The 253,452-nt window shown below is 51.6% G+C and overlaps 7 protein-coding genes and 1 long non-coding RNA gene across 33 annotated transcripts; 5 read left to right on the top strand and 3 right to left on the bottom strand.

Moving 5' to 3' along the window:
- Positions 1-8,072: 8,072 nt before the first annotated feature.
- On the bottom strand, positions 8,073-26,694 carry CCDC102A (coiled-coil domain containing 102A). 2 transcript variants are annotated; one of them, XM_031458371.2, is made up of 10 exons: positions 26,579-26,694; positions 23,975-24,100; positions 21,228-21,951; positions 18,864-19,090; positions 16,468-16,576; positions 14,362-14,478; positions 13,797-14,006; positions 12,193-12,363; positions 11,093-11,196; positions 8,073-8,970 (listed from the first exon to the last, which is right to left on the bottom strand). In XM_031458371.2, the coding sequence occupies exons 3-10, from the start codon at positions 21,816-21,818 to the stop codon at positions 8,841-8,843; spliced, it is 1,659 nt and encodes a 552-aa protein (XP_031314231.1). In that variant the 5' UTR covers positions 21,819-21,951; positions 23,975-24,100; positions 26,579-26,694; the 3' UTR covers positions 8,073-8,840. The 2 variants fall into 2 exon arrangements, with proteins under 2 accessions (XP_031314231.1, XP_064345202.1); XM_064489132.1 differs by lacking the exon at positions 23,975-24,100 and having other exon boundaries at positions 26,579-26,671.
- Positions 26,695-31,820: 5,126 nt separating this feature from the next.
- Positions 31,821-49,187, top strand: ADGRG5 (adhesion G protein-coupled receptor G5). Of its 7 annotated transcripts, XM_031458370.2 has the most exons (13): positions 31,827-32,028; positions 32,964-33,127; positions 37,613-37,714; positions 37,921-37,999; positions 38,627-38,783; positions 39,396-39,560; positions 40,131-40,247; positions 41,636-41,788; positions 42,515-42,636; positions 42,896-43,164; positions 43,815-43,932; positions 46,790-47,067; positions 47,448-47,689. In XM_031458370.2, exons 3-13 carry the CDS (start codon positions 37,651-37,653, stop codon positions 47,546-47,548), a joined length of 1,623 nt encoding a protein of 540 aa, XP_031314230.1. In that variant the 5' UTR covers positions 31,827-32,028; positions 32,964-33,127; positions 37,613-37,650; the 3' UTR covers positions 47,549-47,689. The 7 variants fall into 7 exon arrangements, with proteins under 7 accessions (XP_064345198.1, XP_064345200.1, XP_031314228.2 ...); XM_064489128.1 differs by lacking the exons at positions 46,790-47,067; positions 47,448-47,689 and adding an exon at positions 44,161-44,970 and having other exon boundaries at positions 31,821-32,028; positions 32,964-33,022; XM_031458368.2 differs by lacking the exons at positions 46,790-47,067; positions 47,448-47,689 and adding an exon at positions 44,161-44,970 and having other exon boundaries at positions 31,822-32,028.
- Positions 49,188-61,166: 11,979 nt separating this feature from the next.
- LOC135322036 (uncharacterized) lies at positions 61,167-82,170 on the bottom strand. The gene is made up of 3 exons (XR_010382292.1): positions 82,021-82,170; positions 61,884-61,945; positions 61,167-61,652 (listed from the first exon to the last, which is right to left on the bottom strand). It is a non-coding gene; the product is annotated as an uncharacterized LOC135322036 (long non-coding RNA).
- Positions 79,685-118,690, top strand: ADGRG1 (adhesion G protein-coupled receptor G1). Of its 10 annotated transcripts, none has more exons than XM_010985725.3 (15): positions 79,685-79,778; positions 97,290-97,367; positions 105,022-105,116; positions 105,680-106,102; positions 107,645-107,777; positions 108,416-108,563; positions 109,201-109,332; positions 109,677-109,793; positions 110,010-110,055; positions 110,315-110,418; positions 111,208-111,326; positions 113,148-113,416; positions 114,468-114,576; positions 115,446-115,714; positions 117,155-118,690. In XM_010985725.3, exons 3-15 carry the CDS (start codon positions 105,056-105,058, stop codon positions 117,283-117,285), a joined length of 2,061 nt encoding a protein of 686 aa, XP_010984027.2. In that variant the 5' UTR covers positions 79,685-79,778; positions 97,290-97,367; positions 105,022-105,055; the 3' UTR covers positions 117,286-118,690. The 10 variants fall into 10 exon arrangements, with proteins under 10 accessions (XP_010984027.2, XP_064345197.1, XP_010984026.2 ...); XM_010985724.3 differs by lacking the exon at positions 79,685-79,778 and adding an exon at positions 86,154-86,256; XM_031458365.2 differs by lacking the exon at positions 79,685-79,778 and adding an exon at positions 86,492-86,649.
- A 3,204-nt stretch (positions 118,691-121,894) lies between these two features.
- Positions 121,895-146,763, top strand: ADGRG3 (adhesion G protein-coupled receptor G3). Its single transcript, XM_010985722.3, has 12 exons — positions 121,895-122,091; positions 126,276-126,438; positions 135,807-135,945; positions 137,479-137,625; positions 138,421-138,555; positions 138,915-138,954; positions 139,155-139,255; positions 139,407-139,519; positions 141,908-142,188; positions 142,383-142,476; positions 143,573-143,856; positions 145,687-146,763. Exons 1-12 carry the CDS (start codon positions 121,983-121,985, stop codon positions 145,797-145,799), a joined length of 1,719 nt encoding a protein of 572 aa, XP_010984024.3. The 5' UTR covers positions 121,895-121,982; the 3' UTR covers positions 145,800-146,763.
- A 6,475-nt stretch (positions 146,764-153,238) lies between these two features.
- DRC7 (dynein regulatory complex subunit 7) lies at positions 153,239-170,123 on the top strand. The gene is made up of 17 exons (XM_031458364.2): positions 153,239-153,465; positions 153,856-154,030; positions 155,181-155,306; positions 156,040-156,234; positions 157,563-157,721; positions 158,537-158,755; positions 161,078-161,206; positions 163,316-163,388; positions 164,230-164,358; positions 164,543-164,671; positions 165,628-165,848; positions 166,669-166,884; positions 167,463-167,573; positions 167,660-167,770; positions 168,719-168,913; positions 169,585-169,724; positions 169,807-170,123. Exons 1-17 carry the CDS (start codon positions 153,269-153,271, stop codon positions 169,898-169,900), a joined length of 2,619 nt encoding a protein of 872 aa, XP_031314224.2. The 5' UTR covers positions 153,239-153,268; the 3' UTR covers positions 169,901-170,123.
- Positions 170,124-171,019: 896 nt separating this feature from the next.
- KATNB1 (katanin regulatory subunit B1) lies at positions 171,020-197,114 on the top strand. Of its 4 annotated transcripts, none has more exons than XM_064489121.1 (20): positions 171,020-171,042; positions 172,600-172,891; positions 177,285-177,415; positions 180,256-180,373; positions 190,909-191,009; positions 191,376-191,417; positions 192,017-192,100; positions 192,270-192,385; positions 192,738-192,809; positions 192,975-193,125; positions 193,284-193,474; positions 193,579-193,709; positions 194,081-194,131; positions 195,011-195,078; positions 195,221-195,340; positions 195,431-195,580; positions 195,770-195,846; positions 195,941-196,015; positions 196,254-196,370; positions 196,717-197,114. In XM_064489121.1, exons 2-20 carry the CDS (start codon positions 172,852-172,854, stop codon positions 196,847-196,849), a joined length of 1,968 nt encoding a protein of 655 aa, XP_064345191.1. In that variant the 5' UTR covers positions 171,020-171,042; positions 172,600-172,851; the 3' UTR covers positions 196,850-197,114. The 4 variants fall into 4 exon arrangements, with proteins under 4 accessions (XP_064345191.1, XP_031314223.1, XP_031314222.1 ...); XM_031458363.2 differs by lacking the exon at positions 171,020-171,042 and adding an exon at positions 171,373-171,502 and having other exon boundaries at positions 195,272-195,340; XM_031458362.2 differs by lacking the exon at positions 171,020-171,042 and adding an exon at positions 171,373-171,502.
- A 238-nt stretch (positions 197,115-197,352) lies between these two features.
- Positions 197,353-232,127, bottom strand: KIFC3 (kinesin family member C3). 7 transcript variants are annotated; one of them, XM_064489115.1, is made up of 22 exons: positions 232,055-232,112; positions 228,055-228,262; positions 225,333-225,475; positions 221,626-221,764; positions 218,498-218,700; positions 208,893-208,958; positions 208,192-208,335; positions 207,819-208,058; positions 207,147-207,320; positions 206,561-206,708; positions 206,348-206,478; positions 205,104-205,215; positions 203,651-203,832; positions 203,213-203,317; positions 201,228-201,358; positions 200,520-200,643; positions 200,149-200,278; positions 199,831-200,060; positions 199,330-199,464; positions 198,771-198,879; positions 198,172-198,200; positions 197,353-197,957 (listed from the first exon to the last, which is right to left on the bottom strand). In XM_064489115.1, exons 2-21 carry the CDS (start codon positions 228,218-228,220, stop codon positions 198,196-198,198), a joined length of 2,817 nt encoding a protein of 938 aa, XP_064345185.1. In that variant the 5' UTR covers positions 228,221-228,262; positions 232,055-232,112; the 3' UTR covers positions 197,353-197,957; positions 198,172-198,195. The 7 variants fall into 7 exon arrangements, with proteins under 7 accessions (XP_064345185.1, XP_031314221.2, XP_064345184.1 ...); XM_031458361.2 differs by lacking the exon at positions 198,172-198,200; XM_064489114.1 differs by lacking the exon at positions 198,172-198,200 and having other exon boundaries at positions 221,626-221,761.
- Positions 232,128-253,452: the final 21,325 nt, after the last annotated feature.

The raw sequence follows: 253,452 nt of genomic DNA, 5'->3' as shown, positions 1-253,452 counted from the left end.
GGATTTTAAACATGGAAGGGGAGAGGATTCAATTTGCATTTTGGAAAAATCCTGGCTGCCCTAAGAGAATACATGGTGGGGTCTCAGTGGAATTGTAGACAGCAAAATAGGAAGTGAAGGCAAGTCTCCCAGGAGAGATGGTCTGGCTTGGGTAGTAAGAGGGGTGGTGGCAAGGGACAGATCTAAGAGACCCTCAGAAAATCAAGTGTCCCTGACTCCTTGCTGATTGGCCGCCGGGAGCCAGGGGAGTCAGGGATAAGAAAGAAGAAAAGCAATGACCTCACACTAACACCATGGAGTCAATTCTTCTATACATATGGCAAGAAAACCAAGCCCACACTGTATGTTATATTCCAACCTGATTTTTCACTCTCTCTTCTTTAACAAGCTTGATTTTGCTGATGGCCTGGCATCCCCCTGGAGAAATGCACTGTCATTTATTTCACCAGCTCCTGACCGCTGGCCGTTTAGCTGTCTCTATTTCTGCTTTTGTAAACAATGCCACAAAGAGCCGTGTGTGGCTAAATATTTGCACCCACACCACTCTATTACACGTGCTTATAGCCTTCCTTAGGAGAGATTTCTGTAAGTGACCTGTCTTTGTTTTTGCTGCATTTTGCCAATTGGCTCTGCGGGGATTTCTACCCTTTCTCTGTCTGAGGATGAGCATTGATGGAGGAAACATTTCCAACGCCTAAAAGGTCAAAGCAGTTGCCCCTTTAATATCCGTTGCCTCGGGGAGAAAAATGTTGACTGAAGGCTATTATGAATTCCACAGATCGTTTAAATGAATTTGTATCTCATCAGTTCTGTGGCCCCCGTGCTTCCACTTGACAGAGAAGTACCAGTCTGGGGGACACATGGATTTGAGAACCCCTTTGACTTCCTCCTCTGAGGAGCATCTGAGACACAGAGATGTCTGCAGAAGTCATTCCCCGCTCAGAGCCCCTGGAGCGAGGAGATGGAAACCGCAGGGCCTCTGAGCTGGGGGATCTGGGTGCAGCGGGGAGTGGAAGACGTGGGATAAGGCCAGTCCTCTCGGGGGACTGGTGATGGTTAAAGGCAAGGGCACTCTGCTCTGGGGACCTACCCTTTGGCCATTTCCTGAAGCAGTCTGGGAGCAACACCGGCTATGTAATTTATGGGGCCCAGTGCGAAATGGAAATGTGGGACTCCCTTTAAAATTGTTAGTCATTTCAAGACAGCAACAACAGAGCATTAAACCGAGCCCAGGAGCATAGTGGAGGGCCCTGTGTGCCGACACAAGCCAGATGCCCAGGAAGCTGGCTTTACTTGGCCAGTCTCTCCCTTCCACCAAAGAGGTGACAGGAGCATGGAGCAGCAGAGAGGAAGTGAGGAAGGCTAACTGTGGGCAAGGCAGTTAAGAAAGGGCCAGGGGCCAGCCCAGCCCAGCCTTGGCTTGTTGCCCTATGGCCGGGGACCCCTGAGGTCTCGTAGAGGCTGCTTGTCAGCCTGATGGAGTGGATGGGTGGGGTCGAGGGAAAAGCAGACGGGGCCAGAGGCCTGGCGGGCAGGTGTGCACAGGACATCTCTGCAGCCACAAGCCTTACAGCAGAGTGTGAAGGCTGATTCAGAGCCATCCCGGGGCAGAGGAAGGAGGTGACCAAGGTCACCCTCGGGGGAGAGGGGGTGGAGACTTGAGGGCCAGGAGAAGAAGGCTGAAATTAACAACAGTGTGAGCCCTTCCCCGCTCTGTGCGTAGCCCTGAGACTGCGACTCCCATCAAGACTTGTGCCAGTGACACCCAGCTAGAGGTCCCAACTTCTGCTCACCTGCTCTTCCTTGTCCACCTCTGTCCCCACCCTGGGCAAGGGACAGATAGGGCAACAGGAGTCTAAAGTGGTGGGAATCAGAAACTAGTGGCACAGAGCAGGGAACCCAGGGGTCCCGGCTCCCCGAGCAGGACTTTCCCTCACAGCCTTGTCCCCACCCTTGGGGGGGCCCTCACTCCCTGCCCTCTTCTCCCTTCATGTAGTCTGTCCTTCAGGGCTAGGGGCAGAAGCAGGTGTGAGTGTGTGTCTGGGACAGGCAAGGGCTTCCCCTCTTCTCCAAATCCAGAGCCATGTCAGCGCTATGGCCACATCAACTCTCCCGGTTGACCCTCAGATGTCTGTCCCTGGCGCTTTGGTTACTGTTTTTGAATCAGCTGTGTGGTAGCCCTTCCACTCTATCCGGGTTTGATCGTCCATAAAAAAATTAATGGTCCCTGCAAATAAAGCAACACAACAACAGAGGAAGGCTTTTTAGACAATCAATTAAAAGCCTAGGAGAGGGATTATCTCATTGAAATATCAATTTTTAATAGCACCACATCTTTGAGTTTCCTCTCAAAAAACTTTGCATGGTCCATTTGCCTGCCCTGGTTTATAACTTCATCTCTTGCTGCCTTTGACCTAACTCAGCCTCTGGAACTGGCCTGAGCAGGGGCCTGAGAGGGAGCATGGAAGGTCATTCATTCATTTGTTCACTTACTCACTCATTCATTCATTCATCAAAGGCTTAGTGAGCTCCCGCCACGCGGCAGACATAGGTGCTGGGGGTAACCAAACGACTAGAAAGAACCGAATCCCAGCCCTTAGGGAACTCACCAGCCAGCAAGTCAGCACCAGCCAGGTGAACAAATCAGTAATTACAGAAGGAGAAGCCATCTGCAAAAATCATTGTCAAGGGACTGAGAAGGAGGTTAATGGGCACAGGAGAGGGAATGCTGGTATAGCTAGAGGAGCCAGGGAAGGGTGTGAAGGCAGGAGGAACAGCATGCCCTGAGGCCCTGAGGCAGGAATGGACCTAGGGTTTGGGAGGAGTAGAAAGGAGGCCAGTGGGCAGGAATGGTGAGTGATGGGTGGAGATGAAGCTGTGCAAAGAGAAGCCATCCAGATCTGCGAGGGCCCTGGAGGCGGGTCTGCCTTGTATTTAAAGTCCTCCAGGAGCTGCTGGTGCAGTGGTTACCAGCATCCTTGATAGAGAGCAGTGACCATGTTCAAATGCCGTTTCTTAGTTGCTGTGTGACCTCAGGAAGCTGCTAAGGGTTTCAACCCCATTTTTCTCACCTGTAAGGTGGAATGATACCTGTGATTGCCTCCCTGCACTGTCATGAGCATCAAAAGGAGTAACAGAGGCAGATTGTCTGGCCTGGCATCTGTGTTCTCCCTCTGACTCTACCCCTTCTATCTTAGCATGGTGACTTCCTCAGTTTACCCCTTGGGGATTGGGTGATCAGATAAATTTTAACTGAAAAGAGATTCCCACCAAATTCCCAAGGGATTTTGTTACACACCTAACACCTGTTTATCTGCCAATGGGGTAAATTGGTGTGGAGGGGGTGGTGGTTGAGGAACAGACAAAGGTGCCTTTGTTCCTTCAGTGTTACCCCATAAACCCCTTGCCACCCCGGAATTAAGATACCTGGGCAATTGGGTGGGTGATCAGGTGGAGATTCCTGAGATTGGATGGAGTGCAGGGACAGCTGAGTGTGGACGGGTGGGGCAGTGCACACAGGCAAAAGCAGATCCTGGACAGAGATCCCCACTCCACTGTGGACAAGTGCATGCTTCCTGCCTGGACAACTGGTCTCCCACACAGACACAACAGGCATCCTTGGACAAAGATGGACAAACAACAATACCTCTGGGTGTCAGAGCCAATGCTGAGGACTTGACAAATGTCCTTTCTCATTCCTGTAGCATCCTGTGTGGCCTATGTGGAAACTGACACTCAGGTAGGTGGTGCTTAGTTAGGGGTGCAGGCAAATCCAGATCTTGTTGACTGCTCTCTCTTGAACTATTGTAGTGGAGGTCAAAGGAGTGAAGGATTATGACCCTATTATAAAACCTGTGGATTCCCAGGACACAGTTGCTGGGTGCTCTAGCATAAGCCACTTTGCTCTCTAGGCCTCAGTTTACTCATCTAGGTAATGAGGTTCCCAGCTCCAACCTGCCTAAGTTAGAGCATCATGTCAGGTGCTAGATGAGAGAGACTTGAGTGATCTCAAGGGAAGAGGGGTTGGTGACAGTGGTTCGCACCATCATTCCCTTACTCTTCCTTCCCTCTTCCCCTTCCCTGAACATTCACAGAGCATCTTCTTTGAACTGGGCTCAGACCTGGGCTGAGGGCTGTAGCTGAGAACATTTGGTCTTCGGAGTTGTCTGGATTTGAATCCTGGCCCTGTCATTTACTGGCTGGTTCCTTCCCTTTCAGGGCCTCTCTTTCCTCATCTTGCCATTGTCCACCTTGGGCATTGTTGTGAAGATTAAAGTGAAATGATGCCACGGAGGAGCGCATGCTCTCCCTCCTTTCCTGGGGGATCCAGATCTCCACAGGCAGGACCCCTACCCTCAGAGCTTAATATGCTTTCAGTTGGTAGTAGTATTTTTTGGCGTGTGAGAGCAGATGAGGCACATCCCAGTCACTGTGGAGCTGTTGCCTCGTCTGACCACTGGTGCTCCAGGCGTGGGGCAGGTGAGGAGAGGAAGCCAGTTGGGGAGGGAAAGGGGGTCTGTCTGGACTTTATCCTAGAGCATTCGGTTCCCGGGTGCAGAAACCAAGGCCATTGGGGAATGTGTTAAGGGCAGTCTGAAGCCCCCCATGGGTCAGGATGTGGAGTGAGGATGTGGGCTGTATTTGTCCAGCAGTGGGGAGCCAGCTAGTCCATGAGCTGGGAAGGGGGAGGCAAGAATGCTCCTCTCTGATGTGGGGGAAGCCTGGGAAATGGGAGAGCCCAAGCAAGGCTTCAGGTTTACACATTTTCAGGCCCCCTCCCAGAGTAAAGTCTGAACACCATGGAGACCATCCCAGCGCAGCTGGGTCTGTGGGGCTGGAGGAGAACTGGGAGGCTTTCCAGGGAACCTCTGATCCATTAGGAGGCACCCGCCTGGGGCCTGGGAGGCAGCTGGCATCTTGCAATCCTGCAATTAGTAGAGGAGCTGGGTGGTGGTGGGGAGGGAGCGGGCTGAGAACTGCAGCTGGTTCCTGGGTGCTGCCTCTTTCTCTACCCCACCCCACTGCCCCAGAGGGGTGCCCAGGGTGGCTGGTGGGCCCCTAGGCAGACAGGGCACTGGGCTCTTGGGAGGGACTGCAGAGCATAAGGGAAGCCAAAAAATACTACTACCAGTGAAAGCATATTATTGGACATGGGTTTGGAGAACTCAGTTGCTATTTTCCCATTTTATAGATAAGGAAATGAAAGCCCAGAGAGGCGCAGGAGTTTGCCAGAAGACACACAGCTATTCCGAAAGTGGTTGGATCTAGAAGCCAAGCTTGTCTGGAGAGCTGGGGTTCAGGGACTCACTCCTGGGCATAGATTTAAAGGCAGGGATCCCTAGGGGCTGCCTGGTAGGGGCAAAACGAACTGGGCTGAGAACAAGGGGAAGCCAAGCCTTCAGAGGGCAGACTCCAGGGCCCCTGGTCTCATGCTGCAGGGGGAGGAGGGGCTGGGTAGGGTGGTGCCTGGCCTAGCAGGTTCTCCAGCTTGTCCAGGCACTCCAGTCCTGGGAGAAGAGGCCCTGGCACTGTTGCCCCTGAGCTGCTGATACTTTCAGTACCTGGTCATTTGTCTCTGGAGACTTCTTAGCTGACCAGAAGAAAGATATCTAAGACTGGTCCTGCGGGTATTGCAGTGAAGCTGGAGTCTGGCTTTAGCCTTCTACCATCCCAACCATCCATCATTCTCTCCCTTCTTTAAAGATGCTCACTAGGCCCAGGGCACTGCGCTGGCTGCTACAAGGATTCGCTGCCCTCCAGGAGCATCTGGAGGGGTGGGAGAAGCAGATAAGCACACAACACACTAACACTCTAAGAATGAACCAAGTAGGCCGAGCTTTAAAGGGCTGATGGGATTTTGATGGGGGAGGGTCAACCCTGGGCGGCAGGAAGGGAGTTCAAGCTGCAAGGTCTGTGGAGTGGGGTGGGGCTGCAGAGGGGGGCAGGGGCTGTGCCAAATTGGGCCTTGCCCTGGAGGGCTAGGGGACAGGCATCGTAATCAGGAGGGTGGGCTCTGGCCTCAGACTGCCTGACCTGGAATGCCAGGGTCACCACTAACCAGCTATGTGGCCTTGGGACAGTTACTTTGCTCCCTCTGAGCCTCTGCATCCTGGGTGAGATGAGGATGGGCGTGCCTGCCTCACAGGGCTTTGAAGCACACAGTGTGGCTTAGTACATGTTCAGTGTTCTTGGCAGTCACTCTTGAGGTAATAAGGAGCCTGTAGGAGTTCTGAACCCGTGAGGAACATGTGCACTTGGCCAGCAACTCCCCTTTTCAGTCACTCAATTTTCTCACCTGCTTAAAGACTGGATTAGGCCAGAGGAAAGACACTCACACGCCCCCAGGAGCCAAGCAGTAATAGAGATGAGGTAAGGCTGCAGGGAGTGGTGGGGACTGTGGCTCACGGGGTGCCTGTGCCCCATCTCAGGGAGCTCCTGCCTCTCAGCCCAGCAGCTGCAGCCACACAGGAGTGTGAGCACAGCAGGGTCTGAGTGCTGATTTCTCAAGAGGAGGAAATCCACATTTTTATGAGAAAACTTCCCATTATTAACTTTAGCAATGCATTAAATATAGTTTTTAAAGCATCATGTGAGCCAAAGCTGACGCTTCTATTCGCAGATGTTGCTACCACGACCAGCGGGACGAAGGGCTGTGAGCAGGGAGGCAGCATGATTTCTAGGCCCAGAGAATCTTGCAGTTCGGAGTCTGCAGCTGGGCTTCCCCTCCCAAGACGTTGATTTTCCCTTGTACCACGGAGGTGGGAGGCCAGACCCTCTCCTCACTGCCATTCCCAGGAGCGGCCCCACCCGCCGCGAGGGGCTGTAATGGGGCCCCACTCAGCACTATCTTGCTGGAGGTGCCAGGGAGTCTAGGGGATCCTGCCGTGCCGGACGGTCTGCTCCGTGTCTGGAATGGCAGGTCCGCCTGGGGGCCTGCTCTCAGGGCTGCTGTCAGTGAGCGCCTGGCTCCTGGCTCCCAGGGGTCAAAGGGCAGCACTTTCAGCCTCTTCTGGGGCCTGCTTCCTGTTTGGGAGAGAAAACAGAAAGACCCCTTGCAGGAAATGGTCCTCTTTCCACAGCACCTTTCTGCTGGCCCTGGCATGTGGGGACAAGCCCACCAGGGGAGATCCACGTGGCTGGGTCTCACCCACTCCATCCTCCCGCCTCAGAGCCCAAGCCAGGACCTGGAGCCTCTCTGCCACAACAAACCCCATGTCTTCAGCATGGTTAGTTTATGCTCCGCAACAGGGGGCATGTTCAGTGCATGTATTTATGACCCCCCGTGCTGGGTTCCTGGGCCTGCCTCTCCCCTCCTCTCAGCCTTCAGGGCTGGTGGCACCTCATGGGTCCCAGTACCACCACCCCAGGGGTCCCTCAGGCTGGGCCACGACAAGAGAGAAAGTCATTGAGTACAGCTTCCCACCCCTGGTAGGGAGCCCCTTTATCCACAGAGTTTAACTCCTCTTCGGCGCCAGGCCCCTGCTCCAAGCCCAGCTTCTCCATGCTCACCTCTGAACACAGGGAACTCACCATCCCCCACCCGCTGGAACCGCTCCGACACTGCCTCCTCCTGCAGAAGGCAGGCCCCGCTGCTGAGAATTCATGGAAAGCTCCCATCAAGGGCAGGTGTCTTGAATGCCACCTGAACTTGCAAAGATGCAAAAATGTATGCTACCGTGTTTTTAATAACATTTCTCACCAGATTTAATATAAATCGGCTGGTTATAGAAGGTTTCAAAATTAAGCATCAAAAATAAAATTACCTGTAATTTCACTACCTAGACCAAGGCTAGGGGAATAATAAAAGAATTCATTATTTGTTGTGTTCAAACCTACCTCTGGGTAAACTCCTACCAGTCAGTGGCCTGAACATCATCCCTTATGGCAGAACCCAGCTGGCAAATCCCTCCTCTCCAGGGCATACCTTCAAATATTTCAATAACAACTAACCTTTACTGAGCTCCAGATGAACTCATCTAATTCTCATGATGGCTCTATGAGACGTCTAATTTATAGGTGAAGAAACTGAAATTCAGAGAGGGCAAGTAATTTCCCCAGGGTTGCACAGCCAATAAGGAGCAAAGCAGAGATTTGAGTTTATTTGGTGCCAGGATTGAAGTCTCCTTCAGATTAGACATGGGCCATACCATCTCCTTCCCCTCATAGGAGCTGGATTCCAGACCATTCAGTGGTTGGTGTTCATTCACTCATTCTTTCTCACAGTCATTCATTAAGTCACTCAGGGACTTAATAACAACATTCTTGAGCTCAGGGTCAGTGCCAGGTGCAGGCTAATCCTGTCTGTCCCCATGCCACCTGCCCACATTTGCCACATTCTCAGGACTCTGCCCTGAGAACCCAAACTCCATTTATTACAAAAGACTGGGTTTATCACATTGTGCTGTGAACAGCCACAGTCCCCACCTTACCCTCAAGGCTCAGAGAGACAGCCTGGGTGGAAGCCCCAACAGCCTTCCTTTGATGCCCCTTCCCCCTTGATGATGGTTCTGGGTGGAACAGGGCTCCTAGACTGAGTCTTGGAGAGGTCCTATGTTTATAAAACCAAATGGGTCCAAGGACCCCAGGCACATATATATATAAAATATATATATATATAAAATATATATATATATATAAAACATGGGCATGGCTTCCTTTCCACGGCGGGTAGGAAGGTAGGACCACCCATGCCCACTGTGGGAGAGAAGGAAGTCGTCCGTGGCACAGACAGGGGTCTGCTCTCAGAATGAGTACAGGCAGCTGCATCAGTCTGAGTGGCTGGTTGGCCTGGCCACCCAGAGGCCTGGGCTGTGGGCCAGTCCTGCCCAGCCCTGGGAGCTCTAGGCCACCTGGATCTGCAGGTCCTCATCCTCGTCCAGGTCACTGGCTCCGTCTCCCGCCTCCTCAGCACCAAAGCGAGCACTGCGGATCTTTCCAAAGAGGGGGGCATTCTGCTGCTGCCTGCGGAGCCTGTGGGGTGGGGTGGCAGGCGGGTCAGGGACGAGTCTAATCAACTGGTGCTGACAGCAGCTACGTCTTCCCTAGCACTTCCTGCTGCCAGACACCAGACTGGGCCTTTTACAAACATTACCTCATCTCACTTCATCCTCCTGGGAGCCCCTGGAATGAGGGAGGTGCTACCGTCAGCCCTCATTTTACAGACAAGGAAACTGAGGCACAAAGCAGTCAAGGAATTTGCCCAAAGTCCCACAGACAGCAGAGCATGGGGCTCGGCTCTGAGAGGTGAAGCATCTGGCTCAAGGTCACACTACTGGGATACAAACCCAAGCCAGGCTCCAAAGACGATAGGGAGAGAGTTGGGGGGTGGGGGTCCTGAGTGGCCTACATCCCCAATGTCAGAACGTGCTCCACCCTAGTTCTTCCCCACGTTAAAATTCCCGAAGCCAAAATTTACGAGGCAAACTTCGCCTCTAAGAAGAGCTGGTAGAGGAAGCGCCCATCCCCCCTCTCCCCTGGCTCCCCACCCTCCAGCAGAGTAGCCGCCCAGGATGCATCTTACTGGAAGGCATGAATTATTAACATGGCAGGGAGGGGCACAGGCGGGGGCCTCCATTACTGCACTGTGATTTAGTGAGCTGTCCCGGAACATTAAAGCACAAAAAGTTGGGAAATAAAACAAGGCAGCGGTCCCGGGCAGCCCCACCCTCCCTGATGGAAGCACTTGAGAGGCCAGGCAGAGCCAGCCTGCCCATTTTGGGAGTTTATGGCTCCCAAAGAATGTGGCCAAGACTGCGGGAAAGCCCCAAGGCTAGGAGGCCTTTTGAGGGGTGTGTGCTGGGGAGTCGGAGTGGGCAGAGCTGGCCAGACCCTAGGCCTGACTTGGACTCATGCCTGCACCCCTGCACAACCCTTTACAGGCAACATCTCAAGCAGATGGGGAAACAGCCTCAGTTGGCCAGGTCACCCAGATGTTAGGTCTGGCTCCGTAGCCTGCACTCTTAGCCATGGAAACTCAGCACACGTTGTACGTGCACTGTAAATATAAGGGCTCAGGTGACAGACGGCCAGGGGCCAGGCGATGTGGCCTGACCACTCACTAGCTATGTGGCCGTGGAAGGACTTACCTCTTGTGCCTTAGTTTCCTTGTCTGCCAGCCCTCCAGGAAAAAAAAAACGTTCCCTTCCCTTCTCTCACAGGAGCGTGGTTCTTGGAGCACAATATCTGACCCAAATACAAAAGCCCTGCTACTATTTGGCATTTATTATGTGCCAGGTATTTTTATAAGCACAGATCAGCTCATTTGAGTCCCACAACCAAGAGGTAAGAATTGTTATCAGTCCCATTTTACAGGTGAGGAAACTGACACCGAGAGGTTAAGTAAGTGGCCCCAAATGACACAGCTACTCAGTGTAGAGCCAGAATTGCCACCACCCAGGCAGTCTGGCTGCAGAGCCTGGGCTCTGTCTATTCTGTGAAATAAGGGAATATAAGTAAGTGCCTCTGCTGGGCTGGCGCAAGAGGAGTTAGTCGTGGAGATGGCGTCTCTCAGATGGGGGCTTGTGAAACGGGGAGGGGCTTGAACTGAATGTTCTCTGACATCTCATAGCTCTAAGGGGAGTCAGGGAGTGTTGGGAGGGAGGCAGGGGAGGAATGCAGAGTGGGTCCCCCAGACCCTCTGGTCCTCTCTCACTGAGGCTGATGGGGCCTGCCTGCAGTTGAGGTGGGGGGCAGGGCTCCTCCATGGTTCCTTGCCCTCCAATCCCTCAGATCCTAGCTGGTCTGGGGTTGCCCCAGCCTGGGGACCCTGGGGCTGCTTGTTCTTTTTATCAAGACTCCCCAGACCAACTGGCCCTACCTGCTGCCCCACCTTGGCCCTGACCTCTTCCTATCCTCTGGCTGCAGGAGACAATTCCAGGGCTCCCAGCTGGTCTTACTTCCTGCACTCCCTTCCCAGGTTTCCTGGAGGGGGCAGGATTCTGGCCCCAGGGTGCCCAGATCTCTTCCTTCTCTGTCTTCCCCACTAGCCCAAGAGTTCCGGGCTCCAACCCTGACCCGGAGGCTTCCCTCAGCTGGAAGTGTCTCTGCCCTGGCTGGGCATCCTCTCCCCACGGGGCTGCAGGCTGGGGCCCACCTGGACTGCACATGCTCCAGCTGCACTTGGAGGTTCTCACTCTGCTCCGTCTGCTCGTCCAGCGATCGCTGCAGCTTACGCGCCTGGTTGTGAGCCTCGTCCAACTGGGGGGTGAGCGGGGCAAAGAGCATGGGGGTCACCTTGGGTTGGGCCAGCCCAGCCTGCCACCTGCTTAGGACCAGCCACTCCTGCCATTCCTCTGTGAGAATGTCCTTCCTGGAGAGAAATTCCTCTCTCTCCTTTGAGGCCCAGACCGAGGCCCACCTCCTCCAGGGAAACATCCCTTTTGCTCCTTTTCTTCCCTGTTGCCCCTCCCTTCCAAACCTACCCAGCCTCCATTGCGCCAAGCCACTGATCCATCTATCAACCCACCCACTCATCTATCCCAATGAATCTGTCCATCTGACCATTCATCCTTGGAAATATCCATCTGCCCAGTGATATGCCCAACGATGCACTCATCATTCATTAATCTATTTAGCCACCCATTCATCCTACCCATGTGTCCTTCCACCCTCCCATGCCTAATTTTCCATCTATCCAACCTTCTGTCCTTCTTTCCCTCTGTCCATTCATTCTTCCATCCACTGACCCAGTCAGTTGTCTGTCCATTTTTCCACTGTCCACTCAGTCATCCATCATCCATCCATCCATTCACCCATTTTCCTAGCCATTCATCCATCCATACATCCACCCACCTATCCACTTATCCACCCAATCACGCATCAGACATCTGTTGTTATATTTCATCCATCTATTCTCTCTCCCTCTCCCTTCCATCTGTCCACCTATTCCTTCACCTATCTGTTTATCCAACCGTGGAGTTATCCTTCTGTCCTTCTACTTAACCACCTCCACATTCATCCACTCATCTATTCAACCACTCATCCACTTTATCTGTCTATTTTTCTTCCCATCCTCCTACTCACACACCATCTGTCACCCACCCACCCGCTCTACCCTGGGTGCCTCCTGAGAGTCAGGCTCATGCCAGGCATCAGGGACCTAGCACTGAGTGACCCAGGAGGGCCCTGCAGCCCATTCCCACCTACCCCAGCTGAGGTCTGCGGGCTGCCCTTTGGGCCCCAGAGGGTGCTCACCTCATCCTCAGCCTGGGCGAGCTCCTTCTTGAGCTCCTCCACTCGCAGCCGCAGCTTCTTCACCTCTGCCTCATGCTGCTCCACCCGCCGGTTGGCGTGTGCCAGCTCTGCCACCTTCTCCTGGAACTGTTTCTTCAGTTTGCCGTGCACGTGCTTCAGGTCGGCCAGCTCCTGCCAGGGAGCAGAGATGGGGGTAGGGCTCCATGGGGGAGGGCACCATGTCAGGGAGCCCCAGGTCAGGCAGTTCTAGGGGTGCTGGTGTCCCTTCTTCCCAGAATCTCTCCACCTGCTGTCTGCAATACTAGCACTGCAGTTGGCTGAGCAGCTAGAGGCTAGAGGGGTCATCTAGTGAGGTGAGAAGGCTTGGGGGCAATGAGGGGAGAAGTGGGTGGAATCAGGGGCTCCATCCTGGACATGTAACTTTGAGGTGCCGACTGGAGATGACATGGAGGTGTCCAGCAGCCTACGAGAGCTGAGTCAGGTTTTCTGGGGAGGGATGAAGTCAGGATTCTTTGGTGTGCATTTAAAACCCTGGGTCTGGGGATGAGTGAAGCTGGTGAGTGGATATTGGAAGAAAAGATATTAGAAGCCAGAGTGTCTGGGAAGAGGATGAGCCACCAAGAAAGGAGCTGCCCACCTCTGAGCTCTGTGATTTCTCTGAGCCTCAGTTTTCACATCCATAAAATGGGGGTAACGGTCTCTTGAATCCAGCCTCTTTGTTCCATCTCCACCAACCTCAGCCCAGTCCTGGCCTCCATCATCTCCTGCTGCCCCAGGAAATGGTGACAGACTCCCCACTGCCCTGCCCCTCTATCTGCCTTACACACAGCAGTCAGTGAGCACTCAGAACCGCAACTTGTTCACACTTGCCTCTTACTCTTCACAGGTGGTCCCCAAGCTTCTGCCTCGCCTAACATGTCCCCTTTGCCCACTCCCCTCCAGCCACACTGGCTTCCCTTATTCCTCCAAAGCTCCATGTATCTGTCACCATGGGATGTGTATCCAAGTTATTTTTAAATCTTCTCCCCAATCAGTTCGCCACCAGTCAATTTCTGCTTTTTCTTGAGATCTCAGCTCAAACGTCACTGCCTCAGGGAAGCCTCCCCAGGACACTGGACCTAAGCCAGGCCCCCTGGTATTCCCTATCCCACTTCCTGTCGCCAGCCATGGAGCTGTGTGATCAGCGTGAGTGTGTGACAGAGAGAGTGATGTCTGCGTTCCCCTGGGCCATCAGGTCCATGAGGGGAGGCCATGTCCATCCTGTCTGTTCACTGCTCTGTCCCCAGCACCCAGAACAAGGCCTACAAATAGCTGGTGCTCAATAAACATTTGTTGGGTAAATAGAAGAGATGTTGAGAGGGTCAAGTGATATAATGGACAAAAGGCACTGACCCAGAACCTGGCCTATAGTGGTGCCCAATAAATGCAGCAGCTGTGATTATCCCTGAGCCTGGCCCACAGCGGGTACCCAGGGGAGCAGCTTGCAGGACGATCACCACATCTGCCCTCAGCTGCTATTCCAGGGTCCCGGGCCCCCTGCGAGTTGGAGCTGGACACACAAGAGGTGCTCTGCCCAGCTCTGGCTGCGCCACCCACTGCCTCACCTTGTTCTTCTCGAAGAGCGCACTCTGGCTGGCCCGCAGGTCGCAGTCCAGTGCGCTGGCTGTCTGCCGCCGCCGCCGGGCCAGCGCCTCCTCCAGGTCCCCGACCTGCGCCCGCAGCTTCTTGTTCTCCCGCTCCAGGCCCAGCTTCTCAGTCTCCAGCCGCTCACGGCGACCCCACTCGGCAGCATTCTCTGCCTGCAGCCGTTCCATCTGCAACAGGGCACGACAGGGGAGGATCCCAAGGGAAGGGGCATGGAAGGGCCTGAGCTCGATGCTCCCCCACCCCGCCTCCTCCTTTAGCCGGTTTTGGCTCCAGGAAGCAGGTCCAGCTGCAGTGGCTATAATTAGCCAGGGCTTATTTCACGGTGTGCAGGATGTGAGGGCGCTTCTGGTCTGTGTGGAAGAGAGGCCCATCCCCTGAAGACTAGAGCACCCTCGGGGTGTCGCTGGTTCCTCCTCAGGGCAAAGGCCCAGTTCCCACCCGCTTGTGAGTGACTGACTGATGGAGACAGGGCCCCTGGCCCCTCCAGCCCCAGGCCCTCCCAGGCCTTGCTGGTGGCCTCACCTCACCCCTCAGCTCTGCCATCTTCCGGTCCATGCTGGAGCGCGCACCCAGCTCATCCTCCAGGTCCTCAGACATGCGGCCCAGCTCATCCTGGTGGGCCTCTTTCAGGATGCTGAGCTGCATGAGATAGCACAGCCTGGTTATGGGAGGACCACCAGCCCTGGGGGATGGGCACTGGTTCAAGAGGGCTCTGCAAGAGGTCAAATAGGCCCCCAGAACAGACCCCAAATCTGACAGCTTCTGCCTCTTCCAGCATCTCTCACCTCCTACCTCATTATTTAGTTTCCCAGTGTCTACTCTTAGACTACCCACGACCCCTCCACCGTCCGTCAACCATTTTCTGTAACAGTAGCCCAGGGTGAGCTTTTGAAAAAGATAAATCCAATCATATTCCCATCCCCAGGTTCCTTCAAATAAAGACAGACCCCTCCCTATGGTCCCACGAAGCCCTACAAGACTGGACTCCTGCCCATCTCCCCTAGACCTCATCTCCCATCCCCTTCCCTTGAGTTCTCTGTGCTCCGGGCACCGCAGCCTCCTCTCCAGTCCTCAAATACACAAGATCCTGTCCACGGCAGGCTTTGCCTGTGTGGGTCCCTCTGCCTGGTACCGTCCTTCCAAGGTATCTTGAAGAACTGACTTCTTTCTCAGGTCTTGCCCTAAATGCCCCTCCTTAGGGGAGGCCTCTTTTGTCCTCTCTGCCTAGAGGGGGTACTTCTCCATCCCATCCCCCACTAGAACGACTGCGTGTCTGCCTGCCCACCTTTGTATCCCTATATGGCCTGGGCACAGGGCAGCCCTCAGTGAACACTGGCCGAATGTACCCAGTGGATGCAGGTGTGCCTGTGGATGTGGGGCTGGTCACATTAGAATTGCCTGGTGTGCTTTTAAAATACTGCAGATTCCTTAGTACAGCAGAAAAAACTGGCAAACTCTTTGCAGTGACATGGATGAGCCTTAAACACTTAATCTTGAAGGAAAGAAGCCAGATATACAAGAGAGTCTTTATAATTAAGTATCTGTAAAACCGCACAGTTGTGTTTTACTCACTTTTCTTCAAAGGATTACACAATTGGAAAAGATTAAAAAGACGGACTCTTGGACCCAACCCTCAAAGATGCTGACTTACAAGGGTGAGGGTGGTGTCTGGGAAGCTCTATTTTAGGAGACTCCTTAAGAGAGTCTACTTAAAGACCAGTCTTCCAGGGCAGTTTCAGGCTCTGAGGTCTGTGATCCTCCTGCCTTCTGGAAAAGCAGGGATCCAGCTCTGATTTCCTTGGGTGGCTGTGCCCCCTGGTGGCCATCAGGGCCTGCACAAGTAGTAAGGGAGGCCCAGCCTGACCCCAGCCAGCTCCAGACTCCGAGTGGAATCTCCTCTCCTGCCAGCTGGAGCCTCAGTTTCCTCATCCGTAAGATAGGGGCATCAGGACCCAGCCTCTTTGACTGCTGTGAGGCTTCAGCAAGATCTCGCACCCACTATGCACCCACTGAACATTACATCCAGACTTTCCCCCTCTGTCTTGGTCTACAAGGCCTGTGGGATTTAGCTCCCCTTGTAATTTCATCTCTCACTAACCTCCAGCTTCACTGGCCTCTATTTCTTGAATACACCATGCTTGTTTGGCCTCAGGACCTTTGCACTTGCTGTGCCTTTGGCCAGGAATTCTGCTCCCATCTCTTCTTGAGTGCCTTCTTTCTTTTTTTTTGGCTCCTCTAAATTCAGTTTTATTTTATTTTTAAATTTAATTTTATTTATTTATTTATTTTTTGAGTGCCTTCGTCTTACCACTTTGGGTCTTGCCTCAAATGTCACCCTTCTAGAGAGGCCTTTTATGACTCACCACCTCATCTCTTTGATTGTGTTTTGACTCTTTCACAGCTTCTGAATTTATATACCTGGTTACTGTTGGTCTCCCCACCCCCCTGACAAGGTGAGTTCCTGAAAGCAGGTACACCATCTGCCCCAGCACTCAGAACAGTGCAAGGCACAAGGCTGGTGCTTGACAGTGAATGAATAAATTCTCTTCTTTCTTATATTCCTATTGCTGAAATTCAACAGTGCAGTACTGCTTCCTCCAGGAAGCCCCCTTGGTCTCCAAGACTCACTTGCTTGAGCATCTCCTGCTTGGTCTTGTTCAGCTCCTCATACTTGATCTTCCACTGGCTGAGTTCCCCCTCCAGCTTCTCGATGTTCCTGCTCAGTGCCATTTTATCCCTGGGGAGGGGAGGGAGGAGGAAGGGGCAGACATGGGGGTGAGCCACTGGGGCCTCTGCTGAGTCTTCCTGTGCAGTCTTTACCTGTCAAGCTCACATCTAAAGTCCTTGCCTCAGTATTCAAGGCCCTGGCACCCCACACTGCGGCAGGCACCCGGTCTTGCATTTCTCCCTGCACAACTGCAGGTGCCCAGCTCCCAGTGTGGGGAGGCGAGCAGTCCTCCAGGGCGCTGGGCATCCCCAGCAAATGCTTTCCTCTTTCTGGCTCTAGGCTCACCTGCCAAATGAGACCCTCATTCTTTCCTATCTGTTTTATATACTGTGGTCCTCTGTAAGGCTTGGTTTGGAAACAGTTCTGCAGTTGGAAAAGCCTGAAAACCTTTCCAGTGACTTGCAGAACTTGGGCTCCCCTCTTATCATCATCACTGGGTGGGAGTCCCATGTTCTCTCATGACCCCCACCCTGCACTCTGCCCTGCATGGGCATGAGTCGCTGTGGGTAACAAGCATGGTGCCTGGCCCTGGCACACGGTGCTCCACACTGCACTGGTCTCCCATTCTGAAAGGTTAATATTTTACACCTCTAACATGGGATCTCAAAAGAGATGAGCTAGCCTTTAGGAGGCATGTCAAAAATCCGTGGCGGTATTTCTGGTTATCACAATGTCTGAGGGTCAGTTAGTGGGCGGGGACCAGGGATATGATGCCCTACAATGCCTAGGACATCCTGTCCATCAGGAATTATCCTGTATTCCATATAAGGAGTACATGTCCCACTCCACAGCCTTGGGGGTGAGAATGGCCTAAGCCTAGAACCTCACTCCAATTTACATATAAAGAGAAAGTACCTTTTGTACAGAGCTTTCCAGGAACGGAATCTCTGTACACACTGAGGGAAGATTGAGCTTTGCTTTGTACAGAACTTTACCAAAGGCTGTCCATCTCTCAGGCAATCTCGTCACCACAGTGACATCATTCGTGTATTTGAGTTGCCAACACCACACAACTGTACCTACTGCTTTTCTAGCTGCCCTAGTGGTGACTTAAACTGGTAAATAAACATAAGGCTCCAGCACAGGGCCTGACTTGGAGAACGTGCTATGGAGGTATTTGCTGGTATGGTTAGCATCACCACTCTTTCATATCAAGGCACAACATACCCAACTGCTTCATTATTTCTGCTAGTGGAGCATTTCCATGTAACAATACACTTACTATAAACTCCTTTCCTTTCTACTTTATATTCCAGTTAGTACAATAGGTTGAGTTTTGTTTGCTTTGCTTAAACAGAAATTTACTGTCTCACAGTTCTGGAGGCTCGAAGTCCAAGATCAGGGTGTGGGTGGGGTTGGTTTCATCTGAGGGCTGTGAGACAGAATCTGTTCCATGCCTCTCCCCTTGCTTCTGGTGGCTTGCCGGCAATTTCTGGTGTTCCCTGGTTTATAGAAGCATCAACCCGATCTCTGCCTTTATTTTCACCAGGGCATTATGTTTATTTTGGAAAGAATTATGCATGTAGTTAAGTTATACTATCTATGCATTTAATTTCTGGACAGAAAAGGGGGTGTATAAAATATTCATCATAATCAGGCTTGTGACCTGATCAAGGTCACTGGTGACCTCCACGTTCTAAATCCACTGATCAGTGCTCAGTCTTCTTCCTACTTAACCAGCTAATCACTCCCTCCTCCATGAAATGGTTTCCGCTGGTTTCTCTGTCCCCTCACTGGCTCCCTTCTTTTGTCTCCATCACTGCTTCCCTCTTTCTCTAAACTTGGTCGGCTCCAGAGCTCTAACCTCTGACCTCCTCCTTATTCACTCTCACCCATGCACACAGCTTTCAGTATCATCTATTTGCTGATGACTCTTGAATTTCCACCTCCAGCCCAGACCCGACTCATGATCTCCAGACTCATTCACGTCCCCAGCTGCATCCCTGCCAACTCAAGCTCATTACGTCCAAAGCCAAATTCCCAGCTGCACTACCTCAGCCTCCCTATACCTCCTCTCCAACTTTTATTCTTGCCCTCGGCTCTCTCTCCCCATGAAGGCAGGGATTTCTGGTCTTATTGCTGGCTGTATCCTCACTGCCGAGCGCAGTGTCTGATCCAGATGCCCAACGTGTATTATTTGAATTAATTAAAAAAAAAAACAACTTGCATTGGGTCCCTGGGGAGAGCACCACTGCTCTAAAGTTCTAAGACTCAAACAGCACCATTCCCCTTCAGAGAGCATCACCGTCTGTGACCCATCCCCCACCCTGGCCCCTGCCTGCCTCCTGGGACTCACTCTCGCTCCTTGAGCAGCACCTTCTGGGACTCATCTAGCCGCAGCCGCAGGGCGGTCAACTTGGAGGCATCCTCCTCGATGGTGGCAGTGTCTTCCCAGGGCAGCCGACTGCGTTCCTGGCGGCCCGAGCTGCTCCGTGGGGCCCCAGCCCCAACACTGCGTGCCTCCCAGCAGCCCTCAGGCTCCTCCGGTCTGCTCTTCAGCAGGCTCTCCACCAGCTCCAGCTCCTGTGGGGATCAAGGCGGAGGCTGGACCAGTGGTCACTGAGCCCTCATCCTCTTGGCCTTCATCATGGCCTCTCCCAGGCCCAGGGTCTGGGATCAGCTTGGTGGGTAACCTTGGGCAAGTCACACAGTCCTTCTGGGTCCCAGTTTCCTCTTCTGCTGCCTGCCTCTCCATCTATGGAGAGGGAAGGACACACCCTCCTCTGGGCCTCCTCCTTCACCTTCTGGAACTGCACACAGAGTCAGCCACTAAGGTTCCCGAAATCCTAGAAGATTCCCCAGAATAGGTGGTAAGCTCCCTGTCCCTGGAAGTATGCAAACATCTGGTGTGACACTGGTGTGAATGAATGTAGAAGCAGGGATTCCTACAATGGATGAGGACTAGATTCCCTCAAAAGGAATTCTGGCTTGAGGATCCCATTTTTCAGGTGTAAACACACGATACATGATAAGTGACATGGTAAAAAGTATACAGTAAGGCGGTCTCTGCTAGCGGAACCAGCTCCCAGACAGGAAGCAATGAGGGATTATTAACCCAATGCTGAACCCCCTTCCTCTTTGCCAGGCTCCCCTTCCTCTTTGTCCTTGCCTGCTGGCAAGGCCTGCCTTTGATCACAGACCCAAAACACCCACGGCCTCTATTCCAGCCTGGCTTTTCCCAGTCTTTTCAGATGAGTCTGGGCCAGGTCCTTCCCCTTCCAGCCCTCGGCTTCCCTATCCAGACTGGGACACTGTCCCTCAGGCCTCCCTGAGGAGTGAGATTCTACTCCTCCTGTATCTCAGTCTGCCTGGGTGGGGTCCTCTGATGCCACCTGATCTAAAGTCCCAATTCACAAATGAGGAAACAGAGAGAATAAGGGATTTGTCGTGGGTCACAGAACACAGACGTGGCAGGGCTGGATAGCAAGCTCAGGCTGCAACCCCAGGGCTCCCGCCACTCTACCTGCCACCCCCTGGACTGTGACTCACAACCAGAACAAGGAGAGGACAGGAATAGTGCTATGAGGCTGGCTGGTATACAGGGGCTCTCACCCTCTGCCCCAAAGAAGAGCAAGGAATGCCACCTCCAAACAGCAGACAGGTCTGGGGAAGAGGAGTTTCAGCCACCAAGAGGCAGTAGTGCCCACTCTAGCCCATAGGGTCCAGGGGGCTGGGCAGGAGAGGGGAGGGGGCAGCCAAGGATCTTAGCTAGAGGAACTGGCCTGACTCAGGGTGGAGTTGGGAGCAACCGGAGCCTGAACTCTGCCCCTAGATGGCCTTCTGGTGACAGGCCTGCTGGTTCAGGACAGGCTGCTCTCCGCACCCACTAGTAATGTTCATGACATGGTATTATCACCAAAGGCTCTGGAGCTCACCTGGGGTCAACTATCCAGCACTCCGGTCACCAGCTGGGAGCCATAGGTACTTAACCTCTCACGGCCTCAGTGTTCTCATTTACAAAGCAAATACCTCTTCCGGTTGCTCTGAGAATTAACTAGATAACGCAAACGCAGAGCTTAGCGCTCTGTTTTGGTGCCCATCCAAGGATGGATGGCATTTCCCAAACTTACCAGGCACTCTCAGCCTCTTGGCTTTTGCACAGAAGTACCATCACCCGGAACGCATTCCTGCGCCATCCTGCTAGTCTCAGCTTAAATGGGACTGCTTCCAGAAAAGTTTCTGTGAAGCTGCCTCCTCAAAGCCGGGATCAGGGATCGCCTCTGTGCCCTACTGCCCTGACAACACCCATATCTCTAAACTTTGACTGACACCTGTTATAAAAATTCACCCCTTGCCCTAAATTCAAATTGAACGAATGAATGGATTCAGCTCTGCTACTAATGGGTGCCTTCCAGGTAAGTTCTTAGAACCTGTTCCTGCTCAAAGGTGATTTTTTGGTACTGTTTATTACTTAGGTGTGAGAGTGGAGGAACCACCAGCACCAGGGACCCTGTGCCCGGGGGTCTCCGGAAGAGAGGTGACCTGGGGCTCTGCAGGTGCAGAGTCCTACACCCAGAAAGAGTGAAAGCTCCCTGTGGACCGGGCCCTCACTGCCCTTACCTTTCTGAGCCAGGCAGCCACGGCTTCGGCCCCTGCCCCGGGACAATCAGCCCCTCCCACTTCTATACCCCGCCCAGCAGCTCCGCCCCACGCCGCATACCTGGCTGCTCTGAGGTCTCTCAGATCCGACGTCCCGCACCGGCTCCTGCTCCCTCTCTGGCTCGGTCTCAGGACCGTCCGGCGTCCTGTCGGCAGTCCCCCGGGCGCCCCGTAGTCGCGCCAGCTCGCGGCCGCGTGCCTCGCACTCGCCCTGCGCCTCCTGGCGCTCGCGCCGCGCGCCCGCCAGCTCCTTGGTGAGCGCGTCAAGGCGCTGGCGCAGCTGGCGCACCTCCTCGCGCGCGCGGTTGCGCTCGGCGCGCACCTTGCTCCACTTCTCGCGCCAGTTGGCCGTGCAGTCCGACCACCAGCGCATGGTCTTCTCCATCTGCGCTGCTCGCGCGCGCGCCTCTTCCAACTCCCGCAGTCGGAGCTCCTCGCGGCTCTCCCAGTCCCCGTCAGCCAGTAGAGAGGGCCCCGGCGGCAGCGGCAGTGCTGGCGGGGGCCCGGGCGAGGGCGTGCCGCTGGGCGGCGTGGGCGGCAGCGAGTCCGCCGGCCCCATGCGCTCGGGCGACGGGCTGCCCAGGATGGTCAGGAGGCTGCCCTTGGACAGCTGCGGGGACTCGGCCAGCCGGGGGCTCGGCCCGTGGCTCATGGTACAGCCGCGGGGGCGGGCCCTGGGCTCGAACTCTGGTACTCAGGGGCGGCGCGTGGGATGTGTGGCGGACGTGATACCACGGTGCATGATGGCCACTGCTACCCGCTGCTCTCCCAGCCACAAGGCGAACCTGTGGGAGAACACAACCATTATTAGGCTGTGGCCTAATAGTTCCTCAGAGCCGTTCAATGATCCTACTGTATTTCTCCAGTCCATTTTGTTTATCGTCTCTGCCTTCACCAGCCACCAGCTCTAGGCCCAGCTCTGTCATCAACCTCATGTAAACCACTGCCCCTTACTGGGCCTCAGCTTCTCCACCTATAGAATGGGGATGAGGGGTGGGGGAGATAAGTGCTTCTAGATCAAGGGGTCCTTCAGATTCACCTGGACACTTGCTTAAAATGCAGTTCCTGGGCCCTAACCCCAAAGAGTCATGTAGGTGTGGGGCTGGAAATTCACATTTAAATCGTCCAAGTTTGGGACATTTGAGTATTTGGTGATGCCCTGTCACCAATCATAGTTCCATACACACAAACATGTGTGTCTCAACCCCAATAACACCTGCATAGACAGAGTTATGCTCCCAGACACAGCCATACAGACCTAGGTTCCAGCTCCCTGAACATCCCTGACTCCCCAAGGGATCCCTGGCAGGCTGAGTGCCCTCTGTGACTCAGTCTCTCCACATAAGACGGTAGGCCAAGATTCCATGTACATGCACAGACACATGCACATCCAGACACACATCTGCAGACACACACGCAACCCCATACACGTAAACACAAAGAGACACGGGCAGAACCCTGCACACTCAGAGATGGCCCCATATGCACACACAACTACATGCACACAAAGAGACTTGTAGACACAGTCACAGACACACCTGAAGACATACACATGGCAACACAGATGAATATACAGATGTGCAAAGACACAAATTCATCCCTAAGGCAAGTAGATGCACACACTCATACATACACACGAACACACATACAGACACACTCCTCCTCTCCCATTTTCCTGGCCCAGCTCTACACAGAGAAGCTCTTGGAAAAGAAAAACAATGTGAGAGCCTGTGGGGGAGGGGAAGGAGGCAGGAAATCCCAGTGCCAGCCCAGCAGCCCCACCAGAGCTGTGCTGGGAGTGGGGGTGGTGAGAAAGGGGTCCTTGGGGCCGGGCTCCTGTCTGCTGGGCCCTTCCTGAAGCCCCTGAACCGAGATGATGACAGGGAGGGGGCCACTGCCACAGCCTCTTTGCTTCTGGGAACTGCCAGGCCTGGCATGGGGCTCAGCAGGGAGGGGGTGGCCCACTCCTTCCAGGAATCCTAAGCCTGTCGCACAGGGGAAGGGCGGGCGCCACCCAGGCCCCTAATGGCTTCCAGGCGCCCACGCTAAAGGCAGGGGTGGGCTCCAGACTCAGCTCCTGTTCCCCTCCCAGTAGCCTGGCTGGGCCCATCCTGGGGGCTGGCAGAGGGGGAGTGGGGACAGAAGGGCTCTGAGGAGCCCTCCTGCCTTTCTTCCTACAGGCCCAGGGTCCCCTGAAGTGTAAGTATGCACATGTGTGGGAAGGGATGGAGGTCCCAAGGTTGGTTTTCTGGAGAAGCCCACCCCCCAGCACATCAGGAACCCTGCACACACACTCAAGAGCAGCTAGACTGCCGAGTAACGCCTCCTCTAACCCCCATCCCACTCACATAACAGCCTTGGGGACACACTCACACAGTCCTGGTAATGTACACACTCACCGAGGATCAGATGCAATACAGAGGTTCCACTTGCAGCTGAGGACAGGCTCCAGCTGCTCTGCCCTGCCTGCCCTTCCCCACCAGGCTCAGGGCCTTTTTCTTCCTCTGGGGGTGTGCATATGTGTGTGGGGTGGCCTCCTGATTCCCGCAGGGTGTCACCAACCCCCAAGGAGCAGGTGGAGGAGGGACCAGCCACCACAGGCCCACAGAGCCTTTCCCACCGAACCCTTCCTTCTCCTGCCTCCCACCAGCCAGACAGGTCTATTCCTGCTCGAACCCTCAGGGTCTCTGCTTAGGCTATTCCCCCACTTGGAATGCCCACCTCAAACTCTGAAACCCCCACCCATCCTTCAAGCTCAGTTCCACCACCTCCAGGAAATGCGTTGATCTCCCCAGCCCCACTCCTTACCTGCAGAGCACAGCCCTGCAAACTTCCACAGCCAAATCTGGCCAGCTGCCCTCTCTCTTCTTGCAGGACAGGCTTCCTCCAACTCAGACAGGACACTTGTACCACCCAGAGCCTCTAGGACTGGCCCTGCATACAGGATTTGCTTTAAGTTGGCTAGTGGGCTGGAGAGCAGAAGGCTGAACTATGACTGTATCCCCTTAGCTAGGCAGCAGGGCTGAATGGAACTCAGCTCCTGAACCACAGCCCCACAGCCATCCTCACTGCTCCAGGAAGCAGCTGGCCACTCACAGGATAGAAACAAGAATGTTTTGATTTGATACTTGCTTCAGGCTAGGTCCTCATCAGCCCTGTCTACAGAAAGTGACCAGTGGTTCCTGCTGCTTGTGGACCTGTTTGGAATGTCTCTTTCTGCTTTCTTTCTCCAGCAGCAAACTCCTATACATCCTTCAAGATCCATCTTTGGTTACCCCTCCTCTGGGAAGCCTTCCCTGACTTCGTACTCAGAGTACGTTAGTGCTCCCAAAGCACTAGCACCTCCCTGTTCTTCAGCAATGGCCACTGTGAAGTCCACAAGGGCATCTCAGTCTCACTGGCTGTCAGCAAGGGCTCATTATATAGCAGATGCTGCAAAAATGCTTTCAAGGCTGATGGTTGGAAGATGGACAGTTAGGGGTTCCCTATAGCCACAGAAAGTTGAGCCATCCTAAGGATCAGGAGTCACTTTGTGGCCAAGCTCTGAGCTAGGTGGGTGTTTGAATCTGTCTGTGGCCAAGGTCAGAGTGAGAGGTCATCTCATGGCCAAGTCAGGGGTCAGGCCTCTTACCTGAGGAAGCCTAACTGGCTCACAGGGGGACAACTATGAGTTTTGTCCTTAGCATGTTTAGATGACTCTCAATATGTAGTGAAAGGAATAAGCAATGTTGAGGCCTGGATGAGGACCAGCTAAGGGGATTTGGCGGGGGGCGGGGTGGGCGGTGCTTGATGGCTACTCTTCCTTCCAGCTCAGAAACCCCCTATGTCCTCCCAGAACCTTTCAGGTGGGGCTCTGGGGCTGGCCTATGGCCACAGGCCTGGCTGTGGGTAGGGAGCAGAGCCCGGCAGGAAACCACAGAGGACAGCCTGATTGGTTAAGTACAGGGTCCAAGACTGGTCAGCCCACAAACTGTGGCTGCCTCTCCCCCTGACCTGCTGCCCAGGCTTCAGCCAGTGGACCTCCAGGAGAGGACTGAGAGGGAGGGAGGCAAGCTGGGCCTGCAGGTTGAACCTGAATCCTGGGATAGGCACCCGTGGCCTGTTCCCAGGTACCCCAGTCTCAGACCGTGGAGCCACAGATATCCTAGATCACTGATTAGAACTCCTTTCTTTACAAATGGGCCAGCTGAGGTCTAGCTGCTTGTCCACATCCACACAGAGGGCTAGCAGCAAAGTAGAGGGGTGGGGAGAGGGCGCTAGAGTGCTGGGATTGGATGTCTCCCCTCCTGGGTTGTGATCACCTGAGGGGCAAGATGCCCCTGGGAGAAAGTACACGATGGGGTCCTCAGGCATCAGGCCAAGTGGACAAGCATAGCTGGTATGGGAGAGGGTGTGTGGGGCTTTCATGAGGGTGGACCTGAGCCCCTGGCCTCTCAGCAACTCCTTGAACTATTCACTTTTGTTCAGAAGACCTCCCACTAGTCCCAGCTCTGCCTTTGATACTCTGTGTGATATCTTCAAGTCCATGCCCTCTCCAGGCCTGTTTCCTTACTGGTACGAAGGGGAGAGATACTAATAGATTTTTAGATTCCTAAAAGCTCTGTCCAACAAGTGGGCAGAACTAGTGCCAACAGGAACTAATCCAACTTCCACAACAGCCCTACATAAACCCACACTTAAGACAGAAAAACTGAAGCCCCGGGTGGGGAAAGGGCTTGCCGGACATCACTTGTTCACACCATGAGAACGGTGGGGCAACCAACCCCCACTCCCTTCTACTTGCACTGAGCCGTCACTCCACCTGTCCCACTCCTTTCAGAAATTCGCTTTCTGTCCTCCCAAGACCAGGAGTCGCCTTAACCTCCCTTCCTCGCCCCTTCCACAGCCGCCCCGCTCCCCCTAGCGGCTGGCAGAGAGCACAGGGGCTCTGGGTCCTGGGCGACGGGGTCCCGCCCACCCCGCCGCGCAGCCCCCCATTGGCAGCCGCAGCGGGACAGGGGCAGTAGCGCCGTGCTCCGATTGGCCCACGCCGCCCGTCCATCCCGCACTCGCCATGGTGACCACGTTGGGTCCCCCGGGAGAGTTCCAAATTCCGCCCCCGCCCGCCACGGCCCCCCTCTCGTCCCAGCCAGGCCCACTGCATTCCGAGGGCGGTCCTGACCTTCCCCCAACTCCCGCAGCCCCTTCACTCCCGAGGCCTGGGGCCCCAGGAGGTGGGGGAACCCGAGGAGGAGGCTAGGAAGTTCTGCTGGGAGTTTGAGGGTTGCTGCGGACGCGGGAGCCCCCGCTGCTCCCCTCTCCTCCAGCACGCCCCTCAGCTTAACCCCTTCCCTCCCGCGGAAGGTTCGCGGCCTAGAGGGAAATCCCGGGACGCGGTGGCTTTCGGCCCCCTGCGCTGCTGTCCCCTCTCACCTCGGCGGGGGACCCGCGGGCTCCGGACGTCCGACCCGCCGCGGCTGGGCGGAGCGGGCACGGGGCTTACAGCGGCCGCCGCCGGGAGGGCCGAGGGAGGGCCGCGGAGTCTCCTCCTCCCTCCCGGGGGGAGGGGAGGGAGAGGGAGAGGAGACGGCGGGGCGGGGGTGGTAGGGCCCTGGCGGGGTTGCGGCCTACCTCTGACCCTGGCCAGGGGTGAGGAACCCCCGCCTGATTTGGGGGCGAGGGTCGCGGGCCGAACCGGTGGGACCAGCACAGAGCGGGCCGGACCCCGACAGAGGCCCCACCCCCAACTGGGGGCCGAGGGTTGGGGGACGGAAGGCAGGGTCTGGGGGCCTCCGCAGGGTTCAGCTTTCCCGCCTCAGGTTTCTTGAGCGCCAACAATGTGCTCAGCGCCCAGAGGCAGAATTGGATACTGTCTTTCCGGGCTAAGCACGTGGAGCGTGTTTACCAAGTGTTGACTTTTGTTACCTGCATTTTTCCCAGGGCCAGCTCTACTACCAAATGGAGGTGGAGCGGCAAGTCGCTGCCCCTCATTAGGCCTCAGTTTCCCCTTTGTACGACACAAGGGCTGACCAAAGTAGCCCCACGGGTATTGAGAAGCGTGGTGGGGCACTTGGCCCGCTGGGCGGAGGTATTCCCGGATGTGCTAGGGTGCTTCCTGACCCCGAGGGGCTGCGGCTGGCGCGTTGGTCGTGGGCAATTATATTCATGTGCCCTTCCAAATGACCTGCCATTTTGGGGCTTCCTCTCTTGGGAGTGGGTGTCTGCGGTTTTGGAGCGAGGGGGAGGCGGGTGCCAGGAGGCCCTCTTCTTACTACATCCTGTCACCTGGAAGGCCGCTAAGATGAAACCATCTAAAAAGAGGACCAAGAATTAACAGAGATAGTGGAGGGAACCTTGAGTATTGGGACTAAAATGATCTAAAAATGATCAAGATAAGTTAGTTTGAACCCGTGGTTAACAGTTGAGACCTGTCTCTTTGTTCCCCTTCATAAGATGTTGAGGGGTTTTGGTTTTTTGGTTTTTTGGTTTTTTACAAATTGAAGGTTTGCGGCAACCCTGTCTAGAGCGAGTTTCTTAGCACCAACAGCATTTGGTTACTTCCTGTCTCTGGGTCACATTTTGATAATCCTCAAAATATTTCAAACCTTCCACCAGCAAAAAGATTACAACTCGCTGAAGGCTCAGATGATGGTTAGCATTTTTGTTCAATAAAGATTTTTAAAATGAAGATAAGTACATTTTTTAGACATAATACTATTGAGCACTTACTAGACTGCCATATAGTTTAAACATAACTTTTACATGCACTGAAAAGCCAACAAATTCATGTGTCTCACTTTATTGCGGTATTTGATTTACTGCGGTGGCTTGGAACCAAACCGGAAATATCTCTGAGATATGCCTGTGTTTAGGTTATGATTGCAGCCATGTACACATTAGAATGAACAAAGAATTGGCTCTTTGCAGCAAGAGGATCATTTTGGCAAAAATATTTGAGGGTTTCACACTCAAGGCTCACTCTGAATCCTTTGATAGTCAAATAATTCATTCTGAAATTTCCTGGTCATTTCTCTTACAGAAGTTCTCTTCCTCTGTGGTCAGTGTCTGCTCCATTTTCATAGCATCACTTCTGTCAACTTCATGAAATCCCACACTTTTTTGCGAGATTTGCAGTTTCGCTTATCACCACTTGCATTGTATTTGCATAGGTAATGTTGATAGCCACTGACAATCAGCTAGAGACAGATTTTGGTGGGAATATGTGGTGTCTGAGAGGGAACTAATCTATAAATGTTGCAGTGGCTGGCCTTTGCTTCCTGTGTACTTTGGACCTGTGAGATGCAGATATTGAGTATTCAGAGGACTGGAATATCCCCATTTTAAATCTGGGGAAATGCTCAGGGAGGCTGTTGGCTCAGACTTACCCAAAGTTTCACAGGCAGTAAGGACAGCCATGGACCAAGAGCTGAGAGTTCTTTCCCAGACTTCTGGAGGTGGCGATATGGATAGAGAAAGTGGAGGAGGCTGAGTTGATGGTGAACCTAAGCTCCCATCATGTCATCACAGTTGGGCCCTCCCTCTGAAGAGAAGCAGCGAAAATACTGTCTTAGAGGTGGCCCTTGTAAGGGGTGGGGTAGGAAAGCTGCCTGCTCATGGAACCAAGACGTGTGCTGACCATAAGCTTGCCAGTTCACATGAATTAACTCAGTTTTATAGCCATCTTTTGAGCTGGGTGGTGCCACCACCTTCTCACAGTGAGAAAAATAACGATCAGAAGACAAGTGAGAGGCTCAGGTCACACAGCTGAGAGGTCTGAGAGCCCTGACTTTCAATCTTATTATTCTCACTTCTGTTCTTAAAATCACACCTCCAGCCAGCTTTCTAGATGCCCTGCTAATCTGGTATGAGCTGCTCAGTGGCCTCCGAGCGGTTTCTTTACCCAGCTTAGCACAGTAGAGTTTCTGACTGAGGCTGTGTTCCTATATCCCGCACTTCAGTTGTTCTCTGTCCTGTCTCTCTGCCACCACTCTTTGCCATCAACACATAGCACTTGTGCCATTATTTACTTAGCATTTTTCTTTAAATTAGTTCACTTTTTTAGGACATATATGTATTTCAGGCTAAATAGGAAATCTGTTATCAGTTGCCATGAATAGAAGAAAATCATAAAAATAAATGTCATCCAAGTAAACATCATCAATCTAGCTAGAAACTTTCTCTTTGTTAAAAAGGGATACAATTTGCATACCCATGTTCATAGCAGCATTATTCATAATATCCAAAAGGTAGAAGCAACCCAAGTGTCTGTTGGTAGATGAATGGATAAACAAAATGTGGTCTATACTTTCAAAGCAATATTATTCAGCCTTAAAAAGGAAGGGAATTCTAATATACTCTACAACATGGATTTAACCATAAATCGTGTTGAATGAAATAAGCCAGTCACAAGCCCTGGTGGTTACCAGGGGCTGCAGGGAGTAGGGAATGGGGAGTTACTGTTTAATGGATACAGAGTTTCAGTTTGGGGAGATGGAAAAGTTCTGGAGATGGATGGTGGTAATGGCTGCACAGCAATGTGAATGTACTTAAGTCACTGAATTTTACACTTAAGAATGGCTAAAACAGTAGATTTCATGTATATTTTGCCACAATAAAAATCATTAAGAATCAGATATCTTAAAAAAAAATCAGATATCTTGTTTTCTATGTCTAATAAAAAGTTGAAGAATGAAAATCAAAAGGATAGAAGGCAGTGGTAGAAATGGAGTAGACACAATTTAGCTTTAAACGGATGCTTCTTCTTGATGCCACCAGGATTGAGAAAGATTGAAAAGGAAATGAATTTTTCCTGGTGTGACTCAGTTTATCTGATGCCCTGTTGGGGATGCCACTTACTGCCCTTGGGCTGATCGCCAGGGGAAACATGCCCCACGTGGAGAGGCTCTTCACTAGGACTGGGGTGTGGTTCTCCCAGGGTGGCTTGCCTCCTCCCTGCCTGGGCGACTGAGCAAGGGCCTGGCATGCCTCCTAAAGTGGAAGCATGTGGAATGTTTTATCGGGGAATTGGAGGCAGAGAAGCCTTCCCAGAGGAGACAGGACTTGAGCTGGGCCCTGAGGGATGGAGAAGAGCTGGAGCATCACCCAGGTATGTACATGTAACAGCAGGAAGAGAGCAGGGAGATGGGTATGGTTATGGCAGGCACTTCTCGAACTGGGTGGAAGTAGAAATTGGATGGGACTAGACCATGAAGGCAGTGGGGAGCCACTGCTGGCTTTTGAGCTGGGGAGTGTCTTGGCAGTGAGTTCCAGGATCTGCAGTGCAGGGCTATGTAACAGTACCCCCAAGTGAGGTGGGGCACAGTGAGCCTATTACAGCTCCAGGATGGAAAACAGAGGGGTTTGGGGTGAGTAGGGCCTCCTCCTGGGTCCTGGAAGCAGCTACTGGTGTTGCAACCCTAGAGGTGGTCAGGAGACCTCAGAAAGGAAGGGCCTGGAGATCAAGGGCTGGGTCATGGTTGCAGAAAACCGAAGTTCAGAGGAGGGCAACAGTTTGCCCAAGTCACCCGGGAATGTGGCCAAGGAGTCAGGACACAGGTGCTAAGGTGTCCCTGCAGCTGGGATGGGGAGCCTGCATGTGTGGACTTGTGCTTTCCTGAAATCTCTCTGCCCTGCAAGGAGCAGCTCCCCTCCTTCCTTCCACAGAGGCCACCTGAGCTACTTGTGGGCTGGGCTTGGGTGGATGCTGCAAGGGCCCCAGTGTCGGGGCAGAGAGGAGGGAGACCATGTTGGGACCTCCCTGGTTTCTCCCTGTTGCTGCACCCCCATCTCACTCTTGGGGGTAGGCAAGCACATTCCTGAGTCAGAATTTTCCCAGGGATTCTGGCTGGGCCCCAGGCAAGAGATAGTGCCCTGTCTCCCCACCCACACACAGACACTTCCCCCTGTCCCTGAGGGTTCTGCAGAGGAAGTGACTGGTGTAGGACAGGCTTGTCCAGACCTTGGGCTCAAGGAGAAGCTGGCCAGCCTTCTCATAGTTTTGGTCATGTTTTCTGAGTTCTGCTGCCAGTGAGGCCTTTCTCCAGAGGGCTCTGTGCTGGGTAACTCTGGGCCAAGCCCTTTATCCTCCCTGGAACTCTGGACCCCCCTCCCCCCACCATCTGTGAAATGAGGGCTTTATGGAGCATTTCTGGTGACTGCAACATCACCTTTTATGAGCCCCACCACCACCTCACAAGGTGGTACTGTCATTATCTCCATTTTACAGAGGGGAAACTGAGGTTCAGAGAATTTCAGTCACTTGCCCAAATTACCCAGCCAGGAAGTGCTGGGCCTGGTATTTCAACCCAGGCAGCTTGACCCAGCCCTGGCCTGAGATCTTCGCCATTAACCATCTCATTGATCATCAGGTCAGGCAGGGATCATTCTCCCTTTCCTACATACAGGTGGGGAAATTGAGTCTAAGAGGTGACATCTCTTGCCCAAGGGCGCAGAGCTGAGGTGGGTCTTGAACCCTGCTGGGTGCTGTGTTGGCCTGCCCTCCTCCCTCTCCCCTGCTCTCCCTCTCCCACTGACGCCCAGCACCTCTGCAAATGTGTAGCTGCCCCAGGAAATGCTGCAGACCCTGGAGGTTTGAGGTCAAGGGATGAGCTGGGCATGCCCAGCACCTCAAAAGAAGCAAAAAGGCTTCTGCCAGTGAGAGGAGAAGTGAAGTCAGAGTGTGGGGTGCGGGGCATAGGGTGAAGAGAGCAAACAGGCGCTGGCAGCCCAGAGATTCTCGACTTCCCCTTCTTCCTGCAGAAGGCGGCGGGAAGGCAGCCAGACAGCAGCACGGCACAGATCAGCCGCTCTGGGCCTCTCCCTGCCCCACTCCCCAGAGGTTCTGTCCTTATCCCCGGAACTAGTGACATCCCTGGAGCAGCAAGGTAGGTTTTTTCCCTTCACCAGTTCCTGGGCCCCTGGTGGCAGCTCCAAACCTTGAGAATGGAGAGACTGATGTTTTTGAAAAAAGGCAATTTAAATTAAGGGGTGGCTAGGCATAGGGTTCAAATCTTCACTCCTCTCTATGTGGCCTAGGGCAAGTTACTGGACTTTGCTTTTCTGGACCTCATTTCCTCATCTGTGAAATGGGGCTAGTCCAGTAACCTCCACCTCAGGTGATAGGGGTGAGGGCCTGGCCCAGAGTTTGTGCCTGGCAAATCGGAGTAGCTGCAGTTCCTCTGAGTGACCTGGACTGGAGCCTGGGGACAGTGTGTCTCAGGGCAGTGGCTCTAGATCTGGCTGGGTCGCAGACTCTCTGTTGGGTATTGATGGGGGCCCCCTTTTCCCTGCCTGTGATAGTAGCTCCTGTCAGGACTTCCCTACAGAGACTACAGCTTCTCTTTTCATCCAGGCCAGGGTGAGGCCAGAGGTGGGGACTCTAGCCTGTGGTTGGCAGGAGCAGCTGTTGAGGGGCAGGTGGGGCTCTGTCCAGGAGTGCATGGGCTTAGCAGGCCTTGGTGCTGTTGGGGAGAGGGTGGGCTGCCAGAATTCATAGCTGGCCCAGGAGAGGAAGGCAGGTGTTCCTAGGTCTCCTAGTCAATGTATTTCTGGCTGGGAACCTGGGGTGAGAACCTCAGATTCCTAGGAATGTGGATCATGGAAATGCTTGTTTGAATCTTTCTCCCTGGGAAATAGATCTCATTTTACAGATGAGAAAAACTGAAGCGCAGGAAGGTCAAGTTCCTTGCCTAATGTCACAGCTTGTGCACTGAATATTGGAACTAGTTATCAAATTTACATCTTCTAAAGGCTCTGTTCTGTGCTCCATATGTCTGCTCACCCTCTATTGGCCTAAATAGGGTTTTGTTCATCCATACAGCTACTCAGCCACCCAGCCATCTTTAGGAGGCTGCAGTGCACCACGGGAGAGCGCTTGAGGTGAGTTTGCGTCTCAGCCTGACCACTGGCCTCCTGAAGAACCCCAGACAACCTTGTGCGGTACTCAGTTTCCCCACGGTCAGCTGGAACCATCTTGGGAGTCAGGTAAGGGATTCCTCTGTTTCCCAGAGGGCCCCAAATAACGGATTGCAGAAAGAATGAGATAGTCGAGAGTGCGGAGTAATGGGGAGTGGTGGTCTCTTTGAAAAAATGGAGAGGAGGATGTGGGGGGTTGTAGGCAGAAGTGAAGATTGTGGTTTGCTCTGAGAAAGTGGCTGGAAACCACAGCTTCTATTTGGGGTGCTTGGGGGAGGTGTCACTTCTGCTTTGCCCTTAATTTCTCCAGCTGGGTGGTGAGGTTAAGCCCCTCTCCCCTCTGAGTCTGCCTGGGAGCAGCATGGCCAAGGGCCTGGGGACCCAGCCTTCCCGTCCAGATCCAGGCAGTCAAATCCACACCACTGTCTGGGCCTCAGTTTCTCCATTCGTACCGTGAAGGGGGTGGACATTTTCTGCACTGTCAGCTTCTCAATTTTCTCACCTGAAACATTCCAAACAGTTTCATCGAGTGGCTTCCTTTGTCTTCCCAAATCTTTTCCCTTGGTCTGAGGTTCTAAGAGGGTAAGCGAATTGACCAATGTAACACAGCCAGATAAATAACTTAATAGCCAAAGAAATAAGAACTCAGCATTCCACAACTCCGAAGTCTTCATTCTCTTTTTGTTTGTTTTGGGGGTGGGGGTGGGGGTTTGCTTTAGTTTTGGTCATTCTCTTTAAAAATAAACACTCATATTAATAAGTAGTGTTAACGCAAATGGATGACCACCAGGAGAAAAAAACTGAATCCATATTTCACACTCCAGGATCAATGCAAATGGACTGTAGATTCCAACGTGAAAAAACGAAACCTTTAAAGTTCTACAAGAAACTTAGGAGAATTTCTGTGTAATGTTGGAATGGGGAGAGTCTTTCTAGCTACAACTCAAAATCCAGAAGCCCATAGAGAAAACACTGGTAATTTTCATCACATAAGAATTTTTTTATTTAAAAAAGACCTACATGGCAAAAAACACCAGCTGTAATGTCAAAAGGCAAATGACCAACTAGGAAAGATATTTGCAACTCATATGACAGACAAAGAGCTAATTTTCCTATTATGTAAAGGGTTTCTACAAGTTGGTAAGGAAAAGTCTAACCCAATATAAAAATGGGCAGATGATGAACCTGCACATGTGGGGAACTGATGCAAATACCAGCACAGCTGTACAGTTTGTAAGAGCAAAAGACTGGAACCAGCACAAATGGCTATTAACAGGGGACTGGTTAAAGAAATTGTGGTTTCTCCCTACATCAGACTGTGCAGTTGTAAAAGAAAAAGTGGAGGCTCTCCAAGATGCATTTTCAGGTGAAAAAAGCTAAGGTCAAAACAGTATATAGAGTGTGCTGCTTTTTTTTTTTTATAACATGGAGGAAATCATATTTGCTTGTATTTGTGTGAAGGAACCGGGAAAGACACACAAAACGCTAACAGCAGTGGTTCCCTGGGAGTGACTAACTGGGAACCCAGTGGTTGTGCGACGCAAGAGGCAGGAATACTTCGCATTTTATACCTTTTTTTATGTATTTACTGTTTGTACTTGAAAGATTTCAATTTATTATTTTTAATTTTTATTTATTTTTTAAACATGTTTTTATTGAGTTATAGTCATTTTACAATGTTGTGTCAAATTCCAGTGTAGAGCACAATTTTTCAATTATACACGAACATACATATATTCATTGTCACATTTTTTTTCTCGCTGTAAGCTACCACAAGATGTTGTATATATTTCCCTGTGCTGTACAGTATAATCTTGTTTATCTATTCTACATTTTGAAATCCCAGGAAAGATTTCAATTTCTAAACCATCTGAAGAGTAAATAAAAATTGAGAAATGTATGTTTATAACATATGGGGTAACTTCATAAACATAGACAAACAACACAAATTGGCCCAGAATCTCACCCTCCCCTTCCCCCAGAAATGACCTTGATGTGCATCTTCCAGATTTTGCATACATAAAAAAAAAATTTTTACAAGGATCGGGTTACATTACTTTGCAACATTCTTTTTGTTTTTTGTAAGCAATATGTCACTATTATTTTTTTCTATAATGATTAATAGTCATTTGGAGTATTACAAAAATCCTAAGCATTAAAAATTTGCTTTTCTGTTGTGAAGGTAATACATATTTTGTTGTAGAAGATTCAAACAATACAGGAAACATAAAAAAAGAAAATTACCCCTCCCATAACATTATGAACATTTTGGTGACCATTCTCCTATGTATCCTCATAGGCTTAAATATGCATATAAAGATAATTTTCCATAAATATGATTATATTATACATATTATTTTCAATGTGCTCTTTCCACTCTATATGCTGTGTTCCTCTTCTATGTGGCTATCTTCATCATAATTTTTCTTAGTGAAATGGTGATCCATTGTACTGTAATTTTTTAACTTTTGATTTTGAAAAAAATGATAAATTCTCAGGAGGCTGCAAAAAAAAAAATACACAAAAAAGGTTTTGTCTACCTTTCACCCAGTTTTCTCCAATGGTAGCATCTTGCATATCTAAAGCACAATATCAAAACCAGGAAATTGGTACAACTCACTGCCTTTATTCAGATTTCATCATTTTTTTTTTGCCTTCTTACTAATAAATGTTTGTTTGTTTATTGTGTGTATATGTATATATTTGAAGTACAGTCAGTTTACAATGTGTCAATTTCTGGGGTGCAGCACAATGCTTCAGTCATACACGAACATACATATATTCATTTTCATATTCTTTTTTACTGTAAGTTACTACAAGATATTGAATATTGTTCCCTGTGCTATATACAGTATGAATATGTTGTTTATCAGATTTCACCAGTTTTTATGCACTTATTTATGTGTGTGTATGTTTAGTTCAATGCAATTTTACAAGCGTAGATTCTTGTAATCACCACCATAATCAAGATACAAAACTGTCCCATCACCACAAGGCTCCCTAGTGCTGCCTCTTTACAGACACACCACACCGCCCTCCTCACCACTGGCAACCACTAATCTGTTCTCCATCTCTATAATTTTGTTGTTTCAAGAACATCATATAAATGAAATCATATAGTATGCAACATTTTGATGCAAAAGACATTGGCACTTTCTTTCTCCCCCTCAGCATGATTCCCTTGAGACCCATTCAAGTTGTATGTAACAATATATTTTTTTACTTGCCGAGTTGTATTTCACGTTATGGGTGTACCTGAGTTTATTTAACCATTCACCCACTGAAGGCACAGTGGGATTGTTTCCAGTTTCGGGCTGTTTCTTGGAATGGTCAGTTCTTCAGAAAAGGATTTTCTCCTGCCTTGGAGTATCATTACCTGGCTGCTGCAGTCTTCTGGAAGCTGGTTGGAGGAGGAAGTGGAGAGGGGATGTGGCTTAATTTTCCTGCACTAGAAAGGCACCCCACCCTTTGCCTCAGATTCTCTATGGTGCACTGTCTCCAGGGAAGGGATGAACTTTGTGTTGAGGTGGGGTTGGGGATGGAAGGGTAGTGCGGAAGGCTCCTGGATGCCCTGGGGGGCAGAGGAGATCCAGGAACCCAGCTGGTCATTTAAAGACTCACAGCCAACAACCCCTTGTTTTTAGCCTCGCCCTTCATCTCACCTTCAGAAGTTCCCGATGCCTCCAGTTCTCAGGTGCTTCTGTGGTTGTCAGGTTTGACCTAGCGGGCTTCTTCCTGCCTCCCAATGCCCCCAACCCCAACCCCACACCTCTGCCCACTGCAGGCACTTGGGCTCAATGTTTTATGATCTGCTAATTTTTTTTTTTTTTAACGAGGTGGCCACCTGCTTTGTAGCCTCCAAAGTTTTTCTGGCATCTCTCATCTGCTGTTGTCTTCTTTCTCTTTTGTGACTTTGTGTGTTTTATTCATTCACTCTCATTTTAGTGGCATTTTGGGAGGCAGACATAACATTTGCTATATTTAAGCAGAAGTTTATTAGTTCATTTTAAAATCAAGGAAAATGGAGGGAGGGTATAGCTCAAGTGGTAAAGCTCAATCCCCGGTACCACCATTAAAAAATAAATAAATAAACCTAATTACTGCCCTCCCCCCACAAAAATAATAATAAAATAAAACCACAGAAAATGAGAACAGAGTGGGACAGATTCTTGCCTGAAGTCACGTGGTGGATGAATGACAGGGCTGGACAGGATTAATGACAAGCGTCTCCCAGTTTTCCTCTGGGTGAGGTCAGAGCCCTGGGGAGGCCCCTAGAGAGACCACTTTTGGGGAGGGGGAAGTGTCTCAGGCAGAGCTGCAAATGGCGGGCATTACCAAATGGTCAAGGATTCTGGAGTCACAGAGACCTGGCTTCAGGCAGCCTCAAGCAAACCAAGACCCCTTGTTCTCTGAGCCTCAGTTTCCTCATCTGTGAAATGCAGGAGTATTGAGGATCAAATACAATACTGCACATCCTGATCTTGGGATATGCCAGACACCCAGAGTTAGAGGCCGCTCTTTTACCACGATGCCGACGGGATGCACCTTTTCCAGGGCGGGAGCTGGTTCTTGGAGGAGACAGAGCACAGGACATGGATCACCATGGGGTCCTTTTCCTCTGCCTGTGCCTCGTGACTTCTCAGAGCAGGACAGTGGGTAAGAGGGCTGTGCTGAGCTGTGAGGGCAATCCTAGCCCAGGCCTCTGGCTGTGATGTGAAGGGGGAGGCCTGAAAGCAAGGGAGATTGGAAGGGGGCACTTAGGTCTCCTGGGGGAGCAGCAGGCTGGGGCGGAATGCCCGGAGGCCATGGGCTGGGGGCAGCTGCGGACAGAGGCTGAGGCGGTGGTCTGACTCTTCCCACAGAGGCGTCTGAAGAAACCCTGCTCTGGATGAAGAGAATGGAGACGGCGACCAGGAGCCGGAGCTTGACTTCTTTTGCTGAGTGAGTTGGGTGTCCCTCCTCATCCTCCCAGAGTCAGCTGTGCCTCCACCCTCAGCTTGCACCTTGAATCAATGATCCGGGGTTGATCCAGTGTAGACTATAAATTCATCTATTCAGCATGCATTTATTGAGTACCTAGTGTGTGCCCAGCACTAGGCTCTGGAGATGCATGATAGACACACTTCTATCCTCATCAAGTTTAGTGTCTGGTTGGGGCCCTTAACCATGGATGCCATGAAACCAGGTACAGAATCATGGGTCTCCATGCATTTTTCTAAGAAGTGTCTCTGAGACTCAGGTTGGGCTCTCTAAAGTCTATGACCCAAAGGCCAAGCAGTTCTGGGTGAGAGGCCAATGCTGATGGCTAACCAGGGAAGCACGGGGACTTTAGGGCACTTTAGTCAGCCAGAAGCAGCCAGGGAAGGCTTCCCGGAGGAGGCGCTGACAAACTGGGACCCAAATGAGAGTTAATTGGGAGAAGGGGATGGGTGGGGTGGGGAGGTAAGAGTGTCAGGAATACTGTGTGTGCAAATGTCTGGAGATTAGGGTATGGGATAGGGGAGGCTGTGGAGAGCCCCTCTCACCTCCATCCTCACTCGGGGCTCTGGTCATTTCTCTTGCCTTCAGGCTCATCCATGGCCTGGAGTGTAGGCTGCTCAACGCCAGCTTCGGGGGCCACAACCTCACTTTGCAGACGAACACCATCCAGACACTGGCCTTCAAGCTGGGCTGCGACTTCACTGGCCTCTCACTGAGCAGTGCTGCTCTGGGGCGGGTCCCCCAGGTCAGAGGTGGCTGGGGATGGGGGGTGGCCAGTGCCTCCACCCCAGAAATCCTCCACGGGTTTAAGGTCTGGACCTTCCCCAGGGTCCATCACCCTCCTCCCCACCAATCCAGGCTCTGCTCTAATAGCTGTGAATTGCCTCCTCTGTAAAATGGAGCTGATACTCTTCATGTGAATGATGGAAAAACGATGCTTATAGCCCCTCAGAAGCAGCATCTTCTTTCTGCTTTTGCAGGTTCCTGAGGGGAGGCTGCTGTGGGAGAGGCCAGGGAATCTGGGCTCCTTTGAGGATCCTGCTGTGATTCCCGCTGAATGCCTGGGTGCTGGGGCCTAAGGTGCTCCATCCTCAAGCTCCAATTGGGTGGGGTAAATAACCCAAACTCAAGACTGGAGCAGCCTGGGGGGACGGCCTGGAGGGAAGGCCTGGGACCTCGGGAAGTTTGGGTAGAGGTGCAGCCTGGCAGGAGAGGGTTCTGTGGGTAGAGGCTCCAAGGTAGGAGATGCTCAAGGCCAGGCTGGGAAGGCTTCACTAGGAGTGGGAAGCAGTGAAGGTGTTGCGGTGAGTGTGGGGTCTTCAGACACCAGGCCCAGCCTGTCTTTGGCTGTCTGCAGGCCCCAGCCCAGCACGCCATGCAGTTCCCAGCGGAGCTGACCAGAGATGCCTGCAGGACCCACCAGAGGGAGCTGCGTCTCATCTGCATCTACTTCTCCACTACCCACTTTTTCCAGGATGGACCAAGCAGGGTGGGAGCTGGCCCCTTCCTGAGGGCATCACAGGTATCCATGCCACCTCCTGGCCTCTGGGCAGGGACCAGCCTACTGTGCAACCTCAGCCAGTCAGTGCCCCTCTCTGGGGCTCAGTTTTAGCAGAGTGATAGGGAGGCGCAATTCCAATGGGCAAATGAGACCTAAGAAATCTACTGTGTCTGTGCCTGTCTCCAGATGGGAGGCAGACAAGTAGGTCACAGATCCCTGCCCTTGGAGAAATAGCTCAACCATTAGACCAGGAGCTAAGAGACTTAATTTTAGCTCAGGTTTGGTTATAACCGTAGAGATACAACTTCTGGAGGAGGTGCCTTTTAACTTTGGTTTTGAAAGTGAATTAGGGTAGGGTGAGGTGGAGGGTATGAGGCTGGAATTCATTTAACAAATGGGAGGTGGGGGTGGTGGTGAGAAGTCAGCTTTCCAGGTGGAGGGGGCAGCATGTGTAAAGACTGGGAAGTGGCCCAGCTGTACACATGAAAACCATGCCGCTTTTCTCATCCAGGGAGGAGGGGGGTGGGTCTTGGACCTCATCCAAGGTCTCCTCATGTCCCCCAAGTCAGCCCTTTTTCTCTGCCTTTCCAGAAAGACATCAACTCATCTCTGCTCAATAACTATGTCCTGGGGGCCCAGCTGGGCCATGGACATGTGCACAACCTCAGTGAGCCAGTGAACATCAGCTTCTGGCACAACCAAAGCCTGGTAATGTTGGGGACACCCCCATTTCCACCCCACCCCTGCCCCCTTGTGACTGTCCTGTTGAACATTGGTTTGAGGAGGCCCAAACCTGTGGAACCATCTGGGAAACTGCTTTAAATTCATCACACTTTGGGAATTCCTGCCAAAGAAATAAGAGAGAGAAGCTTTTAATCACTGCATTAGTCAGGATTCTTTGAATTGCAAGTGGTAGAAAACCAACTCAAGCCAGCTTAAGCAGTAAAGGGACTTTATTGGCTCATGTACTTGAAACATCCAGGGCTGTTCTAGCTTCAGGCATGGCTGGATCCAGGGGCTGATATGATGCCATATAGCTCAGTCTCTATCTCTTAACAATGGTCTCCTGCCTTGGCTCTCCACTCTGTGGCAAGATAACAGCTGAAGTGCTGGACTCCTTCCCCTCTTCTCAGTAGGCTCTTTCTGACTAGTGCAAACCAAGATCTACAATGGATCCTGAAGGTCCAGCTGGGTCATGTGTCCATCCAGAACCATCAATGTGCCCAGGGGCATGGGACAGGTGGATTGGCCAGACCTGGGTCACATGGCCCAGAGACTAGGCTGGATTTATTTGACCTGATATTGGGGGATGGGTGGGTCCTCCAGGAAACTGCAGATGTTGATACTGAAAGAAGAAGGGCTGCTGGGTAGGCACAAGCCCTGATCGTATTTGTGAAAAGCCTAGAGCCTCTGCAGTCTGGCCCTATCTTCTGTCTGCCTCATCAGGACCATCTGCACTCCCAATTTTCCCATCATGTTTTCTTTCATTCTGGAATTTATCCCTGTGGTTCCCTTCACCTGGTACATCCTTGCTCCTCTTCTGTTGAAATCTGATGCATCTTCTAAGGCCTCAGTGCCCCAGTTGTCCCTTCCCGTCTCAGGACTTCTCTGTCACTTCCTCTGTGGTATTTCATGGCACCTCTCCACCCACATGATTTGGCATCAGGGTTGTCTGTGGATGACTCTCTCTCTCCCCCACTGGGAAGGGACTGGACCATCACTGTTCCCTAAAGGGAGGCAAGGGAAGGGGACAGTTGATTATAGAGCACCTACTGTATAGGCCAGAGCTGGGTGCTCAAGATTCCTCATTGCCTTTGATTGTTCCACATCCTTGTGACTTGGGTATAAATGATCCCATTTTGCAAATGAATAAACAGGCTCAGGAAACTTCTATGACTTCCCAGGTCACTCTCAGAGTCCATGGTGGAGGTGGGGCTGGAATCTGGGTCTGTCTGATGTCAAAGCCCAGCCAGTGCCTGGTAAAATGTTGACCAGGGTACAGATGAGTCACCTTTGGCCCCCACAATTTCCAGACCCTGATCCACAGCCCTCCCCTGCACCCCTCGGATACACCCAACTCCAGCATCTCCCCTTAGGAAGGCTACATGGTGACTTGTGTCTTCTGGAAGGAGGGAGCCAGCAAACAGCACTGGGGGGTCTGGAGCCCTGAGGGCTGTCGCACAGAGCAGCCCTCACCTTCCCAGGTGCTCTGCCGCTGCACCCACCTCACCTACTTTGCTGTTCTCATGGTATGTACGCATCCAGCCTGGGTGAGGGTGGTCAGAACTGCAGAGAGCCCCATGTCCAGGACAGAGGAGAAAGGCAAAAGCTGATTCAACAGACAGAAAATCCAACTCAGATGGGCTTAAGAAAAAAAAAAAAAAGAAATTTATGGGTTCATGTTCCTGAAAAGGCTGGAGTTAAGTCCTCAGGCACGGCTTGATCCAGGGGCTCAGTAGCACCAGGATAGGATCTATCTCATTCTATCTCTGTCTGTCAATTGTGCTTGCTTTGTGCTAGCTTAGATCTCCCCATGGGATAATAATATGGCTGCTAGTAGTCCCAGGCTCATGTCCTGCAAGCTGTCAGGCCAGTAGACCGAGAGCTGTCTTCCCAATTCTGCCAGCCAAAGTCTTGGGACTGAGTCTCACAGGCCTAGGGTGCATCACATGCCCATCCCTTAATCAGTCACTGGGGGCAGGAGGAGGGATAGGCCTGATAGTCCAGGCCTGGTACACCTGACTGCACGTAGTGGGAGAAGTGGAGGGTCCACCCATGTGCCTAGAGCATGAGGGAGTGGAGGGGAGATGGGACTTGGGAGGTGGAAAGGCCACTATGTCTGCTATGGCTGTTTTCAAGCCAGGACTACAGCTAGGATTGTAGGGTGGGGTCTTAGAGGTAAGGTCTTGGTAGATCTCTCCAATTCAGCCTGGGGAGGGTATTTCCATGCTTCTGGCCCTCCTTCCCTCCCACAGCAACTCTCTCCGGCCCCAGTCCCTGCAGAGTTGTTGGCGCCTCTCACGTACATCTCCCTGGTGGGCTGCAGCATCTCCATCGTGGCCTCACTGCTCACTGTCCTGCTGCACTTCTATGCCAGGTATTCCCCTGCTCTCCTGCTGGGCCTGCCCACCCACTGATGCTCAGCCCTCCTCCTTCTTTCCTGCTCAGTCCCCCAGAGTCTGGTGGGCTTCTCCAGAGGGCAGATCCTGGGAGACAGGAGATCAGCCTCCCTGTGTGGCTGCTCTTGGGTCCCTGCCCCTCTCGACCTGTGTCCTGGTCTTTGTGTGTCTATGAGCCCAGGGAGTGGAACTGCCTGGTGATGTCCAGGTCACAGAGGGCCATGCTCCCACCCACAGGAGGCAGAGTGACTCCATAACACGCATCCACATGAACCTGCACGCCTCTGTGCTGTTCCTCAATGTCGCCTTCCTGCTGAGCCCAGTGCTGGCCATGCCCCCCGTGCCCGGGTCAGCATGCACGGCCCTGGCTGCCATCCTGCACTACTCACTGCTCAGCTGCCTCACCTGGATGGCCATTGAAGGCTTCAACCTCTACCTCCTACTTGGGCGTGTCTACAACGTCTACATCCGCCGATACGTGCTCAAGCTCTGTGCCGTGGGCTGGGGTAAGCAGAGTCTCCCTCCGCTCTTGCTTCCTGAGGCTTCCAGCCAGACCATATGTCTGCCCCTTCCATCCTTCCTTTTCTCTTCCTCCTCATCACGGTGACTGCTGCCAAGACCACCCGTTACCCCTGCCAACACCCACCACCGCTTCCTACACTGCTATTCTCATTACCACTTCCACCTTCAATACTTCTATCATCACCACCTCCAGTACCACCATCACCTCCACCATCACCTCCACTTCCATCACCACTGCCATCCTCATCCTTACCTTCACCACTGTCTCTGGTACCACCATCGTTGCCATCTCTATTGCCATCCTAGCCCCTCACTTTATTAGCTGCTTCCTCACCAGTTCCCAAACCCTCTCTCCCATTACCTCCGAGCCACCACCTCACATTGTGACCATCACTACAGCTGCTACCATCCCACCTTAGGGCCCTCACTCATATCACTTTGGAGACAGCCTTCTCTAAGACCACCAGGCTGATTGCACTGAGGCTGGATCACGTGACAGCGGCTGGAAACAGTCTCTTTCCCTCCGGCCACTTCACTTGCCCAGTGGAATTCTGTTTTAGGAGCCCCAGGAACTCACAGCCAGCTCACCTCTGGGGACTTCTGACAGATTCTGAGCCTCTGTCCCACTCCTCAGGGGTCCCAGCTTCCCTGGTGCTGCTCCTTGTTGCTGTCAAGAGCTCAGTTTACGGACCCTACGTGATCCCTCTCTCCAACAGCCAGGGAAACAGCACGGGCTTCCAGAACATGTCCATGTGAGTGTGCTTAGGGCTGCGGCAGCTCCCTGGCTCTGACAGCAGGGCCACTGGGCCCTGGGGCTCCAGACGGTGGCCTGCAGGCAGGGCACTGGCTGTGGGGCAGGGAGGGGGCCACTTCTTAGACAGGGGGCAGTTTCCAGGGGGCTTGGCCACAGCCTTGTGCTGGAACCCCAAGGCCTCTCGCGGGCCAGGCTCATGTTCTATTCTGCCACTGGCTAACTCTAGGACTCCAGTGCCCACACACGGCCTCCTAGGCCAGGCCTCCTGGCAACGCACAGCTGCAGGCCAGCACCACCCCCCATCCCTGGCCCTGGACTCTCAGGCCCTCAGTGGAGCTCAGCCTGCCCCTGGCTCTTCCCCACCGACCACCTTGCTTCGCCTGCTCAGGCTCCGGCACTGGTTCCCCCAATCTGTGCTGGCATGGCACTGCCAGCCCTCAGACACTCCTAATCAGCGAAGAGAGTGTTGTAGAGGCTGGGACACCCCAGGGACTGGGCTCAGAGTGTGTGGGGGTAGGGGGCCTGGGGGAGTCTGGGGACAGACTCTGCTGCTGCTTCCTGTGCTCTGGGACATTTACCTTTTCTTGTTACGAAAAGTTTCTAACAGCCAACAGAGCAAGCCTAGCTTAACAAACCCCTGTAGACCCATCACCAGCAGCTGGCCTTCTGGCCTTTTTTCCTTTCCTGGCTGACGTGAGCTCAGGATTGCTGAGGGCTGATGCTGTTGGCAGGCCTGTGGGTCAGCTTGTTTAATCCTCACAGCAAGGAGTAGGTCCTATTGTCAGCCCTTGTGGACAGTTAGGGAAACTGAGGCTCAGGCAGCTGAAGAACCCTGCCCAAGGGGACCCAGCCCGTTAAGGGTCACAGGCAGGCTGGCTCCAGAGTCCTGCCCCCAACTACCGCCCCTCCCAGCTTCTGGGAAGTGGGGGCTTGGCTCGGAGTGGAGCTGAGGTGGGGTTAATTCCTCTCACTGTGAGGGTTGGGTGGTTTCTTAGAGGAAGTGTGACTTAGGATTCATTAAACAGGGTGTTTTATTATCTAGTATGTGACATGGACAAAAGAACTGAAGTGACACACCAGCCCAGGAAGCACATGAATGTAGGGATGTTAGAGAGCTCCCGCCCTGAGAACCAGCTTCTCTTTAGTCTTCCTCACCGCTCCTTCCCCCTTCTTACCCCGGATCTTGTGACTTTTATACTTCTGCGTTTAAAAAACCCTTACTGCGTATGTATGTATTCTTTAACAATTAAAAAATTTTTTTAACTTTTTTTAATTGAAGTGTAATTGACATGTAACATTATATTAGTTTCAAGTGTACAATATACTGATTAGATATTTGTATATATTGCAAAATGATCACCACAGTACGTCTAGTTAACATCTGTCATCATAGTTACAGAATTTTTTTTTCTTGTGATAAGAACTTTTAAGATCTACTTTCTTAGCAATTTTCAAATATGCAATACAGTGTAATTAACTGTAGTCAGCATACTGTCCATTACATCCTCAGGACTTATTTATTTTTAACTGGAAGTTTGTACCTTTTGACCTGCTTCACCCATTTTGCTCCCACCTCCTGCCTCTGGCAACCACCAGTTGGTTCTCTGTATCTGTGAGTTTTTTGTTTATTTTAGATTCCACATGTAAGTGAGATAATACGATATTTGTCTTTCTTTGTCTGACTTGTTTCACTTAGCATGATGTCCTTAAGGCCCAGCCATGTTGTTGCAAATAGCAAGATTTCCTTCTTTTTGTGTCTGAATAATATTCCATCGTGTATATATACACCACATCTTCTTTAACAGCAATTCTAAAAAACCTTGAAAATAACTCTAGTACCCGCTGACAGGACACCAGATTAGTAAGTGTGATAGAGCCACCCTTGCTAGACAGTGGAAAGGAATGATCCACCACCACCCTCATCTACTTGGCTAATTCTCCAAGATAATGTTCAGGGACCCTGGTGTCTGCAGTGGCAGGAGCCCACAGTGAGAGCCTGAGCAGGTGATCGTGACAATCAGGGATGCAAGCTCTGGGCTTAGATCACAGGGCTTCAAGTCTTACCTTTGCCTCTTACTAGTGTCAGTTCCTAAACCAGAGCCTCAGTTTCTTCATCTGTAGGATGGGGATGATTACGCACCTGCCTCATAGGGTCATCATGAGGACTGAATAGCTGATTTACAGAAATCACGTGACCTGACTGGGTAAAAGGCAGCACCTGTCTTACAGTTGTCTGGGGGAAGCAAAGGGAGTGAAGACTTCAGGGAGGGCAGGACCAGGGATGCAGCCTCTGTCAGGCATCTCTCTGGCTCTTTCCTCTGCCCTTGGTGGAACTTTCCTGCTGCTCCCTCTGCTCCTCAGTCCACACATGGAGAGCGCCCCTCTACCAAGGCTCGTTGCAGCAGCTCATTCAAGGCTCAGGGAAGGGCAGGTGGCCCAGTATAAGTGGAGAGGGCATCCTAGGGCCATTGCACAAAGATGATGATGAGATGGTGATAACGATGTGGTGGGTAGAAGAAGTTTCCAGACCAATGATCCAATCGATAGCATACCAGTTGATGGTTGGGCTGGCCGTAGAAGCAGGAGGAGAGGAAGAGTTTTCAGGTGGGTAAAGGCACAGAGGAGTGAGAGAGACTGGTGTGGCTGGAAAGGAGGTGTGCCAGGGCTTTGGGCAGGAGGCCAAGGTAGCAGGTGGGTCCTGTTGTGGTGGACTTCACCACATGATGAAACAATATGTCTGGGCTGGGAAATAGGACCAGGTTCAAGAGGCAGTCCAGAGGCCCAGAAGACTGCGGCTTTCCCTCTACCAGCCTTGGGAGCCACACCAACCCTGGCGCTTCACTCATTCCCTGCAGATGCTGGGTACGGAACCCTGGGGTGCACAGTGTCCTGGTCATGGGCTATGGTGGCCTCACGTCCCTTTTCAACCTGGTGGTGCTGGCCTGGGCGCTGCGGGTCCTGCACAAACTGCGGGCAAAGGAGAAGGCGCCAGGCCCTCGGGCCTGCCGGGACACCGTCACCGTGCTGGGCCTCACCGTGCTCCTGGGCACCACCTGGGCCTTGGCCTTCTTCTCCTTTGGCGTCTTCCTGCTGCCCCAGCTCTTCCTCTTCACCATCTTCAACTCGCTCTACGGTAGGGCCTATGGGTGTCGTGGAGGAAACCCCAGGGGCGTGTACAGCTGGTGTATATTTATTGCTGAAGGGCTTCAGGTCAAGGGGACGAGCTGGGGGCTGAAATCTAGCCTCTGACAAGCTTGTTTGGGGCTACATCTACCCATAGAAAGGGGCGCCACCTTGTAATTTGCACAAAGGCACCCAACAGGCTAGTGGTGGTTGGGTCCTCCAGCTCCTGTGCTCTGCCCTCTTCTGGCCTCCAACAGTAAGGGGTTCTGAGAATTACTCCTGGGCCTCAGGGAGGCCCAACTCACCTCCCAACGAAGGAGGTGCTTAGATTCTGGGGGAGGTGCCCCACTGCTCCCATGATGCTCCCACTGACCAGTCTTTTGCTTGCAGGTTTCTTCCTTTTCCTATGGTTCTGCTCCCAGAGGTGCCGCTCAGAGGCAGAGGCGGAGGCGGAGATGGAGGCATTCAGTTCCTCCCATACGATGCAGTAGTCTGGACTGTCTGAGCCTCCTGGTCCAGAACCCCCAGCCTATCTGGCTGCCTGCAGCCCGAGACCCTGGCTTCTACCAGAGAAGATGGCAGGCCAGCTGCTGGACACCAGAGACCACTGTGCCCTCCAGGGGTGCTTTTGCACCTCCATAACTCCCCAGGCCCAGGGGGCAGGGTGTTGCTCTGCTTCCCCTAGCATTCTGCTCTGAGGCAGGTCCAACCCCACGTTGGGGCAGCAAACTTTCTCCTGGTGCCTGGGCTGATCTGGCCAGGCCTATGGCCAGAGCACTGGCCTGGGAGTCAGGAGATCACATTTTAAGGCCTGGCTCTGAGTCTCCCTGTATGACCTTGGGCCTGTCATTTCTCATTGACCCTTGGTTTTCACATCTGTGACATGGGGGAAGATGGCTCTGGCCCTGCCTAATCCCAGAGCTTTGTTCAGGATGAATGGGACCAGGAAGGAGGAGGTCACAGTGGGGTGGGGATCCCCACCCTGGCCCTATTACCTCTACCTGTCTTTTGGGGGCTGGGTATTGGCCAGCCTCCACTGGAAACACCTGATGGGCCCTGCTCCCTTCCTCTGGGAGAGAGTCAGCCCTGGCCAGGGGTCCTCAGCCCAGTGCTTAGAGACCCACTCACTGAGACTTCACCAACCTATGCCTGAGGCCTCTTTTCCTTTAGCTCCCAACTTATGGTGACTTTGACTCCAAGCCTACCTTTCCCAAAGATTGGGAAGTCCCATCCTTCCCAGAGGGTCCTCCTCCAGGGCTCCTAAGACCCACATAGGACCCCCATATAGACCAGAGACTGGGTCAATACAGCTTTCTGGAGGTAGAAGCAGGGCACCTCTTTCCCCTCCATCTGAGCTCCAGTCACCCTGATATTTGATGACTGGGCAGGAATGAATTTCCTCTGGTAGGCAGGCATGAGGGTGTGGGTTCTAAATCCCACGCTCAGGTCACAGTTGTAGAGAATCACCATTGTGCTTGACCTGTCCTGTCTGACCAAGCCAGGGACTGCCCATGAAGCCAACGCCTTTCCAAGGGTGCACACCAGGGGGCGCTGTTGGCACATGCTCAGAAGCCCTTGGCTCCAAAACCATGCCTGGAGAGGCTGTGGTCGCCTGTCTGTGGACATGACACACCAGATGGAGAGGCCCTCCCTGCCTCCAGGACTGCACTTGTGGAGTGACTGGCAGGAGGAATGCTAGCACCATCTATGCAGCCATTTCTCTTTTCCAAAGCAGCTGCCCGCTGTAGCTCTTGGAGTCTTGTGCTCTGGCAGACCAGGAACTAGAGTGGTGGGCTGGGGTAGGCTCCCAGGGCCCCACTCCAGGCCATCAGACAGATTTTAATGACTTTGAATGTCACAGAGAGGGAATTGGAGCCGGATCCCTTTTCTCCCTGGGGATCTCCCTCTGCCCTTTGCTCATTTCTTGATGTAAATAGCCCTTGTGGAGAGTGGTGCAGGCTCTGGGAGCCAGACTGCCTGGGCTCAAATGCCAGCGTTGTCATTTGTCAGCTGTGTGACTGTGGACAAGCCACTCCACCTCGCTGTTCTTCAGTTTTCCTATCTGTAAAATAGGGGTAATAGTAGTACCTATTTTGTATTTAAATAAAATAATCCATAGAAAGATGCTTAGCAGAGGGTAAGTGCCCAGTAAGTGGTTGTTGTTATCGTTAACGTTTTTGCTATTATTATTAATAGTGTTAACTCAGTCTCAGAGGCCCACACATCTAAGCTCCAGGCCCAGCTCCTCCCTCAGAACATCCTGCAGTCCCTTGGCTTTGCCATCTTCTCTCCCACTTTCCCCAGAGTGGCATCTGCTCCAGGCATGCTGACCTTTTGTCATTTTAGAAACATTTCCCACACAGTGCAGCCCATAGGTCATTGCCACCTGTCTCCCTACCCCTCAGTTCTCCAGTCCTCTAATCTATTTAAATTCCCACTGACTCAGCTGGCTTATACCAGGCTCCCTAGCCTTGGTGGGTCCTTGTGCCAATGAGGGTGATCGTGGGAACCTCTAGCCCCTCTCTTGGGCGGCTCCAGGGAGTGGTAACCCAGGCTGCATCCATAGTCCAGTGAAGCAGGGCCTTGCCTGGTACCCACCACCCCCTGCCAATCCCTACCAATCCCTACCTTAGCCTGGGTCTGGCCTGTTAGATCATACCAAGCCCAGGGCTACCCAAGGGAGGATATGGCCACAGTGACACAAGATGGGTCTGGTAGTTCCAAGAACAGCCCCAGACATGTGGCCCTGAGCCCGTTTGGGGTCCAAGCTCTGGGCAGGGACCACTTCCTGGAAATGCCCCAACCGGGTGTAGGGGCAGGGATGAGAGAGACGTTGCTGGGCCTTTGTGCTCTCCCCTCCCTCTCGGCAGGGTCCCGGCCTTGCCAAGACTGGGCTGGGCTCAGCTCTCGGGGGCTTCCAGACTAGCAGGAAGATGGAATGGGTGGGGTTTGGGGCCACTGTTCAGGTCCAGAGTCTCTGAGGAGGCATCTGGTGAAGAATGACAAGTAGATGTCAGAAAGGCCACAGACCAGCAGTTTCTGTGTCGCTTTGCTGCTTTTTTTCAAAAAGGCATCGTGAGTGTATTGTTGGGGGAAGAGGGGTCCTGTAGTAAATGAAGGTTGCCAGATAAAATGCAGGATGCCCAATTTGGGGGACATACACTAAAAAAATGTTCACTGTTTATCCGAAATTCAAATTTAACTGGGCATCCTTTAGCTCTCCCCCTCCCTATCTTTATTTTTCTTTCTTTCTTTTCCTAAGTCTTGCAACACTCTTAGAAAGGAGCATTGGCTTGGGAGTCCGAGGTGTACACTTTTCACCCTTCAAATGAATACACATGTGGTGCCTGGGGAGCCCTCTGCCCACTGAATGAGCCCCACACTCAATTTGAGGCTTCTCCCCAGTGGCTTCCCTTGTCAGCCAAGGTTGCCACCAGGACACTCAAGGGGTCTACCTCGTGGTGCCCTCCCATCAACCCTGGTCCAGACCCAGCCTCCATCCCTCACAGAGCCTCGATACAGGCCTCCCTGCCTCCCCATTCCCAGTCCGAGCTTTATTTAGAAACTTAAGGGAATTTTCTGTCCTGTGGCCTGAACTTCTCTGGTGGAACCCTTCCACACCCTCCACCATCCTTCTTCTCAAAATCCCCACTGGAGCTAGAAAGGCCCTGGGGGTCCCACCTGTGCTCACTTCTTCTGCCTGACTCCCACCATTCCGTCCTCGTCCTCCTCCATCCTGCCATCTTGAACTGTTAAGTTCCCCAAACAGGTCCTTTCTCACCTTCAGGCTTTGGGACAGCTACCTGGAACACTGGCCCACAGATCTTTCATCTGCAGAAAGATGACAACACACCCTTATGAACTTGGCTGCCCCTGATCTCCAAAATCTAGGATGGAGCCTTCTCTCACTCCACAACCTTTGCTCTCCCCACCCCCGCCCCACCCTGACAGTAGTTATTTCTCTCTCTTACGACTGTCTGTATCCCTGTCTGTCTCAGCTGCCAGTTTAGAAGAAAACATAGGCAAAATATTTGTGGCTTGGGTCAGGCAAAAATTTCTTAGGACACAAAAAGCATGCAAAAAATGGATAAATTAGGCCTCATTAAAATTGCACACTTTGGCTCTTCAAAAAGGCACTCTTAATAAGATGAAAAGATGAGCCACAAACTGTAAGAAATTTGCAAAACGTGTCTGACAAAGGGCTTGTGTCCAGGGTATATAAAGAATTCTCCGAACTCAGAAATAAGAAAACCAACAACCCAATTAAAAATGGACAAAAGAGTTGAACAAACGCTTCAACAAAGAAGGGATATGGGTGGAAAATAAGCATGTGAGGAGATCTCAATATATTCAGTATCTTTAATCATAAAAGAAATGCAAATTAAAACCACAATGGAAAAATGCTACTCACCTATTAGTGAAAACAAAACAACAGCAAAAACCTGACTATACCAAGTGCTAATGAGGATGTGAAGCAACAGGAACTGTCTTAAATTGTTGGTGGGAATGGAAAATAGTACAGCCACCTTGGAAAAGTCTGTCAGCTTCTTACCAAGTTATATATACACCTATCTCATGGGGCAGCAATCCTACCCCTGGGTACTTACTCAGAGAAATGAAAACAAGTCCATGCTGCCACTTGTATGCAATTTTTTGTTGTTGAAGTATAGTCAGTTTACAATGCTGTGTCAATTACTGGCGTACAGCATGATGTTTCAATCACACATATATATACACATATTCGTTTTCATATTCTTTTTCATTATAGGTTATTACAAGATATTGGATATAGTTCCCTGTGCTATACAGAAGGAACTTGTTATCTATTTTATGTATAGTAGTGAGCATCTGCAAATCTCGAACTACCAATTTATCCCTTCCCACCCCTTCCCCACCAAAACCATAAGTTTGTTTTCTATGTCTGTGATTGTTTCTGTTTTGTAAATAAGTTCATTTCTGTCTTTTTAAAAAAATAATAGCTCTATTGAGGTATAATTCACATACCATAAAGTGAACTCTTTTAAAGTGTACAATTCAGCAGTTTTATGGTATTTACCAAATTGTGCAATCATTACTACTATCTAATTTCAGGACTTTTTTATTACTCCAAAAAGAAGCCCCGTATTCATTAGCAGTAACTCCCCACTCCTCTCTCCTCCCAGACTCTGGCAACTACTAATCCACTTTTTGTCCGTAAGGATTTGCCTCTTCTGACCATTACAAATCAATGGCATCGTACAATCGTCACTCTGGTTTTTGGCTTCTTTCACTTAGCATGTTGTCAAGGTTCATTTGTGTTGTAGCAGAGAAAAGTGTGAGTGGCCTGTCCCACCACCTGGCAGGATAAACAATGTTTCAATGGGCTGTATTAGGCACCTTGCTCACGGATGTCCTCAGCCACTATCTCTAGGCAGCTTCTAACAGGACTTGGCCAAGAGCGGGCCCTTCCGAGTGTGAGCGAACACCCGGTCCAGGTTCTGTGAGCTGTGTCTAAGAACGTTCAGATGGCAGCCTCAGCCTAGGGACCAGGAGGTCAGCATCTGCCCTGACTGAGCACCGGCTGGGGTTGCCAAGCCAGGTTCTGGGGTAGTCATTCCTACAGTGACCACCAGGGGTCAGAGGTGGCCACATCTGCCTTCCTTGCTGGTCCCAGAGCTCATGGGCAGTGTGCAGAGGACATCGGCGAAACCCACATTCCTGTCAACTGCAAGATGGGCTGTGTCCAGCAAGAGTGCTTTTGAAGCCTTGACTTGGCTTTCTCACCTGTGTTAAAGAAGACAATTGGTGAGTTTTTGCATCCCTCTGTTGGACTGTCTGCTGTTCTTTTATCCACCCATCCACTTGCCTCTTTGTCCATTCACTCATCTGTTCATCCATTCATCCTTCTGTCTGACCATCCATCCATCATCCCTTTATTTTCCATTTGTTCATCTATCCATTCATTTGTCCCTTTATCCAGCCATCCACCTGACCATCCATCCATCCATCCAACAACTGTCTGTCTATCCTCTGTCTATCCCACATTCACTGAGTTATCAAGGCTGATACTTGGGGTCCTGGGTTGTTGGGTGGCCTCTCTGTAACAGGAGTAGAGAACCCACGAAGGGGGAACAGGTGGTGTGTGTGTGTATCAGTTTTATTGATGTAATTCTTTATTTTTAAACATTGAAAATGGTGAACTATAGAGAATTTACTGGCTATACACACAATTTTAACAAAAATTATAAAGCAAATCCCCTGGCGATAATGTAACCCCCTCTCTCCACCCAGAACCCCCCAGCCTCCTTTCTCCATCACACCGGAGAGGGAAACATCTTGACATTTAGAGGCTTCACTTCCTCACTTGTATTGATAATTTTACCACCTGTTTCTGTATCTCTGAACAACTTCGTTTTGGTTTTTCCTGTTGGAAATTTATATAAGCAAAATCCATGTTTCTTCAACTTATCATTAGGTTTGTAGGATTCATCTGTGTTGTCGTGTAGGTACAGTTTATTCAAGTTCACTGCTGTATGCTATCCAGTACGTGACCACACGACAAGCTGTGAACCCATTCTCCTGTTGATGGATGTTTCGGATGTTTGCAGGTTGGGGCTATTGTAAGGAATACTCCGATGAGCATTCTCGTATGTAAGTAGAGGTGCAAATATATACGTGTTTCTCAAAGGTGTATGTCTGGGAGTGGGATTTCTGGGCTACAGGTCATAGGTATCTTCAACTTCACCAGATGATGCCAGTCTTCTGAAGTGGCTGAACAAATTTACAGTCCCCCTCTGCTTGGCTGAGCGTTCCCCTTGCTCTCTGGTGCCACACTTGGCATTGCTAATTATTGGCATCCTGTTTGGTGTAGTGGCATCTCATTGTTATTGTATTTCCAAGGCAATTTAATGAGATACAGAATCTCTTCGTATATTTATTGGCTGGTTGGCTGGTTGGATTCCCTCATCCTGCCTTTTTTTTTTTAAAGTGTCTATTTAAATCTTTTGCCTTTTTCCCGTTGGGTTGTTTGTAGCATATGTCTCTGGTGCCAGGGTCAATCTGATTTCAGCTGCTGTGTGGGGGACAAACTTGGAATGGGGGCATAATAGCTGATGGGCAGGTGCTCCACCTCCTGACCTTCATGGAAACAGCTCTGGAGCTCCTCAGAGGTCCTGGAGGGCCCCTGTCTACAGCACCAACCTTGACAACACCCTTATATTGGGGTGTCTGCCTGCCCTGTCTCACTCTCGCCACCCCTCACTCCGCCTCTGGCATCATCTTCTAGACAGCCAAGCCCTTGTCTCAGCCTCACTTCTCCTCTTTATTTTTGAGTTTCATTGTTTCATTTTACTTAATTTTTACTTAATTTTTGACATAAAGGAAAATCAGCCAACATTAGGGTCAGAACTGTACTCCTTTATCAATGTTAATGGGGTGTGCAATTTATTCACTGAGTGGGATAGAAATCAAGCATTTATCCGTGGTCTGACTTTGTGACACTATGGTGATGGAATTATAAAAACCTACATTGGATTTTGCAAGGCCTACCGAGGTCGCGCGCGCGAGGCGGCAGCCGGCAGCTTCGCGCTTTGGGCCCCCACGCGGCCCGTCGCCCGGCGCCGTGGCGGGAAAATCCGACTGGGCCTTCCCGGCCGAAGCCTCTTTGTGTCCTCGAGCGCCTCCCAGGGACCGCTTGCTGTGATGATGATGATGGAGGATGAGGAGGGGCCTGAGGAGAAGCAGCGGTTCTCTTGCCGACAGGTACAGGCGGACGCGGTCCTGGCTGGGCTGGGGGAGGACGGCGTCGAGATTCTGGCGAGGAAAAGGCCGCCCGCGTCAGCCCGGCCTCGCCTTGGTGCCGGAGTCCCGGGGGCGGAGGGCGTGCTTGGGCCGCTTTCGGCCGCCTGGCGTCTCCTCCTCTTTTTCTTATTGATTTGTAGGAGATATTTATATATTCTGGATACAACTCCTTTGCCATTTATGCTATTGCAGTTATATTCTACTCTGTGATTTGTGTGTTCACTTTTTTCCACTGTAGTCTTTTGATGAATAGAAAATTTTCAGTTCAGTATGTTTTAATTGAGTTCATAAAGTATTAAACATCTACTTTATGGTTAGTGCTTTTGTGTTCAAAAAATCCATCCTTGATACAAGTCAGAAAGACATCTTTCTATATCATTGCCCAGAAGTTTTGGAGCTTTTCGTCGTCAGGTCTTTAATTTACCTGCAGTTGATTTTCGTGACTGGTATGTGCTAGAGTCGAATTTTGCTTTGTTTTGTTTTTTTCTCACATGGATATCCAACCATCTGAGCACCATGTATTGAAAAGTCAGGTCTTTCCTCAATGCTCAGAAACACCACCTCTGTTGTAAATCAGGCAGCCTCCTATGGATGGGACTGTTGGTGAGTGCTCTAGACTATTTCTGTATGTCCCAACTAAGTTTTAGAATTTTATCTGAATTTTGCATATTTCTGCTAAGATTTATTTCCACGTACTTGATATATTTTGATGTATTGTAAATGGTGACTGTATTGTTATCTATCCACATGTGACTGATTATCCCAAAACTCAGTGGCAAAAACCCAACCATTTATTATCTCCAGTTTTTGTGGGTCAGGCACCTAGCTGTGTCGCTCTGGATTAAGGTCTTTTATGAGGCTGCAGGCAAGTTGATGGCTAGGGCTGTGGTTTTATCTAAAGGCTTGACTTGTGGAGGGAACCCGTAGAGCTGCCTCATGACCTGGCAGCTGGCTTCCCCAGAGCACGTCATCTGAGAGAGAGGGAGAGAGAACCAAGATGGAAGCCACAGTCTTTTAAAAACCTGATGTCAGAAATGACATCTCGTGATTTCTGCCATATTCTATTCATTAGAACTGAGTTACTAAGTACAGCCCACACCTGGGGAGGGGCACGACTACCCGGAAGCCGGAATCATGTGGGGCCATCCTGTAGTGAACAGAGCCCATTACATGATCGTTTAAAAATTTCATGTAGTATTGTATAATGATGTTTTAATATTGGTTTTTTGTATCCAGCAGCGTTACTAAACTCTTACTAATTATAATAGTTTATCTGTAGTTTTAAAAAATGTATTCATGTTATCATTATGAATGATAAAGTTTGTTTTTTTTTCTTTCCAAACGTATATTTTGCTTCTCTTCCTTTTCTTATTGCACAGCCTAGGTCTTATAGAATCATGCAGAAAAGCTGCAGTAATAGCAGGCTTCCTTATCTTGCTACCTATCTCAAAGGGAAAGTTTAAAAAAATTTTTTATTCTTTTTACTGAAGTATAATTGATTTACAATGTTGTGTTAATTTCTGGTGTACAGCATAGTGATTCAGTTGTACATATATATATTCCTTTTCATATTCTTTTTCATTATAGACTATTACAAGGTATTCAATATAGTTTCCGGTGCTATACAGTAGAACCTTGCTGTTTATCTATTTTATGTATGGTAGTTAGTATCTGCAAATCCCAAACTCCCAACTTATCCCCTCCACCGTCTCCTTCTGCCCCGGTAACCATGAGTTTGTTTTCTATGTCTGTGAATCTGTCTCTGTTTTGTAAATAAGTTTACATGTGCCATATTTTTTAAATTCCACATATAAGTGATATCATACTGTATTTTTCTTTCTCTTTCTGGCTTACTTCACTTAGTATGACAATCTCCAGTTCCATCCATGTTGCTGCAAATGGCATTATTTTATTCTTTTTTATTGCTGAGTAGCATTCCTATATATATAGGGATATATGCCCAGGAATGGGATTTCTGGATCATAGGTTGAGTCTGTTTTCAGTTTTTTAAGGAATCTCCATACTGTTTTCCATAATGACTACACCAAACTACATTCCCACCAACAGTGTACGAGGGTTCCCTTTTCTCCATACTTTATCCAGCATGTATCATTTGTGGGCTTTTTAATGATGGCCATTCTGACCCATGTGAGGTGATACCTCATTGTAGTTTTGATTTGCATTTCTCTGATAACCAGCAATACTGAGCATTTTTTTTCATGTGCCTCTTGGCCATTTGTATGTCTTTATCAGAGAAATGTTTAGGTCTTCTGTCCATTTTTGGATTGGGTTTTTTTTTGTTATGAAGTTGTAATGAGGTGTTTGTATATTCTGGAAATTAAATCCTTATCAATTGCATTGTTTACAAAGAGTTTCTCCCATTCTGTAGGGTTTTTTTTTTGTTTTATTTATGATTTCCTTTGCTGTGCAGAAGCTTATAAGTTTAATTAGGTCTCATTTGTTTATTTTTGCTTTTATTTCTATTGCCTGGGTAGACTGCCCTAGGAGAACATTGCTTCCATTTATATCAGAGAATGTTTCGCCAATGTTCTCTTCTAGAATGTTTATGGTATCTTATCATATTTAAGTCTTTAAGCTGTTTTGAGTTTATTTTTGTGTATGGTGTGAGGGAGTGTTCTAATTTCATTGATTTGCATGTGGCTGTCCAGCTTTCCCAACACCATTCACTGAAGAGACTGTCTTCTCCACTGTGTATTCTTGCCTCCTTTATTGAAAAGTAATTGACCATAGCTGTGTGGGTTTATTTCTGGGCTCTCTATTCTGTTCCATTGATTGATATGTCTGTTTTTGTGCCAATACCATGCTATTTTGATTACTGTGGCTCTGTAGTGTTATCTGAAGTCCAGCTTCATTCCTTTCTTCACTATTGCTTTGGCAGTTCTGGGTCTTTTGTGATTCCATATAAATTTTAGCATTATTTGTTGTAGTTCTATGAAAAACGTCCCGGGTAATTTGATAGGGATCCCATTATAACTGTAGATTGCTTTGGATAATATGGCCATTTTAACAGTATTAATTTTTCCAAACAGAGAGCATGAGGTATCTTTCCATTTCTCAAAGGGAAAGTTTTTGACAGTATATCTGTTATAGAGTTTTTTTAAAAAAATACCCTTTATCAGATTTGTTGTAGGGTTTTTAAAAAATATACCCTTTATCATATTTAGGAAGTTCCTTTATATTTGCTAAGGTTTTTTAAAAAATCATAAATAGATACTGAATTTTGTCAAAGATCTCTTTTGCATATATTGTGATGATCCTTACGATTTTCATCTTTGATTTGTTAATGTTGTGAATTACATTAATTTTTCTTCTAATGTTAAATCTGCCTTGTACTGGTTAAACTTAACTTGATCACAGCAGTATCCTTTTATATGTTCCTGGATTTAGTTTGCTCACTTTGTTTAGAATTTTTGTCTCTGTGTTGTTCAAAGAGAGTCATAATTTTTATTTCTCATACTGCCTTGTTGGGTTCTGATGTCAAGATTATGCTAGCTTCATAAAATGAGTCTTCATTAAGAGGTTGGGCCAACTTAAAATTATAATTTCATCCCAGAATTTTCTGTGGTATTTGCCAGTGAAGTTCTCTGATCTTGGGTTTTCACTATGGGAAGATCTTTGACTATAGATGGAAGTTATTTAGTATATAGGACTATTTAGGATTTCTGTTTCTGTTAAGAATGTCTTACTTCAGATTAAGTAAGCAAGATTTCCCTAGAACTTTTATAATATTTAATTATATTTGATTAATAGTTAAATTTATGGGCATAAAATTGTTCATAATATTCTGTTTAATATGATTACTGTTATAGCATAAATGATGTGTCTCTTTTCCAACCTGACACAGGTTTTTGGGCCTTTTTTTCTTTGACTTTTATCAGTTCTCCAGAGGTTTGTCAATTTTGTTGGTCTTTCAAAGAGCCAATTTTGATTTTTGTTGATTTTCTTAGTTGTATGTTTGCTTACTAATTTACTAACTGGTGCTTTTATCTTTATTATTTTTCTGCCTTCTACTTTTTCAGGTTTAATTTATTGTTCTTTTTCTAACTCCTTGAGGTAGATGCTTACTTAACTAATTTTAAGCCTTTAGTTTTTCTAATATATGCTATGTATTTCCTTATAAGTATTACTTCAGAAAAATTTCCTAACAGGTTTTGAATATATGATGTTTTTATTATTATTCAATTAGAAATATTTTAATTTTTAATTGTGATTTCTTCTTTGACCTGTATGTTGTAAAGGAGTATGTCTTTAAATTTTCTAAATATGTGGGGATTGCCTAGTTATATATTTTATATTGATTTCCAACTTAATTACATTGTGGTCAGAGATACACTATCTGAATGATTTAAATCCCTTGAGATTTATTGAGATTTGCTTTATGGCCCAGCATATGAGCCATATTTAGAAATGTTCTAGATGTGTTTGAAATGGGTGTTTTACTTTTGTTGTGTACAGTGTTCTATTTATGTTTATTAAGTCTAGTTTATTAACTGAGTTCTTCAAATCTTATATATCTTCATCTTCTTTACTGAATTGAAAAAGATACTTTAGAATCTACTGTGGCTGTTGATCTATTTTTCCATGTAGTTCTGTTAAATTCTGCTGTATGTATTTTGAGCTTATGTTATTAGGGATGTACAGATTTAATATTATTCTGTCCTCCTGATGGAATTAATGTCATTATTATCTTTACCTCTGGTAATGTGTTTTGCCTTAAAGTCTACTTTGTCTTTTAAAATATAGCTACATTAGCTTTCTTTTTAGTAGTATTTCTGTTTTATTACTTTACACTTTTCTCTATTTTTATGTTTCAGATGTGTTTGTTCATTTTTAAACAACATAATTTCTCTCTATACAGTCTGAAGTTTTTGCCTTTTAACTAGAGCATTTAGTCCACTTATAATTAATGCATATGTACAGGTAAGTGTAAATGTAATGTGTACCTACTGTAAATATTTGGAATTAAATCTGCCATCTTATTTTGTGCTCCTTATCTTACTCATTGTATTTTTTTCTTTTCTTTCTGGCCTTTAAAGAGTTGTTTGCCTGTATTTAATCCATATCCTTTATTTCCTTAACAAGTTTGGAATGATATATTCTGTTTCTGTTCCTTTAGTGCAGAGGCTGGCATCTTTTTTCTGTAAAAAGCCAAATGATAAATATTCCAGGCTTTGCATGCCACAGACAGTCTGTCACACATTCTTCTTTGTTTGGATCTTTATAACCCTTTTAAAGTATTTCGAGACCATTTTTAGCTTGCAGGCTGTACAAAAACAGGTTGTAAGCTTGTTTGAGCCATGTGTCAGTGTCCTGACCCTTGCTTTAATGTTAACCCTAAAAATGATAACTTGCTCACTTAATTTATCAAAGGCTAAAATTAATCAAAACCTTTACCCTTCCCTGAACATCACATTGATATTATAACATTTTGATTCTATCTACTTCCCACTCCCAATTTATATGTTATATTGGACAATATTTTCATTTTATTTTAAATTGCACAAGACTTTATAATTACTGTTCTATACAGTAAATGTTTTATACATTTGTCCATATTTTTACTACTTTCTCTACTCTTTACTCTTTTTTTGTATCTCCAACCTTCCATCTAGATATAATTTTCCTTCTGCCTCAAGTACGTGTTTTAGAATTTTCTTTAGTGGGGGTTTGCTGGTGATGAACTCAGTTTTCGCTTGAAAGAAAGTGTCTTTATTTTGCTTTCATTCTCCATCATCTTCAACCTGTTAGCTTAGAAAGAGCCCTAAGGGGTCTTCAAAAGCTTGGACTTGCATATGATCCAGCTAAGTATAGAGTCTAGGTTGGCAGGTATTTTGCTTCATCACATTAGGGATTTCATTCTACTTTTCTATGGTTTCCATTGTTGCTGTTGAGAATGATCTGTAAGTCTAATTGCCACTCCTTCGAAAATAAATGGTCTTTTCTATCTGGCTGGTTTTAATATTTTCTCATTGCTTTTTCTGTTTCTGTTAAATATCAGTTTCTTTGTTCTGTTTGAGATTTTTCTGGGCCACTGGTATTTGTGGCCACTTGTGTCTTGCATCAATTCTGGAAAATACTCAAAATATTCAGTCACTATCTCTTTAAATATTTCCTTTGACCTATTTATTCTCTTTCCTTGAGATTCTGATTAAATATATGTTAGATGTTCCCCTCATTATATCCTCCATGGTTCCCTCTTACCATTCTTTTCTTTTTTTCTTTTTTTCTTTTTTTTTTGTCTGTATGGAGTACATTCTAGATAATTTCTTCTGATTTATCTTCAAGTTTCTAGAAATTTCCTTTGGCTCTTTAAAAAAATGCCATGTCACTTTCTGTAGTTTACTATTCTCTGAAGTTATTTTCAGCTTGTTCATTTTTTTAGAACATAGTAAGGGTAATTACTTTATCCTCTTTGTCTGATAATTACAGTATCTTCAGTAATCATGGCTCTACTTCTGTTGGTTCTGACTTATAGTCCCTCTTGTCTTTATGTATTTTGTCATTTTTGACCTGGTTACGGTTACTGGCTTTGAAAAATTATTTGTGGGGCTTTCCCCAAGGTCTGGAATGGACGTGGCCCCCTCCAGCCTTGTATTTGTTTCTTATATAGGCAGTTGGGACACTTACAGGTAGAAAAATTTCAGACCAGGTTCACAGCTTGAGGTTCCTTGTCTCCCCCAGGCTACTGTGCCTGGGGTGGCAAAGCGCATGCGGGTCAGTCTGTGGCTACCAGTTCTCAGACGGGCTTCTTCCCCTGCCCCTTCTCTTCTGCTCCTCTCAGTCCCAAATTGCTTTCTGGAGGCAAGAGGAGGGACAGGCTTTAGTTCTGGCTTACCCTTTTCCTGAGGAAGGGGTCCTAACCTACATGGGGAGGGTCTGCTTTAAGACTCCCCTCCCTTGACCAACCCTTGGCCTTAACTTCTGTCCTGCTTCCTCTGAAAGCCCCCAGACTTAAGGCCAAGTGGATGGCATCTGCCAATACCCTTCATACAGAAGTGACTTTGGTGGTTCTGTTATTTTGCTTACCTCTCTGGGGTTATATTTTCTCTTCAAATTCAGCCTGCTGATTTCTCACAATCCTTTTAGCACTGTAATTAAAAAAAAGTTACTCAGGATTTTAAACTGTGTTCAAGGGGAAGAGAAAGTGTGGCATCACTGGAAACAAATATCTTAAGGTCAGTTTTAGTTCCACTGACTTTGAGGGTCTGAGGGGACTTTTTGTGTTGGGTTGCATAGAAGAAAATGTTCTCTTCGCAATGGCAGTCTCTACATACATCCAGCCTACATTTTGTCACCTCTTCAGTGTACTATTGCCAGGAGGCTGTGTCCTCTGAGGTGGTGTGAGCAGAAGTGAGTTAGATACGGCCAGCAGGACTCAGGGAAAGATCAGATGCCTTCCCTTCCTTGGGGAGGTAGGAGGGTGGAGCCCAGCTCCCCGCCTACTGGCATATCTCCAAGTGACCTCACCTATGTCCACCTGTCCCCAGACTGCTGCCCTAAGGACCTCCTGCCTCCTCCTCCATGGATGGGCACAGGGCCGTGGGCTGATGAAAGCATTGGCTGGTTGGAAATCCCAGCTCCTTCACGTTTGAGCTGTGTAACCATGGGAAGTTATCTACCATCTCCAGGCCTTAGTTTCCAGGTCTGCAATATGGGATAATCATAATAGTAACTAGCTTATAGAGTTGATAGGAGAATAAACTAGTTACTAATTGTAATGCTCTTAAGAGAGCACCTGGAACATAAAATCTTTTTAAAAATTGTATGATTAAAAACTGTTTCATGCACTTCTCCACGTAAACTGAAAAGAAGAGACATGATACTAGTGCTGCCTTTGCTCTTTTAATCTCATGCAACCCTTCATTTTAGAGATGAGAAACTGAGACCCAGAGAGGGCAGAGACTCCACCAAAGCCACCCAATAGGCCACTGACTGGCTCCCTGACCTGGAAGGGGGCACTCCAGGGTTCTAGTACCAACTCTGCCACCACTGACCACCTGTGTGACTGTGGCCTGGTCTCTTCCCTCTCTGAGCCTTGCTTTCCCTGTTGGTGAACCAAGGGGAAAGGCCAGTCATCCCTCTGCCTGCCTTCGGCTCCATCTCACTGGCAAGGGGTGTTCTGACCAGGCCTCAAGGTTTGTGGGGTTTGGGGATCCTAGTTGCTGAGGTGACTCAAGGAGCCGATAGGGCAGGGCTGGGAGGATGTTGGGTGGATGATCAGTTAAAGCTGCCTTCCAGGAACCCGTCAGCTGAGAACATGCAGCCTCAAACCAGCTGCCTTAAGAAGGTGTTACCCCACAGCAGGCTTCGGTGAGTAGCTTCTCGCGAGGGGGAGGGGTGAGAACTCACTGTAGCCCCCTGGCTGGGCAGCCCAGGCTGGCGTGTCAAGCCCTGCTCAAACTGTATTCCCTGAGCTGAGGTAGGACACCCAGGCTGTGGCTTCTGACTCTGTGCCTCAGGCCAGTCCCTGCCCCTCTCTGGGCCTCAGTCCCACATCAGTGAAATGGGACCAGGAACAGCGTACATAAGTCTCAAGGGCCCAACATGGCCTGCCCATCAGGACATGTGTCTGCCCCTCCTGGTGTGTGGTCCTGATCTCCGCCTGCCCCCACCACAGGGGAAAGGCAGCACTGAGTGTGGGCACAGGGAGCACTGCCCTGACACCTCATTGTCTGCCCTCTGTTAGCCTCAGTGCTCCTCACCTGTGCATGGCCAGAGCAGCAGCGCCCAACATGGCAGGCCAGGGCTGGAAGAATTACCTGAGATAATCCCCCCAGGGCCTGGCACAGCTCAGTGCAAAAAGTAATTCCCACTCACCAAGGCCCCCTCTGGCCAGGCCTCAGGGGCTGGAGTCAGGCCCCAAGCCTCTATATCCAGAGACCTCGGGATAGGCCAGAGCAGGTGCCTCAGCAACCCCTCCTGTGGCCTGGGACCCCATACACCCCAATCCTGTCCTGCCTCCAGACCAATCCCCGAATTAATTACCATTTAGTTAGGGCCACCAGCTGCAGGCAATTAATTGCACCCATCAGCCAAACAGGAAGAACTTTAACGAGCAATTCATTAATGAAGCTGGTGACTGCCAGAGCCGCTTCTTTCAGGAGGGACTGATTTCATTAGCTACTTCATCACTTAGGCAAAGGCTGATATCTGTGGTTTGCATCCTCAAAGATCTTAGAGAAGATAAAACATAAGTGATTCTCATTTGCAGAGAGCCAACTCTGTGCCAAGAGGTGCGTGTGCTTTGCAAACCTCATCAGCTCAGTCCTTAAAGTGAGGTACTATTGTTGTGACCATTTTACAGGTGGGGAAATTGAGGCTTAGAAAGGCTATTCTCTTCCCCAAGAACACATGACTAAGTACAAATGGATCCTGGTCTCTCTGACTCCAAAAGTATTTTCTTCTTTAGTGACCCTTCAAGTACATGTTTCCTTTTGTGGTTGGAAGGTCCCAGAACCTGAGAGCTGAGAAACTGGTACCTGACTTCCTCACAGGTTTACAGGCAAGGGTGTGTGGACTCAGGTCTGTTCCTAAAACAGCTCCACTGCTTTAGTGAAAAAAAGGCCTCCGGTCCTTAGATCTGCTGAGGCTGCTTGTCCCCTGCAGCTACGCTTCTGGCCCTCAAGTCACAGCCTCCACCCTCAAGTTCCAGATTCTTTCTCTGCTGCTCACTTACCTCTTCTGTGTCGGCAGCTCTCTCCATAAGAGGCAATATGAATGTGATTTTAGGTGGCACAGGGAGATTAATTTTTAATTTTATTCTTACGAATAGCTTTTCATTAAGTATGGCATAGGATCCTGGTCATTTAACAAAGGAATATTGTGTTTTCTTTTAAAAGCAATGATTTGAATTAAATTTAAGAAGAGCCATAGTGGGGTGGGTACAGCCCAGTGGTAGAGCGCATGCTTAGCATGCATGAGGTTCTGGGTTCAATCCCCAATACCTCCATCAAAAAATGTTTTTAAAAAGATCCATAGTTCTAAAAGAAAATATTAAGTGAATGTTTGGCAGATTTGATTTCTAGACTTGGAGGGAAAAACGACAAACTTGCCTGCCTGAAGTTGAGGAGACCTGGCCTGGGTTCCCCTGTCACCCCCTTGACCCCCTACCCTCCTTAACCAAACAAGTCCAAGGAGGTGTTTGTCAGTCTCAAGAGAGTAGTCCTTTCCCAGAGGGGAAGTTGGTCTTCCTCCACAGCCAACAGGCTCCTGCTGCAGCTGGGTTATTTATATCTCTAAAAATGTTATCAATGTACTACATGCACACAGTTTAGAATCATAGTTGCCTGCGGTGGGAGTGGAGAGGAAGTTGACTGCAAAGGGGCATGAAGGAACTTTCTGGAAAGACGAAAAGGCTCTATATCTTGATTGGGGTGTTTGCTATATGAGCATGCACATTTGTCAAGCCATCAACTTGTACACTTAAAATGTGGAAATTTTATTGCAGGTAGATAAAGCCAATTTGAAAACAATATAAAAACCAAAGTCACAAATATGCATTTATGTCAGGGGCCACTCATATTCACTGCCAGTTCTAACTTCTGAGACCTGTGCTTTGCTGCATGATAGTGTATGCTGGTGTCACTTAGCTGTCACTTCAGTTACTTCCAAAGTCAACATTTTATAGAGTTCTGTCATGTGCCAGTCTCAACAAGGGTGCTTAAAATGTCAGAGTTACATTTGGCAGAGGGACATCATGAGTCAGCCAGGAAAGGATGGATTAATCAATAAGTATTGTTTGGGACAATTGGTTCTTCATTTAGAAGGAAATAAAATTAGATTCCTACCTCATGCCATATATACACTTATAAGCACTCCAGATGGATTAAAGATGGATGGATTAAATGTTAAAGAAAAACTATAGAAGTATTAAAATAAAATATAGAAGAATATTTTAAATAAATTCCAACCAGAAAAAGCTAAGACACAAAGGCCGAAATTCATAAAGATGTTTGACAAAAAATAATGTGAAACTTTTTATGACTAAAGACATAGAGAATTTAGCTAAAAGGTATGCAGTAGATCACTGGAAAATGTTGGCTCATATGTAATAAAGAATTAAGTTTTTTCTGTTTTTTTTCTGTTTTTTTTTTTAATTGAAGTACAGGCAATTACAACATGTCAATCTCTGGTGTACAGCGCAATGTTCTAGTCATGCATATACATTCAAAGAATTAAGATTTTTAATATGAAAAGAGGTCCTACAAACCTGTCAGAAAAATAAATCAGGGACAAAAAGCCCAATTGAAAATGGGTAAGGGATGTACACATTTGTTTCACACAAGAAGAAAACAAAGTGGAAAGTAAAATATGAAAAGGTATTTGATCTCCTTCACAATTATAGATAGGTACATGAAAATAATGACATTAGCCCTCTCCAGATCAGCAAAAGTTAAGAAACATTGGTGTGAGTATGGGAAAAATCGGCACTTCCGCACAGTATTGGTGGGAATCTAAATGGGTACTATTTAAGGAGGGCAATTTAGTAGTATCTATAAAAGTTTTTTTTCTTTAATTTTTTTGTGGGGAGGTAATTAGGCTTATTTTAATTTATTTTTTAACGGAGGTACTGGGGATTGAACCCAGGACCTCATGCATACTCTACTACTGAGCTATAAAAGTTTATAGAAGTTTTAACTGCACAAACTCTGACTCAGCAGTTCCTCTCTTAGGAATCTATTCTTCAGAAATAGCCACACATGTGCCCCAAAATATATGTTCATTGCTGCAAAGCATATTGTACTAAAAATTGGAAACTGCCTAAATTTCCTTCAGTAGGAAGTTATGGATAAATCAGTTCTACATTCTGTGCAATGGAATTCTTGCCTCAATTAGAAAGAATGAAATAGGACTCTACGTACTGATCTGGAATGATATCCATTATATCTTGGCAAGAAAAAAGAAAGCAAGTTACAAAAAACTATGTATAGCATAATGATCTTATTTTTTTAAACCAATTGCATATATGAGTTATAGATCCATAATAATAATGTCTCACAGTTATATATGCCAGCAGCATGGAATGTAGATGAGGAAATTGAGGCACAGAATGGTTAAGTAACTTGCCCAAGGTGGCACGCTAGTCAAGTTGCAGAGCACGGATTTGAACCCCAGCAGCCTGACTCTACATCTTGAGCACTTGAACTGATTTTGGCCTTATCAGCCCCAAATACTTCTGTTAAGAGTGGTGACCTCTCAAAACAACATTGGAGAGGCTGAGTCACTTTTTAATAAATACTTTTAAGAAATAGATATTAAAAAACATGAACTGGTAATAAAGGACTTACTTATCAAAAGGCCCAGTTTCCTGAAAACCCCTTCCTCAGAGCCAACCACTTAACAGTTTTAATTCATGTGTGGTTACCTCTATGGCAATAAATAACATGCTTTTACTGCTATTTCTTGATTTATTAACCTTCACATTATTTATTGACTTCAGCAAGCACTGGAAAGAAGAAACAGCTTATCTTTTTTTTTTTTTCTCTTCCTGTTGTGGTGCTGTTTGCTGCTCTAACTCTAGGCTGGACCCTGGGCTGGGCACTTTATTTACCGTATTGTTGCTAAGAAAAGGCCCACTGCAGCTCAGTCGAAAGGGACTTGCCCAAGGTCACTGCAAGTCAGTGATGGAAGGGGGACAGGACCCCTGGTCTGCATGTCTCCAGGGCTGGGCTGTTTCTGTGATGTCTTGTGGCCCACCCCATGGGTGACTGTGCTGCATTCTTGGCCTGTAGCGGCCCCTCTCACTCTGGCAGAAGCTCAACAGGGCTGGGGTGGGGTGGGCCTGGCTGAGTGCCTGCTGGAGGCTGACCCTGCGGCTCCTGCTGCTCAGAGGCGTGTTTGTGGAGCAGCAGGTGCAGCCTCTGAGTGTTTGGCCAGCCAGGGTTTCATTGTCTACTGCTGACGGGCCCAGACTTTGACCCTCTGGGGCCTCTTCCTTCCGGATCATTGCCTCCAGGTACCCTACACCTCCAGGGGAGAGGCTGAGCCAGTGACTGAGGCAGGTGGAGAAATGGGAGCCTGACACCTGACCCTCGGGAAGAAAACACCACCCTCCCCCTTCCCTGACACTAGAGTTGAGTCACTTGGTGGGAGAGGCGTAAAAAAAATTACTAATGCTGGGTACCATCCAAAACCAGTTAACTCAGAAACTGCGGCGGGAGGCCTTGGGTCTGGATGCAGAGGTGCCCAGAGAGGGCAGTGATTTGCTAGAGGTCACACAGCTGCCATGGGATGAGTACCCAGGAGTCCAGACGTGGAGGCCTCTTCAGCCTGGAGAGAAGCAGTCTGAGTGGGGAAAACAAGGAAATGCAGGGCTGGGGCAGAGCGGGAGGTGGCCGCCCAGCCCAGGGAAAAGGCAGGTGAAAGAGGCGGCAGAGCTGTGGTCAGGTCTGTGTGTTGTGGGGTGGTTTTCCTTGCAGAACCTGACAAAGATGGTGGGGGAAGGGCAGGGACAGCCACCAAGGGGGTCACATGGACTGTGTTCCAGCTGAGCTGGACCCCGGGTTACTTCATCCTCAGCAAGAGCAGTGTGGGGGTGGGTGGTAGAGGCTGCGCCCCTCTCAGGGATAAAGGTGGCTTCTCTATGTGGCAGGGCCCTGAGGGATGGCATGGAGGAGGCAGTGGGGATGTTGGGGGTGCAGGTAGGGGGATGGGGGAAATGTAGGCCCACAGTCCCAAACCTCAATGCCTCCTCCTCTTCCTGAATTGCAGGGCTTAGCACCCCCTATCCCATCCTCCAGGCAGCCCAGTGAACCCCTCGTTCTGACTCACAGCAGATGGGGCATCATGTGAGCAAACCCAGCAGCTGAGGGGACCAAGACCCCAGAGACCAGGCAGATGGCAGGTGGGGGCAGGGCAGGACTGGCACAGAGGGGCCTTTTAAATGGGGTGGGGGTGATCCTGGCTGGGCCTCAGCCTCTCCAAGCTTGTCCTCTGCCAGTCTGGTCCTCACGTCCCAGCAGGGGTTCCTTGAGGCCCCCTGGGAGCCCTGCAGATTCAGGGTCAGGCCAGGGCTGCTCTGGGGAGGAGCTTAGGACACACGCTTTCTGAGCCCTTGCGGGTGCCTGCCTGGACACAAGTGGGCTGAGACATCCCTACAGGCCCCTCAAGACTCAAACTCTCCCTGGTTTCCTGGTGGGTCAGCTGGGCTAGAACAGTCCTGAACCTTCCAGCCCTCAGCCTCTGCCAGGCCCCGGGCTTAGTGCTTTACATGCACCTTTATGCCTGCGAGGCATGAGCTCCTGATGTGCCCACTTTAGAGACAGAGGACACTGAGGCACTGGAGGCTTACACAGGAGTGACTGCTTATCGTGGGGGCTCCAGAGTCTGGGCTCTTATCCACGGTGCTCTCCTGCCCCCTCACTGGGGAGGGGGCCTCTTGGCCAGGCCAGATTCTGTGCTGGGGACCAGAGGACATGTGGCCTTGTCTGGAACTCTATTCCTTCTACTGCCAAGCCCACACTCCTTTGGAGGGACAGGACCCTCCGAGATAGGAAGGCTGATTGCCTGGGGGAGAATCCTGGCCTTGTTCCTCTCTGGTTGTGTGAACTTGAGCATCTGCCTCATTTTCCTCATCTAGAAAAAGTGGATAAGATAGTATCTGCTGTGGGGCTACTGTGAGCCTTAAGGTGTTGCCATAGTAATGTGTTTACAACAGCACATGACCCATATAGATGTTAGCTTCTGTGATCTCCCTATTGGGCAGATAGATGCACTTGTGTAGCCACACTTAGCTGCAAGGGAAACTGGGAAATGATGTCTTTATTCTGGGAAGCTATGAACCCAGCTAAAAACATGAGGTTCTATTCCATTAGAAGGGGGCCAGTGGATATTGGGGAACACCAAAGGGTCTGACATGGAGTCCGGGGGTTGTCAGCTGGAGACCAATGGGCAGTGTCTGGCTCTATATAGGCTTTGACTCTCAAAGGGCTTTAAATCTATTTGAATTAAATCTTAACTGTTAACAATTTAGATTGTCATATAAAAATCAGATTTCTGACTCTTCTCAAAAAACTGAAGGATCAGGCCACACTGGGCCCAAATCCCTTCAAGTGACATTTGGCTGGTGCTGGGCAGCACTCCCCAAGATGGCCCGTACTCTCTAGTTCAACCCAGGCTTCTCCACTACCTATGGTCTTCCCCCCACCCCTGACTTCCCTCCTGTTCTCATGAGCTTGCCCTGTTTGGCCCTGGGCGGGGGGTGGGGGGGCGCTGTGGTTTGTAACTCCTGCTCCAGTTCAGCCATCAGCTTCCCCAGACAATGAGACTGAAGCACAGAGACAGGAAGGGACTTGACCAAGGTCACCTGGTGAGCCTGGACAGAGTTGAGAGCCCAGCTCCAGCCTACAAACTCAGCTTCAGCATGCTGCCTGCCATGCCAGTCACCTGGGCTTCAGCCAGGTGTCATGTGCCCAGGGAGAGGATGGCTCAGTCGTTAAGCCAGTGGGCACGGCAGCCTGGTAGGTCTGGCTACACATCTTGGCTTTGCTACTTTCCAGGGCAAGTAACATTCTGCTCTCTGAGCCTTGTGGTTTGTTTTGTTTTGACTTTGAGATGAGATAATAACAGAGTCTGCATCAGAGTCCCAGGCGGGTTAGAGTGAGGTGCAGGGTTATTGGCACCTTTTTGTACCCTAGGTACTGCTCCCTCTGCCCACCCTGCACAAGACATACTTCATACTAGGTTAGGAGTTCAGAGACAAATGAAAAAGCAGATTGGGAGAGCGTGGCTGCCCCTTCTGTGTACAGGAGCAGACCTTCCTACCTGTGGGGACATGGCAGTCCCAAGTTGCTGTCTGCAAGACAAGGTGAGGGCTGAGGGGAATGGAATCTGTGTCAGCTGTGGGGGTGGGGCTGAGTCGTGCCTGTGCTGGGCTTCCCCGGAAACAAAAGACACCCTCTCTGACTCAGGAGACTGCCTGCCTCCTCTTTCCTCAACTGGAGCTGCCTGCTCAGGTTTTAGCTCTGACATGGTTTGGGGTAACCTCAGCGAGGCCTCAGCTGCATCTCCTGTCAGCTGTTCTAATGGCAAGCTTTGGGGCCAGCCACCGCATCCGGGGAGCAGCCCCTCACTCCCCACCCCACAACCAGTGTAACATTTGGTTTCAGGCTCTATTTATATACATCCATGTCCGCAGATATGTATGCTTTTTGTTTTGCTTTGATTGTATTGTGCAAACAACTTTAGAGCAGCCATAATGGAAATAATTCTAAAATGGAAAAGAACACCCACAATCCTTCCAACTGACTTTGCTTCCTAACAGCATCGCTCAAGTGCTTGCAGCACGCCCAGCACGGTGCTTTCTGTGATTGATCTCACTGAAGCTACACAACCACCCAAGAGGGTAGGAACAGGTTACAGATGGGGACACTGAGGCACAGAGCTGCTGGGTCACCTCCCCAAGGTCACACAGCAAGTGTGTGGTAGAGCTGAAATTGAACCGGCTCCAGTGTCCCACACTTACTCGTAAGCTGGACCCAGAGACACAAATTTGCCACCACTGACTCTGCAGTTTCTGAGTGGTCCCTCGGTACCAGCCCTGTCTCAGAGCAGAGAAACAGGTCCCTGGGACGGGTGAAGATGCCACCTTTGTTTTCTTCTTATTTTCACTGAATTTAGTATTTATAAGCATTTTTTTTGTCATTACCATATGAATGAGTGGGGATGGCCAACTGTCCAGTTTGTCAGGGACTGAGGCATTTCCTGGGACCCAGAACTAAAACAGACAGTCCTGGGCAAATAGAGATGATTGGTCACCGCAGGGGTGCAGAGCTGGGCTGTGCTTTCTGAGCGATTTCCTGGTGCTGGGCATTTGGACTGTTCCCAGCTCTTGGAAGTTAGGGTTAGGCAGCCCTGTGAACCCAGCTTGTCATGGGAGCATCCTTTCCTCAGGAGCCCCTCCCTGGTCAGAAGCCCAGGTTCTCAGGTTCCTCAGAGAAGATGTTCAGGACTTAAACCCACTTTCCAGACCTGTCCGTCATCTGAGCCTATAGGTCAGCTGGGGTTTGGGACAGGGCTGAGGGGAGGCAAGAGCCATTGGTGTGTTGGAGCCTGTTTGTACTGGCTTGCAAGAGCTGGTTGTTGGTTGGTAAACACAGCCACTATTAGGAATTAAATAACATAAACTTAATTATATTAAAAATAGCAATAAATACTCAAAATAGACTACTGTCTAATTATGATGTCACATTTTGTTATTATCTATTGATATAGGTTGAATTGTGACCCACCAATCCATTCATACGTTGGAGTCCTAACCCTCAGTATTTCCATTTGTGACCTTATTTGGAGATGGGGATCTTTAGAGAGGGAATCAAGTTTATCTGAGATCATTTGGGTGGGCCCTAACCCAATATGACAGGTGTCCTTATAAAAGGGGGACACTTGGACACAGACACAGGGAGAATGTCATATAAAGATTAAGGCAAGAGATTAGAGTGATGCTTCTACAAACCAAGGAACACCAAAGACGGCCAGTAAACCACCAAAAACTAGGAGAGAGGCATGGAATAGATTCTCTGTCACAGCCCTCAGAAGGAACCAGCCCTGTTGACATGTTGATCTTAGACTTCCAGTTTCCAGAACTGTGAGACAATACATTTCAGTTGTTTAAGCTGCCCAGTTGGAGGTACTTTGTCACGCACGGGAGCACTAGCGCACGAATCATCTGTGCTCTTGTGGTTATTGACATCCACTGCTCTGGTACAGTAGACATGCTATAGAATGGTGAGCCACAGCACATCTTCTCTCCAATTCCACAGTCAATGCTTGTATCTTGAAATTGGCTGTGGCAGGAGTGTTTACACCATGGAGATCTGCAAATGCTACAAACTGGGCCTTGATTTATTTTTTTGCTGACTATCTAGATAGACTTAAGGAAGTGGTGGGGAAAATGTTAACAAGGCACATTCAATCAAGTGTGTCACATCTGTGGTCATCACATCATGAACAGCACAAAACAAAGGAAAACTCTTATCCCATTCAGCAATGTATTCAAAAGCAATTATCTGAGTCAGCAAGGATTCCAGTATTCAAGGACTATTATCCCATTTAGCAAAAAATCATTCATGTCATCGACGAACAAGTGAAGTTCCAACATGTCTTCATTGTTTCACTTTTGTCTTGTTGATGTAAATGAAAATATCAATATTTATGTCCGAACAATTTGTAGAGAGCCAGAAGTTACAACTTAGCTCTCGATACTAGTGTGATATGGGAGAGGCCTGTTCTGGACCCCAGGCTGCAGAGGGCTGATGGGTAGATAGACAGACAGACTGCCTTCCAGCTCTGTGGGAACGAACTACCCTGGGTGGACCAGAGTCAGTGTATCCCCCCTATAGGAAATGGGAGGCCGCCCCACTCTCTGCCTGGAGGAACTTCTGCAGGGTTCCTGCTTGGTGCCTAGTTACCTCTATTAGTAGCCTTGACCTGGTCAGGACAGAGCCTAATCCTTTAGCTACTCTTGTTGAAATGTAAATTGATACCCTCTGACTGGATAAAGAAGATGTATATTTATACAATGGAATACTATTCAGCCTTAAAAATGACAACATAATGCCATTTGCAGCAACATGGATGTTCCTAGAGAATGTCATTCTAAGTGAAGTAAGCCAGAAAGAGAAAGAAAAATACTGTATGAGATCGCTCATATGTGGAATCTAAAAAAAAAGAAAATAAATACAAAACAGAAACAGACTCATAGACATAGAATGCAAACTTGTGGTTGCCAAGGGGGAGAGGGGTGGGAAGGGATAGATTGGGAGTTCAAAATTTGTAGATACTGACAGGCATATGTAGAATAGATAAACAAAATTATACTGTATAGCATAGGGAAATATATACAAGATCTTGTGGTAGCTCACAGTGAAAAAAAATGTGACAGTAAATATATGTATATTCATGTATAACTGAAAAATTGTGCTCTACATTGGAATTTGACACAACACTGTAAAATGACTCTAATTCAATAAAACAATGTTAAAAAAAAAAGAAAAACTCTAATTTAAGTTGACCAATTAAAGTAATTCTGTACAACCCCCCCCACCCCCCCCCCAAAATTGATACCCTCTTCCCCTGCTTAAATCCACCAATAGTTTCCCACTGCTCTGGGACCAAGATTGCACCTCCCTCCTTGTCTTCACAACCCTGCTCTTTGCTCTCATTTCTCTTGCCCCTGTGCTCCAGCCACACTTACCAGCTGCCTGCTTCCCCAACACTCTGAGCTCATTCCCCACTCTGAGCCTTTGCACATTTTGTTCTTTCTGCCTGGTACTCTGTGCCTCAGGCCCAGTCTTTCCAAGGCCGACTCTTCCTCATCCATCAGGACCTTGTTACAAGAAGCCTTCCCTGATTACTTGACTAAAGCAGGTCCCTGTTGCATGCCATCTCTGCCTTTATGTTTTTTGGTTTGCTGCCTTCATTGCCTTTCCATTATATGTAATCATTTTTCTTCATACTTATTAAATTACTCTATTAATTATTTCATTGATTTTCTTTTATCCCTTACCCCATCAAGCTATAAACTCCATGAAAGCAGAGGTGGTGGCTGTCTCATGTCCACAGAGCCTAGCATAAGGCCTGGCACTTAGTGGGCACTTGGAAAATGTTTGTTGAATCAATGAATGAAATACTTTTACCAAGAAGTTGCATAGAGATACAAATCATGGTCCAACACAGATATGGGTTCAAATCCTGGCTCTGCCACTTATTGGTGATATGCTCTGGGGTAGGTCACCAAATCTCTTTGGGCCTCAGTCTTCTTGTCTGAAATAATAGCTCCCCTCTGTAGGGTTGTTGTGGGGATTAAATGAATCAATCCATGCAGAGTTTAAGGAAAGGGCCTGGCACAGAGAGGTGTCAAGAGAATTGGATGTTAGTATTCTTGTAGGTTAAGTGCTATAGGACTTTTGAGGTTTTGGGGCTTGGGACAGGCTGCCCCCAAATGTGCCACACTGGCATATTGATTATTTTGGACTAAAGGTGCTTGAGAAGCAGCTGATGCAGGAAGAAAGCTCTGACCCCTTTCCATCCGCCTGAAAGCAGGAAACAAATCTCTCATGTGAAAGGTGCCCTTCCTGCCTCTGGAGATGGAAGGACATCCTTATCGCCAGAGATAGGGAATTCAGGGTCCAGAGGCCTGGATGAACAAACCTTGTTAGTTCTTTAATTTATTACCCCAGGCCTAAACTCTGTTTAGATTTTTCATTAATTAAGCACCTACACCTAAGTTTCTTTGTCCTGTCAATTCCTCACAAATTTCTCTAAAAAGTTTAAAACTGCCTGCTTTTGCCACTTCTTAGGCCCCATTTCTCAGACCTCCCTGCACACAAATAAAAATTTGTTTCTTTTTCTCCATTAATCCATCTCGTGTTAGTTTTATTATTAGTCCAACCACAAGAACTCAAGAGGAGTGGAGGGGGAAATTTCCTCCTGCCTGGCAGAGGTTCGGAGGCTGACTTCCTGTGGGGAAGGATGAGAAAACTCCAAGAGGGCTTCTTGGAGGAAGGGCATTTGAAATTGGCCATAAGGGGGGCAGAGTGGAATTTGTCTGGGCAGAGATGGGGGTGGGGATATCAGGAGAGAGGATGGACGCCTGGTCTCAGTAAGAGACCCATGGGCAGGTCAGGGCTGTGCTGGGGCTGTGATGAGATGCCTTCCGTTCTTTGCCTAGAGCTAGGCCAGGCATGTGCTGCCCCATTCTAGGCCCACAGCTCCCGCCCCCACAGTCTTAACATCTGGTTTGTACCCATTTCCTGTGTTTGGTTGCTACCCAGTGAGTGCAGACTCGACGGAGACGTGGGGAGGCCTGGCAGAAAACGCCCCAGGAGGACGTGACTCAGTTGCCCCATCCTGACCCTGGTAGGACTCAGTCAACTTAACCTGGAGAGGCCCCCTGAGACTGCACAAGGACAGCTCCTGCGGTGTCACGGAATGCCAGGGTTGCAGCCTGATGCTGCTGACTCATGTGGGCTTGGGTGACTTGCTCTCTCTGGGTCACCCTCAGTCTCATCTGTAAAGTGGGGACAAAACCCGTCAGAGTGGCTAGGATGGTGAAATGAGCCTTTTGGTTGGCAAAGTGGTTTCAGAGTGGTTCCCTGCCCCAAGTCTCCTCATGTAATTTGAAAACACTGCAGGATTGGTTCTCATATCATTCCCATTTCACAGATGGGAACACTGAAGCTCAGAGAAGGGCCCTGATCTGCTCAGCACCACAGAGCTTGTGAGCGACAGACCCAGGACTGGAACCAGTTCTCCTGATCCTCAGACAGTGTAGATGGTGACTGGGTACAGATGGAACCTAGAGGGTATGTGACCAAGGATGCAGATGGTGGAGCATGAACTCCTCATGGGAAGCAGGATAATGCCCTTGGCTACCTCTCTACCCATCCCAGCACAGGGAGGGCCGTGGGCTTGTAAACCCACATCTGGCCATGGAGGTCACCTACTTCTAGATGTGACCAAAAAGGAGGAAGAGCCCAGTGCCTTTCAATACAGAGGCAACACTGAAGACAGGAAAGGGCCTTATAGAGTAAGTAACTTGAACTCCCCTCTGCATTTGGATGTGGCGAACATTGACTGAGCCCTGACCACGTGCCAGCCACTGTTGGAAGCACTTAGCATTTTCTCATTTAATTTTCATGACAACTTCATAGATTGATGCTGCCATCACCCCCATTTTGTAGATAAGCAAACCAAGGTGAAGGGAGGCAAATTGACTGGGAAGTGGAGCTGGGATGCCCTACCCAGTCTGCTCTGGAGCCCCATCCCCAGTCACAGCTCTGCTGCCTGCCCTGTTGGCATTTTATTTTTGAAAATGTAAGGAAGGTCTTGGCACCAAGGAATTACTCTGCAGTTATCAGTTTAGTGAACGCATATGTGAATTAGTAAAAAATGGCCCACATGAATAACCTGTAAGTAGAAAATGATTTTAGAGAACTCTGAGTCCTCCCCACAGATGTGACAAGTATCTTTTCTGTAACACTCCAGCTGAGCATGACCTTGGTTTCCCCTGGAGATGGGGAGCTCACTTCCTGACTTTGTGGATAGCACTAGCTCTCAGAAGGAGCTTGGAGACTGAGACTGAGGTCCTGCTAGAGCATGAGATGTCACAACTAGTGGCCCTTCATGCCCCTCCACACTTCCCCCTTACCCTGACAAGGAAGGGGTCTGTATTTCCTAAGGATCCCCACTGAGTGGGGGTGCAGGTGAGCAGAGGGAGAGTGAGGTTACCCAGGATCAGATAAAGGGCCCAGTTCTGGATCCGACTGCCTGGGTATGTCCTCAGATGTGTCACTTAACACTCGCCCCATCCCAACCCCGCCTTTATCTGTAAAACCCACATTAAAAAGTGGCTCCTACCTCACAGGGCATAGCAAGGAGTTGATGGGATAATCCACAGGTCCTAGATGGGGATCCTTGAGACCAACCTCCCAGCCCCACAAGTGCTCCTCAGACAGCTGCTCTGTCAGGGCACTTTCCAGACCCTATCCATTCTCCTATCTTTGCCTCTGGAAGGCAAGCAGGGCGAAGGCCTGTTTTCATTTCATAGATGGCCCAAGGCGCAGAGAGAGGTTAAGCAACGTCCTCCAAGTGCACCCAGCCCAGAGCTGCAACCCCAGCCGCTCCTGCTCACCTGACAGAGCTTGGTGATTACATCACAAGCCAGGGCCCTGAAGGCAGAGTAGTGGTGGGGAGGTTAGAGTGGGTGTCAGGAGTGGGGGAGTCACTGACGAGTATACAGGAAGTCACTGGGACTCCCCTGGTGTCCTTATTGGGACGGGTGGCATCTCTGGGGCCATGGGTATAGATCTCAGGGCCCTGGGGAAACTCTGGGGTTTTAGGGGTCAGGCTGTCTTTCTGAAGGCTGGTTTCTCTCCAACACCCCACCTCTCCTGGTATCCCTTTATCTGTGGCAAAGCATCTTGCTGAGCAGAGCAGGCTCGTATGCCCATGGTCAGAGCAGAGGTCTTATCGGCAGTTGGAAATTTCCCCAGGTGAAGAGAGGGAGGTAATCTGGGGCTGGGAACCCCAGTGAGGTCTGGGCTAGCCTCCAGGAATGGATCTGAGCTGTGGCCAACAGTTAGATCCTTCTGCAGGGGACTGGAGCTCTCCAACACTTCACCAGACCTGAATCCACCCTTGTTCCCATGTGTCCATCTGTCCATCCATCCTTCCTTCTTCTCCCTGGGCTCATCTCTACCTCGATTCCTTCATTCAGCCATGCTGGGCTGTTCCTTAAACACACCAAGCAGCCACCTACCACAGGGCCTTTGTGTGTGCTGTTCTTGCTACACAGAATGCTCTCCAGACATCATAAAGTCTACCTCCCTTATCACATTTAGACTGTGTCAAGTGTCAACCTTCTCAGAGAAAATCTAAGCCAACCCTCCCTCCTCCATCATTCTCTTTCCCCTCCCTTTGTTTTATTTTGCCCCATAGTTCTTACCACTGGATGTATTTCCTATTTATATACTTATTGATTTATTATGTGTCTCCTCCAGCTCTAAGAAGGCAGAGATTTTTGTGTTCTGTTCACTGCTGTGTCCCCAGTGCCTAGGTGAGTGCCTGGTACACAGTAGGCCCTAAATGCATGACTGAATCTGTCCACCTGTCTAGCCTTCCATCCATCCATCATCTATTTCTCATCCCTACTTTTTCTCCTTCACCCACTGGTCACCCAGAATTTTCCTACACCAGTCCCTCTGCTGGGACTTGTGTTTGGTGATCTGGCAGGACACACAGACAAGGAAAGAAATGATTCTGACACTGGGAGATGGGCCCCAGGTGAGGGGGACCCCAGAGGGCCATGGGAGACACAGTCCAATGAGGAAATGAGGGAAGGCTCCCAAGGCACATGTCTGTACACTCAGTGCCTCGCTTGGGGCTGGCCCACAGCGGCTCCTCACACAGACTTTGTCAAATGAATCAACAACTGTCTGGATGGCTTCTTGGAGGAGGTGGTAGCCCAGTTCTCAATATTGTGGATATTGGGGGTGGGAGTGGGAACCAGAGCCACCTGAGGGAGTGGATGCCTAGTGTGAGAACTCTGAAAGGCTCCCCCTGAGAACGGCTGGTTTCAGGTGAGGTCTGAAGTGTGGCCCAGGGGCCATGAAGGCAGGGTTGGGGGAGAGTGGTCCAGGAGGAGGCTGGGATGTTTGTGCCCCGAGCCTCCGTGGGGGCCTCGCAGGTGAAGCAGAGCCTGACTGGACCACTCTCCTCTGTACCCCCAGGATACCTGGGGCAGCGGCCCCTAATCCCTTCCTAGGAGGAAGCTCCTATCCCTGCCCCAACCCTTTGTCTGTGTCAGCTCCCCTTTTATGTCTTACAGGAGGCTGGATGTTCTGAGAGTGGGGACCATGTTCGCCCCATTCCCCTGCACCCCGACTTCGCCTTTTGCCTCCAGCCAGCTGCTGGCTCTTGGCTTGTTTTTATTACAAGCAGGTGAATCTGGACCCAGGCTTTAGGTGGGGCATGAGCTCAGAGAGGAGGCAGCGCTCACTCGCAGAATTGGTAATTATGCATGGGGTTCGGGGCAGCAACTCCCAACAGCCCTGGGGAGGGGGGCGCTGAGGCTCAGAGACATTCAGCGACTCCCCCAGCTCATCCAGGGTCCATGGGTGGGCCAGCCGCCCACTGTCCCTGTGTAGAGGTGCTGAAAGCCCATTAAGGGCTGAGGTGAGGTGGGGGGGACACTCAGCACCCAAGGGATCAGGTCAGCCCCTGCAGGGAAACTCAGGAATGAGAGAGGGAGGCGGCAGCACAGCCATGGGGCCAGCCGGAAATGGGGCAGGACAGGCAGGCGGAGCCACACCTGGGGCCTCCTGCCCAGACAAGCTCAGGCTGGGTGCCTGTGATCCCTGGAGGAGGTGAAAGGGGAGGAGGCAGCCTAGGCAGAGTCCAGCCAGGGGCCTGCCCAGACCTGAGGTAAGAATCTGCTGTTCGGGGTGGGGGACGGGGTGGGAAAGGTGGGAGAGTGTGGCTCCCAGCCTGGCCCACTTGACCTTGGCCGACCCCCAGGTCTAGTTCCTTGCCTGAAGGCATGTATGAGGCCTGGCCCTTGGCCTGCTCAGGGTTTTGGGCTGATCCAAATCAGGAGGCTCTGGCTATCCTGGGTTTACCCCCGGCCACTCTGAGTGTGGGCTGGCTGTGCTTATGTGGTGGCCATCTTGGCACAGGGAAGCCAGCAGGGTGTGAGGTGTGTTCCCTGTGCTCAGATGAAGAGACTGGAGGGCTGGGGGTCAAGGGGAGCCTGCAAACCTGGGTGTTTAGATGGGGAGGCAGGAGGCCTGCAGCCAGTGTCTCTGCTGGCTTCCTCTCCCGGTGCCTAGAGCCTGTTTCCAGGGATCCCATGGGAAACTGGTTTAGGAGCTGGTTGGCTCAGGTTGTTTAACTTTTGATGAGGATGAGGGCAGTCTCCCCAGGTGAGTGGGGACAGGGCCCAAGCCTGGGGGTATATGCCTGTCCCTCTGGCCAGGACAGGGTCCTTCCGCCTCTCCCCAGCCCCCCTACCCAGCAGTGCAGCCCTCCCCCCTGCCAACCCCTGGCTGCCAGAGGCAGGAGGTGAAAGTCAAACTGTTCCCCGAATGGTCGCTTGCCTGCCCTGGGCCAGGCCTCTGTGGTGAGACCCCGAAATGGTGGCCCAGGACACAGCAGGGTCAGGGAGCCATCGTGGAGGAAAGGGCCAGCCCTGCCAGTGCCTCTTGTGGGACCTCCGACCAGGCTTTCCTTCTCTGGGCTGTTTTGCGGTCTGCCTCGAGGGAGGTGGGCAGAAACAGAGGTTTGAGAACAAAGCAGGGAGCTGGAGTCTTCCAGCTTCACCTCCACCCACACACGCTTAGTCTCCTGGCCCTACACGGTAGCGACAGAGGCTGGGGGCTGGAGCTGGGAGGGGGCCTGGCATCTGGCCAGCTCTTTGCCGACCAACTCGGCTCCCTGGGGTGTGTGGGTGGTCAAATGGGCCCCTCATGTTCCCTCTGTTAATTAGGCCGCCCCTACTAATGAGTGTCTGTCATCCTCACCCCATTACACCTCCTGAGCCATCTGTGCCCTAGCACTTACGAGGAGGCCCCGGGGGGGGGGGGGGTCCCTGGGCAGAGGCACAGTTTGGAAAGCAGTGCTTCTGGGAAGCACTGGGGGCATCTCCTGGGGTGAGGCTGGTCTTTCCACAAAGTGCACCTGACCATTTTACCAAAAGAGAAGTGACGGCAGCCCTGGTTTCCAGGGAAGGACACTGAGGCACCCTCTTACGACTCCTCAGGTGGGTCTCCTGCAGCAACACCTTCGCATTGTTCTCTGTTGGGCTTCAGTAGGTGTGTGTATGGAGGCGGGGCGATGTGGCAGTGGGGTGCGTGGGGAGGTCAAGGTTGAGAGACTGGGCCCTGGGGAGCCTGTGGCAGTCAAGTGAGATGGCACATTGTCACCCCAAGACAAAGTGAATCCTGCTCTCTTTGCCCACTGCTGTGCCAATTTGTGGGTAGTCACTCAACCTCTCAGGGCCTCATTTGCCTCCCTTGGCATGGGAGTGACGATCCTCACCCTTGACCAGAGCCACCTGGCCCAAGTCTTGTGCATTGGAGCAGCTGACACCCAAACTTCACAGACCAGGGCTGGGGGCGCTGCTGACAGAAGGGGTACAACCATGGAGACATCAGCAGCAGCTGGGATGGCCTGTCTGGGCCCTCTTGTTCAGGAAGGGAGACTCCTATAGAGAAGGCAGAAGCCTCTTCTGTTCCCCGAAGGGGGGTAATTTGCATTGAAAGAGAGCCTGGGGTAGTGACAGCACCTGTTACTGCCCTACTCAGAGGCCCTGGCTACAGATGAGCCTGTGTGTCCCCGTTTTACACCTGCAGACACTGAGGCTCAGAAGCTCAGGTCTGGATAGTTTGATGCCAGGACCCATGCTGTGCTGTTTGGAAGACTTTGGGGGCAATGCTGGGAGGAGTCTAGGTGAGTTGAGGGGCAGTTTGAAGCCTCCCAATCACTGGGTCTTCCCCAGGCAAGGCTGCCTCTGATCAAATCACTCAGGGTTCTCCCGGATGTCACGTCGCCAGGAAGGGCTGCATTTCTGGCTTCCAAAGCTGAGTGGTGAGGCACCACCCAGCCTACCGGCTCCAATCCCTTGAGCTGCAAAGGGACGCCTGGTACTTACAGATGGCTAGGGTCTTACCTGAAGAAATTAGGCCTCTGGGTTTCCAGCCCTGCACCTGCTTCCCCACAGCAAGAGTGGCCCAGGCGGGCAACATGGCAGTGGGGTTGTGGAGAGGCCTTGTAGCTTGTCTGTGGTGGGCCTGCCTTTGCCCTGGGCTCAGAGGCTTCTGAAGGCTGGAAGGCAAGAATGTGGCCAGAATGACCTTCCGGGCCTGTTCTAGCTGGATCCAACCCTCCTGCCAAGTGTACTTGGGGGGCTGGGCTGAGATCAGACATTCTGTCATGCCTAAGGAGAGGGGGCGGCTGCCCTGTCTACCTCCTATCTCGGGTAGCTGGGCACCCAGGCATGTCTGCCTTCTGGGGAGGTCAGCAGGAATGGCCCTTGGAGGCCCAGCCAGCCTGAACTTTGTCTGAGGACCTCTGTTGTGTTCCTGGGTGGGAGCATGGTGACCGTGGAGGGTGGGGGATGTCTGTCTGCGTGCCTGCCTGTCTGGGGCAGGCCCAAGGACACTTCTTGTTGACATGTGGTAAAGATGCCACTGGAACTGGGAAGGGGGTATTGGGAGAGGAAGCAAGCCTTGAAGTCAGATCCTGTGTGACCTTGGGCTGGGCCCCCTCCCTCTCTGAGCCTCAGTCTATTCCTTCAGCAAATGGAGAAAGCAAATCTTCTATAGGACTGTGGGAGAAAATTCAAGTTGAGTACACAATAAGAGCTCAATAGTGGCACATATGCTCTGAGTCTGAAGCCTTCAGGGGGTCAGAGTGGAAAGAGGTCAGTGATGGAGATAGGTGTGGACACAGGAGCTGGGCTGGTATCCGGGGGTGTCTTTTTCCAGACCATAAGCCCCAGTGCTTTTGAAACCTGATGCAGGTAAATGTGGGCAGGGCACCTGCCTGGGCTCCACCCCCGAGGGAGTCCAAGGGTGTTAAGTCTGTCCTTGGAGTACCAAATAAGGCCTCAGAAAACCAGCTTGGACCTGGGCGGTCTCTGCCTTCTGTTGGCCTGGCCTTTCATTCCTTAACTGGAGCAGGCATCAGCCTCTTGCACCCAAGCCTGGGCTTGAATCTCCATGAGACTTGTCCCATTTTAATGGCTGATGGTGTCTCTAGCTATCCCTGTGTCTTGGGTTTGTAAGGCTCCCTGCTCCTTCTCCAGCTGGGGGATGGGTGGTGGGTGAGAGAAGCAGGCCTAAGGCACACAGTTCCCTTTGTGAGGGCGGCTGAGTCACATGGGCAATGCCATCCCCCCAGGCGCTGGGGTGGCTGTGACGGGAGTTGGCGTTATCATGGGACTGCAGCTGCCCCCACTCCTTTGGCCAGGAGGCTTTCCCACGGGAATGAACAGGGAGGTGGCGTGGAGCACGGGCCACAAAACATGTGGGCCAGGTCACAGGACTTGGATTCGAGTCCTGGCTCTGCTACTGATGTGCTGAGAGGCTTTGGAAAAGTGCTCTGAGCCTCAGTTTCCATCTCTGTTAAATAGGAACAATCATCACTGTTTATAGAGACAATGGACATGAAAGGCCTTTATAAACTGTTGAGTGCTGGGCCTTTGGTATCTGATGTTGGCCAACATTTGTTGAGCACCTACTGTGTGCCAGGCGTGGTGCTCGATGATTTATGAGGCCACTCAGCTTGCAAGGGGAGAAACCTGGACCTGAACTGTTCTTGTCAATAAAAACCCACCACCATGCAGGCAGTGTTTGCCCGTGACTCTTCCCGCAGGTGGGCACAGCTCTTCACTGTTTGCAAGGCTGCCCTGGTGAAGGGTTAGAGATGGAGAAGGGTGAGGCCTCTGGGAAGAAGCCCCAGTGTGTCCTTGCACTCGCCCAAGCCTCTGTCACTGTGTGTACCATGGATGTCCCGTCTTCCCTCGTGTCCTGGGAACTACGTGCCCTCTCACCTCCCTTGTGGCCCCATCTCTGTCTCCTTTGCAGCACACGTCTGGAGGCCCAGCCACAGACCAGCTGTATGGCCTTGGCTGAGCTACTTCATGTCTCTGACATGCGAGTGGGACACGGGTTCGAGAGGATGAAATATGAAGGACCCACATAGAGCAGAGCGTCTTACACAGTGAACCCTATGGACTCAGCTGCTATAATCAGTCCTGTTGGTACTAACAATAGGTAGTGTTGTGACTAATAATAATTTATTTGGTTTCTCTCCTCTGACTCCCAGAGCCCTCTGGGGGCTTTATGGTGCCAATAACTGACTCCCCAGGGTCACCATGATGTGAGCCGGGCTGATCTCTCCACCCCCTGGCACCTGGCTCAGTGCCCAGCACATAGTAGGTCTCTGAGAAACCTGATGAGAGTGCAGGCAGAGCTTGGCGGGCCACCTCCTGCCCTGGCTGGGCCACCCCATAGGCCTTTCGTATGTGGCCAGAGTGGCAGCTGGTTCTGGGCTTCTGCGTTCCTTGCTCGGACATCCAGCCCGGAGAGCCCCTGCCAACTGCAGAGAGAGTGGTGCTGCCGACCCTCCACCCGTGCCTTGCTGGCCAGCACCCTCTGTGGTGTGTGTGTCAGGTGAGTGACTGCTGTCCAGCTGGCCTGGACCCTGGGGAACAGCTGAGGCTGCCCCAGTGACCAGCTGGCCTTGCCCTGAAGGACAGACCTTGGGGAAACCGAGGCTTGGAGGTGGCAGCTTTCCCAAAGACATGGCATGTAAGGGACTCCCCATCCTTTTTTGGAAAGCTTACTTCTGCTCTCTCGTTTCTTGGCCTCTAGCATGGGCCAGCCCCTCCTGCCCCATCAATGAGGTAATAACCCCTGTGACCCTGGGAGGGAGCAGTGGACTAGACATGGACCCAGTGGCCACAGAGCCCACCTGCTCCAGGCACTGGCCACAGTCTGGATGGCAGGCTGACTGCCTGGAGAAAGCTCTGGCCTGGGGGGCCTCCCTGCACCCCAGTGTATAGCTTTATTGACCTTCCTCCTCCCTGAAGCTTGATTTATGCAGGCAGGTGAGGGGTGGACTTCACTTGCAGTGACCCCTCGCCTCCTAGGCTGCCTTAAAGAGCTTCCATTGATGCTGTATTAGGTGACTTTTCCATGCCACTATTCTAGAATGCAGATCCCTGTGAGAGAGAACAGACCTCAGTGCCCTGAGCATCCACTGTGTCCAGAACCATCTCCAGAGGCCTGGGAAGGCTGGATTCATGAATGGTTAGGAGAGCCAGCTGTGGAGCCAGACCACCTGGGCTCCTGTCCCAACTCTGCCCCTTCCCAGCTGTGTGACCTTGGGCAAGTTAATTCTCTTTTCTGGGCTTCATTTCTCTTTCTTCTTTATCACCACATTCACTGCAAATGTTGACTGAAAGCATATTAAGTGCCAGGCACTGTTCTGAGCAACACATTTTCCTGTGGTGCAACAGCAATGGCACCAGGGAAGAGTCTGGAATGTAGTAAATGATCAGTAAATGTAATCATTATTATTATTACTGTTGTTATTATTGCCGACATCACTTACCCTAATTAGGTTGTGAAATCCTTATAGCATCTGTGATTTGGGAATCATTTGTTCACCTTGGAGGGAGGATGGGGAGTCCCCACCCCACAGGGCAGGCTGTTGGGCCATCTGAAGCTTCCTGACTCTCAAGGTGGCCATGAACCTTAGCAGTGGGAGGGGACTGCTGATAGACACCAGTGGCCAGAAAATGGGGTAGGGGCGTCAGCCTATTTCAAAATTTCTCTTTTTGAGCTTTTGGAACCACCAGCAGTGGCTTCTTACCTGGGCCTCAGTTTCCCCTTTGGCAGAAGGTCACACGTCTGCTAGGTTTGGACTGGCAGGTCATTTCCAGACACCCGTAGGGGGTCTCAGAATCCAGAACTTGAGTCTTGGAATGTTGAAACCATGAGTGCTTGGGGAGCATTGAGATGAGTCCCTTTGCTGGGAGGACTAAATGAGGCTCAGGGAGGAGTCAAGGTCAGGTGGCCAGTAGTGCATGGCCTGGCTGGCCACATGCCAGGCTGCTTGACACCTCCCTTCCCCAGCTTGCCTTCCGCTCTGCCTGTCAGCGCCGACTCCTGCCTGCTGCCAAGGAGGCTGGACTTTCCTTCAGGAAGGGGCAGTTGTCGCCTGGGTCTGGGGGGTGGGGGCAGCATCTGGGCGGCCTGTTGCCATAGCAACCCTGGCCTCTCTCGGGAACTTTGGGGAGAACAGCTCTAGGGAAGCGCCAGATGGAAGGCGAGGAGGCAGAGATATCTCCAACCAGGATCCATCCATGAAGCTTGGCACCTGTCTGCCTGGATGTGGGGTGAGGCTGAAGTGCCCCCTTGCCCAGCGCTGAGTCATGGGCATCCCCCCCAGTATCCCTGCCTCAGCTCTCTCAGCCCTGCCCCCTCCCAGCCTCCCTCTGAGAAATCCGTGACTCACGTATGGTCCCGTCATCCCCAGCAGAGCTAGGAGGAGGGAGGAGCCCAGCTGGGGCAGAGGGGGGTGTCCCCCCCACCAAAACACACTCAGGCACCTCCCCCGGCTCCACACTGGCTGCCTGCCTTGCCCTGCTGCAGGAGAGGGGCTGGGAGCCTCCACACCACAGGCGCTCCCTCAGCAGTGGGACCACAGCTGGCAGGTTAAGCCTCGGCGGTGGATCTTGAAAGGCAATTCAGCTGCCTGGCCCCATGCGGGACCTTCTAACTGTCACCAGGTACCAGATGGAGGGCATGAGAGCAGGAGGGAGGAGGGATGGGGGTGTGTGCGGCAGAGGGTGGGGCGGTGGTAGACCGGAGAACTGAAGTCTTGGTAACTGGTTCGGAGCTAGCCCACATGAGCAGTGCTGTGCGGGGTCTCTAGAGTTGGGGGTGGATGGACAGGGAGATGCCTGGGAAGGGGATGGGGCCCCAGAGGATGAAACTTGTCAGAGCCACTAGCCAGGGAAACTGAGGCTCAGAGTCATAGAGTCACTGGGCCCAGCAAACTGGGGTCTGCTCTCTGGGTAGTGAGATAACCATCCTCTCCTGCTCCCATGTACAGATAGGAGAACCAAAGTTGTGAGAGGAAGGGGGCTTATCCCCAAGGTCACAGAACAAGTCTGGGGATAGAAAGCCAGGATCTGGCCCCAGGGAGGAGAGGGCGCCGCAGGGGACTAGGCACAGGGCTCTTGCAGCCCTCACCTGCAGCTACCTGGGGGCTGCGTTCAGGGCTCCCAGTGAGCTGGGGACAGTCTGGCTCTTCATCACCCAGGCCACCTTTGGGAGGAGATGGTCCTGGAAGTAGGGTCTGAGCATGGAGGACCTGGGATTAGAGAGAACACCCTGGGAACCAGTGGCAGTAGATGGGGAAGCAGAGGCTGAGGACTCGCTGCTTGCCAACTGCCAGACCCCGGGCCCCCATCTGCCTTGCACAGATAGGGCCTCCCCACCGCCAGTTCCCACCTGGGGCAACTGCTGGTTCTTGTCCTCCCTGCCTCCCCAACCAGCCTCCTTCCTGTGGGACTGAGTTGGGGTCTCCCATGGCCCCATGGGAGGAGGCTGGTGTTTTTTTTTTTGACTGAGAGGGTTGGGGAGCATGAACTGAGGCAGGGCCCCCCTCTACCTACCCCACTCCCACCCTGCCTGGAACTGCTCTGCCCTCAGCTAGGTAGCGTGGGGAGGAATAGCCTCTGTGGCTATAGAGGGCCAAATACGTTATTCTTATAAATAATTATCCAGCACCTATGGTGTGCCTGGTACTGTTCTAGGGATGGTGGACATGGCAGCGAATGAGACAAATAAGGTGTTTTAGAACTCATGGGTGGTCCAGACCCAGAACCAAGGCCCTGCCCACTGCCGCTGATTTCCTCAGGACTGACTCCTTGGGGTTGGAGACTGAGCAGGAAGAAGCGTCTCCAGTCAGTGAGAACTGCTGGCTGCCAGAGGTCCCATGGGGTCTTCACTGCCCATGTCCAGGGATGGGACTAGCTCTTGGGGCCAGACCTGACCCCCCTTTGCTGCAGGGGCCCCAGGGACCTCAGTCATAGCATCATCATGGCCACCTTGCCTTGCCTCTCCCTCTGGGCCCACGTACTAAGTGGGCATATGGGGGTGATCATAGCTGTCCTGCCTCCCGTGGTCCTGGGGCTCGGCTCTGAGAGTGTTAGGTCATGAAGGACACCACTCCAGGTGTGGTCTGGGATGGGGAGGCTATGCTAGGCAGCCTGCACTGTTGTTGCCACTTCTGTTCCCTGGGCCACTGGGCAGGGCCCAGTCAGCATGGCTGGGACATCCTCATCTGGTCAGGGACACAAACAAACAAGACAGTTAGGATCTGAGGCTGGGGAGTGAGATAAGCTTGCTAGAAGAGGAGGAGAGAACTCTCCCACTGGGAGGACCCAGAGGCTCTGCAGAGGGCATAGAGGCTGGCCATGGAGGCTGGTGGTGAGGGGAGGCGGGTTTGGCTTGCGTGTATGGAGATTGGGGTGGGGGAAGGTAGCATTCCTGGCAGAGGACACTACGTGGGAAAAGTTTTGGGAATGATGAGAACAGGGGTGGGGGGGTGGGGCAGTGATGGCACTGGAGATCTGGCAAGGGTCATTTTTGTGGCCTGAATGCCAGGCCAGCAGGTCCCAATCTGCTCTCAGGGGAAGGGGTGATGGGAAGTCTTGGGTAGTACTGCAGCCAGAGGGTTGGGGTGGGGTTGGGGTTGGGGTCTGGGTGCCCAGGCTGCCACTGCAGCTGGATGGGGAGGGCAGGGTTGTGAGGCAGGGCTGGCCTGGCTGCCCTAGGCCTGGGCTCAGGGGCTCTAGGCTCCTGCTTGGAGGGCAGCTTCATGGCTGTGAAGACAGAGGTGGAAGGGTTGGCCACTCAGCCCAGGAGAAAGACGGTAAAAGAGAAGGCAGAGCTGTGGCCAGGTCTGTGCGTTGTGGGGTGGCCTTCCTAGCAGGGCCCAGCATGACAGAGATGGGAGGGGGAGGGCAGGGACAGCCCTCCATGTGGCCTCAAGTGGGCCACATGGACTATGCTCCAGCTGAGCTGGACCTCAGGTCACTTCATCTTCAGTAAGAGCTGCCTGTGAGTCATGAGTGGTAGGGGCCACACCCATGTCAGGGATGCAGTGAAGAGTTGGGTCAGGGATGGTGAGAGGATGGGGGTAATGTGACAACACAGCCCCAATTCTCAGTGCCGCCGCCCTACCAAGAACCAGAGGAGGCTCAGCAACCCTAACGCCAACCAAGACTGGCCCTCAATCTGCCTTCTGACTCACAGCAGATGGGGCATCACGTGAGCAAACCCAGCAGCTGGGGGGACCAGGACCCCAGGGACCAGGCAGATGGCAGGTGGGGGCAGGGCAGGACTGGCACAGAGGGGCCTTTTAAATGGGGTGGGGGCTGGTTTCTGGCTGTGCCTTAGCCTCCCCAGGCTTGCCCTCCACTGGTCTGTCCTCACGTCCCAGCAGGAGTTCCTTGAGGACCCCTGGGAGCCCTGCAGATACAGGGTCAGGCCAGGGCTGCTCTGGGGAGGAGCTTGGGACACACGCTTTCTGAGCCCTTGTGGGTGCCTGCCTGGACACAAGTGGGCTGAGACATCCCTACAGGCCCCTCAAGATTCAAACTCTCCCTGGTTTCCTGGTGGGTCAGCTGGGCTAGAACAATCCTGAACCTTCCAGCCCTCAGCCTCTGCCAGGCCCCGTGCTTAGTGCTTTACAAGCACCTTTATGCCTGTGAGGCACGAGCTCCTGATGTGCACTTTAGAGACAGAGGACACTGAGGCACTGGAGGCTTACACAGGAGTGACTGCTTATCGTGGGGGCTCCAGAGTCTGGGCTCTTATCCACGGTGCTCTCCTGCCCCCTCACTGGGGAGGGGGCCTCTTGGCCAGGCCAGATTCTGTGCTGGGGACCAGAGGACATGTGGCCTTGTCTCGAACCCCATCCCTGCCATTGCCAAACCCATGCTTCTCTGGGGCGACAGGACCCTCCGAGATAGGAAGGCTGATTGCCTGGGGAGAATCCTGGCTTTGTTAGTCTCTGGTTTTGTGAATTTGGGCATCTGGGCCTCATTTTCCTCACCTAGAAAAAGTGGATAATGATGTCTGTACTTCAGGGGACTGTTGTGAGCCTTAATGGAGTGAAAGTGTGTACAACAGCACCTCACCCATATGTCAGTCTTTATTATTATGATCTCCCCCTTGGGCAGAAGGGGAAAATTAGGCCTGGAGATAATGTGTAATAATTTGAAGAGTCTTCTTCCTGCCTCCCTGCCCCAGGAGAGCCAGAGCACCTGGGCACCAGGAGGACCCACCCCCTATCCCCAGCCTGACTTGTGCTTTGTCGCGGAGGCCAGTGTGGTGGGCATCAGGCTCCCAGGCTGGCGCTGGCTCAGGTTCTGGCGGTTTGTGGTGCACTTGATGGTTCCAGGCAGGCAGAGATAAAAGCTGAGCCCTGGATGAACTGGCAGAGCTTTCAGGCACCAGTGGACAGGCCTCTGCATTAGAGGGAGATGGCTTGGGGGTGGGGGCCTCTCTGTCCAGTAGCCAGTCCTGCTCCGGTCCCCTGAAAGACTGGTGGTTATACGGCTAGTGGCTCCAGCCTGGCTCCCTGAGCTCAGGGCCACTTAAACTGTCTCCAAACGAGCAACAGTGGCAGACCAGAGCCACCTCTGCCATCTCTGCTCTCCCTCCCAACCTCAGGCCTGTGCCTTCCTGCTCCCAGAAGCCCTGACCTTGTCTCTCTAGGCCCACAGGGGAAAGCAGAGGGCTTCAGAGGCTCGTATCCTGCTATCCAAGGTCACGACCTCTGTAGACCTCAGTGTCTTCACCTCTACGCAGAGATGACACTACCACCCCTTGGCAGGGCTGTTACTGGAATTTGGGGAAAATGGCTGCAAACTGTGTACTTAGCACAAAGTTCAGCTTGGACAGGTCCTTCCTAAGCCTCAGCTGAAGGTTTTGTTTCAGGTTTGGTCACAGGGCAGTTCAAGTAGAACTAAGTTCAAATCCTTGAAAAGTGAACTTGAGCAGGTGGCTTAATTTCTCTAAGCCTCATTACCTTGGCTGTAAAATGGGCATAAAGATACTTGAGTCTCTCATATCTACATGAGACCCTGTGGGATTATCTGAGACAGCCCCATGCTGCAGTGGCCCATAAGCAGTAGACCCCCCTCTCCAGCTGTCCTGGTCCTTTGCCCCTCCATCGCCCAGCTCAGTTGTCCCCAGGGAGAGGCAACACAAGGTGGGTAGGTCTGCGGCTGCCTAGTTCTGTACCAGCTCCATCAGCTGTGTGAACTTGGACAGGTGCATTAGCCTCTCTGTGCCTTGTTTTCATCATCTTTAAAAGGAGGATAGTCTTGAGAAGGTTGAGTCATAACTTTTAAGCACTGGGTATAACGCCTGGCACACCATAAGCAATGTTGTCATTGCCACTATTCTGGGCCACCGCCAAGCCCTTCTCTGAGGGAGCAGCAGGGAGTTTATCCCAAGCATCAGCCCTGTCCTCCCATGGTGTCACTGGGTAAGGCACCAGCTCTCAGAGAGTCTGCCCTCTTGAACATGCCCATCCAATGGGGTCTCAATCTGCTGACCTAAGGAGTCATCCATGAATGGGGGTCCCCCTTTCTTCCTGAGACCCATGACCTGACTTGACCACTATCCCAGGCCTGCAGGGGAGACCTGGGTTTGAGCTGGGCTGGTTTCCTGGGGCAGCTGAGTCCCTTGGCTCCTAGGGTCTGCGCTGGATGGCCAGCTGCTTCTGGGTCCTTGGCCGAATCTGGCCCTCAGGGTGTGGCTCTGTGGCTGGCACTCTGGTTTCTGAGTCTGTGGTTGGGGAACAGCTGCCCAGATCCACCTGCCTTGATGGTGACAAATGTGAAGGGTGAACGCCAGGGGCTGGCTAGGGCAGCTGAGTCATGCTTGGCCTGGGGTCCTCTGCCCACTGCTCTTCTGGCTTTGTCACCAGCTGGGCATGTATCAACCCCACAGGGCGACTCATAACCCAACCCACCCCCCCACCCCTGGTGCATACAGCTTCACTGTCTACAAAGACCCTCTTTCAGTCTTGGGTGCTATTGTTCTTGGAGATTCGCATCTACATTTCACAGATGAGGAAGGAGGCCCCTGGTCCCCTGGCCGATCAGAGGTAGTCTCCTGCCTCCAAGTCTGGACCTTTGCCCACGGCCCCCAGATGATGTTTCCAGCTGAGGTCATGAGTTCCCTGTCCCTGCAGGTGTGTGGCAGGGAAGTGGTAGAGGGAACTTGGGCATCATGTGGGATCCTTCAGGGCTCCCCCAAGTCCTGAGTGTTTCTGGCCCTGGTGGGGAGAGGCACCAGTTCCCACATTCTTCCCGGTCATTAGTCCCCAAGCCGCACATTGGTCATTCTAGCAGCACCAGGTGATGTTTGTGTGCAGGTGGCGCCTCCATCTAGGAACCCTCTCCATAGTCTTGCAGGACTTCCACCATTAGTATCAACCATTGCACGTTCAGAGGCTCCTACTAGCGAGTAAATAGCTCATTGAGCCTGATGGGTGGTACAGAGGGCGAGAGGGTTCCAGGTGAACAGGACTGGCAGGAGGCAGGAGGGTCTGATGGAAGAGTTGGGAAGGGGGGACACTCACTTCCCAAATGATCAGGTTGTGGATGCTGCCCCCTGCTCTCCCTCATTCAATAGGCCTGTGCCTGGGTAGATGTGTTTCTGACCCCGTGGCAGTTCCCCCTCCCACATACCTGCATGTGACATCGCCTGGCGAGAGCTGCGGGCAGTGGGCAGGGCCGGAAGGAGTCCTCGTGCAGTTTCCTCAGAGCTATGCTTATCCTTCGTCCATGCTCATGCCTGCCGCACCCTCCTGGGGCTCTGCCACCTGTGCTCATGCCCCAGATCAGATGGGCAAAGTCTTTTCTCCAGTTCCTTGGAGGGGTGCCAAGAATGCCCAGGTCTCGGTGCCTGGACTGGGGTAGGGAAGCTAGGCCCTGGTGCAGCACACATCGCTGTCTGTGGTGGAAAGAACAGCCAGTGCCTCCCCACGGAGACTCTGCAGCAGGTGTCAGCAGGCCCAGGAGTCTGGCCTCTGCTCCCCAACCTGGGTTTGGAGACCTAGGGCCAGGAGCTGCAGTCACTATTGTCCGGGTGGGATGAGAGTGTTTGTGGACCTCATGGATCTAGAGGTGAGGGTCTGGCCCCTACTCCAGGGCTCTGATGCCTTGGGCCCCTCGTGCAGCCTCTTGGGGCTTCATGTCCACTTCCTTAGAGTGGTTGACACCACTTCTCCATGTCCCGGAAATTCCAGGGCTGGAGTTGGGGTGCCATGCAGGACAATGGGCGCAGCATAGGCAAGGAGTGCACAGAGCTGGATTTGGGTCCAGTTTCACCAGCTGTGTGACCCATGGCAAGTGGCTTGCCCTCTCTGAGCCTCAGCTTTCCCAGTTGTAAAATGGGCTTAATAATGCCCACTCCTCAGAGGGTGACTGTGTGCGTTGCAAAGGAGGTCAGGGGCACATCATGTTGTCTATGCTTGTATCCGGTTCCTGTCACTGCTCTGACTCCCTCATGAGTCTCTGCAGGCTCATCCTTGGGATATACCTGCCCCAGGTGCCCTGACCCCAGGATCCTCCCTGGCCACAGGTGTTTGACATTTTACCTCCTTGATTTACCTTGGGGAGCCCCTGGGGAGACAAGATGGAAGCTTGGCATTTGCAACAGTGGGAATGTGACCTACCGTCATCAGCAGATCCCATCCCTAGGTCCCCTCTGGCCCTGGGCCACAGGAGCAGGTGTTGAGAGCTGTCACAATAGTTACTTTGCCTTCATGGAGACAGAAAACCCAAGTTTTGATCACAGATTCTGATGGCATCTCAGATATCAAGAAATCCAGTCCCTGTGAAAGTATGTCTGCAGTCCCAGTAGTTTAGGAAAGCCTTGGACTCCCAGGCTTCTGCACTGCAGGACTTCTTAAGAGCCCTTTACCAGGCGGCTCTGTATTAGAGGTGAAGTTTCAGGTCCTATCCTTGTTTTCAGGCTATGCACAGTCTTGGGAGCCTCTTTCTGGCCAAGCACCTAGCAGAAGTGTGTATGGTCCTAGCCCAGTCAGAAGCTGGGGAGCAGGGATGGCTCAGTGTTGGAATCCCCCTGCCCTGAGCATCAGGAGCTGGCTTCTATTGGGAAGAGACTTGGAGCCTACCTGGCGTGAGAGAGTCTCAGCTTTGTCTCACTCATTTTATTTAACTTGGAGTCATTGAACATCTACTGTGGACCAGGCACTGCCGTACTAGGTCCTGGAGATACAGGTATTGAGAAAGACAGACAAGACAGAGCAAACATGGAGAAATGGATAACAAGCAAATCACAAGGTCATTTCAGGCAGTGTTAAATGCTGTAAACTTAGTAAGATAAGGTGAGATATGGAAGGGAGGGATGGATATTTTTGGTTGGGTGGGCGTGGGAGGTTTCTTAGGAGAGGGGACATGTGAATTAAGACCTAAGAAGGAACCAGTCAGGGAAAGAACCCAGAAAGAATGTGCTATGTTGCAGAGAAAGCATGTGCAAAGGCCCTGAGGTGTGTCTGAGGATAGAAAGAAGGCTAGCGCACTGGAGTTGGTGAAAACAAGGAAGAGGTGGGGTGGCGTAAGTAGGAGGGAGTAGAGTCACTAGCTTATTATTTTGGCAGTCATGCTGCTCCATGAGTGTCAGTTATCTGATTTATGAGCCTTATCATTTTGTCCCCGACCTCCACCCTGATCAGGAGTGTTGTGGGTGTTAAGTGAGGATGCTCAATCTCTTTGGCAGGGACTTGGTTCTGGGCAGCTATGGGCTTTTGTAGGCATATTATTATTATTATTATTATTATTATTATTATTATTATTATTATTATTATTATTATTATTATTATTATTATTATTATTACAAGTGTTTGGTGACTATGGGTGGGACCTGGAATCCTGTGCCTCTATTTCTCTGTGTGTTGTGGCAGTCAGTGAGCACCAACTCTGTGTAAAAAGCCTGGGGTACTCCGTCTGTGCCCTGACTCTGGCTCTCATGAACCGCAGTCCCTGCCATCTCCTTTCAAGCATAGGATCTTTTGATCCAACAGTGACTGCCTTCTCTAGCCCAGCAAGCCCTGGAATCCTTTCCGGGCAAAGGTTCCACCGAGAACAGCAACTCCTTTCTTTGCTTTCTTTTCCTCTTCCTCCAAGGGCCAAAAATAGTGCCTGAATAGCTCACAGCTCTGGGCCGACAGCGAGACAATAGCCACCTCCTGGCTCTGGTCCATCGGTGGGGGAGGAGGTAGTGGAGTGCACGGGCACACCATCCCATGGCCCCAGCCCCTGCTGCCTTTCCCATGGCCTCTGCCAGAAACCATCCCAAATCCCCTCCATCCCCTTGGAGTGTGATCGCCAAGGGGATTCCTGCTTATTCTGGGGAAGTGCTCTGAGACCCTGGGCCCCTTAGCCCCTGAGCTGTCTCACTCTCTCTCCTGATCTGCTGCTGGTCTGGAGCTGAAGGCCTCAGAGGGGGCGCCCGCAGTCCTGGTTCTCTTCTGGGCCCTGTGTGGCACATGGAGGCCACCCATGGCTTTGATGTCCTTTTCCCTTTGACTCAATGGCTGTGAAGGACTTTTTAGAGGTCAAAGGGATGTGCCCTCTTGAGATGAGGTGAGCTCTGTGTCACTGGAGGTGATCAAATAAAGTCTGGATGTGCACTAGATGGGGGATAGTTAAGCATCAGATGGACATTGGGTCTTCATGTCTCAGAGGAGATCATGATTTGAATTCCATACACCTCTCTTACCAGCCTTAAGTGGCCTTGAGCAAGTCACATCACATTCCTGAGCTTCTGTTTCCTCATCTGTAAGGTGGGTTCAATAGGGCTAACTTTGTAGAGTAGTGGAAATGGATCTCCAGAATGTCTAATGTAGTGCCTGGCACACAGGCGGGGTTTCAGAAGCTTTGCTTTTGTTCTCTCCCTCCCCAGACTGGTACTTACTGGCACAGAAAGGAGGGTTGACCCATTGTTATCCCCCAGGGAGCCCTAGAGGAAGGCCCTAGGGCTAATTCAGAAGAAAGATTCCTGGTGGGTTGTGGCAATCTGGGAAGACTTCCTGGCAGAGGTACTCCCCTGAGATGCTTCCAGGGAAGTATCATGCGCATTCTGTGCTCGTGGCAGCCAATGGTGGGGATTAGAAGGGTATCCTGTGTGGGTTGAGGCCAAGGCCACAGGCTGGCAGCCTCCAGGGGCAAATGTAGCTGATAGTAGGCATTTTTGATCACAGGATTTTAAAGTCAATGTTGACAAACTCAGGCAGATGTCCCCCAGTGCTCCCCATAACCTGGTGTCTTAAACTCTGCCCTTTCTGCTGCCAGCTCCCTGCCTGGCCAGCATGCGAGTTAGGGGACTTGGGCACAGGACAAGTTAGGGGGGCCTGTGCTGTGCTGGGTTGGAGCTAGGCAATGACGTAGTCCCTGCAGCTGCCAATGGTTGCCGGGGCAACGGTTGCCAGGGGCTGCTGTCACCTGCGCCCCTTTTCTCGGGGCTGCCCGCTTTGTTTGAAGCTCAAGCTCGGGTGAGGATAAGGGGGCGGGGGCTGGGGTGGCTTAGCTTCAAAGTCCCCCTCTGGCCTCTTGAACTGGGGAGAAACTGACCCACCACCCGAGGGGCTGCAGCCTGCAAATAAGGTGAGCCCTTGGCCCACTCATTCATGCTCTTTATGTATTTATAGTCCACTTGATGACACAGAGGAGTCTAGGTACAATTCTTCCGCTCCTCCCCGCCTCCCTCCATCCCTCTCACTCCTGCTCCCACCCCTCCTCCTCCCCGCATCCCCCCCACCCCCGCTTCCCACCCCCTCTTCCCTTTCACTTGTTCACCCCTCCCCTCCTTCTCCTCCCCCTCCCCTTTTCCCCTACATTCCCCTTTATCCCTCTTCCTCCTCTTCCTTCTTCCCAATGTTGAAAGCTTAGCTGATGAGTAGGTTGGGGTTGGGGCTGGGGTGACACTAGGGACCCTGGGAGAGTCAGAGATGCTACTCTAAGGGGAGTCGCTTAGTTAGATAGCAGCCTCCAGAATGTTGAGGAAGTGGTTGGGGGTGAGGGCCTCACACCCCACACCCCTCCCCTCATCACACTCCATTTAAATTCAATTTCAGTCTCTGGGCTGCACCCCCTCTATCAAAGACAAGCCTCTGAGGATGTTGGGAGGAGGTGTCCTGGCCTGTGGTTGACTGAGAGCATAGGAGTGAGGCTGGGATGAGGAGGTCACCTGGGGGGTCTTGACAGCCCCCAGGACCAGGTCCTTGGGGAAAAGGGTTCAGCTAGTCCCAAGGAAACACATTTTTAGAAGTATCTTTTACTGTGAGTTTTAAACAGAAGCCCTTTCTGACTGTCAGATAACGTCAAGAGGAAACGAGCAGTGAAATCAAGGAGCAGGCACCTCCATCACCTGCCAGCTGTGCGACCTTCAGCAGGTAACTCGACCTTTTAGGATCTCTGTTTCCTTGTTTGTTAAATGGGCATAGTGGTACTTGTCTCGTAAAATTTTGGGGGAGAATGAAATGTGTTTATTTGTGTAAAGAGCTTAGTCTTGCATTTTCTGAGAGCTTCATTGATGCTAGCTGTGTGACTGGAGGTAGGGAGTGCCCTGCCTGTGGGGCGTGCTAACAGCAGGCAGGGACCATTGATATGGTGTGGGTGCTCAGTGAGCTGGGGTGGGATTTGGCAGCCATCTTGGGGGAGGATGCCTGGCTCTGTGACCTGTCCACTTCCCAGCCAGGGATCTGAGACCTGGAGGAGAGAAAAGAAAGGGAGGGCTGGCGGCTGACCTTGGGAATGCTAAGGGTCTGATAGTCCAAAGATGGGCATTCTGCCAGGCCCTGGGGAGTCAAACTGCAGCGCCCCAAAAATGAGCAGGGAGGTAACTGGGCTGACCTTGTGAGCCTGGCCTTGGGCAGTGTGGGAGCACAGATGCAGAAGGGAAACTTGAGCCGGACAGCTGAGGTCTGCCTGTGGTTTCAGAAGGAAGAGGGGCTGGCCAGGAGAAGGAGATGGCCTGGCACCATCTTTGCCCCTTGCTGTCAGCTGGGAGGTAAGCCCTGCCCTTCCCTGTAAGCATCTTGAGGCCCTGGGCTATGGAGAAGACAGATGGGGGACAAGGATCATAATCACCTATTCAGCAGGGGTGGAAGCTGAGGCCCAGAGAGGGGACAGGCTGGTCCAAAGTTCTCAGGGCCAGTTAGCTGTGGAGCTGGTTCTAGACCTTCTGCGTCTGACTCCTGTCACCCCTGCCTTGGGAGCCTGAATTCCCTGGGCAGGTGCTGACTGGTGAGAGCCCTGGGGTCCCGAAGGCCAGCCTCAGCTGCTCCTTGTGGGGAGGGCTGTGGGGAGACCTGGCTGGGGGCTGCAGACTGCCCCAGGAGCATGGAGCTGGACATGGCTGGCAACAGTGTACCTGGACGGCTTGTAAAAAGTCCCACTGTTCAAGCTCCACCCCAGACTGGGCCAGATCTGGGACCTTTCCTAGTCCCTCCTCTTCTTTGAGGTTCTAGGTCTCTTCCATCCACCTTCAAACTCTAAAAGGCTTTGATTTTCAGATCCTAAAAGCTCTTGCATCCTCAGAGCCTCTCTCTCTCTCCTTCTCTCCGTTTCAGTCCCAACATTCTAAGTATCTCAGCTACTTGAGGCCCAGCTGAGGACCCAGGTGGCTGAGGTTGACTTTAATGGAATAGCCAACCTGGAAACAGGGCTGGCAGTGCCCTTTTCCCCAAGAGCTGGTGCTGCTGAACAAAGGGAGGTGGGATGGGGCCAAACATACCCCAGGTTCCCTGGGGACCTCTTGCCTGGAAGTGTCAAAGATGATGATGAGTTGCCCTCGGGAACATCAAAGCCTAAATGACTGCTGCAGCCCATCTTTTGCTAGTTAATGGCCTCTGGGACAGCTCAGAGGGGAGGGGAGGAGGCTGGAGGCTGAGCAGGGGGATGCTGACAGGCTTCTTATCTGCATGGTATCAGGATTTCTGAGAGCTTTTTTTTGATAACAGGCATCCTGCTTACCAAAAAAGGATGTGCCATCACGTTGGGCTGGGAAACTAAGTCCAACCAAGCTGTGGATTTTCTTTCTGCAGGATTTATCAGAGCCTTTGATATGCTAATTCACAAGACCAACTAAGGTCTGCAGTATGTCCCTAACTGGGGAACTAGTGCTTCTTAGGCAGTACTTGGTGAAGTTACATCATGGTTAAGTCAGTGAGATAGTCCCAGAGAAGGGAAGGAAAGGACTCTGGAGACCACAATGGCTAAAAGCATGGGCTTTGAGGTGGAGTGGACTTGAGCTTGAATCCTGGATTGACTATTTACTTGTTCTGTGATCTGGGACATCATTTGACCTCTCTGGACTTCGGTTTCCTTATCTTTTTATTTTGCAGGGGGTGAGGTAATTACTTTTATTTATTTACTTTTTTTTTGATGGATACACTGGGGATTGAACCCAGGACCTTGTGAATGCTAAACATGTACTCTACTACTGAGCTATACCCGCCCGCCTTCAGTTTCCTTATCTTTAATGGGAGGACAATTTGCTTCATAGAGTTAAGGTGAGGATTGACTGGTAATTTGTGAAAAGTGCTCTGCATGATGCCAGGTGCAAATTAAGCACTTGCCTAACGAGAACTGTCATCCTATCCTCCCTTTTTTTGGATTCTAGGGTCCTTTTCACTGCGCCACATAGACCTGTTTACTCGCACTCACCATCAGGTGTTCTGCCAGGCACTGCGTGGCTGGAGTGCGGGGCAGTAGGGTGAGGATGTGGAGTCCTGAGACCCAGGGTATCAGAACCTTTACAGACAGGTCACAAGGCTGGCATCCCAGAGAGAAGGACTAGTGTGTGCAGAGGCTGGGAGGCGGAAACACCCAAGCCCAGTCTCATCTCTGGTAAACATACCTTGGCTTCTCTGAGGCCTCCTAGGCAAACACTCTGGTTCCAGATAAAGCAGGCTGCAGGATGGGTGGCTCTGGGTAACTGGCTTTCAGGGAGAACCCAGCGTCTTTTCACGTGGGCAGGTGCCCTGCTCCTCCCCTTCGTCGGTCTCCCCACAGGGCCAGGGCCCGTCTGGGCAGGCAGAAGGAGTCATGGCGCAGGGACTTGGCTGGACCAGAAGCTGTGGGGTTGTGGGGCCTGCACTGCCAGGTCTGGTGCAGGACTGAGACCCTGGGCAGTGAACAGGCAGGGCCATGGCATCTGCCAGCTTCTGGGGACAGGCAGCTAGCTTAATTTTTATTCTCCTTTATTGTAGAAAAATTCCTGAAACCTGAAGTCATTCTGTTTTCCTCAGCCGGGCCAGAACACCCTTCCTGGGGGGAGCTCTTTGTGGTCACCTAGTTTGGGCCTCAGTCACCCGGCTTGAGGGCGGGAACAGAGGGAGGAGAGACGAGCTCCATGTTTGCGCTCGCTCTCAGGAGCCATGGGCACCGGGCCCCGCTGAGGGTCTGGGCTGGGAGTGGGGTGTGGCCTGGGATCCCACTGATGGGGGCACCTTCCTTGATTTGTTGGGTACGTGGTGTTTCTAAGTTAGACTGACTTTAAACAGAAGAGTTTGGAAACTGCTGGTGGAGGGTCCTCTCAGCACCCCCTCCACACCCCCATGGAGGAAACACCTGCTAGAGCCTCCCGCTCTGCTCTGTTCTAACGTTCCTCCTTGCTGCCCTGCACACCCGCATGCACTGGTACACACACACACACACACACACACACACACACACGCACACGCGTGTTGACACTCATGTGGGTGCTTCCACCCTCAAGGTTTCACGCTCACCCACCCCTCTCCATAGCCTAGTCCTTCTTTCCTAAGGCCCTCTGTCCAGGGCTAGGGAGGGCAGCCAGCAGCTCCATGTTGGCCCCCTACCCTACCGCCCCCCTGCCCCCACCTCCACCGCCACTGACTCGAGAGCTGCTGAGGACAGGGGCTGGAGCAGGAAGGCTGAGCTGAGTCCTCTCCCTACTGTCCCTCCTCCAGGAGGGCAAGACCAGGCTCATACCTGAAGACCACTTGGGCAGGGGCTCCTTTCCCCCACCCACACCCTTCTGCTCCCAGCTGTGCTTTGGGAGGCCCCTGCCAGGTTCTTGGTATCCTGCTAAATGCTAGGTGAGCCGCCCATTAGTGTGATTCATCCTCACCACCAGTGAGGTCGAAAAGAGGCACTGCTGGGAAGCAGGCTGCCCTGGCCCCCTTCCAGGGCCAACCATTTACCATCGGAGGGAGAGCATGTCTTCACTGAGTTTCAGAAGATGATTTGGGTCATGGAGGTAGGGAAGGCATCCCAGGCAAAAAGACAGGCTGGAGGCGGGTGGATAGGTTTGTGGTCCACAGTGTATGTCAAGGGCAGGAGAAAGAAAGGAACAGGGGCCCTGGTCCAGGTCATCTTCCTGGGGAGGCGCCTGCCTAGGAAGGGTTAACCCCAGGGCTGCCCAGGTTTTGTCCACTCAACTTCCACCTCTATCCTCTGAGGAAATGGGTTTTCCAGGAGCCTGGACTAGGCCAGCGGTGACTCGTGGCTGGACACGGATGGCAGAGGAAGTGACTCAGGCCCCCACGGGAGAAAGTGAGCCATGGGTCCCCCGCTTATTGCCCCCTCCCCCACTATGAGGACGGGCATGGCTCAGGCTGAACTGGAGTCAGAGACCTTCTTCATAGGCCCAACCAATCCAGGGGATGGGCAGCAGGGGCGTCTTGGCTTAGACAAGCCCTGGCCCCCTCCACTTTGCCTGGATCCTTGGGGACTCTGTGATGGTGGACCCTATTGTGTCAAGCTAGGCTGGACTGTTTGTTCTCTGTGTGTGTTTACGGAAGGCCTGAGGTCAAGTGTACCTACTACAGAAGGGGAGCTGGGGGATGGGGCATTCCTGGAGGGGCTCGGTCCCCAAACCGTCTCTCCCAGGCTGGAGTTGTCTGCACTGCCTGTGGTCTTGGCTGCTCCCCCATTTTTCTCTCCTTTTCTTTGGGGGTCTCCCAAAGCGAGGAGAGCATGCATCTCTAGAAACTTGGCCAGCACCAGCTCTGCAAGTTCTCTAGGCTGAGACCCAGATCCATGTCTTGGTTCTACCAGCCGGGATCTTGGAACAGATAGCCCTTCCCAAGTCTCAGTTTCCTGATCTGTAAAATGGCAAAACAGTAGGATTTGCTTCATATGGTAATTCTGAGGATTTCATGTGATAGCGTAGATGGTGCCCTAGTCCAGTTCTCTTGCCTCTCAGAGGCTCTTGGGGACCGGGTTAGGTCCTGGCTGTGAGGAGGGAAGTTTTCTGGGTGGGGTTTCAGTCTTCCCGGAAAGGAAATTTCATGCTCTAAGAATTTCCTGTCAAAGTGCTCTGGAGGTTGAGCTGGCTGTGGGGGCCATGAAGGGGTGGCATGGAGGGTGGGAGGGAAGGTGTAGGAGCAGGGATCTGTGACAGGCCCAGGGGGTTGTGTTAGGGGCAGCCATGAGCTGGTCAGGAAGTATCCAGAGATACTTAGCTGATACCTGTGGCGCCTGCCATGTGCCTAGTCCTGTTCTAAGTCCTCTGCAGGTATCAGTTCATTTAATTCTCACAACAACCCTTGGGGTAGGCTCAATTTTTTTTCCTATTTACAGATGAAGAAAGTGAGGCCCATAGAGGATGAGTAACTAGCCCAAGGACACACAGCTAGTGAGTAGGGGAACTGAGATTTGAACCCAGACAGTCTGGGTGCAAAGTCCATTCTACGAAAGGTGGGTTCACAGAAGCCAGGCAGCCCCTTCCCCTCAAATCCCAAGAATGTCAGTAGGGTTAGAGCTCTTCACCTTGGAGCGAGCAGTCAGGGAAGAGGGGGGATGAGCCAGCAATGTCAGGCCACATCGTAGATCCCTGCCTGTTGGAACCATGACATTTCATAGTGGTACAGCCTCCAGTGATGGGGAGCTCACTCCCTGTCTCTGCCTTTTTGCTCTCAAAGGTCAATCCAGCAGTATTGACAAAAGCCCTCTGATAATTCTGCCCTGTCCTGGGCCCTGTCTACTGACAGTGGTAGCTTACTTTGAAGGTCAGTGAGCCAGACAGATACATGGATTCTGGCCAGCTCCATCCTTGCTTGCTGTGTGATGTCAGGAAGTCATTGGCCCTCTCTAGGCCTTGAATCCAAATGCTATAAGATGGAGAATTGGGGCCAAATTCTATAAGTGATCTGCAAGCTAAGAGCTTACAAGTATAGAGCAGGGATCACAGCCACCTAGGGGAGGTGACATTTGGATTGGGGATCAGAGGAAGACAGTGACAGAGACTGATAGAAAGGAGAAGGAAAGAGAAGGGGTCCAGAAGAGACATGTCTCTGTTACCAGATGCTGGGTTTCCTTCCTCTGGTCAGGGTGGTAGTTTCAAAAGGAACCAGAATGGTAGACACGGCTTCAGAAAGATCCTCAGTGTTCTCCTTACTTGCAGGAAGTAATAAATCCTTCCTTCTCCTGAAACAAAACAAAACAAAATGAGCTGAAATGCCCAGAGAGGATGCAGAATAAAACGTTAAAAATCACAACCTAGGAAACAGTGGCCATTCCCCAAAATACTTTCACATCCTTCTTCTAAGGAGTCCTGTGATGCCCACCAGGGCAGGATGATGAGCCCAACTGACTGGACTGACTAGGTTCAAGAAATTGGGGTTCCATTATACATGGTGAGACACAGGAGACTGGCTTTAGCTTGAAGGGGCCAGATTTGTTCAAGGAAGGCCCAGCCCAGGAAGGAGACGGTGACTTTTGCCTCTGCCACCCCTCCATTTAATGCTGCCCTCAAATATTCTGTCTAAAAGCCTCTTCTTCCTGGAAGCCCTTCTTGTTTTCCTCCCAAAGTCAAACTCCTCACATGACCCAGGTTGCCAGGCTTCCTTTTGTCTGGCTTTTGACAGATGACTGCATATGTCACTATGGCCATATGCAGTTCCCCACAGGATGAGGATGCCTGTTTGTAACCACCAGCACCCAGCTTGGTCATGGGCCCAGCTGGCAGTGGAGAGATGCTCTAAGTACCAGCACACAGGTTCTCTGCCAGGCACTGCAGTCCTCACCAGGCAGGGAGAAAGCCGTTGACCTCTGAGGTAATCTTGGGCAAGTCATTTGACTCCTTGGACCTCAGGTTCCCCATCTGTGAAATGGGCCAACAATAGGGCCTAATTCACAGGGTATGTCTGAAGATTAATACAGGTGCAGGAGTGAGAGGAGTAGGTCAGCACAGTCTGGCAGACAGTAGGTGCTCAGCTTGGAAGGCCCATTCTACACCAGAATGGGGCTGAGGGGAACTGGACCTTCCTCAACTTGGGCGATGCTATGTCTCCCTGCCAGACTGGGACGTCCGTCTGCCCTCTCCAGCTGCCCTGGGAACTGGCTCCCCCTGGTGGCCATAATGAGAAGTTCCTTTTCTCCGTAAGCCCTGTAGAGGGTGCTGTTGCTGCGCTGATCCTTTATTCCATTTCCCTCACTGTCCACCCTCCCAGCAACCTCCATGCACACTAGGCCCTGTGCACAGAGGTGGATCTGGAGCTCCTGGGCTGGCTGAGGAGGGAGGCACCTGCACCTCTGAGAGGAGGCTAACGGGGCCCTGGCTAGTGGCAGGAACTGAAGGAGGCTGGGACTGACTGTAGAGGGAGTTGAGAAAGGCTTCCTGAAGGAGGTGTCCTCTGAGCTGGGTCTTAGGGATAATGATGGTGAGCTTCTTGGAGAAGAGCCCTGAGAGCCCTCTTTTTCCTGTGTCTTCTGCAGGCCTGGAGGGGGCAGGGTGGTGGGAGTGGCTCCTGGTGGTGCTGCAGAGCCCCCCACCCTCCAAATTCTAGCCTGATGACCCCATCACTGCTGGGTCCAGAGGGAGGTACTATAATTAGTCCTGTCTTCCGTGACTTACACAGGGTCATACAGCAAGTGAGAGGTGGAGCCAACACTTGAATTCAGCTACTGCCTCTTGATGCTCAGCTCTGGCAGCTCTGGGGAAGTCCATGGACTGTTTCCATACTTGCCTCCCCACCTCACATCCCACGTCGATGCCATGCTGGCATCGCCCTCTGCAGGGCTGACACAACCACCCTTTGGGTCAGGCCCCCTCCTAACACTCCTGGCCTCTTTCAGGTGGTGACGTCTCAGGGTGACTTCGGGGAGGAAGATGGCTGCCCTAGTGCTGCTGCAGACGGCACTGTGCCTGCTGGGTCTGCTCCTGGTCCAAGGTAGGCTTTCCTGGAGGGGTGTTGAGACTGTGTGTGTTGTGATTTATGTAAAAATGCTCCCATGTTTAGAACAGCTGCCAGCACATCTACTAACTGCTTTGGGCAGACCCAGGCCTGCAGACAGAGTTTAGCAAGGGGATAGTACCTTAGAAAAAAGAAAAAGGTACCCCTTCTTTCTGGCAGATGCAGCCCCACAGTGCACAGCTTGAGGTGGGGACCATGGGCTGGATTTTTGCCCCGTTCACCTCTGCAGCCAGAACATCTTTGCACAGTGCACAGTCTGCACAACTGTCTGTGGCAGGCATGGCCTCATTAAATATTTTATTGTTATTTACAATATTATTTTGCCTTTGAAATCATTTTTGTTCTTTTCACATTTTGAAGCCAACAACCTTTGAGCAGGGTAGACTCACATTTTTGTAGATCCTTTGAGGAATAAGCCCTTGGAATATGTGTGGGTCCCAGGCACTGGGCTCCTGTGTTCTGGGCCCAGGGCCTGCCCCATCCCATGCTGCTAGCTGGCCCCCACCCCAGAGTCCCATCTACAGTCTCTGCCTCCTCAGGTGCCCGTGGCGGGAGCCTCCGGGAAGACTTCAGCTTCTGTGGCCAGCGGAACCAGACGCAGAACAGCAGCCTCCATTATAAGCAGACGTCCAAGCATCACATCTCCATCGAGAACTCGCAGGAGGCCCTCACCATCCACGCACCCTTCCATGGCGTCCATCCAGCTTCTTGGCAGTTCCCTCACCCCAGGGGCCTCTACCACTTCTGCCTCTACTGGAACCGCCATGCTGGGAAATTGCATCTTCGCTATGGCAAGAATGACTTCGTGCTGAGTAACCAGGCCTCTGACCTCCTGTGCTTCCGGCATCAAGAGGAGACCCCAGCCCATGGGCCCCCACTGTTTGCCACCTCTGTCAGCTCCTGGTGGAGGCCCCAGAACACCAGTCTGCCCAGTGCTGCTGGCTTCGTCTTCTCCTTCCACGGTAAGGCAACTTCCAGGCAGAAGTAACAGCTTAGCCAAAGACTTGGATGCTGGGAAGGCAAAATGCATGGCAGGCTTAGAGCAGACCGGGTCTGAATGTCATGTCAAAGAGCGGGGCTGTGTTCACTGGCAGTGGGGAGCCAGTGAAGGTGTCTGAGAACAGAAGAGAGTGATGCAAGGTGTGCTTCAAGGAGGTTTGTGGGAAGGTAGAGGTGAGGGTGGAGGGGTGAAGTCTTACCCAGAGGCTGCAGCGAAGGTCCGGGTGAAGGAAGATGAGTAAAGAGCAAGGTAGGAGCAGAGAGAATGGAGAGACAGGACTGAAGGTCAGGAACCAGAGGAAAAATTCTGCTTTATCAGCATCATCTAGATTGTTTATCCCCATTTCAGAGGAGGAGACTGAGGCACAAAGTTGCACAGCTGTTTAAGTGAGGGAGCCAGGATTTGAACCCAGCAGCTGATTGGCGTAGGGGACTTAGGGAGAGCAAGAGAAACCAAAGGTCAGGAAGTGGCGAGGCTGACACTGAATTGTGCAGACTGTGTGTTCGGCCTGGGAAGGGACAGGTTTGATGTGGCTGCTGCCTCCTATTCAGTGCTGAATGGGGACGGGGGGAGAGGGTGGCCAGAAGGAACTGGAGGCTTTCTTCAGGGTCTAGGATTTCCCTGATTCTGGTTCCTTTCAGGGAGCTACAGTTTGGGGTGGGGCTGCCAGGGTTGGGGGCACAGGCCTTTGAATAGATTAGCAGCTCTGGGCCCATGCAAATGCTAGGGGATGGCAGCCGCAGGCCCAGGTGCTGTCCAGTGCCGCAGACAGGGGCCGGGGCAGTAGACAGGGCTCCTGCTCCCAGGCTGGGATTCTTCCCCAACCTGGGAGGGTTTAGGGCAAAGTCAGGCACAGCTGCAAATTGAGTCTTAAAGAACAGATCTGGCCTGGTCTTATTTGGCCTGTAGAGAGTTTTTTAAAAACATGACCAGGGCTTTTAATGACCTAAAAATCAGGCTTTCTGCCTTATAAATTCAGATGAGGCTACAGGGCCTGCCTTCCTTGATGGCACAGGGCATGGCTCCTTCCCACATGTCCCTCTCCCTATCTGCCTACCTCATCTGAGTCCTGTCTGATCCCTGGAGGTGCCTGAGTCTGCAGCCCTTGGGTGCAGGGTACCTGGATGGAGGGTCTGGAGCCACTGCACAAGCCTCCCACCTGCCAGACCCTCCTGAAGGGGGCCTGCCTGACCCTGTCCCCAGGGAGCTGGCCCCCCGCCCCACTCCTTGTGTATAGTCAGAAGGATGCCTGGGTAGGTGTGTCCCAGCCCACCCTGCTGAGGCTAGAGTTGCTGAGGGTTCCGTGTGACAGAGCACTGTCCAGCTGGCTGCATCTCTGAGTGACTTGGGGGAGTACCCCCACCTCTTGGAGCCTTAGTTTCCTGTCCTGTAAAATGGGGGTAGAAGCTTTCAGAGTCACAGAGGATTAAATGGAAGTACAATGAACGTGGCCTGGCACCTCATTCAACAGCCTTAGGTGGGTGTGTCTGTCCCTTTCCCCCAGATCCTCCCCTGAAGGCCTCCCACAATGCCTCGGTGGACATATGTGAGCTGAAGAAGGATCTCCAGCTGCTCAGCCAGCTTCTGAAGCATCCCCGGAAGACCTCAAGGAAGCTGCCGTTCACCCCCACGGGCCAGTAAGTGTGGTTCCTGGCGTGTGAAGGGTGAGGAGGAGGTGTGTCCCAGACCTGGGCAGGGCAGGGACCTGGGGTGGGAGGCCAGTTGGAGACCCTCCCCTGGGCCTGGAATGCTCTTTTCTTTCCATCTCCTCTTGGAGGAAATAGGGCCCCTGCAGGCCAAGCACCTCACCTGCCTGAGTCAGTAAAAACAAGTCACACCCGCCAGCCCAGGACAGCTGCACCCAAGCCCTCTTCTCCACCAGTAAAGGGAAAAGGATTGGCCCATTTTAGAGTTCAGCAGACTGAGGCTCACAGATGGGTGGGGCTGCTCTGTGGGGCAAAGTGGGTTGGTCCAGGCAGACCTGGGCCCAGAACCTGGTGGCTGATTCCAAGGATAGCTCCCCACCCACTCCTTTCCTGTTTGCGCTGATGTTCCAGCTTCCTTCACCCCCACCCCCGCAGGTCATTCTGTCTGTTCCATGCTCATTGGGCTGTTTTTCTCTCTTGCCCCATCTCTTTCTCTCCCCTGACCCTCTTTCCTGTGCATCTGCCTGAATCTCTCCTCTCCCTTGGTCTACCTGCCCCAATCCAGGCCACTCCCTTCCCCCAACCCCCTCCTGCCCCAGCAGTCACCTGCCCTCTCTCCCCACTGCCAGGCAGCTGCAGAACCTGGAGTCAAAGCTGACCTCTGTGAGGTTCACAGGGGACACGGTGTCCTTCGAGGAGGATCGGATCAACGCCACAGTGTGGAAGCTCCAGCCCACGGCCAGCCTCCAGGACCTGCATATCCACTCCCGGCAGGAGGTCAGGGGTCAGGATCAGCGGCCACAGCAGGAAGCAGATGGGGAGGCTGTGAGGGCTCCTCTCGCCCCTCCCTGGGGCCTCTGGGAGCCAGATGTGTGCTGACAAGGAAGGCCTGAGGCCCAAGGAGTACCCTTAGTCAGTAGCTACCCCATGGCACTGAGGACCCTTCCTGGCATGGTGGTGGGGACAGAGGTGGGGAAGGACCTGGCCCTTGTTGAGGGGCTCCTGTGGCACATCCATGTGGACAGAAGACCAGCACCAAAATACCTGTGCTGCACCCCAGTCCTGAGCCTGCCCCTTGGTGGGCCTGGGTAGCTGGGTGCTACCCACGTTACCCTTTTCTATCCCAGTGCACCAGGATGCCATAGGCAGTTGGTATCTGAAGCCCAGACCACAGAATACCCCATGATTCTCCCAGGCCTGTTTGCCCCTGGGCCCTGGGCTCTATCCATAAGGCTCCCCAGCCAGCATTGGTGCCAAGGAAAGGAGGGGTGAGAAGGGCTATAATGAGTCAGGCCTGACTTCCTGAAGGAGGTAGGCTCAGAGATGGCAGCATCCAGGAAGGCATGTGCTAGGGTATGTGGAGGGGATCTGGAGGTCCACCTCTGGCTGAGCCCAGTGGGATCATGGTCTGCAGGAGGAGCAGAGTGAGATCCTGGAGTACTCAGTGCTGCTGCCCCGGGCACTCTTCCAGAAGACCAAAGGCCGGAGGGAGGAGGCTGAAAAGAGACTCCTCCTGGTGGACTTCAGCAGCCAAACCCTGTTCCAGGTATGGGGCTCTCATCCTCATACCCTCCCTTGGGGAAAGCAGCTTCTGTCTGATGGAGAGATGGAAGGTAGGCATGAAGCCAAACCCCCTCCTCCAAGAGCCAAAGTAAAGTTAGAAATTGGATGGCAGTGTGGGAGATTTAGACCTGCGAGAGGTCTAAATGGTGTTTTCTCACTATGGTGTAAATGACTACCCATGCAAGAAATGCTTCCAGAGGGAGACACAGAATTTTAAAGCAATGTGCCGGGCAGAGACAGGAATCTAGAGGGCCTAGGGAACTTCTGGGCTTTTCTTCTCAGTCCTGAGCCCCATCCCTACTCTCTCCTCCCACTCCGTACATCTAGGACAAGAATTCCAGCCAAGTCTTGGGTGAGAAGGTCTTGGGTATTGTTGTGCAGAACACCAAAGTGGCCAACCTGTCAGACCCTGTGGTACTCACCTTCCAGCACCAACCACAGCCGGTGAGTGTGAGCAAAGCGACCAAGGGGACGAGGGTCCCTATTTGTCCCCATTCTCCTCTCTCTTCTGAATCACTTGTCTTTAACAAAATGATTGACTGGCTGAGGGCATCAGCCAGTCAGGTCCAAATAGGGTGGTGGCCTGACACTGACTCCCTCAGCCTGACCCGTAAAGGAGTGGACTGTCCTGAGATCCACTTCTATTTCTTCTCCCTACAGAAGAATGTGACTCTACAATGTGTATTCTGGGTTGAAGACCTGACATGTGAGTGTGGAGTGGTCACTGAGCTGGGCAAGTACCTGGAGGAGGAGAAGAAAGGGGGTCTTGGAAAGTAGGGGAGATGGGGTTAATCAAAGAGGGCTTCCTGGAGAAAAGTGGGCTTTGAAGAGCAAGTGGTGGTGGACTAGGGATCTGCCCAGGGCAGGAAAGGCTGGGAAGAGGGACACAGTCACGCATTTGTGAGGTACAGTGGGGTGCTGTGGTGCTGGGCTTGTCTCAGAGCCCAATGCTGATGCCTCCTCAGCGAGCAGCCCAGGGAGCTGGAGCGATGCTGGGTGTGAGACCATCAGGAAAGAGACACAGACGTCCTGCCTCTGCAACCACCTGACCTACTTTGCAGTGCTGATGGTGCGTGGCCCCCCACCCCTCCCCATAGCCATACACAGGCCAGGTTCTTGCTTTGTGCCAGCCACTTTTCACATATGTCATTCATTCCTCACAAGCCCCAAGGTGGCTCCTGTTGTGGTCCCATTTTGTAGATAGGGAACCTGAAGCTCAGAGAGGTTAAGCAATTTACCCAAGGTCACACAGCTAGTAGTAAGTAAAAGAGCTGCTCTCTGAGGCCCTTGCTCCTTATTCCCAAATTTTGGTACATGATAAAAATGCAAATTCCTGGCCCTAACCTAGGATTCTGATTCCACAGGGCTAGGGTGGGGCCAGAAGTATGTTTCAAAAGAGCCCTGGAGGAAATGCCATGGCCCAGTATGGAGGCCCTTGTGGTGGACTTCAGTGCCCCCAAATCTCAGAAGCTTTGCGTCCTAGGTTTATTCTCCCAGAATCTTAGGACCCCAGCATCTGAGGGACCAAAGTGGTCTTCCAGCTCTCTCTGGGCATGGGGAGCTCACTTTCTCACAGGAGGCTTATTCCTACGTTGAATGTTATAGAAAAATAATTAGTGCCAGGACAGAAAAGGAATTCTCTGGTGGAGGGTTCTTGATCTTGGTGGGATAGAGAACCAATTGATAAGGTGGTAAAAAAAAGGCACTCGTGGGAGCACATTCTGCTCAGTTTGGGGGCAGGAATGGTTCATAGACTCCCAAGGGTCTCCAGGAACCATGAGATAGCCCTCCATCTGGGCAAGCCCTCAGTGTCGATCTGGGGAGCTGAGGCCAGCCCTGACCTGTCTCGTGGGCCCAGGTGGCCTCCGTGGAAGTGGACGCCGTGCACAAGCACTACCTGACCCTCCTCTCCTATGTGGGCTGTGTCATCTCCGCCCTGGCCTGTGTCCTCACCATCGCCGCCTACTTCTGCTCCAGGTAGGCCCTGGAAGGGGGAAGGGAGAGGGGAGAGGAACTTCCATTCCAGCTCCCCAGGCCGGGACCCCCTCACCATGCAGACCCACCCTGGAGGCTGGCCTGACTGAAATTTGTGTGTGGTTGTGGGAGCCCTGGGAGGTGCTGCCAGCTGACCCCTGAGGCCTGCATTTCCTCCTCGGATCTGCGGTGTTTGAGTAACACAGCGTTTACAGTTGATATTAATGGCCAACATTTCAAATTGGGAGAGCTGACATACAATCTAGATTTCTGTCCTTGAATACCCAGTTGTGGAAGCTGGGGGCACATAATAATACGATGGGGTGATAATGATAACGGTCAGCACTTACTGTTCTGAGTGCTTTACGTGTGTGAACTTGGTTCATCCTCACCAGGGCCTGTGAAAGAGCACTCAGAGAGGGTCAGTGACTTGACTGAGGTCACACAGCAGGGATGTAGCAGAAGCAGGCTTGCACCCAAGGAGGCTGGCTCCAGACCCACAAGGCCCCGGTTACCAGAGCTGACTGACAGTGACTGCCCTAGACAGGCAGAGCCTCCAGAATTCTCTCCAGCCCCCATTCCCTGGTGTCTGTTCTGAGGCCTGCCCCCCTGGCTCCATGGAGGCGTGGCACCCCAATCGTTTGGGTGCCTGAGGAGAGAAGGAGCCGCCTTTGGCGGAGTGAAGAACACCTCCACCGCCCTCAGACTGGCTGCATGTGGGGTCTGGATTATCAGCGCTGGGCTTGGCCTAGACTGAGGTGCACACGTAGTTGGAGCCTGGACCTGTTTGGGTGAAGGCGAGACACCCTTAGTTCTAGAATGAAGACACTTGGAGTGCGTTCACTGTCCTTGACAGGGTGGAGGGGAGGGTGGAGCCTGTGGCCACAGCTGTGCACATGGTGGGGCTGGAGTAGGTGATGAGGAGGGACAGCTGGCAGTCTCAGTAGGACTGGGGGTGGGGGCACAAGCCCCCTAACACCCATGGATCACAAAGGTGCCCAAGGACACAGGGATAGGAATACGTAGGGACTGAACATCTTATCTGTGCCAGGTCCTTTGAATCAGTGTAACTGTCACCCCAACGCTGTGAGGGGGGCCATCCTCCCTCCCACTTCACAGATGAGTAAACTGAGGGTGAGGGGGATGGGACCAGTCTCAGGTGGTGCCTCAAGTTAGGAGTTAGGGGCAGGGCAGGGATGGGACTCTAGGATGGTGACCCTGGGGTCTGGGTATTTCTCCTGCGCCCTCTGGGACAGGCAGTGGATAGTGCCAAGCAGAGCAAGTGGGGGGTGAGGGGAGCCGGGGAGGAAAGGCTGACAGTGCCCTGGGCCACATAGAATCCTGGGGTGGGGGTGAGACAGGTGACACAACCTGAGGACATGAGGACACAGGTGCACATACTCTGCACTCACAGATGCACAGTCGTGCAAATAGACAGGCAGGCAGACACAGAACATGGGTGGCCTGCATTCTCCAAAACAGGAAAAAATGCAGTCTTTCCCTTCTGACTCTGGGAGCTCCTGGTTGATTGTAGTGGTTGATTTGTCTTCGGCGCTGTGTCTGGCTGAAGCTGCTGTTAAATGCACACACAGTGCGTGAGCCCCGGGGGCTGGGCACATGGTCAGCACACAAGGACAAGTAGGGAACAATCTGGCTGCAGCCACAGGAGTAGTTTAGGGAGTGTGTGGGGGGCCTGGGAAGGCTGCCTGGAGGAGGAGGAGGAAGAAGAGGAAGAGGAGGGGTGGGCACACCCCCTCCCTCCCTGCCTTCCCACCCTTCCCACCGGAGTGACCTGCCTGCCCCACCCCCACCCTCACCACGCAGGAGGAAGTCTAGGGATTACACCATCAAGGTGCACATGAACCTGCTGCTGGCCGTCTTTCTGCTGGATGTGAGCTTCCTGCTCAGCGAGCCGGTGGCCCTGGCAGGCTCCGAGGCTGCCTGCCGCACCAGTGCCGTCTTCCTGCATTTCTCCCTGCTCGCCTGCCTCTCCTGGATGGGCCTTGAGGGCTACAACCTTTACCGACTTGTGGTCGAGGTCTTTGGCACCTACGTCCCTGGCTACCTGCTCAAGCTGAGCATTGTGGGCTGGGGTAAGTTGGTGGAGGGGATTGATGGGCACCCCCAGACCTGCCTCTCCTTCTTGGCTTCTGGCAGAACATGAGCACTTGGTCCCACTTCTCCACTTACCCCTTTGACCATTCCCTCACTGCTTCCTTCACCCACCCATCCTCAGGGGTTCTTTACCTTGGCTGAGTCAAGGTCCTCTTTAGAAAGATGAGGCAGTGACCCCTGTCCCCAAGAAACACATATTCCCTACATCTCTCACTCCTTTAAAAGTAGGGCTACCATGTATGGATGTTCAGGTTGTGCACTGCTCAAAGGCACCCAGTTGGGGGACAGTCCTCCACTCACCTAGTTCTCGCAGGCTGGTGGTTACCTTACCTGTGGATCCTTATGAACCTAAGATAACAGATCCCATATGGCTCTTGCATTTGTTCTCAGCCAGTAACAAGACAATTTACCTATGGCCCAGACCTCTCTTTTTTCAGACCTGGAGCCCCAGGGACACACACCACAAGTCCTTTTGGACATTGGAAAGGCCCACCAGCCTCCGCATGTCCCTCACCCCAACTTGCTGCTCCTCCTCTATTTCTCATTCAGCCCCTTCTTTGTTCACTTCATTGATTTACATGCAATTCCTTCAGAGTTGGCTCTGTGTCAGGACCCAGGTGTTCGGTAGTGGGCGACCCTTTCTAGGGAGCTCTCAGTCTCCACTTTAGGGCAAGGACAGACATCCTCTTGGGGCATAACTCTAGATGTCCCCCATTGATCTGTCCCCCACCCCAATATCCTGTCTACTCCTCCCATCTCTCCTTGGGACATCCAGCCCCTCAGCAGGGAACTACAGGCCCTTTCTCCTAGGGGCCCCCAGGATGCTGAGAGACCAGGGTAAGGATGGACTTCTTCTATGGGAAACCCAAACTGGAATGAGGAAGGGGAGGGTCCCAGCTTGGAGGATGGGCCCCAGATGGGGCTGGGTGGGCTCGGGGAGCACAGGTCTGAGTGGAGGGCTCACAGAGGATGGGGGAGGGGCAGGACTCAGAGGGTGGGAGATGGAGCTCCATGCTTTGCTGCCCACAGGCTTCCCCATCTTCCTGGTGACGTTGGTGGCACTGGTGGATGTGAACAACTATGGCTCCATCATCCTAGCTGTGCACAGGACTCCAGAGAGTGTCATCTATCCTTCCATGTGAGTGTTGTGTCCATCAGGGGCGGGAGGGTGGGCCTCATGGTGCAGATGTCAGGGAGCAGCCTGGGCCCAGGCCATGCTGACCAAGAGATTCTTGAATGCCAGGCTGCTGGAGGTATTGGCTTGACCTTGATCAGAGCTCTGGTGTAAGGGTGACCCTTCTCTCAAGGAGGATGAGAACAGGCCTGGATCTGCCCCTCACTTGCCAGATGACCTTGCACAGGTCCTCGTCCCTCTCTGGGCCTCAGTCTCCCTACTTGTGAGTGGGAGTATGGGTTAGAGCAGATGAGCTTCCAGCGTGTTCCTCTGCTGCACTCCCCTTTCTCCTCAGGGAGATATGGAAAGACTGAGGCCTGGAGAAGGCAGGGATCCACACCACACTGCTCAGAGGCTCCCAGCCGGGGGATGAGTGGGGCTGAGATCCAGTCCTCCTCCACTCACCTAATTCGCCCAGGCCAGTGGTGGCCTGGCCTGTGTGTCCGCCTGAACCTAGACTAGTATCCAGGGTTTCTGAGCCCCAGGCTAGGAAGGAATCCTTTCCATTGCTTCAGAGTTTTGAAAACTTCAGTCTTTTACATCATGACCTTGTGATTATTGCCTCACTTTGTACCATCTATGTTACTATTTGCTTAATTTTTTTCTTTAAATCATCTGGCTTATTAACTTAAATTTGTTTTTAAAAAATTATATCAACTGTAAATGGAAAACAAGCAATACTTGTCATAAACAATGAGTAGTCATGAAAGCAAACACAAGAACAGGAAAACTCTGGTACTAAATTTTGGATGAATGCAGTGAGCCCAAGGCTGGCTCTCTGTTTAAAAGGGAGACCCCAGCCTTGCACTGAACCCTCATTCCCTTGCCCACAGGTGCTGGATTCGGGACTCCTTGGTCAGCCATGTCACCAACCTGGGCCTCTTCAGCCTGGTGTTTCTGTTCAACATGGCCATGCTGGGCATGATGGTGGTGCAGATCCTGCGGCTGCGTCCGCACACCCAGAAGTGGCCCCACGTGCTGACGCTGCTGGGCCTCAGCCTGGTCCTCGGCCTGCCCTGGGCCTTGGTCTTCTTCTCTTTTGCTTCTGGCACCTTCCAGCTTGTCATCCTCTACTTTTTCAGCATCATCACCTCCTTCCAAGGTATGTGTGGAGAAAATCCCACTCCCTGGCCCTGGCCAGGTGCTCATCCGTGGGGAATAGGGCAGGGAAGAGATGACCCAGGCCACCTGGACGCTTTCCTTCTCTGGGCCTCAGCCTTCTCATTTGTATAATGGGGGCATCCAGGCCACAGTCAACAAGACTTTATTGAGTACCTACTAGTAAGCCCTGGGGCTACAGTTGTGAACTGGCTGGGCAAGGCCCTTGCTTCCACAGAGCTCATTTCCCGGGGGGGGGGGGGGCAGGGAGACCAAGTGTGACAAGCAAGGTCACAGACATCAAAGGGCATCTCGGAGAGGAGGGAAGTGACAGTGGGCCAGGTGATGGACAGTCCAAGCTGGGGTGGGGATACTTTGGGGAGGGTGGCCAGGGAGGCCTCTCCGCATAGGAGACACTTGAAGACAGCAGAAGGATCCAGCCAGGGAGAGATCAGGGCCCTACTCCTCCAAGCGTGGTCCTCGGACCAGCAGCATCCGCATCACCGGGAGCTTGTTAAAAACACAGATGCTGGCCTGACCCACACCTGCTCAGTCAGAATCCTCATTGTGGCAGATGCTCAGGGGATACGTCACAGGCTGAGGAGACCTGGTCTGGGGGAGGAGAGCTCCAGGCAGAGGGAGAAATATGAGCAAAGGTCCTCAGGCTAGAATTAGGCTGTGTGTTGGAAGGAGCAGGGCTAAAGGGTAGTGAATGGGGGAAGAAAGGAGGGAGGTGAGGGGAGAGGGGCAGAGGGGCTGGAGCATGAGGGCCTGGCTTGATGCCAGCAGGGTCCCTTCCTGCTCTACCTGCACCCCTCCATCCCTGCCCCCCACATCACACACATACACACACACCTATCTCTGTGCTTGGCTGTGCTGGGTTGGGAGGAGGACTTGGGTAGGAAAACAGGGAAGGCAAGGCCCCTGTGGGACCCCATGCAATGGAGTGGGGTGTGAGGGAGGTGAGTCTTTGTTTTCCCACCTCCCTCCCAAGTGAAGGGGACTCTGCCAGAATTATAAATGATGCTCACAAATTCACACAAGCATTTACTGAGCTATTAATAAATCACAGTATCATTATTTGGGGAGAAGCAATAGCACAAGGTACTTAAGCAGGTGGCTCCAAAGCCTGACCACTGCTGCTTGACTCCTGTCTCAGCCAAGTCCCCTGATCTCCTTGTGCCTCAGTTTCCTCATTTGTAAAACAGAACAGTAATGACGAGGCCTGACCTCATAGGAACCTGGAGAGCGTAAAGTGAGGTGATGTACAGCAAACTGCCCAGTGCCTGGCACATAGAAGGTGCTCCCAGGGTCACATTGGTGCGGGGGCCCTGTGTAGGGAGGAGGGCAGGAGGAGATCTGGGTCAAGGTGGCTCTGGGAGGGAGTGGGGTTGGGGTGGGGCTGCCCCAGCCTCTGAGGCCTGTGCCCCCTCACTGCCCACAGGCTTCCTCATCTTCCTCTGGTACTGGTCCATGCGCCTGCAGGCCCGGGGCGGGCCCTCCCCTCTGAAGAACAGCTCCGACAGTGCCAGGCTCCCCATCAGCTCCGGCAGCACTTCGTCCAGCCGCATCTAGGCCGCCAGCCCCCTTGCCAGTGTCAGGAAGCAGAGTTGCTCTCCTCACTGCTGCCTGCGGCCTCTGCAGCCAGGCCCAGCCCTTGGCAGGCCAGCCGGAGGCTTGAGAAGGCCCGAGGACCTCGGAGGGATGGAGCTGTTGGCATGACAGCCAGATTCTCAGGCTGGGCCTTCAGAATTGGCCGGGAGACTACTTGGCTCTTGGGTCCGGCTCACAGGGGCTCAAGTGTGGGACCATCCCCCGGCCATCCTAGCCGGGGGCTGAAGCCTGGTCTTAACGTACCACCACTGGACCGGCCCTCACGGCTGGAGGTCGGGAGTCTGCAGGCCTCATACCTTGGAGACTGGTGATGTGCTTGGCCCCATGCCCTTGCCCAGGACAGAAATGTACCATAGCCACTCTGTCTTTGATGGTCACCATGAGGGCACTCTGTAGCCCCTGTCATTTTAACCTAAAGATGGCACGCAAGGAAAATGGCTTGGGGCAGAGCTTTGAGCCAGATCCCTGGAGGAGGAGAGCTCCTTCTCCAGAGCACAGCAGCAGCTCCCCTACCTCTGAGCCCAGGGCCCTCGCCTTTGTCAGCCTCCCAGCATCCCCCCTCCTCTTCCAGGTCCTCCCTTTCTCCCCTAGGACCTCCCTACTCCTCTACTCATAGCCCAGTGTCCCCAGTTCCAATGCTGGATTTTGGGTGGTTGTTCCCGAGATCTGCCTGGTGCCTGCTGTAAAACCTTTATCTACTGTGTGGGCCTTTGCCTGCCCCTGACTCAGGCTTAGTATAGACGCTCTGGGCTGGGCTAGGTCCATCTTTCCATCTGGGCCTCTCTATAAGCTGCATCACCCTTGCCCACCACTGCCAAGCTCACACCTCACAGGAGCCTATGGCCTCTCCCGAAAACCTCTTGTGGCAAGAACTGTGGAACATAGCAGTCCAAATTTGTTTCCACTCCAGCACTCCAAAGACCAAGACACGCCTCTCCTGGTGATAGTGGCTTAGAGCCTGATGGACTCCTAAGAGGTCATCTCAAAACCTTTGCAGACAATCTTGAGCATTTTGCAGCCCATCACAGTTAATTCCTTTGGACACAGATGGCCAGACCTGGTTGTTCCCCTGTAAGTTCATCTAGTGTGGGTGGCATATGTGAGACAAGAACTCTTGGAACTTCAGGCATAGGGTTGAGGGAGCCATCATTCCTGGCTGGGAATCCAGGAAGACTTCCTGCAGGAGGCAGCATTTGATCTGGATCTCAGCCTTAAAGATGGGGAGGATTTTCTTTGTAATTACCAGTTCATTTGTCTTTTGATATTAAAAAGAAGTACATGTCCATTGTAGAGAATTTGGAAACTGTAGAAGAGTACACAGAAGAAAATAAAAATCAACTGTTATCACCTAACCAACTAACACAAACATTTTGGGACATTTCCTTCTGAGATTTTTCTGTGCTTCTATTAAGAATCCCTGATACAAACAACTTGGGGCCAGTCGGGAAACATGAGCAAGAGAAGAGAGCCACATGTGAAAGAAATCTGCTGGAAATGTTATCAGGGCAAGGGGAGGATAAATGGCAACTGGGTGTCAGTGTTGGAGAGGCAATGGGGAGTGGTGGGGTCTGTGGCAAAATGGAGGTTCTAAGACTTACGCGAAGGAAGTGGCTGCTGTTCAGCTCCAGCCAGTCACCACCTTGCAGGGATGATGTAGCCAGACTGCCTGCCTTTTATGAGAAATGAGAAATCTAGGTTGTGCTGATGTAAAATCTCGATTTAAAAATTTTGGCTAATCTAAAAATTTGCTGGTCAAAGAAATCACATTTCTGAGTTCAGCCCTTGGCTGGTCACATGACATATGTAACCAGCTTATTGACCAGTGTGAAGTGAGTGGACTGCAACAATGAAGCGATGGACTTTCTCCCGTCACTCCCTTCAACCTTGTGCCATCAAATCTCCTTTCTCCATCCAGTGACACAGGTGAGGCAGATAGCATAGGTTCCTGTCCCCTTTCAGTTATGAGGGCAGCCTTGTTTGATCATGGCTTTTTGGGTCCAGGTCTAAAGGTCCAGTGCAGGTCTAACCCCAGGCCCACATCTGAGCTTTCTTGCCCCACAGTCTCCTCCCTCCTGTCCCGGCTGCTCTGGGGGCAGGAGGGGTGGGGTGTGCACAGGCTGAGGAGGGAAAGAGGCACCGTCTCTGGAGTGGGACTGGATGGGTGTGAAGCACCTTGGTGGGCAGGGACGGAGTGGCAGTGATGTGACAGGCACGAGTGTGGGATCTTTGAGGACCTGCAAGGACCTCAGCATGTGGGAACCCCTTGCACCCTCCCTTTCTCCCAACCCCTCCTCTGCTTCTCCCATTGGCCTCTGCCTCCACCTTTCTCCCGGTGGCTGGCTTCTCTTATGCCCCAACCCCTGAGGACAGAGGACAAATGGTCCCCACAGTGTCCCGATTGGGCAGCTCACTGGGATCAGAGCCAGCTCCCCTCTCATGCACCTCTCAGTCTCTGCGAGACAGTCCCTCAGATCCCATCACTTGGCTAGACCTGAGGGGGCACCTTCCCCCATCCTCAAGGAGAGAAGGAAAGGACCCAGTCCCCTCCCCCAGGCAGGTAGCACTCCCCTCAAATTCTCCCACTTCAAAGAACACTCTTGAACACCCAGTTTCTATTTTCAAGGCCAACTCAGGTAGTGGGGGCAGGGTCCCTGGTTGGATTCTGTCCTCTGTGACAGGCCCTGCATGGGCCACCCGATGGCTCCGTGGTGCTCCTTGACCCTGAAGGTTCTTAACATGTGCTTCTCTGGGCTGTGGGACTTCGGACAACAGGACCACTATTCCCACCAGAACATGGCCAGGGTTGTGTCTGGAGACATCCTTTTCACTTGGGAAATGGATTGGAATAGCCAGGGGGGTGGATGCTGGCTGGGCCTGGCCAGAGGACTGGAGGCTTTGTGCCTGGAGGCAGGAGTCCACCTGGAGCCCTTTGGATAAGCTAGGGGTGGGAGGGGCAGAAGAGGAAGATATAGTTCTGTTTTCCCTGGAATTTGGGGAAATTCCCAGTGTTCTAAGTGGCTCCAAGCCAGTCCCTGGCCCCTGTGGGGCCCAGATAAGGTGGCCCCACTCTGGCCCTGATTGACCTCCCCTTGCCACTTTCCCAGCCCCTGTCCTGGCTTCCTAGGTGTGCTGTGCACTCTGGGTCCCAGTGTGCAGCTCTCTAGGCCCTCCTTCACAAACAGGCACCTGTGAGCCCCTCTGAGGGCCCAGGTGCCAGGACGGGTCTCCAGTGGTGGGCCTAGTAGGTCCTAGTTCACAAAGCCCTTGTCCACCATCTTGCCTCTCTGTGGCCTGTGGCTGGGAGGGAGGAGGGGCAGGCCCAGTGGTTCCCATCTGCCCTCCCAGCCTTCCCTGCAGAGGAAGAGCCTGGGGCTCCAGGCCAGATTTCCATCTGCTGCCCACACCCCATGAGTGACCCTGACATTCCCTCCTCAACCTTCCCAAGGCCCAGAGGGCCTAGCAGGAGGCTGAGTCCTGTCCAGACACAGTAGGGGAGGAAGGGGAAATAGAGGCCATCGGGGCTGAGCGGGTCCCCAAGGTGGAGCAGGGCAAGCAGATGCTGATGACCATGTACATCCCTGGCGGCGTGCCCTCCACATTCTGACCTCGCAGTGGCCATAGGACCATGCCAAGGGCCCTGACCTCATCCGCATGGCTTCCCTGGGGCCACCAGAGTTGGGGCCTGAGTCATCAGCCCTTCCCCTTCCCGCGTACTGCATCCCGTATGTGTTTGCTACCCCCACTTCCCGCCTGGGCCACTTATGACCAGCCAGACGATGACGACAATAATTTCACAGAACTGATAATCATAAAATGATAGTAATAATAATGGCCAGGCCCACTTACTGAGCAATTCCACAGGCATCATCTCATGAGTTCACCCCCTGCCTTGTGAGAAACTTGTAGCAGCAGACAGCTCACACAAGCTCCTGCAGCCAGGAAGTGGCTGGGATGGACATCAGCCCAGGCCTGACCAACCCGCAGGGCCCATGCTCCTGTCCCCTGCCATCCTGCCTCTCCTGTTATTCAGTCTGGTGGTGGGGGTGGTGGGTAGTGTGTGGCGCTGGGACATTCAGGCCTGGCTCCTCTCCTTCCCAGGCCCCCAGCCGGCATGGACTTGAGCCTGGTTTTGTTCAAATCATAGGCATGAATGAGGGACTGTGAATGCCCTCCACAGCTTCGTCCTCATCCCTATAGCCAGGCTGTGTGCCTGGCATGTCACGGGTCTCCTCAAACCCTGACACAGCCCTAGGAGGCAGCCCCATTGCTGTATCCGCTTTACAGAGGAGGAAACTAAGGCTCAGAGAGGCCCCCAGCTTGTGAAAGGAGCATCTGAGGTAAGTGTGCCTGACTCCAAAGCCTGAGCTTATCACCACTCCCCAGGACCCTGCTGGACCCCAGCCCCACAGCGCCCACCCAGATGAGGCCCTGGGAGTAGCACCCCTGGGTGGGTTCAGCAGCTCCTGCTGAGTCTGGCCCCCTCTACATCTGGTCACGGGTGGGATGAGGCTAGAATACTGCCCAGTTCCCCACACTCACCTTTCACAACCCAACTGTTGGTGCCATGGAGCAAGAAGGGCGAGAAAGAGGCCACAGGAAGCAGCGACACTGTGGAGGGGAAGGAGGGGCGGGGAGAGGAGGCCGGCTCAGCAGAACCTATGACCAGAGGGCCGCACAGCTGCAGGGCCAGTGTCGACAAGCTGGCCAAGTCAAGGATGGTGACGCCCAGGGCCCTGGCCATCCTGCTTCTCCTGCACTTGGCCTCAGGTGAGCAGCTGGTTCCCTACCCCCTGCTGCCAAGCCTGGGAGACCCAGGCACAGAGACAGGGAAGGGTAGGGAGTGGGGGTGTCCAGAGCATGTCCTCTGAGGAGCCCACCCTGACAGCCTTAGCACCTTCCCTGACCTCTGGGTCAGTCCTGCTGTCCTGATAAAATGTGATCAGCACTGGGTCTCGGGTCCCCTTTGCTTCCCCACAACGCCCTGGAGGTGGGGTGCATGGAGAACGCTCCCCCACCCTGTACCTCAGGCTGTGGCTCACCCACAGGCCTGGCTCTGGGTCATGGATGGGCCCCAGATAAGCTCTTCTTCAGCTGGCCTCTGGGCCCCCAGAGAAGGGGCTAGGGACCTTCTGGAGGCTCCCTGCAACACCTCCACCTGCCCCCCTGCCACGCGGGCTCCCCCTCCCTGTCCCCACAATGCCCTGCCTCACCCCTGCCGTCTTCAGTCACTCAAGCCAAGAACGAGACTCTCCCTGACCCTTCACTCTTGGCCATGCATGTGCCCATGTGGTGGTTTTCCAGGGCAGCTTGAGGACCCCAGGCCTTGGCCTTGCCTCCTCTCCGGGGAAAGCTGTTCCCCACCCTGGCCCACCTGGCCAGCTCTCATTTATCCTTCTGGGCCACTGGGTGTGCTGCCATTGGCGATGCTCCCCTCAGGCAGAGGTTGGTGCTCCCTCTGCGCTGCTCCCATCTCCGTGCCTTGAGTGCTCCTCCTGTTTTGCTCTTGATTCTGTGAGAAACTTTCATGCCTGTCCCCCACCCCCACCCCCTGTGTATGAGTTCAACAGGGAGTCGTGTGGCTTTAGGCACATGAATCAACCTTTTTGGCCTTCAGAGTACCCAATTCCCTTCAAATGTTGGGAGACTCAGGGAAACAAAGTTCAATCTAAGGCTCAAAAAGGCATAACAACCGGCAGTGCCGTCCTGGCAGCGCAGGGAGGGCCTGGGCGCGCAGGCCACCCGGCAGCCCTTGGTGGATTAATGAGCTTCACTACCAAGGGTGGCTCTCGGCCAGTCTCGGTGGGCGTCACAGGGACCTTGGTCCTTCACAAAACTTCAGATTCTCTGGTTGGGCCTTCAAGGCCTCCCCATGTGATGGAGTTTATCCTATGGTGACATGGGTTCTCTGGTTCAGGCATTTGAATGGTGTGAGGAGCCCTGAGAGGTTTCTAGCTAGAGGTGAGTCTCCTTCCTTTGTGGGCATTTTTGGGTAGTTGCTGTGCATTCGTTTGCTCATTCATTCATTCATTCGTTCGTTCCAGAAGCACTGCTGGGACTCTCTATGCAGTATCAGGCCCTGTACTGGTACCATGTGGTCTCTGCCCTCACGGGGCTCACAGTCTAGTGCAGTGACAGGGGTTCTTCAAAGGAGTCCAGGGCGTGGTGGGGGCCCAGCAGGAGGCAGACACACTTTTCAATAAAGGGACACTTTACAAGGGACACACCAGGACTATCAGCAGGGAGAAGAGGCTGTGGCTAGTGGCAGAGAGAAGCAGGCCACCGGTGTTGAGTGGTAGTGACGGTAAGTACCGCCCTGCCCTCCTACTGCCCTCTGCCCTCTGGTCCACTCCCCATGTGAACCCAGATGGAGGTGGTCCTTGGAGTCCACCCCCGGGGCAGAGCAGGATGGAGACGTGCAGGGCGGGCCTGGAGGGGCAGAGGGGCACCATCCCGCACCTAGGGCTGGTTCAGGCTCTCCCCGTCTAGACTAGGTGCTGCTTCTAACATCTTCTGAAAGTAATGCAAATAAGATATTTCATAATCTCTGCACCAGGTACTTGCCAAGATCTTCACATATGCAAGGTCCCTGAAATTTCATGGCAGGCCGGGAGGGAGACTGTTTATATCCACAGAGTGCCCCCTGCACCCAGCGCCTGTCTGTAGCCCCCTCAGGCACGCAGAGGGCTAGGATTATAGAGTGGTACCTCCCCTCCAGCTGACAATTTCCTTCCCTCCTCTTCCTCTCTGCCCTTCTCCTCTCTCTTTTTCGTCCTTCCCTCTTCTCTCTTGTCCTCCTTTGTTTAAAAAGCAAACATGCCCCGTATTATATACATGCTCATCTATCAGATGCTTTTCCCATTAAACAATGTATCCTGAATATCTTTACAATCTAACAGAAAATTAAAACATTGTCACCTATAGATCTGATGTGACACATAAAATCCAATCAAGAATGTTCCTTTTTTCCCTACATTTACTCTAACTTTGGTCTGCCATAATCTTCACCATGTATTTCATTAAAATTGAACTAGTTTCATCTACTGTGAAAATAATATTGCACATGATTTTTAAAAAATCAAACACTGGGGAAGGGTGTGAAAAAATGAAAATGTCTCCCTGCCCACCTCGCCCCCAGCACATCCCAGAGGTAGCCCCCCTACACCCCCTGTTCCTGGTGTGCCAGTTGGAAACATAAAGGGGCAGATTGTCAATGACTCCCCACCCATAAAGGATATGACAAAGTAGCTCATGGAAAAAGACATATAAATTGATGCTCAAACTCCTTCTTAAATTAAAATGAAATTCAATTTTACCCCTCAGACTGGTAAAGATTTGAAACTCTGATAAAGTCTAGGACTATAAGCATGTGGGTAAGTAGTCATTCTTGCCCCCGCTTATGGTGCAAGTGTAAATCGGGGTAGCCCCTTTAAGAAGGAACTTTGATGATACCTAGCAATTTTTAAAAGCTTGTACATTTTGATGCAGAGATTCCAAGGATAGGAATGTTTTCTATGAATTCTTAACATAAGCTGACGAAGACGCAGGCAGCATTATTCAAAATAGTAAAAACAAGCAAAATAAACCCCTAAATGTCCATTGACAGGGGACCAATTGAAAAGTATTGCAACACCCATATACTGGAATAGTAGCAAATACATAAAGAATGAGATGGATTCACATGTGCTGCTGCGGAAAGCTCTTCAAGATGTATTGCTAAGGGGTCCCATTCATGTAAATTTTGTAATGATTTACATAAAAATACTTGCATATGCATAGCAATTTCCTGGAAAGTTGTGCAATAAATCATTATAGACAGTGAGCTCTGGAGTGTGACCTGAGAGCCGCAGGGACTTTTACTTTTTACTTTGTCCTCATGTACAGTTTAATTTTTTAAAAAAACTCTGTGTATGTATTACTTTTGTTGAGAGATAAATATGTAGACACATCCATCCATCCAACATAAATACAGGAGTATTCACACAGTTTTACAATGCAATTCTCACCTCCCGGAAAAAATAATCCTGGCTCTTTGAACACCTACAATGAGCTATGTCTTTAATGCATATGAGTTCTAATCTTCCCCACAACTATTTTTTTTAATAACTTTCTTTTTTTTTTAATTTTATTTATTTTGGGGGGAGGTAGTTAGGTTTACTTATGTATGTATGTATTTTTTAGAGGAGGTACTGAGGATTGAACTCAGGACCTCATGCATGCTAAGCATGTGCCCTACCATTTGAGAAATACCCTCCCCTCTTCTTCCGCAACTTGCAAGAAAGGTATTACCAGCCCCATTTATCAGAGAGTTTTAAGTAACCAACCTGAGTCACACAGTTAGTAAGTGACCCAAAGATTCCACTCCAACCCCTGTACCAGGTAAAAGGAGTCATGAAAGCTAATCTCTAGACCTGGAGCCTCCAACTAGCTGGTGACCTTGCTCAGTTGCTGCGCTCCAGGGAGCCTCACTTTGTCGTATTCTCGACCCACTCGAGGAGGTAGCCTTGAGGATTGTACTGGGAATGTGGGAGAATGAGGCAAACTAAAACAGACTGTGTCGTAGTGTTATACCATGAGCCACAGTTGCAAGGGTTTGGAAAGTCTGATGTGGTACAACTGCAAAAAGCCAGGCAGACTTCCTGGAGAAGGCACTAAAAGGGACCTGCACTAAAATGAAACCTTTTATCTACATAGCCATGTGCCAAGCCTTTTGTACACTCTCCCCAAAGCATCCCACTGGCCCTGTGAGATGGGGGGAAGTATCTCCTTTCACGTGGGAAACCGAGGTCTGGGGAGTGTATGAGTCCAGCTCAAGTTCACAGTTAGTGTGGGTGGATGGAGCTGGGGATCTAGCCACACCACCAGACTCTAGAGCCTGAGCTCCTTCCCCACTACTCCCTACTCTTTTGGCCCCTCCCCATGCAGCCCATTCACTTTCTGCATCCCTCCCTTAGGTGAGAAAAGATCCACAATCAGACATGAAATGCCACGAAATGTCTGCCAGGGGCGAATCAATAAAAACCGGTATGATGACTTCAGCCTTAAGGACACTGCTAAGTGCTTCCCAAAATGTACACAGTCGGGGAATGAATCCTGTAATCTGCGAAACTTGCAGAGGTAAAGGGCCCTCTGGACTGGAGAAGGGATGTGGGGCTCTGGCAGGGATGGGGTAGGGAGGCTGTTAGGAAGGGATAGCCCCAGAAAGTGCCGCTCTCATCTCACCCTTCCATCTTGTTTGACACCAGTGTTCCCCCTGACCCACCCACCGACCCTGTGGTCCAGGGGATGCAGACATGGGCTCAAATGATGATTTCCCTGGAGTGTGATCACACGTAAGGTGAACAAGATGCCACGTTAGCTCAAAGGAGGGAAATCTGCTGAGGCTTCACAGAGGGGGTCACCCATGAAAGGGCTTTGAAGGCTGCATAGGAGATCTCCAGTTGGATTCAAGCAATGTTAGGGGATACAGTCAGCAGAACTTCAGGGAGTACTGAGGGAGAACTATAGTGATTTGAACTGTGAAAGAATAAAGTGCTGGGGCTGGAGGCAACAATGGAGATATGGGGTGGGGGGGAGATGGGACTGGAAATATAAATGTGAAGGGTTGTGTAAGCTATAGCAATGCAGGAGGGACATGATATATTTTAAATAGGGGAAGAGCATAGTCAACTTTGTGTTTTAGAAAGGTTGCTCAGGCTTCAGGAAAGGATACGAGGGTGATGTGGCCAGAGAGGTGAGCAGGTAGGATGCAATGGTCTGGGTAAGAGTGAAGGCTGAACCACCACCACCAACTGGCACTGTGCACCTGGATAGGAGGAACAGAGATGCTGTGAGACGTAGAATCAATGAAATTGAGAGACTGATAAGACCAAGAAACCAAGAGATATTGGATCAAGGGAGAAGAAATGGTTTAGGTTGTTTACATCTCCATGAATCATCTCCAAAAATATCTTTCTCCCCTCCTCTCCCTGCCAATCACTGCTCTTTTGGGATATTCAGAAAGGCTCATAGTTGGCACTCAATACATAGTTGTTGGGAAAAATGAGTGAAAACTTTACAATCCCAGACTTGGTATTAGGACAGCAAGTTGACTGAGCAGCATAATTTCAGTGGCCTGAAAATGCTTCCATCCCGACCTGAGCTCCAAGCAGCTGATCAGGAGGCTCCTCTTTGTGCTGCCTTACAGTGAGCAGAAGCACCTTGGCAAGAGTAGGGGCTCTGAGATGTGGAGGATGTAGACTCAGTTTCCAAAGCTATCACTTAACCAAGTTATCTCCTTTATCTTTACCATCCTATGAGGTAGGTCCTGTTATCAACCCATTTTTCAGATAAGAGAACTCCCATAGTTAAATAACTTGCCCACAGTTACCCAGCAGGTAAGCAGCAAAGTCAAACATGAACCTAGGTCTGAAGGGCAGTAGGTGGGGGTGTACTGGTGACTGCAAGTGCTCAAAAATGCAATCAGACTTTGGCCAGGTTAACTTTCTGTGTCCTCATCTGTAAAATGAGGCTGAAATAACACCTGACTTGTGGAAATGTTGTAAGGATTAAATACATAATTCAGACATGGTAGCTGTTATCATTGTCCGACCAGCAATGTCATTTTACTACTGTTCCAAAGCCTCTGGTCTTGATCTCTCTCCTATACCTTCCTCCTGGGTGGTTGTTGAAATTAAAGGAAATAGTGCAAGGAAGACTTATTAACAAATAGTAGGAACTTGATAAATTTGAGTGTTCTTTATTTTAATGACTTCTTCTGATTATAAAAGCAATTTATACTCCTCATGATAAATTTAGAAAGTGGCTTTAGAGAGGAAAATGGAAAATTCTCCTTCTTACTATCCAGAGATAATCATTATTTTCACACTGGTATATTTCTTTATATATAATTTAGATAGACGGATAGATATGGATCAATATAGGTATAGATAGATTGTATAACTCATTTATCCATTCTACCATGCTAATGGGTATTTGAGTGGTCTCCAGTCTCTGGCTCATACAAAAAGTGTTGCTATTAATATTCTTGTTCATGTATTTTGGTGAGCATATGTATTTCTATAAGGTATATTCCTAGGAGTGGAATTGGTGGGTCATAGGATCGGCATGTGATTAGCTTTAATAGAAACTACCTAACAGTTTTCTAAAGTTCTTGAATGAAATTTCACTCCCACAGTGTATGATAGTTCTAGTTGCTTCACATCCTTGTTAGCACTTGGTATTGTCTGCTTTTTCATTTTAGCCATTCTGGCAGGTTTGTACTGTATCATATGGTGATTTTAATTATATGTCCTTGATGACCCTTGAAGTTTAACACCTTTCATATGTTTATTGAACATTTTGATATCCTCATTATTAAATACCCTTTTTAGTCTTTGGCTTGCTGTTATATGGGGTTGTTTGGATTTTTCTTAGTGATTTTTAGAGGTTCTTTACATATTCTGTATACATGTCTTTGCAAATAGATACTCATGAATACATTCTTTCTCATTGTGTGTTACCACTTTATTCTCTTAGTGCTGTCTTTTGATTAAAGACATATTCTCAATTTTAATGCAGTGTAGATTTTTACTTTATAGTTAATGCTTTGGGGTCTTATTTAAGAAATTTTTGCCTACCCCAGGATCACAAAGATACTCTTCTGTGTTTCCTTTTCAAAGATTTATTGCTTTCTCTTTCACGTTTGTCTCTATGATTCACTAAAAAGAAGGAAAAAGACTGTGGAAAGCTCTACAGAGTTTTTGGCTTAGCTAGTGCCTCTCCAACCATAGAGTCTCAGAATCCCGAAAAATGTCTGGAGGAGAAAACAGCTGTACATTTGAGACCCTTCAAGTACCCAGGTTTATTTCTTCACCCTCCTCACCCCAACACCACCACTAAGACCCCCAAATGCTCTGCTTGTACTTGACAAAGCACTCTTGTGCCTGTTTGCCATCCAAACCTGGCTACAGTCAACCATTGATCTGCTCATCACTCTATAGGTTTGCCTCTTCTGGGCATTTTATATAAACGGAACCATACAACATGTTGTCCTTTGAGTTTGGCTTCCTTCACTTAGCATATTTTTAAGGTTCATTCATATTGTGACTAGCAGAGCATTTTTTTGTGTGACCAGCAGTGACTTCTTATCCAGATGGAGCTCAAACTCTCAGCCTTTTGTCCATGCTTAGAATGAGCACATGTCCCTGGGGGAAAAAAAAATCAACTGCAGATTTTCAGCTCATTTCTCTATGACTCTCCCTCTGCAGAATTTTAGCCCCTCTAGTCCTCACTGTTTCAGCAGTTCTCTGATGCCTTTAAACAAATTATTTCTGTATTATATCTAGCTTTTCTATTTGTCCTCAGTAAGAGCATTGATCTACCACAAACAACTCTACCCTACTCAGAAGCAGAAGTCCAAAGCCTGAACTTTTTTCTAAGAATAGCTATTTTGAGGTATACTATATATGACAACAAGATGCATACATCTTAACTGTACCACTTAATAAATTTTGCATATTTACATATGCATATTTTAACCACCATCTATATCAAGCTATAAAAGTTTTCTAGACTCCCAATCAATAGCACCCCATCATGATAACCATTATCCTAACTTCTGTAACAAAGTATTAGTTATACCTGTTCTCAAACTTCGTATAAATAGACTCGTTCAGTGCATGCTCTTTTGTGTCGGGCTTCTTTCCTTCATTCATATGCCTGAGATTCATCTGTTTCTTGTTTATTTGTTTATGTAGCAATAGTTTGTCCTCATTTTTACTATATAGAATCAACATACTGCTGTTTAGTATCTCTTCTACTGTCGAGCATTTCCGTTGTTTCTGGTTTGAGGCTGTCTCAGTCAGTTCGGGCTGCTGTAACTAGTACCATTGACCAGCTGGCTTAAAAACACAGAAATTTGATGTTTGGGGGTTACATTCATATTTTAGCATGTATCAATAGTTTGTTCTTTTTTATTATTGAGTAATATTCCATTGTATGTACATACTACATGTTTATTCATTCACCAATTGATGAACATTTGTATTGTTTCCAGTTTGGGGTTCTTATGAGTAATGCTGCCATGAACATTTAAATTCAAGTCTTTGTAGATGTATGTTTTCATTTCTTTTCGGTAAATACCTGGGAATGGAATTGCTGCAATATATGGTAAGTATGTTTAGCTTTATAAAAATTGCCAAACTGTTTCTCAAGGTGGCTATATCATTTGCTTTCCCACCAGCAGTGTAAAAAGGCTGTAGTTTTAATATATTTTTGCAACATTATCAGTATTTTTGGTTATAGCCATTCCACTGAGTGTAGGTGATATTTTAATGTGGTTTTAATTTGCGTTTCACAAATGACTAATGATGTTGAGCACATTTTCATGTGCTTGTTAGGCATTTGTATGTTTTCTTTGGTGAAATGACTATTCAAATTTTCCCCTTTTTAAAAATTTGGTTTGTTTTCTTATTATTGAGTTTTAAGAATTCTTTATGTAGTCTGGATACAAGTCCTCTGTCAGATGTATGATTTGCAAATATGCATTTTTCCCCCAGTTTATGTCTTGCCTTTTCATTTTCTTAATGATATTTTTTGACAATTAAAAGCATTTAATTTAGATAAAATCCAATTTAAATTTAAAGCTTATCAAAGAAATGTTCATCTAGCTCAAGGTTACAAAATTTTTCTTCTAAGTTTTCTTCTACAAATGTGTGGTTTTAGCTTTATAATTAGGTCAAGCATTTGGAGCTCATTTGTTGGGCACAGTGTGAGGTAAATGTCTAACTTTATATTATTACTGTTATTTTGCATTTGGATAGCTAGTTATTTTGGAACTATTTGTTAAAAAGATTATGTGTTCTCCACTGAATTGCATTTGGGAGGGCATTCCATTGAAGGGCTAAATGCAAGCTCCTGGAATGTCTTCTTCCCATTGAGATAGTTAACCAGAAATAAAATAACATCCTTGGGGGGAAATGTAGAGATTAATGCCACCATGAAAGGCTTGAAAGACGGGGTGGTGGTGATACCTATCAGAACTCCATTTAAGTCACCAAAAGTCAGGTGGATCTTGGAGAATGACTGTGGACTATCATAAACTTGATCAGGTGGTGAGTTCAATTGCAGCTGCTGTCCCAGCTGAGTATGTTTACTCAAATAAATCAACGCAGCCCCTTGCAATTGGTAAACAACTATTATATGGCTAAGGCTTTTTTCTCCCTACCAACTTTCAAAGACTGCCAGAAGCAGTTTGCTTTTACTTGGCAGAGCCAGCAGTGTACGGCCAGGGCTTTCCTCAGGGCTATGTCTATCTCATCTTTGTCATAACATAGTTCACAGAGACCTCATTAATCTTGACATTCTACAAAAGCATCACTCGAGTCCACTATATTAACAAGATTATGCTCATTAGATCTGATGAGCAGAAAGTAGCAAGTAGTGAAGATGCCTTAGGAAGACATACGTGAACTAGAGGGCGGGAGATAAACCCCATGAGAATTGAGGGTCCCATCACCTCAGTGAATTTCTTGGACATTCGGAGGCCTGGAGAACATCAAGATATCCCCTCCAAGGTAAAAGCCAAGTTGTTGATCACTTACAATGAAAAAACAGGCACAATGTGGAAAAATATGTATCATGCAAATATGAACCAAAAGCTATCTGAGTAGCTACATTCATATCAGACAAAGAAAATGATCTTTAAATGGGTGTCAACTTTGTAATTAAAAAATCAACTGTACATCTATACTTTAGACTTATTGAATATATGTTACTTTTCACAACTAAAATAATTATTTAAAGTGCTCTGAGTACCAGATGAGGAAATCTTCCCTCAAGAAAGTAAATTCCTGGGCTGTTTTGTAGGGTCAAGGAATTTTTTTAAGGACATGAAGTGAGCTATGTGTATTGTGAAATACAATTCACTATTTTTTTTTGGTACAATAAAAATCACAATACTTCTTTGTTTAGATTTTTTTTTTTTTAAAGATAAGTAAAAGCTAGTATCAGTTGGTATAGCTCAATAAATGGGTTTGGACAGTCTCATCCCACTGTTTCTGGCTGGATGTTGACCCATCCAAGCTCATTTGCACATATTTGCATGGTTACTTTTTATATTGTACAACTATTTTTTCTGTGGTTTCCTTGGGGGTTTATTTCTTGGGAACTGTGACTGTTCAAAAATGGTGTCAAAACAAAAGCCTCACTTTTGTTTCCCTGGCAAGGCCCCCACAGCTTCTCCTTTCCAACAACCTTGACCTGGCTCTGTCTGCTCATGTTCACCATTGCTACCTCAGCCCTGTTCAAAATTGCTTTTAAAAGATGGACAACATGTCTTAGGACCCCAGGCTTAGGAAAAAGAACTCTGGTCATGGAGAAGTTTCAGTACCATGGAGAGCACAGGGGCAGGGATGAAGGTGGGAGAGGGGACTTGCCTCATCCTAGGTTTTTAGCTGATGGCAAGTGGGCTTCTGTAAAATAAATGACAATTAAATTTGTATTCTATGTGTTTCCAACACCAGCTCAGTTCCTGTAAGTCAGTTTGCATGCAACTCAGTCTTCAGTATTCAGTTATCACTCAGTTAAGTGTGACTTAGCCCTCACACTACACAATGATCATCTCATAGTTTAGAGTACTCAGAAGAATTTCTCCAAAGAAGATTTACACAGACCAACAAGCACATGAAAAGATACTTAACATCATTATTCACTAGAGAAATGCAAACTAAAACAGCAATGAGATACCACTTCACATCCGCTAGGATGGCTTCATTGCAAACAAGCAAACGAAACAGTGAAAAATATCAAGTGTTGGCAAGGATCTGGAGAAATTAAAACCCTCAGACATTGGTGGTGGGAATATAAAATGGTGCAGCTGCTATGGAAAACAGTTTAGCAGTTCCTCAAGGGATTTTTTTAAAACATTTTTTTATTGAGTTATAGTCATTTTACAATGTTCTGTCAAATTCCAGTATAGAGCATAATTTTTCAGTTATACATGAACATACATATATTCATTGTCACATTTTTTTTTTGCTGTGAGCTACCACAAGATCTTGTATATATTTCCCTGTGCTATACAGTGTAATCTTGTTTATCTATTCTATATATGCCTGTCAGTATCTACAAACTTTGAACTCCCAGTCTGTCCCTTCCCACCTCCCTCCCCCTTGGCAACCAAAAGTTTGTATTCTATGTCTATGAGTCTGTTTCTGTTTTATATTTATGTTCTTTTTTTTTTAGATTCCACATATGAGCGATCTCATATGGTATTTTTCTTTCTCTTTCTGGCTTACTTCACTTAGAATGACATTCTCCAGAAACATCCATGTTGCTGCAAATGGCATTATGTTGTCATTTTTTATGGCTGAATAGCATTCCATTGTATAAATGTACCATGTCTTCTTTATCCAGTCATCTGTTGATGGACATTCAGGCTGTTTCCATGTCTTGGCTATTGTAAATAGTGTTGCTATGAACATTGGAGTGCAGGTGTGTTTTTGAAGTAGGATTCCTTCTGGATATATGCCCAGGAGCAGGATTACTGGGTCATATGGTAAGTCTATTCCTAGTCTTTTGAGGAATCTCCATACTGTTTTCCACAGTGGCTGCACCAAACTGCATTCCCACTAGCAGTGTAGGAGGGTTCCCTTTTCTCCACAGCCTCTCCAGCATTTGTCATTTGTGGGCTTTTGAATGATGGCCATTCTGACTGGTGTGAGGTGATACCTCATGGTAGTTTTGATTTGATTTCTCTGATAATTAGTGATATTGGGCATTTTTCATGAGCCTATTGATCTTTGTATTTCTTCCTTGGAGAATTGCTTGTTTAGTTCTTCTGCTTATTTTTGGATTTGTTTGTTTTTTTCTTATTAAGTTGTATGAGCTGCTTATATATTCTGGAGATCAAGCCTTTGTCGGTTTCATTTGCAAAAATTTTCTCCCATTCCATAGGTTATCGTTTTGTTTTCCTTATGGTTTCCTTTGCTGTGCAGAAGCTTGTGGGTTTAATTAGGTCCTATTTGTTTACTCTTGCTTTTATTTCTATTGCTTGGGTAGACTGCCCTAGGAGAACATTTTTGAGATGTATGTGAGATGTTTGCCTATATTTTCTTCTAGGAGGTTTATTATATCTTGTCTTATGTTTAAGTCTTTGATCCATTTTGAGTTTATTTTTGTGTATGGTGTAAGGGAGTGTTCTAGCTTCATTGATTTACATGCTGCTGTCCAGTTTTCCCAACACCATTTGCTGAAGAGACTGTCTTTATTCCATTGTATATTCTTGCCTCTTTTGTCAAAGATTAGTTGACCAAAAGTTTGTGGGTTCATTTCTGGGCTCTCTATTCTGTTCCATTGGTCCATATGGCTGTTTTTGTACCAATACCATGCTGTTTTGATTACTGTAGCTCTATATAATTGTCTGAAGTCTGGGAAAGTTATTCCTCCAGCCTCTTTCTTTTTCTTCAGTAATGTTTTGGCAATACTAGGTCTTTTGTGGTTCCATGTAAATTTTATTATGATTTGTTCTAGTTCTGTGAAATATGTCCTGGGTAATTGGATAGGGATTGCATTAAATCTGTAGATTGCCTTGGGCAGTGTGACCATTTTAACAATGTTGGTTCTTCCAATCCTGGAGCATGGGATATCTTTCCATTTTTTTTTAAATCTTCTTTAATTTCCTCAATCAGTAGTTCCTCAAGAAATTAAACACAGAATTAGCCTATGACTCAGCAATTCTACTGCTAGGCATATACCCAAAAGAGTTGAAAATAAATCTTCAAACAAAAGCTTCCACGTGAATACAAGCAGCCCTTTTAACAATAGCCAAAAAGAGGAAACAAGTCAAATGCCCATCAATATCCATCAATGGATAAGTGTATAAACAAGATGCAGTATTGCATACAAAGGAATATTATTCATCCATAAAAAGGAGTGAGATACTTATACACGCTGCAACACAGATAAACCTTGAAAATGTGCTAAGTGAAAGAAGCCAGACACAAAAGACCAGATATATAATTCCATTTATATGAAATATCCAGAATAGGCAGATTGATAGATTAGTGGCTGCCAGGGACTGGGAGGAGAGGAAATGCTTAATGGGTTCAGGGTTTCCTTTTGAGGTGATGGAAATATTCTGGAACTAGATAACCATGATGGCTACACACATTGTGAACGTACTTCATGCCACTGAATTGCACACTTTAAAATGGTAAGTTTTATATTGTATGTATTTTGTTACAAGAAAAGATAAACACATAAAATACACAGAGGGGACACTGGCTGGAATCTCTCAGAACCAGCATGAATGGCTCCTGTGCCACCCCTCTTCTCCTGCAGTGACCCCAGGGTCTTTCCTGTGATATTCTGGGTCACCTCTCCTACACCAAGAGCCTGATGATGGCTGCCATGGCATGGCTCCTCCTGTCATCCAGGTGGGGGTCCAGGTAAGTGGGTAACTCAGCCTGCGAGACCCTATCTTGTCTGATCCTGGCCCTTTGTAGATACTGGCTGAACTTTGAGATCCATCTGGTGGAGGAAAGTCAAACAGAAACAGTGAATATGTCTTTTTTGAATGCTCTTGTCAAGAACATCAGCACGGACATCTCGGAAGACCTGCACTTCTCTTTGACCCCCTCTCAGGTGAAGGGTTCTCCCATCCCCATTGTCTGGTTCTGGCCCTACTTCCTCAGGCACATTCTTCTGGTCTGTGTTTGGTGCCTGTCAATCCTCATCCTTCCCATGTCTTGTTGGGAACAGGCCACTTGGCTAATGGGTGCTAGTGAGTTTACTGGATAAGTGGGTCCTGGTAACAGATTATCCAGGGTGCTAGGATGAGACACTTCGAAGCTCAGTGAATCAAAGGAGACTGAGTTCTAGCCCTGGACTTCCCACCACCTCACTAGGTGTCCTCCTTCTCCCTCTCTGTGCCTCTGACTCCTCATCTGTAAAATTAGCTCAAAGGCTCCTCCAAAGTCTGAGGTTCCCATGAGCTCTTCCACCCAGGGGATGCTTTAGAGACCAGGTAAACACATACTTAGAGGTAATGCAAAAGGCCAAGAGGTAGAGTCTGGGTTTACACTGGTCTGGATTCAAATCCCAGCTCTGCCTCTTACCAGCTGTTGTGATCTTGGGCAAATTACTTAACTTTTCTGAGCCTTGGTTTCTCTATCTGTAAAATGGGGAACACTTTCAAGGTTATCAGAGGAAGCAAATGAGATAATTCACAGGGACTGCTTGGTGCAGCGAGGGCACAGCCTCCCTTAAGGAGTAAAGCTGGTGGTGGAAATTCGGGCAACAGGCAAGTTGCTGTCATCGAGGGACTTAGGTCTGCCTAGAGAAGGGGAGATGGAAGACAGATGGGGCCTTTCTCAGCCCTTTATCTTGTCACCCAAGCAGCTGAGCCCTCCACATGGGGTGTGCATTGGCCTCCGAAATCACACATGTGTCTTTTTCACAAGGGTTTGGACTAAGAAGCAGAAAATTGGGGCCCTCAGCTACAACTCTTAGGTCCCCCTTTTCCAATGCCCATGGGATGCTTTTGAGGCAGAACCAGGTGGGACCCAGGTCAACCGTGAGGTAGGAGGATGAACAAAACGTGTTTGGCAACTACTAGTGAAATTTATTTTAATATTTTGACATTCTTAGCTTTTGGAAAATGTGTTGTTGGGCGGAGGAGGCTATCACACTCAGTGCGAATTCTTGTGTTCTCCCTCTTTGCCCTCGCTATCTCCCTTCCTGATGGCCTTACGTTTTCCATTTTTTCTTGAGTCAGAAGCCAGACGCTGTCACTACAGCCCTATGTGAGCACAGCGAGGGTCAGGACCCCAGCCGACCCTCCCTCACACTCGCAAATGAGCCTGTCCAGGTGTCACCCCTTCACACCCCGCTTTCAGCCTGACAGGTGGCCACACAGGTGCCTTGCTAACTCCATTCTTCATATTGGGAAAACAGAGGCTCCACGAGGGCCATCACTTGGCCAGGGGATCACAGCCTGGACAGAGCAGAGCTTAGACTGTGCCCCCAGATTTCCCACCTCAGTGCTAACATCGTCGGTGCTGCCCATCCCCGCAGTGTGCCTCAGTTTCCCCTCCCCCTCCCCCGGGGAGTGGCAGGAACTTTTGCTGGGGGCTGGGATCTTGGGTAAAGATGAGAGGGCTGGGTCTGTGGTTGCAGATTCCGATGCAGGTGACGGAGGAGGAGCACCAGCATCCTGACAGAGTCCGGCTGCCCAGGAGCCTTTTTGCATCCCTGCAGGGCCGGGGGCCGATGGTCCGGTTGGCCATAACTGTCTTAGACGTCGGTTCGGGGAATCTCTTCAAGGTGAGAAGAGGCCTAACGGTGACTCTGAGGTTCAGTGCTCTGTCCACCAGGCCAGGCTTGGGGATGGAGGAGGTGATTTTGGAGAGTGTTCCTAAAGCAGCCCGTGGTCACACCAGCCCCCTGTCTCTAGAGTCTGTGGACTGCAGGCTCACACTGATTATACACACTCAGCAATTCAGACCCCCACACCAGTGCCCTTGGGCTTGCATGTGTATCCTGTGTGTCCATGTCCCCTGTGTGTCCTCGTGCGTGCACAAACATGCATACCCTTTCTTATTCCGGGTGCACACGTTATCACGTGTGTGCTGGTGTGACCATGTTCACACAAGCAAGTATGCCCAGATCCTTGCAAATGTGTACTGGGTGTGTGTCCCCAGAGGTGTGTCCCCACTCACATGGGGCCATGTATAGCCCTGAGTGTTGGTGTGGGCAGGTGCTCACCTACATGTAGGCACCCACTGCCCTCCATTTCGCAGCTGATCTTTCTTCTAACCCTGTGCTCCTCCAGTTAAGAGGGCAGAGGAGCCCCAGAGGCTAGCAACGAGAGCCATCAGGTACATGGTTTTGTGGGTAGTTGTCCTGTAGTGTAAGGGCTGCCCTGGCCTAGCCTGAGTGGGAGACTACGGGGAGCAGCAGGAAGAAGGTCGCTCATGACCCCTCACCCCTCTGGTCCTCTGGCCCCAGACTTGGCCCTCCAAGCAAGGGCCACGATTCTTAGAGGCTCCCGGGAGCCCCCACCAGGGTTGGGTTGGGCCAGCCCCTTGTGCAGCCTGGCCTCCCCACATCCCTCTACAGGGTCCCCGGATCAATCTGGAGGACGGCAGCCGCGTGTTGAACAGTCGCCTGGTGGGCTTGAGTTTGGGTCATATACCTGTCGCTGGCCTGGCTGACCCTTTGGAAATCACCTTCTCCCACCAGCATCAGCCTCCTGTGAGTTGCCCGCTCAGGCCTGGCAGTTACTGAGAAGCAGACACACACGAGTCTCTGCAGCCCCAACCCTTCCACATCCACCCGGGGGAATCCCACTGATCCATGGGTGGGTAACATAAGTGCCCGCAGACATCCGACTCTCCACCCACAGCCCATATCTAGCCACACCCACACGCTGACCCGGGATACATCAAAGCTTCGCGTTCCTGTGTGACCACTGGCTGAGCCTTGCCTTCTACCTAATGCACACAGGTGCTGAGACACGGAGCATGCTGTCCTCTCCCCCTCCCCTCCCCACTCTCCTCTCCCTTCTCCCAACCTCCCCTCCCTCTCCCCTGACTCCCACTCTCTGGTTTCAGAACATGACCCTCACCTGTGTATTCTGGGATGTGACTAAAGGTAGGGCCTGGAGGACCTTCTCCGGGTAAGATGAGGGGAAGGTATGGGTTCCTTAGGGGACAGGACTCCAACTGCAGGGTCCCTCCCCTCGTTCTTTCCTCTCTGGCCCCCTCTCTTCTGTTTCCTTCCCCTCCCCTCTCCTGCCCTCCCCTCCCCTACAACCCATTCCCTCTCCTATGCTCCCCTCCCCTCCTCCCCAGGGTCAACAGGAGACTGGTCTTCCAAGGGCTGCTCCACAGAGCGCGGAGTCAACAGAACTGTCTGCCACTGTGACCACCTGACTTTCTTCGCCCTGCTGCTGGTAACGGCCCACCTGCCCCGATCCCAGCAGTTCTGGAGGTGCCAAGGCTCCCGGCCCAGGGAGGGGGCCGCCTGGCAGGGACCAGGGACTTTGGGGTATGTGGGCCTGGCCTCCAACTGATGGGGCCCTTGTTCCGGATGATCACCCACAGAGGCCGGTTTTGGACCAGGCCACCGTGAAGGCCCCCACACTCATTTCCCAGGCTGGCTGTGGGACCTCCATGATCTTCCTGGCCTTCACCATTGTCCTGTACGCCTTCCTGAGGTAGGTCACCCCTGTCCCCACCCCGCATCTCCCTCCTGCCCTCAAGGGCAGCAGCCAGGAAGGGTAGTAAACACAAAACAGTGCTGCTGGTGCAGCCTTATACTGATATTTTCTCCAAACCTCAATTTCCTCATCTGTAAAATGGGATTGGAGGCTGGAATGTGCCTGGGCTATTTTAGTTACAAGTGGCAGAAACTCAGATTGGTTTAAACATAATAGAGAATGTGTGGTCCATGCAATTGATAAACCCAAAAACTTCGGGCGTGGTTGGATCCAGGGGCTCAAAAGATGTCCTTAGGACTTAGTGTCCCTCTGCCTCTCACAACTTTGTTTTCCCCTTTGTCGGTCATGCCAGGTAACTTCTCCACCCTCAGGGGCTTTGGGGAGCCCCAGGCTTGCATCGCAGCCTCTTAGCTGCCTAGACAGCTAATATTCTAAACTAAGCCCCAGAACTGAGGTCTCTAAATTTTTTTAAAATTTTGAAATAATTATAGACTAATAGGAAGCTGCAAAAATAGTACCTAGAATCCTAGGGCTCCTGCATCCCGTCTCCCCAGCGCTGACATTTGCTGCAACTGCAGTGCGGGAGAAAAGCAGGAGGCTGGCATTGGTACAGCGCTGCTGACGAGAACACAGAGCTCGTTCCATTTTCACCATTTTCCACACGCATTCAGCTGTGTGTGTACGTGTGTGTGTGTGTGTGTGTGTGTGTGTGTGTGTGTGTGTGTGCATGTTCACACACGCACACAGGACTGGCTATATCTTTTGTAGGGCCCAGTCCAAAATGAATATATGTGGCCCTTTGTTCAAACATTATTAAGAATTTCAAGATGGCGACAATAGAGCATTAAAACAAGCACTGAGCCCTTCTGAGAGCAGGGCCCTGTAGAGGTCACACACCCCAGGAAGCAAGCTGGCCGTGTGTGTGCGTGCGCGTGAGCGTGCGTGTGTGCACACGCGCAGTTCCATGCAGTTTTATCCCATGGATACCAGAGTCGGGTCTAACGAACACAACGTGCCCCTGGCTGAACAGGCCACTGTGGTTAAGGTGTGACTCACATTTGCTGGCCAGGCCAGGTCATGTGTCTGCTCTTGGGGTTGAGCTAACGCAAGGGCTAACTGCACCCAAACTGCAAGTCTGAGTGTGGGGAAAGGTGCTCCTCGGGGAAACCTGGGGCTGTTTCTGGAAGAAGGAGGAGTGGGTGCAGGACAGGCAGAAACTGCTGCAGCCCGTGCCCAGGCTCTCTCAGGCCCTGGCCATAGCTGAGGGACCCACAGGAGCTGCCAGCCTGGAGGAGACTGTGGAAGTGGCCCTATGCTTGGCCTGCCTGTTCCCCAGCCTCCTTGCCCATGACAAACCTGAAGCAGCCCTTGGTCTCCTGACTCCCAGCCCAGGGCCCTCCTACTGCCCTTCTCCACATGCTGGCACCGTCTGGCCCTGGGCTGCAGCCCCCACCAGCCCCACCCACTCCATCTCAGACTGAATCGTGAGTGTAAGTGGTATCACCCCAGCCACCACCCCCAAGCCCTGGCCTAGGACACTGCCTCCATTCCCAACACGCTGAGCGTGACCTGTCAGCGGGCTGCACTGCTGGACCCTGTGAGCTGGGCTTGGAGCTCCAGAAGGAATTGTCACCAACTCCCAAGGGTGGGGCCTGGCATCTCAGGTGAGGTGGACATTATCCCCCCCCCCCCGCACTTCAGTCAGCCCTGAGCAGCAATCCCTCCAGTGAGAGCCCTTTGGGATCTGATTTTCTAGGAAGTCAGAGTGAAAACTCCACAGAGAGGGAAGTGAGCCCTGGGCTGGGAGCCTGGAGCCCCTGCCCAGCTCTGTGACTCTGTGTCCCTGTCCCTCTCTGAGCCTCACCCTCCCTACTGCGTCCTGGGCCTTGCGCATCCGTCCCCTGTCTGTCCACTCACTCAGCCAATGCACCTTGCTGAGCCAGGCCCAAGGTCACAGCACAGGGAGAGGCAGCAACAAGGGGAGGGTGGAGAGTTACATTGCACTGCTGGGAAACTTCCAAATTAGCTTGGGATAAGCGGCATTCAGTGACAGCCTTTCCAGATGAAACACCCAAGGGGAATTTGGAAGGTGCAGCAGGGAAAGGCATTAAGAGCAGAGGGGAGACCGTGGGCAAAGTCTGGGAGGTGTGGAGAAGCAGAATGCTTTCAGGGAATCGCAAGTTACACAGTTTGGCTCAAGCATGAAGTCAAAGGATGAGGCCAGCGGGATCCAGAATCCACAGGGCCCTGAGGGTCACAAGAGGGCTCCTGGACTTGAACCAGAGGGGGCTCACACCCTGGCTGCCGGCAGTGGTGGAACAGAGGAGGCTGGATGAAGAGGCCTGGGTGTTCCTTGCAACCTCTCACTGGCCTTCCTTGCTCCAGATTCTCCCGGCAGAGATTCAAGTCTGAAGATGCCCCTAAGATCCACGTGGCCCTGAGTGTCAGTTTGTTTCTCCTGAACCTGGCTTTTTTCATCAATGTGGGGAACGGCTTGAGGGGGTCCGATGCCGCCTGCTGGGTCCGGGGAGCCGTCTTCCACTACTTCCTGCTCTGTGCCTTCACCTGGATGGGCCTGGAAACCTTCCACCTTTACCTGCTTGTCATCAAGGTCTTTAACACCTACTTTGGCCGCTACTTCCTGAAGCTGAGCTTCTTGGGCTGGGGTAGGTGCCGCCTGGACTGGCAGAGGGGCTGGCTGGCCCTGGGAGGGGCAGGAAGGGGGCCAGCCTAGCGAGGAGAGGCAGCTCCCTCTCTGATGGGCTCAGAGGTCAAGAGATGCACAGCTGGAGGGGGTTTGGAGGAGGACATGCCAAGGAGCCCCAGCAATGCCACACCTCCTCCCCACCTCTGCCCCCAGGCCTGCCTGCCCTAATAGTCATTGGCACCGGGAGCGCCAACAGCTATGGCCCCTACACCATCCGTGACAAGGAAAACAGAACCACACTGGAGCTGTGAGTGGCCGCTGTGGGAGCAGGGGTGATATCAGGGCCCTGGGGATGCAGATCAGGGCCAGAGGGAGGTGAGGAGAGGAGGGAATCCTGGGAAGAGACAAGTAAGTCAAGGCAGAGGATCCTCAGCTCCAGCTGGCTCATAGCCCAGAGGGGTAAACTGAGGCCTGGAGAGAGGAAGTACAATGAGAGAGGAGAGGGAAGGAGAGAGCACTGGGACAGGAGCCTGGGTCACCACCAGCCCAACTGACACCTTTGGGCAAATTTTAAAAGGTACCCTCCATCCCTCTGACCTACCAAGCCAGGTTCTCAGCCTGGTGAGTGGAAGGTGAGCTGGATTTCAGCCCCCACCTGCCCCCACCTGCCCCTCCAGCCAGGTGCCCTTGTGCTGGGCACAACCTGTCCCATATTTGCAGCAGCTCTGGTTCTATCCAGAGCTGAGTTGCCTCTGAGTTGCTATATGACTGTGGACAAGCCCATCACCTCCCAGAGCCTGGGTCTCCTCATCTGTAGAACAGGAGGCTGATCCACATGTTCATTTGGGCCTTTCACTCCTGCAGGGCAGGGAGCAGTGGGGCTGAGCTGAGCCTCTCCCTGGGTGCCTGCACAGGCTCTGTGCTAAGATGGGCTGGTGAGGCCTTGGTCCTGTCCCCAGAGCCTCAACTGCAGGGGCTGTAGGAGCTGGGTGGGTAACATAAGTGCCTGCAGCAGCCTGGGTGGGGACAGCAGCAGACTGGCAGTCACATGCCAGTCTAAAGGGCAGCTGATTACTGTCCCTCAGGAGGATGTGTGGTTTTATCAGAGAAGCAGAAATCTAGATGTTTATTCCACCTTTTAAAGGGCGGTCATTCATTCAATTTTTTTTTAACAACATAATGTGGGGCAAAGGAAACATGTCTTTGGGACCAAATTGGCCCTTCTGTGCTCACTGTTCTAAAGAGACAGTAGCCTGGAGCCTCGGGACAGCTCCTTCCCCGAGATAGATGGACAGAGGCTGGGGAAGCCATCTTCTTGGTCAGAGAAGGTCAGGCACGGGACGCTGCCGGGGCTGGCTCTCAGGGTACTCCTTCCAGCCCCAACGGCCATCCACCTCCTCCAGCTGCTGGTTCCGTGAGGACACTGCCATCTCTGCCCTCTACGTCACCGTCCACGGCTATTTCTTCATCATCTTCCTCTTCAGTGCTGTGATCCTGGCCCTGGTGGCCTGGAAGATCTTCACCCTGTCAAGCGCCACAGCGGGCAAGGAGAGAGGGCAGACCTGGAAGGGGGTCCTCACCCTGCTGGGCCTCTCGAGCCTGACGGGTGTGACGTGGGGGCTGGCCATCCTCACACCCCTGGGCTTGCCCACCACCTATGTCTTTGCGCTGTTCACCTCTCTGCAAGGTGAGGCTCCTGGGCCAGGGAGGTGGTGGGCTGCCTCGTCTGTGCCAGGGGGTGTTGCGGGGAGGGGTCAGTGGCAAGAAACAGGATTCCAGTCAGGCCAGCTCAGATCAAAGGTACTGATTTTAAATCTCCAGGGCTCTCCCAAGGACCCCACGGCAGGTAGGCTGGCTGACCTCATGAGAGCTGGTACCGGGCTCAGGAAAAGCCACCAAAACCAAAGCAGATACTTTCTCCATCTTTTTCTTTGGAGTCACATGTAGTGTCTCACCTTCCTCTCTCTATGGAAACTTCTTCATTCTTCTCTCTGCTGGCCCATTTCCTACCCATGGCCCAATATGGCCCCCTCATCCCTATGTGACCTTCCAAGTCTAGTGAACAACCACCACCTGGTTCAGTCTCTTCTACGTTCCTAGGAGAGTCAAGGATCTGATTGGGCCATCTTGGGTTAGGTGTCCATCTCTGGTCCAATCAGCTGTGACCAGGAGGGCAGTGCCATATGATGTGATGGCCACATGACATGACAGTCTCAAAGGAACTGTGGAGGCAGGAAGGAAATGATTAGTGGAGAAAATGATTTGATATGTTTGCTCCCTTCCCCCACAGGGTCCTTCCTGTGATACCCAGCAAAGGGGCAGATGCCCAGGGTGTGTGGGGGACATGGTTTCCCTGCCTGCACCTGTCCTCTTTGCTCCTCACACACCTGCTTCATACACGCAACTTAAAGAAGCATCACAGCCCGACTGTGAGGGAAACATCCAAAAAGGGGAATGACCAGTGTGTGCTTTGATTTGGTCTCATCCTGTTCCGGAGCAGTCATTAGGAACCCAGGGGCCCTAGACCCAGCAGGCACAAGCCCACAGAACAGGGCTGGCTCCCAGTGCTTCATGAGACTGTATGACATCATGACTGGCAGCACTGGGGACAGGAAGACCTGGGTTCAAATCCCACCTCCACTCACCACCCCAGCAAGTCACTAAGCAACTCTGATCCAGTCTTCTGTACAGTTGGGATAATTCCAGTATCTTTCTCACCAGATTTCATGATGAATAACTGAAATAGCGTGTGTGGGGGACACAGTAGGCTTTCAATATATGGGAACTATGTTAATGACAAGGGGAATCATTATTATTAGGCAAACGGAGACTGTCCCCAGATGAAGAAACATGAGTCCACATCTGAAAGGTCCCAGGGCTTAAGGCTTGGGGAGAGATGCACCTTGAAGCCGCAGATTAGAACATTATTGTTTCAGAGGCTACCCGTAATAGTTAAGTCTGAATAATTCACCACACTGGGTTTTCTCAACTGAATGTGAGCTACTCGGTACTTCTGTCTTCCTCCCAAACACAACAGAGCCCTCAATCCACTTTAACTGCCTTTGAACTCTTCTCAATATCTTTCATTGTTGTGTAGGTTTTAGTTTAAATTTCTTTCAAAGACATAAAGTTTTTTTACTTTTCTATCAATTTCTATACTTACAACTCTTAAACCTCGCACCTTCCTTCTTCTTCTTGCTGACGAACATTCTGTAATAATCCTTTATAAGAGGGACAGTGGTAGTTGTTTCGTACATATGAAAATTCCTTTATTTTGTTCTTTCTTTTCTGTGATAGAAGAATGTAGAGATTTTATTTCAGGGACTGTGGTCTTTATTCCCAAGAGACCTATTTGGTTCTTTTACAGTTGTAGGTTTCATTTGTTTTGTTTTTTTTTTTTTTTTGGCCTGATTTTTCTATAAATTCTTGAACGTTTATAGTGGAGCTATTTCTCCTCTGGGCAGCTGCCAGCCCAGGCCCCACCCTAGTCTCACCGAGCCCCTCTCCTCCCTGACAGGTATCTTCATCTTCTGCTGGTTTATTGTTCTCTACTTCCCAAGCCGGAGCACCACGACCTCGACTTCTGGCACTGCCCGAGTTGACCAAGCCCACACCATGTCTCAAGCCTAGGGGGCTGCCAGGTGGCCAGGTGGGGCTGGCCCTGTGCTCTGGACTCAGCTCTGACTTGCTGTGTGACCTCGGGGCTCCCTGCCTCCTTCTGGGCCTCAGTGTCCTCCTCTGTACAGTGTGACTGGGGAACGAAGGGATGGGAACAAAGGGGGACCACGTGGCCTCAAAGGTCTTATCCAGATACACCTATGGATCTGAAAATTCACAAATCCAGGATGGCATGAGTCTAAAGTCCCCATAACCCTGAGACCCCCGCCGGGACAGAGCAACACCCTCACCCCGCCCCCACACCCACAGCCTGCCTTCAGAGCAAAGCAGTCTATCTCTGCGTCACCATCTTCTGGTCTCAGAAAGAGCCTGAGCCCAAATAAGGAAGTCTGTCATTGGCCCAGCTTCTTGAAGTAGCCCCCAGCCGCTCCCCTTCTTCCTTCCCCTTCACTGCCCTACCTCTACTCCACCCTCTGGCTGCCTGTACCTGAGGGGGCATTCAGGCAGCCGTCACCGCCTCAGGTACCGGGGCAGTTGTTGCCTAGAGGTTTGTTTGGGAGGCAGTTGGTCCTCCCATCCAGCCTTTCCCTGGTCTTGGCCACTCCCATCAGGGCCCATCCTCATGGAAGAGCCTCCACTGTCCTGGGGGCTGCCCTGGGGCACCAAATTTCAAAGAATGCCACTTACTCCAGTGGGTGGTATACCTCAAGCAGGCCCTCTAGTCCCCACTGTGACTGCCCCCTGGGTGGCCTGCCCTCCGAGCTGCTGTCCCAGTTGGGGGAGGACAGACGGTTCGGGCTCCGTGTATCTGAGGGTGAGGAGCCAGTGCAGGGGGGCTGAGCTGAGCAGAGAGAGGGTGGGTGTTTCTTCTGGAATCTGAGATCCTATAGAACAGGGTTGCGGGGCACTTTGACAGCCTTCCTCACCGGTTCAGCCCAGCCCGAGGCCCTGAATAAATATTTGTTGGCCAGCTAGATGGATGTGTGAGTTTGGCACCAGCCTGACAGGGCCCTGAGCCCTGGAGGGCCTCAGATCAGACCTAACTGAATTTGTAATTTCCAGTGGTTGGGCCTGGTTTTGCAACCACTGGTTTCCTTGGTAGGAAACAAAAAAGAAGCAGAGACAATAGAGATAGAGGTAGAGATACAAAGATAGATGGAGAGAGATAGAGAGAAAGAAAGGATTGACCGACAAACTGACACAAAGAAAGAAAAGAGAGAGAGATAGATGCAGAGAGACACCCCACCTCCCCCGTGGCCTGGCCTGACCAGGAGGGCAGGGCACTGGTATCCACCCACTTTCCTGGACACCCACCCGGACCCACCGAGCCTGTTGGTGGCCCGCTCTAGCCTTAACTTACTCCTGGGGCATCCCACCCTCTGTACCTAACCCCCACCCTCCCTGCCCAACCCCTACCCTTCCCAGTGTGCTTTGAAGACTTTGCTGAGCAGCTTTTGCAGGTGAGAATTTACTACTATCAGACCCTCCTCACAGCCCCTGGCTACCTGCCTGCCTCCTCCCCCCAGATGCCCTGGACTGGATTCCCCTTCTCCCTCCTCCCACCTAGCAAACCATGAAAGACAGGAAGCCCCAGCCCTTGTTTTATGTAAGTCTCTGTGTTCCTGGAAGGGAAATCTTAAGAGTGTGGACATTACAACAGTTGAGCCACATTATCTGTCTTTGTGGACAGACTTGGTGAATTTGAAGGCTTAACATTATAGACATCTATTTCTCACACTGAAGATCTCAGCTCCCTTACGCCAAAGTCTCAGGGTTAGTAATCTGTCTTCAGAAGAACAGCTGCTCCAACATCTGACAGGCCTGGGGTCAAATCCTAGCTCGGCTGCTCAGGGGCTGTGTGACCCTGGCCTGTGACTGCACCTCTCTGAAACTCAGTTTCACCCTCTGTAAGATGGGCATCATCAAGTCCTTGCCTCGTCCTGAGAGCATTAAGGGAGGTGATGAAAGTAAAGTGCTCAGCACTGAGTCAGCATGAGTTAGTTGGCTCCCCAAGGCCCCCCTGGGCCTAAAGAAGAACCAAGTGTAAAGTAAATTGTGAGCCTCTGCAGCCTGTTTGTAAACTAGGAGGATGTGAAGTTTAAAGCTCCTTTCCAGATTCCTTGTACAGCTTTGCCAAGTGGACCAGCCCTGGGTGGGGAGGAGGGAATGGAGGCCTGGGGAGGCCCAGCAACCTGGCCAAGGCCACCCTGCAAGCTGGGCTGGTGCTGGAGCTGGGTCCTCCCTGGGTTCTAGAGATTTCAACTCCTCCCTGACCCCTGAGTCTCAGGGGAAACTCTAGGCTGTGGCTTTTTCTTGCCTTTCCTACTAAGACATGCTCAGTGGGATGGGGGATCAACAGAGCCACAAGTGCCAAGTGGGCTGGGTTTCCAGGTGCAGGTGGAGAAGCAGATTTGTAGATGGGAGTGTAGCTAATGTTGGGGATGTGCTTGCTTTCTGCCTGGCTCTTTACCCTGGGGCCAGTCAGGGGCAGAAGGGCTTGGGTCCCTTATTGCCTGGGGTGGCAAGAGTGGCTCCAAGTGCCAAGGTGAATACATGCTGAGGCCAGGCAGGGTGATGGCAAAAATACACTCCAAGGTCCAGCATGGACAGATGGGGTTTTCCTGTCATTGAAGCATCACAGTGGCAACCTAGGAGGTGGAAAGAGCCATGGCTAAGAGCATGAACTCTGAGGTCAGCCTGCCTTGTGCAAATTCTTTACCTTCGACCAATTCCTCACCTGCTGAACCTGTAAAGCAGGGATGGCAGTAGCTGCCCAACAGGGCTGATGATTAAGTGAGATACTGGCTATCTGCCCCATGCATAGTCAATGCAGCCTTCATCAAGACAGATGGAAACCAGCGTGGGTACTGGCATGGCTCCCTGTTGTGGTGGACAGAGCCAGGCTGCCTGAGTCCTGGTTCTAGTCCAGGCTGGACCGCTGATTTAGTACATAACTCATGGGACAGAGAAAACTTAGGCATTAGCTGAGTGGCCCATGAAAATGTTTCTTTTTAATTTATTTTAAATTCCAAAGGAAAAGTGAATAGATGGATAATGAACATGTAATTATGAGTCCACCCAGGATTATATTTGTTTTTGTAGCAATACAGTCATAAAATATAATTTTTTCTGTTTTGTTTTTGAAGGAAAGGGCCCATGAAACTTGTAATGCTACCCTGTGAGGGGCAGTGAGGTCCAAAGAGACACTGCAGGTGTCCTCACAAGGTTATATAGTTGCAGTTACTGCATTGACCACGCATAGGGCAGAAGCAGTGGTGTCCTGGTAAGTGTTAACTACCTGAAGAGAGAACAAGCCCTGATCTGGAGCATTTGCCAATTTCTGTGGTGTAAATAATTTCCTGGCCCGTTTTAAGCTATCAATGTGACATCACTGAACAGAAGTTGGAAAAAGATGCAGAGTAGCTCACCATTATATAGTATTTTCATTGTACAGATACAATAGGCATAAATAACCTCAGGAGCTTAGATAATAGTAAAATGCAGTGAAATAATTAGGAAGTGATGAGTTTTGAATATTTATTACCTTTGTTTTTAATATAATCTATTTACTTATGATTTTATAATTAAAATTTTAATAATGGCTGTGTTTGTCAATGGGCTCACAAACATTCTTGAAGTTTTAACAGTCAGCTTTTGCAAGCTGACCCAAGCAAGCTGGCTCCAGCCCACCGCTGGGCAAGGAAATTGCAGCAGTGGGTCTTCTGGGTCCAGGCCTCAGTAGTAGCAGAAAACTACATTTCCCAGAAGCCTCCTCTCCCAGGACCTGCCCTCAGCGTTGAAAGCTGTTACCATGGAGACAGGCTAACCTATTGCTGGCGCTGTCCTCACAGGGGTGAGATGGGAGCAGGGGAGTGGAGTGGCTTGATCTTGCCTGGCAGCGGGAGGGTGAGGGTGCTGGTGGTAAGGGGTCTTCTTCTGCCTGAGGCTTTTAACCCCAAACTTTCTGGGAAAGTTTTCAGTGTGTGTGTGTGTGTGTGCGCGCGCGCGCGCCTGGGGGCTGGAGGAGGTTGCTGCTGGGGAGGGGAACGCAGGGAAGGGCCTGTGGGGTTGGGAGGGTCTCTAGGACAAGATCAGAGGAGCTTTGAGGAGGAATTGTCCTCCCCAAACTGCAGTGTAGCTGGCAGCTGGTGAGGCAGCCTGGTGTGAAGAATAAGTTTTGCGGGTTTGGGCCCAACTCCACCTCTAATGATGGTGTTCTGTGACCTTGGGCTCAGGGACCATCTCAGTGCCTGCCCCAGCTGTAACACCCTGCTGCCCACTGGCACTTTGGCCTTCTCCCCATCCTGCTTCTTTCCTGATCTACCCCGGCCCGGCCCTGCAACTATCCCTTCTAGGACTTCCACACCTTATTAGGCCCTTAAGTACATGGGTTTCAGAGCCAGAAATACACAGGTTCGAACCCCAGGTCTCCTATTTACTAGCTGTGTGACCTTGGATGGTGCCCTTAACCTCTCTAGGCCTCAATTTTCTCATCTACAAAGTGTGTTTCATACTAGTGTCTGCCTCAAAGAGCCTGTAATGGAAACACTGATTTAGTTTCCTGCCTCCTCTGGTTCTCCTTTGTTACTCACACAGAATACTTTGCTTCTGACTTTTCTTGTCACCAAACATGTGGGTTTTCCCCCCACCAAGCAATTCTCCATGACACCAGCTGGGTGTCCTACAATTTAACTCAATTCTGACACTATCTACTTGGAGATAATGTCACATCCCACAGGTTAAGGGCTCAGCCCCACAAGATTCTTCCCCACTTCAGATGCCAATTGCCAGTAGCAGTTCTCCAGGTTACCCACAACTTCTGACAGACTTGGGTACGAATTGGAGATTCCCATGACCCCCCCAACCCCGGCCCTCAGATTCTATTAATTTCCTAGAGCGGTTCACAGGACTCAGGGAACACATTTACCAGTTTGTTAAAGGATCTGATAAAGGATACAGATGAACTGCCAGATGAAGAGGTACATAGGGTGAGGTCTGGGAGGGTCCCAAGCACAGGACCTTCTGTCCCTGTGGAGTTGGGGTGTGTCACCCTCCCAGTGTGTGAGTGAGTTTACCAACCTGAGAGCTCTCCAATCTCCCTACTATTGGGATTTTATGGAGGCTTCCTCACATAACCATGGCAATTTATTAACTCCATTTCCACTCTACTCCCCGTTCTAGAGAATTGGGCGGGGGCTGAAAATTCCAAGCTTCTAATCACAGCTTGGTCTTTCTGATGACCAGTCCCCATCTGGGAGCTCACCCAGAGATGCCTCAATAGAAAAAAAGATGCACGTAGTGTTCTTATCACTTAGGAAATTGCAACAGTTTCCTCTGTGCCAGGAACTGCAGGCATATATATATATATATATATATATATATATATATATATATACACACACACACACACATATATATATGTACACATATACATATACACATGCATACATACACACACTTTTTTTTCTCTTTTTTGTGGGGGTGGGTAATTTTGTTTGTTTGTTTGTTTGTTTGTTTGTTTGTTTGTTAAAATGGAGGTTAGATATTTTCTATCATCTCACAGAGTCATTGGAGGAGAAATGAGATTATCTCTGTAAAACCCTCAGCATGGTGCCTGGCACACAGTAGGTGATCAGTAAACTGAAGCGCCTTGGAATGGTTATTACTGCCTCCCCATGAAGGCATCCCCTCTGTGCCTAAGAGGCAGACAAATGGATCTGATCGCTGGACCATGCTGTGTGGCTGGCAGGCTCAGCAGGAGGACTGCCTGTAGAGAACTGGGGTCCTGAATGGGCCTGCTGCACATAAGGCTTCAGCTGTGATGTTGACCACCTGGGACCTGGGTGGGATGGCCTCCAGTAACGGGAGAGTTCAGCCCCTCCTGAGTCCCACAGAATGCCAGGATTGGACAGGAAACATCTGTCTCTCTTTCCCATTGCAGAAGGGAAAACTGAGACCCAGAAAGGAGTAGCCCGAGGGCCCAGCAGGAGCTGCTGGCAGAGCCAGGCTGGTGGTCAGTGACTTGTCCCCTCAGGAGGCCAAGATGGCTCAGGCAGAGGTTGGAGCTGGGAAGTGGGGCCCAGCGTTTTCCTCCTGGTCCTTTATGCCCTCTCAGTCCTGGCTCCACCCTAGAGGGTGATGACAAATCTGGGGAGACCCCTCTCTTTTCTCTCCAGTCCTCACTACTCCCCCCGCAGCACATCCCCTGGGTTGGGTGGGTTTTCCTCCTCTCCAGACCATTACCCTGTGTGCTATAAAGAATCTAGATATTCGAGGTGGGGTAATAGTAAGGCCTGAGCTGGGAGGCAGGAGGCTGGTGGGTCAGCTTGGCTGGTGTAATAGGAACCTGATTTGGCCACTTAGACACACAGGGGCTGTTATTTCACACAACAGGCAGTCTGGAGGTGACACTCAAGGCCTCCATGGCCCCTCCTGGGACCCAGCTCCTCCATCACTCCACTCTGCCATCCTCAGTAGGCAGCTTTGGTCCTCATGTGTGCTCATCTCATGGTCATGCCGTGGCTGCCCCACCTCCCCTCCCCAGGCGGGAGGAAGAGAGGGCAAAGGGTCCTAGCCGGCTGAGCCCTGCCGTTTAACATCCCACAACTTTGACTCACATCTCATTGGCCAGAACTGGGTTCACATCCCAGGGCCACCTCTAGCTGCGTGGGGGCAGGGATACTGAACATTTCAAACCAGGCTGCCCCTCAGATAATTGGGGTTCTGCTGTATGGAATGGGGTACAGATCTTTGGTGCACCTTAGTGAGGCTGGCTTTCTGGCCACAGACAAGGCCTTCCCTAGGGCACAGGAGCACATATGACTTCTTGGTGTGGCCCCCTGAAGGACCTCCACCCTGTGGGCTGACATAGGGTTTATCCAGGAGACTGTGGGCTGTGTCACACCCTCCCCCTGCTGTGCCTTAGTGGCAGCCCTGTTCTTGCCTCTTCTGTGCCTCAGTTCCAAGTTTGGTGATGTTACCTTTTTTATTTTTTTAACTCTCTACTATGAATAATTTTCTTTAAACCAATTTACTTATTGGACTTGATAAATATATTTAAATAGGAAACGTCATAATACTACAGTGAGTCCTATAGCATTAGCATCACCAGCCAGAAAGAAAAGGTAACTCTCAGAATAAATATATGAAAAGCAAAGCAATGTTAGTAAGTTTGGGCTAAACCTGCTCCAGCCCTGACAGTGGCTCTCAGTCTGTAGCCTGCTTTGTCTTTGTCTCCAAGGGAAATTCACAAATGTCAAAGGTGTTACAGACGTGCTAGCACCAGGTGAAGGCTTTCTCCTTGATGGAAAGGAAGTTTAAGAGGGACTCACTTCCTCCCTGCATGGTCTAAATCACCTAAAACTATGGCCCAGGGATACAAGTGATCTTGGTGGCTCCTTCCCGGTCTGAAGTCGACCATTCTGAGTGCATTTATCCCTCCCGCAGAGATCCCAGCTCTAGACAGTCAGAGACACACCAGAATGGAGGTCCTGAAGGAAAAAGTGGAGGAGGAGGAGGCAGCCGAGCGGGAGGATGCGGCTGAGCGGGCCGAGAGGGGCGAGAAAATGATGAGGCTGATGGAGGTGCGGAAGGAGGAAACCACCATGACGCAGGAGATGCTCAGAGACCTGGAGAGGAAGCTGTCGGAGATTGAGGTCTCCATCCCTGAGAAGCCCTCGTGAGTGTTGGGGTGGGGGCTTCGGATCAGCAGTCTTGGCGAGGGTCAGACCAGGCCTGGGCAGAAGGAGAGCCAGGCAGAATGGTGGTTCCTGGGCTGGAAGGCAGGACCAGGACACAGGAGGTGGTTAAGAGTGAGGGCTGTGCTTTCAGACTGTCTCGTCTAAGTCCCCACTGTGCTCCTTACTAGCTAGTCATTCAACCTTTCTGTGTCTCAGTTCCCTCATCTGTTTTAAAAGGGCAGCTGCTAGGAATGATACTTCCCTCCTAGGTAGTTGTGAGGACTAAATGAGGAAGGGGGAGAGCCCATAGCAGCTAAGGAGGATGGAGGGTTCCATGTGCACCAGGCCTAGCATCACACAGACTGAAGCCACCCCTCTCGTGGACACAGGACCTTTACCAAGGACACCATTGACATCTCCAAACTGCCCCTTTCCTACAAAAGCAACACGCCTAAGGAGGAACACCTGCTGCGGGTGGCAGACAACTTCTCCCGCCAGTACAGCCTCCTGTGCCCGGACCGCGTGCCCCTCTTCCTGCACCCGCTGAACGAGTGCGAAGTGCCCGTAAGGCTGGCGGTGGAGGGCCGGAGAGCAGAGGGCGGAGGGAGGTGGGCCCAGCAAAGACCTCTTCTGGGTCAGAGCTTACATTTCAGGGGCAGCATATAAACTCAAATGCCCACGGGCCCCAGCAGGCTCTGCTGAGTCACCTCTGGGGGCAGGTGGTGGCTTGGAGCCCCTGTGCCCCACCTAAGGGGCAGCCAGACACCCAGTGTGGTCTCCAGTCCCCGAGACCAGCCCTGTCTAGGAAAAGGCAGAGAAATAAGAAAAATGGACTGGGCCTGATTGCTGGTCTCCTTCCTTCTTGCCCTATGACCCAGGGCATGTCCCTGAGTCTCTCTGGGCCCCAGATTCCCCACCTGTAGATGGAATGACAAGGGATGAATCCAGAGGTTGCAAAAATGGCAGCCCATAGGCTGACAGGGACTCACAGACCATTTTATTTGGCTCACGTGGTGACTTTTAACCTTTGTATTAGTTGCCAGCATTGGAAACTCGGCCGTTCCTGGACAGTCCCTCTTCCCCTCTTCTCTGGATCTGGCAAACCTAGGCCTGCATTTCCCCTGCAGCAATCAGCGGGGCTGCACGGGGGCGGCCCCTTAGCTTGGGGCCATGTGCAATCTGGTGCTGGTGGGATCTTGAATCCATAGGGAGACCCCAGAAGCCTGGCCCACGGGCCCCAGAGTAGCACAGCTGCCCCTCAAGGGCCCTGCAAGCACCTCGTCCCCCACACTGGGCGGTGGCGTAGAGCCAGACAGACCCAGCTCTGCTACTGACGGTGAACCTGAGCGAGTCAGTGCACCTCTCAGAGCCTCAGTTTCCTCCGCTGTCGGTGGGACCTGCCTCACAGGTTGTTGGGGCATCAGGGGGTGATGCCCAGGTCTGGTAGCACTCAGTGGGGCGGTGGTGATGGCAAGGAGGCCCTGATCACATCCCTGGCTCCGGGGACAGCACAGGCTTACTCTGGGCCTCGGCTGGAAGGGCCTTGAGGGATCCCTTCCTCTAACTCCCAAGGCACGAAGGGGGAGCCTGAGGCCCAGAGAGGCCTAGAGAGCTGCCGCCACCCCACCCCAAGGTCTCCGGCTTCCTAGGAACACCGTGGTCTCCTCCCAAGTGAAGTGCCCTCCCCCAGGGCCTGCGGTCTCTCCCTTTGCAGAAGTTCGTCAGCACAACCATCCGGCCCACACTGATGCCCTACCCTGAGCTCTACAACTGGGACACCTGCGCCCAGTTTGTCTCAGACTTCCTGGCCATGCTGCCCCTGCCTGACCCACTCAAGCCGGTAAGTGCCACCTGGGGCTGCACCCTTAGGCCATGACAGCTGGGATGGGAAGGCAGGCAGGTCAAGAGAAGGAGGCTCAGCCTGCCTCAGGCCACAGCCCCACAAGTCTGTCTGGGCAGAACACCTCATAGACCCCCTGACTGGTGGGAGCAGGCCCAGAGACAGGCAGCCACTTGCCTGAGATCGCACAGCATGCTTGGTTTCCAGGCTCCCACCTCTTTGCCTCACTTGCCTCTTTCTGCCTTCAGAGCGCTCCTTTCAAGACTTCAGGAGGTGGGAAAGGAGAGAGAAGTGAGGGCCCTGCTGCCCATGGTCCGTGGCCCCATCTTTGGGCTTCTGACCATCTCAATCTGACTCTCATTGAGAACTGAGGGAGGGAGGGAGATGGGGATAGGTCCGCGAAGGAGAATTTAAAAAGAGAGAAGTGAAGGATGGGTGTAGAAGGTGAGGGGAACGTCAGAATAAAACCATAAAAGGACCAATCAGAGAGCACCTGACCAGAAGCACCGACATCCCAGAGGGTCTTTCCCATCAGGAAGTCCCTTAGAAGTACAGGCAAATGTGGATTACACTTTCTGGAAATGGGGGTCTGTGGTTTTTGCCCCATTCTTAGCAGGCTCCCTAGGCCGACAAAGGTGACGAGCCCCGCTGGGGTCCAGCCTGCACACCGGCCGGGTGGGGAGGACAGATGGGGGCCGTGGGGCGGCTGTGCTGACCAGCCCGCTGTTTCCAGCCCTCGTACCTGTACTCCTCGACCACGGTGCTCAAGCACCAGAAGGGGAACTGCTTTGACTTCAGCACGCTGCTCTGTTCCATGCTCATTGGCGCTGGCTATGATGCCTACTGTGTCAACGGCTATGGCTCGCAGGACCTGTGCCACATGGACCTGACTCGGGAGGTGTGCCCACTCACTGTGAAGCCCAAGGAGGTACGGGCGGACTCCTGCTGTCCTTAGCATCCCGCGAGACACGCCTTCCTTAAAGTCCCTGCCCTGGCTCCATCACCAGGCAGCCCTTCAGCCTCCCCAGAGTTCATATTTCAAACCACTGGTGATTTCTCTGTCCTCAGCATCTTAACACACACAGCCCAGTTCTCCAAACTGACTGCCCCTCTCTGCTTGTTGTAACTCAGTGTCAGCTACTGTATTCCCTACTAGGTAAATTTTGTGAATGCCATAGGGCCAGTATCTTAAGCCAAACTCTTCTAAATTTACCTTATGCATTTGATAAAAATCCACAGCCATTTTTTCATATAAGGAAAAAGCAGACAAATGGACATTTAGTTCTGTCTTTTTTCCCCTCCCAGGTAAAAAGTTCCTTTTTTACCAGCAAAAAAATGTCATGCCTCCAGTAGGCAGTAGTTTTTATATATGTTGACTGAAAGTGTCATGATGACCGAAGGCTGCTGTGAATACAAGAAACACTTCTTAAGTGGATTTAATTGCAGGAATTATAAAAGCATCTCTGTGCATTTGGGAAATAGCCATACTGCAGGCAGAAAATGCTCTTCATGAACTGGATTGATTCCAGGATTCTGGGATCAAGGTCAGGCCCCCGTGGGTGTCTGCAGCTCAGGGGAGGGGATCCAGGGGCCTGGGGCATTGGCATGATGCATGGGCATCTGTTACACTGGGGTGAGCTCCTGGGGGCCCTGGGCGGTGCTCTGTTGGAGAAGGATGGGGAGGCACCAGGTGAGAGCTCTGCTCTCTCAGGCCCAGCTCCCCAAGAAAGATGGAACAAAATCTCCATCACTGCTTCTGGCTCCAAAGACCTGTGAACTCACACACAGGTCTCTTATCTCAGTCAAAATTTTAATTATGAAAATGATATCAATTGCTAACAGATGCAGAGAAGCTCTGGTTTATAAGCCACTTTCATGTCTGTTGACTTGATTGCTTCTCTCACTAGTGCCCTGTGGCAGGTGGTATCACTCCTCTTTTACAGGTGAGTGTGTCAGTATGAAGTAGTTTTTGTGACCAAAGTCACGTAGCTGATAAATGGCCTGGGGACTAAGGCCAGGGCTCTCTCACTCTAAATTTCATGGAAATTTGCTATTTCTCCCTCTTAACTGTGCCAGACCCCCTTCCACAGCCTCTGTGGTGTTCCTTCCTGGACATATTTCTTGCGACCTAGTACATATTTGTACACACACACACACACACATACACACACACACACACGCTTGGGGCTCCAGGAGCTGCTGCGAGGGGCATGTCTGTTCCGGGCCACTGATCCGTTCTCTCTGATTGGGGGACAGACAGTCCAGGAGGAGGAAAAGGCACCACCTAAGAAGTACGCCATCAAGCCGCCCAGGGACCTGAGCAGCAGGTTTGAGCAGGAACAGGAGATGAAGAGGCAGGAGGAGATCAAGGCTGCGGAGGAGAAGCGGCGGAGGCAGGAGGAGGAGCGCCTCATGGTGGGTCTGCCATCCTCAGCCCTCAGCCCTCAGCCCTGGAGCTCTGCTCCGAAGGAGGAGCTGCTGGAATGGGGAACAGACATAGGTCATGAAAGGATGTGTTTATGGAGCCCCAGGCCCAAATCCCCTCCTCCATCCATCAACCACCCTCCATCTCTGCCTGGCCACATGGGAATCTCCCAGTGCTGGGCCGCCAGCTTCCGATGATAGATTTCTAACGTCAGAGAGCTCTGCTGCCTGGGCGGCTTATTCTGTGCTGTGTAGCTCTCGTTCCAGACTCTCACTGAAGACTTACCTACATACACTCTACGTCTGTCCTCCCATCTCTCCTTGCATCTGTCCACACTCTTCATCCCTCTCACCTTCTTTTCCTCCTTCCCTTCTTCCCTTTCCCTCCACATATTATTTACTGAGGGTCTCTGCTGGTCCGGGCCCTGGGGATGCAATAATGAACATGGCACAGTGACCCTTTTCCCAGAGGGATGCAGATGAGGAAGCCTTATGTCATCCCTCTACCTTTCTTTGGATGAAATCTCACCCAGAATAACAACACAGAAAGCCAGTCAACCCAGATACCCTAGCACTCCAAAAGGCTGAGTTTGTAAACCACAGATCGAGTCAGATCCTCCCATTTTATCTATAAGAAAACGGGTTCAGAGGTGAGGTGATGTCCTCAAGGTCACGAAGCCAGCCAGTAGTGCAGTCTGGATCAGAACTCAGCTCTCCTGCCAGTTCCCCAGCTCCAGGAGATGTTTGGGCCCCGAGGGCCCCCCTCCCATCCATCTAGCTCATAGTCCCCCACCTTTCCTGTGCAGGAGGTGGACAGTGCGAAGACCGACCCCCTGCATGGCCTGCGGGTGCACTCCTGGGTCCTGGTGTTGTCGGGGAAACGCGAGGTGCCCGAGAGCTTTTTCATCGACCCGTTCACTGCTCGCAGCTACAGCACCCAGGACGACAACTTCCTGGGAATCGAGAGCCTCTGGAACCACAAGAACTACTGGATCAACATGCAGGACTGTTGGAACTGCTGCAAGGTGTGGGGTCAGGGCTGGGCAGATGTGGCAGGCACAGCGGGGGAAGGCGGGAGTGACCTGTGGGGAGGGTGGCCCCCAGGCCAGGAGGGCTTTTGGACTTTCCCTATAGCTGAGTCCCTGGGTCCCACTCCTTTGCCCATACATAACCATTCCAATATGATTATTGTGTTCTTTTGGTTTGTGTATCTTTATAAAATGTAGATTGTTAGGTCATTTGATTTTTTTAAAAACATCGTATTGAAGTGCAACATACATGCAGAAAAGCGCACTCATCCTAATGCACAGCTCAGTGACTCTCCATGCATTTATACGTATAAAAAACTCAGTGCCACTTAATGTGAGTTAAAAATATGTGCACACATTTAGGGGAAGGTCGTAACTGGATACTAGAGCATTTTCTGGGGGTGTGGACAATATTCTATTTCTCCATCTGGGGCAGGGAGCCAGGGAGCACCCAATTTATGGAAATTCATTGAGATGTACCCCAGTCAAAAGAGAGAGAGTCTCCAGGTACCAAGTCCTGTACTCTTTTGTTATTTCCAAGTTCCTCCATTTCCAGCCAGGCCAGTTTCCCAAAGGTAGATCCTGGGCTCCTCGCCCCCATACTGAAGTGACCCTGTCCCAGGGTCTGTTGTTGCCCCGACATGGGAGGCGGGCAGAGTTGATGCACGTGCTCTGGTGCATCTGCCTTCAGTGAAGGAGACACACCTACCCCCAGCCTCCCTTAGCCACCCACTCCAGGGTTGCTCAGTCCTCACCGACTTCGCAGGGTTGTGGCAAATAACATTCGGTAGATGTTTAGAATAGTCCTTTGCTCTTCGGTAAAGGTTAGCTGCTGCTACTCTCATTTTACCGAAAGAACTTCTGCACCACACAGATGGGGCAGAGCTGGGACTGCCCTCCCCCAAAGCCCACGCTCCTAGCCGCCAGGGTGGTCAGAGCGCTCTGAAGGATAACGGCCCTCCTTTGCCCCTCTTCCAGGAGGAAGGTCCTTCAGCCTCCCCTCAGCACACCCTGCACCAGTGCCAGGTGGAGGAAATTTACACTGGGGATAATAAAAGTTATGAGATGAAGATAGAAGGGTGGCCCAGTGGGAAAGGGAGGTTTGGCAGGCAGTACCACACCACCGAGTGAGGCTGAGAAAGAGATCGGGACACTGGCTGTCACTTTTACTGCCCAGTGAGCACGGGAGCGGCTGCTTTGTTCCTTCAGAGAACCTTGAAATGGCCTTGGTGGGGGGAGCGATGGCGAGGCACCCCACAGAGACGGCGAGGCACCCCACAGAGACAGCAAGACACCCCAGGCTCCTGGGACATGGCAGTTGTCCATTAGTTTATGCCTTTTCTATAGAAATAGAATTTTAAGATAAAGCAGCAAAATATCTAACTACTGCTTACTGCTTACTGCTTATAAAAGTGGCAGAATGAGGGGCACAATTTAAAGAAATTCAAGCATCTGTATCATTTGATTCCTCTCCACAAAGTCTGGACTATTGGCTGTTAAATCTACAAGCAGTTCTTTCCCTCCCTACCTCTCCCCCTGCATGTCCCCCTCTTCTCTCCCCCCACCTCCCAGCTGGAGCCCTCCAGGACTCAGACAGGACAGTGAGGACTAGGATTAGGGCCAGTGTCTGCAGCAGGGAGTTGGGGTTCATGCTGAAACTCCTCGTGAGCAGCTGTGCTTAAGGCTTTAAGTTCCCTCTGATTCTGGGGACGTTGGGGCTGGGGAGAGGGGCACATCACCGGGGGAAGTATGTTGGAATATGGTGCCCCCTACCTGCTGGGAGTTATCTGGCGGGTGAGCCTAGGCTCAGGTGGGCTGGGATGAGAAGAGGTGGAGGGCCTGTACCACGGAAGAGAAAGTCCCACTTCCCTCTTTTGATTGCCTGCCTAGTTCCGGTCTCACCAGCCTGGGGTAAGAACCATGAGGAAGTCTCTTTTCCCAAACCTGCCATTTCCCCCTCCTGTAAAATCTCACTGGCTTGTGTTTGCTGTAAGCCCTGCCGAGGGTGCCCCCCTCCCCGGCCCTGACAATGCAGAACAACCTCCATTTCCAGGCCCGTACCAGGCCAGAGAGTTTCCAAGCCTCTCACAGAGACCAACACGGAAAGGGAGTTCCAGCCCCCTCAGGGCCTCAGTCTCCGTGTGGGGATGAGGAGGGCAGGTGTGGACTTTCGGAGGCGGCCTGGAGCCATCTTCTGCCCCCGTGAGACGTGGGCCTGGGTCCCTTCTCCACCCTGGGCGTGGCTGTTTCCCACCCTCCATGGAGCAGGAGCGGGTGCAGCAGCTGTGGGCTGCTCTCAGCCATCCCCTCCTCCATCAGGACTTGATCTTTGACCTGGGAGATCCTGTGATGTGGGAGTACCTGCTCTTGGGGACTGACAAGCCTCTCCTGTCCCCAGCTGAGGAGGAGGACAACGGGGCGAACGACGACGATGACGTGGAAAATCTGGTGAGTCTCAGGGCGTGGGGGACTGGGTAGGGAGCAGAGGGCACTCGACACTCTGCCTTGCTTCAGGCCAGCCTGACACGTGTCCCCACCACATGTACGTGTTTGAGAGTCTGGATAGACCAATTACAGATTCCTCAAAGTAGAAGGGCCTGGAACATGCCCTCATTTTACAGATAGGCAGACTGAGCCCAGACAGGTCTGGGGACCTGCCCAGGACCCCCAGAGGGTAGGCGAGGGCTAGGCCTTGCATTCAGGCCTCCTGTCCCACACACAGTCCACCCCATTCAGGGGCTGCCCTGCGCCTGGAGCACGGCCCTTGGAGTAGGGTGATAAGACCCTCTCCACAAGCCTGAGGAACCCCAGGGCCAGCCATTCCTCACTTCCAGGCCTTCATGCACGGCCACCACGATCCGCACACACACTTCCAGGCCTTTCTTGTCTGTCCCATCAGCCCTTCTGATTTTGGCCTGGGGCCTTCCCCAAGTCATCCACGTCTCTTCTGTGGTCTCCTTATCAGGGGCCTCCCAGGCAGGTCTGCACGAGGCCCTTGCATGGAGGTCGGGGCCCAGAGGCCTTAGCCACTGGCTATGACATTTTGGGTAAACTTCCTAATTGCTGGAAGCTTCGGTTTCATTGTCTGTATATAGAAGGAAGAAGCGGGGTCAGTTATAGTCATGGTAGTAATAATTGGTGTCCTAACCCGCTAGAGTTGCCATAACAAAGTATCACAAAGTGAGTGGCTTGAACAATAGAAATGTATTTTCTCACAGTTCTGGAGACTGGGAGCCAGGGTGTGGGCAGGCTTGGTTCCTCCTGAGGCCTCTCTCCTTGGCTGGGTAGATGGCGCCCTCCCCGTGTCATCACCAGGTCTTCCCTCTGTATGTGTCTGTGTCCTACTCTCCTCTTCTTATAAGGACGCCAGTCATGTGGATTATGGCCCACCCTAATTACTTCATTTTAACTTAATTAGCTCTTGAAAGATCCTGTCTCCAAATACAGTCACAGTCTAGGCTACTGGGTGTTAAAGACATATGAATCTGCAGGGGGCGCAATTCAGCCCATAACAGTAGGTCACGCTCGTACAGCCCTTTCTAAATGCCAGTAGGTGCTTAACTTGAATTAACTTGTCTAAATCTTCACAACCACCTGGCGAGGATTATCATCCCACTTCAGTGATAGGAAGGCACACACAGAAGGGTGAAGTAACTTACCAAAGTGACATAGTCAGTAACAGAGTTGGGATTTGAACCTGGGATTTGAGTCTGGGCTCTCAAAGGCGACTCTGTTCTATGTTGTGGGGACTGCTTGAGGACAAAATGAGACCATATGTGTGATAGGCTTGGCACAGCTGTGTAGACCCACCTGGAAATGGTGGGTCTTCCTTTTCTGGAGACCAGAGACTCCCGTGTAATAAATCCTGGGGCAGTACCGCCCCCTGCTGGTCTCAAAATGTGACCAGATTAGGCGAGCAGGCATCAGTGGTCTGAGCAATTTGGTGGGGAGAAAAGTTTTACATTGAGAAAATCTTATCCAAGTTTCTGTGGTTATAGCCTACCCCGAGGACCATTTGTCTAGACCAGGCCTTACTTTCCCGATGGGGAAACTAAGGCTCAAAGATAGGGAAAATAAAACAGTAAAAGCAGCCAGGCAGTGTCCCAAGCCCTTATGTGCATTTATCAGTTAATCCTCCCAAGGGGTCCAGTGTATATATAGGGAACCGAGGCTCAGAGCGTTTAAGGGACTTGCCTAGGACGCTCCGCTGGTGTTGGATGGAGGTTGGGGCGTGGACCCACCTGACTCCAGAAGCCTATCTTTTAACAAAGAGCCTGGGGCTTTGCCTGTGCCTCTGTTGACAGAGGGAAGGCGTGGCATGTGGGGCAGCAGCGATGCTGTCCTTGCCAGGTAGGTACTTGGGAGGAGCTGACTCCTCTTCTTCCACTCTGTCTTGGGTCAAGCCAGGTCAGAACTGCTCATGACCTCTGGCTCCCCTGGGGACCTAACGAGCCACCCTGCCTTGGCCCTGGGGGCCACAGAGGCTCTGACCACAACTCCTGCTCCAAGGCCAAGCCCTAACCAGAAACACTGGCCCCAACCTCACCTCTGCAACAGGGCAAGGAGGACGAGGATAAGAGCTTCGACATGCCGAACTCGTGGGTGGAGCAGATTGAGATTTCCCCAGAAGGTACTGCGTGTTTGTGTTCACTGGTTCCCAAGCCTCTGGGGACGTCTACAGCAACAACTAGGCAGGGGGATGTCAGTAGAGGCTACCGCGGCCCCTCATTTCCACCCCACCCCTGCTTTCTGCTGCACCCTGTTCATTTCTTCCTTCCCAACACACTCAGCTTTGCAGCCGAGGCCTGACCTGTTTGGCAAACAGGAGGGGGCTCAGTTAGCACACCCTGGATGATGGAATATGTCAGGTGATGGAGGACCAAGGACACAGCCCTTCCCCTCCCTCATCCCACCCTCCCTGGAGGAGGCCATGCACAGTCCCCAGAAGGCACAGGGGTATCAGAACCAAAAGGGGGCAGACAGGAGGACAGGCATGCTCTTGCCCCATGCCAGCCTCTGCTGGCTGCTGAAGTTCCCATCGGAGAGGGCCTAGGCCATCCCAACAAGATGGTAAGGGCTACAGAGGGTATCATGGGAAGCCAGGGGGCTGGAGGCTGGGGGGCGGGTGGGCAGAAAGGGCTTCCTGGAAGAGGGGTCATCTGAGCTAAATTTTGAGGAATCAGAAGTCAGTCCAGTAAGGACATGAGGGGATGGTGCTTTCAGCAAAATCCTGGCAGCGAGTGTGTGGTGTGGCAGGGCGCAGATCCTCTGGTCAGACTCAACCTGAGATCTCCTCCAGGGCAGGAGCTGCCCCGGGTGACTCTTCTCCTCTGCCTCCCTGGAGCGGGCTTGGGGGCTGGAGGAGCTTAGCAGACAGCACAGTGGGCAGAGGCTGATGAGTGGCTGGTGGGGCTGGCCCTCCCTTCCCCCAACCTGGGGAAGAAGGACCCCAGCCCACTCTGTGTCCGCAGTGTTCGAGACCCGCTGTCCGAATGGGAAGAAGGTGATACAGTATAAGAAGGCGAAGCTGGAGAAGTGGGCCCCATACCTCAACAACAATGGCCTTGTGTGCCGCCTCACCACCTATGAGGACTTGGAGTGTAAGGGGGCGGCCCTGGCTGTGGGGAGCCAGGGTGCCGAGGCCCCTGACATGCTGTGGGACCTTGGTCATGTCACTGTCTCTTGGTGTGAGCGTGGGCCCTGCTGGCCTTTGTGTGCTGGGAATGTGAGAAGGAGGCTGGGGGAGATGGCCTGGCTGCAGCTAGCACTGATCGGACCCCACAGGTACCAAGACTTTGGAGATAAAGGAGTGGTACCAGAACCGGGAAGACATGCTGGAGCTGAAGCACATAAATAAGACCACGGGCCTGAATATTGACTACTTCAAGCCGGGCCACCCCCAGGCTCTGCGTGGTGCGTGGACCCCATTTCCAGGCCAGCTAGGAGCAGGGTGGGGGTCTTATGTGCTCCTTAGAGCAGCCTCCATGCAGCTGGCATATGGTGGGAGGGACCAGTATCCATGTATTGACAGGGTTCTTGGGTGGCAAGCAACAGAAATGGCCCCTGCCTCCTTAAGCAAAGCAGATGTGGGGGGGATTGGGAGAAGCACAGAAAATCCAAGGAAATGTGACAGATGTTCCTCCAGGAAAGTCAAGGCAGGGCGACAGCTTATGCTGTGGTTGGGATTGGGGGCCACATTTACAGGAGGTTAGGATGATGAGCAAGTAAACCAACAAGGGCAATGCAGAGGGCAGAAGTGTGGGAAGTGTGGACATGGCCATGAGTCCAGGAAGCTGGAAAGGGAGAGAAGGACATGTCTTGGGAAGGGATTAACAACCCTAACCAAGAACACACAAAAGAAAAATATATGGTCAATGGACATCTAAGAACATGACCAACCTAATTTGATGGTTGAAAAAAAAAGACAAGAAACTGAATCAGTAATGGACTGTCTCATAACCATTATGTTGGCAAAGATGAAAAATTGGTCCTACCAGGTGTGAGCAAAGTGTGCAAAGCAACAGACAGACAGTCACTCCCTGTCACTACTGTAGGACAGCAAATTGGCACTACTTTTCTGGAGGGCAGTTGAGCAAAATAAAAATAGCTGTAAAATATGTAGGCCTGTGACCAGCAGCTCTACTGCTAAGAATTTGTTCTGAGCAAATAACAGGCAGAAACAAAAAGTGCACAATGCCGATGTTCATTATGGTGTTTATAATAATGAAAAAGTTGGAAGCAGCCTAAATAGCTAGCACTAGGGGATTGGTTACATGCCTAATGCTTCTCCCTGGGGCCTGGGGTCAGGTTATCAAGCCAGTGGCCAGAGCTCCTGGTGCTCACCCAGCTGTCTCCCCGCCCCCCTACAGTGCACTCATACACGTCCATGCAACCCGAGATGGACCGCGTCATGGAGTTTTACGAAAAGGCCCGCGTGGACGGCCTGATCAAACGGGAGGAGACGCCCAAGACGATGACGGAGTACTATCAAGGACGGCCCGACTTCCTCTCCTACCGCCACATCAATTTTGGGCCCCGGGTCAAGAAGTTGGTTCTGAACAGCGCAGAGTCCAATCCCCGGCCCGTGGTGGTAAGCCCTCGCTGGGCCTGGGGACAGGGTGCCCACCCTCTCTGGCAGGCGAGGGTTCCTGGTGGAGGGGAAGAGCCCTAACTCTGGCTTCTTTACTGAGCGACCTTTCCCGTTTGACCAAACACAAGATCCTGGGGCTGTCTGATGCCAGACTGTGCCCTCAGCCACTGGGCCAGGGAGGTATTATTTCCTTACTGTTATAAAAAATACACACTTGTATCTAAACATTCAGAAAATATGTAAAAGAGAAAGGTAAAAATATCTCAGAATGGTATCTCTCAGATATTACCACATATTAGTAGGTTTGGTGTTGGCAGTCTTTTCTAACTTAACCAAGCAGTGTGTGTGTGTGTGTGTGTGTGCGTCTGTGTGTGAGTGTGAGGTGTGTGCGTAGGTAGAATTCCTGTATCAACCCTCTTAAATTTAAATTGTGCCATTTTTTCCCCATATCATTACAAATTATTTGACACCCATGTTTAATGTCTGAATACCAAAAACGCTCTTTCTAGCAGTAAGAGATGTCCAGTGATAGAGCAGGCTACCTGGAGAGGTAGTGAGCTTTCCATCGCTGGAGGTGGGCAAGCAGAGTCTTGTGGGGGAAGCTAGAGAAGAAATCCAGCATCATACAGGGCTGGAGCAGCCTGGCACTGAGCACCGCTGGGCCTTGTGAGCCATTGTCTGGCTGGGAGGGGCTGTTTCGCATGAACCTACAAATGACCCCAGACCCCAGTGTCCCTGAGCGTCTTTTGCTCCTGCCCTCATGGCAGACACAGAAACCCCCTTTCCCACCTCCCATCCTACGCATGTGCCGGCCTCCCAGAAAATCATAGAGCGGTTCTTCCGCAACCCCGCGAAGCCTGCGGATGAGGACGTGGCGGAGCGCGTGTTTCTGATCTTGGATGAGCGCATCCAGCTGCGCTATCACTGCCGCGAGGACCACATTACAGCCTCCAAGCGTGAGTTCCTGCGGCGCACAGAGGTGGACAGCAAGGGCAACAAGATCATCATGACACCTGACATGTGCATCAGCTTCGAGGTGGGCCTGGGGGCAGTGGCTGGCAGGGACAGGCCAGGGTCGGGTGAGGAGAGCGCCCTAGGGCCCTCTGTCCTGCCCTAGCAACTTGGGAGAACTGGGATGGAAAGTCCTGGTTCTCAGCCTGGAAATTCACTTCTGCCCTGTGGGAAAATGAAGAACTCCCGTCTGGGGACGCTTCTCTTTGAGCTCCTCTGAAAATCTCCTTTTCCACCAAGAAAGACAACCCAGCAGGCCAAGACACCTCCTCATTGTCCCCACCCCTCTGCCCTAGGCAGAGCAGATGCTGGTACCGAGGCTGGAGGAGAAGATCTCACAACCTCCACAGGGCTGGCTTTCTTAGTTCAAATTCTCACTCTCTTGACACATTCTGTAGCCCCTCTGAGTCTCCAGTTCCTCTTCTATTATTAGCTATGTTTTTATAGATGATCAAACAGGCTCAGAGAGGTTAAGCAACTTGCTGGAGGTCACACAGCTAGAAAATGGCAGGAGAATATTTGAACCCTAGAAGTCTGGCTCCAGAACCTGCCCACAGCCCTAGCCACTGCTGCTTCTTGGTGTCACTATGGTGGTTATTCCAGGTGGAGCCCATGGAGCACACCAAGAAGCTTCTCTACCAGTACGAGGCCATGATGAAGCTGAAGAATGAAGAAAAGTTGTCCAGACATCAGGCCTGGGAGTCAGAGCTGGAGGTCAGGACCCATGGAAGAGTGGGCAGATGCGAGGTGGCAGGGGTGGAGGGTGTCTCCACCATGTCTGCCCCCACTTCCCAATTCAGGTGCTGGAGATCCTGAAGCTTCGGGAGGAAGAGGAGGAGGCGCATGTGCTGACCACCTCCATCTATGACACCAAGCGCAACGAGAAGAGCAAGGAGTATCGGGAGGCCATGGTGAGCTTGCTCCCTGGCCTGGGCCCTGGCCTTCCCTCTGCACCCCCTACCCCCAACCCCAGCCTCCAAGGGGCTGAGGAAGATCAGGGATTCTGCAGGGAAGCCTTTATAGGGGATGAAATTATTGCTACCATAGTGGTTATCCTGGCTGCTGAGCTGACCATTTCCATAGATGACCCCAAAGAGCACTCAGGATCCAGGCCAGGATGCCCCACCTCCAGGGGCTTTGGCCAAGCTAAGACCTCTACTGCATAAGAATGGAATCTATGCACCCACCTCCACTTTGGGCTCCCCAGAGGTAATGACCTGGGCCAGTAGCCCCAGCCAGCTGACTCTGGTCAAAGGCCTGAGTTCTCCGGCCCCTGCGCACAAGACATTCACATTACCTGCTCAGGTTGTAAGACCCTGTTTGGTTTTCAAGGCCAGCTTCTAAATCCCCTTCACCAACCAGATGGATATTTCTAAAAATAGATTGAGGTTGGTGAGACAGGACTCTGCAGCAGATGTCTGGTTTTCAGATTCCCAGGGGTGGGCATCAGCCCCCACATCCGGAACTTCACTGGCCCCTGTCTGCCAACGCAGGATGTGAGGCCCCAGGGTGGAAGAGAAAAAAGGGACTTAATAGCAGTTTTTGATTTAACACCATTTATTCACTAACAGTTTTTGATCACCACCATTTATTACTATTTCTTGAGCAAGCACCTAAGTGTTAGGTGTGTGCTGGGGCTCCGGTAGAGAGAGCTGAATTCACATAAGACATGAGAGATGGCTGTTACCAATAATCGTGGCTACAAGACACAGCACAGGCCCCTAAGGCCTCAGTCCCAGAGGCGTCAAGCACTTCAGGATTTGAGGCCTGGTTTTGTGCTGTCACATGTTGATGAAGAGCTGGTTGGGAGGTGTCTGCAGCCCCTTCTGTTCCAGCTGACCCCTCCCCCATCTCCATAGGAGCGTGTGATGCACGAGGAGCACCTGCGGCAGGTGGAGGCCCAGCTGGACTACCTGGCCCCGTTCCTGGCACAGCTCCCGCCAGGAGAGAAGCTGACGCGCTGGCAGGCTGTGCGCCTCAAGGACGAGTGCCTCAGCGATTTCAAGCAGCGGCTTATCAACAAGGCCAACCTCATCCAGGCCCGGTTTGAGAAGGTACAGCCAGGGCCACGGCAGGAGACGGGACGTCAGCATCCTCAAGCAGAAAATGGGCCCAAGGCTGTTTTCTTAGCATCCCACAGACTTGTGAGGGGCTATGAGGGGGGATGAGTATGTCATTGCTTAGAGTGTCCAAATGACCAAGTTGTCCTTCCTCACACTTGTTCATTGGATTTAAGAACGGATGGAGGGATGGACGGAGGAATAGGGAGAATGGATGGGGGGAGGGAGCGATGGGTGGATGGGTGGATGGATGGATGGAGCATAACAACTTCTAGTCCTTCACCCATTTCTGTTGGTCAGGTGCACACCATGTAGTTCCCAAGCATTATCTCATTTAATCTTCACAAAGAGCTCTATGGTGGAGTGGGTGTGTGTGTACATTTTTCAGACAATTGGAAGCTCTGAAAATGTACCTTGTCCACAGCCACATAGCTGTCTCAGTCTAGACTCCTGCTCTGACCTCATGGACATATTTCTCTAAACCTGACCCCAGTGGCTCCCTCAAAAACATTTTGTGACCCCTGCCTCTGCTCCTCTGGCTTCTGTGGGTAGGGGTAGTGGGGCTGACCCTTGTGGGGCTGACTGATGAGTGGGATTTCAGCCTGCAGCTTGGGTAGGAATCAGCCCTCATCAACCCTCCTGCTCTCCCATCCCCATGCTTGCAGGAGACCCAGGAGCTGCAGAAGCAGCAGCAGTGGTATCAGGAGAACCAGGTGACCCTGACACCCGAGGATGAAGACCTGTACCTGAGTTACTGCTCTCAGGCCATGTTCCGCATCCGCATCCTGGAGCAGCGGCTCAATCGGTGAGCCAGAGACGACCACTAGGAGGTTAGAGCACCAGCTTTGTAACCCCTCACCACCTGTTGTTCCTTCCTCTGATTTCAGACACAAGGAGCTGGCCCCACTGAAGTACTTGGCTCTGGAGGAAAAGCTCTACAAGGACCCACGCCTGGTGGAGTTACTGAAGGTCTTTGTTTGATGCTCCTCACCCCCCAGTCTTTGGTCCTCTGATGCTCCTCCTGAGGCCTTGGTGAAGCTGCCAGAAACAGAAACCTCCCCCAGTGCCTGGCCCCTGTGCTCCCAACACTCAGGTAATGGCCATCTACTCAGGCACCTGGCCTCACTGCCACACCACCTCCCTGAAGCTCTGTCTGTTCCTGCTTCTTATGATTTTCCTGTTAATAAACATACCTGTAACTTGCCATTGGTACCTCATGTTTCACAGGCTCCAGCACCAGCCTTTTTCTCCTTCCCTCCTTTATCTATGGCCTGGGACCACCTTTACAAGTCTTACCTAATTTGATACAACAATACTATCCTCATTTCACAGATGGCTAATTAGTGGCTGATAAGGAGAGGAGCTGGGATTAAGTCCCTTGCAGTCTAGCATCATGACCCCCAAGCTCTGGGGCACAAACCTGGGGCCTGCCATTCCCACTTTGTGAGCTGGGCCACCCTAAGCCATGGAGGGGGGATAGGGGCTGGGGTTCTACACTGACCCTCATTTTACAGACAAGAAATTGTAAGCTCTGAAAATGTACCTTGTCTCAAGCTACATGGCTTTCTCAGTCTTGACCCCTGCTCTGACCTCATGGACATGACATCCCTCCAAACGTGACCTCAGCCAGGGCTCCCTCCGACATTTTGTGACCCCTGCCTCTGATCCTCTGGCTCCTGTGGGTAGCGGCCCCGACTTATGGCGGGTTACGGCCCTTTCCTAAGCCCACCCCACCGACATGTCCCAAATGAAGTCGGCCTTTCTCGGATTCCCAGCGGGTGGTCCCCCTAAGGGTGCAACCCACTCATCCATTCGAGGCGAGGCCGTTGCCATAGGGGCAGCACTCCCGGGCTCCACGACTGACTCGGACCCGCAATCAGACTCCGTTTGCCTCTAGGACTCGTCTGGGGAATTCAAGCCGGCGACCGAGCCAGAGAAGAGGGGCAAGATCCTCAGACTACGCAAAGGGAAGAAGCAGGAATTAACGGAAAAGTGCTGACTAAGGCCTGGTCCCGGCTTCGCCCCACTCCAATATGGAAGGACCGCGGCTTCACGCTGCTCCCGATCTCCCCTTCCCATTGGCTACCCCGGAATTGGTTTTCCAGTAATACGGACGTTGATTGGTTAGTATAGGACGGTTGCTAAAGCGATTGGCGGATCCGCCATTGGAGGGCGTCCCGAAAATTTTTAAAATGCAAACTAGGTTCGAGGAAGAGACGGAAAAGGGAGGAAAGGGAAAGCTTGAGGCGGAGGCGGGACCAAGGAAACGGCAGCTCACATTGGTTTATTAGAGGCCGAGGGGCGGCACTTGAACGCTCCTTCCTCGTGATTAGTCCAATTCAGGAAAGGGGGGCGGGTACTTAGGAAAAGCGGCAGAAGCGCCTGCTTCTATTGGTCAGACCTGGAGGGAGGTAGAGCGCTCGCGGCGGCTGATTGGTGCGGGATATGAGGAAGGCGGGGCTCTGAGCCGGAGGTTTTGTTGTGAGGGTCGGTTGTCAAGCAGCGGCCAATCAGGCCAGGGGATGGAGGCAAGTGGGGGTCGCACCTGGAGCAGAGCCTCCGCGTCCGGAGCCGCAGCTGCAGGTGGAGTGGGCAACGGGGCGAGGAGGCGAGGGGAGGATGAAGCCAGGACTGGGCCAGGCCAAGCTTCGGCGGAGAGGGCTTCGGCAGAGGAAGGCTAGAGCCCGTGCCCCGCAAGCTGAGAGGAGTGGGAGGATTAGGCGAGGCCAAGGGACCAGCCTCAGCTTCGGGAGGGGCGGGACCAGCGTGGAGGCCAGAGAAGAAAACCAGGGAGGCCGGAAGCAGAGCTGAGGGTCTGTAGGAGGAGGGGTGATGAATAGGGATACAAGAAGCAAGAGAGTGAATGAATGGGGGATACTGATAGCAGAGAGGAAACGGGGAGAAAAGGGCGTCTGGCGGGGCAGGAGCCAAGTTAGGGAGCTCAGGAGACAAGATGTGTACGAATGGGGTACACAGGCGGTCGGGAGGAGGAGTGAACGGAGGACTAGAGCAGAACTGGGAAACCTAGAAGGAGGAGAAGGTTCAAGGGAAAGAGGCTTGGAGTAAGAGGGTAGGAGTCTCCATGAGGTCGCCTTTTAGAGTTGGAAGAGTCATATCGACTCATATCCAGACTGGAGACCTAGTTCCCGGCACTGTCCTTGGGAATTGCAGGGGCCTGGAGTAGTTCCCTTGATACAAACTGGAGCCCCAGGGCCGTCTTTGAGACTCTCCCCAGAGAAGACTTCAATGCCTGTCTCTAGGGTGCCTCTCATGGGCCCCTAAACTTAGCCTCTGACTCCACCCCCTTCCCATACGTCAGACAAAACAGTGACTCCCAGAAATCTATCGCAACTGCAGACATGTGGTCTTCCCCGCCCCACTGCGGCTGCTGCACTTCAGGCAGCCAGCCTCCTGGAAGTCTCCTCCCATCATCCTGGTCTCTGGGAGGACCTTCTTTTCCCCTGTGTTCCAGGTCGCCCTGCCTGAGGTACCCTCTCCCCAGATTCTCAAACCCATTTTGCAATGCAGCTCTTGGCTCAGGTGGCTGTGGTGGGTGTCTGTCTCTATCAAGTGGCCTTGGTGACCCAGAGAGCTGCAGCTGCAGTTCTGTACACCCAGGGATCCCCTGAGCTCCCACCGAATGGTTTGCTAACAAGCTATCACCTTTATTTGTGTTCCAGCCCACTGCTGAGCTGAGATGGCTCAAGCCATTCCATGACCCAGGATCCATACAGACACACATAGCCTGCTGCTGTGGATGATTTGAAACCACGAGGTGGTCCAGAGCCAGGAGACGAGACATTCCCTCTGCCTGGATGTGTGGAAACTCCCTGCCAACTTGATTGGTGGATCTGGGGGGGATCCACCCCCACCCCACGAGGAAAGCACAGTCTGTTTAGTGGGTGGAGCTTCAGGTGCCAACTAGCTGAAGGATGGCCACCCCTGTGGTCACCAAGACGGCCTGGAAGTTGCGTGAGTGGATTTCTTGTTTTCTTTCTTATCCCATTTACCGTGTTAGCTGTTTGTTGTGGGGCAACCTGAACACCCAGCTTTGTCTCCTGTGCTTGTCACAGGGGGAGACTTCCAGGCTTTGGAGTAAAATAGACCAAGATGCGGATCCTTACTTTGGCTCTTCTTAGCTGGATAGCATTGGCTAGGTGACTTAACCTCTCTGAGGCTTAGTTTCCTGTCTGTACGATGAAGTAATCATGCCTCCGTTCTAGAGTTGCTGTGAGATTCAAGTGAGAAAATGAACATAATGAGCACTTAGCAGGATTTCCAGTTAGGCTGGCAGGCGGGATGGGGTAAGAAATCCAGAAATCCTGAAAGACGTTCTCAGCATGTTCATACATCTCACAGGTCAAGCTCCCCCATTAGATGAGGGCATCTTGGGGTGGGGACAGGAATGAGAAGGTAGGCAGAGGGGATGCTGCCCGGGCTCTGGAATGTACCTGAGCCCAGGCACCACCCACTCCCACCATTACTTTCTACTGACAACTCTAAAGTCTTTGCTTAAGACCCCTTTATACTCTTAGAATTTTTTGAGGACCCCAAAGAGTTACTGTTTATGGGAATTATATCTTATCAGTATTTACCATGTTAGCAATTAATACTGAGACATTTTAAAATACAAGAATGCTTTAATCAAACATGTCATTAGTGGTGATGTTATCATATGTCATGTATCTTCTGGAAAACTCCACTGTATTCTTGTGAGCAAATGAGAGTATAAAAGTCAGATTCCATCTTAGTATTATGATAAAAGTAGTTTTGTTGTCTTGGGCCCCTTGGAAGGCTCCTGAGGATCCCAAGGTTCCCCAGATCATATTTTGACCTTTTTTCCCCCCCTTTTTTAGGAGGGAGGTAATTAGGTTTACTTATTTAGTTTTTTTAGAGGAGGTACTGGGATCGAACCCAGGACCTTGTGTATGCTAAGCATGCACTCTACCACTTGACCTATACCCTCCCCTCTCCCAGATCATATTTTGAGAACTGTTGCTCTGCACATTGGTGCCTCTGTGGGTGGTACCCCACCTGTAATAACCGGTTGGCATAGAGCTGGTGTGTCCAAACTGGTCACCTCTACTGTGAGCTATCCCTGGGCTATTTTCAGAAGCTGGGGCAAGGGCTCCTCCACTTTTTAACTGTGAGAACCTGGGTGAAACTGCTGAGCCTCAGTGTCCTCATTTGTAAATGAGAGGTTTGGGCCATTTTCAAATTGTTCCTCAGCCCTAGGGTTCTGGGAAAACCTTGTTAAGGGCTCCCAAGGAGGGTGCAGTTTGGATAGAGTGGCTTTGTATTTATTGGGGTTATGTATCTATACCTTCCTTCAACAGCTGGTTCTTCCTGAGAAACTAGGAAAGAACCAGGCACTGGGGAGACAGTGGGGGGCAAGATAGGCAAGATCCCTGTATAATGGGGCTCAGAGCCTGGGGAGAGCCACAGGCAGGAATCAGATAGCACCCATCTGGCTCTCTGATTCCAAGCTGGACCATGTACTTTGAATCAGTTAATTAGATGATGGGGGTGGGAGGGTGGGGAAGGGGAAGTGCTGTAGGCTGCCTGAACAGCATGTGCAAAGATCCTAAGACAGGAAGCTTGATGCATTGGAAGGTCTCAGAGGAAGCCATGGGCTGTGGCATAGCATTGGGGAGAATTTGGTGCCACGTGGGCTGGTGAGGTCTTCAAGGACACATGTCCACAGGACCTCAGCCCCTCTGAGGCTTTGGCTTTATCTGAAAGGCAAGGGCAAGCCATCAGAGCGTTCAAGTGGGAGGTGACATGATCAGGCATATTGGACATCTGCTGACAGTTTCACGTGCACAGCAGTTTCCATGGGTATAAACGGAAGAGCCCAAGGCCAGATGACCTCTGGCTCCTTGTGGCTCTAGAGTCTGAGGAGGATCAGAAGGTGCTCAGCCAGCGTGAGGTCCTTAAAGCCTAGCTCTTTGCACCTTCTGTTTGGAATGCAAGTGCTCAGCGCCTCTGGCGGGAGTGCAGTGTTCCCCCAGCCCTGGCTGGGATGTGGGGCCCGGGTTGTGCCATCTGGGCTTTGGAAACCAGCATGGGCCTATGCCACAGGGTAAAGCAGCAGCCATCAGCCTGGCTGCCAGTAGATGCTGTGAGGATTTTCATTTGTTTGCATTTATATTTGGTACTCAGACCTGGACCATTGGTGGCTGCTGTCCTTCAGGCCAGAGAGGGAGCTCTTGTGCCAGTGCTCTGTGCCAAGGCCGCCTCTGCCTGGTGCCTGAGGTGTGCTCCCCTCTGCCTGCCCCACCCCCTCATCCCTCCAGGGGCTCCAGTCAGTCCCCTGGTCAGGCTGCTTGCAGGGGAGTGGTCTGAGCCCTTCTAGAAGGGCCCAGCCTCCAAATTCTTCTCACCTCCAAGTCTACAGTTCTTCCAGCTGGATGGCCCCAGGAACCATCTGATCAGGTTGTAGCATGAAGACAAGAACCTTATTACCCTCATTCCCGGTCTCTCAGCACCAGGCCCAGAGCAGGCACCCAGGAAACATGTATATAACAAATTAAGGGCTGTCTCTGGGGTCAGTAGTCCTGAGGCACAGAGAGGAGTGGCAGTGCTTCCAAGAGGCCCAGCCACAATTTTCCCCGGGAAGGGTGAGAGCTAGGTGGGCAGTCAGCCTCTAGGTGGGTCACACACAGAGGGTAGTGCATACAGGGAGCTTCCTCAGCGACGAGGAGAGGGCCCCAGGCTGGGGAACAAAGTGCTTAGGGAGAAGGTGGTTTGCCCTCTTTCTGGGTTGGGCAGTCACTTTGGCCCAACTGAAGCTCTTGAACATATAAGCGTCTGTGGCCAGAGCCCCGGAGCACTCAGGCTTCTGTCCCTACAGTGTCCAGAGGACAGAAGGCTACTTGGTTGAGGTGCAGACTGGAGAGGCCCAGTTAGATCCAATAGTGGGGTTCCCCAGGCCATGTTGGAAACTCTCACCCTGCTGGGGCTTGCCAGGCTGGGCCCTGAGGTGGGGCTTCACCTGTGAGGTCAAGCCTGGGGCCTGTTCCCCTGGGCAGTTCTGATAGCCCCTCTGAGCCACGCTGCCCGGCAGGCATCCTTCCAGGGCCCAGCTGCCCAGCCTCCCTGTGGTCTGAAGCTGGCACCTCAGAGACCCCCAGGCGGAGTGGAGGTCGGAGCGCAGGCAGGGCCCTCTGCAGAGCAGCTGTACCGCCTTTTCCCTCGGTGTCACCCAGGCCGGCCTCCCAGCTGCCTCAGGGCATCAGCATGTTGGGGTTTTCCTTCGTCTGTGAGGGGAGACCTGTTTCCTTGCCTCCATGTTCCCAGGAGGAACTACTCAGGCTCTGGCTCGGAAGCCTGGGCTGCCTTTTGGTTCCTTGCCCATGTTTTGTTTCCCTTGGGCCCTGGCGGTACTCTCTGAGACGGAGGTCAACTGCCCCCCAGTCCAGGCCAGGGGCCCCCGTGGCTACCCCCAGTGACCTTACCTTCTGCTCTGTCCAGTCGGCCCTCATACCCAGACCCCTTAGTGGCTGCTTCCTGCCCCTCCTCACGCAGCCCACCATCCTGTGCCCTCTCTCCATGGCCTCTGGTCCTTAGCCTGCCTAACAGCCACAAGCACTCAGCCCCTCACAGCAGCTCCCAGGCCTGTCCACACTGCCCTCAGCAACTCAGTGAGCCAGGCACCATCATTATTCCCATTTACCCAATGAGGAACCCTGCGCTCAGAGATGGTGAGTGACTTGTCTAACGCCGCACAGCCTGCAGTAGCAGAGCTCAGAGCAGAACCCGGTCCATGATTCTGAAGCTGCGGGCGGAAGCCCTGGCTGAGCTCACCTGGCAACAGCTTACCTGGCAACAGCTTGTCTGCGGTTGACCTGCTCAGTTCTTAAAGTGTGTTCCCCAAAGCAGGAACAGCGAGCAGCAACTGTGAAGCAATTAGGTGGTACATGGGTCAATATTTTTTATTTTTATAGTTATTTTCATTTTTCTTTTTGTATCATAGAAGAAAATATAACAAACATACCAAATTTGTAATTTTGTGGATATTATTGCTTAAAAGACAGAGCTAAATAAAAATAGCAAATCAGTTTTAAAAATTGAGGGTACTAAGGCAATAATAGTACCAGTTGATAAGCAAAAAAAGGAAAAAGATCATGAGGCCTGAGTGTGGGACGCAGTTGAGGAACAGTCATTTCTGTCTCAGGCCCAAGCCCTGCCTTGTCAAACGGCTCATAAGGGGTGTCTGGGCACCAAAGGGGAGCCACAGGGGGCCGAGCCCTCCTGCTGGGCTTCAGGTGCCAGGGCTGGTGGCCGCATAGGGCAAGGCCCACCCATCCTCCATGTGGTCCGTCAGGTCCCTGACTGCCTTCTCTCTCTGCCCTTTCCTGTTTAGAGGAGATCGTGGCCCACGCCAGCAATGTGTCCTCGCTGGTGCTGGGCAAAGCCTCGGGCCGGCTGCTGGCCACGGGCGGGGATGACTGCCGCGTCAACCTGTGGTCCATCAACAAGCCCAACTGCATCATGGTGAGGCTCGGCTGGCGGGCAGGCCAGGATTGGGTGTTGGGGGCTGGGTGCTGGTGGCTTTGCAGGAACCTAGCACATCAGTGCTTCCCCCAGCCGTCTGCTCACGAAGGCCGAGGACAGCCTAGATGGATGGGACAGTGGCCAGTCCTCAGGAAGGTGGGAGGAGGGGACACCTGGCCACGAGACAGAGCTCTAGAGAGCCCGTGTGAGAAGGCTAAAATAAGCCAAGTGTGAGCCACCCCTGCCCACTGGCGCATCTGCCCGTCTGTCAGTTACACGTGGGGCTATTTTGATTCATTCCCTACTTCATTCCACAAAAAAGATTTGAAGGCCCCTGGTTGGAGCTGGTTAAAGAGCTGATTCTTTAATAGCACTCTCCCCCTAGTTACACAACTATGTTCAATACCAAAAACCATTTTCCAAAACAGGAAAGCATAAAGGAGGAAAAAATACAAAAATGAATTATATATGGTTTGATTATCCAAACACCATTGCATTTGGTACTTTGGTCTGTGCCTTTCTAGGTGCTGATACAGATACATATACATGTGCGTGCACCAGTAGGTACACATACACAAATGCAAATACATCTGCGTGTACACACATATAATATATAACAATGTATTTCCAGAAAACTGTCTTACTCATCTGTAGGCTGTATTTTAAAATAACAATATCATGAGCATTTTCTTGTGTCAACAGATACCCTTTTACAACATGATTTTTAATGGCTTTGCGGTATTCCATTGTAGGGATGAGCTTGACCACGCCTGACTCCCAGCGTGGAAGTCACTGCTGGGTTTTTGGCTCTGCTCAGCCACAGTGGGGAACATCCTCATCTCCCTAAACCTTGGAGCACATCTGCAGTCATCACATTCAATCTGTGGGTGTGGACTTTTTAAAAAGCTTTCAAAACATATTGCCAAATTGCCCTCCAGAAATCAATTTACATTCAAACCAGCAGGAAAGAAGTCTGCCCTCTTCCCCAACAGCCTTGCAACACAGGGTATTATTACTCTTTTGACTCAGCCAAGTAAAGATAAAGATAAAAAGTGGCAGAAGGTGTTATTTATTAGTAGAAACTTAACCAGCTCAATGTTCTTGTGAGATCCAGTGGACAGCTGTGATCTGTCCTGAACCATGGCCAAGGTTAAGAACAGAATTGAGATTGGGTTAAGAACAGAACTGAAATTGTTTTGTTTCACTTTGTTTTAAGGTTCAAATGTGTTCCCCTCCACCCTGAAATACCAAAGTAACATATACCAATTAAAAACGAATCAACAAAGATGGACATGAAGTGACCCTCATGCTCTCGCCCCCAGAAAAACACAGTGAACAGCTTGGGTTCTGGCCTCTAGATTCCGCTTCTTGCGCCAGGTGCAGCCCGCAGGCCCGTCCTGTGCCTCTGTCCCCTCGCTCCCCACAGAGCAGGCCCTTCCGTGCCTCAGACTCACCAAGTTCTTTCTCACCCCAGGTTTCGGCACGTGCTGCTGCCTCTGCAGGCAGGCCACTGTTCCCTCTTGCTGTGTATTTTTGTGTATGAATGAACTCATGTAGTTCAGCATCCAAATGGTACGGGGTAAACTCCTGACCCTCACATCCCTCCTTGGAGACAACCACGGCTCCCGATTCCTCTGGTCCTTCCAGAATTGTTTCATACATTTACAAGCACAGGTGTATGCCTGGTCCCTCCCCGTCCTTATTCTGCACAGATGAGATCATACTATATATACTGTCCTCCATCTTTTCTTGCCTAAGAGTATCATGGAGACTGGTCTTTGTCATATTCAGAGGGTCCCTCATTCATTTTTGTGGCTGAATGGTATTCCATTGCATGAGTGACCATGGATGGCCACAGCTTATCTGACCAGTTTCCTGTGATGGGCAGTTATATTGTTTCTAGCTTTTTGTCAGAAAGACTTGGGGCTGTGTTGTTTCGCATATGCTGAACGTGTATAGGGTCAGCCCCCAAGGTGGAGTGGCTGGTGGGCAGGGAATTGTAAATGTGGACCGATTTTGCCCAGTCACCCTCCGTGCAGTTTGTACCCATTTATACTCCTGCCGGTGATGCCTGAGAGTTGGATAAGCTGCTTGTAACTGTTTGGCCTTTGGGTAGTCCTGCTGAGGAGCAGTTTCCCCCATTGTCCCCAGTCCCCATGGGGAAGGGTGTCTCAGCAACGCTGATGGAGTCACCAGTGTGTGTTGGGGTGGCCAGTGCTGGGCAGAGAGTGACAGACACCGTGGATTTCGGATTCCAGCTTCCAGTCTAGGAAGCTGGAAATGCCGGCACGTCCCGCCTTCCTCCCTGGGCTCAGCCCTACCCAGCTTCAGCCTGGTCTGCATTGGGTGGGAGTGGCTGTGTTTCCCAGCAGAGTCACTTCCAGGTCCTCTGGGCTCCAGAGCCCTGGCCTGAGGACGTGGCTGGATCCTCAGTGGGGCAGCCCCCCGGGCTCCAGGCATCCCAGGGGCGAGATGTGTGCTGCCGCCCAGCCAGACCTCAGTCTGTCCTGGTCTCCGCTCCTCAGTGGGCCAGGCAGAGAGTGGAGATGGGAGCACAGCCCAGGTGGGCGTTGGTTAGACCTGGGACTAAAAGATCGGCTGCTCCCCTACAAGGGGCCCAGGGCCACTACTGCAGGTGACATTCATGTCAGGAGCACAGTGGGCAGTGGGTAGATGGTGACTGGGGTCTGGCCCACTCTTAGCCCCGGGAACCTAGGGGTCTGGGTGTGGCTCTATGGATTGCTTTGCACGCATCCCCGGGATCTAGAATTTGGAGCCACAGCTTGGAGGGGGTAGGTCTGTCCACACAGAGCACTGAAGCTGCCACCCTCTTTCCACAGAGTCTGACAGGTCACACGTCCCCAGTGGAGAGCGTCCGTCTCAACACCCCAGAGGAGCTCATTGTGGCCGGCTCCCAGTCAGGCTCCATCCGCGTCTGGGACCTGGAAGCTGCCAAAAGTAGGTGTCCACGCTTGCCGTCCCCACATGCACGCTTGCGTTCATGCTTGTCCCTGGCTCTCCTGTCCAGTCACTTCCTCCAGGAAGCCTGTCCTGACTAGGGGCACTGACCAGTGTGGCGACTCCCACCCCCATTAACCCAACAGTAGTGACATTCTTTGTTGGCTGAGTGCTGGCACTGAGGGGGCGCCCTGTAAATGTCTGAAGGATGGGCAGGTGGGTATCTGTGGAGTCAGAACCCGGGAGGACATCAAGTGCCACCAGGGGCCTCACACAACACGCAAAGGAGTGAGGTGGCTGTGTGAGGAGAGCTGGGGGCATGTGCCCCAACCCTGGGGTCCCCACTCAGCTACAGCTGACTGTTGCCTGCAAGAGTGGGGCTTGGGGTGGCCAGACCTTCAAATTCCTTGTGCTTTGTTTGTTTTAATTTCATTTTCCTCTTTCTGGAAGTTATACATATCCTAAAAAGCCAAATACTTGTAGTTCTACAAATCATCAGAAGGGCAAGAGGAAGTCCACCCCACTGCAGGGGCCTCAGCCTCTCTCCTTTTTCCTGGGGATTGCTGGTCTCCTCTGCTTTTCCAAATGACATGGTTAGACTGCAGTTTCTTTCTTTTTTTTTTTTTTTAAACACTTTATACATCAGCTTTACCTTCTTACTATGGAAGAGGAGAGTTGAACTCTCTCAGAATTACCCCCAACTCTGTTGCTCACAATGTTTCCCCTCCATCCTCCCCAAATCATCTTTTAAATATTCAGTGTTCATATTAGCAGGACCATATCAGTATTATTCAGAGCTGCTTGTATGTAAGCCAGAAAAGTAAGCCACTTCCTTGAGTTTACCACTAAACCCCTCTCATCATTGAGGTGTCTTTTCTCAGGACCTCTGTCTCCCAGGTCCTAGTGGCCTGGGAGCTCCCAAGCCTGCAGCCCAGCTGTCATCCTGGGCCCCTTGTCTCCTCTCCGGGGAACTCTGTCTCTCTGCTGCACCAGATCACATGTTGTCACTTTTCTTGGTTTTCCCCCCTTTGATGGGGCACACTCTCTCATAGCTCACTGTGAAGGGGTTCACGGCAGACCCCATTTTAGACTTTTCATGGCCGAAAATGACTTTATTCTCCACATCCCCCCCCCCCCCATCCTTTTATCTTGAAGGGTTTGCATATAGAATTCTAGTTTGGGAATACTTTTCCCTCTGCGTTTTGAAGGTGCGTCTCCACTGTATTTTTGGTTCCAGGGTTGCTGTTGGGAGATCAGTCCTGTCTCATCCCAGATCCCTCTCATGGGACCTGCTTCCTTCCTTCTCCTGTCTCTCTCTCTCTGCAGTCTTGTAGGGTCTTTGTCCCGGTGTCCCTGGGTTTCACAGTGATGGGCCTCATGAGTCTCTTCTCATCCGCTGCTGGACTCTTGCTGGGATCTTTCCATCTGTAAACTTGTGCCCCCATTTGGGCTGAGTGGGGAGTCCTTCCTTCCCTAAAAGGGGGGCCACTTCTCTGGGTCTTGCCGCACAGCAGCATGGGCACAGTGTCGCCAGCTCTATGGATTTTTCAAGAGAAGTTGGGAATCTGGACATTTATGTGGAATCCACCCATTTCTGAAAGTTGACGGCTAATTCAGCTTATTTTTCAGAACACTGTGCAGGCTGACACTGAGTGATGCTCATAAAACCTGTTTGCTCACTGCTTTTTGCCAGCCTCTAGTCTAGACCTTCCATCAGGCCAGGCAGGAGGCCATCCACTACTGGAAGGATGGGAGAAGAAATGGTGGCGTGGATTTTTGCCGAGGCTGCCTTTTCCAGAAGAGATGCCCCCTTGCCTGGCTGATACTTAAGGGTCCTTCTGGGCCTCTGCTCCGGTACAGCACTACCTCTGCTGCAGGACAGCGGCTGTTGGACACACGTGCCCAGTGGCCAGGTTCGTTCTCTTGTGCATGTGGTCCTCAAGAAAGATGGCACCCCCGAGCCTCTTGGGTAATGCTTGCCCACCCAGTGACAATCTGTTTAAGAAAGACATAGCCCCAGCGCCTGTAAAATAATAAACAAGGGCTGCATGCTTAGCATCTCAGCACATGATCCTGCTGTCTGGCTACACACAGGACCCAAGGAGTGCTGGGCGTGGGCACTGCCGGACTGGAGGGGCCACGGAGGAGCAAGCCTGGGCTGGCTCTCCAGCTGAGAAAGCAGAAAGGCTCAGGCACAAGGTGGTTAGCTTCCTGGGAAGCCTGTACCTGGACCCAAATCCCAGAGGATGGCACCAGCCATTCACCATTCACTGAGGAGCAAGGGAAGAGAAGCCAAGGGCCATGATTTCTGTCATGACCTCCATGCATAAGAGAAATTTATGAACTCCTTGAGGTGGGCAAAGAATGGAAACGGAAAACCTGGAATTCCGGGCCCTGAACTTCTGGGGCGGGCTGCTCTGCAAGGAGCTTGTTATGTAGCCTAGACCCCCTCCCAGAGAGCCTGACTGGGAAGTGTGATGGGCCCAGAATCTGGCTTTTTGTAAACTTCTGATTGCTTCTGATGCGAAGCCAAGTTGGCAGTGTCTCCTTATTTGACAGATGGGCAAACTGACAGATGAGCAGGCCCAAGGAAAGCCTTAAACTTAGTAAAGATTCTGTGGCTGGGGGTAGCGGAACCTAGGGCTTGAATCCTGGTGCCAAGACTCCCATCCCAGTGCTGTCCACCCTGCCATTGTGTGTGTGTGTGGTCGGGGGACGGGGAGGTTAGGGGTGGTTCAACGATGGAAGAGAAACTTGCCCTGAGCATCCTCCTCAGGAAGAGCTAAGACCTCGGGCCCACCTCCACCCCCACCCACCGCAGCATGAGTGAAAATGACACAGAGGCAAACTCACCCCACGTGCAGAAAAGGGATCTTAAAAGGCTGCCTGACTGTCACATCGGTTGCCCATCACTGGCTGGAGGGTTCAGCTACTTGGCAAGGAGGGCTTGGAGGTTCCTGCATGGGGCAGACGGACCCCAGAGGCCCCTCCACTCTGCAGCTCCCAGATCCTATGACCTAGTCCAGCATCAAGATGCCAGCCTAGAGCCCTCCTGGGACAGAAGAGCAAGGGCAGAAATCATGCCAGAAGAATGTGGTCCTGCCTGCTTTCCACAGTGCAGCCAGAGGGCGAGGTGGGTCAGCCCGAGATCCCACAGGAAGGCAGCCTGTGCTTCATGAAGCCGGCCCACGCAGGGGTGGGACCTGCCACATCCTCTTGGGGTGGGGCAGGATTTTTGGAAGCCTGGCTGTGGGATGCAAAGCAGGTGGGCTCACGAGAGCCGATGCAGACTGGAGCAGGAGCCAGTACAAGTCTGCACCCTCCAGGGCCTGGACTGGGCAGTATGTGCCCAAAGCCCCATTGGCCAGCAAGGCAATGCTGAGCCCCCGATGGCATGTGACAACTATAGAGATGGGGGAGGGCAGCTGCTAAGGTTCTGGTGTGGTGAATCTTGTCCCTAAAGCGTTAAGTCTGGAGTCTGCTTGAACACCTCATCCAATAGAAATCTCACTACCTCACAAAGCAGCCTGTTTGGCCTTGGCTCAAACCTAAGGATGGCTGGACTCCCACAACCCCTTGGTCCCAGCGCTCCTGGGCTGATCAGTTTAATTCGAATAGAGGAATTAAAAATCTTTTAAAAAACAAGACACATGAGACCAGAGAGAGGAGGCAAATTTGAGTGCTACCAGAGAGTACTCTGAGACAGAAAACTCAAGGTTTGCTGCCGGGCTGGGCCTGGCCATGGCCCTGCCTGTAAAACCTTGAGGGATGGAGTCATGGGAGGAGTTTCCTGGGACAGCAGGAGAGTAACCCCCCAGCCCTGAGGGTTCTGAGGCCCCAGTCATGTCTTCCTTGTTTTCTGTTTGTTCTCTTAGCGCCTCAGCTTGCCCTCACGGTCACCCTCAAGATTCCTTGGACAGGGACCCATGTAAGCAGCAGGGCCACCCCAGGCACATCCTCCACTTGTCTTCTTTGGAGCCTTTGCTTGTCACCTCCCTTCACCTACCATCCTCCCTCATCCTCTACTCACTGACAGCCTGCTCAAATACCACCTCCTCCAAAAAGCCTCCCTGGATTTCTCTTTTCAACCAAGTAGCTTCTCCCTCAGCTTGAACCTCTCCTGCATGCTTCTCCTTGTGCCGTCTCGGGCATGGTGGGATGCCTAGCAGACCATAAGCTGCGTGTCCGCATCCACAGGGCCTGAACTGAGTGAGGTAGTTACCTGGTTCTGCTGACTCTGGGGCTTCACTCCCCTGAGAGCACTCTGGGATGAGCCCCGGGGGAGCTATGGGGAGCTTACAGGGAGTTTTCTGGGGACTCAAGTAATGGTAGAACTGGCTGTCATCTCTCGGGAGAAAAATAGGGAAGTTAGTTCTTAGGGTGGTAGGACTCTGGTTGACTTTTCTCCCTGTTTTTATTCCTTTTTAAAAATTAATTAAATTAATTAATTAATTAATAATTAATTTACTGAGGTGAAATTCACAATATAGAAATTAACCATTTTAAAATGAACAATTCAGTACATTCACAGTGTTGTGCAAACACTACTTCTATCTAGTTCCAAAACATTTCCATCACCCAAAATAAAACCTCTTACACATTAAGCACTTTCCCTCTATTGGAACCCTCCTTCCAGCCCCTGGTAACCACCAATATGCATTCTCTGTCTTTGGATTTATCTATTCTGGATATTTCTTTTCTTTTTTTAATTTACATGTATGTACTGTTCATTGTTTCTAAAAGCAGTTTAGAGCTTCAGCTTTTTAAATTTACATAGTTATCAAAGAAGTAAAGCCAACCATAAAATAAGAATCAGCAGAATGCAGTAATCCAATCATAAAGGATAGTCAGGTGTGCTTACACATATTCAAGAAATCACTTATCTAAGTTACAAATAATAAGTAGTTCATTTTTGTTCTTTTTTGTTTTTGTTGTTTTTTAGATTCCACATGTAAGCGATACATGGCATTTTTCTTTCTCTTTCTGGCTTAACTTCACTTAGAATGACAGTTTCCAGGTCCATCCATGTTGCTGCAAATGGCGTTATTTTATTCTTTCTTATGGCCGAGTAGTATTCCACTGTATATGTATACCACGTCTTCTTTATCCAGTCATCTGTTGATGGACATTGGGGTTGTTTCCATGTCTTGGCTATTGTAAATAGTGCTGCTATGAATGTTGGGGTGCATGCGTTTTTTTGAATTATATTTTTCTCCAGCTATATACCCAGGAGTGGGATTGCTGGATCATATGGTAAGTCTAGTTTTAGTTTTTTAAGGAACCTCCATGCTGTCCTTCATAATGGCTGTACCAATTTATATTTCCATCAACAGTTTAGGAGGGTTCCTTTTTCTCCACACCCTCTCTAGCATTTATCGTTTGTAGACTTTTTAATGACGGCCATTCTGACTGGTGTGAGGTGATATCCCATTGTAGTTTTGATTTGCATTTCTCTAACTGTTAGTGATGTTGAGCATCTCTCATGTGCTTGTTGGCCATCTGGATGTCTTCTTTGGAGAGATGTCTGTTTAGGTCTTCTGTCCATTTTTTAATTGGATTGCTTGTTTTTTGTTTTTTGTTTTTGATATTAAGGTGTATGAGCTCTTTGTATATTTTGAAAATGAGTCCCTTGTCGGTCACATCATTTGCAAATATTTTCTTCCATTCTGTAGGTTGTTTTTTCATTTTGTTGATGGTTTCCTTAGCTGTGCAAAAGCTTTTAAGTTTAATTAGGTCCCATTTGTTTATTTTTGCTTTTATTTCCATTACTCCAGGAGCTGGTTCAAAAAAATATTGCTATGATTTATGTCTTAAGAGTGTCCTATGTTTCCCCACTAAGTATGATGTTAGCTATGGGTTTGTCATATATGGCCTTTATTATGTTGAGGTATGTTCCAGTCTGTGCCGACTTTCTGCCGAGTTTTTGTCATAAATGGGTGTTGAATTTTATCAAAAGCTTTTTCTGCATCTGTTGAGATGATCATACAGTTTTTATTCTTCAGTTTGTTAATGTGGTGTAGCACATTGATTAATTTGCAGATACTGGAAACTTGCTGCATCCCTGGGATAAATTCCACTTGACCACAGTGTATGATCCTTTTAATGCATTGTTGGAGTTGATTTGCTAGCATTTTGTTGGGGATTTTTGCATCTGTATTTGTAAGTGATATTGGCCTGTAATTTTCTTTTTTTGTGATATTTTTGTCTGGTTTTGGTATCAGGGTGATGATGGCCTCAATTGAGTTTAGAAGTGTTCCTTCCTCTGCAGTTTTTTGGAATAGTTTCAGAAGGATAGGTGCTAACTCTTTAAATGTTTGGTAGATCCTGTGGAGCCATCTGGTCCTGGACTTCTGTTTGTTGGGATTTTTTAAATTACTGATTCAATTTCAGTGCTAGTAATTGGTCTATTCATATTGTCTGTTTCTTTCAGGTTCAGTTTTGGCAAATTGTACCTTTCTAAGAAATTGTCCATTTCTTCTACATTGTCCTTTTTCCTGGCATATAGTTGCTCATAGTAGCCTCTTTTGATCCCTTGTATTTCTGTGATGTTGGTTGAACTTTTTCATTTTTGATTTTATTAATTTGAGTCCTATCCCTTTTTTCTTGATAAATCTGACTGAAGGTTTATCAATTTTGTTTATTTTTTCAAAGAACCAGCTTTTTGTTTCACTGATCTTTTCTATTGTTTTTTCAGTCTCAATTTCATTTATTTCTGCTCTAACCTTTATGATTTTTCTTCTACTAACTTAGGGTTTTGTTTGTTCTTCTTTCTCTAGCTGCTTTAGGTGTAAGGTTAGGTTGTTTATTTGAGATTTTTCTCGTTTCCTAAGGTAGGGTTCTATTGCTATAAACTTCCCTCTGAGAACTGCTTTTGCTGCATCCCAGAAGTTTTGGACCGTTGTGTATTTGTGTTCATTGTCTCAATGTATTTTTTGATTTCCTTTTTTATTTCTTCAACGATCTATTGGTTGTTTAGTATCATATTGTTTAGCCTCCACGTGTTTGTAGTCTTTTCTTGTAGTTGATTTCTAACCTTTTAGTGTTGTGGTCGGAAAGGATGCTTGGTACAATTTCAGTTTTCTTAAATTTACTGAGGCTAGCTTTGTGGGCCAACGTGTGGTCAATTCTGGAGTATGTTCCATGTGCACTTGAGAAGAATGTGTATTCTGTTGCTTTCAGGTGGAATGCTCTATAGACATCAATTAAGTCCATCTGGTTTTAGGGCCAGTGTTTCCTTACTGATTTTCTGTTTGGATGATATGTCCATTGATAATGAGTGGAGTGTTAAGGTCCCCCACTATTGTTGTGTTACTGTCTATTTCTCCTTTTATGTCTGTTAACAGTTGCATTATATACTGAGGTGCTCCTATGTTGGGTGCATATATATTTACAATTGTAATATCTTCTTGGATTGATCCCTTAAGCATTATGTAGTGTCCTTCTTTGTCTCTTGTAACAGTCTTTATTTTAAAATCTGTTTTGTCTGATATAAGTATTGCTATTCTAGCTTTCTTTTGGTTTCAGTTTGCATGGAATATCTTTTTCCATCCCCTTACTTTTAGTCTGCATGTGTCTCTAGCTCTGAGGTGGGCCTCTTGTAGACAGCACATATATGAGTCTTGTTTTTGTATCCATTCAGCCAGTCTGTGTCTTTTGGTTGGAGCGTTTAATCCATCTACATTTCAGGTAATTATTGATACATATATTCTTATTGCCATTTTATTAATTGTTTTGGGTTTGTTTTTGTTGGTCTTTTTTTTCCTCTTCTTTTTGTTCTCTTTTCTTGTGGCTTGTGACTAGAGAAGTTCCTTTAACATTTGTTGTAAAGCTGATTTGGTGGTACTGGATTCTTTTAGCTTTTGTTTATCTGTGAAGCTTTTGATTTCTCCATCAAATCCGAACGAGAGCCTTGCTGGATAGAGTATTCTTGGTTGTAACTTTTTCCCTTTCATCACTTTAAATATATTGTGCAACTCCCTTCTGGCCTGTAGAGTTTCTGCTGAAAAATCAGCTGATGACCTTATGGGAGTCCCCTTGTATGTTATTTGTTGCTTTTTTCTTGCTGTTTTCAATATTTTATCCTTATCCTTAATTTTTGTCAGTTTGATTACTATGTGTCTTGGTGTGTTCCTCTTCGGGTTGATCATGTATGAAACTCTCTGCACTTCCTGGACTTGGGTCACTGTTTCCTTTCCCAAGTTAGGTAAGTTTTCAGTTATTTTCACTAAAAAAAATTTTCTCACATCCTTTTTGTCTTGTCTTTCTGGGACCCCAACCCTTTCTGGTGGTCTAGTGGTTAGGATTCAGTGCTCTCTTTCTGGGACCCCTATAATGTGAATATTAGTGTGCTTCATGTTGTCCCAGAGTTCTCTTAAACTATCCTCATTTCTTTTCATTCCTTTTTCTTCCTTCTGCAGTAGTGATTTCCACTAATCTGTCTTCTAGCTCACTGATGTGTTGTTCTGCCTCGTTTATTCTTGGTTCCTTCTAGAGTGTTACTCATTTCAGTGATTTTTATTCTTCAACTCTGGGTATTCTTTATATTTTCCAACTCTTTGCTAAAGCTTTGCTCTTCCTCAGATAAATTGCTTATCTCCTCATTACGTATTTCTTCTTCTGGGATTTTATCTTGTACCTTGGCCTGGAAGATACTCCTCTACTGCTTCATATTGTCTATCTTTCTGTTTGTATTTTTAGGTAGGTTAGTTATGTTTCTCAACCTTGGAGAAGTGGCCCTCTGTGGGAGATGTCCTATGTGTCCCAGCAGTACACTCTTATCACCCAAGGGCCAGGGCCCAGCCAGTCCCCATGTAGAGTCTGGCCTGTGTTTGTGGATTCCTTCCACAGGCTTTGGGATTGTTGTTTTCTTATTTCTGGTATCTGCCCCCTGGTGGGTGAGGCTGGACTAGAGGCTTATGCAGGTTTCCTGGCAGGAGGAGCAGGTGCCTGCCCACTGCTGGGTGAAGCTTGGTCCTGGACCTCTGGTGGGTAGGGCTTTTTTGTGGCTCAGGAAATCTGCTGATGGGTGGAGCTGTGTTCCTACCCAATGTGTTGTTTGGCCTGAGGCTTCCCAGCCCTTAAGGCTGCTGAGTGGGCCTAGGTCTTGGTGCTGATGATCCAGTCAAGATGTCAGCCTCCAGGAAAGCTCATATAGATGAACACTCCTGGAATGTCTGCCACAAGCTTTTATGTCCTCTGCGTGAGCCGCAGCTGTCCCCTACCTCCTCAGGAGACCTTCCAAAACCAGAAGGCAGGTCTGGCCCAGGTTCCTATGAAATCACTGCCTCTGCCCTTGGACCCGGCGCACGTGAGATTCTGTGTACGCTTCCCAAGAGAATAAAGTCTCTGTTTTCCTCCAGTCCCATGGGGCTTCTGGAGATAAGCCCCACTGGCCTTCAAAACCAGATGTCCTGGGGTCTCCTCCTCCTCCCAATGCCGGAACCCTGAGCTGGGGAGCTGACGTGGGCTTAGAGCTGTCACTCCTGTGGGAGGGCCCCTGCGACTTAATTATTCTTCAGCTTGTGGGTTGCCCACCCAGGGGATATGGAGCCCGATTGTCGCAAGCACGCCCGTCCTATCACCCACTGTGGTTCCCTCTTTGTTTCCAGTTGAAGATCTTTTTTGCTAGCTTCGTCTTTTTTCCGATGGTTGTTCAGCAGCCAGTTGTGGTTTTGTTGTAGTCATGAGGAGAGGCGAGCTCCTAGTCCTACTACTCTGCCATCTTGACTGGAAATCAGTTGCTGCTTCCTTTCTTTATTTTTTGTCTGCCTGTTTGTTTTAGAGGGGGGAGGTAATTAGGTTTGTTTATTTACTGGAGGTACTGGTGATTGAACCCAGGAGTGCTAAGCATACACTCTACCACTGAGCTATACCTCCCCCCTAGTTGCTGCTTCCTTTTAAATGGAATCTTCGTTTAGAGAAATAAGCCGATATTGTGTGCAGGAGGGTGGACCCACTCCATCACGGGTAGCAGCTATGATTAATGTTTTGACCAAAGAAAACCTGGCATGTGTCTGACAATAATCGTACCTTCCTTTCCATGGCCTGTCCTGCCTCTGAGACCATCTTTGCACCTGTAAGTCTCGCAACCACCCTGTGTTATATTTTATGACATGTGTCGCCATCTGTGGGTTTGAAGCCTCAGGAGCTACCCAGGTGGAATTAGAAACCAGCCCCATATCTCTGCCTGGAGTCACCGTCCTAACCCAGGACCCTGCCCTCAGAGCGCGTCCTACATCCCTCGCCTCCTCCTCACATTCTGAGGTGCCACCCGCAGCCTAGTTACCAGCCTGGCTGCATCTCAGATGTCTGTGCCAGGCCCCCACCTTCCCTCCCCTTGGAGGATGCTGCTGTGCGGCTGCTCGCACAGCTCGGGGACCACCACTACTCCGGGCTCTCCCTATTTTTAAAATCCGTGTTATTGTTCTATTTTTCCATGCAGTCAGTATGAAAGCTCACACACAAATGAACACAACAGCCATTCCTCCAGGCATCCTGTTAGCCTCTCACGCCACTGTCTCTGCTTTCTGCCTTAGTCCTTCGCACACTTATGGGACACAAAGCCAACATCTGCAGCCTGGATTTCCACCCATATGGCGAGTTCGTGGCCTCGGGTTCCCAGGACACGAACATCAAGGTGAGACACCTCTCTGTGCCCTGGCTCTCCCCCCGGGCTGGCAGTGGGACTGGGACCATGTGTCCTGCCTGAGGGGGTGGGCTTCTCTCTGCGTGGGGCATCTTCCCCCTCTGCCGCAGCATCCACGCCGTCCTAGGGTGGGGGACATGGGAGCATTCACCAGACATACTTGCTTGGGGTGCCCAGCTTTAGTGAGCAGTTTCCAGACCCCTATCATTTTGGGGTGCACAGAGTCCCTCTCTGCTCATGGCCCTTTGCTGCCCTCTGACCCAAGCTCCAGGACTAGGTGCCCCCAGCCTATCCCAGCCCACCTTGTTCATAACCTGTCCTGACCTTGACTCTGCCCTTCTGCTTCTCTCCCCACAGCTCTGGGACATTAGGAGGAAAGGCTGTGTGTTCCGATACAGGGTAAGCAAGGCACCCTTCCACAAGCATGGAGCATAGGGTGGGGCCCAGACCCTTGGCAGAGGCTGGAGGGGACTGTGTCCAACATGGGTGAGAATGTGAGAAACAAGAGTCCAAATGAGAAATGTGCTTATCTAGTGGAGCAGGTGTTGAGGGGGTGGTCCACTGGACCCCCAGCTTTCCATGACTCCCCACAGAACTGTGTTTACGAAACTGTGCTCCACAGTCTGCAGGAAGGTAACAGGTGTCATTAGGTGAAGGGGATTCCTGTTCATATGAGTTTGGAAGCACTAGTTTAATAAATAATTTGGGCAGAGATTTTTAGACCCTTTGATATTAAGAGGGGGCATTTAACTCTCCAAAAAGAGGCATAAGACACACTTTATCCCAAACTGTAAGACCACGCAGTCTTGATTTCCTGGGCACCCATGACCACGAAGGGGAGAAGTGCCCCTCTATGACATCTCCCGCATGTGGCCATCCGCCCCCTCCTTGCCTGCTCCCGAGAAGCACTGCTTATGGAGGGCAGGGAGGAGGGGTTGGGGGAGGGAAGCCCACTGGGCCCAGGCCCCTAGGCTGCTTCTGCTCTGTCCTCTCCTCAGGGGCACAGCCAGGCCGTGCGGTGTCTCCGGTTCAGCCCCGACGGGAAGTGGTTGGCATCGGCCGCAGATGACCACACAGTGAAGGTGGGGCCTGGGTCCACTGATCACGCTCAGCTTGGGTCGTCACCTCCCTCCCACTCGGGATCGCATGTCCCAAGCCTATCCAGAGTGGGAGGTGGTTTGTGGATAAAGAGCTTGGGTAGGAAGAGGGAGAGCAGGCAGCAGTCCTGACCTCCACTTGGCCCTGCTCCAGCTCTGGGATCTGACTGCTGGCAAGATGATGTCCGAGTTCCCTGGCCACACGGGTCCTGTCAACGTGGTGGAGTTTCACCCCAATGAGTACCTCCTGGCTTCCGGCAGCTCTGACAGGTGAGGAGGTTCAGGGCCCGTTGCCCATGACTGCCGTCCTTCAGATCTCTTTCCTATATGTATGTCTACCTGTCCCTAATCTGTCTCTGTCCTGGGGTGTCATATGCCTGATGATCCTATGTAGACTGAATTGACTGCCAGCCAAGCCTTTGTGTCCTGGGCCTTTGTAGCATGTTTGCATCCAAGGCCCATGTTCACCTCCCACCTGGTGAGTCCCTTCCCGCTGCCTGCACAGGGCCAGACCTTGGCCCCAGGCATTGCTCTTAGTGGCCCTGACCTTGGGGTCGGGGGTGGGAGTGGGAGGTGTCTGGAGAGAAGCAGGGTACCCAGCACAGCCTGCCTTTCTTTGCAGGACTATCCGTTTCTGGGATCTGGAGAAATTCCAGGTGGTGAGCTGTATTGAAGGGGAGCCGGGGCCTGTCAGGTACGCTGGGCGGTGGGCCGGCGCCCTCCTCCTGGGCAATAGGATGTGGCTGTGGGTGGGTCTTGCCCATCTCTGCTTCTGCCCCTTCCTGTCCTGGGCTCCCCCTAGCCTCCTCGGGTTTCTTGGGACCTATAGCCCACTCCGGCCCACTCTTGCCTGGCCCAGGAGTGTCCTCTTCAACCCCGATGGCTGCTGCCTGTACAGCGGCTGCCAGGACTCTCTGCGCGTCTATGGCTGGGAGCCCGAGCGCTGCTTTGACATGGTCCTCGTCAACTGGGGCAAGGTGGCCGACCTGGCCATCTGCAATGACCAGCTGGTGAGAGAGCCACCACCCACCATCCACCCTTCCGCCCAGCCACCTACCTGCCTCGACCTGTGCCCCCCAATTCCCACCCAGTCCTGCGGGGATCCTGCCCACCCATCCCACAGCCACTGCTGTGAAGGGTCCCACCCCAGCTCTGCCACTTCCTGCAGATAGGCGTGGCCTTCTCCCAGAGCAACGTCTCCTCTTACGTGGTGGACCTGACGCGGGTCACCAGGACAGGCACGGTGGCCCAGGACCCTGTACAGGACAGCCGGCCCCTGGCACAGCAGCCGCCCCACCCCAGTGCCCCCCTTCGGCGCATCTACGAGCGGCCCAGCACAGCCTGCAGCAAGACTCAGAGGTGTGGTGCTCGGGCCTCAGAGGGCACCAGGGGGTTGCAGGAGGCGAGCCCCCAGCCCTGGTCTCACCTGGGCCCCTGCCTTTTGGCTTCGCCTTGACCCCCAGGGTGAAGCAGAACTCGGAGAGCGAGCGCCGAAGCCCCAGCAGTGAGGATGACAGGGACGAGCGGGAGTCTCGGGCGGAGATCCAGAACGCCGAGGACTACAACGAGATCTTCCAGCCCAAGAACAGCATCAGTGAGGCCTGGCCCCCTCCCCTCTGAGCCCCAGCATCCCCATCGGTGAAATGGAGGCAGATGGTCCTTTCTGGGGGTAGTGTCCATGTTATTTTGCTCCCTTAGCTTAATTCCTAACCCACAACTGGGCCCCAGCGGAGGCCCTGCAGCCGCTCGGTGCCTAGTCCGCCCCGGGCACAGGAAGGCCCACTGGGGCAAGTGGGTGGGAAGGGACAAGCATGAGGGTTTGGGCCCCAGAACAGGTCATAGTCTGCAGCTGTGTATGTGCCTGGGACCCACCTTCTGTCCCCTGCATCCTGACAGGGCCCAGGGCCCTCAGACAGCAGCCCCGGGCTGGCCAATGTGAGTCCCCAGCCCTCTTCACCTCTGCAGGTCGGACACCACCCCGAAGAAGTGAGCCCTTCCCAGCACCCCCAGAGGATGGTAAGTCAGAGGGCAGAGCCTGGCCTCCCATGATCCCCAGCTCCCTAGTCCTCCCTCCCTGAGAGCCACTGCCCTCCCCCAGGCCTCCCCACCCACAGCAGTTTCCAGCTTCTCTCCCACTGAATCTTTCCCCTCCACTCACCCAGAAGCATCTACTCTGTGCGGGGCCCCATGCTAGGCCCCAGGGACTGAGTGTGAAGAAGGTAGGCAGTGCTCTTGTTAGGAGCTCACCCCCCAGTGAGGAGTGCAAACAGCACACAGCCAGCCAACCAGGAGGAAAGAGCCAGGCATTGTGAGAGGCCACTAGGGCCTGTGTAGATGGGGGGCCACGAGGCTCTGAGGAGGCAGCCTGAGGGCCAGGTGAGGAGAGAGGAGGGAAGAGCCTCAGGTGGGAGTGGGCTGCAGGGAGAGTGGGGGCTTGGGGTCCCAGAGCAGGAGGCCATGCCCTGCAGGCCCTGGTGAGGGTTCTGGGTTTTGTGGCTAGAAGATTTAGGAAGCGAGAAAACCTGATGTGGAAAAGAAGCTGGCGTGGGGCACCCTCGTCCTACAGCCCGTCCCTCCCCTCCCCTGGCGCGCTCCTCAAGGGGCCAGCTTCTCATTCCCCTCAGGCTGGGTTTCTGGAGGGCCTCTCCCTCCCACACTCGCACCATCCACTTACCACCACCCCCAACGTGCACTCTGTTCCTAATGAGATGACAAGACCATGACTCCCTGGGTCCTGTCCACACACAGTGCTTGGCGCCTGCTTTCTGCCAGACCTGTGGTTGAGTAGGTGGAAAGGGAGGGGACAGGCCCAGCTCCTACCCCTCAGGCCTTGCCGCCCAGGGTCCCACCACTGCCTTCTCCTGACCTGACCCAGTGACCCTGTCCTGCCTCCAGACATGGCCACAGCCAAAGAAGCAGCAAAGCCCAGCCCAGCCACAGACACACAGCTGCTGGTGCCAAACGTATGTCCAGGTGGAGCGGGCATGGTGTGGGGCTCGTGGAGGGGCTGGAGTCCTGACCAGGGTCGGGAGGCCTATGCCAGAGTGGGGGGTGCATTGAGGGAGGCCTCAGGCAGGCCACCTGCTGAGCTTCAGACCCCTCCAGCTTGAAGTCCCACCTCGGCCCCCCGTCGTCACTTCCACCCCTGCACCCAAGGCCGAGCCTGCCATCATCCCTGCCACCCGGAATGAGCCCATCGGACTCAAGGCCTCAGACTTCCTGCCCGTGAGTTGGGGTCTGGGCTGAGGGCGGGTGGAGGCCTGTGGGGTGAGGGCAGAACTTGGCCACCAGCATCTGGGCACCCATCCCACACAGGCCGTGAAGGTCCCCCAGCCGGCGGAGCTGGTTGACGAGGATGCCATGTCACAGATCCGCAAAGGCCATGACACCATGTGTGTTGTGCTCACCAGCCGCCACAAGAACCTGGACACTGTGCGGGCCGTGTGGACCACGGGCGACATCAAGGCAAGCGCCACCTCTGCCCTGGCTGGGCTTAGGGCTGAGCTGAGAAGAGGGCTGCCTGAGGGGGGCACTCGGGGCTGGGCGGCTGCTGTCACTACGCTGTGCAGTATTAACACCCCACAATAAACCGCATCATACCCAGGCAGGGCCACTCTGTCCCCAGTCCCCTCTGACGAGTGCTCTTGTCTGCAGACATCAGTGGACTCGGCTGTGGCCATCAATGATCTGTCAGTGGTAGTGGACCTCCTTAACATTGTCAACCAGAAAGCGTAAGTGTCAGGGCCGGGGTCGGGGGGGGCGCAGGCGTGGGTGAGGTGTGCAGGGCCAGGTGCTGACGGCACATGTCCCCGGCCCTCTCCCCAGCTCCCTGTGGAAGCTGGACCTGTGCACCACAGTCCTGCCGCAGATCGAGAAGCTTCTGCAGAGCAAGTATGAGAGGTACACGTGGGGAAGCTGCACTGCCTCACAGCAGGGAGAGGAGGGACCACAGGAAAGGCCTCCAGGGCCGGTGCCCACGTGAGGTGGCTGTGCAGCCTTGCTGTCCCCTCCAAATTTGAGAGGCCAGAGTAAAAACATGTCCCTGCTGCCTCGGATTCTCTTTGCCCCCCATCAGTGCGTACCTTGCTCTCTGTTTATCTTTTTGTCTGTGGCTCTGTCTGTTCCTCTGCCTCTGAAGCTATGTCCAGACGGGCTGCACCTCCCTGAAGCTGATCCTGCAGCGGTTTCTGCCGCTGATCACAGACATCCTGGCAGCCCCACCCTCTGTGGGTGTGGACATCAGCCGGGAGGAGAGGTGAGGGGCCAGGTGGTATGTGTGTGTGTGGCTGGGGTGCCGTGTCAGTGAGGGCACACGGGTTTGGGGGCCCAGCCTTCTTGTTGACCCCAGTGAAACTGCTAATAGAGGAGGTCATTGTGCCTGGGGTGGTGGCTCAGGGCGTGGGGTAGCCAGAGCCAGGGTCCCAAAGGCCTGGCTCTGCCCTCAGCCCTGGTACAGCCTGGGTGGGCCCTGTGCTCTGGGCCTCACCCTTCCTCTAGGAAGAGGGGCGGGAGTGATCAAGTTGGCAGAGGCCCCGGGGTTGGGTGAGGGTCACCATGTCCCTGCAATGTGGCCACCTCAAGCTCAGCCCTTCTGCCCACAGGCTGCTCAAGTGCCGGCTCTGCTACAAGCAGCTCAAGAGCATCAGTGGCCTCGTCAAGAGCAAGTCGGGCTTGAGCGGTCGCCATGGCAGTGCCTTCCGTGAGCTGCACCTGCTCATGGCCAGTTTGGACTGAGGAGTGCGATGGGTGGGGGCACCTGCAGCCCCCACTCCTATTATCTATGGGCCCACTGGCACATGAACCTCTGCCCGGCCTCCACTGCTGTCCTGTGGCCATCCTGGAGGCAGTGGTGCCACTGGCCCCCTCCATAGCCCTGAACTTTAAGACAACTTCTCTCCAGCATCAGCTTTGCCCAACTCCTGCTTCTTGGGACAGTGAATTGAGCTCCGGGGTTCCTGCTGTAATTTATAAGGTGAATTTTATTAAAAATTTGTAACTATTCACTTGTCTATTTGTGAGGGTCGCCCTCTTCTGGTCACAGGGGGAAGGGGGGAGGGGGAGGGGAAGACAGGACAGGATCCTTCCCGGACTGGAATTTTCAATTTTTGGTCAGTCAAGCAAGGTAAGGCAGGTCAACCACACTGAGTGATACTGTTCATGACAAATGATGTAGGTGCCCAGCCAGCAGTGGGTTCCTTCACCCCACTACCCCAAGTCAAGACCAACTCTTTCAGACATTTGTGTAAAAAGGTTATTTTAATAAGTAAAAATGGCTAAGCTTCCAAAAGTTCTTAAATAGGATTTCAGAGGGAGGAAAACATTGAGGCCAGCGAGTAAGGAGACAGCCTGGTGCCAGGCAGATGAAGGGAAGCAGCAAAGTCCCTGCCCACTGGCCTCCTGCCATAAATACAGCCCAGCCCTTGGCGGGAAGGGCTGCGCTCCTATGTACACCTGGGAACACTATGTACACACCCCGAGGGATGCGCTACTCCCTGGGAGCCGGAGGAGAGTGGTTCCTGTGCCTGCCGGGGACTCCCCAGCCCACCCACAAGGGAGGCCTCCCACACACCCGCCCTTGCCATGAGGGCCCACTCTGATGGCGCAGGCCTGCCCTTCCAGCCCCTGCCATTTGTGCCCAGAACCACAGCCAAGAGACACCTTTTCCTTCTGAACATGTTTCTCATCTCTGAAGGCAGACAGGGCAAAAGAGGAGCCTCTTCTCTGGCCTCTGCCTCCTGGGCTCCAGGCGCTGCAGCAGGAGCAGGCCTGCCAGGCGTCAGGACCCTGTCTTTGGTCCGGCAGGGTGGATCTCTCCATCACACAGGCAACGGCCTCGTCTTCCCTGCGGGAGAGGGAGGGGAGGGGAGGGGTTCGTCAGTACCAGGATTGTCAGCCTCTGTCCCAGAGCAGGAGGGAGGCGGGCAGAAGCACATAGGCAGCAGGCAGCAAACGACAGACTCAGCCCTGAGCAGCCAGCTCCCGGCACAGCCCTGCAACCCGAGGCGGCCAGGCAGGCAGGAGGGCGGGCAGCCCTGGGCTGCTGGCCCCACACTCACCTGGAGACTCTACAGCCCCAGCCGTCAGGCTGAAATCAAAGCAACAGGCATCTCACTGGTGGGCTCGTCTTGGGCCAGGACCCTGCTGCCCCCTCTCCCTCTGAACTCAGAACATTTTCCAGGCCCTCCTGTGAGTAGGCCAAGCTGGGGCTGGAGCCCTGTATTCTAGCCCTGTGGCCTGGCTCACTCATCTGGGACAGGTGAACCCTGTCCTTTCCAGCCCCAGGAGCCGAGGCCTGCTTTGGAGGGTGTGTACAGCATGAGCCCAGCCAGCCCAGCCTCAGAGAATCGGAGAATTGTGTCCTGGGCCTCAAGTCAGCAACCCTGCTGCGGGCATAGAGGGCTGGGCCCCTCCTCACACTACCCCATCTCCAAGGGGGTCTTCAATTTCCTGTCTATAAAATGGATGCAGCACCATCTGCCCTACTTCCCAGGGCCAGGGAAGGTTGTGAGATTGTGCAACAGGTTCTGGGGAAGTTTCATAAACTTTTTAAAAAAAGGGAAAAAAAGAAAAAGCCTATTCAGATAGGGCAGCCCAGTGGCTGTGATTGGGCTGTGGGGGAGGCTACGCCACCCTGGCCCCCTCCCCAAAGACTCACCCGAGGGCTGCAGCTTCCTCCTGATGGAGCCTGGGCGGCTAGTGGTCCCGGAGCCCGGGGCGGAGTGGGCTCGAGCTGAGGGCTGTGGGGTCTGACAAGCCGGGTCCCACTGTGGGCAGAGAAGGGTGGGTGGGTGGGGCTACCCTGGGTCTGCCCCGCCCTCCGCCCCAAGTATTTCCCCTCCCCAGCCACCTGAAACTGTTCTCTCATCTGCAAGATAGGCATGATGATACAATAACCGTGGGGTGGGGGGAATTGTGAGATAATTTATGTAAAGTAAACAAGTTAATCCTGAGCACCTGTGTGCCAGCCTGCACCCCCCCCCCCCGCCCCACATCCCACCCACAACCCACCTCCATCTAGCCGTTGACCCGCACAGGTACCGCTGAGGCCAAGGGGAAACACCTTGACTGGTGGCTACTGGGTTTGGACTCATGTTCTGGCTCCACTCCCTCTGGTATCTGCCCCTCCTCCACCACTCCAGGCTGTAGTCCCCTCCCAGCCCCCCGCTCCTGCTCACCCACCGCTGGCCCTGGCAGGCCTGTGGCGGTCCTCGTACCTCTAGATGCTCCTGGCTGGACCAGGACCCGAGCTCTGCCCTGCGGGATCCGGGGCCCAGCTCCACAGAGCGCACCCTCTCGGCAAACTTGAGGGAGTAGAGCGTCTCACTGGTATTCTTCTCCACGGGGGACACCTAGGGGACAGGAAAGTTCACTCCCTACCCAACCAGCTGGCTGCCCTCACAGAACTGGAAGGGGTACCAAAGCAAGCTCATGGCCAGGGGACTCTAGAAGGCTATCTGGAGAAGACTGAGGGAGGGCAACCAAGGTGACAGAAATGGAGGAAACTGCAAGCACACGGGGTGCACGTGGCTAGATCTGACAGGGAGGTTGGGGGTACACATGTCACTAACTTTGGAGCTGATGACAAGGGGCCCTTTCCTGCACAGCCTAGGTGGGGGTACTTGGGCAGCAGGGGAAGGAGGGGGTCCCTGCTCTTAGACCTGGTTGAGCCCCTACATGTTGATGGCCACCCCACCCGGCCCACCTGAGGCCCTCACCTGCACCACCATGAGGGTCTTGCTGTCCCCACTGAGTGAGTCCTGCAGCAGGTAGGTGAGCTTGGAGTTGCGGAAGGGCACGTGGCCCTGGCGGGAGCGCAGAGCAGCAATGACATCCCCCAGGGCCGACAGCGACTTGTTGATGTGCTGCGCCTCCCGCAGGCGGCTGCCCTCCGCCCCCGACTTGCCCACGCGCTCTGATCCGGCCAAGTCCACCAGGTTCAGCTTCCCTGCAGGGAGGGCACTGGGCAGGTCAAGGCCACCCTAGGAGAGGGGGGCGGGGGTGCTCAGGCCAGGCAGCCTGTGGACCTCACTCACCAGTGGTTCGGAGGCCCGTGCTGCAGTCCACGCCCCGCACTGTCACGATGAGCAGGGCGTGCGATCGTGAGCTGTGCTCGTTCAGGTTGGTGAACTCCGTGGTACGGTTGGTGTGGCCAAACTCGAACACCTGGGGCCAAGGGGCAGGGAGGGCAGAGGCATAGGGTTTGGAATGGGGTCTTTGGAATCACCTGTCTGGAGAACCCCTGTGAGGGGCATCACCTGCCCCATAGAGGGGAGGAAACAGGCTCAGAGAGGCCTGGGAACCTGGCAGAGAGCCTGTACCCCCTATTCTGTCCTTCTCTGAAGCAGCTCTGCTGTGGGCGGGGCCTCCCATCATTTCCCCGCCCCCGGCCCACCCAGCCCCACACCTTGTTGATGTCCTCCACACTCTGCACCTGGAACTCAGTCAGCCCTGGCACATACAGCTGCCCGCTTCCATCTGGGCACAGCCGGATCTCCAGTTTCTCCTGGGGCTCCTGCCCCAGCAGGTCCCTGAGGGTAGGAAGGACGGTCACTCCCTCCTCCTAGTTTGCCTTCGGCCCGCACTGCACCTGCCCCCAACCTGGAATGTTCCCCCAACCATCACACCTCAAGAAGCCTTCTTGGACCAGGCTAAGCCCCTCCTCCTCCCCCACTCCGCCACCCCCTCCCCTGCACTCAGGCTCATGAAGGGCAGAGAGGCAATGCTGCTCAAAAGTCCTGTGGTGATGCTACTCCTGCCCCACGATGCACTACCCTCTGTAGGCAGGTGCCCCCAAGACCCCACTCTCACTTTTCACTACCTGGTGCAGCCTGCAGGTAGGGTGAGGACATCTCAAGGGGAAAAGGGGCACCTCAGTTTGGGTATCCCAGGTGGGCTCAGAGAGCCCTCTCTCTCCTGCCTGTTAGTGGAGGGGAGGGGCCTGGGACCAGTGGAGCCCCTGGGCTCAGTCAGGACGTTCTGCCCTGCCTCCCTTCTTCCCATCTCATGTGGTTCCATGCAGCCCTAAGGACTAAAAGCTGCCCAGGAAGTCTCATGCCACGGCCTCCCACCTGAGGGCCACCACCTGAGGACCTCCCACCTGAGGGCCCCTCACCTGAGAACCTCGTTGTAGATCTCGGCCGCGCTGACGGTGATGGTGTACTCCCAGTCTGATGCCTTCTCCTGCACCTCGGAGAAGAGCAGTTGCAAGGCCCGCTGATTGATGCCTGGGTTCTCAGTGGTCCCCTGGGGACAGAATCAAGGTTCCAGTGAGCCAGGCCTCTCCCTACCACGAGGACTGACCCATGCAAATGCTCACATTGTGTCTGTGGTCCCCACCTGGTCTGGCTACCCCTCGAAGGCCAGTCTCCCTGACTGAAGCTCTCACCTGCATGCTGGTCTGCCCTCGCAAACGCCATCAGCAACAAGCAGCTTCACCTCCTTGGGCTTCATTTTCCCCTTTAAAATGGCCCCACCTGCCAGGATTGGGCCTGGGACTCGAAGCGTCTGGCCCGGGCTGGCACACAGAGGCTGCTGATACACACCTGGCCTTAGTGGGCCACCTGGGAGGGGCACCGGGGATGTATGATTTCCCTGCCACTGCCTAACGGGGCTCGATGTCAGGTAGGCCATGAGCCAGGCTCCGTGGGTGGGGCAGGGGAGGCACAGGCAGAGTGGGCAAGCGACCCGGGGCTAGATGGGCTGGCTGGCCTTTCTAGAAAGAAATCTGGAATCCTCACCTGGGCCTCACTTTTGATGGCACCTCCCCACCTCACCCTCTTCTGCTTTCTGCCACTGGGGCCTCCTTGCCAGGCCTCAGTTTCCCCAGCATGCTCCAGGCTAATAGCTTTGGCTCTGCTGTTCCCCCTGCCTGGAGTGTTTATCCCCACACTCCTCTCTGTGACTGCCTTAGGTGTCTGCACTAATGTCACTTCCTCAGGAAGGCTTCCTCTCCCTGCAAACGCCCGATTCGTCCCTCACCGTTGCTTCCTCGTACTTGGCTGACTCTTTTCCCTAGAACCTGGCAGGACACTTCCTGATTTGCTGTGTGCACTGCCATCTCCCCGCTGGTGGGCTGGCCCCGTGGGGGCAGGCACTCTGAGCTCATGGCTGTGCCCCATGCCAGGCCTGGTGCCTTGTGTACATGGGGCCTCAGCAGGGATGTGTTGGAGGAAAGATGCCCCCGGTGGTCACTCAATTCTAAGCACCCAAGACAGCTGGGAGCCGAGGAAGTGCTGCACACACTCCCTCCTTCTTAACCCCCGTCTTGCTTGGCCTGCTTCCCACTAATCAGTCTCATCAATCCCAGAATTGAGGGAAAAGAAGGTCCAGATTGAGGAAGAAAGGACCACCATGGCAGCCTCCCCAAAAAGCGCCCAACAGTCTGGGCCAGTAGGACACCAGGACACCTGCCCCTCTCTCCTACCCGGGGATCTCACAGCATCCCCTCGAGAGCCAGGGAAATCCTAACAAACCAAAGACATGCCTGGGGCCAGCTTTCCATTTTGATCTACAGTCAAGTTTCTTCCTCCTCTCAACACCCCCACTCCATTCCCAGCCACACCCACAGAGAGCAGGTGGCACAGGCGGGGAGATGAGGCCTGGTAAGAGCTGGGGGCCCATGACAGCCTTCACCAGCCCATCTCTCTTGCTCCCGGGGGATCTCCTTGAGAACCAAGACCCACCCTCATTCACCCTGACACCCACAGGGCCCAGCATGGGCAGCCACATAGCAGGAGCCCAGTAAATGTGTGTGGGTGAAATGAAAGCCAGTCCTGAGAGACGTCACAGTGATCTGCCCTGGACTCGGAGCCCAGGCCGAGACCCCTCTGAGGCCAGAGGTTATTGTCGGCACACCTTCCCCTCCTCTGTACCTACTGGGGCCATGCAGGTGTGCCTGAGCCAGGTGCCCCCTCTTCAGGCCTGGTGCCTGGGCTAACACAGGTAACTCTGAGATCTGCTTCGAGGTGGCTGTGAAGACCAGGTGAGGCACAACACGCCCCAAGCAGAACCTCGAGACCCATGAGGGAAGCCCCCATAATGGCAGCAAGAGGGTGGTCTTCACTCTCTGAACCCCTGCCCCATCCATTGGGTACCCACCTCCATCGTGTATGTCTTGCCAGCACCCGTCTGGCCATAGGCGAAGATGCAGACGTTGAAGCCGTCGATGCAGGAGGTGATCAGGGCCTGCACCTCCTGGAACACCTGCAGAGGGGCCGTGGGATGGAGGGTGCGGGGCTGCCAAGGCTGCTGGGATCAGGGGCCCCCACCAGCATCTCCCCCTGACCACTCCCCACCTTTGGCAACAATATAGCACATGTTATTGTGGGCAACAGGGTCACTATGGAGGAATTTGTGACTAATAAATCACTTACACTAGAAATCAGTGGGCAATCTCATTGCTCTGCTGTTCTGAAAGGAAGTTACTATCCAGCAGCACCTAAGAAAAGGGCCACCCAGCTCCGGAGCTCTGGAGCCCTTCCCCAGCTTCTCCCCTTCTCAAGGTGGGTCAGCAAATGAAGGCAGAGCCACACTCACATCCTGCTGTGAGGCCCGTGGGGAGAAGACCTTGTCCAGCTCAAAGGAGACAGGCTTTCCTTTGTGTAGTAAGTGAATGATGGAGTCATCGTCAGGATCAAAGGTCACAGCACTGGTCGACTCGGGCCCTTCCCCGTCCTCTTTGGTGACTGGCCGGACACGGGCAATCACCCGGATGTTCCCTGGATTGGATCAGGGAGGAGAGAAGGGTACAGGAGAGGTCAAGACCAGACTGCCTCCACACTGGTGTCCATAGCTGGCTAGTGGCTCAGGAGCCCTCTGCCTTCTAAGCAAGGCCTCCAGGACAAGGTGGTCCAAAAAGCTGTTATCAGTCACTCACACTATAGTATGAATTCACGTATCAATATATTTTCTTGTTGAGCAAACCGGCTGAGGGTAGGAGCCTCATCTTGGGGACATGGAGGAAAAGTCAGTTGTGGGGCTCAGACATTGCACCCAGTTTGGGTGGGATACCATAACGGACAACTCTTTACACATCTGGACTTCAGTTTCCTCAGCTACACAAAGAGGGGCTTAGGTCCCAGTTAGCCATGGGGCTTGTTCTATCACTCTTAGAAGGGCACTGGCAATGCCAGGACAGGGCTTGGGAATCAGATGGGCAGACAGGACCAGGCAGAGGGTGCATGACTGGTAGCACATGGAATGCACACAGGCAACAGGGGAGATCCAGGGGTGTTTGGGGCACAGATCTGATCATGCCACCCCCTTGGCTTCATGCCATTAGGTGGGATCCCAGAGCTCCTAAAAGGAAAACTCTCCACCACAACCAGCATGGCCCTGCCTTCCCTCCCCCTGTCCACTCCAGCTCACAGTCCAGGTCTCAGTCCTAGCTTCCCCTCCTCCAGGAAGCCCCCCAATACTCCCAACTGTCAGATACCCAGGGGCTCACAGAGGCCCTCCCCAGCCCAGGTAAAGGGGCAGTGATGGGGTTCTCTGGGTGGATAGTGATCACTTTCTGCTCCCCCAGCTGAAATGAGTACCGTGAGGGCAGGGATGGGTTATGTGGGGCCCACAGCCATATCCTCTCAGTGTCTGAACAGCACCCGGCACAGAGCAGGCACTCCCTAGACCTGTGTGCAGTGAATGGGTGGTGTCTCAAGCTTGACCAGGCTCTAAGTTACAAGTGGCATTCCAGCCACCCACCACCACTACTTCAATCCCCACCCCTCAGCCACCTGGTAGCCTGCCACGGGCATTGGGGCAGAGTTGGAGAGATCCCAGGTGGACCACTAGCCATGCAGTTTTGAGCAAATCCCCTGTGACTTCTCTGTGCCTTGGTTTCCTTATCTACAAAGATGGAATCACAGTCTCTCCTCAGTGACAGGGCACAGTTCCATGGAGTGCTGCTGGGGGCCGTGGGGAAGGGCAGATCACCTCCGAGGTAGGTCAGGGGCCGCTCTGCTGGGCACCCCCCAGCCCACCCAGCAGTCACCTTTCAGCCGCACCAGCTCATTGTGGCACTTCTTACGCAGCTGCAGCTCCCGGCGGTATTTGCGCAGCAGCTCCTGGTTGTTGCTGTTGACCTCCTCGATGGCCTGGCCGATCTGGTAGGGGACGCGCAGTGCCGTCAGGGGGTCAGCTCCATCAGCCTCGCTGGCCCAACTGCCTGTCCCCGACAGGCTGCTCACTGCCTCCCTCCCGCCTGGGCTGAGGACTCAACGTCAGATTTTCCCAATAACCCCTCTGGGTAGGTACTGAGACCAGGCCCATTTTACAGAGGAAGAAACTAAGCCCCAGAGAGGCTAAACCAATAGCTCAAGGTTGCTCTGCTGATGGGTAAATAGGACTCAGCCTTCACTCCAGAGCACCAGCACCTGGCTGACCACATGATTCAGCTGGACCCAAATCCCAGCTCTACCCTGAGGAGCTGGGAGACCAGAAGCAACTGGCTCTATGGCTTCCAGCCTTTTCTCATCTGTAAAATGGGTATAACAACATCGAACCTGTGGATCTATAGGAGCTGGTAGGTAAAAATGGCCAGGTTACATTTCATAAGGAAAAGAACAAGCTGCAGACCACTCGTACACCTGCTCCCCTCTGCTGGGTGAAAGGGAAGTGTGCATACATGTATGTATCCATCAGCAGTTTTCATCATGCTCAGAACACCCTTCAGGGGAAATACTGGGAGACCAGCTGCCTTCGAGGAGCAGGCTGGGTGGCAGAGAGAAGCCTCTCCTTTCCTTTCTGTGGGGTTTGTACTTTCAACATGTCTGTGTATTATTGACACAATTTTTTAAAGGAGAACTGTTTTCGATTCCCAAAATATATCAGTCTCTCTATCTTGCAGAGCTGTCATACAGATTCAAGGAGCCGACGGCTATAAACAGCTCGGCACGTAGGAGGCACTTAAGAGACATTGGCTATTCTCATACTGTGCAAGTACAGCTTGAAAAAGTTGAATTAAACCTAACAGATGTAAGAATATATGTAGCATGTTTGAGATATAAAGCTCTGCCCAGCATGTACTGGACATAAAGCTGTATGTAACTTGTTTGGCTTTAAGAGTCATAACAAGACAGATGCCCAAATTACCTTCCCCCGACCAGACAGTTTTTCAAGCAGGGTCTGGGGACGGCAGTGTGTGTGGGAGGGGCGCTGCCGTCGGGGGAGCTCTGGCTGAGTGTTTGCAGGGAGCGCTGGGCAGGCGCCGCAGCTGTCTGTGCGGCCCGTGCTCACCTCGGCCTTGACGCTCCTGAGCGCCTCCTGTAGCAGCAGAGGGAAGCCGCGCACCTGGCGCTTCAGCCCGTTGTAGTCGTTGGTCAGGGTCCGCAGGGCGGGCTGCAGTGTCAGCAGGTTGGTCCGGACGCCTGCAGGGACACCAGGGGTGTGAGGCAGACCGGGTGAAGGGCTGCCTCACGGGGCAGGCTAAGGCCCAGGCTGCCAGCTCACCTGCCAGGTTCTCGTGCACGGCCTTCATCTCCACCTGGGCTCTGGCAAAGGCCTCCTCGATGGCCCGGTTCTTGTCCTCCTCCAGGGACTGCATCTCCTCCAGCATCTGCCCATGTGCCCGCTCCAGCTCCGACTCGTACATGGCGATCTGGCAGCCAGGCCGGAAGCTCAGTGCCGCAGCCATGGGAGGGAAAGAAGCCCCACCCCTCACGCCTGGCACATGCGAACACCCACACCAGAGGGGAAGGGTTGCCATCTCTCCCTGAAAAGGCTGGGAGCTCCGTGCATCTACTACTGCCCAGCATTAGGCTGGCACCAACCTGGGTCCAGGCACATAACAGCTGCACAAGCCACGGGACCCAAGAGAGCAGGGGAGAGCATTCATCATGATACTGACTAGAGCATCCTTCCAAGAGTGTGTGTGCTGGGCTCTGAGCAAAGGGCCTCTTGAGCCCCACTGGGAGGTGGGTTCTGTTGGAACCCAAGTGCTCAGCCGCTGCACCGAGCAAAGGCCGGCCTCTGGCGTTCGAACCCCACGCGCACATGCTCCCCGATAGACACGCGCCCCCTCACTTGGCCCGCGCACCTGCGCCCGGAGCTGCACAGTCAGCTGGTGAGAGCTCTGCAGCTGCTGCTCCATCTCCTTCAGCACCTGCCTCTGCATGGCCACCTGCTCCTGCAGGTGCTGGTTCCGGGCCTGGGACTCACTGAGGGCCTGCTTGGTCTTGGATGACTCCACCTCCACCGTCTTGATGACGTACTGTGGGGGGAAGGACAGATGGGTACACCAAGGTGCGTAGGTGCCTTGACCTCACCCTGGGGTCCTGAGGGGACCCTTAGGAACATCCCACCAACAGCCTCCAGAATACTAGAGGAGCCATGAGGTCCCGGCTCTCCAGAGCGCTGTAAGGGCCTCCTGGAATCTTCTCATCTTAATGAGCCTGGCTGTGGCCAGAGACTGGGCACAGAACAGACAAGAAGGGCAAAGACAAGGGCAGAATCTAACAATGCATCACGTCCATGCCTGTCACACGAGCACCTCAAGCATCAGATGCTGGATACCTAGACATGCCTGGCCCTGTACAGCAAGAAGGGGAAGGGATAAGACTGAGTGCAGACCTGGAGGTACTCATGCCTACTTAGTCACCAAGACAAGCCCCTCCTATGTCCGGCCCATCCTGGGCTCCAGGGATCAGAGCTGAGGCACAGTCCAGGGGTGCACAGGGTCCTGCATGTGGCTTCCTGGCCCCAGGCTCACCTTGACGGGTGGCGACTGGGCCCGCAGGCTGGCAATAGTCTCGTGGCTATCGCGCAGGCGTCGGCTGAGCCGCTCCTCCTCCTGCGCCTTCTCGGCCAGGCAGTCCTTGAGCCGCAGCTCCACCTCGGCCAGCCGGTCAGTCTTCTGCTGCACCTCCAGATTCAGCTCTGACAGCATGCCTTTGTTCTCCGCCACCTCCAGCTGTAGCTGGGACAGCTTGTCACGGAGCTGGGCACTCTCCTGTAGAGGAGGCACGGGGGGCGGGACAGGTGTGAGGGAGGTAGATGGGGACTAGCAAGCAAGAGCCACTGGTAAGAACTGGGGTGACTGTTGGGAGTAGAGCCCCCCGGGACCACCCTGGTCCTGGGCTCACCTGGCTGTGCTCACAGCCCGTGCAGGGGGCTGCTGGCTTGGCCCGCAGCTCCTGCAGCTCCGCCTCGCAGCGCCGCATCTCCTGCCTCAGTCGCTCATTCTCCACCATCAGCAGGTCCCGGTGCTTCTCCAAGTCGGTGCCTCCCTGCAGAGAGCCAGAGCCGAGTGGGGGCATGTGGTGAGGGCAGATCAGGGGAAAGACGGAGCAATGAGGCAGAGACAGTGCAAGGGCCGGGGAGAGAGGAGAGGTGTGGAAAAAGAGAGGAGAAAAGAGAAAGGCCAGTGATGGAGAAAAGACAGAAGGGGCTCCAGAGGAGATAAAGACAAAGATAAGACAGAGGAGAGGAAGAGACAGAGAAAGGTGGTGAAACAGGAACCGCTCCCGGCTGCATCCGCCCCTTTCATTCTATTTTCCTGAGTGTGAAAGTAACAAGGAAAGTAGTATTTATACACAGAGTTCACACTCCACTTTACATCAGCGAACAAGAATTAACCTCCCTCCCTTATGGGTCACATGGCCTCTGAGGGCACAGTGAGTGGTGACTGGTATCCAGTGAGTGTTTCTGGGATAGGATGCTGCCCCGCTTGGGTGGGACCTGAGGGCTTGGAGGAGATGGGGTGACACCCCTCACGTGGAAGGGTCGGTATGCACAGGGACGGGCCAGCCCCCCCACCCCCTCAGGATGGCACTGTCAAGCTCACCAGCTCCGATCGAAGGCGGCTCACTTCCTGGGCCTGGCTTATAAGCTTCTCCTTCAGGTTTTCTACCTGCAAACACAAAGCCGGGGCACAGTGAGCTTTGTTCCTCACCTCCAGCCCACTCCCCAAGCCTCTTGCCCAACCCCACAGCCCCAGCCCTCTCTTCAGGTGCCTGGTCCTGACAGCCCTCAGCACCCTCTCCCATCCCAGGACCCAGCCAGCCTGGGCTCTCAGGAAAGTCTGGGGAGCAAATGCAGCAGAGGTGGCCCTGGCGCCACCCAGGGTCCACGCCAGGTGCAGCACACCGGGAGACTCAGGAGGCTGACCCTCAGGACGCCTGCCTTGCACAGGCCCCTGCCCAGGCTGCACCTACTTTTGTATTTGCAATTGTGTATCTTTTTTTTTTTCTTAAAAGGGCCCCCAAATTGTATAAACACCAGGCACTACAAGACCTGGATCGGTCCTCAATCAGCCCCTAGAATTTTCCACTTTGAGTGGTTCCTGGTGAGTCTGCCTGTGGAGACAGATCTACCAATGACCAGGGCACATTTGTGGCCTGTGTCCACCCTAGCTCCCAGTCTGCCTTCCCAAAGCGCCGTGGCCAGTGGAGGCTGTTAGAAAGAGAAGGGGTGTGCACCCCATCAGGAGACAAGAGTGACCTGGCTCAGCCAGAGGGCAGGGCAGGGAAACCAGCCCTGAGAGAGCAAGGTCCCCGCGGGCCGGGACCCTTATCCACATCAGCCCACCTCCAGGAATCTGCCTTCAGGAAATAACCCCAAATACAAAGATTTTGGCACCAGCATTCATCAGAGCAGGTTTGGGCTTTTTTTTTTGCAGAACATTCTGTGATGACCACACCGCATGATGGAAAAGGTACGGTGAGAGTCAGACTCACTCCGTGGAGGATAAGGAGGTGCAATTTACACGAGCAGGCCACGAAACACTGGGCTCTTATTGCCTCACATCAGGGGACAAAGTCCACTGCCCACAGGGGCCGGCCAGGTCAGGTGGGTGAGGGGCAGTGCAGGGCTGGACGCCCTGCAGCCACCTGAAGGAGGCAGAGGACTGTAGCTGAGCAGAGACACAGGCCCAGTGTCACCAAATTTCTGATCTTTCAAGAGAGGCCAGACACTGGGATTTTCAGGGTGTGTGTGGACATCGCTGAGATGTCATCAGCAGTCTGGGGGCTCAGAGCCCACTGTCTCCTGGGGCTGGAGGAGGCAGCTGAACCACATGTCAGACGCTGCCTCTTTGAGCAGTTGGGGCGGGGGCAGTGGGCCACAGGCTGCATCTCGCCTCCAAGGGAAAGGCCAGTGACACCAGCGCTGCACACTTGTAGCTGGAGGGGCGGATTTCAAGACCCAAGACCCAGAGAGGGGCTGGGAGGCCCTACCTGGATGCCCAAGGCCTCCTGGTGGACAAGCAAGTGATTTGAGGGCTGCGACCGAGAAGGTCACTGTCACCTCCCCCACCCTTCCTGGTCCCTTCCTGGCAACGCGCTGGGCATGGACCAAGCCAGCAGTAAAGCCTGTGCCGCTCCTCTGCCCGCTCCAATCCCCCTTCTGTTAAGAGCCTGGTGCATGCAGGGCTCAGTTCCTTCACCCTAGAGGGCAGTGAGGGACGGTTTGAATAAGGCCAACTTTCATTCCTTAGTCATGAAATTGGGAATAACCTGAATGCCCAACATTAGGGGATGGTCAGTGAATTATAGTACATTCACTCATAGACTTAGTTTATCAGGAGTTTTAAATGACGTGGGGAAAGGCTCCTCAACATATAAAGTCAAAGAAAAATCCAAAAACAAAATTGAGTATGCAATACAAAAAGCAGAGGTCCCTGGACTGCAGAATTGTGTTTGACAAATTCTTTACACTTTGCAGGGTAAAGAATATGTATTCAAATAATATGTATTCCTCTTGCACTCTCCCCATCCTCATACAGGTGGATTCTACCTCCTTTCGAAAAGCTGCTGGCCCCCCATCTCCCTTCCCTCCCTCAGAAATCACCCCAGGGAGATTCACTTGCACTGAGCTGGTTCCCCACACAGGCTGCCTCCTCAGCATCGGGCCAGGTGTGCTCTGACCTCTTCTGTCCCCAGCACCACTGACACTCAGACCTCGATGCAGTGAAAGAGGGGTCTTCCAGTGTTTACATGGGGGTCAGGATGCCTGCCTGCCGCCTGCCTGCAGTCCAGTTCCTGTTCTCTTCTTACATCACAATTGGAACTCTAGGTGTTCCTAGCCTCTGTCTGCAACCTCTGAGGGGCGTCCCCAAAGGAGGTGGCTGCCAAGTGGGGTGGGCTGAGGGTGGTGCTAGGGGATGAGGAAGAGGCTGCAAAAGACCCTTTTTGTCAGAGGTGTCCGACACTCAGTCATCTCTGGCTTGTCTCAGGTAGTGGGGGGACACAGCCCACCAATGCTGCAGGGGGGCTTGTCAGGCACAAACCACCCGACGGTGCACGGTGACTGCGCCCTGGCCGGCTAGCTCCCTTTGGGGCTGGGAAATAAGAACACGTGCTGCCCAGGGGTGGGACCCTTGCCCTCCACCCAGAGGGATCGCTTTGGGAGGGCCAGGGGTCGGGGGGTGGGGTGGGGGGGAAGACGGCAGTTAGTCTCAGCCTGGAAGGGGGAACAGGTGGGAAAACAGTGGGCAAAGAGACAGAGAGAGAACCACAGCTGGGAGGCGGGCTCGGAAGGGTGAAGCTGACCAGAGAGCAGCGCCTTCTGCGGGAGGAAGGCACCTCTTTCACCCTCCCGGCACAGCTCTGAGTCAGCCCTGGTACTTGCATCTGTATGCAAAGAGGGGACGTACCTTCTCCATCAGCTCAGAAGGTGACCAGCACACAGCAAACAGTGAACCTGAAGCAACAGTGAGGGGGCAGCACACACGCTCCTGAGCGCAAAAAGCCGGGCCAAAGGGGCAAACGGGCTCCTGACAGGCTGTTGTGACAGTCCCAGGACAGCCTGAGGTCAACCCCAGGGTCAAGAAGGGACCAGGCTGGATTTGTGCAACAGCCCTCCCCAGGGTTCCTCCCCTCTGGCTCCTTGTCAGCTGGAGAAACTGAGCCATGGGCCTGGTGCAGGGGGTGCCCCCGGGGAAGAACTGGGAGCTGGGGCCTATCTGCTGACCTGACCCAAACCCACGGTTACATCTCCCAGGAGAAGCGGGCTCAGCAGAGGGTGGGGCTGCCGTGCACAGGTCTGTGTTTTCCCAGCTGTCTGCTCCTCTTGACACGGACAACCTACTGATTACCTCCCTACCTCCCACCAAGCCTGGCCTTCCATCAACAGCCGTCTTCCGAGGAATGGAGAGCTCTCCCAGGGACAAGACCGAGGCGTTGCTGAACTGAGAAGGCAAGAGGGTCTGGGATCCAGAAGGTCCCAAGGAAACACTGCCCAGAGGCCCGAGGGGAAGCCCAGGGAAGCACCCCATCCTGTTCCCAACACTCCGCCTCCCGTGAGACCTGACTGCTGGCTACATACATGACCACTGACCAGGCCCGTCTGGCCACGTCCATCCCATCCTGCTTCCACTGCCAACTTTTCCTTCTGCCATTGCGGGGCAGTTGAGAACATGGATTCTCAGGCCAGATTGCCCAGGTTTCTAATACAATCATCACCCTACCTGGCAGACAACCTTGGACACCAAGCCTCTCCATTCCTTAGCTATGGAATGAGGCTGCCTCATTGAGGACATCTTGAAGATTAAGTGAGATTAAATGAGATAATATAGGTAAAGTGCTTACTTAGGACAGGGCCCCGCGTGTAAGAAGTTCTATTATTAGAATGAAAGTCTGTGAAGGCAGGGGCATTTGTCTGTTGCTTCAGCATTATACTCCCTGAGAACATAGTAGGTGCTCAGTAAACGTGTGGAAAGAGCGCTGAATGCATGAGGGGCCAGGAGAAGCAGGGTCTGTGAGTGAGTGAGCTGTCAGACAGGGCGCGGGGCAGTAGGGGTGGTGGAGGCTGGGCACGCTGCAGGATGCTCACTTCCACCAAAGGCAGGAGCTGCTACTGGGTGGCATGTGGGAACGTCAGCCCAGAGATGCCACATCTTCCAAAATTTTATGACAAAAAAGGAAGTCCAGATTTTTATGGGAACTTAACTAAGATTTAAATGGTGGCAACTAATTTGATCATTTAAAAAAGCAGACCAATGGGAACAAATAAAAGAATACAGCAAAGTTGCAAGATACAACACATAAAAATCAGTTGTGTTTCTGTACACTAACACTGAACAACCCAAAAAGGAAATTAAGAAAGTCATTCCACTTACAATAGCATCAGAAAGAATAAAATATTTAGGAATAAACTTAACCAAGGAGGCAAAAGACTTGTACACTGAAAACTACAAAACTTTGCTGGAAGAAATAAAAGATGATACCGGTAAATGGAAAGACATCCTGCATTCATAGACTGGAGACAATACTGTTAAGCTGTCAGTACTACCCAAAGCAATCTACAGATTCAATGTAATCTCTGTCTAAATCCCACTGACACTTTTTGCAGAAGTAGAAAAATCTATCTTAAATTTCATATGAAATCTCAAAGGACCCCTAATAGCCAAAACAATCTTGAAAAGGAAGAACAAAGTTGGAGAACTAACACTTTCTGACTTCAAAACTTACTAAAGAGCTACAGTAATCAAAACAGTGTGGTACTGGCATAAAGACAGATATATGGCTCAATGGAACAGAATAGAGACCCTCAAAATAAACCCTCAATTGATTTTCAACAAGGGTGCCAAGACATTCAGTGGGGAAAGGACAGTCATTTCAACAAATGGTGCTGGGGAAACTGGATATCCACATGCAAAAGAATGAAGCTGGACCCTTACATAACACCTTATATTAAAAATTAACTCAAAATGGATCAAAGACCTAAACGTATAAGCTAAAACTATAAAACTCTTAGAAGAAAACATACAGGAAAAGCTTCATGACATTAGATTTCTTGATGTCAAAAGTATAGGCAATAAAAGAAAAAATAGAGAAGCTGGACTTCACCAAAATAAAATTTTTTTGTGCATCAAAAGACTCTATCAACAGAGTAAAAAGGCAACCCATAAAATGGAGAAGCTATCTGTAAATTGCATATCTGATAAGGGTCAGAATATATAAAGAACTCCTACAACTCAACAATAACATAACAACCGGATTCAAAATGGGCAAAGGACTTGAATAGACATATCTCCAAAGACAGTATACACATGGCCAATAAGCACATAAGAAGATCCTAAATATCACTAATCATTTGATAAATGCTAATCAAAGCCATAATGAGATACCACTCCAGACCCATTAGGATGGCTATTATTAATAAAAAAAAAAAAAAAAGGCAACTCAAAAATAACAAGCATTGGGAAGGATATGGAAAAATTGGAACCTTTGTGCCCTGCTGGTGAGAATGTAAAATGGTGCTCCCGGTGTGGAAAACAGTATGATAGATTCCTCAAAAACTTTAAAATAGAACTATCATATGATCCAGCAATTCCACCTCTGGGCACATACCCAAAGTTACTGAAAACAGGGTCTTAAAGAGATAGTTGCACACCCATGTTCATAGCAGCTTTATTCACAGTAGCTAAAAGGTGGCAGCAACCCGGCTGTCCACTGATGGATGAATAGATAAGCTAAATGATATATCCATACAACTGAACATTATTCTGCTTTAAAAAAGGCTAATTTGCCATTTACAGTATGAATGAATCTGGAGGGCATTATGCTAAGTGAAATAAGCCAGACACAGAAAGACAAATACTATGATTCTCCACAATGGGACATTCTTGGAACAGCTAAATTTATAGAGACAGAGTGGAACAGTGGTTGCTAGCAGCTGGGGTACTGAAGAGTTAGTGTTTAACAGGCAGAGTTTCAGTTTTGCAAGATGAAAAGAGTTCTGGAGATGGATGGTGGTAATGGTTGTACAACAATGTGAACGTACTTAATAGCTCTGGACTATACACTTAAAGATGGTTAAGGTGGAAAATTTGATGAGTATTCTACTAAAAATTATTTAAATGGTTACAAAAAAGAAAAAAGCAGGCCAAACAAACAAGGCACATGTGAAGGCTTAGATCTAGTCTCTCACTCTGTGGCCTCTGGGCATATTTTCTAAAGGTTCTATCTTGAGGTGCAGGGGCAGTAAAAGATGGGGTGCAGACTGGGCGTGTGTAACACTGGCAGGAGCCTTGGAAGCGTGGAGGCCACTGCACAAGGGACATCCACAAGAGGAGAGGGGAGCTCGAGGCCACCAGGATGTGGCCAACATCGAGGATAGTCATCCGGACTAGCCAAAGTCTTCCTCAGTAACTAGATCAAGACTGGCATCCTAGGCAGTCTGGCTCAGCTGGGTGCCCCAAGACGGAGGACTTCTGGCCTGAGTGCTCCCCACGGGAGCACAGTGAGCTGCCGGTCAGTACAAACATCTCCATCTGACATATCCATGTGGAGGCCTGAAAAGACTCCCAAAGCCCTCCCAAGGCCAGGTTCCAACAGTGATAATGGCAGCCCCATTTACTAATTCAGCTTTGCCAGCGGGGCAAGGGGGCTTCACCAGGTCATTGCTTTTAATCCCCCCAACCTATGAGGTAGGTACTATTATTATCCCCATTTTACAGGAAGAAAAACTGAGGTTCCAAGCAATTAAGCCTTGGTTAAGCAACTTGTACAAGGTCCCCTGACCACTAAGTGGTGGGCCTAGAATAGGAGCTCGGGTCTGAGGGACCTCCGCTGAGCCCTCAGTCATAACCACTAGGCTACATGGCCTTTCAGGACGAGCGACGTGGGAAAGCAGCCATGTTCAGAAGGCGAGTCTAGACAAGTCTGGGGACAAGGTGAGTGTATCCCACTGTGGGCTTTTCTTAGAGAAGCCACACTCAGTGGAAGACCAGGAAGGTCAATCTGTGTCCAACCACAGCGACACTGATAGGAGACCACAGCACACAGAAGTGACACCTCATGACGCATTGTACTTTACAGTTTGCCATCCATTTTTCTGTCCAGTTTCATAACGGATCTACCCTATAACCACAAAGCAACATCCATTGGACCCAGTTTAGAGAATGGTAAATGAAGGCTCAGAGAGGAAGTGACTTGTGACAGCTGCACGGCCAGGACTAGAGCCCTGCTCACATGACTCCAAATCCAAAACTCTTGTCCCAGTGACCATGATGGTGGTGGCAGTGGTGACACCAATAATACTGGCTCATCTCATCAGGTACTGCTATTATGTCCATTTTACACATGAGGGAACTGAGGTGCAGAGTGGTAATTCACTAGCCCAAGGTCACACAGCAAATGAGTAGTACCAAAGTCAGGACCTGAAGCCGGCTCTGGGCCCCAGTGGTTGGCCACAGCGCCACAGGGTCGGGCCCTCCAAAGAGTGGCTCAGAGACCTGGAGCTTCAAATTCATCTCCTGAGATAGTTTCAGAAAAGAGCTGGCAGTCAGAAAGTTCAGGAATAAAACATGAGCAAAGACCAGGAACCATTCTGAAATCTCCAAATCATCCAGAGGAGTGGGGGAGTGAGGGGAGGAGGGGGGCCAGGAATGTCTGGAGAGCTGTGGCTTCAAGACACCAAAAAGGCTGAGATGTTTGACCTTCAATTTCCCCTCTAAAAAGTAAGTCAATTTTGCTAATTAAAGGGAAAAAATGTTTCTTAAAAATTTGTTTAAAGTCACAAAAGGCCACAGATTGTTATTTCATTTATATGAAATGTTCAGAAAAAGTAAATCCACGCAAACAGAAAGTAGATCAGTGGTTGTCAGGGGTTGTGGGGAGGGGGACATGGGGAGTGATTTAATAGATCTTTGTAGGATGATGAAAATGTCCTAAAATTAAATAGTGGTGATGGCTGCATCACCATCGTAATATACTTAAGACCATAAACTGTACATCTTAAAGAGGTAAACCTTACAGTATGTGAATTATATTTCAGTAAAGTTCTTTAGCAAAAACAAAAACAAAACTTGTTTCAAAAGTGAAGTGCCCAGACAATCTAAACCGGGGAAGGTCAGGGAAGGAATAGCTCTTGCCACAGGCCAGACCTGTGTCCTGCAGGGAGGGCCCTGGACCAGCCCACAGTCCCACAGGCCAGCCCCTCATGCCCACGTTCCAGCTGTATGAGCTGTGGTTCCCCCTAATACTCATTTTGCTCCTCATGCCACAGTCCCTTTGCGCTAACTGTTCCCTCAGCTTAGAACGAATGTACTTCCTCTGCTCTGTGCCAAACCTCAGCTCCAGCATTGCTTTCTTAGGGAGACTGTCTATAACCTCCCTGCAGGTTCTGCTCTCCCTGACAAAGGCCCTGGTACAAGCCCTCACGTGCTGCACGCGCGCCCACCTGCAGGGCGCTTGTTACTCTTCCCAGTTTACGTGCGTGCATGTGACAGACATCTGTCCTCCCCTAGACTGCAGTCTCCACAGGCTAGGGCATGCCCATCTGCCTGGACATCCCTCGTGCTCAGCTGCGTGCCTGTGCATAAGACACTCAGCAGACATCTGAAGAAGGCAGGCGGGCGGGCACTGCAGGAGGCAACAGTGATAGAAAGCTGGTGTATCACACCTGCTGTAAGGAGCTCCCATTAGTTGGGCAGACAGGCCTAGAGGCAGCAAACAATGGGGTCAGTGTATAAGAGGGAGACATGGGGTGCTATGGATGCCCCAAGGAGGCTAACCCAACTCTGCAAGGGAAAGGTGGTCAGGACAGATAGTTCTTGAGGGCACACCTGTAAGCTGGATGCTGCATTTAAAAAATTCATGAAAATGATCTGCTGTCCCTGGAGCTGAGAACAAGTCCCAGTATTCAGTAATGTTCCTTCCAGCAGAAGGTCCACATGCTGGGTAATCCCAGAGAAAGAAGGTGGCCCCGCCCAAAGGCAGGGCTTTCCACAGAGAGCCCCAGGGCTGGTGTGGAGACAGGGTTGGGGACTTTGGGGGAGTGGGGAGAGTCAGACACAGGCACGAGAGACAGACACCGATGATCAGAGTGGGGAGCTAAGCCTCAGGAAAGGAGGTGGGGAGAAGAGAGTGAATTAGCCAGGCATACAGAGGAAGGCCAGTGGTCAGCCTGAAGGGACACTGGAGCCCCAGAGACCCCTGGCCAGTCAATGAAGGAGACGACACTGGCCAGCATAACCCTTCGCCTTTCTCTGCTTCTAGAGGTGTGAGACTCCCTTCTCTCCCATGCACACGTGCCAGACTCTCATTTTCTGCCAGTTTTCTGTGGGGTGACCTGTGCGATGAGTTGTGTCCACCTGCGCTGCCAAGCCAGGGCACCCTGGAAGCTCGGGTGGACTCAGTAACTAGCCTCAGGGCAGGAGCATCCCTGTGCTTTCCTGCTCTGCTCACGTCTGCACATGCTGCCTGTCACTTCTGGAGAGGTAGGGCCTGGCCCTTGGTAACCACGAGGAATGGAGCACGTAGATGACCAGGATGGGAGGCCCTGGCCTCTGATTCTTGCCACCTGGCCCTCTTGTGCATTCCCAGTCCAGGAGAGGATACCCCACCTGTCCACTATGCTGGAGGCCTGGTGGGTCCCAGGTGCCCTGGGTGATGGCCTGTTCCACAGCGAGCAGTGGCCGCTGCCTGTCCCGTCCTCCCCAGGTACCTGGTGCTGCAGCTGGGTGGATGTGGCTTGCCGATCACTGTCGCGGACAGCCAGCCTCTCCCGCAGCGCCACCAGCTCCTCCTGCAGCTGGGCTTTCTCCTCCTGCAGCTGGGACATGGCCTCCACCATTCTATGTACCACAGGGGCCGCACCCGGCGGCCCCGACAGGCTCGAGCGCCTCCCGCTGCCAAAGAGCCGCCCACCTATGAGCAAAGTAGCGGCCGATCAGCAGGGTGAGGAGAGGGAGCCTGTCATGGCAGGGCGGACCATGGGGACGGGGAAAGGATGCAAGCAGAGGGGTTGGGGGAGCCGGGCAAGGGCTGGGGCAGCAGCAGCATGGGTTACCCGGGGGCCTCCGGGGCCTGCCTCGCAGGAACCACTTTGGCAGGCAGCTGCTGGGGAACCAAACTGCCTGGACCAGGACTTCAGAAAGCAACTTTCACTGATTACTCCCCTGAAGCCAGTGTTCTAGGTCTGATGGGCAATACCCTCTCCATGGTCAGCCTGCGAGGACTTGCAGCTGAGAAAGCCATCCCTCTGGCAACAGCTGTGCTCTTCCCAGAAAACACTATTCTTAGGGGAACATAATTTCTTTAAATTCCAAACTCTCTCCAGAATACAGAGAGGCAGGGACTCCCCAGCCTGCCCCCTACCTTCCACGGGGAGTGGTCCCCTGTACACAGAGAAGCAAGGGAAGGTGTGTGTGTGCGATGGACGGACAGACCAGGTCACGGGGACAAACACAGCACATGGGCAGGAACACAGCCAGGCCCGCTCCGGGGCAGACCCCTGCGCTCTGTGGAACTTTTGAACACAGGGACCATACGAGCAGGAGGAAGGGATAAATACTGGGGCGGGCAGGGCCTCAGCCTGAGTCCTCCTCCTCCCACAGCCTTCCACTGTCTGGTCACCAGAAGCAGGAGAGACACAGAGACACGGACGAATGGAAGGACAGAGACACAGAAGCAAGGCCTGTGACTGCCGATGGGGCCTGGGATGCTTGCCATGGCTTGCTTTGATGGTACCAAGGACGGCCATGGTCTCTGCAGCTGGGAAGCTGTCAAGGAGGTGGGGTAGTGGGGCAGAGGAGAGGCTGCAAGGGCAGGGGATCTGCCTCCCTCCTCAGGCAGCCCAATATGGGTCCTGGCCAAAGCCCAAGAGGCAGGATAAAGTGTCCAAGAGTGAAGTATGGAGAGTGGCAACTGCTGGCTGAGAGCCTCCACCATGCCTCAGAGCACCAGGGAGTCTGGGCTCCCCCACGCCAGGTCCGGGGAGCCGCAGACCTGTGTGGGCAGGATTGAGGGCGGTGTGGCCCAGACTCTGGGAACGAAGCCACCTGCACCTAAAGTCACACACCCCAGCTTCACCCACAGGGAGGCAGCAAGTGTGCTCACTGAGACGGCAGGGAAGCCAAAACAGCAGCCTGGCTTTTGGACTGGGCTGGAGTGGGGTGAGGGTGTGGATGAAGCTGCCTCCAGGCTGGGCAGGACATCTCAGCACGGGCCCCAGGATAGGTAGACAGTGAGAAGCTGCTCTCACTCTAAAGACAGCAGGCCAAGTATACACAGGCTGCCTTTTCCCTTCCTCCCAGCCCCGAGGGACGGCTCAGATTCAAGGCCCTCTGGACAGCAGGAACAGGGGCCGTCACCGGTTGGCTGGGGGCCCTGGCCGTGCGGCCTGCATGTGACACAGCATGCATGTCACACACCGTTGGCCAAGCTTCTGCTATCTGTTCTAGAGAGAGTGAGGTCAGACAGATGCTTCCAGGCTGGCACACGGGGCTGCCATGGGCAGCATGTGACCAGCAGGGCCCTCTGCCTTTGCAGACAGCCGTGGTGTAGCAGGAAACGCTCTGGACGCCAGGTCCGAGAGCTGGTTCTGCCACTTCAGAGACGTGTGGGAGGATCCCCTCAGAGTGTTTCTTTGTGAAATGGGGACAGTGGTCCTTGCCCCAGAGAGGCCACTTTGGGAAAGAGCCTGGAACCCATGAGGGATGCGCAGGTGTGAGTGTTATTTACCCAGCAGGACATGGAATAGCCCTTCTCGCCTGGGACCCTGCTCATCTCACACTGGTTCTGAGACACCCTCAGATGCCACTGCCAGGGGAGTTCATCCTGATCTGGGCACCGAGCCTGTGTGCCAAGGGAGCCGAAAGAGGGGAAAGCAGCTAAGGGAGGTCAGCAGAGGAGGGAGATATGAGCTCAAAGGGACACTTAAGGGTGAGGGACTGAGGGACCCTCCCACCATCATAGTAGGTCACTGATCAATTCGAGTTTTCCGAAGAGCATCTCAGAGCCCCTGCCTGGGCACTGCCCCTCAAGGGCACTCAGGCTCAGGGAGGCCCCGCCCCACTGACAAGAGTCAGTCTTCAGGACTGGCTGGACGATGCCCCCACCATCCCAAGGCCTGTCAGCCCACACCCTGACCAGACCTCAACACCTGCCCCAGCACGAGCGCCCGGGGCCCAGACGGGTGAACGCGGCTCTGGAACAACCTCAGAGAAGGAGTGGCTCCTTGCCCCGTCCAAGTTCAGACACACAAATCACCCTCTGGTGACAGGAGGAGGAAAACAGGAGAAAGGCTGGTTCTTTTTAACCCCCTCACCCTTGGCCTTCCCCACAGGCTCCTTGAGGATGCTTCTTCCCAGTAACTGCTGGGCTCAGGCTTCCTGCAGGGGAGCCCCACAGAAGGGGCCCACAGAATCTTCCAGAACCTGTCAGCCTCACCAGAGAAGAGTGGAGCCGCCAGCTCCTCTTTCCTGGCCTCGAGGCAGCAGAGTGGGTCCTGGATGGACCCATGGATACAAGAGGAGGGGGTCAGGCCTCTCCCTGCAGGCAGTGGCGTCTTTGAGGCTGCCACCCTCGCCCTGCTTTTGACAGGCACTGAGGAAAAGACAAAAAGCAGGGAAATTCAACCCCAGCCAGTACTGGCCAAAGCCTCTTATCATCACTGGGGCCCGGTGGCGCTGGGAGGAGGGTGTCCCTGGAGTGGGGATGGGCAGGCTGGGGTCTCTGAGTCACTCGTCAGGGCGGCCACCTCCAGGTGAGGAGGCCAGTGTGTGGGGGAGCCTCCCCTCCGGCGCCAGCCTTAAGCAGGGCTGTTCCAGTCAGCAGGCAGACTTCCTTTACCTGTTTTCTCTACATTCATGGCACCACCAGCTTCCTGGGCCTCCCCGTCCCGCCTGGGGGCCGGCGCCTGCCTCTTCGGGGGTTTCTCTTCTTTTGTCCCCTGACTCTTGCTCTTGCACCCCTTGTCCTGCAGGGCCTGCTGCCAAGACACAACCAGAATCCTCACATGAAGGGGACGGCAGTGGGGAGGGGACCCCCCTCGAGCCTGAGGATGGTGTGCTTCTGGAGCTGGTGAGGACCCCAGACCCAGCGGGTCCACCCCTCACTGTGTGGGTGGGTAGGTGGGAACAATGAGGCCTGGAGTCTGGAAGAAAACGTGCCCAGGACTCACAGCGGGATGGTGGCAATGTGTTCTTCTGGCCTCATCGGCAGCCAGCCATCTGTACCAGCAAAGAAGGTTCTTGGGCACTCAGACATCCTCAAGTGAAGTTCACTCGACTGACCTGTGAGGCCTGAGTCACCAGTGCAAGGGCCTCCTAGCTTCAGGGGTATTGTCCAGCTCCACCAGGTACAGGGCAACCCTCCCCTGATGTCAGCTGTCCCCATCCCTCAGACAGCACCAGCCTCGGACTGCCAAGGGCTGGGTGACACACAGGTCCACATGAGCAGGGGAAGGTCATGGCCTACCCACCCAGCATGGCTATCCGGGAACACAGGACCCTGTCTCCTGATCAAGGAGGAACCAAGGCAAAGAAGGCTGAGGCAGGAAGGTGGGGAGATGGAGGGGAGGAACAGAAAGAGTCTTTCATCCAGAGAAAGTCACCTGCAAGTCACACAGAAAGACGTCCCAAGCAAGCAGTAGAACCCCATGTAAGGTCCGATCCCATTTAAGGACAATGGAAATAAAACAGGCCTCGAAAAGGAAATGTGGGGAAATATACACTGTTTTTCTCTGGGAGGTCAGGTGACGGTGGAGGGCCAAGAAGAGAAGCAGGCATCATTTAAACTTTGCAGGGAATAAAAAGAAACTTAGCCGAGAGAAAGTAGGAAGAAGGGAAAGGATTTACATTTCATTTTGAACCTTTTTGGCATTCCCATTTTTAACCTTATAAGCATCTATAGTGTTCTACTTTGTTATCTTCCATAACAGAAGCTGCCTGGGAAGGGAGATTACAGACACTTGTGTGTGTCTTTGTGCCCACCGTACTCAAAACAAAAAGACAAATGCAGTGTTTAAAAACTGCCCAGAACCCAGAGTCAGAAAGGCCCGGGTGTGAAGTTTGGCTCAGGTGAGCTGTGTGACCCTAGGCAAGTTACTTACCTTTCTTGAAGCTTCATTTCCCCATTCTTAAAACAGAAACCACTGGCCTCACAGAGCTGGTGTGAAGAGTCACTGAGACAATGGGGAGCCCCTTCATTTTTTTTTTAACTTTCATAATCAAAAAGCCAATAAGGAGAATGGACAAGCAGATAAAAGGGGTATCCGCAGTTAGTTCACAATTCACTCCCTCCCACTCGACCCCACTTTCTACTTGAGAAGCAGTGGTTGAGTCTCCTGTATTTAGGAAAATTCCCGCCAACTTAATTTTGTCCCTACTCTTTGACCAACTGCCACACCAGCACGAGCAGCCCTATCATTGGTGGCGGCAACAGCGGCAGCTGGAAGTTTCCATTTGCCGTCCAGAGCAAAGGTTACACTATTTCTGGCCCGCTGGCCAAGCCACAGGAAGGGTAGACAGGCCCCCAGGGGGTTGGGAATTTCTGCAGCACCTCTGAAGGGAGTATTTCAGGTTTTCACCACTTGAGAGGCTGGCGGGGGAGGTCCCCACTGAGTCACCTCACTGTGCCTAGGTCCCTACTTCAGTCCCACACCCCCAACCTCGAAGCTCCTATAAACATAATGGAGCTTCTTGGGGCCCAGAAAGACATGAATGTGAAAACTAGTTGCTGGCGGGAGCGTCTCAGATCCTCAGCAGATCTGCTGACCCCAGGACTCAGCAGCAACCACAACTCAACACCCCATAATCAAAATTCATGAACAGAGCCACCACCCAACTCAAGGCTGCCAGTTTCTAACCACCTCCCGATTTAACTACCAATGGCTCAAGTCAGATATAAAATGGGTTCTCCAGTTTCTTTAACTGTTCCTGTACCAGACCTGCTTTTCTCATAGACCTCAGAGATAAATGAAGGACCATTTGGTTCAGTTCTCAGATGAATCACAGAAGACAGGCTGAGAAAAACCCTGAAGCCCAGATTGTCCCTGAAGCCCGAGATTGTCCCTGAAGCCACAAGCAAGGGGTCCATGTTCAGATCCAGGCTCGGGCCACACAAGGGAGGATACACTCAAAGGATACATGTTTCCCACACTCCATTTGTACATGTCCCTCCAAGGTGGACCCGTTCATGCACAGGCTTTCTTGGGGGCAGGGCCTTGGCAACAGCCCCGCAGAACTCTGGTCCTTCATCCTCTGCCACTGTGTCAATGGCCCTTCCCAGTTTGCTCATACATGTGTGATCATTTGATTACTCCTGGCCCCTCTGCTAGATTGCTGGGTCTATTTCTCTTCTTTGCTGTGTGCCAGCACCCAGCACACAGTAGGCACTTCATAAATATCTGTTAACAAATGCATTTGTTTAAAAAGTACAGAGCCTGTACTGTCCTGAAATTGCTCAAAGCTATAGCTGCATAAATGCATAGGTATTTTTTTTAAGGAGCTCTTTGTAATCAGAAATAACACAGAGGATCAATTAGATAAACCCTGAAGTAGAATATTATGCAGCATTTTAAAAGAATGAGGTAGCTCTCTATGTATTGACAGGCACGAAGAAATCACCAAGAGTTACTGTTGAGGGAAAGAGTCAAAGAATAGAAGATAATGATAAAGAAAAAAATTGTATAAATATAATCAAGTGGTTGTATCAGAAAGAGAAAGAAACAACAAACTCTTAACAGTAAATTTCTCAAAGATGGAGGACTACAGAAGGCATTCAGTTTCTAGATGTTATATCCCAGCCCTGTGTGAATTCTTTACACCATATGTTATAAAGCTCATCACATTTAGTGGTTCAGATCACAGCTTGCTGTGTGACCAGTAGCAAGTTACTTGACCTCTCTGAGTCTTCATAAAACTCACATAAAACAGCAACTGCATCTTGTTCTGATGTGAGATACAATACATGGCACAATGCCTGGTACAAAGTCGGTATTCCATAAATAGTAGTTATTATTATTGCTATCATGATGTATTATTTCTACAACCAAATACTATACATATATATGTAGTTTGTCTTTTAAAAGTCACCTGGTGATAACTGCAAGAGAAAAGAACCCAAGTTTTGACAAAGCCCTCTATCTAGCTTTAGATTCTCACTTTAAACAAGGAAATGCACTTACAGCCCCATAGTCTCTCATGCCCCAGTGGGAATAAACAGCTTCCCTAAAAACCATCTTCCTAACAGTTTTTCAAAGAAGGCCCCACATTTCTCACTTTAACACTGGAACCAGGGCGTGGCTGAAAAGCTGCTGTCATCTCCTGTGAGATTTCCCCCGAGATAATCTAATAAAGCAAATTGCCCCATCCTCCCAGGCTGAGGGCGGATGTGCTCTGAGGAGCTTAGCAAAGAGGCACAAGGCAGGTCGCAGGTCTCCCTCAGTGCTTCCTTCCCCAGGGAAGCCTGTCGGAGACCCAGCTGCTGCAGCTCAGAGGGCCAAGACACATTGGCTGGGCTCGACCCCCAGTGTTTCTGAAGGCCCCAGGGCTTACCTGCACGGTCAGGTAGAGCTTGTGTGGGCTCCCGGGGCCAGCCCAGTCCACGCTGAGGGCTCGGCACTGAGCTAGGGCCGGGCGGGCTGCACTTCGGGTGCCAGAGTCCTCGTCACCGCCGGCCGGGGTGTCTTTTCCACGCCCTGTCCCAGGACAGAGGAGACAGGTGAGATGTTTGACATTGGCTGGAGGCTGCTGGCCAGGGACCACTGGCCAGGGCTGCGGCTGAGCTCCACTTTCACACACTCCGGGCCGGCCCGGGCACTGCCAGGAGGGACTCACACGCCCTCACATGCCTGCCCTACATAGAGGGAAGGCCTGGCACTGGGCAGCAGCTGGGCTCTCTCCTAACCAAAAGCCGCCTGCCCCCCCCCCCCGCCCCATCCTCTGCAGGAGGTCGCCCAAGACCCTGTGGGGGGTGGGAGGGTCTCCTCCCTCAACAGTGGCCTTAGGGCTGCCCCTGAGCACCCTCCACAGACAGCAGCAGAAGGAAGCCAACACCACCCTGGCTGCACTAATCTTCACAGGAGATGCACCCTGGGGCCGCAGCTTCATTATCAAGGCTGCCTCTAGGTGGCAATTTCTCCCCTGCCTTCACAAAGACCAACCTCACACTGGGTGGCCTGGTCCCTGCGGCCTCCAAAAGCACATTCAGGACCAGTTAAAGCACATCCTCTCGAGCCTCTGATGTACTGCCTGCCTCCCTGGATGAGGGGAGAGAGCCAATTGTGGCACTGACGCCCCATCCACTGCCCCCCCTCCACCTCCCATCACAGCCTGTGGGGTAGGACAGGGGTTGGAGGGAGGCTCGCCTCACATGGCAAGCCGCAGAGCCATCACCCTGGGGTGAAATCATATCCTAAATGCCAGCACTGGGTGAAGAGCTTCCCAGGCCTTAATGCCCTCCTTGATCCTCAGTTGCCTTGTCAATACAATGGGCATAAGGAACAACCTCACAGTCCTGGGTGAAGGCTAAATGGGGTGACACAAGTAAAGTGCTCACACAGAAAGTGGCCACAGATGCAGGCTGTCAGCTCCTCAAAACAACTTTGAGAGGTGGGAACTGGAGGCCCCAAAGGGTTAATAAGGCACCCAGGGTCACATGGAGCCAGTATTCCCATCCCATGTGCTAACCCACCCTCTGTTTGCCTGCCTGGCTCAAGGCAGATAAGAGGCCAGTGGGGGTAGAGGGGCCCAGAAAAGCAACCATACTGGCTGAGATCACCCAGCAGCAGGCACTATGTTTACAGCATTTCATACACAGGATTTCACTGAATCTTTGTTTTACATTTTAAAAGTGCATAAAAGTCTGTCTGGTCATATAATTTTCATAATACTCATTTAATAAACCAATATGCACACACATAAGACTGGAAGGAGCTGTATAAAATATTTACTGACAAGCTTATAGGTAATTTTTATTTTCTTTTTTATACTTTTCTCTGTTCTTGTTTTCTTGTGGGGTTTTTTTATTTTGCTTTGTTTTTTAGTGTTCCGAGAGAAGAGGTTTTTGGTTTTATTCAATTGTTTTTTTTTTTTTTTTTAAACCAGAATAGCAATACTATTCATTCATATTACATTACATTTGTAATCCTTTGGACAACCTTGTGGGGTATAGACCATGTTCAGCCCCTCCCAGACAACTGGGGTTACCTGACCCAAAAGCCCAAGCTTTTCCCTAAGGCTTCCAGGGTCATCCCCAGCCTTGTTATCTCCTGCAGAGAGACTTCAGAGGGCAAAATTCTGGCTGCCACAACACAACTGAGGTGGGAGAGAGGGAACTGGAGTTTGAGGTGTACCCTCTCTGGGCCTCAGTTTCCCCTTCTGTACATTGAGGGGCTTGGACCTGATGGCTTGGAGGGACTCTGATAGCTCAGACAGGCTGGTAATCTAAACCCCTCTCCTGGTAGGTCAGGAGCAGTCAGACAGCAAACCCCCAAGGAGATCTTCCCTGAAGATCCCTTTCTCCCCAAGCACTTCCAGGATGATCTGCCCAAGCCAAGGTCAACAGTCATGGGGCAGCTCCCTGGTCTGATGATCCAGCCCCCACCCGGACTCAGAGGAGCTGCCCACTTCTTGATGTTGGAGGCACCAGGGTACATGACCCAGAAAGGAGAGCTGGTGTTGACAGCTCCCCCAGGGGGACAGCAGGGGCCTAGACTCCCTCACTGCCCACCTTCTGTCCGGCCTCCCTGGGTGGCACCTAAAAGGAGCGCGTGGCGCCCACTCCCTGCCAGGTCATGCTCTGAAGCAGCCTCAGTCCACTCCTTACACTACCCGCGCTGCGCAGGCGAGTCGTGGCGGAATCAAGTGTCAGCGCTGCTCAGGGCGCCCGGCAGCACTTCACCTACCTTGTTTACCAGCCGCGGGCAGAAACCGGAGCGAGACCACGAGCACTCCGCCGAGGACCTGCGGATCGGAGCGCCACAACGACCTGGCCGGGTCAGGGAGCGCGTGGCTGTCCGCGGCGTTCCCCCCTGCTCCACAGACTGCGTTAACGTTTAACTCGGCGTCCCTGGCTTCTCTTTACAGACGGGCGCGGGGCAGGAGTGCCCAGAGAAATTGACGCCCTGACTCCACGCCCGGCTCACGGGCTGCCGGTACCCTGTAATTACCTGACAGCTCTGACTGAGCCTAGGAACTTGCTAGAAACCCCGGTCTCATCGCTGGTATCTGGAGGAAGGAAGGGAAATAAAGAGGCATTTTAAAAATGCGGACTCACCAGTTCTCAACCTCCCCGGGCCGGTGTGTGGGAAAGGGCGGGCGGCCGGGCCAGCTGGGGCGGGGCGAGCCATCCTCAGCTCCGGCTCCCCGGCCCGGCCCACTCGCCACAGGCCGCGCAGCGAGGGCGTGGCTCCCAGGTTCCACGTCCTGCGAGAGGGGACCATGGCCCGGCGGGGCTCAGCAGCCTCCTCTGGACGCCGGGCAGCCTGCGAAGAGAGCAAGAAAGATGAGATTGAAGCCGGCACCCCTCAGCAGATCGGAGCCGGCCATCTGGAAGGGTCCGAGAAACTGGGTCATCTGTTACCCAGAGACCCAACTCCAGTGTCCCCTAAGGACCCCCTGGACTCACTGGATGAAACAGGGCCTATCACCGTTTCAGGGTGATTATTAAGGAGAAGGGAGGCTCAGAAGTGGCAAGGAGCCCATCAGGTGTATCTGCAGCCCATGTGGAGACCCCACATCTCAACTCCTCCACTCTGAGCCTGGCAGCATGAAGACAGGTCACAGCCTTTCATGGAGGAAGCACCAGTCAACAGCATCTACATGAATCTATTCAGAAGGGGCCCTGACTGGGGCCAGTGACAAGTCAGTCATATATATATATTTTCCCTCTTAAAATCAGCTCATTCATGTATTCCAGTAGCCCTCACTCCGCACCTACAACTGGCAGACAACAGGTTAGCAGCTGAGATACAAAAATTCATTCATTCTTCATTTGATAATTATTTATCCAATACCTGCTCTCTGCCAGGCACCCACCAGGGTTCCTCTTTGATCAGGAAAGACATGGCCTCAAAGCTCCCTGTCAGGAGGCAGGTAAACACTTCAACAGACCTTCATAATCAGAACAAGATACAGGGAAGAACCAGGTGTTATGGGAGAACAGGGGTGGGGGTGGGGAACACTGGTCCAGGTAGAAAGCCCCATAGGGCCCTTATGAACTGAGCAAATGAACAGAACAGACTTCAATTACTGTCCAAGTCTTTACTGAGCACCTGTTGTGTGCAAAACAGCTTTGAGATCATTTAAGGTGACACCAAGCTATAGTCCTAGACTTGGACAATAAGTGACACCATTTTCAGAAGAAGCCACGTCAGCTCAGAGAAGCAATGTGCAGTTTGCTTTTGGTTTTAAATGTAGTTGGAGGCACCCAAAGAATTCCTAATGGTGCTACCTGGGCAGTACACTACTTTCCCCATCCCTCAGTGCACTGACCAGTTTCTACCAGGCAGTAAAGATATTTATTTGAATGGTATCAACCTCCCCTGACCCTCTATATCTCCCTAGGGCAGAGCTCATAGTACCCTGCCTGGAATAGCAGCTACATCCACACCAAACAGCTGGCGATGGCTTCTTGGGTGAATGCCCTAAAATGAGTGCACACAACAGTTCAGACTGAAGCTTGGAAGAGAGCAGGGCTGGAGATGGAGAAGCAGAGCTGGGAGGATGATGGGGGTCACTATGCCACAGATAACAATGCAATCGTCAAAGGTGGTGCAGGACAAGAGGCAACCAGGGAGGACAGAGCTCACTCTAGGTGGGAAGGAAAGCTGGAGAAGGAAGATCAGAGGTGGCAGAAACACTAGGCAGGTACAGAGTCCTCAGAGGTGATGAGAGTGAGTGGGAAGGAGAGGATAGTCAGTTCCCAGGGAACCATGCCACAGAGAGATCAAACTGGAAGAAAGCACCTGGGGGATTCTTAAGGGAAAAGGTCAATGGAGCAGGGCAGTGGGCAGACCTGGTGAGGCCCAAGGGATGGGCTGGGGCTAGAGGAAGCTGCCACTTCCTTCTCTTTGTGGAGGGATGGGAAGGAGAGGATGTGGTATTTAGAATAGGAGAGATTTGAGCATACCAGGTCACAGAGGGGCAGGAATGACTGAAGTATCAAGAGGCAAAAGAAGTAAGAGTGCAAGGATGGGTGGCCCCAAGATCTGGTGACGGATGTTCCCAGAGCTGAGCCCTGGAAGGATGCCAGGGTCCTGGCTAGGGAGTCCTGGTCTCTGCCTTCTGTGACTGAGGAAGAAAACTTGGAGGAGGAGGCTCCTGGGTACAGTCTCTCTGGGAGGAGGACAGGGCTGTGGGCCAAATGTTGGGGTGGAGGCTAAGCCAATATGTGGGCAGTGCCACTGAGGAAATGGAGATGGACCAGTGTGGAGTGGATGATCTGGGAGAAACAGCCAGATGTCCCCTTCTCCAGGCTGCTCAGCACAGAGCTGGACACACAAGCAACCCTGAGGACCAGCTGAGGGCTCCACCTGCATGCCAAGCCGCTGGGAAGGTGAGATGGAGGTTGATTCCACAGTTAAGGGAGAAGACTTTTAAGGAGATCAGCTAAGTCTGAGGGACAGGAGGGGACAGGAGGACACAATATTTCTGTGGCTTTCAGGAAGGAAAGTTGGAAGGCAGTCAGAAAGATATCAGGAAGAAAAAGGAAGGATGTGTGCAAGATCCTGAAGAGGAAAAAGCAGCTGAATTTAGCAGCTGGAGGGGTGTGAAGGTCAAAAGAACCAAGGACTTTCAAGTAGTCCAAGGCTGGAGACTCAAAATCCTTGTTCATGGGGCAGGGGGTTGGGGAACAGAGTGGTAATGACCAAAAACTGGCTAAGAACCCAGCTGTGCCACTTTACTAGATGTGTGACCCTGGGAGAATTACTTTGTCTCTGTGCCTCAGTATCTCCATCTGTGAAATGGGGAGAACTCTACCTTACAGGGTTGGCGTAAAGTTTACACAATACATATATACAGTGTTTAGAACAATACTGGCATATACAAAGAATGCCCAAATTTTATTTTTCATTGACCTCCCTCCAGTGATGGGTGAATGCAGAAGAGCTGGCTGTGGGAGAGGGGCATCTGCCTCTCCAGGTTTAGGCCAGGGTGGTAGAGCTGCAGCCCCCCTCCTCAGACCAGGGATATTGCAGTGATTGGGAGACAGACCTGACAACTGCCCAGAGACTGCTGCCCCGGAGGCTCAGTCTCCCTGGGAGAGCAGGCAGAAGGTCAGCGAGGTTGGCAGGGGCTGGGACCTCCCTTGCACACGTCACAAGTCCTGGGTTTTGCAGGTCAACCCCATTTCAAAACCTCTGCTCCTTGCTGCCCATAAGGATAGCAGAACTCATCACTTTTAAGTCCCTTAAGTCCAGTCACTGCAAATACAGGGCTCCATTCTGAGACTGCATTCCTTGCAAATGACTCTCTGGCCAAGGAAACGGCTACTTTTATCAAGGGCATGGGGGACAGCCTGGGCCAGGATAGGTGCCTCAGGCAGACAGAAACCCAGGGAAGGGGAAAGGCCAGGGGTGGCGTTGATTCCTAACCTTGAGACAGATGTGTTGGGGGGTTGGGTGGCAGCAAATGGTACTTCAGAATTTAAACGCAGCTTCCTCTTTAAAATCTGCCAGGACGAGGCCCTCCAATGCACCAGAGTTCTGCTCTAACTCACAACAGGGGTTGAAGGAGGTGGCTTCTAGCTCGCCCTCCCTGCTGGGACCCTCCCCTACCCCCCCACCCAGCCTGCCGCTGTCAAAGGCTCAATTCCCCACTGCCCAGGAGGGGACCGGCCCAGACCCTCCTTCCTAAACTCGAGGTTGGCCTACCCGACCCCAGCCCCGGGAAGGAGAAAGCGAACTGCCCAGGGGACGTACGTGGTGGGAGGGCCCGAAACGGTAGCCTTCAGGGGAGCCCTGCGGATGCGGGGAATCTCTGCCAGGGGAGGGGGCGGCGCTGACGGGCAGGCGGTTCCCGGTATGGTCCAGCTTTCCCGGGCCATTGAAATTGAGAAGGGGATCCTGAGGCTGCTCTGATCCCAGGGGACGTGCCGCCCCTATGCCCTACTCGGCTTGAGTTGGACCGCGCCAGGGGCAGCAGGGGGACAGGATAGCGCAGGGCTGGATCTCCCCGCGCCGGGCACGGGGATCCCGGACGTGGCACCCCAACCACGGGCTGAGCGGACCCTGAAAGCTAAGCCCGCCCCCTGCTCACCCGGGCCCCGGACTCACCGGCCTAGCGGAGACAGGACCCTGGCGTAGCCGCAGCGCCCCGGGCTCGGCCCGGCCCGGCCCGCCGGCAGGAGGCAGCTCCACGCCTCCGCCTCCTCGGCCCGCCCCGCTCCCGCCCCTCCCGCACTCTTTCCACAGGAAATGATTAACTCGGTCCGCGGCGCGTTCCCATGGCAACCGGCTCCGACCCCGGCGGGGGGGCAGCGCGCGCTCCCGCACACACTCACACTCACACGCGGGGCCGCCCACTCCGCTCAGACCTTCCCGCTAGGTCTCTCCACGCCCCGCACACGCCCGTGCACACGTGCTCACTCATCCCTGGCGCACACGCACCGTCATACGTGCTCACACACAGTACACGTGGCTCTCACATGTTTGCACACACACTCTAGTGAGTTCACACGAAAGCATTCATGTTCTCACACACATTCCCGTGCTCATTCCTACATGCATGCTTTTGCTTTTAAACTTACACTTTCATACGCACCTCTTCAAATCCTAATATAAAACTTTCACACGCACTCAATGCACCGGTTACTACTCACACACGCTTCTCACAAGTGCTCCCTTGCTGCCCTTCACACGTTCTTGCGAACTCTAGTACGCGTTTTCTTGATCTTCTGCATATGCCCTTACACACTCTAGCTAGTACACGTGCACACTTTCATATTCTCACACAATTTACACCTGCACTCTCATTCTTGTATGACGCTTACTTTCCTATAAATGCTGCACACACTTCTTAGTACACACACCACTTGCACTCACACACATGTTCTCACATACTCTCTGACTTGGTCTCTCAGCTCCAGCCTACACTTTATTTTAAACCCCAGTACATGCTTTCACGCACGCTCTAGTTAGCACACACACTGTCACACATTAGCACACAGGTTTTCACACACATGTTCTCACTAGCTCTAGTAGGAGTACACAGGGCAGGGCGCCTCAACAGCTGGGGCACCACCTGCTGCCCCTTGCTCCCCTGACCACCCTCTCCCCCTCCACGCACACACCCCTGCTCAATAAATTAATGTCTTCCCAGCAGGAAAGCTGTTCGGGATTTTTTAAGGTAAAATATCCCTTTAAGCTCCAGTGAAAACACACTTAGAATGCAGAAGCTCCCAGGGTAGCCCCAGAAGGCGCTCCTCATAGGATGCCCTAGAAGAAGCCTGGGGGAGGCCAGAGAGCCACCAGCCAAGGAGAGAGAGCTGACCCGGAGGAGCCACTCTGTTCTTTGTCTCCCAGACAGAGGCAGCATTTTACTCCAGAGTCAGCAGCAATGTCCCCACTCCAGGGTGCGGTGCGGAAGGAGAGAGAAAAGAAACTCAGAAGCCAGCTCAGTGCAGGCTGATGTTTCCACAGATAATCTGAGGAGGGTGGGCACTGGGCCCCGTCCTGCTCAACAAGAGATGATGGCGGAGGAGCAAAGAGGGGACTGGAAGAGGGCGTGCAGCTCCAGGTGGTTTCTGTCTCCCACTGCTGCACAGGGGCTGGGCTGGTGGTCAAGAATCTCAGCCACAGACAGAGCCCAAGTTCTGGGCCTCAGATTGTTCTGGATGCCAGACCAGGGTGCTTACAATTCCCCTCCTGGAAGTGGGCTCGTGTGTGTTTTATTTTCTAACTGAGATGTCAGAGTGAAGGCCCAGTAGAGGATGAATGTCACCCACCTGGAATGGTTCCCTGGAGAGTTAGATTTCTAGCTAAGAACCTGGGATAACCCTTCTAATGGGAGAACAGGCCATAATTTGAGAGTTACCTTCTCTGAATCCCATCCCCTCCTGCCCTCCAGACAGCAGTGATCCCAGAATTGCAAGGTTGGATAAGGGCAAAATTTCTCTAGATTCCTGACCAAATATCTCCCTTTGTTATGTCCTTAGCATTTGATTGGGGCAGTGGGGTGGGGGTCGAGAGAAATCTATCTTTAAAGTCCTGGTGTAGAACCAGAAGCCTTTTCTTACTTGCAGCTGGTATGTTGACATTAACTGCAGGTTCCTTCTGACAAAGCCAAAGACAGAGTTTTAAATTAATAATAACATTTATTGTTCTTTTTCTCTGATTGCAAAAGTAATAGATATTCATTGTAACCATAATCCCACCCACTAGAGATAAATGCTGACAACAGTTTAATAAAGTCTTTTTCCCCCCTCTTTGCACATAATAGCTACCATTTATCCTCAGCTAACACTGTGCCAGGCACTGCGCTGAGCTCTTTAAAAAACAAGATCCTGTTTAACCCTGAACACCCTGTAAGGGGGATACCATCATATCCTTCATTTTCAGGAGGAAGTTGAAAGTTCATTCACAAACCCAGTGTGTGCTGAAGCTGAGATATGAACCCAGTGGGTGTGTGTGTGTGTAGCACACACGACAAACATATAGTACTATCATACATATATAGGTGTAAGAATTTATTAAGTTCAAAGCACCCACGAAGGAAAGAGAAAATTGAGACATTTGAGGAAGAATTTTTCTGAATTCCAGCAAAACTCTGACTTAAGTGCAAAACTGAATTGCTTCATGACTGTTGGAATTTAAGATTGCACAATGCCACCAGGAACTACATACCAAAGAGTTCAAAGTCACTTCTATCCCAGAAACTTCACTGATGGTTTGATATGGAGGCTGCCAACTCTCCCTGGTCACAGGAAGGTGGAAGATTTGCCAGAAACTTGGCCACCTCCGTGGTGAGGTCCTGAACCCAGGAGTGAGGACTTGGGTTTAGCCTTTGGCCTTGACCTCCTGACTACTTCCTGGAAGAGGCATAGGTGTCCCAGAGAGGGCCACGAAAATGTACTGGCCAGAACACAGCAGACCCATATCTACATCCCATCCCCCAGGCAGCGGGGAGCAGCGCCATTTTTGTTCAAAGAGCTTGAAACCCCTTAACTCTCAGGCATCTACCCAAGAGGTAACCAAGGGCCCAAGAGTTCTGCACAGAGGGCAGCAAAGAGGGGGCAAATAACAAGCAGACTATGTTTGCTCCGTTTCTCATAGCAACCCAGAATAAAACACCCAGAAGATGTACATGATTTTCCAGTTTTAATGACTCAAGTTGAGAGTGGATCACCTCTAGGCCTTTACAATGCTGTTCTCCCTGCCCAGGAGGCCTCTCCACTCACCTCACTCCCTTCTGCCTCCACCCACCTTTACCTGGCCGGCTCCTATTTGTCCTCGAGTCCTTCAAACCTAGAGGGTCACCCTCCTTGACCCTCCCAGGCACCACAATCCCCTGACTGCTCCCCCCACCCCTGCAGCAGCTCCCACTCTGGATTGTAATGGCCCTGCCTTTCTACACCATCATCTCCTTGAGGGCAGAGCTCTCTCCTGACTTGATCACAGGGAAAGCCTCTGCTACAGACTCAGCTCCTACAGGCACGAGGTGCCTACATCCCATCAGTTTTCACATATAATTCAGAGGGGAAGAACAGGGTGCATTAAGCACACCCAAACAGACTTCCTTCCCTTGTAAATTAACGATTATGCTTATCAAAAGGAAATAAGTGAAAGGATCCTTAAGGAGCTATTTCACTGTGGTCAGTAAGGAGCACCCTACAGCTCTGAAAAGTGTGGATCGGTGCAAGATTCTGGGTAATAAACAGTGTGTTGAAGTCAGAGAATACATCTTGGACTGAGTCACATAGTAAGTGATCCTGACTCAATTAACTGCTGTTTTGAAGCCACATTTTCCAATAGCCCTGAAACGGCCCATCATGGAGAGCAGAAGAGCGGCGAGGATCCCAGGAGGAGACGGGTGGGGCTCTGCTCCCAGTCCTGCAAGCGTGAGTTTGACTCACCATCTGCGGCAGGACATGGGCCCCCGACCTCTGAGAATATTGGAGGGCTGGCTCTTGGCTCACAGCTGCCAGCTCTGAGGGAGCCACACTTCTCAGTGGACATAAAGGGGTGGAGTCTTGGGGGACCCCGGGCTGGACTGTAAATCCTGTCTCCTCTGCTATAGACCCAGCTCCCATAGGCACTAGGTGCCCAATAGATATTAGAATGAACGATACCTTTCTCTCCCCTCTCTCCTTCCTGCTCCCTCTGTGCCCTCCCCATCACTGTCCAAATGACCTTCTAAGTTGTGTTAGCAGGGAAAACAGTCCTCCCATTTCCAGAGGTCTCTGCAGGGAACCCAGGAAACCCTCCCCTCAATAAAACCATCTTGCTCTAAAATCTCTAGACAGCAACTTTCCCTTTCCTCATGGGCCAGGGAGATTGGGTGCTTCCAGGCTCCCAGGTGAGGGCAACCTGAAACCTCTTGATGACCTGAGGAAGAATTTGGCAGAGACATCCTCTCCTAGCATTCCAAGGTGGAAAGCAAACAGAGGATTTTTTTTTCTCTCGTTATCATTTCCTGCAGTCTGAAAAATGAGAAGAATGCAAACACTGAGGAGTTATGTACTTAAGCACCAGGTAATAAAAAGATTTAGGAAGGAGGGCTCTGGGAGATGAGCCCCGCCCCCGGCTCCTCTGAGTCGACCCTTCCTTCCAATCTTCCAGAAGCCTGGGCTCCCTCTCCCAAAAGCTCCCTCCCTGGCTTCTCTTCTTGTTCCTAAATCATTCCATCTCCTTGTTCTAAGCCAAGACATGTATTATTAACATCATTCCCACTTTATTTCAACTTCTCCATTTATTTTTCCCCATCTGCTGCAAATTCTAGATGGCTGTTTTATTTTTTTAACTTTAATTTTTTTTCTGCACAAATGTAGTAGAAACCAAGAGAAGAAAAAGCACCAGCCCCCCTAAATCCCACCACCCTTAATTTATTGTCACTGGCCCAGATTTTCTCTGGTATTTGACCTTGAACAGACATTATTTCTGTATTAAGGGGAGATAGGCTAGAGCAGTAGTTAAAACTGAGTTTGGGGGCCAGGTGGTCCTGGGTTTGAACCCTGGCTCAGTCACTTCTTCCTGGGACCGTGACAATGGGGGTAGCACTAGCACCTAACTCACTGCATTGTCGTGAGAAGTAAACAAGAGCAAACACATAACACCCAGAGCCCAGCATCTGATGCACCAGCTGTCGTTACAGTGGGAGGCAGATCGTGGGTACAGCTTTCTCCTCTGCCTTTTTCTCACTTTAAATCATATAATAAGCATTCTCCAAGTTACTTTTTCCTACTAAGGCCTGCTCTTTTCTGAACTGCAGGCCCCAGACTAAGGATGAGACCCAGATCCAACTCAGCATTGGGGTCCCAGTGTCCCCTAAGGACCCCCTGGACTCACTGGATGAAACACCCAGCACCCTGTACAAATGACTGAAAAGAATAAACATTTTAAATGGCTGCATAATATTCCTCTGAACAGCTCTGCCCAATTCCAGGGGTTCAGATATGTGAATAGATCCCATCTTTTCACGTTTATAAATAGCATTGTTGAGACATCTCCTACACGCACGCAGGCTGTTCACTCCCTGGGGAGTGGGTGGGAGACCAGGGGAGAGTGGGATGGTTAATTTCATAAAAAAGTAAGGAGCGTGAATATTTCTTTTTTTTTTTTTTAACACTTTCTAAACATGTTGCCAGATTGCCATCAGAAGGGCTACACCAAATTTACACTTTACACTGTCGTTGGCAGCATTTTTGACAAGAACTACTTTTTGCACTCATTTACAGTTTTTCTCTTGGATCTGGAATTCTTACCCCGGCTGGTTCCCCTGTGAGGCATGAGGCATATAAAAGTCTGAGCGATGGCTGTCAAGGGAGGAGAGAGTCTGGCCCTTTGCTGTGTTTCTGTCGGCTGGGCTGGGCCGGGCTGAGTGCTGAGTCAGTGCTCCCCCTCCCTACCTGCTCTTCAGGCCCCCAGACACCTTCCCAGGTGGGTTTGGGAACATCTCACAACCCTAGAAGATCCTGCTCAGGCAGCCATCAGCAACATTAAGGGTATCCCTGCTTTGACACCAGCCTCCAACTTCATTCTGGCTTCTTGAAACAAGTCAGTCAGCCACTCCTGGAAAGAAAATCCCTCAAGAGCCCTTGGCACCTACAATTAGCTTTCCATTCCCGGGGGGTTAGAGGGAGTGCACAGAGGCAGCAGTCAGGTAAGGGAAGCCACGTGTTCCCCAGAACCGTAGCTGTGGCGCCTGACCACCCCTCCAGTTTCTTAGAACCGCCAGCATCGCTCACTCAGGTTCTGCAGCAGCCCCACAGCCTCTCCCCCTGACTCTGGTCCTTCTCCTCCGGGGGTGGCCCTTGTTTGCAAACAGTCATGGGAAGTTTTGACGCTGCTGATTAACCAGACTCCCACAGATCTGGGTTGTTAGTCATCGTCACAAGTCTCAACCTTCCGCCCGCCCTGCCGACATTGCCAGCTTCCAGTGGATGGGACAGAGTGACTAGGAGCTTGCTAGTTTCAGTAGTTTCCCTCATCTGCACAGCGGAGGACTGCCACCCATCCCAAATAGCTGGAGTGTGTAGGACCTGGAATGCCAGGGTGGGGATTTAATCTAGTTAGATTCAGCTTGCTTCTGCTGAGGGATAACCATGTGCCAAGCACTGGGCTAAACTCTTTACATAGAGGAGTGACTTCAAGTTCATCTAATCCTCACAACATGTGTGGTGGGTCTTATAATTCCCATTTTAAAGATGGAATAACTGAAGCCCTATGTTATAAGAGTGGCTGGGCCCAGGAATGAGCTATAGGAAGGCAGCTGGGAGTACTGGAAAAAGCGGGTACTCCAGGCCTAGAGCTGTGTTCCTTGGACAGATCTCTCCCCCTCTCTGAGTCTTATATCCCTCTCTGGGTAAATGAGGGTGGGTTGGTGACCTTGCCAGCACTGAAACCATGAGGGGGTGAGTGGGCAAATTGGAAGGAATGACTGTGTGATCCTGAGGTTCTGCTCCCTGAAGTCCTGGTCAAGTGAAGGGTAATTCCAGCTCTGCACCTGGGGCTGTGGCTTCACTATTTCCAGTTGCTTCACGAAAGGATGCCAGCAGAAGAAAGGAGATGAGTGATTGCCAGCAGCTGGAGGTGGGGGAGAATGGGGAGTGACTGCTAATGGGGTTTCTTTTCTGGGTAATGAAATGTTCTAAAATTAGATTATGGGGATAGGTGCATAATTCTGCAAATATACTAATAACCATGGAATTGTACACTTTAAATGGGCGAATTTTATTGTATGTTAATTATATTTCAATAAAGCTGTTTAAGAGAGAAAGGGAAGAAGGAAGGAGGGAGGGAAGAAGAGAAGGTAGGAGGGAAGGAAAGGGAAGAGGGAGGGAGGGAGGAAGACTGCACAGAGGTTGGGCCAGAGCTGTCTTTGAGATTTGCCTCCTGGGAGTGGGGCCTTCACACCCAGCCCCTCCACAGTCACCCCTCCTCAAAGCACCTAGAGCCTGCGAAAGGTGTGTGTGAGGACATCCAAATGGTAGGTGATGGCTCCAGATTCTAACCAGAAGTGATGGGTGCCCCTGACCTCCTCGAGACCAAAGGAGCCATGAATCAAAGAGCAGGTGTGGGCCTGGAGGCAGTGGGGGTGGGGTGGGGAAGGGGAGGGCATAGCAAGAAGGTGGATGGAGGCCAAAGCAGGGGGAGTGTCAAGGAGGAGACCCTGAGAGTCAGGGCGAGATGTAGCTCTGATAGGGAGGCCCAGGAAACAGAGAGCCTGGGCTGGCCAGGGGCTCTCTTGGTTGCCTGGAAACATGGTGGCCCTAAGAAAGTGTGCATAGGAGGTACCTGCCGCCCCTGAGGGCCCTTCAAACCAGTACAGTCATATTCTGCTTGGCACAATTTGGGTTCACAGACAGATGCAGCCGTCCTAGCGGCAACATCAACCTAGACTTGACCCCAAACCAAGTGCACAGGTGCAGGGCATCCAGAATGAGGGCAACATTGCCCAATAAGAGTCAGGCGCTCACTCCACTTCTGCTGTTAGGGCAACTTACTGCTGACAGAGGAGACTTGCAGAGGGTCTTAGAGGCACAGCTTCCCTGTCTAAATCTCTAAAAGCAGAGCCCAGAAAGCACCTCTCCCCAAACAGACCACCCCTGTCCATGCAGGCACATCCTCTTTATGCTGACTTCTTTGGGCAAATGGCAGTGGACGACCCAGCCATGAGGGAACAAAGGAAGCTTCATCTTGGAGCCTGTAGCCATCTCTGAGAGTCCCAGCCCTGGGGTCAAGTCCACGTGCCTGGCAGCCAGACTGGCAGAGGTGGAGGGGATATACCCTGGCGCTGAGCTGAGGACACCTGCCTTATTCCTCCTGCCCTGGGGTGCATGTGCTGCTGTTGGCCCCGCTCTGTAGATATGACCCCAAGCAGGCTGGCTCCAGAGCCCAGGTTTCCAACCACTGTACCACACAGCCTGTCCAGGGTACAGTCCATGGGGTCTGGTCCTTGTCACCACGTGCCAATCCTCTGCATGCATTCAAGGCTTTACATCATCTGTCTGTAGCCAACCTGCCAGGCCTTTTCCCCTACTTCTCCACCCAAGGCATCCCCTTCTGTTCTCTGACTTTACCATGTGTCCATGCCTCCCCACCTTTGTATGTGACAGTTTCCTCCATTCACCTAGTGAGGCCCAATGGAAATATTACCCCCTCCCTGGGACCTTCCTGGCACTGCCCAGAGTGCCCCCCAGGACCATATGCCCTTCCCTTAGCTCATGCAGCACACTGAATTGGAGCTTGTCAATCCAGTCTCCTCCATCACACTGGAACTCTCTGATTCAGGCTCCCATGCTGTGTGACCTTGGTTAAGGCACTTAACCTCTCTGAGCCTAATGTCTTCATAAGTGGCTGCTCTAATAATAATAGTTATTATTATTATGGGTATTATTCACTATGCACTTACTGTGTGCCAGGCATTATGGGCTAAGTACTTTAAGTGCAAGACCTCATTCAATCCTCACAGCACCTTAGGAGGTGGGTATTATTCTTATTCCTTGTTATAGGTGAAGAAACTATCACTTTTGTTAGGACTACCACCATTATCACTGCTGTTATTCTTTCTTCTGCCATAAAGCCTAGCATGCAGCAGATACTCAAATTCTGTTTGTTAAAGTCAAGTCTGGATGAAAATAGGAGGTAACTTGGATAGAGTTCCAGAAAGAGAGCCCTGCGCACGCTCCAGAATGTTCAGGCCTAGCCCTGTCCTGGCTAGGATGATACCATCTCTAGAGCCTGACACTGGCAGACAGTTGAGGCTGGGGACCTGGCGTGGCCTGCTTTTGCTTCTCCCATCAGCCCTGTCTTTACCCACAGAAACAGACTCTGCCTAAACCAGCCCTGTAATGCTCAGAGCCCCACAGTGAACAGGCCTCCTGGGAAAATGGTGATCGAGGCTCTGGGGGATCCTGGGTGGTTGACTTAGGGATAGAATTCGTGCACATTTGTAATCAGAATAGCTTCAGAATTGGCTTTGCCAAAGATGCAGAGTGCCCTGGGTCTCCATGCTCCAAACTCCAATTGCCCCGTGTTTTCTAGGAAGCCTCCCAACCCAAACATTTCCCAGAAGCCTCAGGGGCTGCTTGCAAGGTTCTTTGCCTATCACTCCCACTGGCTTATCTGGGACTTCATCAGCATCTGGCCTGACAGTTCAACCAGGATATCCTCCAAGACCAGTGCAGATACCTGAGCCCCCATCACCAGGGAGGCTGGCTGGAGACGCCCTAAAATAGATGCTGCACCTAATGTCAGAAACATAGGCTCTGAAAGTGGAAGTGAGGGCACAGCCCTCCTGAGACACACTCCACTCAGGGCATTGGAAGAAGGGGAGAAACGTCTACTGCCTCCGTGATGCCCACCCCTGGCTTGTGCCGTGGCGAAGATGCCTGAGTTCATGGCATCACAGTGTTCTTCTGACTCACCACCAACACCTCCAAGACCCCAGACCCCTTTCCTTGCCACTGTCCCACCCGGGCACACATGCATTGCTTGGTGCCTGGATTAAGTCTGTACCCTGTGGTGAGCTCTGCCCTAGGGGATCCAGTGTCCAATGAACTCAGCTGGGCTGTCCCTGCCCAGCAGATGGGCTTTTCCATCCTTGAACTTCAGCTGGGGTAGTCAGGAGTTCTGTCCCTTTTCCACCTGCGGCCTCCTCAGCTCTGATGTAAATTAGGGAACATAAACAGGAAAGGATGTGGTCAAAGCCTCCCACCATTCCACGTGCTGCTTGAAGTCATTCAACAAATGTGCCTCGTGCTGTTGCGCCAAGGGAAGGGAGGACACCTCCGCTTCTGATACCTCCTCGAGGCCTCAAAACATCCCCACTTACAGGAGAGGAAACAGAGGCCCTAAAGCATACTGTGGTCAGTCCAAGGGAAGTGCCAGAACCAGGTATTCTGAGGCTACTTCTCTGCACTGCCCACTCTTCCCTGAAACCCAAACATTAACACCGCTTGCCCCAAACCCAGAAGCCATGACAGGCCCCCGAGGAAGGCGGGAAATGGAGTCAGATCTGTCCTCAAGGGTCTAAAGGATCCCAGAGGCCTGTGTCTCCCTGCCTTCCCGCTGAGGAAGTCCTGCGAAGACCTGCCTCCGGTTGCTGAGCAGAAGCTGGGCAGAAGGTGAGGGCTCTGCCTGCCATAGGGGACACTCTGGGCTCAGAACTGCCAAAGTGAGTCACAGCTGATGTTCCTCGTCTACGAATTGCAAAACCACAACGAGTTGTGGAGTGACAGCTGGCTGCCCAAGTGTCGGAGGAATGTTGTTGCCAGACAGGTTGATGAGGCCTCTGCCGAGACGGGCTCCAGAAACCAGGCCGGGGCTGTTGCTACACCGGGCGGCTCCCGGGAGGCCAAGGCCAAAACAGGGGCAGCCACCACCCCTCCCACAACAAGGGCTCACGGAGACTCACCCCCAACCTCAACATAACCCCCCTAGATTCGTGGGAGCCAGTCACTGCCCCAGGGGCAGCCACCCCGTCCAGGCAAGCTCACGGAGACCACGGCTGGGGCAGCCAGCCCACCTCACCCCCACAAGGTCTGAGGTGGCGAGACTGCAGGGACTTCCCCCAACCAAGTCTGTAGCCATGACAACCTACCTTGAACCATTAATAAAGATAATTGCAGGTATGATAACAATACTAATAATGGCTAACCTTTCAACAGCACTTCTTACACGTCAGCAACCACACTGGGCACTTTTTCTAGATCTGTGCAAGTATTAGTTTCCTGTGGCTGCTCTAACATAGTGAACACAAACTGGGTGGCTTAAACAACAGGAGTTTACTTTCTCCTAGTTCTGGAAGCTAGAGGTCAGAATTTGGGGTGGCGGCACAGCCACACTCCCTCCGAAGGCTCTAGGGAAGAATCTTTGCCTCTTTCAGCTTTTTGTGGTTGCTGGCAATCCTAGGTGTTCCTCGGCTAGCAAACAGAGTATTCCAGTCTCTCTCTCCGTCTTCACATGGCGTTCTCCTCTCTGTATGTCTGAGTAAATTTTCCTCTTCTTATAAGGACATTCATTGTATTGGATTGAGGCCCACTCTAATCCAGTATGACCTCTTCTTAATTTGATTGCCTCTGCAATGACTCTATTTCCAAACAACGTCACATTCACAGGTTCCAAATGAACATGAATTTGTAGGAGACATTAGTCAACATGCTATAGCACATGTAATCTTCCCTGATACTGCTCTTATCCCCATCTTACAGATAACAAAACTGAGGTTCAGAGAGGGTAAGCAACTTGCCTTAGGTCACACAGCTGGGAGTGCAACCCTAACCCTAACCCTGTCTCTCTCTGATTCTAGAACCCACACTATATTGTCCCAAGCATCATCCTCATCACCATCTTCTCACAGAGTCCAACAGTTCAATGTTCACAAAGCTTTTCCTGGCCATTGTCACATCTTCTTGTCACCAGAACCTTGAGGGGCCCAGCTTGCAACTTACAAAGAAAACAGAGACTCTATTAATTAAGCTGGCCATGGTCACACAGCTAAAGAGTAGAAGTCTTTTGAACCCAGGTCCAGTATGTTCCACAATGCAGGTTCTAAATAGGGGTCTAATGGGAACATTCCAGGGCTTTGTCAAGTCAAATGAGGCTACTTCCCCAGTGTGATCAATGGCTGCACTGTGTTTACTGATAACACACACTTTGGCTACACCTGCCAAGCTCATAAATCTGCGGCTTAAAATCACCTCCTCAGGTTTCAGACCCTCGTCCAAGACTGTTCTCTGCCAGCAGCAAGGCCAACTGTTTGAGCGGTTATGAAGCAGAGAAAAACCAGGTCAATAATCCATGAGGGCCCTCACACTCACATCTGAGCCACAGAGCCTGGGCCGTGGCAAGAGATGCAATGGGCACCCATTCGTCCCGTTGCCAAGGCCTTCATCTTGTTTCCTACTGACCCAGCACCTAGCATAGTGCCTCACTCGTAGTAGGTACCCAGTGGATACTTTTTGTTGAATGAATAAAGGAATAAAGTCACCAGAAATATGGAGTCATAGATGGACACCCAGAGAATGACTGGGAACAGACTGGGCCTGCAGCTGTGATGGGAAGAGCAGCCCAAGAGCAAGGCCTGAGTGGAAGCTGCTGGGGAAATCCTGGGAGAGGAGAAATGTGTGAGCCATGAGGAGCCATCCTGGCTGCAAAAAAGGGCAGAAATGCACAGAAAGGAGGTTGTTTTCTCAAGAGCAGTGCAGACAGGACTCATGGCCAACCAGCTGGCACATGAGACCATGCAGAGGCTGGTAAGAGCTTAAGAGTGATTTGTCAGGATGACAAGCAAAAGGTAGGCCCCAAGACATCCTACATCTATTCACTCATTCATTCATAGGTATCAAATACCTACTATGTGCAGTGAGCGAGGAGGGATGTTCTGGAGGGCAGGGAGGGTTGGGTCAGAATAAAGGAGGTAGGGGCTGCCTGGGACTGCTGGGCCTTAAGCCAAGAGGACTTCCTGGAGGAGGGTGACCAGACCCTGTGAGAGCATGCTCTACCTCGGGCTGCAGCTCTGGGCAGGGGCAGAAGCAGAAAGGGGAGCCAGGTGACTCTGCTGCTTCAGCTACAGCCACAGAGACCAGACCAGAGGGGGTTCCTTAGTTCATATCCTGCTCCAACCCATAACAGGGACTCAGGTCAGAGGGCAGGAGTTTTTAGACTCAAAGGTGGACTTTCACCCCATAGTCCTCTGTACCCATTTGCTCGCAATCGCAAGGCTCTGAAGGTTAATTGACCCCTCGTTTCTCGTAGGCCTGGGGAAAGTCCAAGGGTCAGCTATCTTATCTCGATAAGTGTATGGGGCAGTGCTGGACAGGGGATGGCTGAGGACCTTGACAACAGTTTGCTGACTTTGGAGTTCCAGAAGTTAAAAGAAACAACACCTGCAAAGAAAACTCCCCAGGGCACAGTGATGCAGCTGTTAGGAGCGTGGGCTCTGGGGTTAAAATCTGAGCCCATCTCTCCTTGGCTAAACCACCCAAGGCAAGTCCCTTAACCTCTCTGAGCCTGTTTCACTCGTGTGCAAAATAAGCATAATCCTGTGACTTGTCCTTCAAAGGGTGGTTGAAGAGATAAACGAGATAATGCACCAAAGAGCCTGGTACACAGTGGGTACTCATCCATGGTAGCACTTTGTAGGGGCCAGTTACATGCCCGGTGCTGCCAGAGGGTCCGTCATGCTACAAAATAACTGGCCTATCCTCTTCAAAAATGTCAACATCATGACATGCAAAGAAAAAACTCAGGAACTGTTGCAGGTGGAAGACTAAAGACACATTACAACTTAAGGCAACACCTGGGCTTGCATTTCCGTTCACCATAAAGGGTGTTATAGGGACGGCCAACAGAATCCCAATACGACTGAAGATTAGACAGCAGTGTGGTTTCAGCCTTAGGTTGCTGATTGTGATCATTGTACAGAGGTTATAATTTCTTGTTTTACTGAAGTATTTAGGGGTAAAAAGGCATTGTGTCTGCAACTTCAGAGAGAGAGAGAAAAGGAGAAAACAACTGTAAAATGTTTACACTTGGGCCATCTAAGTGGAGGATATCTGGGAACTGTATTATTCTTTCAACTTTTCTGTAACGTCTGTACTTCTGAAAGGAAGAAAATACAGTGCATACCTTTGCCCATGAAAGGATGTGGAGAGTCCTGGCATGTTTTGCTGGTGGCAGTCTCCCAGGAGGGTCATTAGCCATCCAGGTTTGCCCGGACTGCCCAGTTTCAGCACCAAATTCACGAATCCCAGGAAGTCCCTCAGTCCTGGGTGGACCGGGATGGTGGGTCGCCCTACTTCCAGGTGAACCTTGTGGATGAACAGTGTGGATGCACAATGCTCCTCTGTGGGTCCGGTGAGCCTCCCTGCCGTGGCGGGGGCCCCGAGGCTGCATCTTCAGCCGGGGACAGGTTTGCCGTGAGTGGGCAGAGTGCAGGCTGGACACCTCATCCACCCAACAAGGGCCAAGCCGGCAACTTACTAGCAAAGTAAGGTGTTCTCAGAGGACAAGATTTCAAAGCAGCCAAGTAGCTCTTTGCCCTGAGGCCCCAAGATGGAATGAAGCAGATGGCGAGGCCAACCACACCCCATAGACACTTCTCGACCAGTTGCTCACTCGGCCTCAGGCAAATAATTAGCCCGCATCTGAAGCATACTCAGCTATCACTGTGACCAGAATTCAATGTGCGAAGGATGAATGGATACCAGGCCTCTAGACCTGTCAACAAGGTACTTCATGGCCGCGGAATGTGACCTAGAGCACAGCTCACCCAGCCCAGCCTGCCTGGCAGGTTGACGGCTGCCCTGGGCAGCCCGTGGGCCATCCAGGCTGCTCGGCCACATTGACCTCCCGGAGGACTTCCCTCCCAGGTGAGGAGGGGCGAAGGCACCTCTGTAAGTTCTGATGAGTCACTGCCCAGTCCCTCCCCTACACCGTCCCTCCCCAACAGACATTGAGGGTCTGTGCTGAAGCTCCCCAGCCTCGAAGGGCCCTGAGGAGGGCAATGGGGCCTTGAGCTCCAGCCATGAAAGCGCTAGATGCCGTGATTACCAGGACAGCAGCTTGCACGCGGCAGGCAGTCAAACACCCTGCAAGGAGGGCAGTGCCCCACTGAACTCCCGCGGCCACTGCCGGCCAGCTGTGAGTCAGCCTTTGACCTCAGCCACCTTCTTAATTTAGAGGAGCAGCAGCTGCCCACCCAAATTAGCTGCCCCTTGTTCAGCCTTTGTTCTACTGTTCGCATGGCTGTCTACTCAGGTTTCTTTTGAAAAGTCAAGTCAGCATGTTGCCCTGTAGGGTTGTTTTCTTGTTTGACTGTTTTTATGCCAGCTGAGCTCAAACTTCAAAATTCTATACCCACATTCACTTCCTCTGAGATGATGATTGTGACCATGGCTGGTGGATCCTTCCAAGAGACAGTCCCCCATACAAGCTCATGCTAAGAAATGCCCAGTTACCCTACAAATGTTAGTAAGCATGTACATTGTTCAGCACTTTGCTTTTCTCACTTCCCCCTCTTGGAGAGCCCTCCATGTCACACACAGATCCCTGCCCTGCCGTTATGTATCTTCTCCCAAAGGGTGAACGGACCCAACTGATTTAACTGTCTCTGTCGATGAATAATTGAGTTATTTCTAGTCTTTTGCCACAAACAGTGCTTCTGAAAACATCTTTGTCCCTGGATATTTGCTGTCACTTACAAGCAGTCTTAGATATTCCTAGAAGTGGAATGGCTAGCATTAACATTTTTAATTTTGGGGTAGGGTCCACCGACCCCTTTGAGAATCTAATGAAAAATAAAAAAAATCCTCTCTCCAGAAAAAAAAAAAAAAAAACCTATGCAATTATTTTGCATTCAATTCCTGGAGGGAGACACATTTCTGGAGGGATGCCACATTAAGAAGTCATTGTATAGGGGGAAAAAATATCTGTAAGAAAATTGCATCTGACCATCACTTCTGTGTGTATGTGTACAGACTCAGTCATTATACAGGAAGCAAACAATCTGTTCCGCTGACAGTTATAGAAACAGCGAGCGGAGTTCAGGTCAGACTCCTTATCATGCTCTGTCCACCAGGGTACATACCTCTCGCAGTCTTCATGCTCCTTGACCTCAGCTCCCCAGAAAGCGGCTGTGGAGCAGGTGTGCTGGGCTAGAGCTGCTCCTCCCAGCTGCTGCTAAGACACAGGGGCCCCAGGGCCTGCAGACCCTGCTTGCAGCTGCCGTCTCGTGAAACCAGACCCTGAACCAGGAAGGCTCCGGAGCTCACACTCTCTGCTAGGTATGAATATTTTATGCCAGCAGCCAGTGAGGACTCCGGTTAACAAAAGTCTCTCCAGGAAAGCACTGTACAGAGGGCACCAACACCATCATCTCTCATTCAGGGTTCACATAGGATAAACGGAATCCACTAGAGAAAAGCTAAAAGGAAACAGAGCTGGGAACAGCCTGTGGCTGGTCAGAGCCTGGCTTCAATGGGCTCAGGGTCTGTGTTTGGGGCCCTCAGGAGCCAGGAGCTTCCCTTGGGCCATGGCCACATGCTGGTGCCCAGCTGGCTATAAGTCCGAGGGCACTGCCCACAGTGAGAACATGTCAAGAGCTGAAGCCAGAGAGCCCAGGGCTCTGGTTGACAGTCTCCCAGGCCACTCAACTGTCGGAACTTCACACAAGGCCATTTCTGTAAATCTGGAGCAGAGCCAAAGAGCTGCCTGGTGCCTGGCTTGGAGGAGACGCTTCACACCTGTTATCCCTCCCCTCCTTCCCCCTTTCCCTCAAAGTTCCTGGAGCTCAAACCCTCTGCAGAGTCCCATGCTGCCCATCCTACATGTCCTCGGGATCTTCAGGACCACAGCCTCCCTGGTACATGGCCATTTCCTAAGGCCAAGGAAAATTCATCAGTTGGGGTCTTAGCAACCAGGAGGCCACAGATAGTCAGAAACTCCCCTACGCTCCCTGAGCAACAAACCTTCCAGTGAGTGGGTGGTTTAGAGAGGAAGGAACTGAAAACTCTCATTTCCAGAGGCTAATTTAAGTTCTAGAAGGGTCCCTCCTGAAGGCTAAAGCCATTTTGTCATCTGTGGCTTGGCTACTGAGGAAAAATACCTAACGTCTACTGAGCGCTCACTGCATACCAGGCTGCAGTGTCAGCATTTTCAGACGTGTTAACTTCAATTCCTGCAACAGCCCCTTGGGGTAAATCTAGGATGATCCCGCTGGGATCTGTAGCCCAGGCAGCCCTGCCGGGGACCCCCGGGAGCTTTCCCCTGAGCAGCTTCCTGAAGAAGGGAGGAGAGCAGTTCCAAGCCCCTCTCCTCCTGGCGATGGAGCCCACGTGTGCCTGTCATTGCTTTACCTGCCACCTTTGCAACTGCCCTGTGAGGTAAGAAGTGTGATGTCCCTTTCTCAGGTGAGGAAGGCGACCTGAAGCAACCTGTCCAGCAACTCAGTGGCACAGCCGGGATTCGGCCCCCAGCTGGGCTGTCATTAAAGGCCAGGCCCAAGGTCCCAGCAGCCCACGTGCAGACATGACCTTGAGGAAATGGGCCAAGGGAGGGAAAGGACTTTGCAAGGTGGGCAGTGGGAGTGAAGTTTGCGGCAGTCTTGTCTGCATCTTTGCCAAGATCTGCTTGTAACTGTCTCCCTGAAAAGACAGACTTGGGTGGGGCCCTAATGGCTCTGGGCTGGGGTCCGAGCCTGGTTTCTTATCCCAGCCCTGCACTGACAGAGCCAGTCTCTTCACAGGCCTGGGCGGAGGGCTGGCTCTGCTGACCCTCCTGGCCATGATGCTGTATGATGCAGGAGCAGGAAACAGGGCTGACGGCATAAACCCCCACCAAGACTGGCCTTGCAATACGGGGAGCCACCCAGCTCCCCTACAGCAAGCCCATCACCCCCCAGCAGACAGCAGTGACACAGCACCTCTACTGAGCACTAACTAGATGTCAGGGGCTGGGGGCTACCTCTGTGCAAGCCACTGGCTGTAGATTAAAGCAGACACTGTCACCACACCCATTTTACAAATAAGCCTCAGGAAACCGAGGCTCAGGAAAATCAAACTTCTCAAGGTCACTACAAACCCAATAAACGCAAGGCAAATGTATCCAGTAGGTACAGTAGACAAAGTGCCCAAGGCCTACAGGACTTTTAGGGGGCCATGAAAATATTTTAATTTCACTTAAAATCAGAGGGGAAAAAATTAAACATTTGGGATGGAAAAAAATGGTTTAATATGTAAATAAATAAATAAATAAATAAATAAATAAATAAATAAATAAATAAATATCCCTTCTGAAGGCCAGGGCTATCAAAGAAACAGCCAGCTTCTCTGCCTGTGTCAGGGGAAAAGCAGCCATGGCCATCCCAGGAGCTGCAGGGTACACCCGTCCCTGAGAGGGCCACCACCAGAATGGCCACTCAGCCATGGACACTCGCACCTTCCTGGCCACTATCCTTGCTGGGCAAGCCACCTGGGCTTAATTCCTGGCCACCAAGAAGCAGTCACATTTCAGGGGCCGAATCATTCATGGGGAGAAAGTAAGGAAAAACGTGTGCCCGTGGAGGTGCCTGCCTGGGAGAAGCAGAAGAAGAATGACAAATAATCCGGGAAAACATTCCAGCTTTGCTTTCTCACCTGAAAGAAAACAAATGGCCTGGACCATGGGAATTCTGTCTTTGAAAGACCTGGTATAGCCCAGGGACAGAGTAACACAGAACTGCCTATGGGTCCCCACTCTGCCATTTAGTTTCCTGTGTGACCTTAAGAAAGTCACTTTTCCTTTCTGACTCTGTTTTCCCTTCTAGAAAATGGAATAATAACAACCCCCTCCTCTATACACACTCCAATAGCGTTATAGTGAGAATTGATGGAAATAAAATGCTTTCTGTTGGAGAACTACAAAATACTGACTAAGGAAATTAAAGATGGCAAAGAAATGGAAAGATATCCCATGTTCTTGGATTGGAAGAATCAATATTGTTAAAATGGCCGTACTACCCAAAGCAATCTAGAGATTTAATGTGATCCCTATCAAATTACCCAGGACATTTTTCACAGAACTAGAACAAATAATCCTAAAATTTATATGGAATCACAGAAGACCCAGAATTGCCAAAGTAATACTGAAGAAAAAGAATGAAGCTGGAAGAATAACCCTCCCAGACTTCAGGTAATACTACAGAGCTACAGTAATCAAAACAGCATGGTATTGGCACAAAAAAAGACATATGGATCAATGGAACAGAACAGAGAGCCCAGAAATAAACCCATGAACTTTTGTTTAATTAATCTTTGACAAAGGAGGTAAGAACATACAATGGAGTAAAGACAGTCTCTTCAGCAAATGGTATTGGGAAAACTGGAAGCTGCATATAAGAGAATGAAGCTAGAATACTCCCTCACTCCATACATAAAAATAAACTCAAAACGGCTTAAAGACTTAAACATAAGACAAGACACTATAAACCTCTTAGAAGAAAACATAGGCAAAATATTATCTGACATACATCTCAGAAATTTTCTCCTAGGGCAGTCTAACAAGGCAATAGAAATAAAAGCCAAAATAAACAAATGGGACCTAATTAAACTTATAAGCAAAACAAAAAGACAACCTAAGGAATGGAAGGAAACATTTGCAAAATATGAGACCGACAAGGGCTTAATTTCCAGAATATATAAACAGCTCATACAACTTAATAACAAAAACAAACAAACAACCCAATCCAAAAATAGGCAGAAGACCTAAGCAAGCAGTTTTCCAATGAAGACATGCAAATGGCCAATAGGCACATGAAAATATCCTCAATATCACTAACTATCAGAGAAATGCAACTCAAAAAACTACAATGAGGTATCACCTCACACCAGTCAGAATGGCCATCCTTCCAAAGTTCACAAACGATAAATGTTGGAGAGGCTGTGGAGAAAAGGGAACCCTCCTACACTGCTGGTGGGAATGTAGTTTGGTGCAGCAGTTATGGAAAACCATATGGAGATTCCTCAAAAGACTAAAAATGGACTTACCATAGGATCCAGCAATCCCACTCTTGGGCATATATCCAGAGGGAACCTTAATTCAAAAAGATACATGCACCCCAATGTTCACAGCAGCACTATTTACAATAGCCAAGACATGAAAACAACCTAAATGTCCATCCATGGATAAATGGATAAAGAAGATGTGGTATATTTACACAATGGAATACTTCTCAGCCATAAAAAATAACAAAATAATGCCATTTGCAACAACATGGATGTTCCTGGAGATTGTCATTCTAAGTGAAGTAAGCCAGAAAGAGAAAGAAAAATACCATATGATATCACTTGTATGTGGAATCTTAAAAAAAAAAAAAAAGAAAAGAAAAGAAAAGACAAACGAACTTATTTACAAAACAGAAACAGACTCACAGACATAGAAAACAAACTTATGGTAACTTATGGTTACCGCGGGTGGGGGAAGTGGGTGGGAAGGGATAAATTGGGCATTCAAGATTTGCAGTACTAAATATATATAAAATAGACAAACAGTAAGTTTATACTGTATAGCACAGGGAACTATATTCAAAATCTTGTAAAAACTTATGGTGAAAAAGAATATGAAAATGAATGTATGTTCATGTATGACTGAAGCATTATGCTGTACACCAGAATTTGACCCAACATTGTAAACTGACTATACTTCAATAAATATATATACATATACCAAAAAAAAAAAGCTTTCTGTATAGAAAAGCAGTTGCAACTAGTAAAAGCCAGAAGAATATTCACTTGTTTGGGAAAATTAAAAAATTGATCCCAACATCCCTAGGGTCTTGAATTAATTGTTAGGCTGTGCGCTTGCCCAAGACATTGAGAAATTTGGAGACGCTGCCAAAGCCATGGTAACTGAGGCCACGCTGGGAAGTCAGCCTCCTTTTCCCTCCAAGTCTTTGAGGGGACAGTTTAGACAGGGGGTAGTAACCTTACCAATGAGAGGGGAGTGTCACCTTCAATTAAGGCGTCACAGGAGTCAGAAATTCATCAGCCCTGGTGACTTTCACCACACTTGAGCCCTGCAAGTCCAGGATTACACAACTGCATGCAGAAACCATGAAATCAGCACAGAGACCTGAGTAATGAGCAGACCCACGGGTTTCCTCCAGGTGAGTAGCACTGTTGCCTAGCAGGTGAGCCTGTCCTACACCGAGGCTCAGTGCTATAGTTAGAACCACAGCTGCTCACAGCACAGAGCCTGAACTCTGCTAATCCAACGCAGAGTTTCTCAAGGCATTCCAAATGCACTTGGCAGAAGGCAGCCTCCTCAGATGACAGCATCCCCAGCCCCCTCCCCCAGAATAGCGCTTCTCAAACTGCGCCGTGCACACGAATCACTTGGGATGTCATTAAAATGCAGTTTAAGATTCAGTGAGGCTTCAGATTCTGCGCCTCTGACAAGCTCCTGGGTGATGCTCATGCAGTTGGTGGGATAAGGACCTAGACGTTCCTCTGGTCCCATCAACACCTGGGCTGCCCATC

Source organism: Camelus dromedarius, chromosome 9 (assembly GCF_036321535.1).
Source record: "Camelus dromedarius isolate mCamDro1 chromosome 9, mCamDro1.pat, whole genome shotgun sequence".
NCBI lineage: Eukaryota > Metazoa > Chordata > Mammalia > Artiodactyla > Camelidae > Camelus > Camelus dromedarius.
The sequence above is the reverse complement of the archived record's forward strand: the minus strand, read 5'-3'. Positions and strand labels throughout refer to the sequence as shown.

Excerpts from the sequence above, each read along its gene's own strand:
- ADGRG5 (XM_064489128.1), top strand. The coding sequence starts at position 37,651 with ATGGATCACCATGGGGTCCTTTTCCTCTGCCTGTGCCTCGTGACTTCT. Across the intron at positions 38,784-39,395 it reads CTCTGGGGCGGGTCCCCCAG|GCCCCAGCCCAGCACGCCAT; the intron begins GTCAGAGGTGGC and ends GGCTGTCTGCAG. Across the intron at positions 40,248-41,635 it reads TCTGGCACAACCAAAGCCTG|GAAGGCTACATGGTGACTTG; the intron begins GTAATGTTGGGG and ends ATCTCCCCTTAG.
- DRC7 (XM_031458364.2), top strand. The coding sequence starts at position 153,269 with ATGGAGGTCCTGAAGGAAAAAGTGGAGGAGGAGGAGGCAGCCGAGCGG. Across the intron at positions 164,359-164,542 it reads CACCTATGAGGACTTGGAGT|GTACCAAGACTTTGGAGATA; the intron begins GTAAGGGGGCGG and ends CGGACCCCACAG. Across the intron at positions 165,849-166,668 it reads CCAATCCCCGGCCCGTGGTG|AAAATCATAGAGCGGTTCTT; the intron begins GTAAGCCCTCGC and ends CCGGCCTCCCAG.
- ADGRG3 (XM_010985722.3), top strand. The coding sequence starts at position 121,983 with ATGACCAGAGGGCCGCACAGCTGCAGGGCCAGTGTCGACAAGCTGGCC. Across the intron at positions 138,556-138,914 it reads CCCACCAGCATCAGCCTCCT|AACATGACCCTCACCTGTGT; the intron begins GTGAGTTGCCCG and ends CTCTGGTTTCAG. Across the intron at positions 142,189-142,382 it reads GCTGAGCTTCTTGGGCTGGG|GCCTGCCTGCCCTAATAGTC; the intron begins GTAGGTGCCGCC and ends CTCTGCCCCCAG.
- ADGRG1 (XM_010985725.3), top strand. The coding sequence starts at position 105,056 with ATGGCTGCCCTAGTGCTGCTGCAGACGGCACTGTGCCTGCTGGGTCTG. Across the intron at positions 108,564-109,200 it reads ATATCCACTCCCGGCAGGAG|GAGGAGCAGAGTGAGATCCT; the intron begins GTCAGGGGTCAG and ends CATGGTCTGCAG. Across the intron at positions 114,577-115,445 it reads AGTGTCATCTATCCTTCCAT|GTGCTGGATTCGGGACTCCT; the intron begins GTGAGTGTTGTG and ends CCTTGCCCACAG.
- KIFC3 (XM_031458361.2), bottom strand. The coding sequence starts at position 228,220 with ATGGTCCCCTCTCGCAGGACGTGGAACCTGGGAGCCACGCCCTCGCTG. Across the intron at positions 208,336-208,892 it reads GCCGCCTTCGATCGGAGCTG|GGAGGCACCGACTTGGAGAA; the intron begins GTGAGCTTGACA and ends GGCTCTCTGCAG. Across the intron at positions 207,321-207,818 it reads CCCAGTCGCCACCCGTCAAG|TACGTCATCAAGACGGTGGA; the intron begins GTGAGCCTGGGG and ends TTCCCCCCACAG.
- CCDC102A (XM_031458371.2), bottom strand. The coding sequence starts at position 21,818 with ATGAGCCACGGGCCGAGCCCCCGGCTGGCCGAGTCCCCGCAGCTGTCC. Across the intron at positions 19,091-21,227 it reads AGAGACCTCAGAGCAGCCAG|GAGCTGGAGCTGGTGGAGAG; the intron begins GTATGCGGCGTG and ends TGATCCCCACAG. Across the intron at positions 11,197-12,192 it reads TCGCCCAGGCTGAGGATGAG|TTGGACGAGGCTCACAACCA; the intron begins GTGAGCACCCTC and ends CTCACCCCCCAG.
- KATNB1 (XM_064489121.1), top strand. The coding sequence starts at position 172,852 with ATGGCCACCCCTGTGGTCACCAAGACGGCCTGGAAGTTGC. Across the intron at positions 177,416-180,255 it reads ACAAGCCCAACTGCATCATG|AGTCTGACAGGTCACACGTC; the intron begins GTGAGGCTCGGC and ends CTCTTTCCACAG. Across the intron at positions 194,132-195,010 it reads CCCAGCACCCCCAGAGGATG|ACATGGCCACAGCCAAAGAA; the intron begins GTAAGTCAGAGG and ends TCCTGCCTCCAG.